The sequence below is a fragment of the Pristiophorus japonicus genome, chromosome 1 (assembly GCF_044704955.1).
Source record: "Pristiophorus japonicus isolate sPriJap1 chromosome 1, sPriJap1.hap1, whole genome shotgun sequence".
In the NCBI taxonomy this organism is placed as follows: Eukaryota; Metazoa; Chordata; class Chondrichthyes; family Pristiophoridae; genus Pristiophorus; species Pristiophorus japonicus.
The window spans coordinates 44,643,080-44,861,551 of record NC_091977.1 but is presented as its reverse complement, the minus strand read 5'-3'; the positions used below and the strand labels follow the sequence as shown (position 1 = coordinate 44,861,551).

The 218,472-nt window shown below is 44.1% G+C and overlaps 3 protein-coding genes and 1 non-coding gene across 13 annotated transcripts; 3 read left to right on the top strand and 1 right to left on the bottom strand.

The window, feature by feature from the left end:
- The first annotated feature begins 4,182 nt into the window (after positions 1-4,182).
- On the top strand, positions 4,183-60,581 carry cenpu (centromere protein U). 4 transcript variants are annotated; one of them, XM_070878763.1, is made up of 13 exons: positions 4,183-4,304; positions 8,174-8,258; positions 14,350-14,530; positions 29,865-30,018; positions 31,564-31,672; positions 32,690-32,968; positions 37,362-37,479; positions 39,612-39,729; positions 42,085-42,163; positions 53,227-53,274; positions 53,376-53,437; positions 53,706-53,862; positions 59,945-60,581. In XM_070878763.1, exons 2-13 carry the CDS (start codon positions 8,211-8,213, stop codon positions 60,056-60,058), a joined length of 1,467 nt encoding a protein of 488 aa, XP_070734864.1. In that variant the 5' UTR covers positions 4,183-4,304; positions 8,174-8,210; the 3' UTR covers positions 60,059-60,581. The 4 variants fall into 4 exon arrangements, with proteins under 4 accessions (XP_070734864.1, XP_070734873.1, XP_070734893.1 ...); XM_070878772.1 differs by having other exon boundaries at positions 4,183-4,461; XM_070878783.1 differs by having other exon boundaries at positions 4,184-4,269.
- trnay-gua (transfer RNA tyrosine (anticodon GUA)) lies at positions 7,776-7,870 on the top strand. The gene is given in 2 exon segments: positions 7,776-7,815; positions 7,835-7,870. It is a non-coding gene; the product is annotated as a tRNA-Tyr (tRNA).
- primpol (primase and polymerase (DNA-directed)) lies at positions 50,714-144,728 on the bottom strand. Of its 4 annotated transcripts, none has more exons than XM_070878740.1 (14): positions 144,602-144,728; positions 100,716-100,898; positions 98,036-98,142; positions 95,581-95,719; positions 87,185-87,332; positions 74,836-75,126; positions 73,955-74,117; positions 68,883-68,980; positions 67,429-67,515; positions 67,193-67,301; positions 65,341-65,423; positions 65,194-65,240; positions 60,928-61,246; positions 50,714-53,244 (listed from the first exon to the last, which is right to left on the bottom strand). In XM_070878740.1, exons 1-14 carry the CDS (start codon positions 144,647-144,649, stop codon positions 53,168-53,170), a joined length of 1,899 nt encoding a protein of 632 aa, XP_070734841.1. In that variant the 5' UTR covers positions 144,650-144,728; the 3' UTR covers positions 50,714-53,167. The 4 variants fall into 4 exon arrangements, with proteins under 4 accessions (XP_070734841.1, XP_070734824.1, XP_070734833.1 ...); XM_070878723.1 differs by lacking the exon at positions 50,714-53,244 and adding an exon at positions 53,351-54,146; XM_070878732.1 differs by lacking the exons at positions 50,714-53,244; positions 144,602-144,728 and adding exons at positions 53,351-54,146; positions 103,762-103,850.
- Positions 103,954-151,619, top strand: LOC139263158 (caspase-3-like). 4 transcript variants are annotated; one of them, XM_070878832.1, is made up of 8 exons: positions 103,954-104,107; positions 109,932-110,004; positions 125,304-125,443; positions 127,705-127,833; positions 133,975-134,150; positions 138,364-138,487; positions 145,685-145,836; positions 150,925-151,619. In XM_070878832.1, exons 2-8 carry the CDS (start codon positions 109,937-109,939, stop codon positions 150,940-150,942), a joined length of 807 nt encoding a protein of 268 aa, XP_070734933.1. In that variant the 5' UTR covers positions 103,954-104,107; positions 109,932-109,936; the 3' UTR covers positions 150,943-151,619. The 4 variants fall into 4 exon arrangements, with proteins under 4 accessions (XP_070734933.1, XP_070734924.1, XP_070734905.1 ...); XM_070878823.1 differs by lacking the exon at positions 150,925-151,619 and having other exon boundaries at positions 109,935-110,004; positions 145,685-146,228; XM_070878804.1 differs by lacking the exon at positions 150,925-151,619 and having other exon boundaries at positions 145,685-146,228.
- Positions 151,620-218,472: the final 66,853 nt, after the last annotated feature.

The window sequence follows — 218,472 nt, the reverse complement described above, 5'->3', positions numbered from 1 at the left end:
GAGTAAAGACCCAGTCTACTCAATCTATCATCATAAGGTAACCCCCTCATCTCCGGAATCAGCCTAGTGAATTGTCTCTGTACCCCCTCCAAAGCCAGTTTATCCTTCCTTAAGTAAGGTGACCAAAACTGCACGCAGTACTCCAGGTGCGGCCTCACCAATACCCTGTGCAGAACCTCCCTGCTTTTGTACTCCATCCCTTTCGTAATGAAGGTCAACATTCCATTCGCCTTCCTGATTACCTGCTGTACCTGCAAACTAACTTTTTGGGATTCATGCACAAGGACCCCCAGGTCCCTCTGCACCGCAGCATGTTGTAATTTCTCCCCATTCAAATAATATTCCCTTTTACTGTTTTTTTCCAAGATGGATGACCTCACATTTTCCGACATTGTATTCATCAGCCAAACCTTAGCCCATTTGCTTAACCTATCTAAATCTCGTTGCAGCCTCTCTGTCCTCTACACAACCTGCTTTCCCATTAATCTTTGGTATCTGCAAATTTTGTTACACTACATTCTGTCCCCTCTTCCAGGTCATCTATGTATATTGTAAACAGTTGTGGTCCCAGCACCGATCCCTGTGGCACACTACTAACCACCGATTTCCAACCCGAAAAGGACCCATTTATCCCGACTCTCTGCTTTCTGTTAGCCAGCCAATTCTCGATCCATGCTAATACATTTCCTCTAACTCTGCGTATCTTTATCTTCTGCAGTAGCCTTTTGTGTGGCATCTTATCGAATGCCTTTTGAAAATCTAAATACACCACATCCATCGGTACACCTCTATCCACCATGCTCGTTATATCCTCAAAGAATTCCAGTAAATTAGTTGAACATGATTTCCCCTTCATGAATCCATGTTGCGTCTGCTTGATTGCACTATTCCCTATCTAGATGTCCCGCTATTTATTCCTTAATGATAGCTTCAAGCATTTTCCGCACTACAGATGTTAAACTAACCGGCCTATAGTTAACTGCCTTTAGTCTGCCCCCTTTTTTAAACAGAGGTGTTATATTAGCTGCTTTCCAATCCACTGGTACCTCCCCAGAGTCCAGAGAATTTTGGTAATTATAACAAATGCATCTGCTATAACTTCCGCCATCTCTTTTAATACCCTGGGATGAATTTCATCAGGACCAGGGGACTTGTCTACCTTGAGTCCCATTAGCCTGTCCAGCACTACCCCCCCTAGTGATAATGATTATCTCAAGGTCCTCCCTTCCCACATTCCCGTGACCAGCAATTTTTGGCATGGTTTTTGTGTCTTCCACTGTGAAGACCGAAGCAAAATATTTGTTTAAGGTCTCAGCCATTTCCACATTTCCCATTATTAAATCCCCTTTCTCATCTTCTAAGGGACCAACATTTACTTTAGTCACTCTTTTCCGTTTTATATATCGGTAAAAGCTTTTACTATCTGTTTTTATGTTTTGCGCAAGTTTACTTTCGTAATCTATCTTTCCTTTCTTTATTGCTATCTTAGTCATTCTTTGTTGTCGTTTAAAATTTTCCCAATCTTCTAGTTTCCCACTAACCTTGCCCAAATTATACGCATCGGTTTTTAATTTGATACTCTCCTTTATTTCCTTGGTTATCCACGGCTGGTTATCCCTTCTCTTACTGCCCTTCTTTTTCACTGGAATATATTTTTGTTGAGCACTTTGAAAGAGCTCCTTAAAAGTCCTCCACTGTTTCTCAATTGTGCCACCGTTTAGTCTGTGTTTCCAGTCTACTTTAGCCAACTCTGCCCTCATCCCACTGTAGTCCCCTTTGTTTAAGCATAGTATGCTCGTTTGAGACACTACTTCCTCACCCTCAATCTGTATTACAAATTCAACCGTACTGTGATCACTCATTCCGAGAGGATCTTTTACGAGGAGATCGTTTATTATTCCTGTCTCATTACACAGGACCAGATCTAAAATAGCTTGCTCCCTTGTAGGTTCTGTAACATACTGTTCTAAGAAACAATCCCGTATGCATTCTATGAATTCCTCCTCAAGGCTACCCCGTTCGATTTGATTTGACCAATCGATATGTAAGTTATAATCCCCCATGATTACTGCCGTTCCTTTTTCACATGCCTCCATTATTCCCTTGATTATTGCCCGCCGTACCGTGAAGTTATTATTTGGGGGCCTATAATCTACGCCCACAGTGACTTTTTCCCCTTACTCTCTCTAATCTCCACCCACAATGATTCAACATTTTGTTCATTAGAGTCAATATCGTCTCTCACAACTGCCCTGATATCATCCTTTATTAACAGAACTACCTCACCTCCTTTTCCTTCTTGTCTATCTTTCAGTACCTGAAGGAAAAATATTTGCAGGGCTATGGGGAAAGGGTGGGGGAGTGGGACAAGCAGAGCTGGCACAGGCTTGGTGGGCCGAATGGCCTCCTATGCTGTAACCATTCTATAATTCTACATCCGGCAGCCTCTGTGGAGAGAGAAACACAGTTATCATCATCATCATCATAGGCAGTCCCTCGGAATCGAAACACAGTTAACATTTTATGCCAATGATCTTCTGTCAGAACTGGAAAAAATTTGAGATATAACAGGCTGAAGTAAGTGCAGGGAAGGGGAGGAAAGAACAAAAGGTAATGGAATAGGGTGGATGGCAGGAGTGATTAAGTGACAAAAGGGATGATGGTGTGTGGCAAAAGGAGATGGTAATGGGTTGCTTAAAGCACTGCACGTGCGTCAAAGGTTCTGTGCTGGGGCCCCAGCTGTTTACATTGTACATTAATGATTTAGGCAAGGGGATTAAATGTAGTAACTCCAAATTTGCGGATGACACTAAGTTGGGTGGCAGCGTGAGCTGCGAGGAAGATGCTATGAGGCTGCAGAGTGACTTGGATAGGTTAGGTGAGTGGGCAAATGCATGGCAGATGAAGTATAATGTGGATGAGTGTGAGGTTATCCACTTTGGTGGTAAAAACAGAGAGACAGACTTGTCTGCATGGTGACAGATTGGGAAGTGGGTAGGTGCAACGAGACCTGGGTGTCATGGTACATCAGTCATTGAAGGTTGGCATGCAGGTACAGCGGGTGGTTGGGAGAGCGGATGGCATGTTGGCCTTCATAGTGAGGGGATTTGAGTACAGGGGCAGGGAGGTGTTACTACAGTTGTACAGGGCCTTGGTGAGGCCACACCTGGAGTATTGTGTACAGTTTTGGTCTCCTGACTTGAGGAGGAACATTCTTGCTGCTGAGGGAGTGCAGCGAAAGTTCACCAGACTGATTCCCGGGATGGCGGGACTGACATATCAAGAAAGACTGGATCAACTGGGCTTGTATTCATTGGAGTTCGGACGAATGAGAGGGGATCTCATGGAAACGTTTAGGATTCTGACGGGTTTGGACAGGGTGGATGCAGAAAGAATGTTCCCAATGTTGGGGAGGTCCGGAACCAGGGGTCACAGCCTAGGGATGAGGGGTAAGCCATTTGGGACCGAGATGAGGAGAAACTTCTTCACCCAGAGAGTGGTAAACCTGTGGAATTCTCTACCACAGAAAGTTGTTGAGGCCAATTCACTAAATATATTCAAGAAGGAGTTAGATGTAGTCCTTACTACTAAGGGGATCAAGGGGTATGGCGCGAAAGCAGGAATGGGGTACTGAAGTTGCATGTTCAGCCATGAACTCAGTGAATGGCGGTGCAGGCTGGAAGGGCCGAATGGCCTACTCCTGCACCTATTTTCTATGTTTCTATGTTACATCTCTAACTTTTTCCAATTCTGACCAAAGATCATCGACCTGAAACGTTAGCTCTGTTTCTCTCTCCACAGATACTGCCTAACCTGCTGAGTACTTCCAGTATGTTCATCGTGTCAATAGTCACTTCATTTCTGGAATAGAAACACAGTTGGCATTCACCTCTCACACTGCACGGTAGCAGCGGCCACTCCTCCTGGACACAGGGGGCGCCACCAACAGGCTTTGGCAACAGTTCCGATCCATTATCGCTACAAAATGGGGGGAAAGGCGGATAATACCAAAATCAACTTAGACATCTCAATGAATTATTTATAGATTTCCCGTCAAAGAGCACCAAATAACTTGTAATATTAAATTGTACTGATCAATAATGTTTTCCCTTTGCTTTACTTATACTTACCGTCCCTGCTGTGTTTTCTGCGCCCCAGTCTCTTCCCATGGTACAGTCTGGATTCCGCCGACCGTTTGTGTTTTCAGCGGGAGACAGGCTGCTCTAATGTTCGGCGCGGAGCGAGTGACGGAGGGCCGAGTATACGTCGGTCGGTGTTTTAGTTATACAATAACCCACCCCTCGGTGAGCGGCTGAGCGCTGTCTCCTGGGCCGGACCCCTGACTCCATCTTCGCAGTGAATGGCCCGGCCCGGCCTCCACAGGGCTGGGAGTCAACACAGGCTGGGTGTGCATATCGCATCCCCGGGAATAACTTCTCTGTGGAAAGAAACCATCCCGATGTTCGTATCGTTAATGCGCGTGTGTGTGGGTGAGGGAAGGTGGGTGGGAGTGTGTGTGTGTGTGTGTGGGTGGGTGAGGGAGGGAGAGTGAGTGAGTTAGTGGGAATGTGAGAATTATAGAAATTTACATCACGGAAGATGGAGTATAATGTTGGAAAGTGTGAGGTCATGCACTTTGGCAGAAAAAAATCAAAGTGCAAGTTATTATTTAAATGGAGAAAGATTGCAAAGTGCTGCAGTACAGCGGGACCTGGGGGTACTTGTGCATGAAACACAAAAGGATAGTCTGCAGATACAGCAAGTGATCAGGAAAGCCAATGGTATCTTGGTCTTTATTGCAAAGGGGATGGAGTATAAAAGCAGGGAAGTCTTGCTACAGCTATACAGGGTATTGGTGAGGCCACACCTGGAATACTGTGTGCAGTTTTGGTATCCATATTTACGAAAGGATATACTTGCTTTGGAGGCAGTTTAGAGAAGGTTCATTAGCTTGATTCCGGAGATAAGTGGGTTGACTTATGAGGAAAGGTTGAGTAGGTTGGGCCTCTACTCATTGGAATTCAGAAGAATGAGAGGTGATCTTATCGAAAAGTATAAGATTATGAGGGGGCTTGACAAGGCGGATGCAGAGAGGATGTTTCCACTGATGGGGGAGACTAGAACAAGAGGGCATGATCTTAGAATAAGGGGCCATCATTTAAAACAGATGAGGAGAAATTTCTTCTGAGGGTTGTAAATCTGAAATTTTCTGCCTCGGAGAGATGTGGAAGCTGGGACATTGAATAAATTTAAGACAGAAATACAGTTTCTTGAGTGATAAGGGGTTAGCGAGAGCGGGCGGGGAAGTGGAGCTGAATCCATGGTCAGATCGACCATGATCTTATTGAATGGCGGAGCAGGCTCGAGGGGCCGTATGACCTACTCCTGCTCCTATTTCTTATGTTCTTATGGAAGGAGGCCATTTCGGGCCATCATGTCCGTGCCGGCCAACAAGAGGCTATCCCGCCTAATCCCACTTTCCAGCTCTAGGTCCGTAGCGCTGCAGGTTACAGCACTTCAAGTGCACACCCAAGTACCTGTACTTTTTACATGTGTGAGGATTTCCTGCCTCTATCACCCTTTCAGGCAGTGAGTTCCAGCCCCCACAACCTTCTGGGTGAAGACATTTCTCCTCAAATTCCCTCTAAACCTATCAATTATTTAAAATGTATGCCCCCTGGTTGTTGACTCCTCTGCAAAGGGACAAAGGCTCTCCACCAACCTGACCCTGCTTCACAGCACTGCGCCCCTCCCCCCCCCCCCCCCCCCGGTTATCAAAATCCATAGCGCTGCCTTGGACAACGTAGACCATTTTCCATACCTCGGGAGCCTACTATCAGCAAGGGCAGACATTGACGATGAGGTCCAACACTGCCTCCAGTGTGCCAGCGTAACCTTCGGTCGCCTGAGGAAGAGAGTATTTGAAGACCAGGACCTCAAATCTGGCACCAAGCTTATGGTCTACAGAGCAGTATTGATACCTGCCCTCCTATATGGCTCAGAGACGAGGACCATATATAGTAGATACCTCAAAGCACTGGAGAAGTACCACCAGTGCTGCCTCCGCAAGATCTTGCAAATTCACTGGGAAGATAGACGCACCAACGTCAGTGTTATCGATCAGGTCAACATCCCCAGCATTGAAGCACTGACCACACTCGACCAGCTCCATTGGGCAGGCCACACTGTCCGCATGCCTGACACGAGACTCCCAAAGCAAGCGCTGTGCTCGATACTCCTATATGGCAAGCGAGCCCCAGGTGTGCAGAGGAAACGTTTCAAGGACACCCTCAAAGCTTCCTTGATAAAATACAACATCCCCACCTGCACCTGGGAGTCCCTCGCCCAAGACCACCCTAAGTGGAGGAAGAGCATCCGCGAGAGCGCTGAGCACCTCGAGTCTCGTCGCCGAGAGCATGCAGAAACTAGCGCAGACAGCGGAAGGAGCGTGCGGCAAACCAAACTCCTCACTCACCCTTTCCTTCAACCACGGTCTGTCCCACAATAATTCCTGTATTGGACTGTACAGTCACCTGAGAACTCACTTTGAGTGGAAGCAAATCTTCCTCGATTTCGAGGACCCGCCAATGATGATGATAAGGGAAATTGGCCCTTTCTATCCACTATATCTCGGCCCCTCATAATTTCATACTTCTCTTTTCTTAGGCAGTCCCTCGGAGTCGAGGATGACTTGCTTCCACACTAGAACTGAGTTCTCAGGTGTCTGAAGAGTCCAATGCGGGACTCACAGTCTTTGTCACAGGTGAGACAGACGGTGGTTGAAGGAACGGGTGGTGTGCCTGTGTTGCCGCATGCTCCTTCCGCTGTCTATGCTTGGCTTCAGCTTGCTCTCAGCAATGAGACTCGAGTTGCTCAGTGCCTTCCCAGATGCTCTTCATCCACCTTGGGCGGTCTTGGGCTAGGGATTCCCAGGTGTCAGTGGGGATGTTGCACTTTTTCAAGGAGACCTTGAGGGTGTCCTTGAAGCGTTTCCTCTGCCTCTCTGGGGCTCGCTTGCTGTGTTGAAGCTCTAAGTAGAGAGCTTGCTTTGGGAGTCTCGTGTCGGGCATACAAACGATGTGGCCCGCCCAAAGGAGCTGGTTGAGTGTGGTCAGTGCTTTGATGCTGGGGATGTTGGCCTGAGCGAGAACACTGACGTTGGTGCACCTATCCTGCCAATGGATTTGCAGAATCTTGCTGGTGGTACTTCTCCAGCGTTTTTAGGAGTCTGCTGCACATAGTCCATGTCTCCGAGCCATATAGGAGGGTGGGTATCACTACCCTGTAGACCATAAGCTTGGTGCTGGGTTTGACGTTCTGGTGTTCAAACACTCTCTTCCTCGGGCGACTGAAGGCGGCACTGGCACACTGAAGGCGATGTTGGACCTCATTGTCGATGTCTGCCTTTGTTGACAGTAGGCCAATTACTTAAAATTTTTGCCCCCTGGTTGTTTTCCCCTCTGCTAATATACCTCAATGAGGTCTCCCCTCAGCCTCCTCTATTCCAAAGAAAACAAACCCAGCGTATCTGTCCTCATAGCTAAGATTCTCCACTCCCAGCAATGTCCTCGTAAATCTCCTCTGTACCCTCTCCAGTGCAATCATATCCTTCCTGTAATGCGGTGACCAGAACTGCACGCAGTACTCTAGCTGTGGCCTAACTAGTGTTTTATACAGTTCAAGCATAACCACCCTGCTGTTGTAATCTATGCCTCGGCTAATAAAGGCAAGCATTTCGAATGTCATCTTAATAACCTTAACCACCTGGCCTGCTATCTTCAGGGATAGCTCAGTTGGTAGAGCGGAGGACTGTAGTGGAATACTCAGCAAAGTCATCCTTAGGTCGCTGGTTCAATTCCGGCTCAAAGGAGCTCGTGTACTTTTCACAAAAGAGTTCTGTGGACATGCACTCCAAGATCCCTTTGTTTCTCTACACTTCTCAGTGTTCTACCATTTAATGTGCATTCCCTTTCCTTGTGAGTGAGGGAATGAGTGAGTGAGTGCAAGTATGTTTTTCAGAGTAACTTGATTTAGGATATTGCATCAAGTGTCATTTCTTATCTGACCTAATTTAACATGCACTGTAATTTTGACACTCGGAGACGATGCATCAAGGTTGTTATAAAATGTTTGACTCCAGTTTTGCATTTCATTGGGTTTTTTTAATGTATAGATTTTGACCTGATGCAAAACATCTGAGAAAACCAATAATGAGAAAAAGCAAAGGTGCTTCTACTTTAAAAGGATCTCGTTTGCAGGTACATGAAAACACAAGACTTTAGACTTGCAGTGGCTTATTAATAGCAAGTTAAATAATTAACTGCAATTTAAATATGGCTACAGTAACTGACTATGTTCGTCTAACTATTCATTGCTACTGCATGCTGGTTGCACTTGTGATTGGTAACTATGGGATCATTGAAATTCTGTTAAACTTTAGAGTATCAAAGGAAAATTGGTCAATCAGCCTGTGTGTAGACAATTTAAGACTACGTGTTTTTTTTTAATTTGTAAAATTTAATCATAAATTTCTGTGTATCTTGAGATGGGAAATATCTGCCTGGAGTGAAACATTTTTCACTGTCTGCATCAAGCATTCCCTCTGGTTGGTGGTAGTCACAGTATTTGCATTCTTAAATTTCATACTTGTGATTTTTTGCAAGCTGCTTAAACTTAACACTGTTACAATTTTGAGGTTTTCCTTTCTACCAGTGATAACCAGATCCTAACCACTCTGCATAAAAAAATGTTTTTCCTCATATCGCCTTTGGTTCTCGACCCTGCTGCCAATGGGAACAGTTTCTCTCTATCTACTCTGTCCACACCCCCCACCCCATGATTTTGAACTCAAATCTGCTCTCAACCTCCTCGGCTCTAAGGAGAACAACCCCAGCTTCTCCAGTCTATCCACGTAATTGAAGTCCCTCATCCATTCTTGTAAATCTTTTCTGCACCCTCTCTAAGGCCTTTATATACTTTTTAAAGTGCGGTGCCCAGAATTAGATACAATATTCTAGTTGAGGTCGAACCAGTGTTTTATAAAGGCTCATCCTAACTTCCTTGCATTTGTACTCTATGCCTCTATTTATGAAGCCCAGGATCCTGAATGTTTTTTAACTGCTTCTCAACCTGCTCTGCCATCTTCAGTGATTTGTGCACATATACCGCCCCCCCCCCCCCCCCCCCCCCCCCGGTCTCTCTGTTCCTGCACACCCTTTAGAATTGTACCCTTTAGTTTATATTGCCTCTCCTTGTTCTGCCTACCAAAATGTATCACTTTGCACTTTTCTGCGTTAAACTTCATCTGCCACGTGTTCGCCCATTCCACCAACCTGTCTGTCTTCTTGAAGTCTATCTCTATCCTCCTCACTATACTTTGAAGTTTTGTGTCATCTGCAATTTTTGAAATTGTGCCATGTACACTCAAGTTTAAATCATTAATGTATATCAAGAAAAGCAGTGGTCCTAGTACTGACCCCTGGGGTACACCACTACACCTTTCTCCAGTTCGAAAAACAACTGTTCACTATTCTCTATTTCCTGTCACTTAACCAATTTCGTATCCATTCTGATCCTGTCCCTTTTATTCCATGGGCTTCAACTTTGCTGGCAAGCCTATTATGTGGCACTTTATCAAATGCCTTTCGGAAATCCATGTACACCACATCAACCGCATTGCCTTCATTAACCTTCTCTGTTACCTCATCAAAAAACTCATTCAAGTTAGTTAAACAATTTCCTTTAACAAATCCATGCTGGCTTTCCTTAATTAATCCACACTTGTCTAAGTGACTGTTAATTTTGTCCCTGATTATCGTTTCTAAAAGCTTCCCCACTACCAAGGTTAAACTTAGTTGTTGGGTTAATCCTTGCGCCTTTTTTTGAACAAGGGTGTAACATTTGCAATTCTCCAGCCCTCTGGCACCAGCTCCGTATCCAAGGAGGATTGGATGATAATGGCCAGTACCTCCGCAATTTCCACCTTTACTTCCCTCAGCATCGTAGGATGGATCCTATCCGGTCCTGTTGACTTATTTCCTTTAAGTATAGCCAGCCATTCTGGTACCCCTCTTAGCAATTTTTATCCCATCCAATATCTCAACTACCTCCTCTTTCACTATCTTCCTCCTTGGTGAAGACAGATGCAAAGTACTCATTTAATACCTCAGCCATGCCCTCTGCCACCATGCGTAGGTCTCCATTTTGGTCCCTAAAATCGGCTCCACCCATCTTGCTACCTGTTTACTATTTATATGCATAAAGAAGATTTTTGGGTTCCCTTTTATGTTGGCTGCCAATCTATTCTCATACTCTCTCTCTTTGCCCTTTTTTTTCTTTTTTAACTTTCCCTCTGAACTTTTTATATTTAGCCTGATTCTCACTTGTATTCTCAAGGTGATATCTGTCATACACCCCTTTTTCTGCTTCATCTTGCTCTCTATCTCTTTCATCATCCAGGGAGCTCTGGCTTTGGTTGCCCTACCTTTCCCCCTCGTGGGAATGTACCTCGACTGCACTCTTCTTTAAAGGCAGCCCATTGTTTGATTACAGTTTTGCCTGCCAATCTTTGATTCCAATTTACCCAGGCCAGATCCATTCTCAACCCACTGAAATTGGCTTTCCTCCAATTAAGTAATTTTTACTCTAGATTGCTCCCTGTCCTTTTCCATAGCTAATCTAAACCTTATGATACTGTGATCACTGTTCCCAAAATGTTCCCCTCCAGACACTTGGTCTACTTGATCCACCTCACTCCCTAGAACCAGATCCAGCAATGTTTCCTTGCTCGTTGGGCTGGAAACATACTGATCAAGTAAGTTCTCCTGAGCACACTTCAGAAATTCTTCCCTCTCCCCCCCCCCCCCCCCGCCCCCTCCCTTTCCTTTACACTATTACTATCCCAGTCTATATTAGGATAGCTGAAGTTCCCCATCATCACTACTCTAGTTCTTGCACCTCTCTAATTTCTCTGCAAATTTGTTCCTCCATATCCTCCCCACTAGTTGGCAGCCTATAGAATACACCTCATCATAGATAGTCCCTCGAAATCGAGGAAGACTTGCTTCCACTCTAAAAATGAGTTCTCGGGTGACTGTACAGTCCAATACGAGAATTACAGTCTCTGTCACAGGTGGGGCAGACAGTGGTTGAATGGGTGGGTGGGGAGTCTGGTTTGCCGCAAGCTCCTTCCACTGCCTGCGCTTGCTTTCTGCATGCTCTCGGCGATGAGACTCTAGGTGCTCTGTGCCCTTCTGGATGCTCTTCCTCCACTTAGGGCGGTCTTTGGCCAGGGACTCCCAGGTGTCGGTAAGGATGTTGCACTTTATAAAGGAGGCTTTGAGGGTGTCCTTGAAACATTTCCTCTGCGCACCTGGGGATCGCCTGCCATGTAGGAGTTCCGAGTTGAGCGCTTGCTTTGGGAGTCTTGTCAGGTATGCGGACAATTTGGCCCACCCAATGGAGCTGGTCGAATGTGGTCAATGCTTTGACGCTGGGGATGTTGGCCTGATCGAAAACAGTGATGTTGGTGCGTCTATCCTCTCGGGATTTGCAGGATTTGCGGAGACATTGTTGGTGGTATTTCTCCAGCGATTTGAGGTGTCTACTATATATGGTCCACTTCTCTGAGCCATACAGGAGGGCGGGTATCATTACAGCCCTGTAGACCATAAGCTTGGTGCCAGATTTGAGGGCCTGATCTTCGAACATTCTCTTCCTCAGGCGTACTGATCAAGAAAGTTCTCCTGAGCACACCAGAAATTCCCCCTCCCGCCCCGCCCCGCCCCGCCCTTTACACTGTTACTATCCCAGGTAGCTGAAATCCCCCATTATCACTACTCTATAGTTCTTGCACCTCTCTGTAATTTCCCTGCAAATTTGCTCCTCTATCTTTCCCACTAGTTGGCTGCCGATAGAATACACCTAATAGTGTCTCAGTTCTAACCAAATAGATTCTGTCCTTGACTCCTCCAGGACATCCTTTCTCTCCAGCACTGTAATATTCTCCTTAATCCATACTGCCACCCCACCTCCTTTCTTTCCTTCCCTATCTTTCCTGAACATCATCTATCCAGAAATATTTAGTACCCAATCCTGTCCTTTTTTGAGCCAGGTCTCCATTATTGCCACAGCATCGTATTCCCATGTGGCTAGTTGTGCCTGCAGCTCACCAGCCTTATTTACCACATTCCGTGCATGCACACATACACTGTAAACCTACCTTAGACCTTCGACGAAGGGTCAAAGACCCGAAACTTTAACTCTGCTTCCTCTCTCCACAGATGCTGCCTGACCTGCTGAGATTCCCAGCATTTTATTCCAGATTCCAGCATCCACAGTATTTTGCCTTTCTACCTTATTCTCTTAGTCTGACCCCACCTAATACCATACTATTTATTACTCTAGTGCTATTTGTCTCTCCTAATCCTTTGTGCACCTTGTTTCTCCTTTCTAATGCTGCATCCTGGTGCCCAACCCATGCCAAATTAGTTTAAACTCTCCCCAACAGCACGAGCAGACCCCTTCCCCCCGCGAGGACATTTGTCCCGGCTCTGTTGAGGTGCAACCCATCCGGCCTTGCTTTCCATTTGCTTTCCTAGCAGTCTTGCTTTAAGCTTTCCATTTCTTTTCAAAATTGCAGTCTGTTTCTTGCATGAAAAATGAGCAACTGGTAGAGGATAATATGGTGAGGGCCTTGTGGACCCATTTGCCTGCCTGAATCAATATTTAAACAGGCTGTTTAAATAAGCAAGTCTGGGGCCTACCCTGCTGTAAGACCCCAATTGCAATTTTGAGGGAGTAATGAAATGGGCAGAGCATGCACGTGTGTATTTTATCCAGGCTTTGAGTGGCCTATATGGCACCTCTTAAAGGGACCGATGGAGGCCTCCACAAAAAGATAATTTAAAAGAGGACTTCCCTCTCAGGCCCCACAAAAATCTTCCGACTTGTTTTTACCATTCCCTTCCCTCCAACGAGCTTTATCTGCCCGCTGTGTGCTTCAGCTGGCTGTTTACTGCCACAGGAAATCAGCGAGCATCACAGCACTAATTTGGTGTCCGCAGCTCGCCAGAAAAATGTTAACGAGCCTGAACCTGAAAATCGTTTGGCCTATGATTGCCACATTGGGTTGTCACATTGCCAATAATTTTGCTGCCCAAGTATAAAATCTCTTCACTTGCATTCATCCCAGTGTCAGCTGTGGTTCAGTGGTTAACACACTCGCCTCTGAATTAGAAGGTTGTAGGTTCAAGTCCCACTCCAGGTACTTGAGCACAAAAAATATCTAGGTTTACACTCCAGTGCAGTGCTGTTGGAGGTGCTGTCTTTCGGATGAGATGTTGACCAAGGCATCGTCTGCTCGCAGGTGGACGTAAAAGATTCCATGGCACTATTTCGAAGAGCAGGGGAGTTATCCTCGGTGTCCTGGCCAATATTAAGCCCTCAATCAACATCACTAAAACAGATTATCTGGTCATTATCACGTTGCTGTTTGTGGGAGCTTGCTTGTGCGCAAATTGGCTGCCACATTTCCTACATTGCAACAGTGACTACATTCCAAAAATACTTCATTGGCTGTAAAGTACTTTGAGATGTTCAGTGGTCGTGAAAGATGCTATGTAAATCCTCCCTTTCCCCGCTCTCTCTCTCTCTCTCTCTCTCTCTCTCTCTCTAGCACCCTTGCCTCTGAGTCAGGAGGTTGTGGGTTCAAGTCCCACTCCAGAGACTTGAGTACAGAAATCTAGGCTGACACTCCAGTGCAGTACTGATGGAGTGCTGCACTGTCGGAGGTGCCTCCTATCGGATGAGATGTTAAACCGAGGCCCCATCTGATCCTGGTCCCTCTTTTATTTCCCCACCATTTAAGAGATCACCCATCATCTATGTAAATACAAGCTGAAACTGCTCTGTCATTTTCTGAACCACAGCACTAGAGTGTTACGCTGTTGTCTATCCTACATGTATGAGGAAAATCATTGCTTTAACATTTTTAAAAATCAACTAAATTTTAAGAAAATTGATTTCTAAGCAGCAATTCCATATAGTGTCACTAATGACGAATAAACCAAGAGATCGAAGTGATTCATACTCATTGTATGAATACTGAGATGAGATTGCTACTTGCCATTATCTTCGCATTAAGGATTAACAATTATGACAATATCCCTGCACCTGAGATTGAGGGGCAGTCTAAGTTGATGCCAGAAAATATACAATAAATTGTAGGATTACCAAATTAATCATTAAACCTGCTGTGCTTGTGGTGATTTACTTTCAACAATTTATTATCTCTTGCGATTTTGACAGTGAGAACTGTAGTAAGTTATTTCTGACTCTTCTTTTATTTAGGCTTCTAAAGATGCGAGATCTAAGCGTGATAGAGGAAATCAAACAAATAAAGGACAGACTCCTGCCCAGAGAAATATTGCCAAATCGCCAGGCCTAAAGCATCCACAGCTTTCCCCAAATCTCTCCTGCATTTTAAGAAATTCACAAAGTCAAGGAGATGATGAACATGAAGATGATTATGGTAAGATGTTAATGGTGGGAAGTGGGGCATCTTTAAGTGTGTCGTATAAAAAGGGACAGGGTCAGCATGGATACGAAATTGGGTAAGTAACAGGAAACAGTGAGTAGTGGTGAATGATTGTATTTTGGACAGGAGGAAGGTACGTATAGAGTGGTGCTCCCCAGGAGTCGGTACTAGGGCCACTGCTTTTCTTGATATATATATTAATGACTTAAACTTGGGTGTATACAGAGCACATTTTCAAAATTTGCAGATGACGCAAAACTTAGAAATATAGTGAACAGTGAGGAGGATACTGATAGACTTCAAGAAGATATAGGCAGGCTGGTGGCATGGGCGGGCACGTGGCAGATGAAATTTAAGGCAGAAAAGTGCGAAGTGATAGATTTTGGTTGAAAGAATGAGGAGAGGAAATATAAACTACAGGGTACAATTCTAAAGGGGGTGCATGAACAGAGAGACTAGGGGGTATATGCGCCTAAATCGTTGAAGATGGCAGGGCAGGTTGAGAAAGCGGTTAAAAAGCATATGGGATCCTGGGCTTCATGAATAGAGGTATAGAGTACAAATGTAAGGAAGTTATGATGAACCTTTATAAAAGAAAGACTTGCATTTATGTAGCACCTTTTATGACCACCAGATGTCTCACAGTGCCTTACAGCCAATGAAGTGTAGTCACTGTTGTAATGTGGAAAACGTGGCAGCCAATTTGCGCAAAGCAAGCTCCCACAATCAGCAATGTGATAATGATCAGATAAACTGTTTTTGTTATGTTGATTGAGGGATAAGTATTGGCCAGGACACCGGGGATAACTCCCCTGCTCTTCTTCAAAATAGTGCCATGGGATCTTTTGTGTCCACCTGAGAGAGCAGACTTGCCCTCCCAACAGTGCAGCACTCCCTTAGCACTGTTGTGGAGTGTCAGCCTAGATTTATGTGCTCAAGTTCCTGGAGTAGGACTAGAACCCACAACCTTCTTACTCAGAGGCGAGTGTATTACCCAGTGAGCCACAGCTGACACTAACCACTGGTTTGGGCTCAACTGGAGTACTGTGTCCAATTCTGGGCACTGCACTTTCGGAAGGATGTGAAGGCCTTGGAGAGGGCATAGAAAAGATTTACAAGAATAGTTTTAGGGATGAGGGACTTCAGTTCCATGGATAGACCGGAGATGCTGCGGTTGCTCTCCTTAGAGCAGAGAAGGTTGCGAGGAGATTTGATAGAGATGTTCAAAATCTTGAGGGGTCTAGATAGAGAAGGTGTTCCGACTGGCAGAAGGGTCAAGAACCCGAGGGCATAGATTTAAGGTGATTGACAGAAGATCCAAAAGCGACATGAGGAAAACTTTTTTACGCAGCACGTGGTTAGAATCTGGAATGCACTGTCTGAAAGGGTGGTGGAGGCAGATTCAGTTGTGGCTTTCAAAAAGGAATTGGATAAGTACCTGAAGGAAAAAAAATGTGCAGGGCTACAGGGAAAGGGCGGGGGTGTGGGATTAGCTGTGAAGTGCTCTTGTAGAGTGCCGGCATGGTCTTGATGGACCGAATAGCCTCCTTCCGTGCTGTAACCATTCTATAATTCTATATACACCATGTCCTTCCTCTTATACTCTATTCTCACTGGCATGACCATCTGGAGTCTCATGGCAGTAGGAATGACTGCATAAACCTTGTGATAAAAAGGCAAATTCTAACCCAAGTATTTTGTCACATGATTTGACTATGGTGCAGATTGTAACTTTTGGCCGTCCGTCCAATAGTCCTCTATTTTGAAGGCTGGGCCTCAATACTGGGTTCCTTAGGCGCCTCTCTGCAGCTTGACGGCTCTGGGCTAGTGCAGGCTCCGCCCAGTTGACTCCCAAAATGTACGTCATACGACATAGTAAAAGGGCCTAATGCCTGATGCAGGCATGTGTTCCAGTCGCTTGGGTCCCTTTCAGGATGGCGCCATCTGGAGCGGGAATGGGGAGGTAAATTTTTAACTTGTGATTTGCAGGCGCTCCAACCCTGTTTCTATCCAGCGGCGTCAGTGAAAATCTTCCCCTATTAATCTGAAGTTAACAGAAGAAACTCCTAGTATTTGATGTTGGCCATTTAAAATTGAAGTCCTAATGGCTCCCATGACAGGGATGTGTTTGTCTGATAGTTTTACTGTTGTGTTTGACAGAAAGATCCTCTGGATCTGTTGAGTTTGCATGATGATGTGGTTTCCGGTTAGTCAGTTTATCTCGGTCCATCTCCCAACAAAATGTGAAAGTTTTTAGCTACCTACAAGTGGAGATTAATTTAAAGAGGTGCAACTCTGCCTTCAGTGATACTGTAAAGTAAGCGCAGCGTCATCATCGTGTCATCGCCCCAACCCATTTCTGAATCTTCTTCGCTGTCATGCTCCACCTCATAGTCAACAAGCTCCCCGCTGGAGTGGAACTAAACTGCAGAACCACAGGGAACCTGTTCAACCTTCGCCGTCTCCAGGCCAGGTCCATAGAAACATAGAAAATAGGTGTAGGAGTAGGCCATTCGGCCCTTCGAGCCTGCACCACCATTCAATAAGATCATGGCTGAACATTCACCTCAGTACCCCTTTCCTGCTTTCTCTCCATACCCCTTGATCCCTTTAGGCCGTAAGGGCCATATCTAACTCCCTCTTGAATATATCCAATGAACTGGCATCAACAACTCTCTGCGGTAGGGAATTCCACAGGTTAGCAACTCTGAGTGAAGAAGTTTCTTCTCATCTCGGTCCTAAATGGTCTACCCCTTATCTGTGACCCTTGGTTCTGGACTTCCCCAACATCGGAAACATTCTTCCTGCATCTAACCTGTCCAGTCCCGTCAGAATTTTATATGTTTCTATGAGATCCCCTCTCATTTTTCTAAACTCCAGTGAATACAGGCCCAGTCGATCCAGTCGCTCCTCATATGTCAGTCCTGCCATCCCAGGAACCTTTGCTGCACTCCCTCAATAGCAAGAACGTTCTTCCTTAGATTAGCAGACCAAAACTGAACACAATATTCCAGGTGAGGCCTCACCAAGGCTCTGTACAACTGCAGTAAGACCTCTCTGTTCCTATACTCAAATGCTCTCGCTATGAAGGCCAACATGGAATTTGTCTTCTTCACCGCCTGCTGTACCTGCATGCCAACTTTCAATGACGTACGATGACACCCAGGTCTCGTTGCACCTCCCCTTTTCCTAATCAGCCGCCATTCAGATAATATTCTGCCTTCGTGTTTTTGCCACCAAGTGGATAACCTCACATTTATCCACATTATACTGCATTGCCCACTCACCTAACCTGTCCAAGTCACCCAGCAGCCTCTTAGCATCCTCCTCACAGCTCACACTGCCACCCAGCTTAGTGCCATCTGCAAACTTGGAGATATTACACTCAATTCCTTCATCTAAATCATTGATGTATATTGTGCAAGCCCACCCCAACCTCTGTCGTCGAGCTACAATACGCGGGTGACGCTTGCGTCTGCGCACATATAGAGGCTGAACTCCAGGACATAGTCGACGTATTTACTGAGGCGTACGAAAGCATAGGCCTTACGCTAAATATCAGTAAGACAAAGGTCCTCCAACAGCTTGTCCTCGCCACACCACTACCCGCCCTCCCAGTCATCAATATCCACGCGTGGCCCTGGCAACATGGACCACTTCCCTTATCTCGGGAGCCTCCTATCAACAAGAGCAGGCATTTACGACGGGATCCAACACCGCCTCCAGTGCGCTAGTGCAACCTTCGGCCGCCTGAGGAAAAGAGTGTTTGAAGACCAGGCCCTCAAAACTGCCACCAAGCTCATGATCTACAGGGATGTAGTAATACCCGTCCTCCTTATGGCTCAGAAACATGGACCATGTACAGTCGACACCTCATGTCGCTGCAGAAATACCACCAATGATGTCTCCGCAAGATCCTATAAATCCCCTGGGAGGACAGACGCACCAACATCAGTGCCCTCGACCAGGCCAACATCCCCAACATTGAAGCACTGACCACATTCAATCAGCTCCGCTGGCAGGCCACATAGTTCGCATGCCAGACATGAGACTCCCAAAGCAAGCGCTTTACTCGGAACTCCTTCACGGCAAATGAGCCAAAGCGGAAGTGTTACAAGGACACCCTCAAAGCCTCCCTGATGAAGTGCAACATCCCCACTGACACCTGGGAGTCCCTGGCTAAAGACTGCCCTAAGTGGAGGAAGTGCATCCGGGAGGGCGTTGAGCTCCTCGACTCTCGTCATAGAGAGCATGCAGAAATCAAGCGCGGATAGCGGAAAAAGCGTGCGGCAAACCAGTCCCACCCATCCCTTTCCTCAACGACTATCTGTCCCACCTGTGGCAGAGACTCTGGTTCTCATATTGGACTGTTCAGCCACCTAAGAATTAATTTTAAGAGTGGAAACAAGTCTTCCTCGATTCCGAGAAATTGCCTATGATGATGAAAGTAAGCATTTTACAGTTTTTGCTGAATGCTTTCTATGGAGTTTTGTTGCAGTTTTAGACACACTTTTCTGCCCTTTCAGTCCCTTCGTCTCTAGTGCTAACTTTCTAACAAGCAGGTGGGATAGTTTGGATCATAGACTTTCCCAGGGCCACCGTCAGTTCTTGTCGATACTGACTGATAGGATTACAGTTTGCGGAATGTGATCGGGTTCTTTTGGTTGTCTTTCCTACCTTTTTAGAGATAAAAGTTGATCAATTTAAACAGCTCAACCAAGTACGAGCAAAACCTATCCATAGAGGGTTGCTTCGTCCTAAATTTAGTCAAGGCAGGGATTTGAACTCTGAATGGAAATCCAGTACTGTACTTGCAATGAATTTTGAACATTAATTTATTTGAAACAACTCGAACAAAATATTAGATATCTTTAAACCATTCGATGGTTTTGTTTTAGTTGGATTGGAGTGCTTGGGGCCGAAATTGCCCACCGCTGGAAACGGAGCGCACGCACCCCATCTCTAGTGTTTTTACTGCTGCGGTGGTTGAGGTGGCTTCTTGAGTGCAATTCCGCTCTTCGGCTGTTTTTCAGGCGGACTGGAGGTCGCTCATAATGGGGGCAGATATGCGACGGTAAGCACACTAGAAGGTCGGAAGTTGGGGGGGGCTGTAGAGTCTGCCGCTGTCAGTCATCACGGCGCTGCGTCACCACGGCTCTCCCCTTCACTTAAAGGGAGAGCATGTGCAATTTTAAAAGTTCGGTCCACTGGACCACCAGGGAGGTTTTTGGCCGGGCCAGCGGCCTGGCACCCAAGAGGGAGTGCCAGGCTGCCTGTTGGTGGCCTGGCCGAACCCGGGGGGGCATAATTGTCAGCCCAACATAGCAGTTGGCCGACAAAAAAAAACATGGCAGTAGCGGCAGTGACATTTAATGGGAGCCGCACCGCCATTTCAGAAGGCCACAACCTCAAAAACGCAGGTTTTGGCATCGCTCGGCAGGAGGAAGATTTTCTGACTGAATTTCGGCGTCGGGTGGCAACATCGGTGGTGTGCACTCTGATGATCGGCAGCAGCGGAGCGGGTGACCGCGGGGATATTGCAGGATCGGAATTTTGATAATGACGGCCATTACACAAGAAGTCGACGGCTATTGCACTCCGCAGCGTGGCCACCAATTTCCGGTGTTAACGGGTCTTAAGGAAAGGGCCAATTTCGGCCCCCTTGAATCCAGAACTGAATCCAAAACAGTCTCCCTTAACCTAATGAGAATTGCCTGCTTATGGTAGACATGCCACAAGATGTCACCAGAGAGGTTCTTTTTTTTAACTGGGGAGCCAACACCATTTCCACTGCTGGGTTTTTGTTTCTGAAAATCTCTTAAATAACTATAGAAGCAATTTTGGGTTTTTTAAGAACGTACACCAGGAGAGTTTCCATTGATTGATGGCATACAAATCACAAGTGCTTGAAATTCTGTTCTGTTATGTTTTTACACCTCATAAGTGCTTCTGTTTTAGGCTGTAGCTTCTGATCTGTAACAAACAACAGTGTAGCTTCCTGATTTAGCACCAACAAATTAGAAAGGGGACATAGTAAGCATTGGAGTATATACAATGAACCTTTAAATGTTTTGTTATTTTATAGAAGTAAACGTCATTAGCAATGTTTAGTATTAATACTGGAAAAGCTCAGTCCAAGGTCTAACTGCTTGGGTGAAAATTGGATGATAATATACTGTTGGAGAGTTTCTATTGGCAGGAGACTATTGAATGTTAAGGAAATCTGCATAATGCTTCAGAAATAACGATGTAACTTCCATGGAAAGTGGACATTTAACCTACAGAATATTTATGAATTTCTGCAAGTGCAGGTTTTTACACAGTACTGTATTTTATGCTGCATGTTTTTGTAATATGGAAAATGGGATCCATTCTGACTTGCTGTTTGAACTTTTCAGCACTAATCTAGGGTTTGTTTTTCAAGTACGATTTGCTTCTAGGTATTTAACTATAATATTTCTGGATTATGGGATGTTATTATGGGAAGTGTAATCCGTGTAAAGAATGCCAGGTTTGTGGAAAATATTCTCATAAGACCCTTTTGACATTGAAGGAGTGTCAATGACAGCAGGGCCGGCAGGTCTCCCAAGACCCCTAAGTCGAATATAAAAGTGCCTACAGTAAAGATCACTGGTGATGGTTCTCAGAGGAACAACAATAGAATTGTGGAATTGGGTCCCCAAATTTCTGCAGAATCCCGTTCAATAAAAACAACATTTGAACTTATTCAGTCACTAAACAATGGTCCCAATTGTATTGTAACCAGACAGAATTGTGGAACTTGATCCCCAAAACATCAGCAGCATTCCTGGAATCACGTAATATAAATAGAATTTGACTTGTTCTGTATAACCATGATCATAATCTATCCACCAGCCCAGATTTTTAATGTGTGAATTGGGTGGGACTCCAGTGTTGGGGGGTGGGGGGGGGGGGGTTGATGTGTGAATTGGGTGGGACGCCAGTGTGTGTGGGGTTTTTAATGTGTGTATTGGGTGTGACGCCAGTGTGTGTGGGGTTTTTAATGTGTGTATTGGGTGTGATGCCAGTGTGTGTGGGGTTTTTAATGTGTGTATTGGGTGTGACGCCAGTGTGTGTGGGGCTTTTAATGTGTGTATTGGGTGTGACGCCAGTGTGTGTGGGGCTTTTAATGTGTGTATTGGGTGTGACGCCAGTGTGTGTGGGGCTTTTAATGTGTGTATTGGGTGGAACGCCAGTGTGTGTGGGGCTTTTAATGTGTGTATTGGGTGTGATGCCAGTGTGTGGGGTTTTTAATGTGTGTATTGGGTGTGACGCCAGTGTGTGTGGGGCTTTTAATGTGTGTATTGGGTGGGTCTCCAGTGTGTGTGGGGCTTTTAATGTGTGTATTGGGTGTGATGCCAGTGTGTGTGGGTTTTTAATGTGTGAATTGGGTGGGTCTCTAGTGTGTGGGGGTTTTGGAAGTGACAGTCCAGCTGTTAAACTGAAATTGACAATTTGATCACCACTGGGCTGGTGGAGGTAGTACAGTTGGAGCAAATTGAAATTGCACGTCTGTTACAGTGTTGCATTTATGCTACTACTTGTATAAATGCAGTGCAAATTAGTACAGTGGAGGCAGGGCTCATTTTAACATTACAATCGCAATTGTTATTGGAATGTATAGGACTGTTTTAATATCTGGCCTTAGTTTTTGTCTTCATCAGACTTTTTGAGGGGATAGGATAGGAAACTTCTGTTTATTTCATATAAAATCCAAAGACAAAATGGGAGACTGCTACTTTGATGGATTCACCAAGGATAGTATGCAGGTGCAGCAAGTGATCAGGAAGGCCAATGGTATCTTGGCCTTTATTGCAAAGGGGATGGAGTATAAAAGCAGGGAAGCCTTGCTACAGTTATACAGGGTATTGGTGAGGCCACACCTGGAATACTGTGTGCAGTTTTGGTTTCCATATTTACGAAAGGATATACTTGCTTTGGAGGCAGTTCAGAGAAGGTTCACTAGGTTGATTCCGGGGATGAGGGGGTTGACTTATGAGGAAAAGTTGAGTAGGTTGGGCCTCTACTCATTGGAATTCAGAAGAATGAGAGATGATCTTATCGAAACGTATAAGATTATGAGAGGGCTTGACAAGGTGGATGCAGAGAGGATGTTTCCACTGATGGGGAAGACTAGAACTAGAGGGCATAATCTTAGAATAAAGGGGCCGTCCATTTAAAACTGAGATGAGAAATTTCTTCTCCCAGAGGGTTATAAATCTGTGGAACTCGCTGCCTCAGAGAGCTGTGGAAGCTGGGACATTGAATAAATTTAAGACAGAAATAAACAGTTTCTTAAACAATAAGGGGATAAGGGGAGCAGGCAGGAAAGTGGAGCTGAGTCCATGATCAGATCAACCATGATCTTATTGAATGGAGGAGCAGGCTCGAGGGGCCATATTGCCTACTCCTGCTCCTATTTCTTATGTTATTTTTTCAACTTGGTCAATTGAATGAGGTGGGAGGAGAGATGAGGCAAAAGGTTTTGCGGGGGGTGGGGGGGGGGGGGGTGACGGGTGATCGAGGAAAATGCATTTCCAATATTTCTGACATGGAGTTATTGCTGTTTGGGGCAACTTTGGATGCAATATATAATTCAAGATTTCCGATGAAGCAGAATTTATAATCATTAATTAAATTACAATTTTGAAATTACTCTCTAATATGTTGTTTATATACGGTTTTAGTTTTCTTAGTGGGTTTAATTCTGTTTTCAGTCAGTTATTGTGCTGGGCACATCTGTTTCTGCAACACAAACTGCTCCGTGACCTTATTGCTTATTATTAATGAGGCTGAAAATTAATGATCATAGCATAATTATTGAGAAATAATCTGCAATTAATAATCAGAAGATTCCCTGTATTGCATGCAGCATATTTGATTGGCAGGGGCGGTTTATAACAGTGGTTTGAGAACGTCAGATGATGAGAGTAATTGAGACTGGGGCTTGAGCAGTTCATAACTATTATTTGGACTGTGAAATGAGATTACAGTATTGAAATCATTAATTATTTAACACTGATGTATGTTATGGACTGGATGGGAGGAGCACTATGTTCCCAGCAGCAGCTGTTGTGCACTGTGATTTATGCATGATTTCTATTTTGAAGAATTTAAACTGATCCAATCACTAATAAAATTTCAAATGATCATTAAATCTATTACTGTGAAATACAGCTGATGTACATTTAATGAGCTATGTTTATTGATATTTAGCTTGAATCCCTCCATTCTGATGCCTGCAAGAAGACTGCTTTAGTTAAAGTCACCAATGAGATCCTGTGTGACTGACCATGGAATGTCATCGGTCCTTGGCTCTCCTCGAATTCTCCGTGCTGCTTGATACCATTGATCACTTCATTCTCCTTCGCCAACTCTCCTCTGAGGCCCATCTCCAGAAAACTGCTCCCGCTTGGCTTCACTCCTACTTGTGCCAATGGAGCCAGCACATCTACAGCAATAATTTCTCCACTTGTGCACAGTCACTTCCAGAGTACCCTGAGATTGCACTTGGCAGATGGAGTATAATGTTGGCAAGTGTGAGGGCATGCACTTTGGCAGAAAAAAAAATCAAAGAGCAAGTTAATATTTAAATGGAGAAAAATTGCAAAGTGCCGCAGTACAGCGGGACCTGGGGGTACTTGTGCATGAAACACAAAAGGATAGTATGCAGTACAGCAAGTGATCAGGAAGGCCAGTGGTATCTTGGCCTTTATTGCAAAGGGGATGGAGTATAAAAGTAAGGAAGTCTTGCTACAATTATACAGGGTATTGGTGAGGCCACACCTGCAATACTGTGTGCAGTTTTGCTTTCCATATTTACGAAAGGATATACTTGCTTTGGAGGCAGTTCAGAGAAGGTTCACTAGGTTGATTCTGGGGATGAGGGAGTTGACTTGTGAGGAAAGGTTGAGTAGGTTGGGCCTCTACTCATTGGAATTCAGAAGAATGAGAGGTGACCTTATCGAAACATATAAGATTATGAGGGGGCTTGACAAGGTTGTGCAGAGGATGTTTCCACTGATAGGGGAGACTAGAACTAGGGGGCATAACCTTAGAATAAGGGGCCACCCATTTAAAACTGAGATGAGGAGGAATTTCTTCTCTGAGGGTTGTAAATCTGTGGAATTTGCTGCCTCAGAGAGCTGTGGAAGCTGTGTCATTGAATAAATTTAAGACAGAAATAGACAGTTTCTTAACCGATAAGGGAATAAAGGGTTATGGGGAGCTGGCAGGGAAGTGGACCTGAGTCCATGGCCGGATCAGCTATGATTGTATTAAATGGCGGAGCAGGCTCGAAGGGCCTTATGGCCTACTCCTGCTCCTATTTCTTATGTTCTTACGCATCTTAGGCACCCTCTTATATACTCATTTATGTGCTACCCATTGGATTCATTATCTGCAGGTATGGGATTTGTTTCCAAAGATAGCCTGACGCTATCTCGCGTGACCTCTGCAGCACAAGCCTCAATTTCACAAGCACCTCTATGTTATCAGACTTCCTATCTGATGTCAAGTCATCGATAAGCCAGAACTTCCTCTGTGCTAAATTCTGGGAAAACTCAAGCTATCTTATTTGCGTTCAGCTGGAAAAATTTGTACCCTTGCCCCCAGCTCCATTCTTCCCTGGCTGCTTGCTCAAGTTGAACCAGACAGCGGAAAAAGGGTTAAGCAGGGACAACTTTCTACGCCTTCTCTTCTTTCTGGTCTAAAAGTCTTGATTTCGAATGTGTGAATGGGAATAGGCTGTTCAGCCTAATCTCTAATTTTTCTTCATTGAAAATCCCATATAAGATTAGTCTTGCTACCCTTTTCTGTGCCCATTTCTGATGCAATTGGAACTATTTTTGAGGCACAGGCACGATGGGCCAAATGGCCGCCTGTGCTGTATCATTCTATGATCCTGTGAAAATGGAACATCATATTGTAAGTGTTGGCTGTCTGGTGCATTGTTAAGCCTTAGAAAAAAAATTCTACTTGTATTCTATAGTTTAGTTATATATCCCAGAATTCTATGAGCCTTTTTAATTGCTTCACTACATTATCTGGGCATTATAAGTGACATGGCTGCCATTAGTCCCATGCACCCCTCTCAAGTCTGGGTTAATTAAGTTCCATTGATTTTCTAGTTGTGTTCCATATTTTTAAACTGTATATAATGCATTTTCTCTGTGTTCTTGTGTTGTTAAATACGTAATAGATCTAAATCCTCGAGCAAAGTTTTTGTTGCTTTCAATGTCCCTATTGCTGGCTGTTGTGTCATCAGTGTACTTGATCATCTTATACTTAGCTTCCCCATGCAGGTTATTTATTTATGGAGATTATGAACAGAGGTCCAATCGAATACTGACCTTTGCAGGAATCCATTCATTGTTTCCCCTCCCCTCCCCTTCCCTTCCTCTGCCGACATTACACCTTTCACAGGGACACACTAATTCATATTTTTTAATCAGTTTATTATCTGCTCTGTGTTCTACCTAGGATTCATGTGGATTTTAATCTAACTTCTAGTCTTTCATATGGAACTTTTTCAAAAGTTTCTGGAAGTTTAAACTATACCATGGCAAGTGTCATTTGCGACTTTAGCTGTAAACTTCTCAGGCAGAAACTTTCCCGTGTAAAGTTTTGCTAGCTGTTGTGTTGTTATTACTTTACAAGTACTCTTAGAACTTAGCTCCCACCACATAAACTGCCCACATTTAAATCGGGCAATCATTTAAATTGGCTAAAAAGCACTAACCCTTTCCATTATTGTTGGTTGCAAAGTTGCCACTTGCAGCGTGTTAAGTGGGCCGGGTATTTTGGGTGTTCACTTCGTAGTATGCACCTCATTTAGGTGCAAATTATTGTGTGTACGTGATCGCCACTAATTGGTGTCAGGTTACAGCTCGCACTACTTGGCACTAACTGCAATAATAAAGTAAATTGCACCTTGTTAAGGTCCAAAAGTACAAAGTAGCCAACAGATGGTCTTTCACTTACCTGGGCTGTAGCACGTCTGCCATTGCCTATCCATACAACTGTACTTTATCATTTATTTTTCAGCTTTCTGGCTACACCTACATAAAGGAATACTCTTAAATTATTCAAAGTGATTGCATACTTCTACAAAGGAATAGCTGAATCGTGCTAAAAAAATTTATATGCATAGCTGTTGACATTTTTGCATTAAATCTATTTCATTGATATTTCAGTTCTTCTGTACAGCATGAATGTTGCAGATTTTATAAAATATTCGTTCCTGCGATGTGGGCGTCGCTGGCAAAGCCAGCATTTATTGCCCATCCCTTTTTGCCCTTGAGAAGGTGACCTGAGCCGTCTTCTTACCACTGCAGTCCTTGAGGTGAAGGTACTCCCAGTGCTGTTAGGAAGGGAGTTCCAGGATTTTGACCCAGCGACGATGAATGAACGGTGATATATTTCCCAGTCAGTATGGTGTGTAACTCGGAATGGAACTTGCAGTTGATAGTGTTCCCATGCGTCTGCTGCCCTTGTCCTTCTAGGTGGTAGAGGTCATGTGTTTGGGATGTACTGCCGAAGAAACCTTGGTGAGTTGCTGCAGTGCATCTTGTAGATGGTACACACTGCAGACACGTTGCGCCGGTGGCGGAGGGACTGAATGTGATGGATGGGGTGCCAATCAAGCGGGCTGCTGTGTCCTGGATGGTGTTGAGCTTCTTAATGTTGTTGGAGCTGTACTTATTCAGGCAAGTGGAGAATATTCCATCACACTCCTGACTTGTGCCTTGTAGATGGTGGAAAGGCTTTGTGGAGTCAGCAGGTGAGACACTCACCGCATAACACCCAGCCTCTGACCTATTGTAGCCATAGTATTTTTGTGGCTGGCTCCCCCAAGATGTTGATGGTGGGGGATTCAGCGATGGTAATGCCGTTGAATGTCAAGGGGTGGTGGACAGACTCTTGATTGTTGGAGATAGTCATTGCCTGGCACTTGTGTGGCGCGAATGTTACTTGACACTTATCAGCCCAAGCCTGAATGTCATCCAGTCTTGCTGCATTCAGGCATGGAGTACATTATTTGAGGAGTTGCGAATGGAATTGAACACTGCAATCATCAGCGAACATCCCCATTTCTGACCTTATGATGGGGGGAAGGTCATTGATGAAGCAGCTGAAGATTGTTGGGCCCAGGACACTGCCCTGAGAAACACCTGCAGTGATGTTCTGGGGCTGAGATGATTGACCTCCAACAACTACAACCATCTTTCTTTGTGCTAGGTGGAGAGTTTTCTCCCTGATTCTCATTGACTTCAATTTTACTGGGGCTCCTTGTTGCCACACTTGGTAAAATGCTGCCTCGATGTCAAAGGAAGTTACTCTCTCCTCACCTGGAATTCAGCTCTTTTGTCCATGTTTGGACCAAGGCTGTATTGAGGTCTGGAGCCGAGTGGTCCTGATGGAACACAAACTGAATATCAGTGAGCAGGTTATTGGTGAGTAAGTACCGCTTGATAGCACTGTTGACAACACCTTCCATCACTTTGCTGATGATTGATAGTAGACTTATGGGACAGTGATTGGCAGGATTCTATTTGTCCTGCTTTTTGTGGACAGGACATATCTGGGCAATTTCCCACATTATCCGGTAGATACCAGTATTGTAGCTGTACTAAAACAGCTTGGCTAGAGGCGTGGCTAGTTCTGGAGCACAAGTTCTCAGCATGACAGCCGGGATGTTGTCGGGGTCCTTAGCCTTTGCTGTATCCAGTGTGCTCGGCTGTTTCTTGATATCACGTGGAGTGAAATTAATTGGCTGAAGACTGGCTTCTGTGATGGTGGAGACCTCAGCAGGAGGCTGATATGTATCATCCACTCGGCACTTCTGGCTGATGGTTGAAAATGCTTCAGGCCTGTCTTTTGCATTTGTGTATTGGGCTCCGCCATCATTGGGGATGTGGATAGTCACGCAACCTCCTCCCGTTAGTTGTTTAATTGTCCACCACAATTCACGCCTGGACGTGGCAGGACTGCAGAGCTTTGATCTGATCTGTTGGTTGTGGGATCGCTTAGCTCTGTCGATAACATGCTGCTTCCGCTGATTAGCATGCAGGTAGTCCTGTGTTGCAGCTTCCCCAGGTTGGCATCTCATTTTTAGGTACAGCTGGTGCCACTCCTGACATGCTCTTCTTCATTACTCATTGAACCATTGGTCCCCTGGCTTGATGGTAATGGTAGAGTGAGGGATATACCATGAGGTTACAGATTGTGGTGGAATACATTTCGCTGCTGCTGATAGCCCATAGTGCCTCACGGATGTCCTGCTAGATCTGTGCTGAATCTATCCCATTTAGCACAGTGGCAGTGCCATACAACACGATGGAGGGTGTCCTCTGTGTGAAGACAAAATTTCATCTCAACAATGACTGCGGTGGTCACTGCTACCGATGCTATCAAGGACAGATGCATCTGCGACAGGTAGATTGATGAGGATGAGGTCAAATCGGTTTTTCCCTTGTGTTGGTTCTCTTACCACCTGGCACAGTCCTTGTCTGGCAGCTATGTCCTTCAGGACACGGCCAGCTCGGTCAGTAGTAGTGCTACCGAGCCACTCTTGGTGATGGACATTGAAGTCCTTTACCCAGAGTACATTCTGTGCCCTTGCTACCCTCCATGCTTCTTTGAAGTGATGTTCAACATGGAAGAATACGGATTCATCAGCTGAGGGAGAACGATAGGGTTAATCAGCAGGAGGTTTCCTTGCCTGTGCTTGACCTGAAATCATGAGATGTCATGGGGTCTGATGTCAATGTTGAGGACTCCAAGGGCCATTCGCTCCCAACTGTATACCACTGTGCTGCCATCTCTGGTTGGACTGTCCTGTCAACCGGACAGGACATATCCAAGGATGGTGATGGAGGAATCTGGGACATTAATGCAGGGGGAAAACTGTCCAAAGTGTGCAGCAGGCAAATCAAGGCTGTAAGCAGTGGGGACTGTATTGATGTTGGGCTAATAGGCCTGGGTCAGTTTTGTATTTTTAAATGTAGGTATTATATTTGCCTGCCTGCAGCCCTGAAACCATCTCCGCGTTCAGCGATATTGCAACAGAAAAGTATATTCTTGAAGCCAAGTTTCCTTTTTACGAATTCATCTATCTTTTTAAGAATATTTCTTGTTGTTGTGGCCTGAAAGTTAGACAAGGGCCAATTTTCAGCTGTGCAGGACATTTCTGGTCCTTGAAAATTGTTTAATTATCCACAGCAAAAATTAAAATAGTTTTCGCACAAAATAAATTGTTTACTAATGTTTCCCCGTTGCTTAATTGTCTTGCTGTTTTTTTTTGTAGGTAACCCATTGCATAGCACGGCAGTGTTTTCTGGTGAATCGGAGCTCAATGATAAAGGAAATGAAAAAGGGGAAAAATGTCCTGTGCAGAGTACACAAGGGAAATCTACTCAGCAGTCTGTGCCTCTGGCTGAAAAAATTGGGACTGAAAAATGGTAAAAAGAATGCTAGATGAATATTTTTATTTCTTGCTCCAGGACGAAAAAGACTTGCTTAAAAAGTGTAAACATTTTGATTGTTTCGATAGTCAGTTAGTATAAAATGGGGCACTTTGTTTCATAGGTAAAAAGTTAAAATCTTAAAAGTAGAGAGCATCACTCAATGTTTCAGTTTCACTTAGTTTCCCTGTCGGTAGAAGGGCTCTTCAGCCCAGGCTTGATCTCTGGACTCTGCTGAGTTAGTTGATCTTGAAAGTTGGCATATAGGTACAGCAGGCGATGAAGGCGGCAAATGGCCTTCATAGCTAGGGGATTTAAATATAGGAGCAGGGAGGTCTTACTGCAGTTGTACAGGGACTTGGTGAGGCCTCACCTGGAATATTGTGTTCAGTTTTGGTCTCCTAATCTGAGGAGGGACGTTCTTGCTATTGAGGGAGTGCAACCAAGGTTCACCAGACTGATTCCCGGGATGGCGGGACTGACATGAGGAGAGACTGGATCAACTGGGCCTTTATACACTGGAATTTAGAAGGATTTATTTTGCACGCTCTGCTATAGACGCGGCAAGTGTACTTCCCACTGTCTCCGGACCTTAAGCTTTTCATGGTCAAAGTCCACTTCTTTTTCTCATAGAAACTTATAAGATTCTGACGGGACTGGACAGGTTAGATGCGGGAAGAATGTTCCCGATGATGGGGAAGTCCAGAACCAGGGGACACAGTCTTAGGATAAGGGGTAGGCCATTTAGGACTGAGATGAGGAGAAACTTCTTCACTCAGAGAGTTGTTAACCTGTGGAATTCCCTACCGCAGAGAGTTGTTGATGTCAGTTCATTGGATATATTCAAGAGGGAGTTAGATATTGCCCTTACGGCTAAAGGGATCAAGGAGTATGGAGAGAAAGCAGGAAAGGAGTACTGAGGGAATGATCAACCATGATCTTATTGAAGGGCCGAATGGCCTACTCCGGCACCTATTTTCTATGTTTCTATCACAAGGCCCGAGTGGTTCCATACATGATGTGGCACTCCACCTTTTTAAAAAAAAAAAAAATCTTCTCAAAATCCTTCTCTTCAATCTTCGGTTACTGCATCTAATCTCCCCGCCTGCTTGAGGTCTGTTTTCCATATACTAATTTTGTAAAGCATTTTGGGACTCTTGTGACATTAAAGGAACAATATTAATGCAAATTATTTTACATTTACATTTCCTTCCTGCTGTTTTTTTATTGATTCTGCTACTGTTGTCTGGTGGAAAGAACTAGCTGGCAATACACTTAACGCAGCCAACGTGAATTGTGCAAGAGGGAAGCGGAGGAAGAGGGAATTGCTCACCTTCCAGTTTTATTTCCCTTGTGGAGAAATTGCCAGTTTTTCTCGCCCCAATAACGTGATTGAGATTGGAAACTGTAATATTAGGAGCCTAAATCTGATTAGTGCAGTGCCAGTTTGCAACAAACCCTGCTGCCAACTGGACTGCTATCTTGAAAATCTGTCATCTCTCACCATACTTGATTCCGTTTTCTTGTATATGTATATTTCAGTGCGTTGACTCGCATATCTGAAGGTGTGGAAGCAGAGGAAAGGGAAGCGAATACAGGAAGTGCTAATGATGAGGCATCGGATGAGAATGCAATGGAACCTGTTAAAAAGGTACTTTCTCGTATGACTTTTTTAAGTTTGTTGGAACTTTTCATAATTAATTTAATTGTTTTACTACCACATGCCATCTTATAGTGTTACAGCAAAACAAAGGTTTTTTTTTTAGGGTAAATATAATTGCAAGAAGGGTTTTACCTCCCTTCCCCCTCCAGGGTAAGTTTAGATTGTTAAATGACAGTGACATTGGCAGGACAATACTTGGAAAATTGCAAATACAACTAAAAATGGCGTTTTTTTAATTGCAAAGCTCGATCAGATAATATCCAAGGTGACCTCCATAGCACTTCGGTTATCTTGTGCTAATAGTAACTCTCGATGTTGTCCATTTTGTTGTGCAAACATTTGGAGCACAGCAACTACACCGACTGGGGAAAAGCAACTAAATCTGGAACCAGAGTTATAGGGCAGCTCAGCACCAAGGGAATCTCCTCTTTAGTGTTTGCATTATAAAGATGGGTGAACAGAGATATTGGCTATAGCGGTTGTTTGAAGTAAATTGAAGTGGTTGCTCATAGTACCTAACTTTAAAAGAAATGTTGCTACCTTGCAGGAGCAGTATTTCTGTGAGCAATACATGGCTGATTCCAAGTTGCCACACTTTTAAACAATGAGGACAAGTAACTCCCTAGCTCAAATTGTCCCAATTATAGATGATATGTGTGGAGGAAAATAACCCAGTTGTGCACATGCTAATTTTATGCTTTCCTTCAGTAAAGAAAATTAAATGCTGGGAATTTGCATGTAGGCAGTTGTGGGCCCAAAACCCATTTCTTTTTAAATTGAAGAAAGGGCAGCAGAGCGAACAGAGTGGGTAAGATACATATTGTAACCATTAATTTATTTTTACACACACAAACACTCTGCCTCTCATCAGTTTAGACATCAGGGGTAATGTAACTCCACAGGAATGGAGAGAAAATCTCGGAGCAAGTAATTCAGGGCCGTTTTCTCCCTAAAGTGTCAATTTAATTTTGATTGTTTCACCTAATTAAATGAAGTGTTTTACAGGCAGAAAGCAAGAGAGCGAAGCTGAAAACAGTATCCAGTTCACAGCCCAGTAAAGCTTCCAAGCGATCTAAGGACATTCCGTCACAGACAGGTGCAGTAAAGAATCCTAGTGGTGGGAACTCTGGAATTAAGCAGAGAGCTGTTTCGGCTAGTGCCACAAAGAAGTCGTTGGGTAAAACTCGGGCGTCTATTTCAACACAAAAAAAACAAAGTAACAAGAGAGCAGGTGCATCAGCAGCTCACAGCAGGGACGTCTCCTTTCATGCAGAGTCTTGCACGGTAAGGAACATGTTTTTTGATTCGCCTATGATTCCTTTTGTTTGGCCAGACCAAAGAAAATGGAGGGGGAGCAAATTATCTGTGGTGAGTAAAGTTCAAAAACATTTTGCAATTAACCTTGAAGCTTAATCTGTGCTGTCCTTTTGAGGTAATGATAAAAATAGTTTTAAAAACATTTCTAAGTGCAGGTATCCCTTACATATAGAGAATTTGGATTTTGGTTCCATTGTAGTGTGAATTATTTCTTTAACTTACACTACTGGTCTGTCTTAATATTATATCTTAATAGTTCACGTTTCTGAACTTGGCTAATGTTGATTAACCTCAAGTTTGCTTAAGTTCAAAGCTACTCTGTTTCTAGCATTTACTAAGCAATTTATTTAAAATGATAGCTTATCCAGTTATAAAAGGAAAGCTAAAATATTTCTGACTATAATAGTTCTCTTTTTCGGTATTTCTGATAGATGAAATTCCATACTAAAATATAACTAACATGGCTGTGTTTTTATTCAGAAAGTGCCTTTCCAACTATTTGAAAGCCTTTCTGTCTGATTATATGATTATGTGCGAGTGTGTATAACATTCTAATTATAATGAATATATTTAGTGTTTGTTTCCATTTATGAAATTAGCTTTTACCTGCTGACTTTTGAAGTCTCTGCTTCCTGCAGCATTCTATGAGGTATGAGTACATGACTCATTTTAAGGCTGCTAACAGTGCTGCATTTTTACTGTTTTGTTAAGAAGTGCATACATGTGACTTTCCTAACAGAACAGCTGAAATCAGTGTGTACTCTCTTTCCCTGTTTATAACAACACTGTTTACGGTTTTATCTACCTGCACACTCACTTTCGGGACCATATGTATTTGAACCCCTAGGTTTATCTATTGATCCACACCCATCACTATCTTTCCATTAAGTGTATACTCCCATTCCTTGCTTTTGCTCCTAAAATGTATTGACTCACACTTATTCGCATTAAATTGCACCTGTTGGCCCATTCCAACTTGCTAGTCTGTGTCTTCCTGAAGTCTTTTACAGTCCTCCCTATTGTTTACCAAACCTCCTATTTTTGTGTTGTCAGCACATTTTGACATTGAACCATAATTTGTGGCCCTTACAGGTGCGTATGTGGTGCACACGAATCCATAGGGGCTGCGCACGTTCTGGGTTTTCACACGCGAAGTGCATGTGCAAAAGCCCGGAAGAAAAATCTTCTTGACAGATTCAACAGATCCCTGGGAAAAGCAGGCAGAGAGTTGGGCTATTTGCCCAACTTCTGCCCAGCGAATGCCTGTGAAATTCTTGTGCCTGATAAAAGTGTATGGGAACAGTAGCATTGTAGTAATGTTACTGGACTAGTAATCCTGGACTAATAATCTGAGACCAAAGTTCAAATCCCACCATGGCAGCTGACAAATTTAAATTCAATTAATTAAATACATCTGGAATAAAAAGCTAGTATCAGTAATGATGGCCATGAAACTTTCAGATTGTAGTAAAAACCCATCTGGTTCATTGATGTCCTTACCCGGTCTGTCCTATTTGTGACCCCATACCCACAGCAATGTGGTTGACTCTTAACTGCCCTCTGAAATGCCCAAGCAAGCCACTCAAGCAATTGGGGATGGGCAATAAATGCTGGCCTTGCCAGTGATGCTCACATCCTGTGAATGAATATTTTAAAAAACTCTCGTTCCATAACACAATTTACATATTTAAAGGAGGATTGGCGATGTACTTCAATCATGATTAGTTTAGTTCTGCATACAAAGCTGCTGGATTACAAGTACTGGTGTTTGAAATGCTGCATGAATTAACAATGTTAAGTATTTTACAACGAGGTGACCAGATACAAACATGAACATAGTTTAGAGGAAACCCACATAATGTATTCAAATTCTTTATTTGGCTTTTTGTCATGTTTTACTTGATTATTCTGTTGATAATCTGACTGACGTAACCATTTAAATAATTTTTTCACAAAATTATTGTAAAATTTGGAAATCTCTTAAAATTAATTTAGTACAGAGCCTAGCATTAATGTTTAATTACAGGTTGAACCTCTCTAGTCCAGGACTCTTTGGTCCGGCAACATCCCTGGTCCAGCATCATTCCCGTCATGGGGTTGTGACCAGTGCTGTGTCCTGGGGCTGGCTGCTCCTCCTCCTTCCTGCCAGCTCCGGTGCTCTCACCAAGGCTGGGTCGACACACTGCATCCTGCGGCCGGCTGCTCTTCCTCTCTCCGGTGCTCCCTCTGAGGTCAGCTGGCATGCTATATCCTAGGGCCGGCCGCTTGCCCCCCCCCCCCCCCCGGTTGGGTCAGCGTGGAGAGTGAGCGAGGTGCCGAAGCTGGGCCCGAAATGCTGCGCAGTAGGCTTCTGCGCAGCGCATGTGCAGAATGCGGCCAGGTCATTGTGCAGTATTTCGGGCCCGCCTTGGTCGGCTACTTTGCTCGCTCTTCGCGCTGGGGAGGGGGGAGGGTGGGGTACAGCTCCAGGACACAGCCTGCCGGCCTGATCTGAGAGGGAAGGGAGCACCGGAGGCGGCAGGGAGAGGAGGAGCAGCCAGCCCAAGGTCAGCAGTACACTTTATTCCTTTTTAACTGTAATGCTTCTGTGTTGTTTGGTTTTGCTTTTCTTTTAACCAAGAACTCTGTGCAACAGCTGCACGGCACCTCGTATCAACTGGACTCTGCTGTGGATTCCAGTGAATGTAGCAGAAACCTGTCTGGAAACTCTGCTGACAGTGGGATTTTTAAGTTTGGGGTCGGCGCGACCGCCCGTGGTCTGGAAAATTCTCTGGTCTGGCACCGGTCAGGCCCCGAGGCTGCTGGACTGGAGAGGTTCAGCCTGTACTTTGTTTTACAATTAAAAAAACTAAACGTGAACGATTTCCATTTGCCAATTTGGCAAAATTCCAGGCAACCATTGGTCCCCAATGCATATTGTTGGCTGAAGTAGAAAATGTGAGGTAATCCAAGACACACAGTTCCAGCCTGCTCTCCTGAAAGTGCTGACTCATGCTTGGGTACAGTTTCATAGATGCCAGCTTCCCTCCACTCTCAAGTGGTGGTTCTTCACATGTGAGCTCAGTTATGGACCTTGGCTGTTTTGTTTCCTCTCTTTTGTAGCACAGAGATGGAAGTCAGTGCAACCTGGAGCCTGCGTTTCATGGGACTTGCTTAGCCAAATTGGGCAGTGCCTTTAAACTCATTGAGCAATCGGGGGAATTATCAGGATGTTTTATCAATAATGCCTTTTGCTAATTTAAATAGTGGGACTGTTCTGTGAGTAAATAGTAATCCTGCATTGTGCTATAACAACAGGTAGGAGGAAGTAAGCATGAATTTAAAAAAAAATGCAGCCTTGCATTTCCAAATATTTCAAGTAGGAGCAAATGTGCGAAAACCATCGATTGGTTGAACTACTGCAGACGATCTCTCCAAAGCAGTTAATGGTGACTTGTCCCATAACTTGCGTATTGTAAACTTGATTTTATTATGATCAAATAATATATTCCTCAAATCAAAAATGGAAGTTTGTATTTAATATAAACTAGAGCATCTTTTCATTTAACAATCACAGTCCTTTTATTTAACACATCCACCCACCACGTTGTCATTGAAACAGTCCACACTGATGTACACCAGTATAGCAAATATATTGGCAAAGCTGTATGTTTGAATGACACTATGCATCAAGAAGGTTGGTGGTTTGTTGACAGTGCCAAGTCGAGGGGGAAGGGGGTGCATTTGGGGAGCATTTGCTGCTCTCTTTCAACGAGCTTGCAGTTTAGTTTTACTTTTTGTAAGTGAGTCAGTTCAGTTGGAAAGCTTGTTCTAAAATGAAAAGAATTGGTGCTCTTCTGCTGGCCCATGAGTTTAGACAGTGAGCAGCTGAACCATATAGACCTGGAAAGTCCTCCGATCTGATCCCTTGAGTGCACGGTTAGCTGATCTGAGCTGGGAATTGGTAGGAACAATACTCAGCTTCCTCATGGGTTAGGGAGTGGCAAAATCAGCCACAGTTCCTGCTCTTGATTTTGTTCAGCGACACCTCCCAGCAGTGTGCACACGCAGATGTTGGCCCCCACAGTTAAATGGCATTGACAGGGAGTATCTGCAGGCTAAACACATGATAGATGATTGGGCACTTGGGAGTATTGGAGTGTATGTGACACTGTATCCCATCAAGGAGTCAACAGCTTCATGGCAGATTCAGAGAAATGATGGCAGAAAAAGAACATTAAAAAAAATTGGCAATGGTTTAAGTTCAATTTTAACTTTCTTGCACACTCTTATCAAGGTGTGCGATCACTGGGATTAGAAGTGTTGATGCTTTACCTGGAAATGAGCGATTTTGTGAAAAATTAAACTTTTTATGTGACAGGAAATTTCCCGACAAAATAATAAATCTTATGGACGAAAAAGAAAGAAATCTTTGGTCAGCAGAACAAGTGTATCTAATGTCTCTCCTAATTCATCTGCATCTAGATTTGCTGCTCCAGGTGAGGGTATGAATAATGCAGCACAAGTGGAATGCCTAATTAAAGGGTGCAACGATTGTATAAATTTATTTCCTGTTCTAGTGGGAGAGGGAGGGAGGAGGGGCGGGGGGAAGAGAGAATAAATGCTCCTCTAAAAATAGGTTAGACTTGGTTCTGTTTATAGGTACAGTTTGGAAGCATACTATTCTGCCTCTATATCTTAGCATTCTGTTTGCTTTTTTATTGCTTTGCCACCTTGTCTAGTAATTGAAAATTAATTATCTACTATGAAGAACATAAGAAATAGGAGCAGGAGCAGGAGTAGGCCATTTGGCCCCTAGAGCCTGCTCCGTCATTTAATAACATTATGGCTGATCTGATCATGGTCTTGGCTCCACTTCCCTGCCCGCTCCCCATAACCCTTATCGCTCAAAAATCTGTCTATCTCACCCTTAAATATATTGAATGACCCAGCCTCCACAGCTCTCTGGGGCAGAGAATTCCACAGATTTACAACCCTCAGAAGAAATTCCTCCTCATCTCAGTTTTAAATGCGCGACCCCTTATTCTTAGACTAGTTTCAGTTTCCCTTATGAGTGGAAATATCCTCTCTGCATCCACCTTGTTGAACTCCCTCATTATCTTGTATGTTTCGATAAGATCACCTCTCATTTTTCTGAATATAATGAGTATAGACCCAACTTACTCAACCTATCTTCATAAGTCAACCCCCTCATCTCTGGAATCAACCTTGTGAACCTTCTCTGAACTTCCTCCAATGCAAGTATATCCTTCCTTAAATACGGAGACCAAAACTGTATGCAATGCTCTAGGTGTGGCCTCACCAATACCCTGTACAGTTGTAGCAGGACTTCTCTGCTTTTATACTCTATCCCCCTTGCAATAAAGGCTAACATTTCATTTGCCTTCCTGATTACTTGTTTGTACCTGCATACAAACTTTTTGTGTTTCATGCACAAGGACCCCCAGGTTCCTCTCCTGCAGCACTCTGCAATTTTTCTCCATTTAAATTATAATTTGCTTTTCTATTTTTTTCTGCCAAAGTGGATAACCTCACATTTTCCCACATTATACTTCATCTGCTAAATTTTTGCCCATTCACTTAGCCTGTCTATATCCCTTTGCAGATTCTTTATGTCCTCCTCACAATTTACTTTCCCACCCATCTTTGTATCATCAGCAAACTTGGCTACGTTACACTCGGTCCCTTCATCCAAGTCATTAATATAGATTGTAAATAGTTGAGACCCCTGCAGCACCCGACTAGTTACTTTTTGCCAACCGGAAAATGACCATTTATCCCGACTCTCTGTTTTCTGTTAGTTAGCCAATCCTCTATCCATGCCCCCAACCCCATGAACTTTTATCTTGTGCAGTAACCTTTTATGTGGCACCTTATCAAATGCCTTCTGGAAATCCAAATACATCACATCCACTGGTTCCCCCTTATCCACCCAGCTCGTTACATCCTCAAAGAACTCCAGCAAATTTGTCAAACATTTCCCTTCCATAAAACCATGCTGACTCTGCTTGATTGAATTATGCTTTTCCAAATGTCCTGCTACTGCTTCCTTAATAATGGACTCCAGCATTTCACAACGACAGATGTTCGGCTAACTGGTCTATAGTTTCTTGCTTTCTGTCTGCCTCCTTTTTTAAATAGGGGCGTTACATTTGCGGTTTTCCAATCCGCTGGGACCTCTCGAGAATCCAGGGAATTTTGGTAGATTATAACCAATGCATCCACTATCTCTGCAGCCGCCACTTTTAAGACCCTAGGATGCAAGCTATTAGCTCCAGGGGACTTGTCCGCCTTTAGTCCCATTATTTTACCGAGTACTACTACTTTAATGATAATGATTGTTCCTCCCTGTAGCCCCTTGATTATCCACTATTGTGATGTTTTTAGTATCTTCGACCGTGAAGACTGATACAAAATATTTGTTCAAAGTCTCTGCCATTTCCCTGTTCCCCGTTATTAATTCCCATTCTCTTTCTCAGTCAATGTATGCTTATGATATTTTTCAACCCTGTAACATCTGTAAATTATAGGGAGAAAGTATACCAATGTTTTTGATTTTAGCACAATTGAACAGTAGATAGTGGATAGATTGTTTTATTTTGTCTTTCAGAGGCTAGTCCACCATCTGTGAAAATCTGGTGTCCTGAAGGTATGAAGAGGTTAACAAAAGATGTCACTGAATTGGATGTAGTTCTTGATGCCTTTGAGGAGATTGTTACAGAATACAAGTAAGTTTAAGAATACTTGATGAAGTAATTAATATCCTAGGAACATGCATCATTGTAGAACAACATGTGTATGGGAGCTCATTGCACCTTTTAATGCCCATCTGCCTATTCAGTTGGACATTAAAGATCCCATTGCACTATTCGAAGAATAACAAGGACTTCTGGTGTCATCATAAACATTTTCTCCATCAATCAACAACACCAAAACCAGATTTTATGATTATTCCTTTAGTTTGCTGTTTGTGGGATCTTGCTGTGCAGAATTGCATGTCACATTTGTCTACATAACAGTAGTGAATACACTGCAAAAGTAAATAATTGGATAGTAAGTGCTTTGAGATATCCCTGAGGATATGATGAGATATATATAATGCATACATCCTTGAAACTAAATAGTAGGATAGTACAATGGGACTCGGGTTAAAGCTAATAAATTGCAAATTTAGGACTAATGGGCCCAAATTTGGCCCACCCGTTTTTTTTGGCGCTCTCACATTTGATGTACCGACTTCCTACGATCCAAACGGTGCCAAAAAGATGTCCCCAGATTCGAGGGGGGTGGGAGAGAGTGTGGAGGGGGGGAGGGGGAAGAGGGGGTGCGGGAGGGGAGGGGAGGGAGGAGAAAGGAAGGGGGGAAGGGAAGGGAGGAAGTGGAGGGGGGAAGAGGGGATGGGGGGAGAGGAGAGGAGAAGAGATGGAGGAGGGGAGGGAGAGGGGAGGGGTGAAGAGGTGGAGGAGGGGAGGAGGGAGAGAAAGGAGGAGAGTTTTGATCCGGGAGGGGGAGGAGAGTTTTGATCCGGGGGAGGGGAGAGTTTTGATTGGGGTGGGGGGTCGTGGAGGATGTGATAACTGTGCAGCCAGTAATTTTAATGAGCTTACTCAAGACTTTCCTTAACCCTGTTGATGAAAATACTTTCCTACGAGCAGGAGGTACTTCTATTTTTTATTTTGATATTTTGAAAAAATTATGTAAATATGTTTTGTTTCCTTTTAATTTTAGTTTAAGCTTCCATGAATACTTCTGTTGTATAGTAAATTAACTTTGCGAAGTTTGTCAGTCCTGTATAGCTGTTTGATCCTATTAACATTCTTTAGTCAAGTCATTAAGTACCTACCTGCGCTGATTTCTTAACTCTCCAAGTGTTTTCTGTGCGGCCACAAGTGGCCACATACGCTGGCCTAAGTTAGTTTGGAGCAAGTATTAGCTGTCCAAACTGGCTTAAATGTCCAAAACGGGAGTAGGTGGCTGGTAACGCCCCCTTTGGAACAAAACTAAACGAAACTAAAAAAAATCCTAACTAACTCACTGGCGCAAATTGAATGTGCAAAATGGGGATTTTTAGGATACTCCAGAAAAATCAAACTGCTCCAAAGAAAACGGAGCAACTCCTGGGCAATTTTGGGCCCAATATCAGGAAGTTCTTCACAAGTGATCAATATGTGGAATAGACTCCCTGATAAAAGTAGTGGAGGTGAAAACCTTGGAATAATTTATGAAAACATTAAAAAAAACAAGCACTAAATTGAATTTTGCATTGGGGTGACTTTAGAATATTTTTGGACAGATGAACTAGGATGGGCTGAATAGTCTTGCTTGTATGTAGCTGTCTTGACTCAAACTGCTACTTTTCACCCATTAAAAGCACACATTTTAGCCAAACTTTTAGCCAGGAGTACAATGTTCAGCCCCAAAAAGCAGAGAAGCGGGCTCTCATGTACTCTAAATATCTGATCGCCCATTCCTAGATGCAGCTATACCAGACCACACCTCACATTATGCAGACCTTCTGTTAGCCACTTGTTCAGTGATCGGGTGTGAGTACTGCATATTTCATGAATTCAGTTTTGTCACACAGGTCGAGAAGTCTCTCATGGCAGCATTCAGTCTCTTCATCTGTGCTTTCGACTGCCTCTTGGACCAGTAATTGCTTGTCTTGTATTCCAGCAGATTGCACCCATTAAGATTTGATGGGTCTGAAATCGTTCCTCTGATCTACTGGGTTGTATGATCTCTGTCTCACAGGGTAATCAGCTAGTCACCTGGTTCAGTGAATAGCCTGCTACTGACTGGTGCAGGACCTCTATTTTTCCGCCTGGTATCACTGATGCTGTCCCCATGACAATTTGAATACATGTGTTGTTTGTAGGAGGCAAGGGATCGAGATACTGAGAATGCAAACAAAACAACTCCACGTTGTAGATTTTTATAAATTAAGTGCTACAGTAGTTTGATAATTTACATATACTACCTTTCATTGTTTAATTATTAATAGCGCACTTTTTCAAAGACTTTATAAATCTTCAGTACAACTGCATGTTGTCTTAGTAAAGTGTAGTTTTTGTTCAATTTGATAGGCAGTCTGTGGAACCTAATGTTTGCAGAAAAGTAATTGGCAAGTTCTTCACTGATTTAAAGGAGCAAGTTACTGAAACTGTAAGTACTGGTTGGATGACTGTCGCCATAGTGCACCCCACTGCTTTTAGACACCGAGGCGGCCACCTGAAATCAGTGTTGGATCAATTTATCTGGAAGGGTCCTGCGACTATTCTTCTGCAGAGGTCGCAAAAGAAATGATAGGGAAAGTTTTCATTACTTCCCCTTCTGTGGAGCATGGAGGACGTGTGCTCCTCCCAACTCCCCAGTACTATTCGGCCCTCTTGTAGTTCCTCCATGTATTAGAACTTGTAATGCTCTCTAAGCACAGTGAGAATCCTCAGTCTCTGTCCACTTGTTCCCCATTTTCCCACCAGTGGAAACCTTTCATTGTTTACCCATGGCAAGGTCCCCAGGTCCCACTCACCTCTACTGCCTGCTCTCTGCACTGCTCCCATTCACCACATTGTTGTTGTTGCTGCTGCTCCCAGCTCTGCAGGAGAGGCTGGGCCCCACACCATCCCATGCTCCTTCTCTCTCCAATTCACCTTTCGGTCACTTCTAAGCATCTCCCAGCTCTCTGTGCTTGCAGAGAGAGTGTTGGACTGTTTGGCAGATCCTGACGATTGTTTGAAATTATCCAGCCAACACTTCAGTAAATATTTGAGCAATGCAGGTAAGTTCATGGTTCAGTGTAAATATAGTTATTTGTATGCATGCCAAAACTTTCACTTTTAATAAGGCACTTGTTTTGTGGTCATACACTCTTAAAGATTCTCCACCTTCTGAGTATAAATTTTAATTCCTACTTTGGGAAAACACGAGGGGAAGGTGTTTGACTGGGAGCATCAAGTAAGTAGGCTCCTGTAGCCACTTCTCTGCTCTTCAGAAGATGGTGAAGCAGAGATGAAACCTTTCCAGGAAATTAAAGCAAGAACATAACTAATTGTATAAGTAAGAGATGAGGATTATTCTGAGTATGCAACAAGGCTGCATTTTAATTAGAGTTCAAATAACAATCATCAAGAGTTGTTTAATGGATGGGATTAGGCATCGTAGCAGAGTCCAGAAAGTGAACCTGGGACTTTCCTAATTTCCGTAACTAGCTATTTGTTTCCGTTGATGAGGCAAGAAACAGTGCAAAGTCCTGTGGTTGATTTGAATAGAATATAAAACAGTGAGATAATGTTAAAATGATATGGTACCTTGCTTAAAACACACTGAGTACTTTGTGCAGTTCTGATTGCCATACTACAAAAAGGATATTTTTAATTGGAAACATAGAAAATAGGTGCAGGAGTAGGCCATTCGGCCCTTCAAGCCTGAACCACCATTCAATAAGATCATGGTTGATCATTCACCTCAGTACCCCTTTCCTACTTTCTCTCCATACCCCTTGATCCCTTTAGCCGTAAGGGCCACATCTAACTCCCTCTTGAATATATCCAATGAACTGGCATCAACAACTCTCTGCGGTAGGGAATTCCACAAGTTAACAACTCTTGAGTGAAGAAGTTTCTCCTCATCTCAGTCCTAAATGGCTTACCCCAAATCCTTAGACTATGTCCCCTGGTTCTGGACTTCCCCAACATCGGGAACCTTCTTCCTGCATCTAACCTGTCCAGTCCCGTCAGAATTTTATGTTTCTATGAGATCCCCTCTCATCCTTCTAAACTCCAGTGAATACAAGCCCAGTTGATCCAGTCTTTCTTGATATGTCAGTCCCGCCATCCTGGGAATCAGTCTGGTGAACCTTGGCTGCACTCCCTCAATAGCAAGAATGTCCTTCAAGTTAGGAGACCAAAACTGTACACAATACTCCAGGTGTGGCCTCACCAAGGCCCTGTACAACTGTAGTAACACCTCCCTGCCCCTGTACTCGAATCCCCTCGCTATGAAGGCCAACATGCCATTTGCTTTCTTAACCGCCTACTGTTCCTGTATGCCAACCTTCAATGACTGATGCACCATGACACCCAGGTCTCGTTGCACCTCCCCTTTTTCCAATCTGTCACCATTCAGATAACAGTCTGTCTCTCTGTTTTTACCACCAAAGTGCATAACCTCACATTTATCCACATTATACTTCATCTGCCACGCATTTGCCCAGTCACCTAACCTATCCAAGTCACACTGCAGCCTCATAGCATCCTGATCGCAGCTCACACTGCCACCCAACTTAGTGTCATCTGCAAATTTGGAGATATTACATAGACATAGAAACATAGAAAATAGGTGCAGGAGTAGGCCATTCGGCCCTTCTAGCCTGCACCGCCATTCAATGAGTTCATGGCTGAACATTCAACTTCAGTACCCCATTCCTGCTTTCTCGCCATACCCCTTGATCCCCCTAGCAGTAAGGACCTCATCTAACTCCTTTTTGAATATATTTAGTGAATTGGCCTCAACAACTTTCTGTGGTAGAGAATTCCACAGGTTCACCACTCTCTGGGTGAAGAAGTTCCTCCGCATCTCGGTCCTAAATGGCTTACCCCTTATCCTTAGACTGTGACCCCTGGTTCTGGACTTCCCCAACATTGGGAACATTCTTCCTGCATCTAACCTGTCTAACCCCGTCAGAATTTTATATGTTTCTATGAGGTCCCCTCTCATTCTTCTGAACTCCAGTGAATACAAGCCCAGTTGATCCAGTCTTTCTTGATAGGTCAGTCCCGCCATCCCGGGAATCAGTCTGGTGAACCTTCGCTGCACTCCCTCAATAGCAAGAATGTCCTTCCTCAGGTTAGGAGACCAAAACTGTACACAATACTCCAGGTGTGGCCTCACCAATGCCCTGTACAACTGTAGCAACACCTCCCTGCCCCTGTACTCAAATCCCCTTGCTATGAAGGCCAACATGCCATTTGCTTTCTTAACCGCCTGCTGCACCTGCATGCCAACCTTCAATGACTGATGTACCATGACACCCAGGTCTCTTTGCACCTCCCCTTTTCCTAATCTGTCACCATTCAGATAATAGTCTGTCTCTCTGTTTTTACCACCAAAGTGGATAACCTCACATTTATCCACATTATACTTCATCTGCCATGCATTTGCCCACTCACCTAACCTATCCAAGTCGCTCTGCAGCCTCACAGCATCCTCCTCGCAGCTCACACTGCCACCCAACTTAGTGTCATCCGCAAACTTGGAGATACTACACTCAATCCCCTCATCTAAATCATTAATGTACAGTGTAAACAGCTGGGGCCCCAGCACAGAACCCTGCGGTACCCCACTAGTCACTGCCTGCCATTCTGAAAAGTACCCATTTACTCCTACTCTTTGCTTCCTGTCTGACAACCAGTTCTCAATCCATGTCAGTACACTACCCCCAATCCCATGTGCTCTAACTTTGCACATCAATCTCTTGTGTGGGACCTTGTCGAACGCCTTCTGAAAGTCCAAATATACCACATCAACTGGTTCTCCCTTATCCACTCTACTGGAAACATCCTCAAAAAATTCCAGAAGATTTGTCAAGCATGATTTCCCTTTCACAAATCCATGCTGACTTGGACCTATCATGTCACCTCTTTCCAAATGCACTGCTATGACATCCTTAATAATTGATTCCATCATTTTACCCACTACCGATGTCAGGCTGACCGGTCTATAATTCCCTGTTTTCTCTCTCCCTCCTTTTTTAAAAAGTGGGGTTACATTGGCTACCCTCCACTCCATAGGAACTGATCCAGAGTCAATGGAATGTTGGAAAATGACTGTCAACGCATCCACTATTTCCAAGGCCACCTCCTTAAGTACTCTGGGATGCAGTCCATCAGGCCCTGGGGATTTATCGGCCTTCAATCCCATCAATTTCCCCAACACAATTTCCCGGCTAATAAGGATTTCCCTCAGTTCCTCCTCCTTACTAGACCCCCCGACCCCTTTTATAACCGGAAGGTTGTTCGTGTCCTCCTTCGTGAATACCGAACCAAAGTACTTGTTCAATTGGTCCGCCATTTCTTTGTTCCCCGTTATGACTTCCCCTGATTCTGACTGCAGGGGACCTACGTTTGTCTTTACTAACCTTTTTCTCTTTACATATCTATAGAAACTTTTGCAATCCGTCTTAATGTTCCCTGCAAGCTTCTTCTCATACTCCATTTTCCCTGCCCTAATCAAACCCTTTGTCCTCCTCTGCTGAGTTCTAAATTTCTCCCAGTCCCCAGGTTCGCTGCTGTTTCTGGCCAATTTGTATGCCACTTCCTTGGCTTTAATACTATCCCTGATTTCCCTTGATAGCCACGGTTGAGCCACCTTCCCTTTTTTATTTCTATGCCAGACAGGAATGTACAATTGTTGTAGTTCATCCATGCGGTCTCTAAATGTCTGCCATTGCCCATCCACAGTCAACCCCTTAAGTATCATTCGCCAATCCATCTCAGCCAATTCACGCCTCATACCTTCAAAGTTAGCCTTCTTTAAGTTCTGGACCATGGTCTCTGAATTAACTGTTTCATTCTCCATCCTAATGCAGAATTCCACCATATTATGGTCACTCTTCCCCAAGGGGCCTCGCACAACGAGATTGCTAATTAATCCTTTCTCATTACATAACACCCAGTCTAAGATGGCCTCCCCCCTAGTTGGTTCCTCGACATATTGGTCTAAAAAACCATCCCTTATGCACTCCAGAAAATCCTCCTCCACCGTATTGCTTCCAGTTTGGTTAGCCCAATCTATGTGCATATTAAAGTCACCCATTATAACTGCTGCACCTTTATTGCACGCACCCCTAATTTCCTGTTTGATGCCCTCCCCAACATCACTACTACTGTTTGGAGGTCTGTACACAACTCCCACTAACGTTTTTTGCCCTTTGGTGTTCTGCAGCTCTACCCATATAGATTCCACATCATCCAAGCTAATGTCCTTCCTAACTATTGCCTTAATCTCCTCCTTAACCAGCAATGCTACTCCACCTCCTTTTCCTTTTATTCTATCCTTCCTGAATGTTGAATACCCCTGGATGTTGAGTTCCCAGCCCTGCTCATCCTGGAGCCACGTCTCCGTAATCCCCTCGTCCAAATCATTAATGTACAGTGTAAACAGCTGGGGCCCCAGCACAGAACCTTGCGGTACCCCACTAGTCACTGCCTGCCATTCTGAAAAGTACCCATTTACTCCTACTCTTTGCTTCCTGTCTGCCAACCAGTTCTCAATCCACGTCAACACACTACCCCCAATCCCATGTGCTTTAATTTTGCACATTAATCTCTTGTGTGGGACCTTGTTGAAAGCCTTCTGAAAGTCCAAATACACCACATCAACTGGTTCTCTCTTGTCCACTCTACTGGAAACATCCTCAAAAAATTCCAGAAGATTTGTCAAGCATGATTTCCCTTTCACAAATCCATGCTGACTTGGACCTATCATGTCACCTCTTTCCAAATGCGCTGCTATGACATCCTTAATAATTGATTCCATCATTTACCCACTACCGATGTCAGGCTGACCGGTCTATAATTCCCTGTTTTCTCTCTCCTTTTTTAAAAAGTGGGGTTACATTGGCTACTCTCCACTCCATAGGAACTGATCCAGAGTCTATGGAATGTTGGAAAATGACTGTCAATGCATCCGCTATTTCCAAGGCCACCTCCTTAAGTACTCTGGGATGCAGTCCATCAGGCCCTGGGGATTTATCGGCCTTCAATCCCATCAATTTCCCCAACACAATTTCCTGACTAATAAGGATTTCCCTCAGTTCCTCCCTCTGACCCCTTTTATATCCGGATGGTTGTTTGTGTCCTCTTTAGTGAATACCGAACCAAAGTACTTGTTCAATTGGTCTGCCATTTGTTTGTTCCCCGTTATGACTTCCCCTGATTCTGACTGCAGGGGACCTACGTTTGTCTTTAGTAACCTTTTTCTCTATACATATCTATAGAAGCTTTTGCAGTCCGTCTTAATGTTCCCTGCAAGCTTCCTCTCGTACCCTATTTTCCCTGCCCTAATCAAACCCTTTGTCCTCCTCTGCTGAATTCTAAATTTCTCCCAGTCCCTGGGTTTGCTGCTATTTCTGGCCAATTTGTATGCCAGTTCCTTGGCTTTAATACTATCCCTGATTTCCCTTGATAACCACGGTTGAGCCACCTTCCCTTTTTTATTTTTACGCCAGACAGGGATGTACAACTGCAGTAAGACCTCCCTGCTCCTAAATCCCCCAGCTATGAAGGCCAACATACCATTTGCCTTCTTTACTGGCTGCTGTACCTGCATGCCAACTTTGAATAACGGATGTACCATGACACCCAGGTCTCGTTGCACCTCCCCTTTTCCTAATCTGCCGCCATTCAGATAATATTCTGCCTTCGTATTTTTGCCCCCAGAGTGGATAACCTCACATCTATCCACATCGGCCATGCGTTTGCCCACTCACCTAATCTGTCCAAGTCACCCTGCAGCCTCTTAGTATCCTCCTCACAGCTCACACCGCCACCCAGCTTAGTGCCATCTGCAAACTTGGAGATATTACACTCAATTACTTCATCTAAATCATTAATGTATATTGTAAACAGCTGGGGTCCCAGCACTGAGCCCTGCGACACCCCACTAGTCACTGCCTGCCATTCTGAAAATAACCCGTTTATCCCGACTTTCTGCTTCCTGTCTGCCAACCAGTTCTCTATCCACATCAGTACATTATCCCCAATACCATGTGCTTTAATTTTGCACACCATTCTCTTGTGTGGGACCTTGTCAAAAGCCTTTTGAAAGTCCAAATACACCACATCCACTGGTTCTCCCTTGTCCAATCTACCAGTTACACGCTCAAAAAATTCCAGAAGATTTGTCAAGCGTGATTTCCCTTTCATAAATTCATGCTGACTTGGACCGATCCTGTCACTGCTTTCCAAATGCGCTGCTATTTCATCTTTAGTAATTGATTCCAACATTTTCCCCACTACTGATGTCAGGCTAACCAGTCTATAATTACCCGTTTTCTCTCTCCCTCCTTTCTTAAAAAGTGGTGTTACATTAGCTACCATCCAGTCCATAGGAACTGATCCAGATTCGATAGACTGTTGGAAAATGATCACCAATGCATCCACTATTTCTAGGGCCACTTCCTTAAGTACTCTGGGATGCAGACGATCAGGCCCTGGGGATTTATCGGCCTTCAATCCCATCAATTTCCCAAACACAATTTCCCGCCTAATAAGGATTTCCTTCAGTTCCTCCTTCTCACCAGACCCTCGGTCCCCTAGTATTTCCAGAAGGTTATTTGTGTCTTCCTTCGTGAAGACAGAACCAAAGTATTTGTTTAACTGGTTTGCCATTTCTTTGTTCCCCATTATAAATTCACCTGAATCTGACTGCAAGGGACCTAAGTTTGTCTTTACTAATCTTTTCTCTTCACATATCTATAGAAGCTTTTGCAGTCAGTTTTTATGTTCCCAGCAAGCTTCCTCTCATACTCTATTGTCCCCCTCCTAATTAAACCCTTTGTCCTCCTCTGCTGAATTATAAAATTCTCCCAAGTCCTCAGGTTTGCTGCTTTTTCTGGCCAATTTATATGCCTCTTCCTTGGATTTAACACTATCCTTAATTTCCCTTGTTAGCCACGGTTGAGGCACCTTCCCAGTTTTATTTTTACTCCAGACAGGGATGTACAATTGTTGAAGTTCATCCATGTGATCTTTAAATGTTTACCATTGCCTATCCACCGTCAACCCTTTAAGTATCACTCACAATCTATTCTAGCCAATTCACGTCTCCTACCATCGAAGTTACCTTTCCCCAAGTTCAGGACCCTAGTCTCTGAATTAACTGAGTCACTCTCCATCTTAATGAAGAATTCTACCACATTATGGTCACTCTTCCCCAAGGGGCCTCGCACAACAAGATTGCTAATTAGTCCTTTCTCATTACACATCACCCAGTCTAGGGTGGGCAGCCCTCTAGTTGGTTCCTCGACATATTGGTCTAGAAAACCATCCCTAATACGCTCCAAGAAATCCTTCTCCACCGCATTGCTACCAGTTTGGTTAGCCCAATCAATATGTAGATTAAAGTCGCCGATGATAACTGCTGTACCTTTATTGCACGCATCCCTAATTTGTTGTTTGATTCTGCCCCCAATCTCACTACTACTGTTTGGTCTGTACACAACTCCCACTAGCGTTTTCTGCCTTTTGGTATTCTGTAGCTCCACCCATACTGATTCCACATCATCCAAGCTAATGTCCTTCCTATTGCATTAATTTCCTCTTTAACCAGCAACGCCACCCCACCTCCTTTTTCTTTCTGTCTATCCTTCCTGAATGTTGAATACCCTTGGATGTTGAGTTCGCAGCCTTGGTCACCCTGGAGCCATGTCTCCGTGATGCCAATTACTTCATATCCGTTAACTACTATCTGCGCAGTTATTACGAATACTCCTCGCATTGAGGCACAGAGCCTTCAGGCTTGTCTTTTTAACACACTTTGCTCCTTTTGAATTTTGCTGTAATGTGGCCCTTTTTGCTTTTTGCCTTGGGTTTCTCTGCCCTCCACTTTTACTTCTTTCTATCTTTTGCTTCTGCCCCCATTGTATGATTTTACCAGAATTGAAATGATACAACTATCTGGAAAGATTGAGCAGGCTGGGGCTCTTTAATCTGTAAAATAATAAAAGGAAACCTTATGAAGGTGTTTGTTAGGGTGGACAACAACAACAACTTTTAGTTATATAGCGCCTTTAATGTAGTAAAACATCCCAAGGCACTTCACAGCAGTGTTATAAGACCAAACAAATACATTTGACACCTAGCCACATAAGAAATTATGGCAGATGACTAAAAGCTTGGTCAAAGATAGATTTTAAGGAGCGTCTTAAAGGAGGAAAGCGAGGCGGAGAGGTTTAGTGAGGGAGTCCCAGAGCTTGGGGCCCAGGCAGTTGAAGGCACGGCCACCGATGGTTGAGCAATTATAATCAGGGATGCTCAAGAGGGCAGAATTTGAGAAGCGCAGACATCTTGTGAGGCTTGAAATAGATAGGAAGGGGCGAAGCCATGGAGGGATTTGTAAACAAGATTGGGAATTTTGAAATCGAGGTGTTGCTTAACCAGGAGCCAATGTAGGTCAGCGAGCACAGGGGTGATAGGTGATTGGGATTTGGTGCGAGTTAGAACATGGACTGCCGAGTTTTGGATGACCAAGTTTACGTAGGGTAGAATGTAGGAGGCCAGCCAGGAGTGCTTTGGAGTAGTAAAGTCTAGAGGTAACAAAGGCATAGATGAGGGTTTCAGCGGCAGATGAGCTGAGACAGGGGCAATGTTACGGAGGTGGAAATAGGCGGTTTTAGTTATGCCGTGGATATGTGGCCGAAAGCTCATTTCAGGGTCAAATATGATGCCTAGGTTGCGGACAGTCTGGTTTAGCCTCACATAGATGCTAGGGAACGCAGTTTGTGACGGGGACCAAAGATAATGGTTTCGATCTTCCCAATATTTAATTGGATAACATTTCTGCTCACTGGATGTCGGACATGCAGTCTGACAATTTAGAGACCATGGAGGGGTCGAGAGAAATGGTGGAGAGGCAGAGCTGGATGTCGTCCGCGTACATGTGGAAACTGACTCGTGTTCCAAGGGGCAGCATATAGATGACTCAGACTCAGACTCTTTGCCACTGGACCAAGACCGAGCTCTGTCAAGCCTGTGTGGTGTCTGGTGTGCAACGGCCACCACAAGTTTAAAAAAAAATTCAAGCACAGGCATCTTCCACCCTCCAAGATGTGGTTCGGAATCTGGAATATTAGGTCCTTCATTGAAACATCTGTGAACACATTCCTTTTTGGCGTGGAAGCAAGTCATCCTCTTTTCGAGGGACTGCCTACGATGATGATATAGATGAGAAATAAGAGTGGGCCAAGGATAGATCCTTGGGGACACCAGGGGTAATGATGCGGGAATGGGAACAAAAGCCATTGCAGGAGATTTCTGGCTACAATTAGATCGATAAGAATGGAACCAGGCGACTGCAGTCCCACCCAAGTGGACGATGGTGGAGAGGCATTGGAGGAGGATGGAGTGGTCAACTGTGTCAAAGGCTGCAGACAGGATGAGGAGGGATAGTTTACTTTTGTCACAGTCACAAAGGATGTCATTTTTGACTTTGATGAGAGCCGTTTCGATACTATGGCAGGGGCGGAAACTAGATTGAAGGATTTCAAACATGGAGTTCTGGGAAAGATGGGCACAGTTTTGGGAGACGACAACATGTTGAAGGACTTGAGAGGAAAGGGAGGTTGGAGATGGGGCAGTGCGAAGCAAGCACAATGGTGTTAAGGGATTTTTTTTGAGAGGGGTGATGACCACAGATTTGAGGGAGGGGAACAGTACCTGAGGAGAGAGAACCGTAACCAATGTCGGCTCACATGGGAGCCAGAAAAGGAAGTTGGGTGGTCAGCAGTTTAGTGGGAATAGGGTCAAGGGAGCAGGAAGTGGGTCTCATGGACAAGATGAGCGTGGAGAGGTCAATAGGGGAGATCAGAGAAACTTGAGAAAGATGTGAGTTTAGGGCTAGGGCACGGGGGAACCTTACGGGAAGTTTGGCCTGGTTGGCTAGGGGAAGGAAGGGAATTGGCAGAAGCAGCTGAGGGATGGTCACAATATTTGAGACAAAAGTCCATGAGCTCCTCACACTTGTTGTAGATGAGTGTGGTGGGGAGAAGGATGGAGAAACATGGAATAAATAGTGGGAGGAGACTCATGTGGAGTATAAACATTGGCTTGTTAGGCCAAATGGTCTGTTTCTATACTGTAGATTCCATGTAATTCTATGTATACATTTAACCATCAGGGAAGTTAATCAGTATTTTTAATGCAGTATCACACACAAACTGCTGCTTTGGGAGGTGGGGTTTGGAAAATAATTCAAGTTGTGATCCTGAGGAGCAGGCAACCTACTTTATATTCAGTGTGTTATATTTTCCTACACAATTTACCATATCCCAACACTTCCAATCACAATTCTAGATGGCAGAAATCAATTTCTCCAAATTGCCGTCTGGAAATTACTGCTCTAAATCTGGAAATTGCCGCTCCAGATTTTGACCAGAGTCAGTTTTTCACATCAAACTGTTGCCCATCCAGATCGATGACCGATCTTTAACTTCTTTTCCTTTTTAAAAGATCGGTCAAGTACAAGATCTGAAGAATTTGGAAAGAAAAAATGCGAGGGTAAATATTTATTTTATATCAAAAGTTTTTACTTTTATTGAAAAATTATTGAACATTTATAATATTACGAGTTGAAATTAACCAATATTTAATGTTTACAGGTGTTGACAACCTTCAACAAGACAAGAAAGCATTTTCTAATAGCTCAGAAGGAATTAAACGAGTAATGCTATGTTTTATCTTAAAAGTTATGTGGTACTTAAAATATATTTGACCATTTACTTATGTTTCAAGTATGGTCCTTGTTTTTTCTTTGCAAGCAGTGTACTCTTTTTGATGATCTTAGGTCACTTAATTCATCGTGATGAAATACAACTTTAAATGCACAGTGGAAATGTTACTCATTTTAAATTATTATCCAGTTACCTCAGACCAGTTGATTTGTTTTGTTTCTACTCTAAATTGGAAAGTAAAGTTATGATTATTTACAGGCAAGAAGTACAACTCAAACACTTGCGGAAGGAATATTCTGAACTGAGTCAAAAGAAATCAGATTTGCAGCTTGCGACACAATTCATGACTGGTTTTAAACAGCTGAAGACACAATATATTGAACATAGGAATAAAAACCCTTGTGAGAAAGAAACGGTAAGACTTCTGTTTGTTGTATCCACTTGTGTTGGTCATCTGTCAATGCTGGTTAGTGACTTGATATTCAGACAAGTTCAGGTTCCCTAGAACTTTGCCCATTAGCAGGATTCACATTAATGCCCTGGGAACACACCAGCTATAATGGCAGCTTGCACCTTTATAATGCTTGCACTTCAAAGCCCAAAGCTGCTCCATGAAGGAAGGGATGTTGCCTTTATAGGAGTTAGCAGTGGTGACCAAAGAATTGGTTGAAGAGATGGATTTTGAGAAGGCTTTTAATGCTGTGGAGAGAGGCAGATGATTTAAGAAAGGAAGTTGCTAAATTGTAGGTTTGAAATAATTAAATGGTGGAGTCGAGGAAGAAACCACAGAAGGTCAGAAACAGGATGGGAGGATGTGTAGATGGGATAAGCATGTGGAGGGATATGAAGATGAGGATTTTAAGTTTGGTATGTTTGGGAGATCAACGAGGATGGCGATGATAGATGAGCATGGCTTAATGAAGATGTGGGGGTGGACTTTGAGAGAGAGCAGAGCGCTTGTATTTATAGATATCTTTCAGATCTCCCATGATGACGCACATAGGAAAACACTAAATAGAGTATTCAGGTTGAGCAGTAAGTTTGGCTGCTTCAGAAGTGGGAGGATAATTAAACAAGGTTGAAAAAGGAAAGCAAATGGAGAGGGTGGGAAAAACAAATGGAGGGGGGAATGGGGCATGGATTAACTGGGGAAGAGGAGAAGCAGTGGCAAAGAACACTTTCAGGGGGAGAGGGAGGCTGGTGACCACTCTCATTGGCGAGAGAGGGAGGAGGAATAAGGAGGCCAAGGCCAAAAGGCCCAGAGAAGCTCCATGCTACTCTGCTGTTGAGACAGCAAGGTTCAGTGAGTTGCCAAGAAACTGCTGACTATTTATAAAAATCCGTGGGTCACTCACTGAATTGTTGGGTCAGGACAATGTCAGTTGTGATGGGGCCTTCTTGAAAGATCCACTGAATCTATGGCAGCCCAAATGGAAATGAGACAATACATAAAGAAGCTCAAGTATTTGAGGGAGGCAGTGAAAGAGAAGGGACAAATGTTTTGGCTCCATCCTACAAGTCTTATCAATGGCATTTTACAACTGGTGACCATTGAGTGGGTCAGGAACGGACACCACTGGCAGCTTCTGATATTTTCCCCCAGTACTTGTTGTTTCTGTTATATTAAAGTAAAATTAATACTGGATTAGAACTAGTGCTAGGAGCCTGTCACATAACATTAGTACACAAGCAAAACACTTACTTACATTGGCACTACAGGTATATGCAGATAATTAAATATATATTTTCCCATTGAAATAGTCTCTCACAGGAGTTTAATATATTTTAAGATGGAATGTTGCAGAAATGTTCATGTATTTATCTGAACCTCCAGTTTGATCTATTCCTCTATTCTAATAACAATTTGAGATACATTTGCTTTCTTGTTCCCCAAAAGATACCTCTTCACATTTCTCTACATTGCCTCGTTTGCTCACTCTACTAACCTATTAGTGTCCTAATTTGAATTGATTAATTAATGAGGGTTTTGGATAATGAAGTCATGGCTGCAAACTCATTTCATTTGGAGGGGAGAGAGAACTTAGTTTGGCCCCATTTAGAGCCAGAGTCTCAGATATGGACAGAAACTTGGAGGAGGAATTCATAGAATGCATACGGGATTGTTTCTTAGAACAGTATGTAACAGAACCTACAAGGGAGCAAGCTATCTTGGATCTGGTCCTGTGTAATGAGACAGGAAAAATAAACTATCTCCTAGTAAAAGATCCTCTCGGAATGAGTGATCACAGTATGGTTGAATTTGTAATACAGATTGAGCGTGAGGAAGTAGTGTCAGAAACGAGCGTACTATGCTTAAACAAAGGGGACTACAGTGGGATGAGGACATAGAAACATAGAAAATAGGTGCAGAAGTAGGCCATTCGGCCCTTCTAGCCTGCACCGCCATTCAATGAGTTCATGGCTGAACATGCAACTTCAGTACCCCATTCCTGCTTTCTCACCATACCCCTTGATTCCCCTAGTAGTAAGGACTTCATCTAACTCCTTTTTGAATATATTTAGTGAATTGGCCTCAACAACTTTCTGTGGTAGAGAATTCCACAGGTTCACCACTCTCTGGGTGAAGAAATTCCTCCTCATCTCGGTCCTAAATGGCTTCCCCCTTATCCTTAGACTGTGTCCCCTGGTTCTGGACTTCCCCAACATTGGGAACATTCTTCCTGCATCTAACCTGTCTAACCCCGTCAGAATTTTAAACGTTTCTATGAGGTCCCCTCTCATTCTTCTGAACTCCAGTGAATACAAGCCCAGTTGATCCAGTCTTTCTTGATAGGTCAGTCCCGCCATCCCGGGAATCAGTCTGGTGAACCTTCGCTGCACTCCCTCAATAGCAAGAATGTCCTTCCTCAGGTTAGGAGACCAAAACTGTACACAATACTCCAGGTGTGGCCTCACCAAGGCCCTGTACAATTGTAGCAACACCTCCCTGCCCCTGTACTCAAATCCCCTCGCTACGAAGGCCAACATGCCATTTGCTTTCTTAACCGCCTGCTGTACCTGCATGCCAACCTTCAATGACTGATGTACCATGACACCCAGGTCTCTTTGCACCTCCCCTTTTCCTAATCTGTCACCATTCAGATAATAGTCTGTCTCTCTGTTTTTACCACCAAAGTGGATAACCTCACATTTATCCACATTATACTTAATCTGCCATGCATTTGCCCACTCACCTAACCTATCCAAGTCGCTCTGCAGCCTCATAGAATCCTCCTTGCAGCTCACACTGCCACCCAATTTAGTGTCATCCGCAAATTTGGAGATACTACATTTAATCCCCTCGTCTAAATCATTAATGTACAGTGTAAACAGCTGGGGCCCTAGCACAGAACCTTGCGGTACCCCACTAGTCACTGCCTGCCATTCTGAAAAGTCCCCATTTACTCCTACTCTTTGCTTCCTGTCTGACAACCAGTTCTCAATCCATGTCAGCACACTACCCCCAATCCCATGTGCTTTAACTTTGCACATTAATCTCTTGTGTGGGACCTTGTCGAAAGCCTTCTGAAAGTCCAAATATACCATATCAACTGGTTCTCCCTTGTCCACTCGACTGGAAACATCCTCAAAAAATTCCAGAAGATTTGTCAAGCATGATTTCCCTTTCACAAATCCATGCTGACTTGGACCTATCATATTACCTCTTTCCAAATGCACTGCTATGACATCCTTAATAATTGATTCCATCATTTTACCCACTACTGATGTCAGGCTGACCGGTCTATAATTCCCTGTTTTCTCTCTCCCTCCTTTTTTAAAAAGTGGGGTTACATTGGCTACCCTCCACTCCATAGGAACTGATCCAGAGTCAATGGAATGTTGGAAAATGACTTTCAATGCATCCACTATTTCCAAGGCCACCTCCTTAAGTACTCTGGGATGCAGGCCCTGGGGATTTATCGGCCTTCAATCCCATCAATTTCCCCAACACAATTTCCTGACTAATAAGGATTTCCCTCAGTTCCTCCTCCTTACTAGACCCTCCGACCCCTTTTATATCCGGAAGGTTGTTTGTGTCCTCTTCAGTGAATACCGAACCAAAGTACTTGTTCAGTTGGTCCGCCATTTCTTTGTTCCCCGTTATGATTTCCCCTGATTCTGACTGCAGGGGACCTACGTTTGTCTTTACTAACAGAGTTGGCTAAAGTAGACTGGGAACACAGACTAAACGGTGGAACAGTGGAGGACTTTTAAGGAGCTCTTTCATAGAGCGCAACACATATATATTCCAGTGAAAAAGAAGGGCGGTAAGAGAAAGGATAACCAGCCGTGGATAACCAAGGAAATAAAGGAGAGTATCAAATCAAAGTCCAATGCGTATAAGGTGGCCACGGTTAGTGGGAAACTAGAGGATTGGGAAAATTTTAAACAGCAAAGAATGACTAAAAAAGCAATAAAGAAAGGAAAGATAGATTACGAAGGTAAACTTGCGCAAAACATAAAAACAGATAGTAAAAGCTTTTACAGATATATAAAACGGAAAAGAGTGACTAAAGTGAATGTTGGTCCCTTAGAAGATGAGAAGGGGGATTTAATAATGGGAAATGTGGAAATGGCTGAGACCGTAAACAATTATTTTGCTTCGGTCTTCACAGTGGAAGACACAAAAAACATGCCAAAAATTGCTGGTCACAGGAATGTGGGAAGGGAGAACCTTGAGACAATCACTATCACTAGGGGGGTAGTGCTGGACAGGCTAATGGGACTCAAGGTAGACAAGTCCCCTGGTCCTGATGAAATGCATCCCAGGGTATTAAAAGAGATGGCGGAAGTTATAGCAGATGCATTCGTTATAATCTACCAAAATTCTCTGGACTCTGGGGAGGTACCAGCGGATTGGAAAGCAGCTAATGTAACTCCTCTGTTTAAAAAAGGGGGCAGACAAAAGGCAGGTAACTATAGGCCGGTTAGTTTAACATCTATAGTGGGGAAAATGTTTGAAACTATCATTAAGGAAGAAATAGCGGGACATCTGGATAGGAATAGTGCAATCAAGCAGACGCAGCATGGATTCATGAAGGGGAAATCATGTTTAACTAATTTACTGGAATTCTTTGAGGATATAACGAGCATGGTGGATAGAGGTGTATTTAGATTTCCAAAAGGCATTCGATAAGGTGCCACACAAAAGGTTACTGCAGAAGATAAAGGTACGCGGAGTCAGAGGAAATGTATTAGCATGGATAGAGAATTGGCTGGTGAACAGAAAGCAGAGAGTCTGGATAAATGGGTCCTTTACGGGATGGAAATCTGTGGTTAGTGGTGTGCCACAGGGATCGGTGCTGGGACCACAACTGTTTACAATATACAGAGATGACCTGGAAGAGGGGACAGAGTGTAGTGTAACAAAATTTGCAGATGACACAAAGATTAGTGGGAAAGCAGGTTGTGTAGAGGACACAGAGAGGCTGCAAAGGGATTTGGATAGGTTAAGCGAATGGGCTAAGGTTTGGCAGATGGAATACAATGTCGGAAAGTGTGAGGTCATCCACCTTGGGGAAAAAAAACAGTAAAAGGGAATATTATTTGAATGGAGAGAAATTACATCATGCTGAGGTGCAGAGGGACCTGGGGGTCCTTGTGCATGAATCCCAAAAAGTTAGTTTGCAGGTGCAGCAGATAATCTGGAAGGCGAATGGAATGTTGGCCTTCATTGCGAAAGGGATGGAGTACAAAAGCAGGGAGGTCCTGCTGCAACTGTATAGGGTATTGGTAAGGCCGCACCTGGAGTACTGCGTGCAGTTTTGGTCACCTTACTTAAGGAAGGATATACTGGCTTTGGAGGGGGTACAGAGACAATTCACTAGGCTGATTCTGGAGATGAGGGGGTTACCTTATGATGATAGATTGAGTAGACTGGGTGTTTACTCGTTGGAGTCCAGAAGGATGAAGGGTGATCTTATAGAAACATTTAAAATCATGAAAGGGATAGACAAGATAGAGGCAGAGAGGTTGTTTCCACTGGTAGGGGAGACTAGAAGTAGGGGGCACAGCCTCAAAATACGGGGGAGCCAATTTAAAACCGAGTTGAGAAGGAATTTCTTCTCCCAGAGGGTTGTGAATCTGTGGAATTCTCTGCCCAGGGAAGCAGTTGAGGCTAGCTCATTGAATGTATTCAAGTCACAGATAGATAGATTTTTAACCAATAAGGGAATTAAGGGTTATGGGGAGAGGGCGGTTAAGTGGAGCTGAGTCCACGGCCAGATCAGCCATGATCTTTTTGAATGGCGGAGCAGGCTCGAGGGGCTAGATGGCCTACTCCTGTTCCTAATTCTTATGTTCTTATAACTTGCTTAGTATTAGAGTGCCCCCTAATATTTCTTGATTACAATAAAAGCACATACATTATAGACAGAATTGTCCCAGGTTTTCACTTTTTGTGCATTCTATAAGGCAAAAGGTAAGAATGAAGGCAATTATTTGCATAACAGATTATTCCATTGCTGATTTTCATTTCTTTCTCTCTTTATCTATAGTATGACATTTTTAGCTTTCCTGCTCAGCTGATAGAAGCACGTGGAATTCTGGGAGCAGAAAAACAGCTGCAGATAATAAATACAAAATTACAGCAATCACTGGACAAGAACTAAAGCACAGTTTTATAAAGAGAGCAGCCAAGGTGCCTAGTAATTGCTTTATGGAAGATGAATGATGTAAACTGGCCATTATAGGGTAGATGGTGATTTTGGGGGGCTTTTCGATTGACTGGGCACAACAGATAGAGGAAAAGCAGGCAGAGAGGAGCATGTGCCTGTAAGGAAACCCATCCGATTTGCCAGCCATTTTTGATTAATTTGAGTGGAAAGATTGTGTCGAATCAAGTAGGGGTATGTGCTCCAACCTTCCTGTTTCGATCTGCTTTCTATCCAGAAACAGCAAAATTTATTCCAGGTCTTTTATGGGCATGCATCATCTTTACTGATATGGCTTATATTGATAAAACAAACTTTGTAGTTTATCTTTATTTCATTTCCTAATGTTTCAATACAAATGGCAGTGGAAGAATATATATAGATAGCTGAAAACTTTCCTTTATTTTGTACTACAGAAAGTTACTTGGGTCTCTCATTACCTTAAATTTCATTTTTTGTATAGCAGCAAATATTGTATCAAAATAAAGGTTCTATATACTCAAATGTTTTAGAATCATTTTTTTAGCAAAAGTGATATGTTAAATGTAAAACTTAGGTACAGTTAATAAACAAAAAGCATTCATTTATCATATATAGCCTAGGAGAGAGAAAAAGATAAAACCATGAATCCTGTAAATAGGAGCAAAAGAGCTTTAATGTCCCACGAGAAATATAAACTGGAAATAAATGCTGACTAAGCAGCTGTATAAAATATAAAGATTAATATTTCAGATGAGACCAGTTCGAATCAAGGGTCTTCTCAAAAAATTTCTCTCTCCAGATTTTGTGTTACCCCCTATGTATTTTCATTAGCTTCTATTTCATACCTATACGTGCAGATGCCTCCAATTCCTTCACAGCTGCCAGTAAGTCATTGTCAGACAGTTCTTCAGGCTCCTCACTGCTCAATTTTGACTGTATATCAGGAGCAACATTAAATTCAGTGTCTTCAACAGCTTCTAATAACATTGCATCATCAGTGTTGTCACTAAATGCTGCATCCAGATTTTCCATAAGGGTAGAATTTTGTGTTCGAGACTGCAGCCAAGTGTCACCAAGCTGCAAGTTGGTCCGTGTTGGACATACATTATTTTGACTTGCCTCAATGTTCCCATCTTCATCCATGGTAAAAATAAACTCATTATCCTGGAAGAAAGAGTTAGTTTAATTTAGTTTCAAACAAATTGTATGTTACACGGTCAGGGTAAGCTTATTTTCAGAGGATGTTCAAGGGGAATATTTACATGGTGATAAGTTGGTGTTCCTTTACCTGCTAGTAAGAGAGCGTGCATTTTGTTTCAGCTATTTGAATGAACATTTTATAGAGTGAAACCAGCAATGAAAACATTGTCAGTATGAGCTAATTGTTACATCTGTAAAAGACCAAATACATTTTGCTTAAAATACCGGAGGACAACAAAAACAGATACTGGTCAACATATAAATAGCCTAAAATGAGAAAAGACCATTTGGTCCATTGACTTCATCACACCACTACATTGGATAGCGTACGTGGCCGTAAGTGCCCCACAAGTTCCGTGTTTCTGCACGCACTACGCATGCACAAAAACTCGGAACTTGTGATCTGTCAGCTTGACAGATCATCCGCATCCGCAGGAAATAAACATTCGCTGTCGGAGAGTTGGACTATTTGCCCAACTACTGCCCAGCGAATGCCCACAAAACTCTTACGTGTGGTAAAAGCAGGCATAGGGCCTTTTATCAGTGTATGGGTTTAAATAAATATTAATATAAAATGTTTAAAATCATTTAAACATTCTAAAACCGTTAAAATTAGTTTGTTATTTTTGGCCCCTTTAAAAATGTTTACATTTATTTTTTTTTTAATTAAATTTGTTTTAAATGTTTAAATTGTTTTAATTAATTTTAAACGTGATTTAGATTGTATGAGTTTTTTAAAATGTCATTTCTATTGTGCTTATGGGGATTCTAATCGTGAATGGAATCCCCATAAGCAGAATGGGAATCCCCCTTTTTGATTGGTTGGGCCGGTTCACGTGATCCCAGGGACTCTTGCGCATGCACCCTGGGATATATGGGCATTTACGCATGCATACGCCTGCAGGCTGAGCACTGCAAGAGTCTGAAGATATGGAGGCACCATGTAGCTGCATACTTTTCTTGCGTCTGGGCCTCCAACTGCAATTTCTGGGTCACTAACTCCCATCGTGGACTTTAATTGTATTTTGAATAACACTAGTTTTGCCTCTAGGTAAATTATTCTAATCATTTATCACGAAGTTTTAAATATAATTTTTGTTCATTTTCCATTTTTATCTAACCTTGTTGCACTTCTTATTTATAATATATCTTGTATATTTCTTAGAGAGTTAAGCTTTATATTGGAACAGGAGTAAGCAATTCAGCTCCTCGAGCCTGTTCCGCCAAACTCCATTTACCTGCTTTTGTTCTCTTTCTATCTGCCCCAACAAAAAAATATTAATCTCAGTCTTAAATTTCAATTTGCGCAGTATCCACAGCCTTTTGGGCAAGAGTTCCAGATTTCTATTACCCTTTATGAAATAACGCTTCCTGATTTCACTCTCGAATGTCTGGATTGGAGAATTTTGGCTATGAGGAAAGATTGGAGATGCTGGGTCTGTTTTCTTTGGAACAGAGGAGGCTGAGGGGGAGACCTGATTGAGGTGTATAAAATTATGAGGGGCCTGGATAGGAAGGACCTATTTCCCTCGCAGAGGGGTCAACAACAAGGGGGAATAGATTTAAAGTAATGGGGGGAGGTTTAGAGGAGATATGAGGGGAAATGTCTTTAACTAGAGGGTGATGGGGGTGTGGAACTCATTGCCTGAAAGGGTGGTAGAGGCAGAAAGCCTCACCACATTTTAAAAATATCTGGATGTGCACTTAAAGTGCTGTAATTTACAGGGCTCTGGACCAAGAACTGGAAAGTGGGAGTAGGCTGAATAGCTCTTGCTCAGCCGGCGCAGACACAATGGGCTGAAATGGCCTCCTTCCATGCTGTAAATTTCTATGATTTGTACTCTGTATCCTACCTGCCAACCAATTACTGACCCATGTCACAAGATTGCCTCCAATTCTTTGCGCTTTCATTTTTGCTAATCTCTTGTGCAGAACCTCATCAAATACCTTCCATAGACACCCTGCTAGGCTCGTGATCTCAAAAAATTAAACTACATTTGTCAGACATGATCTACCCATCACAAATCCATGCTGACTCTTTAATAGCTGATATTTGTCCAAGTGGTCAATCACTGTCTTTGATTCCAATAACTTCCCCACAATTGAAGTTACATTGTCTGGTTTCTAGTTACCTTGGTTCTCCCGTTTAAATAATGGAGTGACATTTGCAATTTTCCACTCCAAAGGCAGAAATCCTAAATGTAGAGAGCTTTGGAAAATTCTGACTTGTGCATCTGCAGTTTCTCCACCTATTTTCTTTTGATATCCCGAGGTGGAAACCATCAAGTCCTGGAGATTTGTCTCTCTCCAGTACCCGGAGAAACTTCACTGTCTTCATTACTGTACACTTTCTAAGCCAAGTCGTATGCTCAGTATTCCAAATGTGGTCTGACAGGAATGTCACAAAACCTTGAGTGTTTTATAGGTTTTTTTAAATGGAAATCAACCTTTACATTTCTTCTTCCCTTCCATGTCGTGCTACTACAACTTTCCCAAGATTGCTGATAGATGTAACTATAGGGCAGGACTGTTTAAACTGTGTTTAACATAAAAACTTAGAAAATAGGTGCAGGAGTAGGCCATTCGGCCCTTCGAGCCTGCACCACCATTCGATAAGATCATGGCTGATCATTCCCTCAGTACCCCTTTCCTGCTTTCTCTCCATATTCCTTGATCCCCTTAGCTGTAAGGGCCATATCTAACTCCCTCTTGAATATATCCAATTAACTGACATCAACAACTCTCTGTGGCAGGGAATTCCACAGGTTAACAATTCTGAGTGAAGAAGTTTCTCCTCATCTCAGTCCTAAATGGCCTACCCCTTATCCTAAAACTGTCCCCTGGTTCTGGACTTCCCCAACATCGGGAACAATCTACCTGCATCTAACCTGTCAAGTCCCGTCAGAATCTTGTATGTTTCTATGAGATCCCCTCTCATCCTTCTGAACTCTAATGTATAAAGGCCCAGTTGATCCAGTCTCTCCTCATCCCGGGAATCAGTCTGGTGAACCTTCGCTGCACTCCCTCAATAACAAGAATGTCCTTCCTCAGATTAGGAGACCAAAATTGAACAATATTCCAGGTGAGGACTCACCAAGGCCCTGTACAACTGCAGTAAGACCTCCCTGCTCCTATACTCAAATCCCCTAGCTATGAAGGCCAACATACCATTTGCCGCCTTTAATGGCTGATAAACCAAGACACCCAGGTCTTGTTGCACCTCCCCTTTTCCTAATCTGTCACCATTCAGAGAATATTCTGTCTTCGTGTTTTTGCCCCCAAAGTGGATAACCTCACATTTATCCACATTATACTGCATCTGCCATGCATTTGCCCACTCACCTAACCTGTCTAAGTCACCCTACAGCCTCTTAGCGTCCCCCTCACAGCCCACACCGCCACCCAGTTTAGTGTCATCTGCAAACTTGGGAGATATTACACTCAATTCCTTCATCCAAATCACTGATGTATATTGCAAAGAGCTAGGGTCCCAGCACTGAGCCCTGCGGCACTGTAGAGGGCATTGTAGATTCTTAGCTGGTGAATTTCTAACATATAAATTTATCAGGGAGTGCCCATTAATCCAGGACCTCTATCATAAGATGCCTGCAAAAATGGGTCAGCTTGTTTATAAGTAGACACACATCTGCAACATGTTCTTAAAAGTAGCAGCAGGAAAACTGGTCCATTTTATATATTTAAATTTTATAGGGTGCACATTAGGATAGTAGAATTGATTGTGACTTCAACAGTACAAATGAAATAATGCACTTAATTTCTGTTAAATTGCAGCTTGATAGGAAATACGTGCCTATTGCTCTGGGGAACCATGATTATTAGCAAGTCAAATGATTTATTTTTACTTTATACAAAGCTACAATACTGATCTATGAATTGGTTTCATTACATACCATATCAATGAGGAAATCCAAACAGCATTCATGTGGTAATGGGTGACCTTGAATCCAAAAGGAATTTAGTGTAAATTAGTGTGTAGTAAAACTATTGGATTATGTAATGAAATGTTAAAAAATCAATGGAAGAAGATAAGTTCTTACTTTCAGACCTAAACTTTTGAGCACGACACACAGGATCATAGCATTTCTGGTACCAGATTTCTCTCTTTAAGTCAACCACAACCCTACAAAATAAGAGAATGTAATAGAATATGCGATTTCTCACATGATCCCATAAGTACTGTTACTGAGATTTTGCTGCCAGCCATTAAGACAATTGCCCACAAACTATATCCCTCACAAACTACCACCCCAACCCCCCAGAAATGTGAAAACTACTTTTTTTTAATAAAAAGGTATTTTCATCATAAAATTTCACAAGTGCCAGGAATGAATGTTGAAACCTGTATGTTGGGGAAAACTAAGTGGAGCATTGGGCACATCTCCACTGTTATAACATAAAATGTATTAAAAAGTTGTCTCTGCTGCGGACTCATTTAACTGGTTTGTCGAGGTTGCGTCCTGTAGGAGAATAGTCTCTTTATACCTCATCATTCTACTGAACATATGCTGCAACTTTTCCATGGCTCCATAATTAAAAAGATTAAACAATTATGCATACATCTGTAAATGAGGATTTTAGTGCATGCAAAATCAATGCATTCACTTACTTTAGGGGCTACTGAGATTCCAGTCTATGTTTGGAAACAGCAGTGATCACCAAAATCCAGGAGCATCCTCCGCCAGCATTCTGCTGAGCTCTGGTTGATCGAGTAGCTGAGGAGGGGATGGTGTTGGGCAAACTAAGGGAGCTTTTTTGCACGGAACAAACAGGACAGCTTCAGTCTTAGCAATATTAAGTTTAGGGAGGTTCCGGCTCATCCACATAATGTCAGATATGTACTCTAACAGCATAACACCGACTGTGGAGGTGAGGGTGGTAGCAGTAAATGTGATATAGCAAACATAAGTTTTACAGCAACTGACATAATATTCTAAATAAAGCTAATTTTATGTTAGCCCCAGGTTAAGTAGTTGCAATTTTTTTTTTGTCTGGTCAATTTTTCTCTCCTTCCCTCCTCTCCTGAAAGCGTGAACTTCTTGCTGGGGTGTACTTCCACATCCTTCTATACCTCAGTGTCAACTGTGGCTCATTGGGCAGCACACTCACCTGAGTCATAAGATTGTGGGTTGCAGTTCCACTCCAGGGACTTGAGCACATAGGTTGACACTCCAGTGGAGTAGTGAGGGAGTGCTGCACTGTCAGTGGTGTTGTCTTTTGGATGAAACATTAAACCGAGGCCCCGTCTGCTCTCTCAGGTGGATGTAAAAGATCCCATGGCATTATTTCGAAGAGGAGCAGGGGAGTTATCCTCGGTGTCCTGGTCAATATTTATCCCTCAATCAATGTAAAAACAGATTATCTGGTCATTATCATATTGCTGTTTGTGGAAGCTTACTGTGTGCAAATTGGCTGCCGCAGTTCCCACATTACAACAGTGACTACACTCCAAAAATACTTCATTGGCTGTAAAGCGCTTTGAGACGTCTGGTGGTCGTGAACGATGCTATATAAATGCAAGTCTTTTTTTCATCCATGTGCTATTATTCATATGAGCCTTGGCACTGAAACCTGCCTTCAGTAGCTATCTACATGTGGAAACATTTCAGCAGGGGTCACTCGGCAGTGATCTGGAGTGAGAAGCCCAGCTATTCCCCGCCCCCCCAAATCCAGGGTTGCCGAGGCCACTTTTAACGTCCATACTGCTACCCTGCCCGATAGGACTGTGAATCTAATCTGGAACCCTCCTGGTCCGTATGGTTCAACTACTCACTGCGTAGTCTTACTGAGCTAGTGGGAGAGTCTGACCTGTTGCACATTGAATGAAGGTACGTCTAGTGATTGCAGAGACTGCTGCTTAGATCAGTTAGCATTTGGGTGAATTGCACTTACATAATATTGTTGCTTTTATGAGCTCTGCCAATGTTCTCACACCAGTGGTTTTTGCTGATATCATAAACAATCAGTTCTTCGGAGGAGAAATAATTCCATCGGCGCAACGCTGAGGAAATTAAATGATTTTAAAGCAGTTTTTTAAGCACAGTATAAGATGAAACTAACAAGATTCCTGCTTTGCGATAAGGTTTAATAACACAGTGGTATTGATGGGTGACATGATAAAAACTTACCACCTTGTATTCCTCCCTTGTTTACTTGACCAGCGATAAAACTGTCAATCTCTGGGTAGGGTGAACAATGGTAACCCACCATTGTTTCTGTAAAACAGAAATCCACCACACACAAGCTACAGCAGAATAAGGTGAACAGTTATGATCATTTCTAAATAAGTGAAATTTAGTATTCAAAAATCCTTGTTTATTACTCAGAAATAATGTTAATGAAGTTGTATTGATCAGTGAGTGGCACCTAAAGTCAGACACGCCACGAATATTTTTAATAGTCACATCTCAATGTGAAGTAGATGTGACTATCTTAATCATCGGGCTATTGCTAGATTATATGTTTCTGGAAGTTTTCAGCTCACATATCATGTTGACACAAACGAACCCTAATAAAGTCACTTCAATATTATAATAATTCTAAACCACTAAAACAAACACTTGAAGCACAATGTATCTATCCTATTTATTAATTTTGTGTCTAAGATTATAGATATATCGGATTGTAGGGTACTTGCATTGTTGCCGATTGTTCTGAGCTAACCATGTAGTACCTTGGTCAGGTACATAGCATGGATCAACCACAGCTAGAGGATCAATTCCAGATAGATGCACAATGCAACTACATTGTTCCCTGCCCTCCTGTGTTCTGCTTTCTTCCTACTATTCCTGTACCCCATCCGCTGCTCTCTCCCAACCCCTTTCTTAGCTTACCCCGCTCTGATGGGCTTTGGACATTCCCGGCTGCTTGCTCCCTTATCTCTAACCCACCCTGCTGCTTACTCCCAGACCTCCACTCCTTAGAATGCAAGCAATGCTGCAGGAGATATTTTACTTTTAATTAAAAATATGTATTTTAGTCAATTTAATTCTGCAATTTCTTTCTAATTGCATCTGTCCTATTTTCTTTCTTTCCTGACTTCTTACTAATTTAACCTATCCTATATTTTAACATGTTTTCACTAAATTAGCAGAGACAGGAATTTCAAATTCTTTATTTCTTCCTCCGGACTTCACTTTGGGAGTGGGACCAAGACTAGTTTGTAGCCAAAGGCTGAGACTGCAAAGATTAACATGATCACTTCTATGGTGCTAATTTACACATCAAAACTTGGAAGAGACTCTGGCGACGAACGTACTGGTCAGTGGCCCCAGAGCCCAACAGCAGCTAGATGAATACGAGGATATAACTTCGCTATTGAATGCTTCCCACTTAATTCTGAGAAATCAAGACCAAAACAGATAGAGAAAATCCCTACTTGGATCTTACGCATAGTAAGAAGCAAAATATGGACACTATCAGATATGGGCAGAAATAACACTAACATTTTTTCCTTATAATTGTAAACAACCAACAGAGACAGCTTTAAAACTATGCAATGCCAGATTAAAGGTCTACTTTGGTGATCCATCTAAGTAATCATCTAAGTAATATGCAAGCAGATTATTAGCAAACTGAATACCTGATGCAGAGAGATTCAGGTAATCTTCAACATGCCAGCCGTTGGATTTCTTTGTATCTGAGCTATCACAAGTCAGAACTGTCAAGCCGTCAGAAAATCTGTAATTTTTATAGTATTTAGATCATACAAATTTGCAAACTGTGTACCTAAAAATAGTTCTACCCTGTATCTGTATCTGACATTCTTTGATAACTAATCTCTAGGATGCATCACTGCACCAAACTTTGAATTTCTATAAGCTAATTCAAAATCTTTAACCACTTTATTAGCTAATCTGGATCACAAACCATCAATTACTGTGCTCTTTCAATATTGTTTTTCCTTCTATTTATTACTACATAAAATACAATTATTTGAAAAAATTAAGGTGTAATGAGAACAGTAAATTTATGTCATCAGGAAAATAGTGTGTTTAAACATAAAAATAGGCATGGTGCAAGTGAAAGATCAATATAGAATCATAGCAATTTACAGCATAACCTCCCTGCCCTTGTATTCTATGCCTCGGCTAATAAAGGCAAGTATTCCGTATGCCTTCTTAATTACATAATATATATATTTTAATTGATCTAACAGAATTATCTTGTTTTTAAAGTTAATCCAAAAATAGGATTTGTGTATGTGCAATGATATAAATAAAGTTAATCTAAAAATAGGATTAGTGCAGGTGCAACGAAACAAATTTAAAGAAAGCAATGAAAACTTCGGGCTGGATTGTCAGCCTTTTGCAATTTCGCCTGTTTTGGGGAGCAAATCGCGGCGAAATCAAAATTTTAACACTGTGTTAGCGTTAGTGCCAGAGTACGCAACTTTCACCAAATGAAAGTTCACGACGGGCGTTGGCACTAACAGAATTTGTGCGCTGGAGCCGAAAGTTCCAACCCTAAAAAAATCGGCCGTGCTGTGCATGCACAAATTGTTTATTTTTCCCGCGCTTCTGGTCTGCTATCTGATCGCAAATGCTAATGCAGGGCGCGACCGCGCGCATGCGCAGTACACCTGGGGCTGAATCAGCCATTTTATTATTCGATTTTAATGATGGAGGAGGAGGACAGCAGGCAGCGTGCGAGGCGATTTTCACAAGAGGCTAACAAAGCTCTTGTGGGGGCTGTGGAGAGGAGATGGCAGGAACTACACAGGAGGGGTGGATCGAGACCACTGCCATCCATTTTTAACAGAATCTGGAGGAAAATTGCTGAGGAGATCACTACCTCAGACACTGATCAGGACTGGGAAACTGCCAGAAAAAGTTCAATGATCTTTCGAGGGTTGTTAGAGTGAGTAAAATTTTTATTGATGCACTCCTTTATTACTTAAACTATTTGTTCTCATGGTGTTGCTGTCTCTCATGACACATCAGTAGGCTTAGTGTGGCACCCTATTTGCCATGAATGATCTTTATACGTTATTAAGATTACTTTCTGAGATCTCATAAAATATTTTCGCACTTCGATGTCCTGCTGATGAACCACATGCAACTTCCAAGGCCATTAAACAGAGGACTCTATTACATTCAGACAGTATGATATAAGTGCTTTGGTGGCTATCTGTGTGTGCCGCAACAGCAGATGGACCCTCTGGTAACTATTCCCATTTTAATCTTTGCAGGCAAAGAAGTCCCACAACTGCCATGAACAGGTGCGGACAGGCGGCGTCCGTCTCAGACCCAACCTGAATGAGCGAGTGGCAGGCCTCATCAGCATCTCAGGTCGGGCACCTGCCAGTGGTGGCGTTGACGCCCGCTTGCATATTGAGGATAAGTCCTACACACCGCCTGGGCTGGATTGGGGCAATGTGATGCAGTGTCTGTGGAATAGGGTTGGGGTAATGTGATGCAGTATATCTGGACTAGATATAATGGATTAGCGGCGGTCCTTCAATTGAGTCTGTGCTATGTGACCTTACTCATGTCATCCTGCCCCCTCCCCTGCTGCTAACCACTCGTCTGTTGCTTTCTACTTCCAGATGACCAGTCACAGGCGTCGCATCACTCGGATTAATCCTTCCCGTCAGGCCATCATGTGTCGGAGGAGGAGGAGGAGGAACAAGAGTTGATAGAGCAACCGATTCCGACGCCGGCGGGGGGGGGGCAGGTGCATCCTACACCTTTTTTTCCACTGGCAATCACCTCCTCCGAGGATGATGTTACATTCCCGGGCTTTTGAGATCTCTGAAGCTCCTGGGACTAGTGGCATGCAGCAACGCAGTTCTGGGGTCGAATCACGTATACCATCTCTCCGGAGGGTGAGTCAGCAAAGTCGGTCTGCTGACAGACAGGCAGATGCAGAACTGGACATGATGGGAATGTCCAGGGACAGCATCCAGCTCACCTGTCAGCTCCTTGATGTCCTGGGTAGGATTCCCGCAACCATCAAGAATCTCACTGCGACCGTAACAGAGGGTGTGGCGAGCAGCCTTTCCGAGTTCCCCAGTGTGACACTCAGACACACCCCCACACCACCTGTGACTGGCGACGCTGATGAAGAGGCTCGCCAGTCAGAAGCCGGTCCTTCCACGTCATGAGCTCGTCCAATGTCTCCCCAGGAGGCGTCTCCAATGTCTCTCCTCCCAACACAGCAGCGCTCCGACAACATTGCTGCATGTCATCGTGGTGCTACTTTGGGTATGAGGAGCAGGCGAGGGAGGGGGCTAAGTGTAAGTGGGGGGACCGGGGGGGGAAAGCCGGTGGTAAAAGACAGTGGGGCAGGGGTGTTGGTTATGTTGTTGTTGTTTAATGACACTTTAATCACAATTTATGTTATTTTATTAAAGTTTCAATGTTTGCAAATTATGTTAACAAAGTTATAAAAGTTTACAATGTTTCATAAATACTTTTGTTCACCTTAACCATTCCTGTGTAGTATCTCATTTGCAGAATAAGAGGGGGAATAGTCAACATAGTGGGATAGAGTGGCCAGGCAACGGTCAAACGTGCCGTTCACTCTTCAAACAAAGCATTCAATTAGGAGCTGCTGATGTAAGGCTTTTGCACCGACAAAATTTCCATGATGCCTCCACTGTGGTTGTGGTGGGGGTGGTGGTGGCATGGGTTCCTTGTCAGGCTCCTCTTTCTCGTCTTCCTCCTCCTCCCCCCCCCCTCTCCTGAGGTGGTCCTGCAATCCCCATTGGCAAATCTTGTCCCCTCATGATGGCCAAGTTGTGTAGCATGCAGCACATCACAATGAACTCAGAGACCTGCTGAGGGAAGTATTGCAGGCAGCCTCCAGAGTGGTCCAGGCAACGGAAGTGCTGCTTGAGCACTCCAATTGTCTGTTCGACGATGTTGTGTGTGGCTGCATGGTCCTCATTATAGCGATGCTCGGCTTCTGTCTGAAGGTTCTGCAGGGGAGTCATAAGCCAGGTCGTGAGGCCATAACCTTTGTCCCCGAGCATCCAGCTCTGGCTTTGTGGTTGAAGCTGGAACAGGCCTGAAACAGTGCTTTCATGCAAGATGAAAGCATCATGGATGCTCCCTGGATTTTGGGGATTGACTGCCATGATCCGCTGAGTATGGTCGTAAATGATTTGTACGTTCATGGAATGGAATCCCTTTCAGTTTCGGTAAGCCTCTGGATTCTGTAAAGGTGCTCGCAGGGCGATGTGCGTAGTCAAGGGCACCCTGAACCTTGGAGAAGCCGGTAATTCATACAAAACCTATAAGCCCTTTCATTTTGGGCCTCTTTGGTCATTGGGAAGTTTATGAAGTCCATCCTGCATGCATCCAGTGCAGTAGTCACCTGCCGAATGCAACAATGTGTAACGTGCTGCGAGATGGAGCATATGTCCCCCGCTGATGCCTGAAAGGAGCCGGAGGCATAGAAGGCAAGTGCCACAGTCACCTTCACCTCGGCGGGCAGTGCAGTTCTGGTGCCACTGGTAGGCTGTAGGTCTGCCTGTACGAACTGGCATATCTCTGTCGGTACTTCTTTTCGGAAGTGCAGCCTTCTAACGCACTGTGCTTCAGAGACCTACAGGTATGAGCGAAGTTCACTGTAAAGTCGTTGGGGGTAAGGCCTCCTCCCCATATGTCTGCGACCTCTTCGATTACGTTCAAAATGATCATCAATAAGCATTCTTGCAGCTCGACGCCATATAGATATAGCAGTAGTCTGGTATAATGTCTGACATAGTATAGCCCCCATCTTTTAAATGGTCCTTAAATGTCCTTTAAAACAAACTATAAACTCACATAAACTTTACAATGAAAAGTATGCAGTAACGCAACATTCTTCTCCCAATGCTCTTAATCACTCAGAACTCCGACTTTCTCCTCCATTTCGAAGATGGCACCATTAGCGCCCGGGGTGCGACTGCGTTTTGCTGCCGGGTTCCCAAGAGGACGCTAAATCAGCGATATGGCCGAAAGTTCCGCCCGGGGCACTAGCGCAGCAATGCACGACGATTTCCGACATCCAAACGGTGGAAACAGTGAGCAGGCGCTAAGTTTTAGTGCCGCCGCAAAACCATTGCTGAAAGTTTCGCACCAAAATAATTGTTTTTGCGCCCCGCCAAGGCACTAAATGGGATGCAAATTAGCCGAAAATCCAGCCCTAGGAGTCTCGCGAAACACTAAAAGGAAGTCTAAAGCTAGAATCTCATCAGTCTACATTACTTTTATAAAAATTCCACAAACTGATAAAGTTACTTCATTGTGTTTGTTGGAAATAGAGAATGTGCATTTATATAGTACATCATCAGATCTTTCTGGATCCCTAAAGCACTTTACGTATAACAATTAGTTTAAACTGCGATAGGCGAACACAACAACCATTTTGCACACACCCAAGACCCACAACATCAATACGATGAATGACCAGTTAATCATTTTTTGGTAGTGATTGAGAGAGAAAGATTGGCCAGTACACTGGGAGAACTCCCTACTATTCTTCAATTCTTGTCACGATCTTAATATCTAATTAACAGGAAGACAACTCCGTACCAGACTGAAGTATCAGACTCATTTATGTGCTCCAGTTCTGGAGTAACTTAAGACAGTGAGATACCATTGTATGTTGTAAACAATATTTCTCCCCCACTTTTCAAAATAATGTTGAATTTTATAGATACTGTACCTAACGTTGCTGACCAGAGAGCTCAGAAAAAATAGCTCCTCTCTAGAAACATTCTTTTGAGGCTTGGGAACAAACTGATTGTCTTCAGCAACTTCAAAAGAAGTGTTCTTTCCCAGTTTGGATGATTTATACAGTCGGAAGTTTCTATTCTTTGTATATACACCTTTAAAAAAAAAATCAAAGCAAAGCACAAGTCCTATCACATATTACACTTTACAGCAAAAAAATGAAACAATTGAGAAAGAATCTTAATTTGGGTAACGTGACACCAGCAAATAGTTGCCTCAAGCATATAAAATGCAATTGTGGTTACCAATATAACCTGCATCAGAGGAATTTAGTCAAATGGTCTTTCTCCTAAATTTCTTGTAACAGATGTTCAGCATTTTCTGTTTATATTTCAGATTTCCAGCATCTGCATTATTTTGCCTTCTGTATTTATGTTTCTGAATATCTTTTGTGGATTTCACCAATGAATCCTAAAGCATTGTTTATGAAGTCCTATAGACCCACCAAGTATTCACATAATTACTGCCAGACTATTTGTACCTGTTGCTTTGTCACCTTTCATTTTCCTTATTTATAATTTTAATAATGCTTATGCTTTTTTCTAAAGCTAAATATTAAAGTTAGAGGAACTCAAAAAAACACATCTTTTTTATAACTGCTTACGGTGTAATTAAAATATATTCTCCCAAGGCTCCTCTCTGCCCCCAACTTCCATATCACCTGTACCGTATTGGCAAACTGAGGCTACCAAACTAAGTGAGCAACTCATCCTTTAGTTAGTATCTTCAATTCTCAGGCACATACAGGCAGAGTCGGTTATTACAAGATTATTAACTGAAATTATAGATTGAAATGAAAAAAAAAGCATTTACCTAGATCTACAAAGAGTTGGTCACTTCCATATTTATCTTTAATATTCAGAAATGACAAATCTGGATCCAAATTGCTTTTCTCCGATTTTTCCCACACTGCACATTTAATCCTTTTTGAGGGGGAGTTCTCACAACGATCTAGATTAAAATGCTTCCTCTTGTCTGAAGTGATTGGAATAAATGTTGCACTGATTGACAGCAAGGCACTGTCACTCGGATCTTGGTCAACTCTCCCACGTCTTTTTTCCAATACTCTAATCGCAGGCTGCAAAATTGTTCTTATAAAATGTCCTGAAACAAAAAACAAATTTCATAGTCAATCAACATGGTTATGGAGTCATTTGTACAATAATTTATTAGATGCTATTATTTCAGTGTCTTGCTTAATAACACATTTAGAACCTTTTATTTTGAACAGCCAGGTCCCTTCCACATGTGGAAACCTAGCACCATTCTTAAAAGTCTCTGAACCAAACTACTGAAAAATTACATAGGTAATGGCCTAGATTTAGCATTAAGAAGAACAGTGAGGCCAACAGCATTCTCCTTTAATTTGGAGTAAATCGGACAGCAACTTCCGGAGTCCACATATGCACTGTTAAATGCGGAAATCCAGAAGTTCCTCTGATTTTCCCCACTCCTCCACAAGCTGCGCTACACCGGCACCTTGTTGATAGACGCAGCATTGAAATCAATGCAAGGGTGTGAAGTTGCTGTAATTACCCACTAATTAACACAGCAGAAAAAGTTAGGGTTGGTGCATTCAAGTGTAAGTGAATTTTTAACGTTGTTATAAATCTTAATTACTGTCAAACAATCTCTCTAGCATTGAAAATTTAATTTTGTAAGTGTGGAGTCCCATTCCTTCAGAATTTAATTATGTTTTTACGGTTTCTTTTATCTTTCATCTCATCTTTCTTTCCCTCTCTTTATTTAACTTTCTGTACATGATTTTCCAATGAATTAAATATTCTAATTTATACCTCCTGGTGACTCGGTGAGGATTCTTCAATCTGATTGGTTGGAGAGACATGCCGTTACTTTACCTGCTCTCACACACTCCATAGATCACATTGGCGCCATACTGGAAATGATCTCTAGGAACAGGGCTCGACTTTCCACTTCGATCGCTAGGGCCCAAAAAATGGGCGATGTTCCAGCCTTAGCGATGTTTCAGCTCTCAGGATCGCTGGAAGATCGCCCATTTTTCAGATCGCAACTTTCGTTTTTTTTTTCAGTGATAGCCCAGCGATGTGGATTGGGCCTTAGCGTTGCAAAATGGGCCCCAGTGATGTGGAAGGCAAGGCGTCGCTAGCAACGACTTTTCTGCACATGCGTATTTTTTTTGCAAAGGTTTCCCGCGATTCGGGAGGTCAGGGGTCATCCAGGCATGCGTAGAAGGCAAAGGGAGGGAGAGAGCGAGAGAGAGAAGTTAGAGAGAGTGAGAGAACTAAAGAAGGGAGGGAGAGAGAGATAATCAAAATTAAAACTAAAATGTCCCAGCACGAGTTGTCCGCAGAGAGCGCTGCTTCAGCACTCCAATTGTCTTTTCGAAGATATTGCGTGTAGCTATGTGGCTTTCGTTGTAGCACTTCTCGGCTTCCGTCTGGGGATTACGCAGGGGGGGGGTCATGAGCTAGCTGGCAAGGCCATATCCTTTATCCCCCAGCATCCAACCGTGACCTTGTGGCTGACTGTTAAACAGGTCAGAGACAGTGCTCTCATGCAAGATGTGTGCATCATGGATGCTGCCTGGAAAATTAGCATTTACTGCCATGATTATTTGGTTGTGGTCGACAACGAGCTGCACATTCAGGGAGTGCAATCCCTTTCGGTTACGAAACAGTTCCGCATCCTGTAAAGGTGCTCTCAGGGCGACGTGCATACAGTCTATTGCTTCCTGCACCTTGGGGAAGTTTGCTATTCTCGAGAAACCCAAAGCCCTCCCGGTCTGTGTCTCCCTGGTCATAGGGAAGCTTACAAAGTCCATCCTGCGAGCGTAAAGGGCTTTAGTCACCTGTAGAATGGAACAATGTGTGGCATGCTGAGAGATACCACAAATGTCTCCAGCTGAGGTCTGAAAGGAGCCCGATGCGTGGAAGGAAAGTGCCGCATTAACCTTTACCTCAACAGGCAGTGCGGTCCTGATGGTGCTGGTAGGCTGCAAATCTCCCTTGATGAACTGGCATATCTCAGCGATGACCTAATTTCGGAAGCGTAGCCTCCTAAGGTACGTGTTATTGGACAAGTTCAGGTATGATTGCTTTTCCCTGTAAGTTCGTCGGGTGTAAGGTCTCCTCCTCCGCAGCAGTTTGCCATCTCTTTGATTAGGCATATAATGCTCTTCAATATACCTTCTCCCATCTTCAGCCTGCAGCATTAGTGACCAATAATGGTAGAGAAGTTACAGACCCCATCACTAATGCTATAAATGCCCTAAATTTTGTCCTCAATAAATAGAAATGTGAGCAGATGATTGCCAAAGAGTCAGTAAGGCCCTTAAAATAACTCATAAATTAATTCTCCTCATAAGCCTCTCACTTCCTCCGACGTTCACAATGGCCAAGTACTGCCGAACAGTACCAGTCAGGAACAGCTTTTCTTCAGCGATCTTCTTGGCGAGCGATCAGCCCGGCGATGTGTGGGCGATATGGTGAAAGTTGCAGTGGGCAATCACCTCGGCGATGCGAAATTCTTGTGTGCCAAAAGTTGGGCCGGCGATCTTTGGCCGATGTTCTGGCCCAACTTTCCACTTTTAAGGTAAAATGGGTGATAGCCTGCCTATTTTGGCGATAGATGGGCGATAGCCCAGCGATCATCAGGGGAAAGTCCAGCCCCATAAGTTGGCACTCAAAGTCCCGCATAAAGTCTGTGGGCAGTTGTAAGCATGATGAAAAGCCTATTGTTTGACTAGCTAGGACCACACTACTCAACAGGACATGGGTTAGCAGGGTTATCTGGAGCCGAGTGGGAAGAAGGTCAAGGCCCGGTGACAGAACTACCCTTTCAGGTCCCATCAATGAGCCAGTAAACATCAGCTTTTGGAACTAATCAGAATACCAATGCAAGCGTATCTAAGCGGGAAATGATCTGTGCTGACCGAGTATTGCCCATGCAGCCACATTATTTAAAATATTTGAAAAACAGAATAAACATGCACATATGCAGTAAAATATGAAGCTCGTAATCAGCAGTGTATATTTATATGCTAGTAGAGACGTATTTTGCAATTTTTGGTGGCATAACATCAGGGTATAGCTGGAGACAATTATAATAAGCACAGATGTCTTGTGAAATTGTGCCTTGTGAGAGCGTCCCAACAGCTCTCTGAGTAAATGCACTTTGTGGTGTGGCATATGATAGAAAATAGGTGCAGGAGTAGGCCATTCGGCCCCTCGAGCCCGCACCGCCATTCAATGAGTTCATGGCTGGACATGCAACTTCAGTACCTCATTCCTGCTTTCTCGCCATACCCCTTGATCCCCCTAGTAATAGAAATGATACAGAGCTGGAATGTCCTTGTCTGTGCTGAATGAGTCGATCACAATCAGTGGTCTTGGTGTTCCAAAGAAGATCAGTAACCAACAAACCTGATCAATTTTATGCCACAAAGTAATACAGGGGTAAAACTCTTCTTTTGACAAAAGATGGGTAATGCCTGATTTTCTAAATAATTAATGACTTCAACAAAAATCATGTTTCAAAGCCATACGATTGAATTAGCTTGTCATTAATTACACCAAAAAAACTGGGATTCCCTAGTTTTTGTCAAAAGGGTCATTTCGAGCCCATATGATGCAGCCAGTTCTCCTCAGTCACTGTATCGATATTGTTAATGGCATAATGGCACTGATCTCCATAATGTACCAGTTCAACCATGAAATATTGTACTATGGCAGTTTGCTAAACTTAACTTGATTTGCCGACTGCCACAGGACTCTAACTTGAACTCAGATGCTTTGTTGCTTCCGTAGTCCCCCTGAAAGTTTATATCATTTAAAAAAAATAAAAGCATCCTTTTTTCAGCTTGTCCTTCCCTGCTGTAGTCTTGTAAATGCTTAATTTACAGTCTTTCCAATAAATTAGCAGACAATATTTGGCTATATCAGGATTACTGTTTGTCAAAAAAATTCATCCAAAGATATATTTTTTTGAAATATGTACCTTTTCATAAAATAAAACTAACTGTGAAACTGAAAACTAAAAATAAATGGCTAAAAATTGTGGATTAATTAAGAAAAGCCAACACAGATTTGTTAAAGGCAATCCGAGGTTTTGATGAGATAAGAGAGGGTTGATGAGGGCAATGCGGTTGACGTGGTGTCCATGGATTTCCAAAAGGCATTTGACAAAGTGCCACATAATAGGCTCGCCAGCAAAGTTGAAGCCCGTGGAATAAAAGGGACAGTGGCAACATGGATACAAAATTGGCTAAGTGACAGGAAACAGGTGAATGGTTATTTTTCGGACTGGAGGAAGGTATAGAGTGGTGTTCCCCAGGGGTTGGTTCTCAGACTACTGCTTTTCTTAATATATATTAATGACTTGGATGTGGGTGTACAAAATTTGCAGATGCCACAAAACTCAGAAGTATATGGGCTCAAGTTTCAGCCTGAGTTGCTCCTATTTTTTTGAAGCAACTAGTTTAGAATGAGCATCTTAAAAATTGCAATTCTCGGCATTTAGTTTGCTCCAGTTCTAGTGAGTTAGAATAATTTCATTTTAGAACAGATTTTTTTTCCAAAAGGGGGCGTGTCCAGCCACTTACGCCTGTTTTGCAAGTTTAGGCAGCAAAAACTTACTCCAAACTAACTTAGAATGGAGTAAGTGTAGATTTTTGTACGCTGAGAAAAACCTTGCCTACACTTATAAATCAGGCGTAGGTAACGAGAGATGCGGGCGGGGGTGGGAGGGGGGGGGAGTTTACAAACATTAAATACTTCACTTTTACAAATAAAGAGCCATCCTCAATAATAAATGATAAATAAATCAATCAAAAAAATTACAAAATTAAAAATAATAAATAAAAAATCAATCAATAAATAAAAAATTATTTCTACTCACCCACTGCAGCACTGGGAGCCCTACAACAGCGTGCTGGGACGGGGGCCCCCCAGTGTCTCTCTCCCTGTCAGTGTTTCTGACAGCGAGGGGGAGGGAGGGGAGAAGAGAGGGGGAGAGAAAGAGAAGGTGGGAGAAGATGAACGGGGGGGGGGGATGAATTGGGGGGGGGGGGGGGAGATGAACGGGGGGGGGGGGAGAAGATGAATGGTGGGGGGAGGGGGAGAAGATGAATGGTGGGGGGAGGGGGGGAAGGAGAAGATGAACGGGGGAGGGGGGGGGAGAGGAGATGATGAACTGGGGGGGGAGGGGGGAAGATGCTGAACAGGCCCCGCCGAGAACTTCGGGCGGGGCCCACACGCAGCCAATGCCAGGCCGCCGCCACCAATTCTTCGGGCGGGGCCCGCCCCCAGTGAGATGCCAGGCAGGCGGGCCCCGCCGCCGCCAACGAAGCCAGGCCCCGCCGTGGACTTCGGGCAGGGCCCACATGCAACCAATGCCGGGCGGTGTCTGCCGCCGCCAAAGCCAAGCCCCACCAAAGAATTCGGGCGGGGCCCGCCCGCAGTCGATGCCGGGCGGTCCTGCCGCCGACGAGGTAAGCGGTGTCAGGCCACTCGGCCGGGGATAGGGGCGACGTCCCTTCGGACTGAGATAGGGTCGTCGCCCGGAGACAGGACGTGCTGGGAGGGCCAGGAGCCACTGCGCACGCGCCGGCACTGTTTTTGGCGCAGGGCTGTAGCTCCGCCCCCAGCAGCTCCTGTTGCGCCGTGCCGAGCTAGAAATGGGCCTACAGCTATCTGAGAATCGCGTGGTAAATATTCGGCGCAATTTTTATTCTACAAATTAGGCGGGCCTCTCCGATGTGCGCCGTTCTAGCGGGGGTCCGAAACTTGAGCCCATAGTGAGCAGTGAGGAAAGTGATAGACTTCAAGAGGACATAGACAGGCTGGTGGAATGGGCAGACATGTGGCAAATGAAAATTAACGCAGAAAAGTATGAAGTGATACATTTTGGTAGAAAGAATGAGTGGAGAAAATATAAACCAAAGGGTAGAATCCTATGAGGGAGGAGTGTGAAATATTAGATATGATAAACATAATGAGAGAGGAAGTATTAAGGGACTTAGCAGATTTGAAAGTGGATAAATCCCCAGGCCCAGATGAAATGTATCCCAGGCTGTTAAGAGAAGCAAAACAGGAAACAGAGAAGCTCTGACCATCATTTTCCAGCCTTCTCTGGCTACAGGTGTGGTGCCAGAGAACTAGAGGATTGCTAATGTTGTACCTTTGTTTAAAAAGGGAGAAAGGGATATACTGAGTAATTACAGGCCAATCAGCCGAACCTCAGTGGTGGGAAAATTATTAGAAAAAATCCTGAGGGACAGGATAAATCTTGATTTGGAAAGACATGGACTAATCAAGGACAGTCAGCATGGATTTGTTAAAGGAAGGTCGTGTCTGACTAACCAGATTGAATTTTTCGAGGAGGGAACATAAGAACATAATTAAGAACATAAGAATTAGGAACAGGAGTAGGCCATCTAGCCCCTCCAGCCTGCTCCGCCATTCAATAAGATCATGGCTGATCTGGTCGTGGACTCAGCTCCACTTACCCGCCCTCTCCCCGTAACCCTTAATTCCCTTATTGCTTAAAAATCTATCTATCTTTGACTTGAACACATTCAATCAGCAAACCTCAACTGCTTCCTTGGGCAGAAAATTCCACAGATTCACAACCCGCTGGGAGAAGAAATTCTTTCTCAACTCGGTTTTAAATTGGCTCCTCCGTATTTTGAGGCTGTGCCCCCTAGTTCTAGTCTCCCCCACCAATGGAAACAACCTCTCTGCCTCTATCTTGTCTATCCCTTTCATGATTTTAAATGTTTCTATGAGATCACCCCTCATCCTTCTGAACTCCAAGGAGTAAAGACCCAGTCTACTCAATCTATCATCATAAGGTAACCCCCTCATTTCTCGAATCAGCCTAGTGAATCGTCTCTGTACCCCTTCCAAAGCTAGTATATCCTTCCTTAAGTAAGGTGACCAAAACTGCACGCAGTACTCCAGGTGCGGCCTTACCAATACCTTATACAGTTGCAGCAGGACCTCCCTGCTTTTGTACTCCATCCCTTTCGCAATGAAGGCCAACATTCCATTTGCCTTCCTGATTACCTGCTGCACCTGCAAACTAACCTTTTGGGAAAGAGTTTCATGCACAAGGACCCCCAGGTCCATCTGCACCACAGCATGTTGTAATTTCTCCCCATTCAAATAATATTCCCTTTTACTGTTTTTTTTCCCCAAGGTGGATGACCTCACACTTTCCGACATTGTATTCCATCTGCCAAACCTTAGCCCATTCGCTTAACCTATCCAAATCTCCTTGCAGCCTCTCTGAGTCCTCTACACAACCCGCTTTCCCACTAATCTTAGTGTCATCTGCAAATTTTGTTGCACTACACTCTGTCCCCTCTTCTAGGTCATCTATGTATATTGTAAACAGTTGTGGTCCCAGTACTGATCCCTGTGTTACACCACTAACCACTGATTTCCAACCGGAAAAGGACCCATTTATCCCGACTCTCTGCTTTCTGTTCACCAGCCAATTCTCTATCCATGCTAAGACATTTCCTCTGACTCCGCGTACCTTTATCTTCTGCAGTAACCTTTTGTGTGGCACCTTGTCGAATGCCTTTTGGAAATCTAAATACACCACATCCATCGGTACACCTCTATCCACCATGCTCGTTATATCCTCAAAGAATTCCAGTAAGTTAGTTAAACATGATTTCCCTTTCATGAATCCATGCTGCGTCTGCTTGATTGCACTATTCCTATCCAGATGTTCCGCTATTTCTTCCTTAATGATAGTTTCAAGCATTTTCCCCACTACAGATGTTAAACTAACCGGCCTATAGTTACCTGCCTTTTGCTTGCCCCCTTTTTTAAACAGAGGCGTTACATTAGCTGCTCTCCAATCCGCTGGCACCTCCCCAGAGTCCAGAGAATTTTGGTAGATTATAACAAATGCATCTGCTATAACTTCCGTCATCTCTTTTAATACCCTGGGATGCATTTCATCAGGACCAGGGACTTGTCTACCTTGAGTCCCATTAGCCTGTCCAGCACTACCTCCCTAGTGATAGTGATCATCTCAAGGTCCTCCCTTCCCACATTCCTATGACCAGCAATTTTTGGCATGGTTTTTGTGTCTTCCACTGTGAAGACGGAAGCAAAATAATTGTTTAAGGTCTCAGCCATTTCCACATTTCCCATTATTAAATCCCCCTTTTCATCTTTTAAGGGACCAACATTTACTTTAGTCACTCTTTTCCGTTTTATATATCTGTAAAAGCTTTTACTATCTGTTTTTATGTTTTGCGCAAGTTTACCTTTGTAATCTATCTTCCCTTTCTTTATTGCTTTTTTAGTCATTCTTTGCTGTTGCTTAAAATCTTCCCAATCCTCTAGTTTCCCACTAACCTCGGCCACCTTATACACATTGGTCTTTGATTTGATACTTTCCTTTATTTCCTTGGTTATCCACGGCTGGTTATCTCTTCTCTTGCCGCCCTTCTTTTTCACTGGAATATATTTTTGTTGCGCATTATGAAAGAGCTCCTTAAAAGTCCTCCACTGTTCCTCAATTGTGCCACCGTTTAGTCCTTGTTTCCAGTCTACTTTAGCCAACTCTGCCCTCATCCCACTGTAGTCCCCTTTGTTTAAGCATAGTACGCTCGTTTCTGACACAACTTCCTCATCCTCAATCTGTATTACAAATTCAACCATATTGTGATCACGCATTCCGAGAGGATCTTTTACGAGGAGATCGTTTATTTTTCCTGTCTCGTTACACAGGACCAGATCCAAAATGGCTTGCTCCCTTGTAGGCTCTGTTACATACTGTTCTAAGAAACAATCCCGTATGATTTCTATGAATTCCTCCTCCAGGCTACCCCCTGCGATTTGATTTGACCAATCGATATGTAGGTTAAAATCTCCCATAACTACTGCCGTTCCTTTTTCACATGCCTCCATTATTCCCTTGATTACTGCCCGCCCCACCATGAAGTTATTATTTGGTGGCCTATAAACTACGCCGACCAGTGACTTTCTCCCCTTACTATCTCTAATCTCCACCCACAATGATTCAACATTTTGTTCATTGGAGCCAATATCATCCCTCACAACTGCCCTGATATCATCCCTTATTAACAGAGCTACCCCACCTCCCTTCCCTTCCTGCCTATCTTTCCGAATCGTCAGATACCCCTGTACGTTTAATTCCCAGTCCTGACCACCTTGCAACCATGTCTCTGTAATGGGCACCAAATCATACCCATTTGTAATGATTTGTGCCGTTAACTCATTTACTTTATTTCTAATGCTGCGTGCATTTAGGTAGAGTGTTTTCATCCCAGTTTTTAAACCATGATTTTTAGTTTTTACCCCTCCTGCAGCCCTTTTATATTCAGTGGCCCTTTTTGTTTCTTGCCTTTGGTTTCTCTGCCCTCCACTTTTACTCATCTCTTTTCTGACTTTTGTTTTTGTCTCCTTTTTGTTTCACTCTGTCTCCCTGTATTGGTTCCCATCCCCCTGCCATATTAGTTTAACTCCTCACCAACAGCACTAGCAAACACTCCCCCTAGGACATTGGTTCCGTTCCTGCCCCCAAGTGCAGACCGAGCGGTTTGTACTGGTCCCACCTCCCCCAGAACCTGTTCCAATGCCCCACGAATTTGAATCCCTCCCTGCTGCACCACTGCTCAAGCCACGTATTCATCTGTGCTATCCTGCGATTCCTACTCTGACTAGCACGTGGTACTGGTAGCAATCCCGAGATTACTACTTTTGAGGTCCTACTTTTTAATTTAACTCCTAGCTCCTTAAATTCGTCCCGTAGGACCTTATCCCTTTTTTTACCTATGTCGTTGGTACCAATGTGCACCATGACAGCTGGCTGTTCTCCCTCCCTTTTCAGAATGTCCTGCACTCGCTCGGAGACATCCTTGACCCTTGCACCAGGGAGGCAACATACCATCCTGGAGTCTCGATTGCGGCCGCAGAAATGCCTATCTATTCTCCTTATGATTGAATCCCCTATCACTATCGCTCTCCCACTCTTTTTTATGCCCTCCTGTACAACAGAGCCAGCCACGGTGCCATGAACTTGGCTGCTGTTGCTCTCCCCGAATGAGTCATCTCCCTCAACAGCACTCAAAACAGTGTATCTGTTTTGCAGGGGGATGACCAGATGGGACCCCTGCACTAACTTCTTTGTACTGCTCTTCCTGCTGGTCTTCCATTCCCTAGCTGGCTGTGGATCCTTCTCATGCGGTAAGACCAACTCACTACACGTGCCACTTATGTCATTCTCAGCATCGTGGATGCTCCAGAGTGAATCCATCCTCAGCTCCAATTCCGCAATGCGGTCCATCAGGAGATGGAGGCGGATACACTTCTCACACACGTAGTCGTCAGGGACACCGGGAGCGTCCCTGAGTTCCCACATGGCACAGGAGGGTCGATGAAGGCAGTGCTTATGATGTATATGTGGATTTTAGCAAAGCTTTTGATAATGTCCCACATGGCAGACTGGTCACAAAAGTAAAAGCCCATGGAATCCAGGGCAAAGTGGGAGGTTGGGAATAAAATTGGCTCAGAGGCGGGAAGCAAAGGGTAATGGTTGATGGGTGTTTTACGACTGGAAGGCTGTATCCAGCTGCGCAGGGCTGTGCTCGGTCCTTTGCTTTTTGTGGTATATATCAATGATTTGGACTTGAATGTTGAGGGTATGATTAAGAAATTTGCAGATGACACTAAAATAGGCTGTGTGGTTGATAATGAAGAAGAAAGCTGCGGACTGCAGGAAGTATCAATGTATTGGTCAAGTGGACAGAACAGGGGCAAATGGAATTCAATCCGGATAAGTGTGAGGTAATGCATTTGGGGAGGTCTAACAGGGCAAGGGAATACACATTAAATGGTATAACACTGAAAAATGTAGAGGAACAAAGGGACCTTGGAGTGCAGGTCCACAGAGCTCTGAAGGTAGCAGGCTAGGTAGATAAGGTGGTTAAGAAAGCATAGGGAATACTTGCCTTTATTAGTCAAGGCATGGAATATAAGAGCAAGGACGTTATGCTTGAACTGTATAAAACACTGGTTAGGCCACAGCAGGACTACTGTGTGCGGTTCTGGTCACCACATTTTCGGAGAGTTGTGATTGCACTCGAGATTTACAAGAATGCTTCCTGGACTGGAGAATTTTGGCTATGAGGAAAGATTGGAGTTGCTGGGGCTGTTTTCCTTGGAACTGAGGAGGCTGAGGGGAGCCCTGATTGAGGTGTATAAAATTATGAGGGGCCTGGATAGAGTGGATAGGAAGGACCCGTTTCCCTTGGCAGAAAGGTCAACAACCAGGAGGCATAGATTTAAAGTAATTGGGGGGAGGTATAGAGGAGATATGAGGGGCACTGTCTTCATCCAGAGGGTGGTGGGGGTCTGGAACTCACTGCCTGAAAGGGTGGTAGAGGCAGAAAGCCTCACCACATTTAAAAAATACTTGGATGTGCACTTAAAGTGCCATAACCTACAAGGCTACGGACCAAGAGCTGGAAAGTGGGATTAGGCTGGACAGCTCTTGGTCGGCCGACGCGGACACGATGGGCCGAAATGGCCTCCTTCCGTTCTGTAAATGTCTATGATTCTATGATAAAGGGGTGCATGAACAGAGAGACCTAGGGGTATATGTTCACAAATCGTTGAAGGTGGCAGGCTCTGGCTCAACAGCCCGAATGGCCCTTTTCCATGCTGTAACCATTCTATGAAAAGCCTCTGGCCCTTTAAGAACTTTCCTTCAGCCCAACCCAGACAAATGAAAGCGAAGTCCTGTGAGATTCAGTTCTGAACAGATAGAAAATTCTGCTGTGCTTAATTTAATGAGAAGGTATATTATTTAAATAAAACTTTTACCCCTTTTGGCCAATACTACTTTAAGGCTGACAGAAGGTTTTTACTAAATGCAAAGGTGGTGTAGATTTGGCTATATGGATTTGTACAGGATTTTCCAATCTCACTATTGCTCATTAGAGCCCTTCCCCATCAGCCACAGTAGCTAGAAAATACACTCTGTAATCTTTTACATCCCAATTTGCTGAAGAAAGAGTAACTATATCAGGAGTCTATAATAGCACTGATATCGCTGTCTGCTCCTGCAGACAGTGGGCATTTGTTGTGACATGATGATATCGAACCGTGTCAGAGAAATAGGATCATAAAAGACTTACCAACATGTATGTTGTTCTTAAAGGCTGCATTAGGAAGATGAAATACTAGATGGCGGCTACATTTTTGATGAGTACTGGAGTCCAAGTTCAAAATATCTTTCTCTGAGCAATTTATGTTGTACAGTTCTTCCAATTTTTGACAAACATACTGAATAAAAAAATGGTAAAACTTTACAGGAAACAATACTGTTAATGCTTAATCACAGGCTATTATACAAGATTACACAAGTCCTCTAAAAAGACTCAAACTCTCTGTTTAAAGGTGATTGTAGTTCTCACTGTTCTGTGTAATTTTAACTGTACCAAACTATTTGCTTTAAATGTGACAGAATTTTTCATGTAAATTTTGGTTTATACTATTCTAGCAAATTCAATACAATTATATTTGCTAAAGAATGCCTAGAATATTGGAGTGTCTGTAGATCTCATTAATTAAGACCTGTTTTATCAGGAAGCTGCCCTTTTCACAAATATTTACAACTTGGCCGTTACCCAATGCAGACATTACAAACATTACACAATCGGGAACCCATCAACTGCAATGCAAATTCTACTTAGAGCAATACTTTATTTCAAATTTAAATCTAAATGTGATTCAGGAATCTGAGAAATATAATGGGGTTACAGTTCCATCGTAGCCAACAGTCCTCTATTCATCATCATCATAGGCAGTCCCTCGGAATCGAGGAAGACTTGCTTCCACTCCTGAATTGAATTCTTTGATGGCTGAACAGTCCAATACGAGAGCCACAGACTCTGTCACAGGTGGGACAGACAGTCGCCGAGGGAAGGGGTGGGTGGGACTGGTTTGCTGCATGCTCCTTCCGCTGCCTGCGCTTGACCTCTTCACGCTCTCGGTGTTGAGACTCGAAGTGCTCAACACCCTCCCAGATGCACTTTCTCCACCTCGGGCGGCCTTTGGCCAGGGACTCCCAGGTGTCAGTGGTGATGTTGCACTTTATCAGGGAGGTTTTGAGGGTGTCCTTGTAACATTTCCGCTGCCCACCTTTGGCTCGTTTGCCGTGAAGGAGCTCCGCGTAGAGCACTTGCTTTGGGAGTCTCGTGTCTAGCATGCAAACTATGCGGCCTGCCCAGCGAAGCTGATCGAGTGTGGTCAGTGCTTCAATGCTGGGGATGTTAGCCTGGACGAGGACACTGATGTTGGTGCGCCTGTCCTCCCAGGGGATTTGCAGGATCTTGTGGAGACATCGTTGGTGATATATCTCCAACGACTTGAGTTGTCTTCTGCACATCATCCATGCCTCAGAACCATTTCGGAGGGTGGGTATTACTACAACCCTGTAGACCATGAGCTTGGTGGTAGATTTGAGAGCCTGGTCTTCGAACGCTCTTTTCCTCAGGCGGCCGAAGGCTGCACTGGCACACTGGAGGCGGTGTTGAATCAGTGTCTGCTATTCTTGATAAGAGGCTCCTGAGGTATGGGAAATGGTCCACGTTGTCGAGGGCTGCGCCGTGGATCTTGATGGCTGGAGGGCAGTGCTGAGCGGCAAGAACAGGCTGGTGGAGGATCTTTGTCTTACGGATGTTTCGCGTAAGGTCTATGCTTTCATATGCCTCAGTAAATACATCGACTATATCCTGGAGTTCAGCCTCAGAATGTGCGCAGATGCAGGTGTCGTCCGCGTACTGTAGCTCAATGACAGAGGTTGGGGTGATCTTGGACCTGGCCTGTAGGCGGCGTAGGTTAAACAGCTTCCCACTGGTTTTGTAGTTTAGTTCCATTCCAGCGGGGAGCTTGTTGACTGTGAGGTGGAGCATGGCAGCGAGGAAAATTGAGAAGAGGGTTGGAGCGATGACGCAGCCCTGTTTGACCCCAGTCCGGACGTGGATTAGGTCTGTAATGAATCCGTTGGTAAGGATCACGGCCTGCATGTCATCGTGGAGCAGGTGAAGGATGTTGACAAACTTTTGGGGGCATCCAAAATGGAGGAGGACGCTCCACAGATCCTCCCGGTTGACAGTGTCAAAGGCCTTTGTAAGGTCGAAAGAGGCCATGTATAAGGGCTGATGCTGCTCCCTGAATTTTTCCTGCAGCTGTCATGCTGCAAAGATCATGTGCGTTGTGCCCGGTAGGGGACGAAATCCGCACTGTGACTCCGGAGGAGCTCCTCGGCCACAGGGAGAAGACGGTTGAGGAGAACTCTAGCGACAACTTTCCCAGTGGCTGATAGCAGGGAGATTCCCCTGTAGTTGCCGTAGTCGGACTTGTCCCCTTTTTTAAAGATAGTCACGATCACTGCATCTCTGAGATCTCCCGGCATGCTCTCCTCTCTCCAGATGAGAGAGATGAGGTTATGTATCTGGGCCAACAACACCACTCTGCCATATGTTAGCGCCTCAGCAGGGATTCCATCCGCTCCTGTAGCCTTGTTATTCTTGAGGTGTTTTATGGCTTTTCCTACCTCGTGCAACATTGGGGTTTCACGGAGGTGGTGGCGGATCGCATGTTGTGGGATAGAGTCGAGAACACTCAAGTCAAAGGCAGAGTCTCGGTTGAGGAGATCTTCGAAGTGCTCCTTCCAGCAGGCCCCGACAGCCTCGGTGTCCTTGATGAGTGTTTCCCCATTCTTGGACAGCAGTGAGGTGGGGCCTTGGGAGTTTGGACCATAGGTGGCCTTGACTGCGATGAAGAATCCTTGCATATCGTGGCTGTCGGCCAGTTGTTGTATCTCCTGTGCTTTCTCCATCCACTACCTGTTCTTTAGGGCCCGGGTTTTTTGTTGGACCTCAGCCTTGAGCCGTCTGTAATGTTGCATTGCTGCTTGAGGCTCAGAAATGCTCTGCGCTTGCGATCTATTAGTCCTTGGATCTCCTGATCATTTTCATCAAACCAGACCTGGTGTTTTCTGGTTGAGTGACCAAGTGTCTCTTCACAGGCACTGTTTATGGAGGCCTGGAGGGCAGACCAAGCGCTGTGGGCATTCAGCATCTCAGGGTCATCAAGGCACGTCAGGTTAGCTGTGAGGTGCTGGCTGTATAGGGCTCTCTTAGCTGGGTCTTTAAGTGCCCTGGCATTTACTTTTTTGCGGCACTGCTTCTGCTGTCCTGTCTGCTTTGGGGCTATGTTAATGTCGACGATGGATCGGATTAGGCGGTAGTCTGTCCAGCAGTCGTCAGCTCCTGTCATGGCGCGGGTGAGGCGCACATCCTTACGATCCCTGGCTCGGACGATGATGTAGTCGAGCTGGTGACAGTGTTTGGAGCGAGGGTGTTGCCACGATGCCTTGTATTTGTCCCTCTGGTGGAACAGGGTGTTGGTGATGAGGAGTTCATGTTCTCGACATTTTGTCAGGAGTAGGGTACCGCTGGAGTTGGCTTTCCCTACCCCCTCTCTGCCAATCACGCCTCCCCAGAGGGCCGTGTCTTTGCCGACCCTGGCGTTGAAGTCACCTAGGAGGATCAATTTGTCGCCCATGGGGACGTCTCAAGATTGGAATAAAAACCCTCTTTAGTCTCATCCGTTGCATCGAGTGTTGGGGCGTACGCATTGATGACTGTGGCCCATTGCTTCCGGGATAGGGTGAGACAAAGAGTCATGAGGTGTTCGTTAACCTCGCAGGGGGAGTCTTTGAGGTGGTCGACCAGCTCATTTTTGATGGCGAAGCCGACTCCGTGAAGGCGGCGTTCTTCTTCTGGGTTTCCTTTCCAGAAAAAGGTGTAACCTCCACCTTGTTCCTTGAGCTGGCCTTCCCCTGCCTGCCAGGTCTCGCTTAGGGCGGCGATGTCGATGTCAAAGCATCTAAGTTCCCGGGCAACTATGGCGGTGCGGCGTTCCGGCCTGTTGCTGTTGGAGTTGTCCATGAGGGTCATGACGTTACACGTCCCGAACTTCACGTTAACGAAGTGGAAGATGCCTGTGCACCTTTAGAGAATCCAGAGATTTTCGGAAACCGAAAGGGATTGCCCTCCCTGAATGTACAGATCATCTGTGACCATACTTGGTGCTCCATGGCAGTCAATGCCCAATTTCCAGGGAGCATCCATGATGCTTTCATCTTGTGTGAGAGCAGTGTCTCATGCATGTTCCAGCGTCAACCACAAGGCCAGATCTGGCTGATCGGGGATAAAGGTTAATGTGGGGTGGACACTGCACACCGGCAACCACACGGGCTTAGTTGAGCAAGGTCTTGGTCCAGTGGCAAGGGAATCCAAGACGACAGGAGACCAGGCCCTGCTGTATGAGCCTAAATGCCTACGGCGAGATGTTGGCCGCAAGCTCGGCGCCGAGTAGCGCCCTTGATGGTAGGTGGCCCGAGGCTTGGTTGGGAGACAGGCATTAGGAAGGTCAGCTGTCCGCTGGAGTTCCGAGGGATGTTTTAAAGGTTTCTTCCAAAGTTATTTAAGAGTTTCTCCAGAGGTTGCAAAGGAAAAATTCTCCAATTTGTTTAAAAGTTTTAAAGTTTTCCCAAATTGTTTAAAAAGTTACTCAGGTTGATTAAAAGTTGGTTAAAAGTTGATTAAAAGTCTAAAATGTAAGTCAGTAGTAGATTACTCCCCTGGCACTGCTCCATGAGCGCTGCCAGCCCTCTGTTGTCCTGGACCGGCCCCGGAGTCCATACGGCCGGTTAAACGCCAGCCCCGGAGTCCTCTATTACCTTAAACAGTTGCTCATTTTTTACATGTCGGCAAGTCACTAAATTATGAGGGCATCACTGTTCCTCACCCAATATCCACATGTGTCCATTTTCCAGCAGTGATCAGTGGACATTAATCTGAAGCAAGAAACCTGACTTTCATCTCACTAGCCCAAGGACTCTGAGGCTGATTGCAGTTCCACTTCCCCTGCTGAGGTCTGCTAATTCGGGGATTTAACCCTGAACTTTCCTGGTTTATGGCTAAGTAACACACAAAACCCACAAAGCTATTGCGGAAGCAAATATAGCTGTTTCAAGTAGATTTCTATACTTGAAAATGTTTGTAAGAAGTTAAATTATCTGGTAGGCCTGTCCACATATTGCAGAAGTCAATTTTGGTAGAGAAACAAAAGTGGGAGGGGGGTTGAAAATGAGCCAACAACATGGAATGGACTGCCAAACACGTGGAGGCAAAAACCCTGGAATCATTCAAAAAACAATAAGATGCTGCAATGAAGGAAATGTAGGATTGTTCTGGAGAGATGAACTAAGATGGACCGAATGGCCTTACTAATTTATAATTAAATCTAGACGAGGCACTTTTGTGTAGTGCAGAAAGGGAGAGACAGACATCAAAAGCATCTTAAAACGACGGCTGTCGAAGGAACTTTCCCCATTGACATCCTCCGGTCTGTGGAGGATACTGGTGGATGTGAAGATAAATTTGATTTATAAAACTCTTTACACTGATGTTCAAAGTCTATTATCTCTCTGTTGATCTTGTAGTCTCTACTCTGTGCTACATAACCATATATGCTGAGCTGAGTCCATGATCAGATCAGCCGTGATCTTATTAAATGGCAGAGCAGGCTCGAGGGACCTTATGGTCTACTCCTGCTCCTATTTCTTATGTTCTTAAAATATTTGTTCAACGTCTATGCCATTTCCCTGTTCTCCATTATTAACTCCTCAGTCTCATCCTCCAGGGGACCAACTTTACTTTAGCCACTTTTTTCCTTTTTAACCCTCTTTAAAATGTGCCATTTCCCTTTCCGAATATCTCCTTATGTAGCTCGGTGTCAAATTCTATCTGATAATCTACTTTGGGGGCAAAAAACACGAAGGCAGAATATTATCTGAATGGCGGCAGATTAGGAAAAGGAGAGATGCAACGAGACCTGGGTGTCATAGTTCATCAGTAATTGAAGGTTGGCATGCAGGTACAGCGGGCGGTGAGGGGGGCAGATGGTATGTTGGCCTTCGTGGCAGGGGGATTGGAGTGTGGGAGCGGGGAAGTCTTACTGCAGTTGTACATTGGGGCCCCACCTGGAGTATTGTGTTCGGTTTTGGTCTTCTAGTCTGAGGAGGGACGTTCTTGCTATTGGGGGAGTGCAGCGAAGGTTCACCGGACTGATTCCCGTGATGGCTCGATTGACAAATGAGAATAGATTGGATCAACTGGGCCTTTATAAACTGGAGTTTAGAAGGATGAGAGGGGATCTCCTCGAAACATATAAGATTCTGACGGGACTGGACAGGTTAGATGCGGGAAGAATGTTCCCAATGTTGGGGAAGTCCAGAACCAGGGGACACAGTTTTAGGATAAGGGGTAGGCCATTTAGGAGGGAGATGAGGAGAAATTTCTTCACTCAGAGAGTTGTTAACCTGTGGAATTCCCTACCGCAGAGAGCTATTGATGCCAATTCATTGGATATATTCAAGAGGGAGTTAGATATGGCCCTTACGGCTAAAGGGATCAAGGGGTATGGAGAGAAAGCAGGAAAGGGGTACTGAGGGAATGATCAGCCATGATCTTATTGAATGGTGGTGCAGGCTCAAAGGGCCAAATGGCCTACTCCTGCATCTATTTTCTATGTTTCTATGCAAGAGAATCCTGAGACATAATGGAAGAACCACAAAGGATCATTTAAAAATTATTTTTTTTTATAATGGTGTCTATATTTATTTACAAAAAACTCATTGGATTACTTAACATTGAAAATTTATAAATCGATCAAAATTAACTTTCAATTCCAATTGGATTTATAATCAAAGTTACAAATGACATCCTCTGTGACTGTGACCATAGTACATATCCTTCCTCATCATTCTCAACATCTCTGCACCATTTGACACAGTCCCCACCTTGTTCCAGAGCCTCTGCTCCGTTGTCCTGCTGAGTGGGGCTACACTTGTTTTGGTTCTACTATTACCTATCCAATTGTACCAGAGCATCTCCAGTAATGACTTCTCTTCCCACATCCACACCGTTACCTCATAGATCTATCATTGGACCATTCCTCTTCCTCAACTACATGCTGTCCCTTGGCGACATCATCTGAAGACATGGCATCAGCTTCCACATGAACATCGATGACACCCAACTCTACCTCCCCCAGCCTACGTGCTGCCTGATTGCTTGCCTGACATCCAGTCCCGGATAAGTTAAACATTGGGGATACCCTTGCCATCAATTACATCCCTGTCGCTGGCACTTTCAGGATAAGGCAGTGACCAAGTTCACCAGCTCCAAGTAAAACTGTGCGCTGTCCTGAGAGAAAAAACCCAAACATAACCGCTCTTAAAAGCCATCCACAACCTCTCTGAAAGAGCTGCACAAACGCATCACGATTTAGAATAAGAACAGAATTTAAAAAAGACAAGGATACTTAACTGGAGAAAAAAAACAAATTCTAATGAGATGAAAAGGAATCTTGCCCAAATTAAATGGAAGCAAAAATTGGCCAGAGGACCATATATTAACAATGGAAATCTTTAACATGGAGGGATAGAAAAAGAATAAAAATTGCATTTATACACTGTCTTTCACTTCCTCAAAGTGCTTCACAGCAAATGAAAAAAGCATTTATGTAGCATCTTTTCTGTACTCAGGACATCCCAAAGCGCTTGAAGTATTGAAACCAATGAAGTACTTTTGAAGTGTTGTTACTGTTGTAATGTAGGGAAATGCAGCAGCCAATTTGTACATAGCAAGTACCCACAAAATAGCAATGAAATAAATGACCATATAATCTGTTTTAGCAATGTTGGTTGAGGGAGAACTCTTGTTTACAACCTCGGCCATCGTAGACTATTTACAACCTCGGTACCCTATTTAACCCTGAGCTGAGCTACCGACCCCATATCCTCTCCATCACAAAGACTTCAGTCATATCGTCTGCCTCTTCCCTGCCTCAGACCATCTGTTCCCGAAACTCTTAGCAATTTGTCAGATTTTGTCAGCTCCAGACTCGATTATTGCAATGCTCTCCTGTTCAGCCTCCTATTTTCTAGCCTCCACAAACTTTAGCTCATCCAAGTCTTTGCTGCCCATATCCTAACCTGCGCCAAGTCCCGCTTACCCATTACCCCTGTGCTTGCTGACCTACATTGGCTCCCAATTTCCCAATATCTTAAATTGTCACCTACATGTTCAAATCACTTTACGGCCTCAACATCCCTAGCTCTGTAACCTTCTCTAGCTCTACAACCCTTTGAGAATTCTATTTAATAAACCTCTGCCTCTCCATCTCCCTTGCCTTCTTTAAGACCTTCTTGAAAATCCACCTCTTTGAGCAAGCTTTCAGTTACTCTTCTTAATATCTCCTTCTTTGGCTCGGTGTCAATTTTTGTCTGATTACACTTCTGTGAGGTTTCTTGGGACGTTTTTTACATTAAAGTCACTATATAAAAATGCAAGTTGTTTTTTTAAGATCTAGTGAAACAGATCTAAAATAAATGAAGCATTTCACAAAGAAAACCAGGATCAAACCCAAAACCAAATGAATATAATATCATCACCTGAATTAACTTTGCCACCATCTGTTTCCCATCACATTCTGGATTTGTTTGTTTAATGAATTCCAAGTCAAAATACAAATGGCAAACAGATCCTTCTGGAATCACTTCATAGCAATGCATCAATGACTTTCTGTATTTCCTGAAAAACAAACATGAAATATTGGAAGCTAGGAGTACTCTAGATGTACACTGAATTCATAACCAGCACGGAATATCTAAAGTAGGTTCACTTGCATCTACGAATCTTAGAGCAAGTAGGACTTGATAGACCTTTTGAATTTGAGGGCTATAACCTTTTTTAAATTTAGTACAAAATTTAGGTTTCAGACCGTAAAATTAGCCACTCCACCACCAAAAGGCTCTTTGTGAAGCTTTATTCAAGAGACATAAACGGATCATACATAACCGATCAGGGTCATATCAGTAATTTGACTATCTGGGACTAATTTCATCTTGCCTGGTCATGGGGTGTACTCAAGGAGCAGCTTAAAGTTTCCCCTTTTAAACCCTAAAGGTCGCAGGTGTATGTGACTACTGGCACATCTAGCCGTGACATGATTATACCAGAAGAATTAAAAACAGTTCCATATAAGGAGAAATTAGTAATCAAACGTATACCGTGGGGTAGAGTTTCCGTTTTGGGTGCAATTTGCGGTTCCACTGCAACTTGCGGCCAAAAATGCACCGATTTTGAAAAGTGTTTCTCCCGCACCTCCCCCCCCCCACCCAAAGTTTCCGCTCAAACTCATTTGCATATTGCCGAACGCAAAATCTGCCCTGAACTGCGCAATCGGGCAGTGTTTTAAAATGTAAATTTTTTTTTTTTTATTTTGCTTTAAAAAAAAAATCCTGGTAAGAGTGGTAACTTGGTAAAGTTTAATACAGCTGAAAATGGGTTTATCACAAAAAATAGGCATTTTTAATCAGTGTTAATCCACCACCTGTGAGTAACCCAATTTTAAATGACTTGCAAAAAAATATACAAAACTATTTTCTGGTTAGATTGAGGTACAGTAGTCAGTTCCTTAGTAAATTTAATAATTACATTCAAAACCTTTTAAAACGTATCTATTAGTGTCCTTGCGCCAAAAATGTTCCAGCTTAATTTCTGGAGCCTCTTTGAAGGCCTACAAATGAGCGCAATTAGTGGAAACTCCCAATGGTGATGAATTCATCATGAGGACGTGGCCAGTTTTGTGGGCGGGACCTGCTGCTAATGTGGTGTTTTTCAAACTAGCGCAAAAGATCGCAGAAACTCAAGTTGTGCTGAATGCAATTTGTGCTTAAAGTTCCGCAATCTTTTGTGTCGGGCCTTTATCTATAAAATCAGTAATTAAACTTCATTTCTAACAAGTAAACATAAATACTTCAACAGTTCAGCTAACAAGATCAGTACAATTCCTTATTCCTATTATGTTATCTCACACCTTCTTCCTGTGGTTAATTGCTATTCAACCATGTGAATCTGCTGACCATAAGTCTGTTTTTCATTCTGTATTATTGTACATTAGTCCTAATCTAAACTAGGCAACAATTTACACAAACACAAACCAGTTAAAAAAACTTGGGTATCCACATCCTCAATTAGGTGGTTAGCTCACACACGCATGACCCAATTAAAGTGGCCAATGCTACTGGGATCAGTTTCTATAATATTTTAACTCAAAATTTATTGACCTCCATCTCAGGCAGGTACAAAACAATACAACATTATACTTGTCTAGTTACTAAAATCACATCTGCTTACATACGGATATTCAATTAGTGTTTAATTAACATTTTCATAATTCAAGACAAGCTACCATTTTTTCATTATTTAAAAAGAGCAAAACCACTAACCAATAGGTTTTGCATATGTTGTCGAGAATGCCTTTGAAACTACTTTAAGAGAGCTAGTGGGTGAGCACTTAAGAGAAACATACTGTGTTAAAAGGCCAGTCAGAATGGAATTAGGAAATGGTGGTCATGCTAAAATTAACCTGCTGTGAACAGGGAAATATAGTTTATATTGTACACCTGGATTTTTGCAAAGCTTTTGATAAAGTCCAGAACAGTGACTAATGAAATAGAAGATAAAGTATGATGCTAGATACAAAATTGGCTTAATGACAGAAAATGAGAGTAGCCATAAATGGAAATTTTTCATGCTGGAAATGGGTTACTACAGGGATCAGTTTTGAAACATTTGCTATTTATAATAAAGTATATTGTTGTCTTGTAATGAAATATTGTAAGCAAAATCTCAAAATTTGCAATAAATATCAAAATAGGAGGCAGAACAAATAAGATACAATGGAATCAGGTTGAAAACGGTGAGTTTTTTTCTTTGAGGGGCCTGGAGGAGCAGGAGACCTGCTCTTTCAGGCTCTACAAGGAAAGCTTAGGCTTCTCCTACCCTAGAAATTCATTCACAACAACCTCTATTAGGTATTATTCGCATGATCTAGTCACTTACTGGTAGTAAAACCACAGCTCAGTGTAGGATGTGACAAGATAAATTCGCTGCCCAAGCATAGTGTCCTTCTTCTCATTTTCATTCTCCAAAGCAAATACATGAACATCCTTCAATGAAAATGTTAAAAATAAAAAGCATATAATTCAGGCGCTAATTCCTTCTTTAGTCCATAGTGTTTATTAAAGGCTTTCAATGTTATTATGCTATGGCAGCTGGGAAGTTCTGCTTGATATCTGGACTATCTGTATGGAGATAATACACCCTTTTTAGCATTCCTCATTTCCTCCCTTTCCCAGGTATATAGGGGGCAAAATTGCCCCTTTTTTGCAATGCCTGTTAACGCATCCGGGATGCTAACAGGGCGCAAAACATGTTTCGCCAGGGGGATGGGGGTGCTACTGGCTCCCAGGAATTTGCGGAGGTGCTGTCATGGCAGCGCCGCACCCCGCGGATAGCGCCAGGATTGCTGTGCGATGATCCCATTTCGCCTCGCGGGGGATATTACCCCTCGGCCCATGAGGCTGGCGGATCACAAAGCTGGCCGACATCCGCCGTGGGGCGGAAGTTAAAGGGGAGGGTGCCAGTGCCCTGCGTCGCCATCTTTGTTGCTTTGCCGACTCTCGGGATGAATCTAATACTTGCTCACGAGTGTGGTCCAGGCCGTTATCGTGCAGCCCCAGTACCACGCTGCCCTCGTGTCTAGTGGAGGCCATCAGAGGCCTTGTAGAGTGTGCAGCAGCCTTCCCTTTTAAGTGAAGGGGAGGGTTGTTGAAGCGGAGCACCAGCGTAGCGCTCCTGATAGTGTCCCATTAGTGCGCTGGTCCCGCCTCATCAGGAAATAGAGCACACAAGATTACGCTCCACTTCTTTTGAGGGGCAGTAAGCCCAATTCAGGGGACCGGGTGTGACTTCCACGCCGGGTGCAGGAAATCCTGCCCCGAGCAGGATACTGCCCCCAATCGGGGCGCAGGGCAATTTAACCCCAACAGAACAAAGCAAGGGAATACACAATAAATGGTAGGATACTGAGAAACAGAGGAACAGAGGGACCTTGGGGTGCATGTCCACGTACCCTGAGGGTAGCTGGGCAGGTAGATAAAGCAGTTAAGAAAGCATATAGGATAATTTATTTTATTAGCTGAGGCATTGAGCAGGGAGGTTATGTTAGAACTGTATAAGTTAGAACTAGTTAGGTCATAGCTAGAGTACTGCGTACAGTACTGGTCACCGCATCACAGGAAAGATGTGATTGCACTGGAAAGGGTAATTGGAAGATAGATTAGAGGGAAGTTGAGGAGAACGTTTTTCACCCAGAGAGTGATGGGTGTCTGTAACTCACTGCCTGAAAGGGTGGAAGAGGCAGAAATCCTCACCGCATTTAAAGAATACTTGGCTATACACTTGAAATGTCGTAACCTATAAGGCTACAGACCCAAAACTGGAAAGTGAGATAGGCTGACGAGCTCTTTTTCGGTCAACAGTCACGATGGGCCAAATGGCCTCCTTCAATGCTGTAAATGTCAATGATTTTATAGCCAATTTGCACAGAGCAAGATCCCACAAACAGCGGTGTGATAAATGACCAGATAATCTGCTTTTAATAAAGTTAGCTGAGGGATGAAAATTGGCCAGGACACCAGGAGATCTCCCATGCTCTTCTTCGAAAAGTGGCATGGATTGTTTTACGTCTACCCGAGACAGTGCCTCGGTTTTATGTCTCGTTCGAAAGACAGCGCAGCGCTACCTGAGTGATGCACTGACGTGTCAGCCTGGATTATGTGCTCAAGTCTTTGGAATGGGGCTTGAACACACAACTGTCTCAGAGGCCAGAGTGCCATCACTAAGCCATGGTAAACATGTTAAGAAGGGGAAAAGACCATCAGGCTCACTCTATCCAGACCACTCATCCCATCTTTAACCACGCAACTTCCTGGTAGTGAGAGAGATATTAGGATGGAATGCAGCCATCTCTGACATTGGTGTGAATTCACCCAAGCCTAGAACAATGAGATTGACCTATAAAGAGTTTGTTCAGCAGTTGGACAAAAGGTCCAAAAATAATTAACTCGCTAAGAGATCAGAAAGAGACTTTACAAACTGGGTGTTACCCGTAATCTGAGGGAAATAGTGAAAGGAACGTTATATCATTATCTGGCTTTTATCACTGGACTTTACAATATGACTAAATGAAATATATAGCATGGGGTTGAGTAGCCAGGTTCATGAAATGGTATCTACAACAGAATGGTAGAATTTTCACTACAATGCAAACACTATTTTATTTCCAAATCTATTATTGTAATAAATGGAAGACTATATTACTTAAAGCGACAAGATTGAATGATCAGTTGGTGAGTGGTAGAGTCTAACGTTTGTATAATTCTATACATCTGAAGATGCCATATTAAAGGTTTCAAGGATAGAACATGGAAATGGGATAAATGTAGATAGCTTCAATGTATAAATATCTATGCTTTTAATTAAAGAGAAAAACACTCACATAGTCTCACTTCTTTTAGTTTTCTAAGTTCAGAGCTAACATAAACAGTTGATGGGACACCTATAAACCTCAGCAGTTCACTGAATATCTATTTTCTTCTGGAAAGTCCATTATGTTATTCACTGTGCAACACAACCTCTATTCACATTTCTAAAATATAAATGATGTATTTTACTTTACCGCCTTACAGCTCTTGGAAAAATTAAAGGCTTGATGCTGGCGATAAAACAGCTTCCAAATCGATGCCGGTTGCCAGGGTTTAGAAAGTTTAGGTTTGTAAGTCGGGCTGATGGGGTGTTTTTGATAGCTGCCTGCTAATGTTTCAATGTCCTTTACTCTTTTCTGCCAGTTCTTCTTCATACTCTGAGAAAAGTAAAGAGATTAGTTGAGGCTCCCTTAAAATTACAAGAAATTTTAGGAACAGAAAAACCCAACAAGCATGTCTTTTTAATCTCACTTCCCATCTACCTACTTTCACAACATTTCCTTCAACAAGCATCTAACTACCTCTTAAACCCATTTCTCTTTATAAGTATTCCACAAGTGTATAAGACTTTGGTTACAAAATGTGCCTTACTATCCTTCTTATTCCTAATATACTCATTTCTAATCTGTAATCCTTAATATTTAAAACATTCACCACAGAGAACAATTTGTGCAGATTGTTCTTTAGTGAGAGAAACAGAGGAAACTACAAATTCCAGAGACAGGCTGGAACGAGAGAAAAGTGAAAAAAACAGATACAGAAGAAAAATAAAAGGAGAAAGAGTATGAGAAAAACAAAAGAAGATTACAGTGAGAATAGAAATAGAGGAAAAAATAGTTCAATACACCAAAAGATCTCTTTAGATATGTGAGGAAAGCCATTCATCTTACCTTACTCAATTCATGCAGAAAGAATCTGTGGTCCTTTTCATCACAGCATCCAATTGCTTCTTAAATGATTCTAAGATTTTCACCTCCACTATCGTATTCAGAAATCTTTCCCATGTGTTTATCACTCTGTGTGAAGCAAAACTTTGAGACGCCTTTCATAGTTTGAGCCCGTACCCCATCCTAATTTGGAGCATTGTTCTGAATTTACCTTCTCTAGAGAGTATATTATCTTATATACTTCATTAAGGTGCACAATCAGTCATCTCCTTCAAGTTTTTCCAGTCTTTCTTGATAAATTAGTCATCTGATGCTAGGGATCAAATGTATGAATGTTCTGGGCATTGCCTCCAGGGCCTGAATGTCTCCTTTGTATCTCAATGACCAGAACTACTACCACAACAACTTGTACTTATATAGCGCTTTTAACATAGTGAAACCTCCCAAGGCGCTTCACAAGAGTACAGTACATACAGTATGCAAGGTGTAGTCTGACCAGAGCACTGTACAGGTTAAGCATGATTTTCCCCAATTTATATACCAGTGACTTAGCAAGATAGTTCAGCATTTTATTTTCTTTATTGATTGCTCTTATGAGCGACTGGACATGTGCACATTGAGTCTACAATGACTCCAGATCTCTTTCAACTTTACCCTTAGCTATTTTATCATTCATAGATTACTTATGTCATCAATTTTTGTTCCTACGTACATTACTTTACACTTGGTCAAGTTTCGCCTATTTACATATTTTGTAGTGGAGAGGAAAGGGTGGAAGGAACTAAATGCTGTATTCTCAGATCTCTCATTGTACAGTACAAACAATGAACTCCTAGTTTGGATATCATCTGCAGATTTTCATTCAGTTTCTGAAACCAAGAAGATATTTGTAGCACCTTTCATATCTTCAGGAAATCCCAGGCTATTTCACAGTAAATTAATTACTTTCGAAGTGTAGTAACTATGATTCCCAAGGCAAACACAGCAGGTATTTTACGCACAGCAAGCTCCCACAAACAGTACTAAGATAAATGGCCAGTTGATCTGTTCTGGCTGAGGGATAAATATTAGGCAGGATACCAGGTCATGCGTGTGATTTAGAAACAGTGGGGGTCCCAACACCAATCGCTGGGGGTCCCTATAAAAGCATTCCCTTGGTCTGATATAACCTCCTTCAACAAGTTCCTGCTGCTTCTTACCCTTCAGATAATTTCTCATCCATGTCTAGGTTTTACCTTTAATTAAAATCAGTGGAGTTAAGCCATACAAACAAGGTCCACAGTTCTTAAGGTATTATAATCAACAACAAGTTGTATTCATATAGCATCTTTAATGTAGTGAACCATCCCGAGGTAAAAAAAATTGTCACTGAGCTGCATAAGTAGAAATTAGTGCTGGTGACCAAAAGCTTGGTCAAAAAGGTATGTTTTAAGGAGCATCCTGAAAGGACGAAAAAGAGGTAAAGAGGCGGAGAGGTTTAGGCAGTGAGTTCCAGAGCTTGGGTGTCTAGGCAACAGAAGGCACGGCGAACAATCGTTGAGCGATTATAATCAGGGATGCTCAAGAGGGCAGAATTAGAGGAGCACAGACATCTTGGGGGTTTGTGGGGCTGGAGGAGATTACAGAGATAGGGAGGGGAGAGGCAATGGAGGGATTTGAAAATAAGGATGAGAATTTTGAAATTGAGGCATTGCTTAACCGGCAGTCAATGTAGGTCAACGAGCATTGGGGTGATGGGTGAGCGGGACTTGGTGCGAGTTAGGACACGGGCAGCCAAGTTTTGGATCACCTTTAGTTTATGTAGGGTAGAATGTGGAAGGATAGCTAGAAGTGTGTTGGAATAGTCAAGTCTAAAGGCAACAAAGACATGGATGAGGGCTTCAGCAGCAATGAGTTGAGGCAAGGGTGGAGACAGGCAATGTTACAGAGGCGGAAATAGGCGCTGTTAGTTATGCTGCGGATATGCTAAAGCTCATTTCAGGGTCAAGTATGACATCAAGGAAGCGAAGAGTGGTTCTGCCTCAGACAGAAGTTGGGGAGAGGGATGGAATCAGTGACCTGGGAACGGGCACTTCTAACTAAAACCGTACACTTCTGAATAAACGGAAGATCACTAATATTTTTTATATCATACTGTACAGGATATATACAAAGATGGTGGAAATATTAGGAGTGAATTTTACGATCCAAGAGTGAGACTGGTTTTAAATTAACGTAAGCATATAAAGAATGAGATAGTTTAAAGCAAATTAAGTGAAACTTGACAATAGGAAAAAAAATCCTTAAGACTTTTGATTCTGCGTTAACGTTTACTAAATCAAAAACGGCAAATAAGAGGGAGTGAAATACTTACTTGTATCTTTCAGTGAAAATTGGTGAAAACAAACCGCGCTCACACAACACACGCAAAAATAATGTCAACCGAGCGCCATAGCCTGTCGTCAGCGAGGTGCACGCTGGGAGTTGTAGTTCCGCTAAGAAGCCTGTATCTCCGAGTTGGGGGAGGGGAGAGGCAGCAAGAACTACAACGCCAATAGCCAACCACCGCCGCGCGCCTGCGCACCGGGTGAAGTTTGCTCGCTCTGGCAGGCGCGCTCGAAGGAGGCGGCGACGGTTGGTTTTGTCACAAAGGAACGGCGTCATTGCAGGTTGCGTTCGAGCAAACGAGAGAAGGAAGAAAAAGTTGCGGAGCGAGTGAGGTGGGTGAGTTGGTGCTGCTGCTGGATGGCGAAATAGCTGGTGTTACAGGTGCTGGCTCTTTAGAAGGTGGGTTGGGTGATTGATTTACTCCATCAGTAAACAATGGATGGCGGGCAGCGTGAACCTTTGCCTCGGTCACTGGCGTCTACCCGCACCCCACCCGGTCTTTACTGTCGCCAGTGTTTTTGTCCTTTTTAATTTTTTGAAATCTCCCTCCCCCTCCCTGCAATCGTTGCCGAAACCCCGGGAGTGTCTGATTTCCCTTTCCCCCCCTCAACTCTACTCGGTCGGCAGCCTCCTGTCCTCCAGTCTGCCGTCCCTCTTTTTTAGAAGGAGTAACCGAAAGAAACCTGTTCGCTGTGTTGGTTTAAAAAAAAATACGGGCTGGTTTTCGTTGTGAGGTTTGTGGTGCAAAAAGTTTTGAGTTGTTGGAATAGTTCCGAATAGGCTTTTGTGAGAGGGGCAGATCATCAGATGGCAGTTAACAAGTTCAATATTCATCTGCCTGTTTTACGTTCATGTGTGATTTTTTTTAAGTTTCCCCAAATTTGAAGAAATTAAAAGCTTGCACCAAGAGTTGATGCAGGAAAAGGTTATTGATCGGGTCGAGTTCCAGTGAGGTGTATTTTTTTTAATCTGTCGAGGTGTCGGCGCTTGTTCAAGGCGAAACTAAAACCGCGACTTGTGCTTACAAACTAAAATCAAGTAAATCGACTTTTGGGACTTTAAAATATGTGATTTTAAAAATAAATTATAGTTTCAAGACTTTTATGGAGATTTGATTGCACGATGCACTTGTTTTAATCGTGGGCATGACCAATCATTTTGTATTGAGAAGTTGCTGGAATTAACATACATTTTGTGCTTGTCCTGTCTTGGTACTGTAGTGACTGGGTTAATAAAAGTGGCATCACAAGTGGCACAAGTGACCTCTTTTCCCCCTCCCAGGAAGAAGGTACCACTATTGTGCAATGAGTAGCCCCGACAAACTAGAAGTGCAATAAAAACAGAAAATGCTGGAAATACTCCAAGTCAGGCAGCATCTGGGGAGACAAAAACAGAGTTAACGTTTCAGGTCGTTGACGGTTCTGACGAAGGGGCATCGACCTGACTCACTTTCGATGCTGCCTGACCTGAGTATTTCCAGCATTTTCTGTTGTTTCAACTTTCCAGCATCTGCAGTATTTTACTTTTTTGTCACCGACGTAGAGAGTTCTGAAAATGGCCTTCTGGTACTTAAAGTACTTATTTCCTACTGCAGGATAAGGATATTGTGGAAGTGCAGTTGATTAAAATATTTACAAGGCAATACAAGATGAAAAATACTGATGGGAAAGACTTCCCACCAGAAAAGTGCATATTGAGAGTTTAAGAGCTCATGATGCATTTGCAAGTATGATACTGCTAGTGTAGTATCATACTTGCAAATGCATCATGTGAATTCATTAACATGAATACTGATGATGTAATTCCCCATGTGGCCCTGAGAAAGCGAGGTTACCTCATCCTTATTGATGAATGAGGTAAACCCCTATCTGGATGATTAGATCTAAACACTCCCTAAACTTTAGATTTGATGCATTATTTTATTGTCGCAGTTAATAAATTTAATATTCTGGTTAATGTTTAATTTATTTTATTTTAAAATGTTTTTTAATTATTTAATTATATCAGAATTTAGGTGCAGTGAATTACTGTTGTCTCAGTCCACATGACAGTGTGTTAAGGAGGGTCTCAAAGGATTACAGGGAGGTGGAAGATTTTATGGAGGGAATTTCAGAGCATATAGCCAGGGGCCCAAATTTCCTCAGGAGTTGCTCTGTTTTTTTTTGGAGCAACTAGATTTTTTTGGAGTAACTTTAAAAATTGCAATTCTCCCCATTTAATTTGCTCCAGTGTAAGTGAGTTAGTTAGTTTTTTTTTAAGTTTAGTTTTTTTTTTCAAAAGGGAGTGTTACCAGCCACTTATGTGTGTTTTGGCCATTTAAGCAAGTTTAGCCAGCTAAAAGTTACTCCAAACTAACTTAGGCCAGCGTATGAGGCCACTTATGTCCGCTCTTTAAAAAAAACCTTGTGGTGAATTAAGAAATCGGTGCAGGTAGCCAGAGATGGGGAGGAAGGGAAGTGAGAGGATTTTACAAAGCACTAAACACCTTCACAACGCCATTAAAGAAGCATAAAAACCATCATTGATAATAAATGAAAAATAAATCAATTACTAAAAAATAAAAAGTCCTACCTCGCCATCTGCAGCACGCACCAGCAAGCTCTTCGACCAGGGCTAGGGGCAGGAGGCTCGTAACAAGCAGCAGGAGAGATATCCGAGGTAGTGCAGGCTTAGGGGGAGGGGTTCCGACCCGGTGCAGATCAGGGACTCGCCGTACTGCTGCAGCACATCGAGGCTCTTTGACTTTCTGTCAAACAACTCCAGAACGAGAACAACCAACTAAAGGCTGTCCGGATGTGGGCAGAGTTGGTGGCTCTCCCTCTTTTCCCCCGCCCCCCAGCCCCGATCCACGTCCCGAAGCTGTCGGTGACCAAGGAGGGGAAGGCGGAGGACGTGGCGATCAGGGCTCTGAGCAGGAACACCAGCCAGTTACTGGAGAACCTCCAGCAGATCACTGCTCGGGTCAGAGTGGTGGACATCTCGCACCGAGCCCCAGGTTCTGCGCCCACAGAGGGAAGAGGCAATCCGGCGGTTCAACTCCTGGAACAGACGGCCAGACACTGGCAGCTCAGCGACAGCGTTGAGTGCATCAAGGATGAAGTGGACTGAGTTTTTGTATAGCGATCTGGGGCCCGGGTCCTGCTCCTGCTCCCCCGAGCTCCAGCTGCTCCTGCTCCCCCAGGCTCCCCAGCAAGCTTCCCTCAACACGCACCACGCACATAGTGATCTGGAGTCTGTGAGCGTGGGAAGGCAGCAGCCGGCCTGTGTGGCAGGCCACTTGGCCCAGGATATGGGTGGTGAACATCGCATCGTCCCTTCGGCCAGGGATAGGGGCGGCGAGCATCGGTACGCGCTGGGAGAGTAAGGCGCTACTGTGCAAGCGCACAGCTGCCGGCACTGTTTTCAGCGCAGGGCTGTAGCTCCAACCCCCACTGTGATTGCCACACCATGCCAGACCCTAGGACGGTCCATGGAGCGGGGAGAATCAGCAGCTAAATTTTCGGCGCCGTTTTTGGAGTAGAAAATCGGCGCACCACAGGTAAGTGCACTGGAAAAAAGGGTTGGGGAAACTTGGGGCCTATGTAATTGAAGGCGTGACTACCAATGCTGGAACAAAGGTGGGATTAATATGTAAATGTGAGAATTTTAAATTTGAAGCATTGAAGGGCTAGAATAGGTCAGCGAGGTGATGGGTGAGCGGGACTTGGTGCAGGATAGGATATGATATGAGCAACAGAGTTTTGAATGCATTGAAGTTGACTGAGCATGGGAGGTGTCAGAGGCCAGCAAGAAGAACATTGAAATTGGCAAGTCTGGAGATGACAACGGCATGAATGAGGGTTTCAACAGCAGATGGGTGGAGGCAAGTGATATTGTGGAGTTGGAGTAGACAGATTTTGTGGTGGAGAGGGTATGGGGTATGATAGGGCACCATGGTTGCCAGCAAAAGGGAGATGGAGTTGGTGGCAGGAGTACAAAGTTTGTGGTTGAGATGAAGACAAGGGCTTCGCCCTTCCTAGTGTTTCGCTGAAGGAAATTGCGGCTCATCCAAGACTGGTGTTGGACAAGTAGTTTGACAGCCCAGAGGTAGTCGAAGGGTTGACGGAGCTGGGGGAGAGATAGATCTGGGTGCAATCAGTATGAGAATGTGTAAAGAAGGGTTGCGAATGTGGTAGATGGATAGAGAATGTGGCAAAAGGATGGAGATAGGGAATCATGGGAAAATAACTAAAGAAATTTCAAGATGCAGACAACTGCAGAATCGACAGAAAAAAAAGGGTTACCAAGAGTTGAGGTTGAGGTTAAACATGGGTCATGAGAAAGACTCAAGACGGCACAAAGAAAGAAAGCAATCCTAGATAGGAGGGGGAAAAGTAATAGCTTTTACTGATAAGGAGGAAGGGAAACTAATTGGGTTCTTTACTGATAAGGGAAGACAGTGTAGCAAAGCTATAACTAACCTGACCCTGACACCAGCCCTAATTGGGAGACTTTCTTGCCTGCCATTGGACGTACTCGGGGGGGGGGGGGGGGAGAGGCAGAAAGGGATTGGATAGACCAAGTGCTAATCAAATGTGTTCTGTTTTGAAAATGTATAACTGTTGTTGTGTTGCGCTGAAAAGGGGCTTGACCAGGGGAAGGTAAACAGGCTCTGATTGTCTTGACAAGTCCTGGCCGGAGAATCTTCAATAAAGGTCCTTGACAGAAAAGGCAAGGTGTTCGTGTCAGTGTATTCGCCGAAACAGATTGAGGGAAAAAGAATCCGTATTTAAAAAGTATGCATGTGGAATCTGACTCCATGCTTGTGGATGATAAGTATGTAGAAGAGGAAGGGACCAAGGACCTTTGTAGACTCCTGAGGTGATGGTGTGGCAATGGGAAGAGAATCCACTGGTAGAGATGCTCTGACTATGATTACAAATGTAAGAGTGAAATCAAGTGAAAGCAATCCCATTGAGCTGGACAACTGAGGAGAAGCATTGGAGGAGAATTGTGTGCTTGATACAGTCAAAGGCTGCAATGTGGATGGCAAAGGTTCAAACGTAAGTGAGTACTGTACCAATGAATCTGCAAGCAGATATGATCAGAGAAGTCTGTGAAGAGCAAGCATTCCCATGTTTTTGAGTCCTTTTTTTGAATATTACCTCAACTGAGTTCCCTACCACAGGGCACGTTGTCTCCAATTTCAGGGCATAGACTGGATCATTTTGGTAGCTATGGCTGTGGGAAAAACGGCTATTGCTTCCACCTTCACACTTGTGTCACTAGGGAGTGTGTGTGTTGCAAAGGGATTGATTGAGATATCTGTAGTTCAAAAAAAAAATTAAATTCTGGAAATCCAAGTACTATGATTCATAATTCATTAAGCATTTCAATCTTTTATGTGAAAAAATTGTATTTTCCAGAAGTATTTTACAAATATTAAGTTCTAGTCATTAAGTAAAAATTGCTTTTAATTTTAAGATGTGACTTGGGTTCCACTTTTGATTTCCAAATTATTTCTATTATCTTGAGTAAATGAGTGGGACTTCTATTTTTTTTCTGTTGGATTTGCATTGATCACATAATTGAATCCCAGTTGGCCAAAAGTGCACTGTTGTTTCTTTGAAAATGCCGCAATGAAATCACTTCAACTTATTATTGATCAATGAATAGTGGTGCAAAATAAGGTGTCATTTGCCATCGAATCCATTACTGTGCCACCCTAACATTTTTTTATCATTTGTGGTCACTGTTACTGATAGCAGCTTTATTTTTTAATGTCCAGATTTATTTTTAAACTGAACTGAAATTCTCAAACTGCCATGGTGGGATTGCTAGTCCAGTAACATAATCACACTACTGTACCCTTGTGCAACTTCCTTCAACCTTGTGCATCAGGCGGAACCCTTTGCTCTTCCAATTCTAGCATACTGATCAAATGTGTCAAGTCTATATGCCCCTACAGCACCAATCTTTTCAAAACCTTCAAGCTGTTTTTGATCATGCCTTTGGTCACCTCTCCTAACTTCTCCCTATTGCTGTTCAGGGTTACTTTTTTCAAGCCATGCAATATTTTCTATATACAAGTACATGTTGAGTATTTCTCTCTTGACTTTGAGGGCAGATTACTAATTTATGAATATGGAATAATGTAACATTTTTATTTGCTTGCAGTAGCAATGGCTGATAAGGGAGCAATGTCTGGAGGTGATGCTGTTGATGCAAAGTCCAGCACAATCTATGAAGGGTGAGATGGATTTATTGTCTCTTAATAAACATATGCCATACTATTTTAGATGCTTAAGAGTTCGTGTGCAATTTATAGCTTTCACACTATCGAGATTATTTTATCATAGATTTATTAAAATATTTAGCAAAGAACTGACAATAGATTATATAGTAGTCTGCTTTCATTTTAACTCCATCTAACTGTAATTATAGATTTGAGTTCAATATACATAATGCTCATTACAACTTTGATTAGTAATATGAATGTGCTTTTGTTAACACGCAATATATTTGAATAATTTTCACGTCAACAAAGTAGGAATTAAGATCTTGAGGCGCTGAATGTGTTCATAATTAATTTACACTAAGCCCTGATCTGAACCTTCATCTTTGAATACTAGTCAGCAGACACATGCAAACTTTTTTCTCTTCACGGCAATTCAATTACCTTGGATTCCCACCAACTGTGTAAACAAATGCAATGCAAAACACTGAATTTACGAAAAGCATTATTGAAGACAATACTTTAGCCACTCATTTAAATTAATGAAAAGAATCTGTTCTTTGGGGATTCCATAATCAGCGGAATAGATGAATAATTTTCCAGCTGCAGCAAAGGAGTCCCAAAGGTATTTTGGGCCACGTGGCCGATTCAAAATTCCGCACGCCAGTGTGTTTTTTTCCCAATTTTAAAAACTGTCTCACCGGCTGCGTGGGTCCCCTGGAGTGCTTAGAGAACATTGTATGGCGTAGATAGAAAAGATTTTGGAGAAAGAAGGGGATCGGCCAGAAATGGCAGTTGATGTTGGAATCAATGACAATGGAAGAATTAGAATTGAGCTGCGAAAGGAGATTCAAGGAAGGAGCCAGTGCTGGATCAATATTTCAACATTTAGGAAGGATAGACAGAAAGGAAAAGGAGGTAGGGTGGCGTTGCTGGTTAAAGAGGAAATTAATGCAATAGTAAGGAAGGACATTAGCTTGGATGATGTGGAATCTGTATGGGTGGAGCTATGGAATACCAAAAGGCAGAAAGCGCTAGTGGGGGTTGTGTACAAACCACCAAACAGTAGTAGTGAGGATGGGGACAGCATCAAACAAGAAATTAGGGATGCATGCAATAAAGTTACAGCAGTTATCATGGGCGACGTCAATCTACATATTGACTGGGCTAACCAAACTGGTAGCAATGCGGTGGAGGAGGATTTCCTGGAGTGTATTAGGGATGGTTTTCTAGACCAATATGTCGAGGAACCAACGAGAGGGGCTGGCCATCCTAGACTAGGTGATGAGTAATGAGAAAGGACTAATTAACAATCTTGTTGTGCGAGGCTCCTTGGGGAAGAGTGACCATAATATGGTAGAATTCTTTATTAAGATGGAGAGTGACACAGTTAATTCAGAGACTAGGATCCTGAACTTGGGGAAAGGTAACTTCGATGGTATGAGACGTGAATTGGCTAGAATAGACTGGCAAGTGATACTTAAAGGGTTGACGGTGGATAGGCAATGGTAAACATTTAAAGATCACATGGATGAACTTCAACAATTGTACATCCCTGTCTGGAGTAAAAATAAAACGGGGAAGGTGGCTCAGCTGTGGCTAACAAGGGAAATTAAGGATAGTGTTAAATCCAAGGAAGAGGCATATAAATTGGCCAGAAAAAGCAGCAAACCTGAGGACTGGGAGAATTTTGTAATACAGCAGAGGAAAACAAAGGGTTTAATTAGGAGGGGGAAAATAGAGTATGAGAGGAAGCTTGCTGGGAACATAAAAACTGACTGCAAAAGCTTCTATAGATATGTGAAGAGAAAAGATTAGTGAAAACAAACGTAGGTCCCTTGCAGTCAGATTCAGGTGAATTTATAATGGGGAACAAAGAAATGGCGGACTAGTTAAACAAATACTTTGGTTCTGTTTTCACGAAGGAAGACACAAATAACCTTCCGAGGGTCTGGTAAGAAGGAGAAACTGAAGGATATCCTTATAAAGCAGGAAATTGTGTTGGGGAAATTGATGGGATTGAAGGCCGATAAATCCTCGGGGCCTGATCCCAGAGTACTTAAGGAAGTGGCCATAGAAATAGTGGATGCATTGGTGATCATTTTCCAAAAGTCTATCGACTCTGGATCAGTTCCTATGGACTGGAGGGTAGCTAATGTAACGCCACTGTTTAAGAAAGGAGGGAGAGAGAAAACAGGTAATTATAGACTGGTTAGCCTGCATCAGTAGTGGGGAAAATGTTGGAATCAATTATTAAAGATGAAATAGCAACGCATTTGGATAGCAGTGACAGGATTGGTCCAAGTCAGCATGGATTTATGAAAAGGAAATCATGCTTGACAAATCTTCTGGAATTTTTTGAGGATGTAACTAGTAGAGTGGACAGGGAGACGCAGTGGATGTGGTGTATTTGAACTTTCAAAAGGCTTTTGACAAGGTCCCGCACAAGAGATTGGTGTGCAAAATTAAAGCACATGGTATTGGGGTTAATGTACTGGCAGATGGTTGGCAGACAGGAAGCAGAGGGTCGGGATGAACTGGTCCTTTTCAGAATGGCAGGCAGTGTCTAGTGGGGTGCTGCAGGGCTCAGTGCTGGGACCCCAGCTCTTTACAATATACATTAAATATTTAGATGAAGGAATTGAGTGTAATATCTCCAAGTTTGCAGATGACACATGTAGGTGGCGGTGTGAGCTGTGAGGAGGACGCTAAAAGGCTGCAGGGTGACTTGGACAAGTTAGGTGAGTAGGCAAAATGCATGACAGATGCATTATAATGTGGATAAATGTGAGGTTATCCACTTTGGGGGCAAAAACAGGAAGGCAGAATATTATCTGAATGGCAGTAGATTAGGAAAGGGGGAGGTGCAACGAGACCTGGGTGTCATGGTTCATCAGTCATTGAAAGTTGGCATGCAGGTCCAGCAGGCGGTGAAGAAGGCAAATGGTATGTTGGCCTTCATAGCTAGGGGATTTGAGTATAGGAGCAGGGAGGTCTTGCGCAATTGTACAGGGCCTTGGTGAGTCCTCACCTGGAATATTGTGTTCAGTTTTGGTCTCCTAATCTGAGGAAGGACGTTCTTGCTATTGAGGGAGTGCAGCCAAGGTTCACTAGACTGATTCTCGGGATGGCGGGACTGACATATGAGGAGAGATTGGATCAACTCTGCCTTTATACACTAGAGTTTAGAAGGATGAGAAGGTATCTCATAGAAACTTATAAGATTCTGACGGGACTGGACAGGTTAGATGCGGGAAGAATGTTTCCGATGATGGGGAAGTCCAGAACCAGGGGACACTGTCTTTGGATAAGGGGTAGGGCATTTAGGACTGAGATCCGGAGAAACTTCTTCACTCAGAGTTGTTAACCTGTGGAATTCCCTACCAGAGAGTTGTTGATGCCAGTTCATTGGATATATTCAAGAGGGAATTAGATATGGCCCTTACGGCTGAAGGGATCAAGGGGTATGGAGAGAAAGCAGGAAAGGGGTACTGAGGGAATGATCAGCCATGATCTTATTGAATGGTGGTGCAGGCTCGAGGGGCCGAATGGCCTACTTCTGCACCTATTTTCTATGTTCTATCTAGTTTTAGGAAATTAAGTGGGGCAAGTAGGTAATATAAGGGAACATCTAGGTGATAGTGACCATAATATAAAATAAAAACAGAAAATGCTGCAAATACCCTAAGGTCAGGCAGCATCTGTGGAGAGAGAAACGCAGTTAATGTTTCAGGTTGATGACCTTTCAAGGAATTTTGAATGGGCGTGCAGCCCGTTAAGGGGCCGAGTGGCCTCAAAAAATCTTTCAGGGAATAATGACACCATTATATGCCTTACTCTGGCACTGCGAGTCAACGCATCATTTGGGACTCCTCTGCTGCAGTTCTGACAAAAGGTTGGGGAACATAAAAGGATTTTGTAATTTTTTAAAAAAGTGAATAGTTTAGGGCAGTGAAGATGAAAAGGGAAAACTCATGGAAGATTAAGGAATGTTGGAGAGTCAAATGAGTACTTTGTCTTGGTTTTCTCATTTGTGGAATGAAAAGATACAAGATTAGAGGTGGGACAATTGGATTGGATGACTATAGATAATAAAGCAGCACTGAAAATTGCAATGGAACTCAAAAAGTAAAAAAGACAGCAGGCATGTAGCCTAGCATGCTAAGGAAGTTAGGAAATAGCAGAGGCTTTGAACACAATTTTTCAAACTTCCTTGGATATGAATGTTGTGCCAGAGGAGAAAGGGATGAATTTGGTAAATATAGGCCAATCATCTTAACATCAGTAGTCAGAAAGCTTCTAAAGTCTATGGGCTCAAGTTTCCACATGATTTGCGCCTGATTTTTAGGAGCAACTGGTGGAGAACGGACTATCTTAGAAATCGCAATTCTCCACATTTATTTTTCTGCAGTTCTAGTCAGGTAGAACAGTTCTACTTTGGAACAGAATTTTTTCTTCAAAAGGGGGCGTGTCCGGCCACTGACGCCTGATTTCAAAGTTTCCACAGTGAAAACGTACTCCAAACTAACTTAGAATGGAGCAAATGAAGATTTTTGTAGAACTGAAAAAACCTGTTCTACACATTAAAAAATCAGGCGCAGGTTACAAATTAGGCATCCAGAACAAGGGGGGGGGGGGGGGGGGAAGGGAAGTCATTAAATTCTACAATAAATCCTTATTTATACTTCTACAAATATTATACAAATAAATCCAACCTGAATAAACATTTATAAGAAAAGAAAAGATTAAATAAACCATCTTCCTACCTGTGCGAAGGCACGGAGAATGCTGCAGTCAGCCTGAGGCGCTCGTTCTTCCAGCGGGTTGGGGGGGGGGGGGGGCGGGAGGGAGAGAGGAGGCGCCCGTTCTTCCCGCGGTGGGGGAGGAGACAGTGAGAAGGCTGCAAGAGCTGATGGCAATGTGCTTTTATTTTTAAAAATGTAAAAAATTAAACAGCTACAAAGAACTACAAAAATGGCCGAGTGCCAATGTTTTTTTCAAACTGCGCGTGCGCGAACGCTCCAACACGCACGCGCAGCGTTGCCGGCAGGAAAAAAACTAATTTAAATAGTACCTGGCCCCTCCCACTTACAAAATTGATGCGAGTATAGGCTCCGCCCCCCCTGGGCACCACGCCAGGCAGACAAGGAGTTGCAGAACGCTCCAGAATCGCGAGGTTTTTTTTAGGTGCCGTTTTAGGCGCGAAAAACGGGCGCCCAGCTCGGAGGGGTGCCCGTTTTTTATCATGTGGAAACTTGGGGCCTATAACTTAGGATAATATTATTACTCACTTAAAAAGCCATGGGCCAAGTTCCCACAAACAGCAATGTGATAATGACCAGATAATCTATTTTTATGTTGTTTGAGGGATGAATATTGTCCAGGACACTGAATAGTGCCGTGGGATCTTTTACATCCACCTGAGAGGGCAGACATGACCTTGGTTTAACGTCTTATTCAAAAGAGGGTACCTCTGACAGTGCAGCACTTCGTCAGCACTGCACTTGGGTGTCAGCCTAGATTTGTGTGCTCAAGTCCCTGCAGTGGGACTTGGACCTTCTGACTCTGGGGCGAGTGTGTTACCCACTCATCATCATCATCATCATAGGCAGTCCCTCGGAATCGAGGAAGACTTGCTTCCACTCCCAAAGTGAGTTCTTTGGTAGCTGAACAGTCCAATACGAGAGCCACAGATCCTGTCACAGCTGGGACAGACATTCGTTGAGGGAAGGGGTGGGTGGGGCTGATTTGCCGCGTGCTCCTTCCACTGTCTGTGCTTGACCTCTTCGCTTTTTGCGTTGAGACTCGAAGAGCTCAATGCCCTCCTGGGATGCACTTTCTCCACCTTGGGCGGTCTTCGGCCAGAATCTCCCAGGTGTCAGTGGTGATGTCGCACTTTACTCGGGAGGCTTTGAGGGAGTCCTTGTAATGCTTCCACTGCCCACCTTTGGCTTGTTTACCATGACGGAGCTCCACATAAAGCATTTGCTTAGGGAGTCTTGTATCTGGTATGCTAACTATGGCCTGCCCAGCGAAGCTGATCGAGTATGGTCAGTGCTTCAATGCTGGGGATGTTAGCCTGGATGAGGACACTGATGTTGGTGCGCCTGTCCTCCCAGGGGATCCGCAGGACCTTGCGGAGACATCGTTGGTGATATACCTCCAGCGACTTGAGGTGTCTTCTATTCATCATCCATGCCTTAGATCTATACAGGAGGGTGGGTATTACTACAGCCCTGTAGACCATGAGCTTGGTGGTAGTTACCCACTGAGCCACAGCTGACACTGCCAGCACATTTTGTAAAAGTAAAGCTTGTGGGATTCTCTGTAGGGTCTCCCACACTATTTTGGGAAACTGCTGCCGTCATCCACACCAACCCAAATCATTGGAACCTCAAAACAGGTGTAGGCCATCCACTCCCTTGAGCCGGTTTCACCATTCTGTTAATCATGCCTTACCTATACCTCAACTCCATTTACCTCCCTTTGATCCAGATCCTTTGCTATCTTTACCTAACAAAATCTATCGATCTCTGTCTTGAAAATTTCAAATGATCCAACAGCCACGGTCTTTTCTGAAAAAGTGCTTCTTGATTTCACTCCCAAATCGCCAGCTCTAATTTTACAATTATGCTTCCCTGTTCTGGATTCCCCACCAGAATAAATAGTTTCTCTGTATCTACCATTTGAATCATGGCTCTCCACCAACCATCCCCTTCTGCTATCCAGAATTTTAACTGCCACTCCCATCAGCTGCTGTTCCTCAGTTAATTCAGAGACCATGGTCCAGAACTTAAAGAAGGCTAACTTTGAAGGTATGAGGCGTGAATTGGCTGAGATGGATTGGCGAATGATACTTAAGGGGTTGACTGTGGATGGGCAATGGCAGACATTTAGAGACCGCATGGATGAACTACAACAATTGTACATTCCTGTCTGGCATAGAAATAAAAAAGGGAAGGTGGCTCAACCGTGGCTATCAAGGGAAATCAGGGATAGTATTAAAGCCAAGGAAGTGGCATACAAATTGGCCAGAAATAGCAGCGAACCTGGGGACTGGGAGAAATTTAGAACTCAGCAGAGGAGGACAAAGGGTTTGATTAGGGCAGGGAAAATGGAGTATGAGAAGAAGCTTGCAGGGAACATTAAGACGGATTGCAAAAGTTTCTATAGATATGTAAAGAGAAAAAGGTTAGTAAAGACAAACGTAGGTCCCCTGCAGTCAGAATCAGGGGAAGTCATAACGGGGAACAAAGAAATGGCGGACCAATTGAACAAGTACTTTGGTTCGGTATTCACGAAGGAGGACACGAACAACCTTCCGGTTATAAAAGGGGTCGGGGGGTCTAGTAAGGAGGAGGAACTGAGGGAAATCCTTATTAGCCGGGAAATTGTGTTGGGGAAATTGATGGGATTGAAGGCCGATAAATCCCCAGGGCCTGATGGACTGCATCCCAGAGTACTTAAGGAGGTGGCCTTGGAAATAGTGGATGCGTTGACAGTCATTTTCCAACATTCCATTGACTCTGGATCAGTTCCTATGGAGTGGAGGGTAGCCAATGTAACCCCACTTTTTAAAAAAGGAGGGAGAGAGAAAACAGGGAATTATAGACCGGTCAGCCTGACATCGGTAGTGGGTAAAATGATGGAATCAATTATTAAGGATGTCATAGCAGTGCATTTGGAAAGATGTGACATGATAGGTCCAAGTCAGCATGGATTTGTGAAAGGGAAATCATGCTTGACAAATCTTCTGGAATTTTTTGAGGATGTTTCCAGTAGAGTGGATAAGGGAGAACCAGTTGATGTGGTATATTTGGACTTTCAGAAGGCGTTCGACAAGGTCCCACACAAGAGATTGATGTGCAAAGTTAGAGCACATGGGATTGGGGGTAGTGTACTTACATGGATTGAGAACTGGTTGTCAGACAGGAAGCAAAGAGTAGGAGTAAATGGGTACTTTTCAGAATGGTAGGTAGTGACTAGTGGGGTACCGCAAGGTTCTGTGCTGGGGCCCCAGCTGTTTACACTGTACATTAATGATTTAGATGAGGGGATTAAATGTAGTATCTCCAAATTTGCGGATGACACTAAGTTGGGTGGCAGTGTGAGCTGCGAGGAGGATGCTGTGAGGCTGCAGAGCGACTTGGATAGGTTAGGTGAGTGGGCAAATGGCAGATGAAGTATAATGTGGATAAATGTGAGGTTATCCACTTTGGTGGTAAAAACAGAGAGACAGACTATTATCTGAATGGTGACAGATTAGGAAAAGGGGAGGTGCAAAGAGACCTGGGTGTCATGGTACATCAGTCATTGAAGGTTGGCATGCAGGTGCAGCAGGCGGTTAAGAAAGCAAATGGCATGTTGGCTTTCATAGCAAGGGGATTTGAGTACAGGGGCAGGGAGGTGTTGCTACAGTTGTACAGGGCATTGGTGAGGCCACACCTGGAGTATTGTGTACAGTTTTGGTCTCCTAACCTGAGGAAGGACATTCTTGCTATTGAGGGAGTGCAGCGAAGGTTCACCAGACTGATTCCCGGGATGGCGGGACTGACCTATCAAGAAAGACTGGATCAACTGGGCTTGTATTCACTGGAGTTCAGAAGAATGAGAGGGGACCTCATAGAAACATATAAAATTCTGACGGGGTTAGATGCAGGAAGAATGTTCCCAATGTTGGGGAAGTCCAGAACCAGGGGTCACAGTCTAAGGATAAGGGGTAAGCCATTTAGGACCGAGATGCGGAGGAACTTCTTCACCCAGAGAGTGGTGAACCTGTGGAATTCTCTACCACAGAAAGTTGTTGAGGCCAATTCACTAAATATATTCAAAAAGGAGTTAGATGAGGTCCTTACTGCTAGGGGGATCAAGGGGTATGGCGAGAAAGCAGGAATGGGGTACTGAAGTTGAATGTTCAGCCATGAACTCATTGAATGGCGGTGCAGGCTAGAAGGGCCGAATGGCCTACTCCTGCACCTATTTTCTATGTTCTATGTTTCTATACCATCTAGCATCTTGTATTCACTCTGGTCCTAGATCCCCACACACCTTGGCTTATAGTATTCAAATTCCACCATCAGGACAGCATTAGCTTACTTAAGCACTTCAAAATGATTGTCAGTTACTAACACTTTTAGAGCTGTACTATCATAGAAATTTCAAGTCCGAATCCTCAGATTTTGCCCAGAATCTGGGAATCTTTTGAGCTGCAGAGATATGGGGATCAAATGAAATGCGTGTTCGGAAAGCATTTTTTTTTTCCCCACAAACCATGACAAATGTGAATGCTGTTTCACAAACCATGACAGATGTGAATGGATTGGACTGTTTAAACTGTAAGCTTGCTTCCAAGTTCCTTCTCGCCCCCAGCATTTACTAATATGCGCCACTTTTCCTCAGCTGCCAAAGTAATCATCTTAACTGATTGGTAATAGACTAGGCATATAGGTTGTTGCATTTTACCGTATTACCTTGTTGCCTTACGGGGAGAACTGGCCATCTAGAGACACTGACTGCCCAAAAAAAATTGGCGAGGAAATCCTTGGAAATACTTATGATGGAAAATCTGCACCCTTTTAGATGCTTTCCTCTTCTTCCAATTGCAATTGTTGCATCAGTTTAACATTTATGTTGCTTCTACTACATTCAAGCCTGAGATACCTTAAATATTGTTCCAAGCTTTCAATTTTTGTAATAAAAAGACTTGCATTTATATAGCAATTTTCACAACCTCAGTACGACCCAAAGTGCTTTACAGTCAATGAAGTACCTTAAGTGTAGTCATTGTTGTAATGTAGGAAATGCGGCAGCCAATGTGCACACTGCAAGCTCCCACATACAGCAATGTGATAATGACCAGATAATTGGTTTTAATGATGCTGATTGAGGGATAAATATTGGCCAGGACACCAGAGAGAACTTCCCTGCTCTTTTAAATAGTGCCAAGGGATTTTTTACACCCACCTGAGAGAGCAGACATTGCCTCGATTTAACTTTTCATCTGAAAGACAGCATCTCCTACAGTGCAGTATTGAGGGCATGTCAGCTTAGACTTTTGTACTCAAGTCTCTGGAGTGGGACTTGAACCATCAACATTCTGAGTCAGAGGTAAGGTTGCCCCAAGGCTGAGTGTTAGAAACACTACTGTTTCTCATCTTCATAAATGACCTGGATACAGAAACTTGTAAACTGGTAAATTTGCATATTATACCAAACATGGTGGGACAGAGGATTCGGAGAGGCAATTCAGGAGTTGGATGGAATATCTAAGTAGATCAAAAATGGCAGATGAAATGCAAACAAACATGAAGTTCTGCTCATGGGAGGAAATAATAAGCAACATGATAAGTGTTGATATAGGTACAGCTGAAGTCTAAAGAGTCTAATTAGACTTGATCTGCAACTTTATATATATTAATGACCTGGACTAGAGTATACAGGGCATAATTTTAAAGTTTGCAGTTGACATGAAATTCGGAAATGTAAACAGTGAGGAGGATAGTAGCAGAGTTCAGGAGGACATAGACAGACTGGTGAAATGGGAAGACACGTGTAAGTTGATATTTGCATTTTGGAAGGAAAAATAAAGATGGGCACAATTTTAATGGGAGTGCAGGATCAGGGAGATCTTCAGAAATCTTTGAAGATGGCAGGAAAAGTTGATCTGGCTGTTAAAGCATATGGAATCCTGCTTTTATAAATACATGCACAGGTTACAAAAGGAAGGAATTCAGCTGGAATTATGGGCCCAAGTTTCGGGCCGCGCCTAGAACGGCGCAGCCCCGACCTGGACGCCCGTTTTTCGTGCCACAAAGTGCGCCTGAAAAATACTTACCGACTCTCCGACTCCCTGCAGGTCCTCTGGAGCTGGACGTGACGCAGCACGAGCTGTGGGGGGGAGCCAGGTCCCTGCGCTGAAAAAAGTGCTGGGACCTCTGCACATGCGCGCTACAGTGGGCGCGCATGTGCAGTAGCTCCAGGCGCCCAAAACTGTGTGGGAGGGGCCCAAAGCACGTAGCCCCTAGCCCTGGCTGAATGGCCTCACCAGGGCTGCGTGGATAAGGCTGCTCCTCCCACGCCCAGCACCTGCTTCCTCTCGACTTGACCCAACTCGACTCCCGTGCCCCCCCAGGACCCGACCCGACTCCCACTCGCCACGCCGTCCCCGGACCTGACCCCCACCCCCAGCCACCTACCTGTAAATCCAGTGCTGGACCTAAAGTCTTGGGCCTGGCCTGTTCAGCCTCCCCCCCTCCCCCCCCCCCTTCACTTCTCTTCTCTTTCCCCCCCCCCCCTTCACTTCTCTTCTCTTTCCCCCCCCCCCCTTCACTTCTCTTCTCTCTCTTTCCCCCCCCCCTTCACTTCTCTTCTCTTCTCCCCCCCCTTCTCTTCTCTTCTCCCCCCCCCCCCTTCACTTCTCTTCTCTTCTTCCCTCCCCCTTCACTTCTCTTCTCTCTCTTTCTTCCCCCCCCTTCACTTCTCTTCCCCCCCTTCACTTCTCTTTTCTTCCCCCCTTCACTTCTCTTTTCTTCTTCCCCCTTCACTTCTCTTCTACCCCCCCCCTTCACTTCTCTTCTCCCCCCCCCTTCACTTCTCTTCTCCCCCCCCCTTCACTTCTCTTCTCCCCCCCCCTTCACTTCTCTTCTCCCCCCCCTTCACTTCTCTTCTCCCCCCCCCCTTCACTTCTCTCTCCCCCCCCCCTTCACTTCTCTTCTCCCCCCCCCCCCTTCACTTCTCTCTCCCCCCCCCCTTCACTTCTCTTCTCCCCCCCCCTTCACTTCTCTTCTCCCCCCCCCTTCACTTCTCTTCTCCCCCCCCCTTCACTTCTCTTCTCCCCCCCCCTTCACTTCTCTTCTCCCCCCCCCTTCACTTCTCTTCTCCCCCCCCCTCCCTTCACTTCTCTTCTCCCCCCCCCCTTCACTTCTCTTCTCCCCCCCCCCTTCACTTCTCTTCTCCCCCCCCTTCACTTCTCTTCTCCCCCCCCCTTCACTTCTCTTCTCCCCCCCCCTTCACTTCTCTTCTTCCCCCCCCTTCACTTCTCTTCTCCCCCCCCCTTCACTTCTCTTCTCCCCCCCCCTTCACTTCTCTTCTCCCCCCCCCTTCACTTCTCTTCTCCCCCCCCTTCACTTCTCTTCTCCCCCCCCTTCACTTCTCTTCTCCCCCCCCCTTCACTTCTCTTCTCCCCCCCCCTTCACTTCTCTTCTCCCCCCTTCACTTCTCTTCTCCCCCCCTTCACTTCTCTTCTCCTCCCCCTTCACTTCTCTTCTCCCCCCCCTTCACTTCTCTTCTCCCCCCCCCTTCACTTCTCTTCTCCCCCCCCCTTCACTTCTCTTCTCCCCCCCCTTCACTTCTCTTCTCCCCCCCCCTTCACTTCTCTTCTCCCCCCCCTTCACTTCTCTTCTCCCCCCCCCTTCACTTCTCTTCTCCCCCCCCCTTCACTTCTCTTCTCCCCCCCCCTTCACTTCTCTTCTCCCCCCCCCTTCACTTCTCTTCTCCCCCCCCCTTCACTTCTCTTCTCCCCCCCCTTCACTTCTCTTCTCCCCCCCCTTCACTTCTCTTCTCCCCCCCCTTCACTTCTCTTCTCCCCCACCTTCTCTTCTTCCCCCCCTTCACTTCTTCTCTTCTTCCCCCCCCCCTTCACTTCTTCTCTTCTCCCCACCCCCCCCCCTTCACTTCTCTTCTCTTCTCCCCCCCCCCCCCCCTCCCCTCGCTGTCAGAAACACAGACATTGACAGAAGAGTAGTGAGAGACACACAGACCGACAGAGAGATAGAGACACTGACAGAGACACACTTGGGGGTGGGGGGGGGGGGGCGTCCCAGCACGCTGTTGGAGGACTCCCGGTGCTGCAGTCGCTAAGTAGAAAATGTTTTGTTTTGTTGATTTTTAAATTTAAAAACAAATTTTTTTGATTGATTTATTGATGTATTTATCATTTATTATTGATGATGGCTCTTTATTTGTAAAATTGAAGTGTTTAATGTTTGTAAACTTCTCTTTAAACCCCCCTACGCCTGATTTTCTAAGTGTAGGCAAGGTTTTTCAGAGCGTACAAAAATCTACACTTACTTCAAACTAACTTAGAATGGATTAAGTTTTCACTGCCTAAACTTTCAAAACGGGCATAAGTGGCCAGACACGCCCCCTTTTGGGAAAAAAAATCTGTTCCAAACTGAAACTGTTCTAACTGACTAGAACTGGAGCAAACTAAATGCTGAGAATTGAAATTTCTAAGATACTCCATTCTAAACCAGTTGCTCCAAAAAAACAGGAGCAACTCAGGCCGCAACTTGGCCCCATAGTGTTCAATTCTGGCCACCACACTTTGGAAGAGTATCAAGGTCTTTGAGAGGATGCAGAGATTTACTAAAATGGTACCAGGGATGAGGAACTACAATTTCGTGGAGAGACTAGGGAAGCTGGAATTGCTTTCCTTAAAGCAGAAATGGTTATGGGGAGATTTAATAGAGGTGTTCAAAATTCTGAGGGGTTTTGATAGAGTAAATCGGGAGAACCCCTTCCCACTGGCAGGAGGGTCAGTAACCAGAAAACACAGATTTAAGGGAAGATGAGGAGACATTTTTGTAACGCACAGTTATGATCTGGAATGCACTGTCTGAAAGGGTGGTGGAAGCAGATTCAATAGTACTGTATCTTCAAAAGGGAATTGAAATATTTAAAGGAAAAATTTCCAGCACTATGGGGGGAAAGAGCAGGGGCGTGGGACTGATCAGATAACTCTTTCAATGAGCCGGTATATGCACGATGGTCCAAAAGGCCTGCTATACTGTATGATTCTACGTCCAACCAATGCAGAAGTACAATGAACAAAGCTAGTAGAATGTTGAACTACATAGTCAAAACCGAATATAAGTCAGAAGAAATCATGATCAAACCGTCTACTCTGGTCAGCTAGCATCTTGAATACTGCAAGGAGGTTGATGACTGAAATGGGGGACTTTAGTGCCTTTTGAGTGGGTGAACTAATAGGGAATTCCTGTCCTCATCTAACAATCTTGTGAAGTGAAAATTTGATTATTTTCTAAGAATCACAGTTTTCTCCAAGAAATGGGGGAAAGAGCAGGGGCTGATCGAATAAAGACCAAGTTACTATTTAAATGGCGAAAGATTGCAAAATGCTGCTGTACAGCAGGATCTGGGGGTACTTGTGCATGAAACACAAAAGGTTAGTATGCAGGTACAGCAAGTGATCAGTAAGGCCAATGGTATCTTGGCCTTTATTGCAAAGGGGATGGAGTATAAAAGCAGGGAAGTCTTGCTACAGCTGTATAGGGTATTGGTGAGACCACACCTGGAATACTGCGTGCAGTTTTGGTTTCCATATTTACGAAAGGATATTCTTGCTGTGGAGGCAGTTCAGAAAAGGTTCACTAGGTTGATTCTGGGGATGAGGGGGGTTGACTTATGAGGAAAGGTTGAGTAGGTTGGGCCTCTACTCATTGGAATTCAGAAGAATGAGGGATGATCTTATCGAAACGTATAAGATTATGAGGGAGCTTGACAAGGTGGATGCAGAGAGGATGTTTCCATTGATGGGGGAGACTAGAACTAGGGAGCATGATCTTGGAATAAGGGGCCGCCCATTTAAAACCGAGATGAGGAGAAATTTCTTCTGAGGGTTGTAAATCTGTGGCATTCACTGCCTCATGGAGCTGTGGAAGCTGGGACAATGAATAAATTTAAGACAGAAATAAACAGTTTTTTAAACAATCGGGATAAAGGGTTATGTGGAGTGAGTCCATGACATTGAATGGCGGAGCAGGCTCGAGGGGCCGTATGGCCTACTCCTGTTCCTATTTCTTAATATTCTTATGTTCTTTTCTTGGATTGCTGATTTTGTGTTTTTTTAATTTCGAAGGAGCTTTGGCAAGTTGCTGCAGTGCATCCAAATGCTAATATGTTTGAGGCTAATGTGAACACTTTGCCCACTATCCTTATTGTACCTGTAAAGTTTTCTTTCTTCACATTGCTTGTTCTCGTCTCTGTATAAAGACCACCCCTGAAGGAAATATCCACTAATTCTGCTCTGCCTCACTTCAGATAGAAATTGGCCACCCTCAACATTCTCTTTCATCTACCCTTTTTCTGGCTCATAACTATTTGCATCCCTGTTCCTTTTCTGTATCCAGAAGCTAAAGAAGGCAATGCTCCTAATGTTTCCAAATGCTGCTGAAACTACTGAGGTCATGCAGCCATTTTTCTCCATTTTAAAATGAAATGTTGTCATTTGTTTAAATGCTTGACTGTCAAATCTTGTCATATACTAAAACTGAATTTGTGTTCCTGTTAATCAGAAGAAGTCAAAAACAGTTTGCCGACGACTCCATTGAAGTGGATGCAGTATCTGATGACCTGTGTATGAAATATGATATGAACTACAAACATGCTGGCATGTGCCTTATCTTTAACAACAAGAATTTCCATCCAAGAACAGGTAGTTACACGTTTCGTTATATGTGGATGTGTGGAGAATAAGCACTAAAATGGAAAGATTTCTATGCAATTTTGTGTTCTGCGTAGAATAGAATTTAAATTGTGCTTGAATCAAAACCAGTGAAGTTATTAGTTTATAATCAACTTTTGCTACGCAAGTATTCTGTCTACAGATAAAATTGTTCTATGTGAAATACTTGCGTTTAGATGCTTATTGACTATAATCTGCTCGTGCCGTTGAAAGTAGTGCAGACAGCATGTGACATTTGTGTTGCCTGCTAATTAACATATTGATCCGTGCAGCCCAGCGACGAGAGCGCTGCTGAGCGCTCAGCATGGGGCCCCAAGTTTATGGGATGCTAGCTCCATTAAAAGCTACCCTCCAGTTTTAAACACAGTCTGCACTTCTTAAAGTGGAGGTGCATTCTGCATTCGGCACCTCATTGTACTTGTTATCAGCTGTGGCTCAGTGGGTAGGACACTTGCCTCTGAAACAGAAGGTTGTGCATTCAAGTCCCAATCCAAGAACTTGAGCACAAATCTAGGCTGACACTTCAGTGCAGTGCTGAGGGAGCGTTGCACTATCGGAGATGCTGTTTTTTGGATGAAACATTAAACCGGGGCCCCGTCTGCGCTCTCAGGTGGCTATAAAAGATCCTGTGGCACTATTTCAAAGAGGAGCAGGGGAGTTATCCCCAATGTCCTGGACGATATTTATCCCTCAATCAACATAACAAAAACAGATTATCTGGACATTATCACATTGCTGTTTGTGGGAGTTTGCTGTGTACAGGTTGGCTGCCGCGTTTCCCACATTACAACAGTGACTATACTCCAAAAGTACTTCATTGGCTGTAAAGTGCTTTGAGACGTTCGGTGATCGTGAAAGGCGCAGTATTGCATTCTTTCTTCTTCAAGGCAACTGTCAGGCAGTTATGGCTCATTGGGACCTAGTGCAGGGGGTAGAACGGAGTAAGCAGGTCCTCCAGATTCACAGTAAGAAGGCAGTGGGAGCTGATAGCTGAAGCGGTCACTGCCAGCAGTCTTGCCATGAGGGACTGGATCCAGTGCTGAAAGAAGTTTAATGACCCCTCACGTGTGGTCAAGATCAGTGAAAGCATTTTCAAATGCCGTATTGATCAATCTCTATTAATCACGAATCATACCTCTCATTCATAGCTTCACCTCTCCCTCATACGCCTACCACTCCTGCAAGCCTCACACCCACATCTCACCTTGTACACACTGCTAGCTATTCACCATGACAGGCACACCACCCAAACACATTTCACCGCAGGGTAACTGCAACTACAACCCCCATGACTGAGAGCAAGTAGTGTACTCCGAGGTCTTCTAGTAGTAACCAACGTTCAGCAGCACTCCTTGCACACTTTGACAACTTTTTGAATCACTTGCAGAGTTTGTAGGAGTACTGGTTACTGTAAGAGTCAGTATAAAAACAATAATCAACTTACCTGTAAGTTGGATTTATCCCTTTTAGGTAGCGTTGGTGGGGAGGTCCTTCGTGCAGCTGAACGGGTGTTTACTAGAGGGCGTTGAATGGTGCTGCGACGTCTAAAATAGCAGATTGTGCGTCAAGTCAGCGTTTCACACTGTCTGATGTCACGATCTGCCTACTCTGCATACTGCCAGTGCACACATGTAACACCTGCGCTTTCACCCTCAACAAAATGGCGAACATCGTGAGTCATGCACGAAGTGGTCAGGCGTGAGGTGAATGCCACTTTTTAAAAAAAAAAAAAAAAAATTTAAGTCCATAATTACTGACTCTAAGGTGCCGAATTTCGCTGCCCTTGTCTTAATACTACATATGTTGTGGGTTTAGAATTCATCTGGTAAGCGATACAGATCAGGAATATCCTAGGCTTGATGCAGTTAGCTGATTGCAGCTGAGGCAACAACAGGGCCACTACAATTCATCTTTATGTCCCTTGGTTAAAGAGTGAAAAGTTAGGCAGGATTACTGTTCCTAATCCCTATCTCTGCTGCAAGTGCTGTGCAACAGGATCAGCCTTGGCTATGTTCTTCGACGGTCAAATACCCTGTCTGTAGTGACCTTGACAGTCGCTATCAAGGCTAACACCTATATAATACCCAAACGGCCGTTATTTAGGAGGATGTTCGATGCCTGTAGAATTGATACCCATTATGAAATCAACAGCTTGAGAGAAATTGGCGAGGGGGTAAAATTAGTTATTTTCTTCCTCTTAATTTTATTAATAATCTTCCACTGTTTTGTAGGCATGAATAAACGTAATGGTACGGATGAAGATGCTGGTAATTTGGCAAAGACATTCCAAAAACTGCGTTTTAAAATTATGGTTCATAATGATCAAACGTGTGATGAAATGCTTGAAAAATTGAAAAATGGTAAGTTTCGTCAAAACTAGGATGAGATTTAGCATGATTTATAATAGTTTTGCAATTTAAAAATCTAAATTAAACTCTATATAATGTGATCAGTGTGCTTGATGATTTTTACTTCATCCTCAAGTTGTAGTCAGAGTAATCACTTTCTTATGATGAGAAACTTGAGATGCTGAGACTACAGGGGTATTCCAAGACGTTTTAATAGAATTATGAAGGGTTGTGATCGTGAATGGGGAAAGACAATATCCTTTAGTTGGGGAATCAGTGAAAGGGGGGGGGGGGTCATCAATTTAAAATAGTCACAAATCAAGAAAAGTGATGAAGAAAATGGATGATTGCACCATGGAACATTTCACAATGAGAAACAGAACTGTGTATCAAAAAAAATTCATTTTTCTGTTACTTCTGTTGCTTAATGTAAATGAACAAAGAAAGCATCCATCATTAAAGCATTTAAAATAGTAAGGCACCTGGCCCTCAATCCCATATAGTTCCTCTCCAGTCCTGCATTAATTTCTTTGCCATCCAGCCACATTCTGTATTAAAATAAGAGTGTATCAGAAACTGGTAAAAAAATAAAAAATTAAAAGCTCTTTATCTGAATGCACGCAGCATTTGTAACAAGATAGATGAGTTGATGGCACAAATAGATATAAATGGGTATGATCTTGATAGCCATTATAGAATAGACAGAAAGGAAAAGGAGGTGGGGTAGCTTTGTTAATAAAGAATGAAATCAGTGCAGTAGTGAGGAATGATATTGGCTCAGAAGATCAAGGTGTAGAATCAGTTTGGGTGGCGATAAGAAATAATATGGGGAAGAAGTCACTGGGCATAGTCTATAGGCCCCTTAACAGTAGCTACACTGTTGGATGAAGTATAAATGGGGGAAAAAAATGGAGGCTTGTAAAAAAAAAAAGGGCAATTTTAATCTTATTGATTGGATAAATCAAATTGGCCAAGTTAGCCTTGAGGATGTGTTCATGGAGTGTATCAGAGATGGTTTCCTTGAACAGTACGTTGTGGACCCAACCAGGGAGCAGGCTATCTTGGATCTGGTATTGTGTAAAGAGACAGGATTAATAAATGGTCTCACAGTAAAGGATCCTTTTGGGAAAGAGTGACGATTAATAAATGATCTCATAGTAAAAGATCCTCGAGGAAAGAGTGACCATAGCATGGTTGAATTTCAAATTCAGTTGGAGGGTGAGAAGATTGGATCTCAAACCAATGTCCTGATCTTAAATAAAGGCGATTACAAAGGTATGAAGGCAGAGTTGGCTAATGTGGACTGGGAAAATAGATTAAAGTTGATAATCAGTGGCAAACGTTTTGGGAGAGAGTTCATAACTCTCAGCAAAAATATATTCCAGTAAGAAGGAAAGACTTTGAAAAGGGAGAACCATCTTGGCTAACTAGGGAAGTAAAGGATGGTATCAAATTGAAAAAAATGGCACACAAAGTTGCCAAGATTAGTGGGAGGCCAGAGGATTGGGAAATTTAAAAAAATCAGCAATGGACGACTTTAAAAAAAAAAATTATAGAGGGAAGATAGAGTATGAGAGTAAAATAGCAAGAAATATAAAAACAGATAGCAAAACCTTCTACAGATATATAAAAAGTAAGAGAGTAGCTAAAGTAAACGTCGGTCCCTTAGAGGAGGAGACTGGAGAATTAATAATGGGGAACAGGGAAATGGCAGAGATTTTGAACAAATATTTTGTATCGGTCTTCACAGTAGAAGACACTAAAAACATCCGAATAATAGATAATCAAGGGCCTATAGGGAGGGAGGAACTTAAAACAATCTATCACTAAAGAAAAAGTACTCGGTAAAATAATGGGACTAAAGGTGGACAAGTCCCCTGGACCTAATGGTCTGCATCCCAGGGTCTTAAAAGAAGTGGCTACAGAGATAGTGGATGCATTGGTTGTAATCTACCGAAACTCCCTGGATTCTGGAGAGGTCCCAGCGGATTGGAAAACCGCAAATCTAACTTCCCTATTTAAAAAAAAAAGGAGCTAGACAGAAAACAGGAAACGATAGACCGGTTAGCCTAACATCTGTCATTGGTAAAATGCTGGAGTCCATTATTAAGGAAGCAGTAGCAGGACATCTGGAAAATCATAATACAGTCAAGCAGAGTCAGCATGGTTTAATGAAAGGGAAATCATGTTGACAAATTTTCTGGAGTTCTTTGAGGATGTAACGAGCAGGGTGGATAAGGGGGAACCAGTGGATGTGGTGTATTTGGATTGAGAGTGTGTAAAAAGGCTGCGAAAGTGGTAGCTGGCTAGAGAAGGTGGCAAAAGGATGGAGATAGGGAATCATGGGAAAATAGCTAAAGAAATGGTCAAGACGCAGACAACTGCAGAAGCAACAGAAAGAAAAGGGGTTACCAAGAGTTGAAGTTGAGGTTAGACACGGGTCATGAGAAAGCCCAAGGCAGCACAAAGAAAGAAAGCAATCCTAGATAGGAAGGGAAAAGTAATAGCTTCTACTGATAAGGAGGAAGAGAAACTAATTGGGTTCTTTACTGATAAGGGAAGACAGTGTAGCAAAGCTATAACTAACCTACCTGACACCAGCCCTAATTGGGAGACTTTCTTGCCTGCCATTGGACGTACTCCGGGAGGGGGGGGGGGGTGCGGGGGAGACAGAAAGGGATTGGATAGACCAAGTGCTAATCATATGTGTTCTGTTTTGAAATGTATATCTATTGTGCTTTTCACGCTGAAAAGGGACTTGTCCAGGGGAAGGTAAACAGGTTCTGATTGAGAGTGTTCCTTTTGTCATGACAAGTCCCGGCTGGAGAATCTTCAATAATAGTCTTTTACAGAAAAGGCAAGAGGTGTTCGCGTCAGTGTATTCGCTGAAACAGATTGAGGGAAAAGAATCCGTATTAACAGGATTTCCAGAAGGCATTCGATAAGGTGCCACATAAAAGGTTACTGTACAAGATAAGAGCTCACTGGGTTGGCGGTTATATATTAGCAGGGATAACGGATTGGCTAGCTAACAGAAACCAGAGTGGGGATAAATGGGTAATTTTCTGGTTGGGAAATGGTAACTAGTGGAGTGCCACAGGGATCACTGCTTGGGCCTCAACTATTTACAATCTGCGTGATTGGAAGAGAGGGGTTTGGGAAAACCAGTGGTACCCTGCTCCTGACAAAATGCCTAGAACACGACCATGTCATCACCAACACCTTGTTCCGCCAGAGGGACAAGTACAAGGCATCGTGCCAACACCCTCGGTCCAAACACTGGCTCGACTACGTCATCGTTCGAGCGAGGGATCACAAGGACGTGCGCATCACCTGTGCCATAACAGGAGCTGATGACTGCTGGACGGACCACTGCCTAATCCGTTCTATCATCAACATTAATATAGCCCCAAAGCGACGATGCCGCAGAAAAATCAATGCCGGGGCACTCAAAGACCCAGCTAAGAGTGCCCTATACAGCCAGCGCCTCACTGCCAACCTGGCGACCCTTGATGACCCCGAGACGCAGAGTGCCCACAGCGCTTGGTCTGCCCTCCAGACCACCATAATCAGTGCCTGTGAAGAGACACTCGGTCACTCAACCAGGAAATACTAGGACTGGTTTGATGAGAGTGACCAGGAGATCTAGGAGCTAATAAACCGCAAGCGCAGTGCATTTCTGAACTTAAAGCAACAACCCAACTCCGGAGCAGCAAAGCAGCTCTACATACGACTGAAGGCCGAGGTCCAACAAAAAACCCGCGATCTAAAGAATCGATGGTGGGTGGAGAAAGCACAGGAAATTCAGCAGCTGGCTGACAGCCAGACGTGCGAGGATTCTTCACCGCAGTCAACTCCACGTACGGCCCAAGCACGCAAGGCCCCACCCCACTGCTGGCCAAGAACGGGGAGGTACTCAAGGACACCGAGGCAATCAGGGCCCGCTTGAAGGAGCACTTCGAAGATCTCGATCGCGACTCTGCCTTTGACACGAGTGTCCTCGACTCCATCCCGCAGCAAGCTACGTGCCACCATCTCAGCAAAACCCCAGCAAAACCAAAACACGAGGTAAAAAAGGCCATCCGTTGGCTCAAGAACAAGGCATCAGGTGCAGATGGAATCCCCGCTGAGACACTAAAGTAGGACGGAGAGGCACTATTGGCTTGAATGCATTACCTCATCTCTCTCATCTGGAAGGAGGAGTGCAGGCCTGGAGATCTCATGCCGTAATTGTGACTATCTTTTATTTAAAAAAAGGGACGAGTCTGACTGCGGCAATTACTGAGGAATCCCCCTGTTGGCCACTGGGAAAGTCATTGCTCGAATCCTCCTCCAACCGTCTTCTCCCTGTGGCTGAGGAGCTCCTCCCGAAATCACAGTGTGGATTCCGTCTGCTACGGGGTACTTCGGACATGATCTTCACGGCCCGACAACTGCAACAGAAATGCAGGGAATAGCACCAACCCTGGTACATGGCCGCCTTTCACCTCTCAAAACGCCTTTGATACTGTTGATCGCGAGGGATTATGACGTGTCGTCCGCTGTTTCGGCTGGCCCCAGAAGTTTGTCACCATCCTCCGCCTGCTCCATGACGACATGCAAGCAGTGATCCTGACCGACGGATCCACCATAGACCCAATCCATGTCCGGACCGTGGTCAAGCAGGGCTGAGTAATCATGCCAACCCTCTTCTCGATCTTCCTCGCTGCAATGCTCCATCTCTCGCTCAACAAGCTCCCCTCTAGAGTGCAACTGAACTATAGAACCAGTAGAAATCTGTTCAACTGTTGTTGCCTCCAGGCTAGATCCAAGACAGTCCCATCCTCTCGTCTAACTACAGTACGCAGACGACGCTTGTGTCTGCGCACATTCAGAGGCTGAACTCCAAGCCTTGGCCAACAACTTCATCGAAGCGTACGAAAGCAATGGGCCTTACACTAAATATCTAAGACAAAGGTCCTCTACCAACCTTACCTTGCCACACAGAACTGTCCCCAGTCATCAAAATCCACGGCACGGCCTTGGACAGCGTGGATCACTTTCCATACCTCGGGAGCCTACTATCAGCAAGGGCAGACATAGACGACGAGGTCGAACACCGCCATCAGTGCAGACTTCGGTCACCTGAGGAAGAGTGTTTTCGAGGATCAAGCCCTCAAATCTGGCATCAAGTTTCTGGCCTACAGGGCTGTAGTGATACCCGCCCTCCTGTATGGTTGAGACGTGGACCATATACAGCAGACACCTCATCGCTGGAGAAATACCACCAACAGTGTCTCCGCTAGATCTTTCAAATCCCCTGGGAGGATAGACTCACCAACGTCGTGTTCTCAATCAGGCCAACATCCCCAGCTTTGAAGCACTGACCACACTCGACCAGCTCCGTTGAGCGGGCCACATTGTCCGCATGCTCAACACAAGATTCACAAAGCAAGCGCTCTACTCTGAGCTCCTACATGGCAAGCGATCCCCAGGTGGGCAGAGGAAATGTTTCAAGGACACCCTCAAAGCCTCTTTGATAAAGTGCAACATCCCCACCGACACCTGGGAATCCCTGGCCAAAGACCGCCCGAAGTGGAGGATGAACATCTGGGAGGGCGCTGAGCACCTCGAGTCTCGTCGCCAAGAACATGCAGAAAACAAGCGCAGGCAGCGGAAGGAGCGTGCGGCAAACCAGGCTCCCCACCCACCCTTTCCTTTAACGACTGTCTGCCCCACCTGTGACAGAGACTGTAATTCCTGTATTGGACTGTACAATCACCTGCCGACTCACTTTGAGTGGAAGCAAATTTTCCTCGATTTCAAGGGACTGCCTATGATGAAGTGCCTTGGGATGTTTTACTATGTTAAATGTGCCATACAAATTGAAGTTGTGTTTGTCATTGATTAAAAGTACTTCCTCCCTAGTAGTGATTCTGTTCAATGAAATGAAAATTCTAAGATATGTCTCTTGCCACCCGCCCCCCACCCCCACCCCCGTGTGTGTGTGTGTGTCCTTTTGAGTTATTATAAAACTGAGCTAATCTAATGAAATCTTTCTAGTCTAGGAAGACTTTTCGGATTCATTGTCTTGATGTTTAAACCTGGATTTGAAGTTCCTGCCATCTCACTATTTTTGAATTTATTATTCATCACTTTTTTTTTTGTTGATAGCTGCCAAGGACGACTACAGCGAAATGGCTTCTTTTGTCTGTATTTTTCTTAGCCATGGAGATGATGGGTTTCTGTTTGGAACAGATGGCAAAAAAGAAATTAAAGAATTCACCAGTATCTTTAGAGGAGATCGATGCAAATATCTGGTTGGCAAACCAAAACTGTTCTTTATACAGGTAAGAATGGACCAGTGGAAGTGTGTAATCTGGTTGTGTGCTTAGTCACTACATTTAGATTTTTCATACTTGTACATCTTTTAGTATTCAGTAATCATAGTTCTTCCAGCATGGTTTAACATATACCTAAATTATGTTTCATTAGCTCCTTAGTAGCAGGTATCCCAACTTCAGCTGTGGCAAAAGCTGTCTTTTGATCTTACAGGGAGAAATTACTTCTCATATACCTACTTGAGACTGTTCCATTGCTGTTTTCAGCTGTATATTCTAGATTTAGGTTCTAGGTGTATAGCTCGGGGGATCTTGATCTACCAACTTGCTTGCTGCATTTCTGGAGATGGCGAATGGGTGTTTCCCTTCAGAATTGTCACACCAATTTTAGCAAATTACTAGGTTACAAACATGACTTGCTGAGCCTGTGCATAGTGCCTATTCTGGGACAGTGGACTCCATCTCCCAGATTGGTAGATGCAGATGCTGGTAGGAACTAAAAACATTCCGGCTGCCACGAATCTTGTATCGGATTCTGGATTGGTGCCTGACTTTTTGCAGCTGACTGAGGGGGTGGTCATCAATGATGCTTAGATCTGGGAGTGTCCTATTTATTTTTAGGTTGAAATTCTGCAATGGATTCTCTGATGGATCATTGGTTAGTGGCTGAGAGAGACCGTCTGCAGTTGCCTGTGGCTATTCAACAGGTTTCTCCTGGTCAAGGGGTGGCTGAATTCTATTCGAGGTACTTTGTGGCTTTTAAAAATTATGGGGATATTCTCCTATATGAATTTTTTTGATTCAAAATCAACGATGGTAACAAAACCTACAGTGAAGAAAGTGGTTAGCTGTAATGGATCTCATGGATGCCTAATTTCATTGCCATTCGACTTTTATTAATTATGGGTCACAGTTACTAACATAGGCCTTTCCTCAGCTATCCAGTCATTTACAAAATGCGTGTCTATTAACGCAGCTCTTTTACACATTTCTGTATAATTAGAGACCTGACTCGACAGCTCCTTATTAAGAGACCACTGGGATGGTTATCCAACAGGTGCTTGCTATGTACCAGAAGTTCAGCCTCATATTCATAGAATTTTACAACATAAAAGGAATCAATTCAGCCCATCACACTTCTGCCTCTCGGAGTCAGCTACAAATATATAAGAAAAGAATGACTACTACGTCAATTATAAAATATAGCTTAGTATCAAGACTTTCCTTGTTTTTAAGGAAAGATAGTCTTTTCCATGAATATAGATTGTATTGCTGTTATTTATTCACTTCATTTACTCATTAAATTCATGTCACCAGTTAAAGCCTAAACAAGCTCTAGTAGTGTGATATTTTGCTACATCTTGGAGGCAAGGGAAATCTTGGAACACACACAAAAGATCGAGTGGCTAAAAAAAAATGAAGCACATTTTGTTTGTTTATTATCCTGGACATGCCTTCAAAATTTACCTAAATACTGGAGCCACTTTCAGTGGCAGATTTTTTTTTTACGCCAGATATTTTGGCGCAGGTCTGGGTTAAAACTGAACTCCGTGCCATTTTTGGCTATTAAGCGATTTCCCCCCCCCCCCCCCAACACCAATTTTTTTTAAGGATGGCGCAGAGTGGCCTTAAGTACCAATCAGAAAAATTCTATGTTAAGTTAAGAAAATCGGTGCTCAGGTCTATATCGGAGTCTTTGCAGTTTAGTCTTGTTCAGAAAGATCATTTATAATCATGTATAGTACATTCCTTGCATCTCTTTACATTAAAGATTACTTAATTGTTCTGGTGTTTGGCCCCCGCTCTTGGTCCCGCTGCAATCCCGGGACAAAGGGACACTGCTCCAGGCCCTGCTACAACCTCGGGCCAATTGGCCCCCACGCTGCAACCACTGCTGAATGACCCCACCCCCCCTGGTCCTGGCCCCACTGCAATCCCGGGCCGAATGCCCCCCTGCTCCTGGTCCCGCTGCAATCCGGGCCAAATAGACCCTCCATCCCCCGTGCTCCCCTACCGCTGCAAGCCCAGGCCGTGAAACTTCAACTCGCTGGTAGGTGGAACTTCAGCCCTCTGTGTGTCTTGTTACCCTGGCAACCTCGGCTTTTGCCGCAGATTTGAAACTCCAGCCCCCAGATTTAACTTTGGGTACCGCAGCACCAAAATGAAATTTTACTTGGCCAGGTAAAGTTCCAACTTTTTTTTGTCCCATTCGGACAGAGAGAAATCGCTTGTTAATCTGCCTGGGCGCCAAAAATCAGCAGAGAGGAAAATTGAGCCCATGAAATCCAAAATATCTAGCGTAAGATGGCAGAAAAGATCCCAAAACTTAACAGCAGATATTGGGAGATTAACTATATCTGGGTGATAGGTAATCTATCACCCAGAGCAATATTTTGGACACATCCAGGCCTCTTAACAAATATAGTTTGCGACTTTCATTTGGAAGAAGCAATCCTTTTTAACCACTGCCAACAAGTGGTTATTTGAAGGCTATTAGGCTACTTGCATATATTCAACTGAACCTCTATTAAACCTGAATTGTCACCTGATATGAAGGTAAACCAGTTTGCAAGTAATGATTTGCAAAATGGCTATTCGTGCATTCTATACTACTCTTCTACATAAACCTAGTTGCTGTGTGATCACCCTATCTATTTAAATTCCGGGGACCCAGTCATTATTGCAGAAATGAAGTTCATCTAATATCTGGCTGCTTCGTGATTTTGTGAAGAGCTGGAGCCAGTTAAATACACAACAAATTTGAAACAGATGATTGAGAAAAAGCCATAGCAGAAGAGACGAGCTAGAACCAGAAGAGACTGGGGGCATTATAAAGGTGTGTTTAGAGAGAACTACTAATAAGTGAGGAAGATATGATAGGAACTGTAGGAATTTGAAAGCCTGATACCTCCTGGTGAATTGAGCAGGAGCTAAGGCAATGTTCTACATATCACAGGATGCAGAAGCAAATCAAAATGTCATTGGAGCAAATCGTTTAAATGCTTGTGTTGGCTCATGTAGGGAGTTCTGTCACATCTATATATAATGAAACATTGAAGCTTGTAAACTATTATAGGAGAAGAAATTGAGAGACTAAGATCCTGTGGAAAGCAATGGTTAAACCATCTTTGTATAGTAGTATGGAAATATAGTGGTTATGGTACTACACTAGCAAACAAGGCAAATTTCAAAATTGAAGCTTGATAATCTGTGGGTTGGCACTAGAAAAAAAAAAATTACTGAAAGTTGCTGCCAATTGTCTTAAAAACCCAATTGGTTCACCAATGTCCTTTGGGGAAGGGAACCTTCCACATCTAATAAATTTGGCCTACATGTAACTCAGCCCCAGATGACACAGTTGACTTTTAATGCCATTGCCCATATTCAAAGAATATTCTCAGGATATTTTAATTCATTTTGCAGCCAATTGATTATCTTTGAGGTGTGGTTACAGTTATGTAGGCAAATTCAGCAACTAATTTGTCACAGCAAGATCCCACAAAAGGCAAGCGAATGAATGACCATAAGTTTTTATTGCTCATGTGTTTTTGGACGAATGTTGCCGAAGACACTGTTGAAGCTCCTTGGTGCTTCTCCTGATTAGCCAGATGACACCTAGGCTTATCATGTTATGCGTAAGCTTGCTCCTCAGGCAATGCAGCCCCCCGCCCCCCCCCCCCCCCAATTAAGAGGCTACCTTAAGTACTACCAGCTGAGTCAAGCTAACACTAACTAAAATGCACATTTCCTTGTTAAATTAGCTGATATTTGTTGGGATGGCAGCAATCGTGGTACTGCAATTGACTTCAATGCTGGTCAGGGGGTAGGGGATGGTGTGGGGGATAAAAATGGCTAGGATTCCTGCTCTTGATCACTCTCAACACCTGCTGGAAAGCAGATTTGGGTGAGGGCAGAATGAGGTACAAACAACAACAATGCCTTTACTGTTGAGTAATCTGCCAACACTCAAAACTCTTGTGTGAGGAATAGCTACCGAGGAATGTCCATAAGCCTCTACCCCAACAGACGCCAACACCTTCAGGATAAGCAAAAATTGGCACACATAGAAAAATCTTTTGCTGCAATTGAACTATGGGAAGGTGACTTGCTGTTGCCAAAATCAGTTTGTGGTTGACCAACTTTTTTGTTTCTCTATTTTATTTTAATCTCAAAATATTTAACTTCTGTTGTCTTTCTTGCTTCCCTGTCCTTTGTTCTTTAGGCCTGTCGAGGAACTGAATTTGATGCAGGTGTTGAGACGGACAGTATTTCAGAGGACATTAGTAATCCCCTGCATAAGATACCTATAGAGGCTGACTTCCTGTATGCTTATTCTACAGTAGCTGGTGAGTGAAAAACCATAATGTTCTGATATTGAAGCTGTACAGGTTACTGTTGCAAGATGGTTGAAAAAGTATAGAATGGGGCCTAGGTGCATTGACCAAGAATCTCTGAGTGCTCTTCATTGATTTGAGAGCCACTTTACTGGAGACGTTTCCTGTGTGGGCTTTTTGCCTGTTGGAGGAAGATTTGATAAGTGACTGCCAAAACAGTAGTTGTGAAGACTGTAGCTGTGAATTTGCACGCAAATAGTCCAGGACCCTGATCACTTTGGTATTGGATATTTGAAGCTACAACTCAGTCCTATTCACACTGCTTGACTCAATTCAGCAGAGACGGCCTTAAGGTGTCATAAATGACCCGGCCAACAATGGCGAGAAGGCCAACCTTTACACTGCAGTAATAAAATAGGCAATAAAGAAACCGAACCTGATATTGGGCTTTGTGGAACACGGTCTCTTTTTTGACTGACAAGAAATCAAAGCGGCCAGAATAGAGAAGTGCGTTGGTAGAATCGGCTTCTTGCGACCGACCAGGCTTCCTGGCTGGCTTAAGAGACAATTGGTGTAAGATGACCTGGGCTATACCATATTCTGGTGAGGCTAAGCAGATGAGTGGGATGTAGGATACATCTGTTGGTGTAGGATTTGCATTACTGTACAGTTGGATAGTCTACCAAAAGGCATTAGCAAATGCCCACTGATGGAGACTGCAACTGAAACAGAATCACTGTCACTATCATTAGTGGTTACATATGAATAATGAAGGAACAGGTTAGTAGTACCTTAAATGATTGCTGCAAAATCATCAGACAAACTGATTATCATGAGAGACTACAGTATGTAGGTTGGCATGGTTGTCAACACCTGAGGTGGTGTCATTGATCCAATGATGCTGGACAGTGCAATAATAATGGTTGTCATTTTCTGACAAAATGCACAAGCTGATTATTACCCACATGTTCTTTTGACCGCTAAACAAGTATAAGACACCCTGCATGCATCTTGTATCCAAGAACTGACCCATTAAATGTTTAGATATGGGGCACTTGAAAGATCAAACAAGAACTATGCAGTACCATCTCCAAAGAGCTTGCCTCTAGTGTATTGCCTATAAATGATGCAATAAGTATGGAAGTTATTGTGATAGTGTACATGGCTGGGGCTAAATTGCTGAAAATGAAAGATAATTGTAGGCCAAAAAGGCTGCTCAACTCTAATCCTTTGTTGACCAGTATAATGCAATGTGCAAAGGTGGTGTTTCAACCCAAATATAGCAATACTACATCTCAGAAAAGCACAGGTGGTGCCACCCTCATCACTGACACAACAAATCATTCAAAGATGATGCAAGCACTTTGAAGTATTGAATAGACCATTAATTATTACGAATGAAGCCCTCAATGCAGTCATGCAGTGACCACAACATTACAAGAATGAGATTAGTATTATTAATAATAACTTTTTATTTATATAGTGCCTTTAACATAGTAAAACGTCTCAAGCCGTTCACAGCAGTGTTACAAGACAAAACCGATAAATTTGACACCGAGCCACAAAAGAAATAATTAAGGCAGATGACCAAAAGCTGGTTAAAGAGGTAGGTTTTAAGGAGTATCTTAAAGGAGGAAAGAGAGATGGAGAGGTTTAGGGAGAGAGTTCCAGAGCTTAGGACCCAAACAGCTGAAAGCACGGCCACCAATGGTTGATCGGTTATAGTGAGGGATGTTCAAGAGGGCAGAATTTGAGGATGCAGGCATCTTGTGGGGTTGTGAGGCTGAAAAAGATTAGAGATAGGAAGGGGCAAGACCATGAAGTGATTTGTAAACGAGGATGAGAATTTTGAAATCGTGGCATTGTTTAACCGGGAGCCAATGTAGGTCAGAAAGCACATGGGTGATGGGTGATTGTGACTTGGTGTGAGTTAGGACACTGGCTGCTGAGTTTTGGATGACCTCAAGTTTATGTAGTGTAGAATGTGGGAGGCCAGCCAGGGGTGAGTTGGAGTAGTCAAGTCTAGAGGTAACAAAGGCATAAATGAGGGTTTCGGCAGCAGAAGAGCTGAGGCGGGCAATGTTACGGAGGTGGAAAATGGTGGTTTTTGTTACGCTGCGGATATGTGACTGGAAACTCATTTCAGGGTCAAATATGACCCCTAGGTTGCGAACAGTCTTGTTCACCCTCAGATTGATGCTAGGGAGAGGGATGGAGTCAGTGGTTAGGGAACGCAGTTTGTGGCGGGGACCAAAGATCATGGCTTTGGTCTTCTCCAATATTTAATTGGAGAAAATTTCTGCTCATCCAGTACTGGATGTCGGACAAGCAATCTGAAAATTTAGATACCAAGCAGGGGTCGAGAGAAGTGGTGGCGAGGTAGAGCTGGGTTTTGTCAGCGTACATGTGGAAACTGACTGTGTTTTCGGATGATATCATGAAGGGGCAGCATATAGATGAGAAATAAGAGGGGGGCCAAGGACAGATCCTTGGGGGACACCAGAGGTAACAATGCGGGAGCAGGAAGAGAAGCCATTGCAGGAGATTTTCTGGCCACGATTAGATACCTAAGAATGGAACCAGGCGAGTGTGTTCCCTCCGAGCCAGATGACGGTTGAGAGGCATTGGAGATGGATGGAGTGGTCAGCTGTGTCAAAGGCTGCAGACAGGTCTAGAAAGACGAGGAGGGTATACAAAGACACTCAAAGGATGTAATTTGCGACTTTGATGAGAGCTGTTTTGGTACTGTGGCAGGGTTGAAAATCAGATTGAAGGGATTCAAACATTGAATTCATGGAAAGATGGCCACGGATTTGGGAGACGACAGCACGTTCCAGTACTTTGGATAGGAAAGGGAGGTTGGAGATGTGGCGATAGCTATCGAGCAGATTTCTGCAATTGCCAATGCTGAAAAGCCACCAAGGCAATGAAGACCAATAAAGCTCCAGGACTGGATTGAATTCCGAAAGAGATTGGGGCTTTTACTGAGCAACTACATAAACTCTTCAAAACCATTTGGAGAGATTTAACGGATCTGACCACTATTACCATCTACAAGCAGATAGGAAAGAGCAACTCACGAGTGCTTAAAAATGTAATTGACTGAATTCTTCCAGTCACTATTGGTATGATTTTTGTCACGCCACAGATTTAGGAGAAATGTGTGGAATAGTGTTGGGATCTTTTATGCACTATTCATTGACTGAGGCTTTTGATGTGATCCGTCAACTGGATCTATGTTAACTGATGCAGAGGAGGTTTTGTCCAAATTCTGCATTCCTTCTATGATGGAATGCTTGGTAGAATGATTACATAGGATATATGACACAGGAACAGGCCATTCGGCCCAACCAGTCCAAGCTGGCGTTTGGATATACGACACAGAAACAAGCCATTCGGCCCAACCGGTCCATGCCAGTGTTTATGCTTCACTCGAGCCTCCTCCCGTCTTTCCTCATCTAAATCTATCAGCATAACCCTCTAATCCGTTCTCCCTCATATGCTTGTCTAGCCTCCCTTAAAATGCATCTATACTATTCGCTTCAACCACTCCGTGATAGCGAGTTCCACATTCTCACCACTCTTTGGATAAATAATTTTCTTCTGAATTTCCTATTGGATTTCTTGGTAACTATCTTCTATTGATGTCATCTAGTTTATGCTCTTTCTCTTCCCCTCCCCCAAGTGGGAACATCCTCTCTCTATCCACTCTATCGAGACCTTTCATAATTTTTAAAGACCACTTGGGTCACCCCTCAGCCTTTTTTCAAGAGAAAAGAGACCCAGCCTGTTCATCCTTTCCTGATATGTATACCCTCTCATTTCTGGTATCATCCTTGTAAATTTTCTCTATCCTTTTTATAATATGACGACCAAAACTGTACGCAGTAGTCCCTAAATATTATCTAACCAAGGTTTGATACAGGTTTAGCATGACTTTCCTACTTTTCAATTCTATACCTCTTTTTAAAAAAAAAACCCTAATGCTTAGTTTGCTTTTTTAGTGGTCTTGCTAACCTGTGTCGTAACCTTTAGTGATTTGTGTATTTGTACTCCGAGATCCCTTTGCTCCTCTACCCCACTTGACTTGCACCCTCCAAGTAATAAGTGACCTCCTTATTCTTCCGACCAAAATATAATACCTCACATTTATCTGTGTTGAATTTCATTTACCAATTATATTCAAGTTTATTAATGTCCTCCTGTAATTTGTTGCTATCCTTCTCAGTATTGACTCGCCCCCAATTTAGTGTCCTCTGCAAATTTAGAAATTGTGTTTTTGATTCCAAAGTCTAAATCGTTCATATAAATTCTGAACAACAGTGGTCCCAGCACTGATCCTTGTGGAACACCACTATCTGCCATTGTGAATAGCTACCATTTACTCCTACTCCTTTGCTTTTTGTCTTGAAGCCAGCTAGCTATCCATTTTGCTACTTTCCCCCTGACCTTGTTCATCAGTCTATTATGGGGTACCTTTATTGAAGGCCTTTTGAAAATCTAGATAAATTACATCTTCTGCATTACCATTGTCTACTCTCTCTGTTACCTCTGCAAAAATGAGTGTTAATCGAGTGCAGTCTGAGCCTTTTTCAATCACCAATGGAGTCAAGCAAGAGTGAGTTTTTGTTCATAGCCTCTAAAGGAGACCTGGATTGGTTGATGTAAGCTGCTGCACATGAGAGGTTCTTTATCCTGCATTAACTAGAAACTCCAAAGATTCCAGAGGAGGGCATATGTAAACTTTTGTTTGTAGATGACTGCATTCAATGTCCATACTTAAGAGGATTAGTAGGTCATTGCCACAATCTTTTCTCTCTTATTGTAAAACTCTGGCTTGTATTGGCCATCTTCAGGAAAGCACTATACCAAATCAACTATCATCATTGGTAATATTCTGTCAATTAGTTCATTGCTTTGGATGGCATGCTGTCAAATAATGCACTCTTCTTCTTTCGTATGGTAGTAGTAAAGCAAATCAAACATCAATATCCAAGTTGGATATCCAGGCCAAAGCTTCCAGTGTAACAGCGTGGATATCTTGTAGGCTGTTTGCACATTTTCTCTGAGGGCCCTGCTCAATGATGTGCTCCAGGGTCTGATTAGGAGCTCCACAGTTGCATGAGGGACTGATCGTGAATTGCGCTCTCATGGTTGTGTTTTGGAAGACTGAAAAAGTACAAAATTATCAGTTGCAATATCCTTGAGCAAGACAGGCAGTGAATTGGTCAGGACATATCTGATATGTGTGAAAAATTTCATAATGACAAAATGATCTGGTGCAGTCTCAGATTCCCTAATTTTTTTTCATGCATGGACCCTTTAATTGGTTTCACAGCCCATTGCAATTTTTGCATTCTAATTTCTTCCACATAAAAGCTGGTGAGCAGTTTGCGCAGGGCCTCCAGACCGCTGTGTGACTGCAGCTTGGGAAAGTTCGGTACAGTGTACTGTAGCAGGATAGGTAACATGAGAGATGGGGCAATCTTGAGCATAACTTCAAGTTTATGTAATATCAATGTTGCAAAATGGGAAAATCTTGCAGATGGTTGCACGAGTTGACAAGCGGTGACACATGGCAGTGTTGGCTCACACAAGTGTGTCAATCTGAAGCAGTGGTAACAGCAGTCTGTTTGTTCTCAAATGAGTTGCTTTGATCTATGAAACATGGGTGAGCTTGCCTTACTGCACAAAAAGGATACATTCTCTTTTCTACACGTTTATCATCAATTGCCAATTACTATCACCAGTTTACTGTCATGAGTAGGTGCCTGATTCTGTTTAAATGGGATGTATTATCACTTTTAATGACATCTGTTAATTTCATTGCTTGCAAGGGTCACTCCACGAATTGCATCATTCTTTGTTTTTTATTGGGTTTGCCAATAACTGGTACAAGTTGGTCCGGCATGATTCTGGCGGCCGGGAGCGCATGCGCAGAACACAGCCGACCTCCACCCCGACTTTGGGCCCGCCGACACTTCGCATGAGAAAAAAGCAGCATATTTCCTTAGTCAACATACCATATAATTGTCCAAAAGATTGGTACACCTTGTGCAGTAACTTTGCATACAAGCATTTGATATGAAGTTTAGAATGTAGCATCTAAATTAGCTGAGCGTTTACCTGGAAAGGAGGAAGAGACTGCTGCTTGGAGGTTGCAGAAGATTCCATATCCACTTGAGGGCCCGCCGACACTTCGGGCCCGCCCGGGGCACCGACCTCCCCATATGCAGCAAAATCCTTTATTCGGCACAGGCCAGGTCCTGAGGGTGTCGGACAAGAGTGGTTCAACCTGTAATCCCAAATTTAAAAAAAAATAATGAAGCTAATGCATCTCAAACTTTTAGCAGCAATCTTGGCTTTTATAGCCTCCCCCCCCCCCCCACCCCCCTGCAATTTTCTGTTTTCCCTTCTTGGCAGTGTTGAGATTCTTTAATGGCTTGTGAATATTTGCAAAACTGAATGGAATTTAATCACTTTTATAAAGCATATTTATAAACATTTGCTAACTATTTTGATATGCTGGCTATAACATAAATAATTTCAGCTAGTGAAATTGCGATTTTTCATTTCAATTTTATTTGTCATAACTTACTCGAGGCTTTATTTTGTGGAACATAATACAGTTGAGAGTAAAGCAATAAATTATTGGGGATTATGAGCTCTCTTTTCATTGAATTTATTGTATAAAGCATAACTAATGCTCCTTGGATTGCTTTGTGACATTAATGTGTTGCTTTAATGTAATTACATTTGAGATTAGATTTATTTTAGTTAATTGGGACCACCCTATCAACTATTTCTTTTCAAAAGACCCTCTTAACACTCATCTCTTTGGATTTTTAATGCAGAGAAAGATTAGCCTTTCTCTTTAAATTTTAGTAAAATTTTCTCCAGTTCTCTAGCTGAGAAGGTTGGCAGGGTCCCACATAGGCCTCTGGCTAATGCATTGATCTTCCTTTCCTCTCCAGGAGGTATAACATGTTTTCTGTAGCCCAACTGATACTTCTTTCACCCCTCTATCTCCTAACTGTACAAACGTATTTCAGGGGAAAGATAGTTAAGCTATATGAACATTAAACATTTCAGGTACTAGTCCGAACACGTGAAGCTAATCTCAAAATGTATTTATTGTGTGGATATTGCATTTAGATTTTGATTTGGAAAGTTTTCTAATGAAATTGTGTAAAATGTTATCTTTTCCAGGTTATTACTCTTGGCGAAATACAGGCAATGGTTCATGGTTTATTCAATCATTATGCCATGTACTGGATACCTATGGCAATAAACTTGAGCTCATGCGGCTGCTTACCAGAGTCAACCATAAAGTGGCACTAGAGTTTGAATCCAGCACAAATGTAATAGACTCCAGTGCAAAGAAGCAAATTCCTTGCATTATTTCTATGCTAACAAAAGAACTTTACTTTAGTTAAGATCTCTGGAAATGTGTGAAAATTGCTCAGATTGTATCCAGATCCATTCCAAAAGTAACTGCTTTCTACACCTTGTAGCAATTTACCTTCCAGCAAAGAACTAGCTATTTTAACCAAAATAGACAATCAGAGATTTTTGGTTCTGGTTATTTTGATTAAATGAATACTGTTGAATATAATGTCTTTCCAGTAATTTAGAAAATCGACAGTTCATTTTTGAGTTTCATTGTAGATTGCAACTTGCTAGGTTTTATTTTACTCTATTCTTGAAGTGTATTTTCTAAAAATTAAAAAAAAAAAGACTTGCAATTTACAAATTATTAGTTGCTTTTGATAAGCTTGTGTTTTGAGGATTTTAAGGTACCATGTGCATATGCATGAATAGGTACAATGTGTTCCAGTACTATACATCAATTTTTCACAATTACAAAGAATCCCAGTGGGGAACAACTAAGTGCACATAATGGATAACTGTGTGTAGCCTTACTGTTTTTCAAATGTGTTAAACTTTCTCACCAACATATTAACAAACAACGGCCAGTGCAGTCTGTTGTTTCAGTCTTGGCTCAGTGGTAACACTTTCATCTCTGAATCAGAAGATTGAGAGTTGAAGCACCACTTCAGAGACTTGAACACATAACCAGGATGATATTTATCAGTGCAGGAGTGCTGCACTGTCAGTTGCCATCTTTCAGATGAGACTTTAAGCAGAGGCCCAGCCTTGCCCTCCTCAGGTGGATCTGAAAGATCCCATGATACTATTTGAAGAAGAGCAGGGAATTCTCCCAATGTCTTGGCTAACATTTGATCCTCAATCAACATCACGAAAACGGATTAACTGAACATTTACCTCATTGCTTTTTGTAGGACCTCGCTTATGTGCAAATTGGCTGCCATGTTTACCTACATTACAACAGTGACAACATTTCAAACGTATTTAATTGGCTGTGAAGCATTGGGATATCCTCAAGTAGTGAAAGGCCCTATTTAATGAAAGGTTGAATGTTTGTAAATGGAGGCAAGAAAAACATTTACTGCCAGATTCAGTGTTGGGAGTGGGGGTTCTGACCAATATACTTCCTTATATTAAGTTTTACATACAAAGTCATGGTAAAAGTAAGCTTGTATGGTACATGCAATTCTTATAAACCAATGAAATATGAATCCATAGACTGGTAGTATTGTCATTTGGGATTTGGAGTTGGTTTATCAAATCCATCTGTACCTTTGCGTGGTGTTATTGGACAGTCCAAGTACATAATTAAGACTAAAATCTTGATTAGGAAACAAATTCTTGAGGCGTTATACTTCTAAAATTTTCCCCTCCATTTGTCACCATCTCAAATCTCCCACATTATTTCCTACTAACTGATGAGCATAACTTGCTCCCTGGCCTCTGCGAAGGATACTTGAACTTCTATGTGATAATTTATAACGGTCTAAGATGATCTGCCTTTTTTCTCCCTTCTCCGCCTCTGTGGAAAGGGTGGGGTGCTTGACCCCTGGTTTCTGCTCAGTGCCTTCCCCTCATGACAATTGATGTCATGAACTCGCATCTTGAATACAAACCCTTTCAGCTATTGGTACAGGAGATTTGTGCATCAATGCATTGCTCTGCCAAAAATGTGATCTTTATTTTTTTTAAAAGAATGCAAAGGTACATGCTTTGTCTTTAAATATTTCAAACATTGTCAAGAGCTTGATTCTGTGCACTTTTCAACTAACAATAATGAAAATTGTTTAATCTAGCACCGCATGATTAAACTTCAAAATACTTGAAATACTATTTTCTTATTCATATTGTTGAATATTGCAAAATATAGTGTCAATGTTTTTCCCGTTTGCAGACACACAACAATATTTATTTCAGTCGTGCAATGTTACTCAGGGTTAATGCAATAACAGCTTAATCGTTTTTAATCCTGCTTGGTTGCTAATTGCTGTATTAAGAGCCTTGTAATTTAAATCATCATCCATATAACCAGCATGCTTTCCCATATGATGCTTTGTAGGTACAGTTTTGGACTTGTTTTCTTGCGCCTTTAGTGTAGAAAAACGTCCCAATTTAGTTCTGTTTTATATAAATAGTTTTTTTAATCAGATAAAATGCATTTTGAGAGAATGTGTTCATGTTTATATGATTTTGGTATTAGTTCAGAGGAGTTTCCAGATCAACTCTTCATTGGGGAAAAAAAATTGCAGTTTTGAACCCTGAAAGTGACTGACCAGCTAATGTGGATACGAGAAGTAATTTCTTAACATCCTTTTTTTGTTGTGGAGTATATACAAAGGATTTGGAGCTGTAACTTAAATGGTATTGCATAAAGCAATCCCTCTGAAACAGAGCTTTATGGAGGAGGCTTGTGTGGCTCATAAACACCGGCATAAAAACAGAAAATGCTGGAAACACTCAGCAGGTCAGGCAGCAGTTGTGGAAAGAGGAACGCTTCTGGTGAAAGGTCATCGACCTGAAATGTTAACTCTCTTTCTCTCTCCAGAGGCTGTCTGACCTGCTGAGAGTTTCCAGCATTTTATTTCAGATTTCTAGCATCTGCAGTATTTTGCATTTGTACTAACTGAGCCAAGCTGATGCGTTGAACTTTTACAGGTATTTCATTCATGAAACTCCATAGACAGTTTGTTTTCTGAACTGTAGAGACCCGTTCCATTCATTCTTTGCTTTTGCTTTGCCAAAAACAACTTTGGCATGACCATGATTGGGCTATGAAATTTATGTGATGAAGGATTATGGTAACTTTTGTGTTGACCTCCGTCTGATGTTATTTCCCTGGTTTGATAACTAATCCATTTGCACAAGGAGGATAATGAGTAGCACCATACTGATAGGCAGTTGACTCTAAAATACGTAACCAGCTTGTGAAGAGATTTTATACTTGAACGGAGGTTTTTTAAATTAGTGAGATACCTGGGTGAAGTGTTTGAGCGAAAGTGCAGGAAAGATTGAAGTACTGATTTGATGACCTGCTTGTGTTTGTAAAATCTGCAGATTGTAAAAAGAAAGGAAGATTGAAGGGGAAAAGAATGAATTAGTTGGTGAGATGAGTGATTTCAAAATGAGGGAAGAATAGGAGTGTGTACAGAGGTGAGTTAGGAGGAACAAGGGAGTGGAGATTAATCACCTATAGTGGATGGAGAGGGTCAGAGGCCAGAGATGATATAATGAAACAGGAGAGAGAAAAGCTAGAACTGAATCTCCTGTAATAGAGGGTTAGAAGTTAGAGGTGAATTATCTACATTGGAGAGAAAGAGAAGCAAAGATGCACCACTTAGGAGTCTAGGATGACTTGCTTCCACACACATTGGTCTCATCAGTAATCTGAGAACTCATCACAGGTGAAGCAGATCGTGGTTGAAGGGATAGGTGGGCTGCTTGGGTTGTCATGCACTCCTTCCGCTGTTTGTACTTGGCTTCTGTGTGCTCCTAGTGAAGAGACTCTGTGTTTAGCGCCTTCCCGGATGCTTCTCCACTTTGAGCAGTCTTGGTTCAGTGATTCCCAGGTGTCTGTGGTCCCGGGATGTTGCACTTTTTCAAGGAGGCTTTGAGAGTGTCCTTGAAGCATTTCCTCTGCCCATCTGGGACTTGCTTGCCATGTCTGAACTCTTGAGAGTGCTTGTGTTGGGAGTCTAGTATCGGAAATGCGGATGATCGAGCGTGGTCAATGCTGGGGATGTTGGCCTGAGCGAGAATACAAGCATTGGTGCGCTTATCCTGCCAATGGATTTGCAAGATCTTGCGGAGACAGCATTGGTAGTACTTCTCCAGTGCTTTGAGGTGCCTGCTGTGCATAGTCCATGTCTCTGAAGCATATAGGAAGGCGAGTATCACTGCTGCTCTGTAGACCATGAGTTTAGTGCTGGGTTGAGATCCTGGTCCTCAAACACACTCTTCCTCAAGCACCCGAAGGCTACCCTGGCACACTGAAGGCGCGGTATTGGACTTCGTCATCGACATCTGCCCTTGTTGACAGTAGGCTCCCATGGTATGGATATTGGTCCACGTTGTCCAAGGGCTCGTCATGGATCTTGATAATCGGGGGGCAGTACTGTGTGGCGGGGGCAGGGTGGTAGAGAACTTTTGTCTTACGGATGTTTAATGTAAGGCCCATACTCGTACGCTTTGGTGAAGATGTTGACGATGGTTTGGACATCGACCTGTGTGCGCAAACGCAAGCGACGTCTACATATTGTAGTTCATGACACAATGGGACAATGGAGGGAGGCAGATAATTACACAGAATTGCAACAGGCTGTTTGGCCCAACCAGTTAGTGTTGGTGTTTATCCTCCACACAAGCAGTAGTTCTAATCCCATAAACTAGAGATAAATCACCTGTAGTAGAAAGAAAGAGGGATTGGAGATGAATCACTTGGAATGGGATGAAAAAGGTGCTAGAGATAAATCACCTGTAATGGGGAGAGAGGTTACCTAGCAATGAGTGACCTATGATGGATCAACCTACCAATATAAACGTTCGATTTAAAAATAGCCATTATACTACAGTTTAATTGTTAGTTCAATCATTTAGTTTTAAACAAATAATTGAAAATTCTTCAAACAATACATATTTTGTACACTTAATCTAGTTTGGAATTGTAAGCAATACTGTTCTTTGAGAGGCACTTGATAGTATGTTTAGTCTATGAACATTCCTACATTATAACAGTAACTACATTTCAAAAAGTACTTCATTGGCTGTAAAGTGCTTTGGGACATCCTGACGTTGTGAAAGGCACGATAAATGCAAGTCTTTCTATTAAATAGTATAATTTGTGGATATTTGTTGTTCAGGATTTCCTATTTGTAGCTTCTTGGATTAAGGATTTTGTACAGGTGAGTGGATGATATGATGCACTGGAATTCTTGTTACCTGGCGGGATTTCCGAGCAAAATCAGGTATCACTTAATGATAGAAATCCAGATTTTCATTGATGGTCAGGGATCTATATAATGGATTAGTTAGTTCAAGAAATTCATATGTATCTTCTTCAACAGCACCTCCCAAACCAGTGACCTCTACCACCTAGAAGGACAAGGGCAGCAGGTGCATCGGGACACTGCCACTTCCATCCTGACTTGGAAATATATCACTATTTCTTTATTGCAGCTCGGTCAAAATCCTGGAATTTCCTCCCTAACGGTACTATGGGAGTACCTTCATGTCATGGACTACAGCAGTTCAAGAAGATGGTTAACCACCACCTTCTCTAGGGCAATTAGGGATGGGCAATAAATGTTGGCCTTGCCACAACATCCCATGACTCAATAATTTCAAAAATCACACATGAAAAAATTGGACAATTGCACTTTTAATGGTTACTGTACTTGTAAAGCCAGTGATCATCTGCATGCAATTTAAAAATATGATCCACTTCTGCAAATTATTGCTAGTAGAATTCCATGTTTATTGTATCCTCTGGGACTGAAATATGTATATATAATAGACAAATGAAGGAACATGTGCCCTTCTAATTTACCTTCAACTGTTCTGTATAATGTATTTGTGCTTATTTTTAATAGTTCATAAAACTGGTTTTGTGTAGCTAAGTGAGCATAAGTATAGAATGACTAAAAGCCATCAGGCCCACTTCACCCATAGCCATGTACATATGGAATGTATCCTATCCACATAACCCCTTTTGAATAAAGTTGCTCAAATGTAATAAAGGAGAAATCCAGTTTATACAATCCATCCTCGCATTTCTACTATTCAACCTTGCACAGATAACATTCCCCCCCACCCCATCCCAAAACCTTGGGATATTTGATCATCTCAGATCATACTTGTCCTGTAACCTCCAGTCCTCGCTGGCTGTTTATCCATTTTAAACTCAAAGAAGCTAATTGACTCAACTTTAGATGTTTTTGCTGGGAATCTGTTCAACAAAACTATCTGTTGATGCGGGGAGTTTTTTTTTTCTAGTTTCACTTCAGACACGGGCAGCTTGTAATAATATTGGGAATGTGACATTAGTAGCTTCCCTTATGGCCTTGTGGGTAAAAGTGCTGCCCCATGCAGAACGTGAGCCACACAAAGCAGTATTGGTTTCCAGTATGTGCTGAATTAGCTGATCGAAGCCAAGGCAGCAATTAAAGTGGCATCACTGCTCTTGGGCTTGTGGGGGTTTTGATGCTGGAAACCAACTAGAGGTCCTGCTTCTGAATGCTATTTAGTGGCTCTTGTTGGAAAGTTGTGGGTGTTGAGTGAGCTAGATTTGAGCTCAGTTACAATGCCAAATAACTTGCCAGTATTTGTTATGTGAAGAATGACCACTTTGTTGATCGACTGGAGGTCTGCCTCCTACCAATTACTGGTTATCTCAGGCTTATTCTTTTAAGGAATATAAAGTGGTACTTGGAGTTAATGTGTCAGCCCTGGCTCTATGGTAGCACTCATCTCTGAACCAGAAGGTTGTGAGTTGTAGCCCTGCTCTAGGCACTGAGTACAATGTAATACTGAGGAAGTGCTGCACTGTCTGAGGTGCTGTCTTTTGGATGAAACATTAAAGTGAGGCCCAAACTGCTCTCAGGTGAACGTAAAAGATCCCATGGTACTATTCGAAGAAGTGCAGGGGAATAGTTCGCTCAGTGTCCTGGTCAACATTTATCCCTGAACCAACATCACTAAAACAGATTTGTTCCATTGCTATTGTGGGATTTTGCTATGCATAAATTGGCTGCTGTATTTCCCTCTATTGCAACAGGAAAGATGCTATTTAAATAGAAGATTGAACGTTTGTGAGTGGAAGCGGTTTGACTAATTGTTCAGTGACTTCAAAAAGCACTTCATTGGCTGTGAAGTGCTTTGGAATGTCCTGAGATCGTCAAGGGTGTTATATAAATATGTTGGGGGAGATAACTGGGTGCTACCGGCCTTACGGCCGGGCACGGTGAGAGTACCGCGAACCTCCCGGGTATACCTTAATGCCACGATCTCCTGCGCCCCGGAGATCATGAGGTCATCTTGGTGCGCAGCGCCCCGGTACCGTCCCGGATCCTAAATTCGCTTCTTCCCCCTGCAGCATTGTCTGCTGTCAACACCGGCAGCTACAGGAGTCGTGTGAGGTCGGCCAGCCGTTTGGGGAGCAGTAATTAAAGGGATTGCTGGTGAGATAGGTGACTCTCTGTGCTGGGTTTTTACTGCCGTGATTGATCAGCAATGCATTCTGTTAGAGTGCTTTGGGCTGATCGTTGCCGATCGCAGGTGCCGTCGCCGAGCAGTCGATCAGTTTCCTTGCAGCGCGCTCAGCAATGGCCCTTCCCTTTTAAGGGAGGAAAGGAGCCTGTGAGTCCGGCAGCGCTGCACTGGACATTGTGCATTGCTCTGCCGCTACCGCCCCTCTTGGCTGGTGTAGCGCTCCAAGGGAAGTAGTAGTGCTTGATTTAGCATTCCACTTCCCTCCTGGAGTGCTAAACCAGAAATTCACGTTCACTGGAATTGGGTAGCGCCCGGCAATACTTTTGCGCTCCCATAAAAGTTATCGCCCCAAACAGGGCGCTTTGCAATTTCTAACCTGTTATTTTTTTATTCTTCTGTATGTTGGGTGAATATTACAAGTAGCAAGCCCAGTGTTGTTTTACCAATTCAACCACAAGGTGGCGCCAGAATTTTTGAATTCATCTCCAACTATAAGGCTGCAAAGGAAATTCCACAAATTATTTCTATGTTGACAAAAGAACTTCATTAGTATTGTGGTTTTGTTTAGATGTGCCAAACTCAACCTGTACTAATCTGCACACTGGCTCCCAAAATTTGCTTACTACATTATAAAACTCAAAGTTTGTTAATTTTACTTTCTAATTGATTGGTTGATCCCATCATTAGTAACATTGACATTTGGGAAAGCATATTGGTATTACACATACAGACCAGACATGGACTTTCAGTTTGTACTATAGGGTGAGGCAATTCCAGCATACTTCTTTTGAAAGCTTTACTGAAAATTTTACTCACCCACTATGGATACTCTAATTTGTTAAAAGTATGATCTTTCGGGGTCATAATTGGATTCATGTATTCATTTGTAATTATTTCTAACAGTATATTTTTAAAAAGGATCGCAACTTGCTCCTTGCTTCAGTTTTATCTGTCCATTGAACAGAAACACTCAATTAATTCTTCTGTATTTGCTGAAAATCCTGATGTAGCAAAATGTTACCATAGCAAACAAGATCTTACTTCAAAGGGGTTCCACTATATCGGTTTTGTAAAACACTAACAAAATCTTGATTGGGTTGGCCAGGGAGTGGAAGACAATTGCTGGGCCTGTCGTGTGCAACAACATTGTAAATGCATTCAAAACTATTAATGTTATTCCAAATTTGCCAGCAATAGCATCACAGTAATCCTTCCCCATAGCTATAATGGCTGTGAGCTCAGGAAATGTGTTGAGGTGAACAACAAATCCTGGCAGTTGATTAAAGCACAAAAGGTGATAGATTTATGATACTCAGTTCAGGGTTTTTTAAATGTAATTTTTCCACCACTTCCACTAAAAACTGATACTGTTATGTTTAATGATGCATGCCTACATTATAGGTGTAGGTTGTAGGTGTTAAAACATTTTAGGTGTTAAAATGGCAAGTCATTTATGGTAATACATGTTACTGGATGTCCACTGTTGCAAGACGACTGGGAAATGTAATCAAGGGGGAATTTTCAATTGACTTACTTTGATAGAATATGCTCAGTACAATGTTATGGCTATGTGTGGCAGTTTTGAAGAAATATTTAAATAATATACAAACCGTGCTCTGTGCGGATACCCACACAGGCCAGGAGTCTATTTTCATCCATCAGGCAAATCATGGAATCATAAAATGATGCAGTACAGATTGAAGCCATTTGGCCCATCATGCCTTTGCTGACTCTTTGAAAGGGCAATCTAATTAGTCTCACTCCTCTGGTTCTTTTGCCAATTACCTTAAATCTGTGTCCTCTGGTTACTGACCCTTTTGCCGCTGGAAACAGTTTCTCCTTATTTACTCTAGCAAAACCCTTTATTCTTTTGATCACCTCTATTTAATCTCCCATTAACCTTCTTTGCTCTAGAATCATAGAATGATACTGCACTGAAGTAGGCCATTTGGCCCTTTGTGCCTGTGCTGACACTTTGGTAGAACTATCCAATTAATCCCACTCTCCTCTTTCCCCATTGCCCTGTAATTATTTTCTCCAAGTATTAACATCATTCCCCTCCAAAGTCTTATGTACAAGTTATTTACAAGTTGAGGTGAGCCATGGCTCTGCGTTCCCAGGTTGATCGCCTGAGTTGAAGTCCTGGCCTGGGTGAGTCAGGCTGATTATTGCTGCGCTGCGGTGTGGTTGGTCTGATCGGACTGTTGGGCATGGTGGGTTCATCCTCGTGGTTGACCATGAGGGCGATTGCTGGTTGAGTGTGTATGGGTGGATCAGTGATGGTAATGTCCTATTCAAACTGTTCTTGGTTGACAGTGAACCACAGTTTGGTCTGATCCAAGTGCTTTCTGCATGTTTGTCCGTTCAAAAGTTTAACAACCACTTTATTCCCCTCCTTGGCTAACACAGTGCCAACAACCCATTTGGGACCATGCCCATAACTAAGAACAAACACAGGGTCATTAACTTCAATGTCGCATGATGCAGCCGCGCGATCGTGGTAGATGTTATGCCGGTGATGCCGGGTTTCTACATGATCATTGAGATCCGGGTGGACTAAGGAGAGTCTGAGTTTGAGTGCTCTCTTCATTAGCAATTCTGCAGGGGGATCCCCGGTAAGCGAGTGGGGTCGAGTGCAGTAGCTGAGCAGAATCCAAGATAGCTGGGTCTGCAAGGAACCGTCCATCTCGCGTTTTAAGCTCTGCTTGATGGTTTAAACTACCCGTTCCGCTTGGATGCGGGCTTAAACGGCGCAGACCTGACATGCTTGATGCCATTGCGGGTCATGAACTCATTGAATTCCAAGATGGTGAAGCATAGTCCATTGTCACTAACAAGGACGTTCGGCAAACCATTGGTGGCGAACATGGCCTGGAGGCTTTCAATGTTGGCAGTGGACGTACATGACGGCATTATTGTACCTACAATCCATTTAGAGTAAGTGTCCACTGCTACTAGGAACATCTTTCCTAGAAAGCGTCCACTGCTACTAGGAATATCTTTCCTAGAAAGGGGCCAGCGAAATTTACATGAACCCTTGACCACCATTTGGAGGGTCATGACCACAGACTCAGTGGGGCCTCTCTTGGTGCATTGCTCACCTGTGAGCAAGTGTTGCATTGGTGTAAGCATAACTCCAATTCCGAGTCAATGCCGGGCCACCGGCAATTCCGAGTCAATGCCGGGCCAAACGTGCAATCTGGCGATAGCCTTCATCATGACTATGCCTGGGTGGGTACTGTGAAGGTTGCGTATAAACATTTCCCTGCCTTTTTTAGGGGCAAAATTACATGATTCCCCCATAGGAGGCAGTCCGAATGGATAGACATTTCGTCCTTGCGTCGGTGGAACGGTTTAATTTCGTCTTTCATCTCCCCTGGGACCGCCGACCAGCTCCCATTGAGGACACAGCTTTTTACTAGTGATAGCACTGGGTCCTGGCTAGTCCAGGTCCTGATCTGGTGAGCTGTGATGGGTGACCACTCGCTCTCAAAAGCATCCATTACAAGGAGCAAGTCTGTTGGTTGCACCGTTTCCACCCCGGGTGGTGGGCAATGGTAGCCGACTGAGGGTATCCGCACAGTTTTCCGTGCCTGGTCTGTGGCGGATTACATAATCGTACGCAGATAACGTTAGTGCCCATCTTTGGCTGCGGAATGAAGCATTGGTGTTAATACCTTTGCTTTCTGAGAACAACGAAATGAACGGCTTGTGGTCGGTTTCGATCTCGAACCGGAGCCCAAATAGGTATTGGTGCATTTTGTTAACCCCATATACGCATGCTAATGCTTCGTTTTCAACCATTCTATGAGCTCTTTCAGACATGGATAAGCTTCTGGACGCATATACAACCGGTTGCAGTTTGCCTGACCCATTGGCTTGCTGTAACACACAACCGACCCCGTACGAAGATGCATCACAAGCTAGTACTAAACATTTACACGGGTCATACAATACAAGTAACTCGTTGGAACATAGCAGGTTTCTGGCCTTGTTAAAGGCTGTCTCTTGAGCTTTACCCCAAACCCAGTCATCACCCTTGCGTAGCAATAAATGCAATAGTTCCAGTAAAGTGCTCAACCTCTGTAGAAAGTTAATAAAATAGTTGAGGAGTCCCAGGAACGAACGCAGCTCTGTCACATTCTGTGGTCTGGCTGCATTCTTGATGGCCTCTGTCTTTGAGTCCGTGGGTCCGATGCCGTCCGCCGCAATCTTTCTCCACAGAAATTCAACCTCTGGCGCCAGGAAAACACACTTGGAGCATTTCAACCTGAGTCCCACCCTGTCCAGTCGCTTGAGAACCTCTTCCAGGTTGTGCAAGTGTTCGGTAGTGTTGCGGCCAGTGATCAAGATGTCGTCTTGGAACACCACAGTGCACGGAACCGATTTCAGCAGACTCTCCACGTTCCTTTGGAAGATGGTCGCCGCCGAACAAATCCCAAAGGGGCATCTGTGGTATATGAACAGTCCAAGTCCTTTGTGCATGTTGATGCACATCAATTTTTTCGAAGGTTCAGCCAGCTCCTGCGTCATGTAAGCAGAGGTTAGATCCAGCTTGGTGAACAACATCCCCCCTGCTAGTGTTGCAAACAAGTCATCCGCTTTGGGTAGTGGGTACTGGTCCTGTAATGAGACTCAGTTGATCGTTACCTTGTAGTCCCTGCAGATTCTGACCGTCCCATCGCTCTTCAACACCGGAACAACTGGACTGGCCCACTCATTGAACTCAACTGGCGATATGATCCCCTCTCGTTGGAGTCTGTCCAGCTCGATCTCGACTTTCTCTCGTATCATGTATGGAATCGCTCGGGCCTTGTGATGAACGGGGACTAGATGGATCTGCACTTTGGCGCCTGTGAAGTTGCCGATGCCTGGCTCAAATAATGACGGGAATTTGTTTAGCACTTAGGTGCACGAGATGTCATCCTCTGAAGACAATGCTTTGATGTCATCCCAGTTCCATCAGATCCTTCTAGCCAGCTTCTGCTGAACAGCATTGGGCATCGCCTGGTACAATCCATAGTGGTAAATCATGCACAGCTTCATCGTACGATACCTTCACTGCCTCACTGCCAATGACTTGTATGAGCTCTTTGGTGTAAGTGCGCAGCTTGGTGTGGTTCGGACTTAGTTTTGGCCTTTGTGCCTTGTTGTCTCACAGTTTCTCAAAAGCCTTCTGGCTCATAATTGACTGACTCGCCCCTGTGTCCAATTCCGTGGAAACCGGAATGCCGTTTTAATTTGACTTTTAACATTATCGGAGGGCTTTTGGTGGTGAAGGTGTGTATCCCATACACTTCCTCTTCAGCCTCGGGTTGAGTGCCTCTCTTACTCATTCAGCATGATCCGTGCCGGATCGGTCATCTTCTGCCGACTCAGCCACGTAATGAGTCGCAGCATGTCTGCACATTCGCTGGAGGTGTCCCATTGTTCCACAGCCCTTGCACACTTAGTGCTTGAATCGACATTGATGGATTCGATGATTATCCCCGCAGCGCCAACACGGTGCTAATGGATTCGCATTCACGCCCCACGGCGGACGCTGAGTCATCCTAGGTCTGGCCTCTGTGGGCATGTAGGCCCTGACATGTACAGTTCTGCCTGCTGAAGGCGTTATTTTATGCATAGTACTTGCCGGTGTGTTCTGATGCTGTAATGATATCTGTTTAGTGTTATCATTCGTGGACATAAAAGCCTGGGCTATCGTGATGGCCTTGCTCAGATCTAGGGATTCGGCAGACAGCAGTTTGCGAAGTATCACCTCGTGGCTGATTCCAAGCACGAAAAAGTCCCGCAACACTTCCCCCAAAAATCCAGCAAATATGCACGGTCCTGCAAGGCGTCTTAGGTCGCCGACATAGCTCGCCACGTCTTGGCCCTCGGAGCAGTGGTGCAAATAAAAGCGATACCTGGTCATCAAGATGTTCTCCTTCGGCTTGAGGTGTTCTCGAACCAGCATGCACAACTCTTTGTCTTGTCCGTTTCTTTCATCGGTGCTAGCAGATTTTTGATAAGGCCATATATCGTGGACCTGCAAACGGTGAGGAGAATCGCCCTGCGCTTGATTGCAGTTTTTGCCTTTTCCAGCTCGTTGGCCACGAAGTACTGGTCAAGACAATCAACAAAGGCTTCCCAATCATCACACTCAACAAATCTCTCAAGAATACCAATGGCAGTCATAACTGCGTGAAAGTTCGTGATCTGTTACTCGTCGTCAATTGTTACGTTTAGAATAACTCCACAAGACTGTATATCTTAAGCTCAAACTATTGTGACCTTGGTCTCTTTATTGTAACTCCAGAGTGAGGAGGCAGCATGGTAGACTGCCTTTTATACCTGCTTGCCCAGGGTGTGCAGGTGACCCTTGGGTCTCCCACAGGTGCGCCCTCTGTTGGAAAGTCTTATACATTAGTAATGTTTAGATACATAACAGTGACCAGGAAACTCCCAGATTGTTGCAAAAACCCAACTGGTTCACTAATGTCCTTGAGGAAAGGAAACCTGCCGTCCTTACCCAGTCTGGCTAATATATGACTCTAGATCCACAGCAATGTGCTTAACTCTTAACTGCCCTCTGAAATGGCCTAGCAAGCCATTTAAAAACATAGAAACATAGAAATTAGGTGCAGGAGCAGGCCATTCGGCCCTTCGAGCCTGCACCGCTATTCAATAAGATCATGGCTGATCATTCAACCTCAGTACCCCTTTCTTGCTTTCTCTCCATACCCCTTGATCCCTTTGGCAGTAAGGGCCATATCTAACTCTTTCTTGAATATATCTAACAAACTGGCCTCAACAACTTTCTGCGGTAGAGAATTCCACAGGCTAACCACTCTCTGAGTGAAGAAGTTTCTCCTCATCTCGGTCCTAAATGGCTTACCAGTTATTCTTAGACAGTGACCCCAGCAACGGGAACATTCTTCCTGCCTCTAACCTGTCCAATCCCGTCAGAATTTTATATGTTTCTATGAGATCCCCTCTCATTCTTCTAAACGGCAGTGGATACAAGCCCAGTTGATCCAGTCTCTCCTCATATGTCAGTCCTGCCATCACGGGAATCAGTCTGGTGAACCTTCATTGTACTCCCTCAATAACAAGAACGTCATTCCGCAGATTAGGAGACCAAAACTGAACACAATATTCTAGATGTGGCCTCATCAAGGCCCTGTACAACTGCAGTAAGACCTCCCTGCTCCGATACTCAAATCCTCTAGCTATGAAGGCCAACATACCATTTGCCTTCTTCACCGCCTGCTGTACCTGCATGCCAACTTTCAATGACTGATGTACCATGACATCCAGGTCTCGTTGCACCTCCCCTTTTCCTAATCTGTCACCATTCAGATAATATTCTGTCTTCCTGTTTTTGCTACCAAAGTGGATAACCTCACATTTATCCACATTATACTGCATCTGCCATGCATTTGCCCACTCACCTAACCTGTCCAAATCACCCTGCAGCCTCTTAGCATCCTCCTCACAGCTCACACTGCCACCCAGCTTAGTGTCATCTGCAAACTTGGAGATATTACTTTCAACTCCTTCATCTAAATCATTGATGTATATTGTAAATAGCTGGGGTCCCAGCACTGAACCCTGCGGCACCCCACTAGTCACTGCCTGCAATTCTGAAATGGACCCATTTATTCTGACTCTCTGCTTCCTGTCTGCCAACCAGTTTTCTATCCACGTCAATACATTACCCCCAATTACCATGTGCTTTAATTTTGCACACTAATCTCTTGTGTAGGACCTTGTCAAAAGCCTTTTGAAAGTCCAAATACACCACATCCACTGGTTCTCCCTTGTCCACTCTACTAGTTACAGCCTTCAAAGATTCTACAAGATTTGTCAAGCATGATTTCCCTTTCATAAATCCATGCTGACTTGGACCAACCCTGTCACTGCTTTCCAAATGCGCTGCTATTTCATCTTTAATATTTGATTCTAACATTTTCCCCATCACCGATGTTAGGCTAACCAGTCTATAATTCCCTGTTTTCGCTCTCCCTCCTTTTTAAAAAAGTGGTGTTACATTAGCTACCCTCCAGTCCATAGGAACTGATCCAGAGTCAATAGAATGTTGGAAAATGATGACCAATGCATCCACTATTTCTAGGGCCACTTCCTCTGGGATGCAGCCTATCAGGCCCTGGGGATTTATTGGCCTTCAATCCCATCAATTTCCCTAACACAATTTCCTGACTAATAAGGATTTCCTTCAGTTCCTCCTTTTCGCTAGACCCTCGAACCCCTAGTATTTCCGGAAGGTTATTTGTGTCTTCCTTAGTGAAGACAGATCCAAAGTATTTGTTCAATTGGTCTGCCATTTCTTTGTTCCCCGTTATAAATTCACCTGATTCTGACTGCAAAGGACCGATGTTGGTCTTCACTAATCTTTTTCTCTTCACCTATCTATCGAAGCTTTTGCAGTCAGTTTTTGTGTTCCCTGCAAGCTTCCTCTCATACTCTATTTCCCCCCTCCTAATTAGAAACATAGAAACATAGAAAATAGGTGCATGAGTAGGCCATTCAGCCCTTCGAGCCTGCACCACCATTCAATAAGTTCATGGCTGATCATTCACCTCAGTACCCATTTCCTGCTTTCTTTCCATACCCCTTCATCCCTTTAGCCATAAGGGCCATATCTAACTCCCTCTTGAATATATCCAATGAACTGGCATCAACAACTCTCTGCAGTAGGGAATTCCACAGGTTAACAACTCTGAGTGAAGAAGTTTCTCCTCAGCTCAGTCCTAAATGGCTTACCCCTTATCCTTAAACTATGTACCCTGGTTCTGGACTTCCCTAACATTGGGAACATTCTTCCTGCATCTAACCTGTCCAGTCCCGTCAGAATTTTATATGTTTCCATGTCCCTTTGTCCTCCTCTGCTGAATTCTAAATTTCTCCCAGTCCTCAGGTTTGCTGCTTTTTCTGGCCAATTAGTTGTATCAATCTGCTATGAAAAAGACAAATAAGAATAAAACCGGACGGACCACCCAGCATTGACTTAGCCATCGGATTCGGACACGAGAAAGACACACCTAGCCCAGTCAAGACCGAAAAGTCCTCCTCACTAACATCTGAGGCTTTTGCCAAAATTGGGAGAGCTGTCCCACAGACTAGTCAAGCAATAGTCATATTCACAGAATCATACCTTTCAGCCAACATCACAGACTCCTCCATCACCATCACTATCCCACTGGCAGGACAGACCCACCAGAGGTGGTGGCACAGTGGTATAGAATCAGGAGGCAGTGGCCCTGAGAATCCCTCTTGGCCTGGCATTTCCCTCACTCTACCATTACCATCAAGCCAGGGACCAACCCTGGTTCAACGTGGAGTGTAGAGGAGTATGCCAGGAGCCGAAAAATGAGGTGCCAATCTGGTGAAGCTACAACACAGGACAACATGCATACTAAACAACTGAGACAGCATGCAATAGACAGAGCTAAGCGATCCCACAACAAACGGATCAGATTAAAGCTCTGCAGTCCTGCCACATCCAGTCATGAAGATGGTGGACAATTAAATGACCAACAGGAGGAAGAGGCTCCATGAACATGAGAACGTGGAACTCGCTACCCCAGGGAGTAGTTGAGACAAATAGTATAGATGCTTTTAAGGGGACGCTAGATAAACCTATGAAGGAGAAGGGAATAAAGGGTCATGCTGATAGAGTTAACTGAAGAAGAATGGGAGGAGACTCGAATGGAGCATAAACGCTGGCATAGACTGGTTGAGCCGAATGGCCTGTTTCTGAGCTGTATGTTTTACATAATTCTATATCAGTTGCTTGGATATATATTGCCGTTCCTTCACCGTCGCTGGGTCAAAATCCTGGAACTCCCTCCCTAAAGCAGTGTGGGAGTACCTCCACCACACGGACTGCAGCAGTTCGAAAAGGAGGCACACCACCACCTTCTCAAGGATGGGCAATAAATGCTGACCTTGCCAGCGATGCCCAAATCCCGAGAATGAAAACAAAAACTCTATCAAAACCATTCATGATTTTGAACAGCTCTATCACATCGCCTCTTAACCTTCTCTGCTCTAAGGAGAACAACCCCAGCTTCTCTAGTCTCTCCACATAACTGAAGACCCTCATCCTTGGTACCATTCTAGTAAATCTCTTCTGATTCCTCTCCAAGACCTTGACATCCTTCCCAAAGTGTGGTGCCCAGAATTGAACACAATACTCCGGCTGAGGCCTAACCAGTATTTTATAAAGGTTTAGCATAACCTCATTGCTTTTGTTCTCTATTCTTCTATTATAAAGCCAAGGACCCCATGTGCTTTTTTAACAGCCTTCTCAACTTGTCCTGGCACCTTCAAAGTTTTGTGTACATACGCCCCCAACTCTCTCTCTTCCTGCACCCCATTTAAAATTAGACTATTTAGTTTCAATTGCTTTTCCTTATTCTTCCCACCAAAATACATCACTTCATACTTCTCAGTGTTAAATTGCATCTGCCATGTGTCTTCCCATTTCACCAGTTTGTCTTTGTTTTCCTGATGTCTGTTACTATCCTCCTCGTGGTTTACTACATTTCCAAGTTTCGTGTCAGCTGCAAATTTTGAAATTTTGCCCCGTATACCCACGTCCAAGTCATTAATATATATTGAAAAGAGCAGTGATCCAAATACCGACCCGTGGGGGGTAACAGAGCACACTCCCCTCCAGCCTGAGAAAGAAACGTTCACCACTATTCTCTGCTTTCTGTCTCTTAACCAATTTAATATCCACGCAGCCACTGCCCCTTTAATCCCATTGGCTTTAATTTTACTAACAAGTCTATTATGTGGTACATCATCAAACACTCATAGGGTTGCCAATCCTCCAGGATTGTCCTGGAGTCTGCAGAAATGAAAGATTAATCTCCTAGACACTGCATAAGTCCCGGGAGAACAATCATAGGAAATTGTCAATTTTCCGTTTGCTGTCATGTTAAATCCCTCATTTGCCAAAGTGAATATCAAATGGTGTCTGGTCATTTTTGTATTGCTCCATAGTGAATTTGTTTCAGAGTGATTCAGTCATTAATGGTATTACCTCATCTGATGAAACATCCAAGTAGAGTTTTCAACCCTAGGCAAATATGCCCCAGCATCCAATTCATGGGATGCTGGAATTTAACAGGAGAAACATTTCCAAGGTTTTTGGAAGCCTTGTAACAAGCATACAAAATCATACCACCAGGAAATTTCTAATGGTTTTCACCTCTCTCCTTTAGAGCTCCTCACATATATAAAATGGGCACTGTGCAGATTTGCTGCTTTGAGCATTTTTGTGGTAGTGGTCAGAACTCACTTAATTTTAGCATAATTATGGATAAGGACAAAGATAAAACAGGAGTAAAGGTTCTAATACAACAGCAAAATACTGCGGATGCTGGAATCGGCAATAAAAACAGAAAATGATGGAAATCTCAGCGGGTCAGGCAGCATCTGTGGAGAGAAAGCAAAGTTAACGTTTCAGGTCGATGACCCTTTGTCAGAACTGGCGAATGTTCAAAAAGAACGGCCTTCTGGATTCAACATTGAGTTCAACAATTTCAGAGCATAACCTCTGCCCATCTTTGGCTCCTTCCCAGCGCCCCCCTTCCCTCCTCACCATATGTTTTTTTTTCTCTTTGTCTCCAATGGCAGTTGGTCATTATTCCGCCATTCACACCCTATCTAGATTAACCTTTTTCTAACTTCTGTCATTACAATTTCAATTCAGCCCATCATCCCTTTTGTCTCTCTAATCTCTCCTTCCTTCCACCCTATCACAGACCTTCCCTTTGTTCTTTCTTCCCCTCGCCCTTTCAGTGCTTCTTAAGAACGTGTGTGCTCTTTTTGAACATTCGCCAGTTCTGATGAAGGGCCGTCGACCCGAAACGTTAACTCTGTTTTTCTCTCCACAGATGCTGCCTGACCCACTGAGATTTCCAACATTTTCTGTTTTTATATTAGTAAAGGTTCTAAATTGTGGGGAGGCCAATTTTACTAGGTTGAGAAGTGATTTAGCAAAAGGGGAATGGAAACAGCTACTTGAAGGTAAATCCGTGTCAGAACAGTGCGAGGCATTCAAGAGGGCAATACATGGAGTTCCCACAAAGAAAAAGGGCAGGACTGTCAAATTTAGAGCCTGCTGTATTGACAAGGTGCATACAGGGTAAGATAAGGCAAAAAAAGGAAGTTTATATCAGATATCTAGAGCTCAATACTGCAAAAAGCCTAGAAGAATATAGAAAGTGTAGGGGTGAAATTAAGAAGGAAATTAGGAAAGAAAAGAGAGGGCATGAAAAAATACTGGCATGTAGAATCAAAAAAAAACCAAAGATGTTTTATAATTATATAAAGAGAAAGAGGATAATTACGGAAAGAGTAGGGCTTATTAGGGACAAAAATGGTGATCCATGTGTGGAGGTGGAGAATGTGGGTAAGATACTTAATGAAGACTTCGTGGCTGTCTTCAAAAAAGAGGGGGACGATCCCAATGTTGAAGTTAAGGAGGAAGAGAGTGAATTATTGGATGGGATAAACATAGTAAGTGATGAAGTATTAAAGGGTTTAGCATCTTTGAAAGTAGATAAATCGCCAGGATCGGATGAAATATATCGTAAATTATTAAAAGAAGCAAGGGAGGAAATTGTGGAGACTCTGACCATCATTTTCCAATCCTCCCTGGCTGCAGGAGTGGTGCCAGAGGTTTGGAGAACTGCTAACATTGTACCATTGTTTAAAAAGGGAGGGAGGCCAGTTAGTTTAAGCCTCAGTGGTGGGCAAATTATTGGAAACAATTCTGAGGGACAGTATAAACCTTCATTTAGAAAGACACAGATTAATCAAGGACAGTCAGCATGGATTTGTTAAGGGAAGATCATGTCTGACTAACTCGATTGAATTTTTTGGAGGTAACAAGGAGGGTCAATGAGGGCAGTGTGTGTGATGTAGTCTACATGGATTTTAGCAAGGCTTTTGAAAAGTTCACACATGGCAGGCTGATCAAAGGAGTAAAAGCCCATGGGATCCAAGGGAAAAGGGCAAATTGGATCCAAAATTGGCTCAGTGGCAGGAAGCAAAAGGTAATGCTTTTTGCAACTGGAAAGGTGTTTCAAGTGGGGTTCCGCAGGGCTCAGTACTCGTTCCCTTGCTTTTTGTAGTATATATAAAAACAGATAGCAAGGGTTTCTATAGGTATATAAAAAGGAAAAGAGTGGCTAAAGTAAATATTGGTCCCTTAGAGGACGAGACTGGGGAATTACTAATGGGGAACATGGAGATGGCAGAAACTCTGAACAAATATTTTGTATCAGTCTTTACGGTAGAGGACACTAACAATATTCCAATAGTGCATAGTCAAGAGACTATAGAGGGGGAGGAACTTGAAGGTAAATCAGTGAGCATTCAAGAGGGAGACACATGGAGTTTAAGAGGGTAAACATGTTCCCACAAAGAAAAAAGGTAGAATTGCCAAAGGTAGAGCCTCCTGGATGACAAGGTGCATACAGGGTAAGATAAGACAAAAAAGGGAAACCTATATCAGATATTGTGAGTTCAATAATGCAGAAAACCAAGAAGAATATTAAAAGTACAGGGATAAAATTAAGAAGGAAATTAGAAAGCAAAAAGAGGACATGAAAAAATACTGAGTAGAATCAAAGAAAATGCAAAGATGTTTTACAATTACAGAAAGAGCAAGAGGATAATGAAGGAAAGAGTAGGGCCGATTAGGGACCTAAATGCTGATCATTGTGTGAAGACGGATGATGTAGATAAGGTACTTAATGACTATATTGTGGCTGTCTTCAGAAAAGAGGGGGACGATGCCGACATTGAAGTTAAGGAGGAAGAGAGTGAAATATTGGACGGGATAAACATAGTAAGAGAGGAAGTTTTAGTGCGTTTAGCACTAAAATTGCCAGGACCGGATGAAATATAGAAGCATAGAAACGTAGAAAGTAAGTGCAGAGGTAGGCCATTTGGGCAGATGGGGCCTCGGTTTAACATCTCATCCCAAAGATGGCACTTTCGATAGTGCAGCACCCCCTCAGTATTGCACTGGAGTGTCAGCCCAGATTTTGTGCTTAAGTCTGGAGTGGGATTTTGAACCCACAACCCTTCTGATTCCGATGAGAGGGTGCTACCAACTGAGCCACGTGAGGGAAGAGCGAGTTTGTGGGGCAGGATTTAAATTGGAATCATGATTGGGCCACATGACAAAAGCAGGGATTAAATGTTATTAAATTTAAGAATTCTGCTTGTTATGAAATATCTCCAAGGGTCTGAGTGTGTGAGTGACAGAGTGATGAATAGGTTTGAAGAGGGAGGAAGAAGATTAAGTAAAAGAGAGTACTTCTTGGACTGACATCAAATCAACAAACCTTTCCTGGCCCACACCCTCAATTGCCTCCACTCCAACTATGTGCCAGGCTGCCTCCTTACGATGATTGAATCTTTCAGGTTGGCAGGACTGTTGCCAGTCCTTAGTGTTTCTCTACAGTTATGGGCAGCCTTATCCTTTAAAGTTAGACAAAACATATAATTCTTAGATTCTGGAAGAGCGGAGAGTGTTATGGCAGTTCCAGCCTATATCCCCGCTGATGTGATTTCATGATCAAACAGGCAAATAGTGTGAGCTGCTGGTTTGATTTGGTGCCATAACAATCATTAGAAACATTTTGGAGTGTCAGTCACAAAGTTTAACTGTCAGCACCTTTTACTTGGAGGTGCAAATGTAAAGATCTGAAGGTCGTATCAGCACTTCCCATTCTAGGAGCATATTGCTTCTGTAATGCATGCCTTAGTTACATACTCAATTCAAGTTGGAAAACTTTGACCAGACTTACGTTGACACTCTTCTGCAGGCCGCAGAACTATTTATTTGTCTTCTTCCATGAACTATGGAAGACAGCATTGGCTTGAGCTATCACCGCCTGCCATCTAGCCGGACATTGTAGTGGAGAGAAGGGTTGCTTCGACCCTATAGATAGCTATTCTCTTCTGCTACACCTCTTCCAGGAGAACATCCAAGCTATGTTTGACAAAATGTACAGTTTTCGCCACCTTTTCTTGTCCAACTTTCATTGTTGACCAGGGAGATTTCCTGCAGCCTAATGAACAAGCTTGAACAACAGCAGCATTTTAACAGCTGTGGCTCTCCTGATATCCACCACCTAGTCAAGCGTAGCACTCCTGCTCCGTGAACAGAGAGCAGATTCTAATCAAGTTCGTTAGCTGACCTTGTTGAATTTGGTGAGATCAGCTGAGCACTCAGTAGTGCGAAATCCCATGAGAGCTCAGTGATTCCAGTACCATTTCAGACCAGATTGCCCTTACTTATATCGGTAATTTATAAAAATTAATTTTTGGGATATAGGCATCGCTGGAAAAGCCAACATTTATTGCCCAACCCTAGTTGCCCTTGAGAACGTGGTGAGCCATCTTCTTGAACCGCTGCAGTCCGTGTGGTGAAGGTACCCCCACAGTGCTGTTACTGAGGGAGTTCCAAGATTTTGAGCCAGCGACAATGATGGAACGGCAATATATTTCCAAGTCGTGATGGTGTGTGACTTGGAGGGGAACTTGAATGTGATGGTGTTTCCATGCACCTGCTGCCCTTGTCCTTCCAGGTGGTGGAGGCCATGGGTTTGGGACATACTGCCAAAGAAGCCTTGGCGAGTTGTTGCAGTGCATCCTGTAGCTAGTACATACTGCAGCTATGGTGCGCTGGTGGTGGAGGGAAAACTTTAGCTGGTGGATGGGGGGCTAATCAAGCATTATCCTGGATGGTGTTGAGCTTCTTGAGTGTTGTTGCAGCTGCAACCATCCAGGCAAGTGAAGAGTATTCCATCACACTCCTGTCTTATGCCTTGTGGGTATTGGAGAGGATTTAGGGAGTCACGAATGTGCCACTCATCGCAGAATATCCAGCCTCTGACTAGCTCTAGTAGACAGTATTAAGATGGCTAGTCCAGTTAAGTATCTGGTCAATGGTGATCCCCCCCAGGTTGTTGATGGTGGGGGATTCATCAATCGTAATGCCATTGGTAATGCATGAATGTTACTTGCCACTTATCAGCCCAAGCCTGGATAGAATCATAGAATCATAGAATGCTTACAGCACAAAAGAAGGCCATGAGGCCTGTCGAGCCTGTATCTGTTCTCTGCAAGAGCACTTCAGCTAGTCCCACTCCCCGCCCTTTTCCCGTCGCCCTGCAAATATTTTTCCTTCAGGTACTTATCCAACTCCCTTTTGAAAGCCGTGATTGGATCTGCCTCCACCACCCTTTCGGGCAGTGCATTCCACATCCCAACTACTCGCTGCATAAAAAAGTTTTTTCTTATGCCATCTTTGGTTCTTTTGCCAATCACCTTAAATTTATGTCCTCTGGTTCTCGACCCTTCAGCTCTAAGGAAAACAATCCCAGCTTCTCCAGTCTATTCAAGTAACTGAAGTCCCTCATTCCTGGAATCATTCTCGTAAATGCACCCTTCTAAGGTCTTCAATCCTTCTGAAAGTGCAGTGCCCAGAATTGGACACAATGCTCTAGTTGAGGCCGAACCAGTGTTTTATACAGGTTTATCTTAATTTCCTCGCTTTTGTACTCTATACCGCTATTTATGAAGCCCAGAATCCCGTAAGCTTTTTTAACCGCTTTCTCAACCTGTCCTGCCACCTTCAACGATTTGTGCACATATACCCCTAGGTCTCTCTGTTCATGCACCCCCTTTAGGATTGTACACTTTCGTTTATATTTCCTCCTCATTCTTTCTACCAACATATATCACTTCACACTTTTCTGCGTTAAATTTCATCTGCCACGTGTCCGCCCATTCCACCAGCCTGTCTATGTCCTCTTGAAGTTTATCACTATCCTCCTCACTGTTCACTATACTTTCAAGTTTTGTGTATCTGCAAATTTTGAAATTGTGCCCTGTACACCCACATCCAACTCATCAATATATATATCAAGAAAAGCAGTGGTCCTAGAACCGACCCCTGTAGAACATCACTCTATACGTTCCTCCAGTATGAAAAACAACTGTTCACCACTACTCTCTATTTCCTGTCATTTATACTGCCAGTTTTGTATCCATGTTGCCACTGTCCTTTTTATTCCATGGGCTTCAACTTTGCTGACGAGCCTATTGGGGTCAAGTTTCGGCCTGAGTTGCTCCTGTTTTTTTGGAGCAACTGGTTTAGAATGGAGTATCTTAGAAATTGCAATTCTCGGCATTTAGTTTGCTCCAGTTCTAGTCAGTTAGAACAGTTTAACTTTGGAACAGAATTTTTTTTTCAAAAGGGGGCGTGTCCGGCCATTTACGCCTGTTTTGAAAGTTTAGGCAGTGAAAACATACTCCAAAATAACTTAGAATGGAGTAAGTGCAGATTTTTGTACGCTCAAAAAAACCTTGCCTACATTTTACAAATCAGGCGTAGGTTACAAATCAGGAGTAGGGAACGAGGGAGGGGGGAGGGGGGGGAAGGGAAGTAATTAAATTCTACAAGCATTCAACAGTCTTACTTATACAAATAAAGAGCCAACCTGAATAAAAAATTATAAACAAAGCAAAGACAAAATATTCAATGTTCCTACCTGTGTGAAGCAGCAGCAGTCTTCGAGCTACGGTGCTTCAGGCAGGCCTTCTATGTTGGAGACAGGGGTGGCGTCAGTGACTCAAAGGCAGCCCAACAGTGGCAGCAAGCAGCCTTTGAGCTGCGGTGCTTCAGGCAGGCCTGCCTTCCATCTAGGAGACAGGGGCGACGTCAGTGGCTCGACGGCAGCCGAAGAAACAGCAAACAAGCAGCCTTCGAGCTGCGAAGGAGGCTGAGGCCATTCGGCCGCGGGATAGGGGCGGCAGCAGTGGCTCGACGGCAGCTGAAGAAACAGCAAACAAGCCCCTTTAAAAATGGCCGAGTGCCAATGTTTATGCACTACTGCGCGTGCGCGCGCTCCAACGTGCACGCGCAAGGCTGCCGGCACAAATTTGTCTCATTTAAATTAGCCCCGCCCCCCACCACTTCTAGAATCGGCGCCACTCTCTTGCTCCGCCCCCGCTGCTCTATGCGCGCAGTGCCAAGTTCCAAAGGACCTGCAGGGAGCCAGGGAATCCGAAGGTATTTTTTTGACGCACTTTTGGGCGCGAAAAACGGGCGTCCAGGTCGGGGCTGCGCCGTTTTAGGCGCGGCCCGAAACTTCACCCCTATGTGTGGCACTTTGTCGAACGCCTTTTGGAAATCCATGTACACTATGTCAACCACATTACCCTCATCATCCCTCTGTTACCTCATCAAAAAACTCGATCAAGTTGGTTAAACACTATTTGCCTTTAACAAATCTGTGCTGGCTTTCCTTAATTAATCCATACTTGTCCAAGTGACTGTTAATTTGTCCAGGTCTTGCTGTAGCTTCATTATCTGAGCAATTGTGAATTGAGTTGAACACATCAGTGAATAGCCCCCCTTCTGATCTTATGATAGAGGGAAGCTCATTGGTGAAACAGCTGAAGGTAGTTTGGCCTAGCACGCTGCCCTGAGGAACTCCTGCAGTAATTTCCTGGGACTGAGAAGAATGGCCTCCAACAACTACAACCATCTTCCTTTGTTCTAGGTACTGGAAAGTTTGATCTCCTTTGACTTCAGTTTGACTCGCGCTCCATGGTGCCACACTCGCCCAAGTGCTGCCTTGATGCCAAGGGCAGTCACTCTCACATCACCTCTGAAAGGGAAATTGTTCTGTTTAAATAGATTCAAAAAATGTCCCTGCTGTATTTCAATGTCCACTTTTATCGTTAACAGTTTCATCATCATCATCATCATCATAGGCAGTCCCTCGAAGCGAGGATGACTTGCTTCCGCACCAAAAAGGGATGAGTTCTGTCATGTATCCAGACATGTTTACTGCTTGTACTATTATACATGATGTGCCACCAGAGGGCAGTACTTTGGGAAACTTGTACACCAGCTGTATAGTCACTAAGGTGTGCCACCAGAGGGCACTTCAGTGGGAGACTTGTAGGTTACCTGCACAGGTGTGCCAGGCCTAGTATAAAAGGCACGCCACCATGTGTGATCATCACTCTGGAGTTATATTAAATGACCTAAGGTCACTACAGTTCAAGTGCAATATTTTGCCTCGTGGAGTCATTATCAGAGCATCTCAAGACATAACAAGTTCACAGGTGTTTCAATGAAGGACCTAATATTCCAGATCCCGAACTACATTGTGAAGAGTGGAAGATGCCTGTGCTTGGATTTTTTTAACGTGTGGTGGCCGTTGCACACCAACCACCACACGGGCTTGACAGAGCTGGGTCTTGGTCCAGTGGCAAGGATTAACCAAGACTAACTGGATAACAGTTAACAGCTTAATACTTTGGAAAATACAGTGACATCTTTCTTTCTTTTAATAAAGCCTGAAAGATATCAGTACTTTGATAACATTTTGTTTCAGGTAAGTAAGCAGTGCTCTTTAAAATTTACAGTCAGACAACATGACTGGTTTGTAATGTCACTTTCAGATCAGATAAGTCCAAAATACTGCTGCAAACTTCAAAAACCCATCAGCAGTAAAAATCAGACATCTAGCGGAAATAGCAGAAATAGTTAAATAAAATTACTTCATCTAAAAACTTGCTCCAATATTTGTCTTGCAACAAATGCAGAAGCTAAAGCACAAGTGACTAAAATAGCTTAAGAGTGGAAGAGATATGCAAATTTATTTTTTACCCTTTTGAGCTGAAGGCAAATTTAGAGATTGAAAGGATGTGCAGTGAACCAAAGTTATGCTCTTAGCCTCGCAGGTGTTAGTTATTTACTTGTTGCAAAATATGATTAGCAGGTCTGTTGTCTGTCATAAGGGGTGATTTTATGATCTTGTACTCTCAGTGGGGAAGACATGCTCAAAGGGAGTGTGGGTTGGAGATAAAAGCCTAGATATTCCACTCAGACAAAATCCTGAATGAAAATATAGCGAGGCACAGGTGGGCCTTGTCATGTATGAACCTGTGAGTATACTTGCAGGATTGAGCTGTTACATTGTGAGTGGCTTAGCCAGTCACATGATGTTCACAAGACTCAATGAAATCCCAGTAAGTTGAGTCTAGGTCATCCAAGATGATGTGTGCAGTTGTGAGCCTAGTGGATGAACTGGTAATGTGTGGTGTGATTATTAATCGGCAATGAGACTCGAGGCGCTCAGTGCCCTCCCGGATGCACTTCCTCCACTTAGGGCGGTCTTTGGCCAGGAACTCCCAGGTGTCAGTGGGGATGTTGCACTTTATCAGGGAGGCTTTGAGGGTGTAATACCCACCCTCCTGTATGGCTCAGAGACATGGACCATGTACAGTAGACACTTCAAGTCGCTGGAGAAATACCACCCTCCGCAAGATCCTACAAATCCCCTGGAAGGACAGACGCACCAACATCAGCGTCCTCGTCCAGGCCAACATCCCCAGCATTGAAGCACTGACCACACTTGGTCAGATCCACTGAGTAGGCCACATTGTCCGCATGCCAGACACGAGACTCCCAAAGCAAGCGCTCTACTCGGAACTCCTTCACGGCAAGCGAGCCAAAGGTGGACAGAGGAAACGTTACAAGGACACCTTCAAAGCCTCCCTCATAAAGTAATACATAGAATTACATAGCATTACATAGAATTTTACAACACATAAACAGGCCATTCCGCCCAACATGCGAATCCACGCATGCCCTACATGAGCCTCCTCCCACCTCACTTCACCTCGCCCTATCAACGTTTCTATCCAACTGATCTAGCCTCGCCTAATTAAGCATATCTGCTTAAGTTGACCTATCATACTGTATTAATGTGCTTGAATTGCTTGCCATCAATGCCCAGGGAGCTGCACGGTGCACTTTTCACCCCAGCCTTAACCTGGAAGTGTTTCTTCACTCATAACCTTGCATACATTTATTCCATTCACTCACATGGTTTGTATTTGCTTGCTGCATGTGGCCTGCATGTTGACTCCAGGGTTTTATTGCATCTCTTTGGTATCATTAGGTCTGCTGTCCCACAGATCAGTGACCATGTGGAGGCAATGCCTAGTACAGTATTGATCAATAGAAATCGCTCACGAGCCACAGCTGTGGCTATGGTGACACTGTTTTAGCCACATGTATTAATTTTAGTTGCAAACGCCTGACAACACAATAAAATACTTCACTCGTATATTTGCTTAATAAATATTTAACACCATTCAGAGTGAAATTCTTGCTCATTTATCAAAGTTTGGAATTCTGCCATGAATTTACCAGTCACAGCATATCTTAGTGCAGCTTCTAGGATTTAGTCCATAAGTTTCAAGTGGTAACTTGTAGCACACTGTTGGATGCTGCTGCCCTTTGCCATGATGTGTCCTGATGGAGATGCTCATTTTTGGGCCGTAAATTGCGGCCTCTCCAGGTGCATATGATATACACACGCGCCCCAAGAGGCCCCGCAAGGTCCAGGTTTAGGTACGCGAAGGGCATAGAAACATAGAAAATAGGTGCAGGAGTAGACCATTCGGCCCTTCGAGCCTGCACCACCATTCAATAAGATCATGGCTGATCATCCACCTCAGTACCCCTTTCCTGATTTCTCTCCATACCCCTTGATCACTTTAGCTGTAAGGGCCATATCTAACTCCCTCTTAAATATATCCAATGAACTGGCATCAACAACTCTCTGCGGTAGGGAATTCCTCAGGTTAACAACTCTCTGAGTGAAGAAGATTCTCCTCATCTCAGTCCTAAATGGCTTACCCCTTATCCTTAGACTGTGTCCCCTGGTTCTGGACTTCCCCAACATCAGGAACATTCTTCCTGCATCTAACCTGTTCGGTCCCGACAGAATTTTATATGTTTCTATGATATCCCCTCTCATCCTTCTAAACTCCAGTGAATAAAGGCCGAGTCGATCCAGTCTCACCTCATATGTCAGTCCAGCCATCCCGGGAATCATTCTGGTGAACCTTCGCTGCGCTCTCTCAATAGCAAGAACGTCCTTCCTCAGATTAGGAGACCAAAACTGAACACAATATTCCAGGTGAGGCCTCACCAAGGCCCTGTACAACTGCAGTAAGACGTCCCTGCTCCTATACTCAAATCCCCTAGCTATGAAGACCAACATACCATTTGCCTTCTTCACCGCCTGCTATACCTGCATGCTAACTTTCAATGACTGATGTACCATGACACCCAGGTCTCATTGCACCTCTCCTTTTCCTAATCTGCCACCATTCAGATAATATTCTGTCTTCGTGTTTTTGCCCTCAAAGTGGATAACCTCACATTTATCCACATTATACTGCATCTGTCATGCAATTGCCCATTCTCCTAACCTGCCCAAGTCACTCTGCAGCCTCTTAGCGTCCTCCTCACAGCTCACACCGCCACCCAGTTTAGTGTCATCTGCAAACTTGGAGATATTACACTCAATTCCTTCATCCAAATCATTAATGTATATTGTAACTAGCTGGGGTTCCAGCACTGAGCCCTGCGGCACCCCACTAATCACTGCCAGCCATGATCTTGTTGAATGGCGGAGCAGGCTCGAGGGGCTCGATGGCCTACTCCTGTTCCTAATTCTTATGTTCTCATGTTCTTACGTTCTTATCACCCATTTATCCCGACTCTCTGCCAACCAGTTCTCTATCCACGTCAGTACATTACCCCCAATACCATGTGCTTTAATTTTACACACTAATCTCTTGTGTGGAACCTTTTCTATAGCCATTTGAAAGTCCAAATACACCACATCCACTGGTTCTCCCTTGTCCACTCTACTAGTTACATCCTCAAAAAATTCCAGAAGATTTGTCAAGCATGATTTCCCTTTCATAAATCCATGCTGACTTGGACCAATCCTGTCACTGCTTTCCAAATGCCTAGTTATTTCATCTTTAATAATTGATTCCAACATTTTCCCCACTGATGTCAGGCTACCGGTCTATAATTAACCGTTTTTTTCTCTCCCTCCTTTTTTAAAAAGTGGTGTTACATTAGCTACCCTCCAGTCCATAGGAACTGATCCAGAATCGATAGACTGTTGGAAAATGATCACCAATGCATCCACTATTTCTAGGGCCACTTCCCTGAGTACTCTGGGATGCAGACTATCAGGCCACGGGGATTTATCGGCCTTCAATCCCATCAATTTCCCTAACACAATTTCCTGACTAATAAGGATATCCTTCAGTTCCTCCTTCTCACTAGACCCTCGGTCCCCTAGTACTTCCGGAAGGTTATTTGTATCTTCCTTCGTGAAGACAGAACCAAAGTATTTGTTCAACTGGTCTGCCATTTCTTTGTTCCCCATTATAAATTGACCTGAATCTGACTGCAAGGGACCTATGTTCGTCTTCACTAATCTTTTTCTCTTCCCATATCTATAGAAGCTTTTGCAATCAGTTTTTATGTTCCCGGCAAGCTTCCTCTCATACTCTATTTCCCCCCTCCTAATTAAACCCTGTGTCCTCCTCTGCTGAATTCTAAAATTCTCCCAGTCCTCAGGTTTGCTGCTTTTTCTGGCCAATTTATATGCCTCTTCCTTGGATTTAACACTATCCTTAATTTCCCTTGTTAGCTATGGTTGAGCCACCTTCCCAGTTTTATTTTTTACTCCAGACAGGGATGTACAATTGTTGAAGTTCATCCATGTGATCTTTGAATGTTTGCCATTGTCTATCCACCGTCAACCCTTTAATTATCATTTGCCAGTCTATTCTAGCCAATTCACGTCTCACACCATCGAAGTTACCTTTCTTTAAGTTCAGGACCCTAGTCTCTGAATTAACTGCGCCTAAACCCGAAACTTGTGATCCGTCAAAATTTCTGTTGACAGATCGCACGCGTCCCTGGGAGAAGGGCCTCCGTGGCCGGAGATTTGAACTATTTGCCCAACTCCTGCCCAGAAAATGTCCGTAATGCCTGCTGTTACCAGTGTAAGAGTTTTAAAAGATAGAAAAATTAAATGTTATCAATAATTTTTATATTAAAACCCCTGTTCGTTAAGGTAAGTTTATTTTTAATCTCATTAAAACATATTTTTAAAAAATTCAACAAAATATTTATTTTTCCAAAACATTCAATATCAATTAATTTTAAATATGTGAGGCGTTTTTTAAAATTTATGTATTGTGTTTCTGTGTTTTTGGGGGTATTCTCATTGATAATAATCGGAGGGCTGTACAAACGGAACTCACCATTACTATCAAAGAATACTCCATGTTCATTGGTGGTCCAGGCCCACATGATCTCAGGATGCGCTTATGCTCCTGGGATGCGTGGGCGTCTGCGTTGCGCATCTGGGCCTCGGAGCCCAGTGTTCATTCCTCCGGGACCACCAGGTACTTTTGTAAAAAAAATTTGGTCGGAAGCCTCCACCCGCAGGAAGCCTCTGACCGCAATTTCTGGCTCAATATTTGGACTTACTTTCTTCTGAGGGCTTGGAGCGGTTATTCCTATTGGTGGAGCTGACCATGTTGACAGCTCCTCTCTCTACACAATGTTGTTGCTGTTGCTATGGTGCTGAAGTCCAGCATTTTCACCCCGTTACACGCCATTTTAGCAAATAATTAATAGCTAAGCAAGAACCAAGAAATAATGCACATACAATGATCAAAAAACACTGGCAAGCTCTGCTTTTCATCTTACCATTTTACCAACAAACGCACAAAAACGTTAAAGTACACATGCATATGCTCTGTGAAGACGAGTATTGAGATCACATGCCCAAATGACAGTGCCTATTACTTATTTTTTAATTACTAATCAAAATGCAATTAATCACATCTGGATTCCTAATTAGCCACATATCGCTAATGGCTAGCGTATTGGACAACACTGGCTTGGTACTAATAGTGTGGCAGGAATAGGCCGGCATAATGCTCCTCTCACTCAGGATTGCGGAACATGTGGGTCCTCCTACCAGTCTCCTCAGATGTCTCCAAACATGACAGAAAAGATGCAAGGCCAAACTGTCCTTGCAGCATCACAAAAGGTGCAGCCTGCAGTTGTTCTGTCCTAGGACTATCTTGCATGAGCCAAGAGCCACTTTGGTGCCACAGAGGATTCTCATGAAACACAGAAGCTAGCTACCTCATGTACTCCTGCCACTCAGGCACTTCCAGGGTAACAGGCATTGATACGAAGAATGAGGTGGCTAATGCTGCTCACTATCTGCATATTCATGATTACTTCCTGGGTTCATAGGAAGAGAAGTTGGCCATTCAGTTCCCCGAGACTGTTCCACTTAGATCTTGGCTGATCCACACCTCCACTCCATTTACCTGCCTTTGATCTATATCTCTTGATACCCTTACCTAACAAAACTCTATCGATCTCGGTCTTGAAAATCGCAATTGACCCAACAGCCTTTTGGCGGAGAGAGTTCTAGATTTCTACAACTCTTTGTGAAAATATGCTTTGAGATTTCACTCCTAAATAGCTTAGCTCTAATTTTAAGATTATGTCCCCTTGTACTTTATTCCGTCCTCAGAGTAAATGAGTTCTCTGTATCTACCCTATTGAATCATTTTAAACACCTCGATTAGATCACCCCTCAACCTTGTAAACTCAAGGGAATACAAACCATGCTTACGCAATCTGTCCCACTTCCAAGTCCAAAATATCCATGCTGAGATTTGATGCCCATAACTCAATACCGTAGTGCAGGTAGGGTCTGACCAAGGCTCTGCACAACTGAAGCATCACTTTGTACCTGTGTACATGGAAATGTAAATCCCTTTGTTCCTCCACAGCTTATAGTCTCTTGCTATTAAGAAAATATTCATATGTACAAAATACTGTGGATGCTGGAATCTGGAATAAAAACAGAAAATGCTGGACTTCTCAGCAGGTCATAAGAACATAAGAAATAGGAACAGGAGTAGGCCATACGGCCCCCCGAGCCTGCTCCACCATTTAATAAGATCATGGCTGATCTGATCATGGACTCAGCTCCACTTCCCTGCCCGCTCCCCAGAACCCCTTATCCCCTTATCGTTTAAGAAACTGTCTATTTCTGTCTTAAATTTATTCAATGTCCCAGCTTCCACAGCTCTCTGAGGCAGCGAATTCCACAGATTAACAACCCTCTGAGAGAAGAAATTTCTCCTCATCTCAGTTTTAAATGGGCGGCCCCTTATTCTAAGATCATGCCCTCTAGTTCTAGTCTCCCCCATCAATGGAAATATCCTCTCTGCATCCACCTTGTCAAGCCCCTTCATAATCTTATACGTTTCGATAAGATCACCTCTCATTCTTCTGAATTCCAATGAGTAGAGGCCCAACCTCCTCAACTGTTCCTCATAAGTCAACCCTCTTATACCCGGAATCAACCTAGTGAACCTTCTCTGAACTGCCTCCTAAGCAAGTATATCCTTTCGTAAATATGGAAACCAAAACTGCACGCAGTATTCCAGGTGTGGCATCACTAATACCTTATATAGCTGTAGCAAGACTTCCCTGCTTTTAAACTCCATCTCCTTTGCAATAAAGGCCAAGATACAATTGGCCTTCCTGATCACTTGCTTCCACTCTTAGCATGAGTTCTTAGGTGGCTGTATAGTCCAATACGAGAACCACAGTCTCTGTCACAGGTGGGACAGATAGTCATTGAGGGAAAGGGTGGGCAGGGAGCCTGGTTTGCTGCACGCTCTTTCCACTGCCTGTGTTTGATTTCTGCATGCTCTCGGCGACGATTCTCGAGGAGCTCAGCGCCCTCCCGAATGCACTGCCTCCACTTGGTGTAATGGTGATGCATCATCCATGTTGACCTGCCATTTTGTTTTTGCATAGATATGCAGGAGTTTTTAAATGTTTTTTTGAGTGTTTTCAATGTATTTTTTTAGATTTTCATATGATTTTCGGGGCATCTGGGACCCACTTGATCATTTTAATTTACCTGACTCTGGGCCTTGGCCACTTCCCTGCTCGTTCCTCACACACTTTGCGATGTTTGGATTCGAGCCTAACACTTTGATTCACTTCCCAACCTATTTGTGGCCATCTGATTCATGTTGGACCTGTCTTTATTGCTCCCCTCACACATTTTATATCCTCTTTAGTAGTGGTTGGGCTTCGAGCATAAGACCTTGGGCTTTGTGGCAAAACCCCATCCACTTTGCCCTATTTGCGTTTCTGAGGTAACCCTAGTTTTTTGCCCCGGATTGATTCCTTTACCCTTCCCACTATCAACAACTTTCAACCTAGTTAACCCAACCTCACAACCTCCTGATTCCCTGACCACTTAGCACCACTCTAACCCTGAGTTTTTGACTCTCCCCATGCCCATCCTTCCCCCACTGTGGTTTGCTCTGAGCATCGATCTGCATGCTGGCTAAACACGGCAGCTTTTGACAAGCTGAATCCTTTACAAACGCTTAAAGTGATTATGCGGTATGCGAGTACTAACTTGTTAAGTGCCTTATCAAACTAAGAGCTTGTTTTATTTCTACCATCGTAATTTTAATGGGGTTTTTAGGGTTTTTTTACTTGCCTATCACTTTGGTGTGGGTTACACCATGAAATTAGCAACATTACAACCATATGCTTGAAATTATTATATTATACCAACGTATAAAGAACATAAGAAATAGGACATAAGAAATAGGAGCAGGAGTAGGCCATACGACCCCTCGAGCCTGGGGAGAAACGGGACGCTAACTTTTGTGGTAGTGGAAAAGAATCAACAGGCGCTACGCGAGGGATTCCGCCGCAAACTTCCGATTTAGCGCTCTAGGAAGGAAGTGGAGTGTTACATCAAGCACTACCACTTTCCGTGGAACGCTAAAGCTGGCAAGAGGGGTGGTAGCGGTGCAGCGCTGTCCAATGTCAAGGGCAACGCTGCCGGGAACGAAGGCTCCTTCCCTCTCTTAAAGGAAAGGGCCATTGTTGCAGGCTCTGCATTTCAACGATGACCCTCATGGCCAACAATAGCCGTGATCAGCCCCAAGCCCTCTAACAGAATGCAGGGCTAATCAATCGCAGCACATCAAGATGTTCAAGCCTCAACCAGAGGGATAAAAGAACATTTTCCATGGACACAAGCGGCTTTACTTTTAAATACCGCTCCCCACGTGGCCGGCCTCCCTAACAACGCCTCCTGTAGCTGTCGATATTGTCGCCCGGCGATGCTGCAGGGTACGGAACCAAAGTTCGGGACCGGGGCACTACTGGGGCGATGCGCAGCACGATGATGTCATGATCTCGGGGCACAGGAGATCATGGCACTAGGGGTTACCACTGCCGCAAACCTCCATGGGAATTTAGTGGGCGTTGGTACGCTCGCCATGCCCAGGCGCAGAGCCATTTGCGCTCCATTATCGCTCCCCGGAGGTACTAATGGGGGGGGGGGGGTGCAAAAGAGGCCAATTTCTAGCCCCGTAAGTGTCTTTGTAAACGAAGAGACAGTTTTTTTACTTCAGTCTTAACCCGATCATAGTTTTTTTACCCCTGGACAGATCTCTCCCCAACTAATTGACCGACAGCACAGAACAGACAGAAACAGGATAGAAAGGGACACAGAGAACAAGAGGAGAGAAAGAGAGAGAATCAGCAGAATCAAGCAGAGGTGGAGAGAGGCAGAAAAGGATAGTATGCTCGAGAGAAAACAGGACAGAAGCAGAGAACCAAAATAGGAAGAGATTACAAGAGAAAGAGACAGCAGGAAATTGCACACAGATGGATACGAACATACGAATAATGACAGACAGGTAAAGATCACTGGTCCATCGAGCCTGTCCCACACAATTGCGATACCTTGTGTATCACAACTTATACACTCCACCCCACCCCAAACCATGTAATCTCCTGGGAGAGGCAAAAAAACAGATTAAAAACCCAGACCAATTTGTGAAAAAATTTGGGAAATTCCTCTCCGACCCATCTAGGCAATCGAAACTAGTCCAGGAGATCACTCCGTCCATTAACTTCCCTGTAGTACAACAACAACTTGTATAGCACCTTTAATGTAGTAACACGTCCCAAGGCACGTTACAGCAGTGTTCTAATAACAACAGATACATTTGATGCCAAGCCACGTAAGAAGAAATTACGACAGATGAGCATAAGCTTGGTTAAAGAGGTAGGTTTTAAGGAACATCTTAAAGGAGGAAAGAGAGGTGGAGAAGCGGAGAGATTTAGAGAGGGAGTTCCAGAGCTTAGGGCGCAAGCAGCTGAAGGCATGGCCACTGATGGTTGAGCAGTTATAATCAGGGATGCTCAAGAGGGCAGAATTTGCAGAGTGCAGACATCTCGTGGGGTTGTGAGGCCGAAATAGATAGGGAGGGGCAAGGTCATGGAGGGATTTGTAAACAAGGATGAGAATTTTAAAATCGAGGCATTGTTTAACCGGGAACCAATGTAGGTCAGTGAGCACAGGGGTGATGGGTGATCGTGAATTGTTGCGAGTTAGGACTCGGGATGCCGAGTTTTGGATGACCTCAAGTTTACATAGGGTAGAATGTGGGAGGCCAGCCAGGAACGTGTTGGAGTAGTCAAGTCTAGAGGTAACAAAGGCATGGATGAGGGTTTCACCAGCAGAAGAGCTGAGGCAGGGGCAGAGGCGGGCAACATTATGGAGATGGAAAAAGGTGGTTTTAGTTATGCCGCGGTTATGTATTTCAGGGTCAAATATGATGCCTAGATTGCGAACAGTCTGGTTCAGATAGATGCTAGGAAGAGGGATGGAGTCAGTGTTAGGGAATGCAGTTCGTGGCGGGGACCAAAGACAATGGCTTCGGTCTTCCCAATATTTAATTGGAGAAAACTTCTGCTCATTCAATGCTGGATGTCGGACAAGCAGCCTGACAATTTAGAGACCATAGAGGGGTCGCGAGAAGTGGTAGAGAGATAGATCTGGGTGTCCTCAGCGTACATGTGGAAATTGACTCCGTATTTTCGGATGATATCGCCAAGGGACAGCATACAGATGAGAAATAGGAAGGAGCCAAGGATAGATCCTTGGGGGACACCAGAGGTAACGATGCGGGAGCGGGAAGAGAAGCCATTGCAGGAATTTTCTGGCTACGATTAGATAGATAAGAATGGAATGAGGTGAGTGCAGTCCCACCCAGCTGGACGATGGTGGAGATGCATTGGAGGAAGATGGAGTGGTCAACTGTGTCAAAGGCTGCAGTCAGGTCCAGGAGGATGAGGAGGTATAGTTTACCTTTGTCACAGTCACAAAGGATGTCATTTGTGACTTTGATGAGAGCTGTTTCAGTACTGTGGCAGGGGCGAAAACCAGATTGAATGGTTCAAACATTGAATTCTGGGAAAGATGGTCACGGATTTGGGAGATACCTACCTTCTGTAGGTGTGCTGCTGAAACCCTGTAGGTATGTCCTCGCGCACAGCACTGCCCCCCAGTCATCAAGATCCACGGTGCAGCCCTGGACAACGTGGACTATTTCCCATACCTCGGGAGCCTTTTATCAATAAAAGCAGACATTGATGAGGAGATTCAACACCGCCTCCTGTGCGCCAGCGCAGCCTTCGGCCGCCTGAGGAAAAGAGTGTTCGAAAACAAGGCCCTCAAATCTACCACCAAGCTCAAGGTCTACAGGGCTATAGTAATACCCACCCTCCTGTATGGCTCAGAGACATGGACCATGTACAGTAGATACCTCAATTCGCTGGAGAAATACCACCAACGATGCCTCCGCAAGATCTTACAAATCCCCTGGGAAGACAGACGCACTGACATTTGTGTCCTCGTCCAGGCCAACATCTCCAGCATTGAAGCACTGACCACACTTGATCAGCTCCGCTGGGCAGGCCACATTGTTCGCAAGCCAGACACGAGACTCCCAAAGCAAGCGCTCTACTCGGAACTCCTTCATGGCAAACGAGCCGAAGGTGGGCAAAGGAAACGTTACAAGGACACCCTCAAAGCCTCCCTGATAAAGTGCAACATCCCCACCAACACCTGGGAGTCCCTGGCCAAAGACCGCCCTAAGTGGAGGAAGTGCATCTGGGAGGGCGCTGAGCACCTCGAGTCTCATCGCCAAGAGCATGCAGAAAACAAGCGTAGGCAGCAGAAAGAATGTGCAGCAAACCTGTCCCACCCTCCCTTACCCTCAACGACTGTCTGCCCCATCTGTGGCAGGGACTGTGGCTCTCGTATTGGACTGTTCAGCCATTTAAGGACTCATTCTAAGAGTGGAAGCAAGTCTTCCTCGATTCCGAGGGACTGCCTATGATGATGACCTTCAGTAAGAGGTGATCTCGGCCGCAGCCAGAAACAAATCCAGCTTTCGCTTGAAGGAATTCAGCGATTCTGCATCCACCACATGAAATGGCACTATTCTTTGGGAAAATAACCACCACTTGACATCCAAACTTAAATTTGTGAACCCTGGTCCTGCCTAACCTATTGCACCCCATTGCCTGTGACCTGAAGAAGTTGGTTGAGACAAGTAGGATCAAACGAGAGCATATCCTCTATCTCATGATGCATTAAGATCTAATAATCAAATAATAATTGTTTTACAAATAGCACGCAGTTGCTATACGTGTCACATATTGCTTCCTGTATCACTTGCCTGTCACACTATTTTAATTATGCTTTTTCTGTCATGGTATTTCCGACATGCCTGTTTGTCACATTTTTCTGTTATTCTTAAAGCTATCTATTTATTGTATTTATCTCTGTTTGTGTCCTCCACTATTGTACACTTACCAAACTCTGTCTCCAAAATATTTGGCACTGTCCTCCACAGTACCTCTCATCTCAGAGTTTGGAAATTAGCCTGATGTTGTCTTGGTGCTTTCCCCTCTCCCTACTGCTGCTTCTTGTTACTTTCATCCCCATCTGAACACCAATGCCTCCCCCCTTTGCTACCTTGTCCTCCTCTCGTGCTTCCTTTCTTCCTGCCCAATCCCCCCGGCACCTGACTCGGCCCCTTTTGGATTGCCAAGATTTTCTAAATGCTGTTACTGCCCTTTGGCTGATTTTTCTGTTCTAAAGTCTGAAATGCACTATCGCAACATTTGAGCAAGCCCAGTTGATTTTAAATCTGTCTCCCAACAGACGAGAGATCAATCTGTATTGAGTGAGTAGGAGGGAATGGCTGTTCGTTGTCATCATCATTGTTATGTCTCAATAAAGCAATGTGACTGAGTACTGTAGACTTGAGTAAGTGTGACCTTAGTCTCTTTATTCTGACTCCAGAGTCCAGGCACAGCATGGGAGGCCTGCTTATATGTAATGCTCCCAAGGGATGCTGAGATCCCTTGGGACTCCAACAGATGCCCCCACTGGTGGCAGTAGAATGCTGGTTACAAGGTGTTGCATACATAATAATCATCATAGGCAGTACCTCGAAATCGAGGAAAACTTGCTTCCACTCTAAAAGTGAGTTCTCAGATGACTGTACAGTCCAATACGGGAATTACAGTCTCTCTCACAAGTGGGACAGACAGTGGTTGAAGGAAAGGGTGGGTGGGGAGTCTGGTTTGCCACACGTTCCTTCCGCGATCCGTGCTTGGTTTCTGCATGCTCTCAGTGGTGAGACTCGAAGTGCTCAACGCTCTTCCAGATGCTCTTCCTCCACTTCGGGCAGTCTTGGGCCAGGGATTCATATACTGTAGAAACCTCAAAGTGCTGGTGAAGTACCACCAGCGCTGCCTCCACAAGATCCTGCAAATCCACTGGATGATAGACGCACCAATGGCAATGTTCTCGCTCAGGCCAATATCCCCAGCATCAAAGCGCTGACCACACTCGACCAACTCCATTGGGCGAGCCACATCATCAGCATTCCCGACACGAGACTCCCAAAACAAATGCTCTACACGGAACTCCTGCACGGAAAGCGAGCCCCAGGTGGTCAGAGGAATTGATTCAAGGACACCCTCAAAGCCTCCTTGATAAAGTGCACCATCCCCACTGACACCTGGGAATCCCTGGCCCAAGACCGCCCTAAGTGGGAATCCCTGGCTGTTTGTAGTGAGACATCAGCAGGTTTTTTTTTAATAGCACCCAGTGGTTTCTGCCAAGAATGAATGCACACAGTGTGATAGAATTTGGGAGATCGCCATGTAATAATGATGGGAAGGGGTTGGGGTGGGTGGGGAGAGGGAGGGGGTGATGGAGGTTGAGTTCAACCAAAATAGGATGAGCTTATTGGTCCTGCTTGTAAAAAAATGTGCTTATAATGACAACAACCTGTATTGAAATAGCACCTTTAACGTAGTAAAACGTCCCAAGGTGCTTCACTGGAGCGTAATCAGACAACAACAACTTGTATTTATATAGTGCCTTTAACGTAGTGAAATGTCCCAAAGTGCTTCACAGGAGTGTAATCAGACAATAAAAAAATGTCTATGTACACTGCCAGCATTGGGGATTGCCATGATACTTAAATGCCATTATCCCTAATTCTCTGTGGCCCTAACCTACCATTTGTATGTGAAGGTGAGCAGGCAACTGAAGACCAAACACAATTTTGAATAAGCTTTAAAAACACGAGTGTGGCAAATCCAGAATTGAACTGGTTAAATGTGATACTGTCCCTCAGTTTTTAATTTTGTGAGCATGTGGTAACATTTAAACTGCTTTTATTTTTATTTTTTTTTAGTTTCGTTTTCTGTCAGAACATAGCCTCTCTCCATAAATGTCAACCCCATGTTTTCTGTGAGCTATATGTATTTATTTATTGATATCAGATTATGTGATAACATGCTTCAGTTCGGTTTGGAGCTTCTTGTGGTTGTGTGTGGCAGGAAATGTACGCATGAAGCCTGTGCAAGCAAGAAGACAGTGAAGCGTGTTTACTCATAATGAAACATTTTCACTTAGCAAATGACTAACCATATGGTAGGGCATCTGTCACTGGGTTTCTCATCAAGGAGATGAAATTCTGCTATGTGTACACCAGTGGCGCTTGCAAATCTTGCCTGGCCCATTTTGCGTTCTCAACATGCAGGGGGACTTTCCCTGGGTTTTCCGCCACCACTTCATCGAAATGCAGCTGGTGCACTCCGAGTGCCTGTTGTGTCACCCGCGGGAGTAGGATTTCCTGGGCAGCAACAGAAATGTGCTTGTGCACCTCCTTAAAATGGCACCTGCACATAGTGTTGCCGGCAAAGATTAAAAACCGAGCTGTTTCTGCCTAGTTTTGTGTTGAGATGAGGTGGGTGGGAGGGAGGGTTGGCAAGCAGGGCAGCCCTATGTCAAGGTCCAGGGTAAAGTGGAAACCAAACAAAAGAAAACAAATAAACATCCAACCTAAAGAAACAATGCCAAGGAATCAAAAACAGCAAAATAAGGTCGAATCTCGGCCAAAGGTCTGTTGCGATAGTTTTAAACTCCAGTTGTTCCAGTGTCTGCAGTCGTCTTTGCTCCAACATTTGAAGATGCAACACTCTGGCTCAGCGGAAATCATCAGTCAACAACAACAACAACAACCTGTATTTATATAGCGCCTTTAATACAGTAAAACATCCCAAGGTGCTTCACAGGAGCGTAATAAAACAAATATTTGACACCAAGTTACGTAAGGAGATATTAGGGCAGACGGCCAAAAGATTGGACAAAGGGGTAGGCCTTAAGGAGCGTCTTAAAGGAGGAAAGAGAGGTGGCGAGGTGGAGAGATTTGGGGAGGGAGTTCCAGAGCTTAGGGCCTAGGCAACAGAAGGCACGATCACCAATGGATGAGCGATTATAATCAGGGATAAAGAGGGCAGAATTAGAGCGCAGATAGCTCGGGAGGTTATGGGGCTGAAGGAGATTACAGAGATAGGGAGAGGGTCAAGGCCATGGAGGGATTTGAAAACAAAGATGAGAATTTTAAAATCGGCCGTTGCTTAACTGGAAGCCAATGTAGGTCAGCGAACACGGGGTGAGGGGTGAACGGGACTTGGTGTGAGTTAGGACACAAGCAGCAGAGTATTGGATGTCGTCACATTTACATGGGTAGAAAGTGGGAGGCCGGCCAGGAGTGCGTTAGAATAGTCAAGTCTAGAGGTAACAAAGGCATGAATGAGGGCTTCAGCAGCCGATGAGCTGAGGCAAGAATGTAGTCATGTGATTTTCCCTAGGTGGAAATAGGCTGTCTCCGTGATGGTGCGGATATGTGGTCGGAAGATGATCTCAGCAAGGACACACCCCAAATGAATGCCGCAATGAGGCTTGTGTGATGGAAAAGAACAAGCCTTCTGCACTTCCAATGGAGCCTCATCAGAAAATCTGGAGCAAGTATGAGTGAGACGCACTGATTCAGATCACAGTTTTCATCTCCCTCTCTATTCGACAATGGCTGCACACAAGAGCAGAATTTCGGCCTGCAAGCCACAAGGGAAATATCCACGTCCTCATGGTAGTGAAGAGAAGGACCTCGAGGCTGACTCCTAATGTTGGGTGACTGAGTTATGACAAAGGCTTAGAAAAACATGACGGTGAATTTTCCTGAGCTTCCCCTGGGGTACACCCAGCTCCCTGTGCACAAATGGTCATGAGAAAGGGGCAAAGACCCTTCTATGCTGCCCTGGGATTTATGGAGCTTGGCCTGTGCTGAAGGCATGCTAATGAGGCAGGAGTTGCGGGGTGGGAGGGATCCAGGGGCATTCCCAGCCTACTGCCTCAGTTTCTGGAACACTTGTTGGCTGACTGCTCCAAAGCTGAGCCACCTATGAATCAGACACTGTGGCCTTCCTGCGTACCCCTGCGAACTAGAGAGTCTGCAGAGGTTTTGAGACCTGGCCAGAGGATAGAAGGTAAGATCGTTTTGTAAAATTACAAACACTGCCAAGGATTTTAAGTCGGAATTGAGACTTTCTGGTTGCCAAACCCCATCAGCCCATCCCAAAGAAGGTCCTAAAATCTGAGGATAGACACACAGGCGTGAGAGGCCTTTAGCTGTGCCTCATTTTTCTGCTCCTTCTTCTGGCACTAGGGTTCACGGGGAGAAGAGGGGCGGGGTGAAAGGCCTGCGCTAGGAATGCACCCGGGCTATTTAATTGGCTCAGGACAGGAAGTCCCAGTTGTCCTAGGGCTGGAAGGGTGCACCAGGGCTGGAGAGGGCGTATAAAATCTGTATGAACTCTCCATTCTTGGAAGAACACAAATGTAAGATTATAGAGATAAAATACTAAAGTAGAATAGAAAAACTTAATCTGTAGCATTATTTCAAATTAAAACCACAAATGCAGGATGAGGAAACATCGGTACCAGCACCCGGTGAAAGGAAATTTCAGGATTGATGTCAGGAAGCTTCTATTCAGACAAATGTGATATTATCGGGATGGGTTTCCTGGGTAAGCCAAAGGTGGAAAACTCCTGGAACTATTCAAAAGATCTTGTGATGTGGGCAAACATAGGGCTAGAAATTCCGTACATTTCCAGCCATTTACCATCCATTTACCACTGGGAAACAGTTTACCATCCAAATGACGGCCAAATTCGAAATTACCACCCATTTACCGCCCAAATTTCGTCGGCAGTAAATTTATCAATTACCGCCAGCGGTGAACCGCCCGCCCATTTTTTTAAGGTATTTTGACGACATATTTCGTGCAACGCCCAAATACCACCCAAAAATACCGCCAGCGGTAAATTCAGCAAATCGCCCATTTTTACCGCCGGACTAAAATACCGCCCAGAAAACCCATGTGTTAGCAGTAGGACGCCATTTTTTAAAGCAGAGGATCTTGAGGAACGACTGTTTGAAGTTGGTGCGAGCTTAAAAGTATTTTTGAGTAGATTTTAAGCGTGTTTGAATATATTGGAGAGTATCTGAGCACATTGTGGTCAATTTAAAGGACATTTGTGATTATTTGAAGACATTTGAGGATACTTGAGGACATTTTAGGACATTAAAAGGAATGGGGACTGTAATTTCTGTGCCAATAGTGCTGACTACTCACATGCTGCGGAATAGAGCTGGAAGAAGATTTATTGAAGAGCATTATGTGCCCAATCAAAGAGATCGCAGACTTCTGAGGAGGAGGAGGCCTTACCCCCAAAGAATTTACAGGGAGAAGCGGTCATACCTGCATCTGTCTGATACACAGTGCGTTAGAAGGCTGTGCTTCCGAAAAGAGGTCATCAATGAGATATGCCAGCTGATAAAGGAAGACCTGCAGCTAACCAGCACCATCAGGACCGCACTACCTGTCAAGGTGAAGGTGACTGCGTCACTTTCCTTCTATGCATCCGGCTCCTTTCAGGCCTCAGCTGGCGACATAAGCTGCACCTCTCAGTGTTGTGTATGGAGAAAGAGTCAGACCGAACACTGTGAGCTCAAAGTAAAGTGTGACCGTAGTCTTTTATTGCAGGTCTCCAGAGTGCCTCTCCAACCTGTGAAGCCTCCATAAATATCTGTGCTCCCAAGGGATTATAGGATCCCTTGGGACTCCAGGGGATGAGCCCTCTGGTGGCTGTACAGAGTAAATACAAGTATACATATATAACAACACTCCCCCCGCAAAGTCAATAGTGTAACTATTTACAATGTGAGTCGATCTGGGGCCCTTCTTGCCCTGGTTGATCATTTCGGTGTGAAAGCTGGTGTTGTTGAATCATTTGTTGGGCCTTCGCTGGGCTGCTGTCTAGCTGGCCTTGCTGGGCTGCTTGATGTGTTGGGCCCTGCTGGGCTGCTGTGGATAATGGGTTCTGCTTCGTGGTCAACCATGGTGCCGGTTGCCCGCTCGTGTGTATGTTGGGGGATCAAAAAAGGTAGGGTCCAAGGTGGGTTCCTCAGGTAGTCTGTGAATCTGAGTTTGATTTGGTCCAAGTGTTTCCAGTGAATGAGTCCATTTGAAAGATTGACCCGAAACACCCTGTTCCCCTCCTTGGCCATGACAGTGCCAGAAAGCCACTTGGGACCTTGTCCATAATTTAATACAAATACAGGATCATGGATTTCAATCTCACGTGACACATTTGCGCTATCATGGTGTGCACTTTGTTGAAGCCGCCTGCTCTCTACCTGTTCATGTAGATCAGGGTGAACTAACGAGAGTCTTGTCTTAAGTGCTCTTTTCATGAGCAGTTCAGCAGGTGCGATCCCAGTGAGTGAGTGGGGTCTCGTGCGGTACCTAAGCAGGACTCGGAATAGGTGAGTCTGCAGTGAGCCTTCAGTTACCCTCTTCAAGCCTTGCTTGATAGTTTGCACTGCTCTCTCTACCTGATCATTGGACGCTGGTTTAAACGGGGCAGATGTGACATGTTTGATCCCGTTACGGGTCATGAATTCTTTGAACTCAGCACTGGTAAAACATGGCCCATTGCCACTCACCAGGACATCGGGTAGGCCGTGTGTGGCAAACATGGCCCGCAGGCTTTCAGTAGTGGCAGCGGACGTGCTAGCCGACATTATCTCACATTCAATCCACTTGGAATACGCGTCTACAACCACAAGGAACATTTTATCCAAGAACGGGCCTGTATAACCAACGTGTACCCTAGACCATGGTTTGGAGGGCCAAGACCATAAACCTACTGGCGCCTCCCTGGGTACATTGCTTAACTGTGAGCATGTATTACATCTGTGAACGCAGGACTCAAAGTCTGCATCGATACCGGGCCACCACACGTGGGATCTGGCTATAGCTTTCATCATTACGATGCCTGGGTGGGTACTGTGGAGATCATTGATGAAGGTGTCTCTGCCCTTCTTGGGGACCACTACTCGATTGCCCCACAGAAGACATTTCATCTTTGCGCCGCTGGAAAGGTTTAATCTCTTCCTGCATTTCCACTGGGACACTGGACCAGCTCCCGTGAAGCACACAGTTTTTGACTAGAGATAATAAGGGGTCCTGGCTTGTCCAGGTTTTGATCTGCCGGGCAGTGACGGGTGATTGCTCACTCTCAAATGCTTCCATAACCATGGCTAGATCTGCAGGCTGCGCCATTGCCACCCCCGTGGTGGGCAATGGCAGCCTACTTAGAGCATCGGCGCAGTTTTCTGTGCCTGGCCTGTGGCAGATAGCGTAGTTGTATGCGGACAATGTGAGCGCCCATCTCTGGATGCAGGCCGATGCGTTGGTATTTATCCCTTTACTCTCGGAGAACAGGTATATAAGTGGCTTATGGTCAGTTTCCAATTCGAATTTTAGCCCAAACAGGTATTGATGCATTTTCTTTACCCCATAGACACACGTTAACGCTTCTTTCTCAATCATGCTGTAGGCTCTCTCAGCCTTAGACAGACTCCTGGATGCATAAGCAACCGGTTGCAGTTTCCCGAAATCATTGGCTTGTTGCAATACACACCCAACGCCATATGACGACGCATCACATGCTAGCACCAAACGCTTACATCATACAACATAAGCAATTTGTTTGAGTATAACAATTTTCTTGCTTTTACAAAGTCATTTTCTTGGCTTTTGCCCCTTTTCGTAGCAAGACATGCTGTGGTTCTAACAGTGTGCTGAGACCACTTTGGTAAGAAGTTATCAAAGTAGTTCAAGAGTCCCAGAAACGACCGCAGCTCCGTCACGTTCTGTGATCTCGGTACGTTCTCGATTGCCTCCGTCTTTGCGTTGGTGGGCCTGATGCCATCCGCCGCAATCCTCCTTCCCAGGAACTCCACTTCAGGTGCCAGGAAAATGCACTTCGAACGTTTTAACCTGAGCCCCACGCAGTTGAGTCGACTAAGAACCTCCTGCAGATTCTGCAGATGCTCGACTGTGTTCCGACCTGTGACCAAGATGTCATCCTGGAAGTCCACGGTGTGCGGGACCGACTTCAGTTAGCTTTCCATGTTTCTCTGGAATATCGCCACCGCCGATCGGATTCCAAACCGGCATCTGTTATAAACAAAAAGCCGGTGAGGGCCTTTGATGATTCCTCCAATTCCTGCGTCATGTAGGCTGAAGTCAGATCCAGCTTTGTGAATGTCTTTCCTCCCGCCAGCATTGCAAAGAGGTTGTCGGCCTTTGGTAGTGGGTATTGGTCCTGCAGGGAGAAACGATTGATAGTTACTTTGTAATCACCACAGATTCTGACGATGCCATCTCTCTTGAGGACTGGGATGATAGGACGGGCCCATTCGTTGAACTCGATCGGGGAAATGATGCCCTCTCTTTGCAGCCGGTCTAGCTCGATCTCTACCCTTTCTCTCATCATGTACGGTACTGCTCTCGCCTTGTGATGGATGGGTCGCGCCCCTGGAATTAGGTGGATCTGCACTCTTGCTCCTTGGAATTTCCCGATGCCTGGTTTGAACAGCGAAGTAAATTTGTTTAAGACCTGGACACACGAAGTGTCGTCAGTGGGCAATAGTGCTTGAACGTCATCCCAGTTCCAGCGTATCTTTCCCAGCCAGCTCCTGCTGAGCAGTGTGGGACCATCGCCCGATACTACCCAGAGTGGTAGCTTGTGCACCACTCCATCTTAGGAGACCTTTATGGTAGCACTGCCGATTACAGGAATCAGTTCTTTAGTGTAAGTTCTTAGTTTCGTGCGAACTGGAGTCAAATCTGGCCTTGAGGCCTTGTTGCACCACAACCTTTCGAAAGTCTTTTTGCCCATGATGGACTGGCTCGCGCCCGTGTCCAGCTCCATTGACACCGGGACTCCATTTAGTTCAACATTCAGGATTATCTGGGGGAAATTCGTGGTGAATGTGTGTACCCCATGTACCTCTGTCTCCTCGATCTGAGGCTCTGGTTCGTCGTTGTAAGGGGGAGATGGGAAGGCTTCCTCTCCCACGAGCGGGCCCACTGATATAGAGAGTCGACGCTCGCCCCAGCCCACGTAGCAATTCTCGAAGTTAGCAGACAGAGACGGATGGCAAAGTATAACGATCTTTATTACGAACGTCCGGGAACACCTCTTATCACAGTCGCCTGTGAGTGGAGATGCTCCCCGAACAGCACAATCATACAACTTTTATACATTTCAAAACCCCTCTGTTCCCAGACAAGACCTCCCTAGATTTCTAATTGAACTACCTTATCAGTGCTACTTCTCTAATTGGACTACCTTATTAGTGCTACTTTGGATTGACAGGCCAAGACCCTCGTGACCGCTTTAGACCGTGACTAGAATGACTTCATTAGGTCGGAATTTGTTGTACATTTCCTTGGTGCCTGTGAGTCGCCTCGAGCCTCTTCGCAAGGTCTTATCAATGTCTGTTTAGGTTCTCACATCGTATCCTGTCGGAATATTACTGAATTGATAACTTCTAGAGCCTTGGTACAAGGCCGAAGAGAGGCCTTTTACCTCCTTATGGGCCATTGCAGGAACCAGCACTTCAACCCTTGTCCCGCTGGTACCCCTAATGTCAAATTTCTCTTACAGTCGTGATCGTCCGTTGATCTGTCCTCCTCTGCACAATGGTGGTTTGCAGGTTTAACAGGCTTTGCAGCTCGCCTGCACATTTGTTGGAGATGTCCCATTGTTCCACAGCCCTTGCAAATGTACTCTTTGAATCAGCATGAATGGAAACGATGATCACCCCCACAGCGGCAACAAGGTGTTAATGGCCTTGCATTCATCACCCTTGATGGTGGACTCTGAGACATCTGCGGACATGTAGCTGCAAGTATGTGTGACCTGCCCTGTACGTTACGATTCGAAAACAACATCACTTTGTTCATAGTACTTGTAGCAACACTTGTGTGCTGAGAGATTTGCTTCGTATTGTCACTGGTGGCAATGAACGCCTGGGCTATCGCTATGGCCTTACTCAAGGTAGGGGTCTCCACTGTCAAAAATTTGAGAAGTATGGTTTTGTGGCCAATGTCAAGTCCGAAAAAGTCTCTGAGCATGTGCTCCAAATGTCCTTCAAATTCACAATGTCCTGCAAGGCGTCTTAGCTCGCCAACATAGCTCGCCACTTCCTGGCCTTCAGACCTTTTGTAGGTGTAGAACCGGTACCTCGCCATCAGAACAATTTCCTTCGGGTTCAAATGCTCTCGGACCAGTGTGCACAAATCGTCGTACGATTTCTCCGTGGGTTTCGCTGGAGTGAGCAGATTCTTCATGAGGCCATACGTTGGTGCCCCACAGACGGTGAGGAGGATCGCCCTTCGTTTGGCAGCGCTCTCTTCCCCATCTAGCTCGTTGGCAATGAAGTATTGGTCGAGTCGCTCCACAAAAGTTTCCCAATTATCTCCCTCCGAGAATTTCTCCAGGATGCCCACTGTTCTATGCATCTTTGGGTTCCCTATCTGTATCTTGTCACCAGTTGTTGTGTATGGAGAAAGAGTCAGACTGAACACTGTGAGCTCAAAGTAAAGTGTGACCGTAGTCTTTTATTGCAGGTCTCCAGAGTACCTCTCCAACCTGTGAAGCCTCCTTAAATATCTGTGCTCCCAAGGGATTATGGGATCTCTTAGGACTCCAAGGGATGAGCACTCTGGTGGCTGTACAGAGTAAATACAAGTATACATATATAACACTCAGCATGCCACACATCGCTGTATTCGCCAGGTAACTGAAGTGCTTTACGCATGCAGGATGGCGTTTATAAATGTCCCAGTGACCAGGGAGGCACAGAGTGAGAGGGCTTTGGGTTTTTCAAGAATTGCTAACTTCCCCAAGGTCCAATGTGCCATAGACTGTATGCACATCACCCTGCGAGCACCTTTAGAGCGGCCAGAGGTGTACTGAAACCAAAAGGGATTCTACTCCCTGAACGTGCAGCTCGTTGTCGACCGCATGCAACTGCCAATTTTCCAGGGAACATCCATGATGCGTGCATCTTGCGTGAGAGCACTGTCTCTGACCTGTTTAAGAGTCAGCCACAAGGTCACTGCTGGATGCTGGGGGATAAAGGATACAGCCTCGCCACCAGACTCATGACCCCCCCTGCGTAAGCCCCAGACAGAGGTTGAGCATCGCAACAATAACAGCCATATAGCCACGTGCAATATCATCGAAAAGACAATACAAGTGCTGAAGCAGCACTTCCGATGCCTGGACTACTCTGGAGGCAGCCTGCAATACCACCCTGATCAGCTTAGCCATCATGAGGGGACAGGAATTGCCACAGGGGACTGCAGGACCACCTCAGGAGAGAGGGAAGGAGGAAGAGGAGGAGGAGGAGGAGGTCGAGGGGGACGAGGAACCTGGCGATGAACCCATGCCACCACCCTTCCCAACACCAGAGGGGAAGCCTCATGGTGCTTTCGTAACTGCAAAACTGCTACGTCAGCAGCTCATAAATGAACACTTTGCTTGAACGGTGAGAGTTACGTTTCACCCTTGCCTGGCTATTGTATGAAAGCCTTTCATGATTGTTACACATCATTTTCTAAAAGTGAGTGAGATACTGCACAAGAATGATTCAGTTGAATAAAATATTTTTATAAAATTTGAAATTTGGAAGAAGTTTGTAAGAGTTAAAATTAAATAATAAATCTTTTAAAATAAAATGTGAGAAATATAATTTCTCTTAGAACTATAACAACAAAAATCAAACATTAACAACAACAACAAACACCCCCAACACCCCTCACCCTGCAACAGGTTTACCAGCGGCCACCTTTCCCACTGTCTTTCCCCCCCTGATCGTTACCCCCACTTTCCTCTTCCCATTACCCCTACCCGGGTTGGGACCACGGCGTTATGCAGTAGAACAGCTCAAGTGCTGCTGCTGTGGGGGGGGGGGGGGGGGGGAGCCACAATGGTAGCGCCATGTGTGGGGGTACTGTAGAAACTCGGGATGTTGAAGACCCGGCTTCAGAGTCGGAAGTTATTAATTCCTCCCGACGATCAGGTGCTGTCGCCATGGATGGTATGACACTGTGGGGTGCAGTGCCATATGCCGAGACCATTAATTGCTGCAAGGCATCGATGGAATCGGCGCTTCATCGCACCACTGCAATGAGCTCCGCCATATCCTCCGATTGACATGTGGATTGTGCAGCGATGTTCCCGGCTAAGCCACCATTGGTCTGGATGAGCTCTCAACCTACATCGACATTCGCCCTAGACAGCCCCACCATGTCCAGGTTGACGTCTGCCTGTCGTGGAACATACCTGCCCCGCTGGATCAACCTCCGTAGATTCGGCACAGGGGCTGGAGCACTCGGGGTGCGCTGCTGCACACTGCTTGGTCCCTCTACTTCCTCCGATTGGAACCCAGAAAAAAGGGATCCCGACGAGGAACAGGTGGCCACAGGTAAAATAGACTCCTGAGTCTCCTCCTCCCCCTCCTCCACCACCTCCTGCACTTGTTGTACAATGTCCGCCTCCCCACCCCTCACCACAACAGCTTGAGGAGGGTCATCCGGGCGAACGTATTCTTCCTCAGTAGAGTCTCCTTCAGAAATCCACACTTGATGGATGTAGGCAGAGGCGGATGCTCCAGTGGCCTGGACAACTTGCTGCTTCTCCGGTGCAACTAGAATATATAATATGAGTGGTTAGCAGCAGGGGAGCGGTCAGCGCGACATGAGTATGCTCACATTGCGCAGGCTCATCTGGAGGGCCACCACTACTGCATTATATGTCACCGAGAGACAATACGTGAAATTAGCCTAAACCGAATGGACAGAAACTGCATGACATTACATTACATGACCCCAGCATTACATTACATTATATTAACATTATATTGACATAACATTAAATTACATGACCGCAACATGGCCCTGGGATTATGCAGGACTTACCCTCCAATGCCAGCGGACCAGCAGTACCACGGGTAGCTGAGCGATTATGTGCTCTGACCAGGGCTGCGGTGCGCTCCTCCAAGTCAGACAACTCAACGAAGTTTGGTGGGCCTCCACCCGTGCGTCGACGCTCAACACAATTGCTGGATATTTTCTTCTGCAAAGATGACAATAGCAATGTATAACCTAATTGTCCAGCTACTATTACGGAACACACAGATAGACATCCCCAATTAGCCATCCCCAATCCTTTCTTCAATGTCCCATTAATGTACCATTAAGACGCAAGTGGTGCATGATGAACATATATAAGTACCGAAAACCATCGCAATAAGATCGTTGATGGCAAATAATGCATGACACCCCAAGCTTACCAACATTAAAATGTGACAGATTTACATTTTAAGTAATGAGCCAGTGCATGATTAAAGTTATTACTTACTCTCGTGGCTGAAACGATGTTGTTCTATCGCTTACAGCACTAGTTTGCCCCCCAATGGACCTGCACGACTGAGAGCGCCGCCTCCGAGATCGCAGTCCAAATTCGCTGGTGTACTGCTGGGGTGGGTTTCCCATGCCCACCCCAGGTCAATTGACCCCATCTAGATTCCAGAGCCTCTTGGGCGCCCAATGAGAATCTTTTCGCACTCCTCCTTCCCCCTACCCCTCTTTCCATCTCTCCAAGTCCTTTTCTCTCCATTACTTGGCCGGGAAAATGTGCAAAAATTATACAAATTGTTGTGGACTGTTCAAAATCAATGGGGATGGCACCAAACAAATTTTTATAAATTGATTATTAAAGTATTTATCACTGTGCTGCTCGACGACCTTTCTGTAATAGCTCCTCTCTCTCTCTCTCTCCATCTTTCGCTCTCCCACCCTCTTCTGTGCATGTGCGGGCGACCCCTGACCCCGAAACACGGCAAAAACTAATGTCGGAGAAAAAAAATTGCACATGCACAGAAGGCCCGTTTTCACAAACGCCAACCTTACATGACCAAAAAAACTGCCACCACCCAATACTTACCGCTACCGCCACTGCCGGTGAGTAGATTATAGAAAAATAGAAACATAGAAAATAAATGCAGGAGTAGGCCTTTCGGCCCTTCGAGCCTGCACCGCCATTCAATGAGTTCATGGCTGAACATGCAACTTCAGTACCACATTCCTGCTTTCTCGCCATATCCCTTGATCCCCCTAGTAGTAAGGACTACATCGAACTCCTTTTTGAATATATTTAGTGAATTGGCCTCAACAACTTTCTGTGGTAGAGAATTCCACAGGTTCACCACTCTCTGGGTGAAGAAGTTTCTCCTCATCTCGGTCCTAAATGGCTTACCCCTTATCCTGAGATTGTGACGCCTGGTTCTGGACTTCCCCAACATTGGGAACATTCTTCCTGCATCTAACCTGTCTAAATCCGTCAGAATTCTATGAGGTCCCCTCTCATTCTTCTGAACTCCAGTGAATACAAGCCCAGTTGATCCAGTCTTTCTTGATACGTCAGTCCCGCCATCCCGGGAATTAGTCTGGTGAACCTTCGCTGCACTCCCTCAATAGCAAGAATGTCCTTCCTCAAGTTAGGAGACCAAAACTGTACACAATACTCCAGGTGTGGCCTCACCAAGGCCCTGTACAACTGTAGTAACACCTCCCTGCCCCTGTACTCAAATCCCCTCGCTATGAAGGCCAACATGCCATTTGCTTTCTTAACCGCCTGCTGCATCTGCATGCCAACCTTCAATGACTGATGTACCATGACACCCAGGTCTCGTTGCACCTCCCCTTTTCCTAATCTGTCACCATTCAGATAATAGTCTGTCTCTCTGTTTTTACCACCAAAGTGGATAACCTCACATTTATCCACATTATACTTCATCTGCCATGCATTTGCCCACTGACCTAACCTATCCAAGTCACTCTGCAGCCTCATAGCATCCTCCTCGCAGCTCGCATTGCCACCCAACTTAGTGTCATCCGCAAATTTGTAGATACTACATTTAATCCCCTCGTCTAAATCATTCATGTACAATGTAAACAGCTGGGGCCCCAGCACAGAACCTTGCGGTACCCCACTAGTCACTGCCTGACATTCTGAAAAGTCCCCATTTACTCCTACTCTTTGCTTCCTGTCTGACAACCAGTTCTTAATCCACGTCAGCACACTACCCCCAATCCCATGTGTTTTAATTTTGCACATTAATCTCTTGTGTGGGACCTTGTCGAAAGCCTTCTGGAAGTCCAAATACACCACATCAACTGATTCTCCCTTGTCCACTTTACTGGAAACATCCTCAAAAAATTCCAGAAGATTTGTCAAGCATGATTTCCCTTTCACAAATCCATGCTGACTTGGACCTATCATGTCATCTTTCCAAATGCGCTGCTGCTATGACATCCTTAATAATTGATTCCATCATTTTACCCACTACCGATGTCAGGCTGACCGGTCTATAATTCCCTGTTTTCTCTCTCCTTTTTTAAAAAGTGGGGTTACATTGACTACCCTCCACTCCATAGGAACTGATCCAGAGTCTATGGAATGTTGGAAAATGACTGTCAATGCATCCGCTATTTCCAAGGCCACCTCCTTAAGTACTCTGGGGTGCAGAACATCAGGCCCTGGGGATTTATCGGCCTTCAATCCCATCAATTTCCCCAACATAATTTCCCGACTAATAAAGATTTCCCTCAGTTCCTCCTTCTTACTAGATCCTATGACCCCTTTTATATCTGGAAGGTTGTTTGTGTCCTCCTGAGTGAATACCGAACCAAAGTACTTGTTCAATTGGTCTGCCATTTCTTTGTTCCCCGTTATGACTTCCCCTGATTCTGACTGCAGGGAACCTACGCTTGTCTTTACTAACGTTTTTCTCTTTACATATCTATAGAAGCTTTTGCAGTCCGTCTTAATGTTCCCTGCAAGCTTCCTCTCGTACTCTATTTTCCCTGCCCTAATCAAACCCTTTGTCCTCCTCTGCTGAGTTCTAAATTTCTCCCAGTCCCCGGGTTCGCTGCTATTTCTGGCCAATTTGTATGCCACTTCCTTGGCTTTAATACTATCCCTGATTTCCCTTGATAGCCACGGTTGAGCCACCTTCCCTTTTTTATTTTTACGCCAGACAGGGATGTACAATTGTTGTAGTTCATCCATGCGGTCTCTAAATGTCTACCATTGCCCATCCACAGTCAACCCCTTAAGTATCATTCGCCAATCTATCCTAGCCAATTCACGCCTCATACCTTCAAAGTTACCCTTCTTTAAGTTCTGGACCATGGTCTCTGAATTAATTTTTTCATTCTCCATCCTAATGTAGAATTCCACCATATTATGGTCACTCTTCCCCAAAGGGCTTCGCACAACGAGATTGCTAATTAATCCTCTCTCGTTACACAACACCCAGTCTAAGATGGCCTCCCCCAAAGTTTGTTCCTTGACATATTGGTCTAGAAAACCATCCCTTATGCATTCCAGGAAATCCTCCTCCACCGTATTGCTTCCAGTTTGGTTAGCCCAATCTAGATGCATATTAAAGTCACCCATGATAACTGCTGCACCTTTATTGCATGCATCCCTAATTTCCTGTTTGATGCCCTCCCCAGCATCACTACTACTGTTTGGAGGTCTGTACACAACTTCCAATAATGTTTTTTGCCCTTTGGTGTTCTGCAGCTCTACCCATATAGATTCCACATCATCCAAGCTAATGTCCTTCCTAACTATTGCATTAATCTCCTCTTTAACCAGCAATGCTACCCTTTTATTCTATCCTTCCTGAATGTTGAATACCCTTGGATGTTGAATTCCCAGCCCTGATTATCCTGGAGCCACGTCTCTGTAATCCCAATCACATCATATTTGTTAACATCTATTTGCACAGTTAATTTATCTACCTTATTACGGATACTCCTTGCATTAAGATACAGAGCCTTCAGGCTTGTCTTTTTAACACATCTTGTCCCTTTAGAATGTTGCTGTAATGTGGCCCTTTTTGTTTTTTGCCTTGGGATTCTCTGCCCTCCACTTTTACTATTCTCCTTTCTATCTTTTGCCTCTGTCTCCCTTTTATTTCCCTCTGCCTTCCTGCATAGGTTCCCATCCCCCTGCCATATTAGTTTAACTCCTCCCCAACAGCACTAGCAAACATTTCCTCTAGGACATTGGTTCCGGTCCTGCCCAGGTGTAGACCGTCCGGTTTGTACTGGTCCCATTTTCCCCAGAACCGGTTCCAATGCCCCAGGAATTTGAATCGCTCCCTTCTGCACCACTCCTCAAGCCACGTTATTGGTGAGTAACTGCTGCTTAATAGCACTTTTGACAACACCTCCCATCACTTTGCTGATGATTGAGAGTAGACTGATGGGGTGGTAATTGGCCAGATTGGATTTGTCCTGCTTTTTGTGGACAGGACAGACCTGGACAATTTTCCACTTTGTTGGGTAGATGCTAATGTTATAGCTGTACTGGAACAGCTTGGCTATAGGCACGGCTAGTTCTGGAGCAGAAGTCTTCAGCACGACAGCCGGGATGTTGTTGGGGCCCATAGCCTTTGCTGTATCCAGTATGCTCAGCTGTTTCTTGATATCACATGGAGTGAATTGATTGGGTTAAAGAGTGGTTTCTGTGATGGTGGGGACCTCAGGAGGAGGCCGAGATGGATCATCATACCTACCTCTGTCATGCTTGTGAGTAAAACCTTTAGAAACCTTGAAATCTTAAATCCCCCTGCTACACAAAACACATTTGTGATATAATTCTGTGTCAAATTGCATAAAGTCTTAAACAGAATTACATCACGATATCCTTACTATTTTTGCAAACGTTTCATAGGTGTTTCACATCATCAGCAAATACATTTTTGATAGTGCACGTTGCATAGAAACATAGAAACATAGAAAATAGGTGCAGGAGTAGGCCATTCGGCCCTTCTAGCCTGCACCGCCATTCAATGAGTTCATGGCTGAACATGCAACTTCAGTACCCATTCCTGCTTTCTCACCATACCCCTTGATCCCCTTAGTAGTAAGAACTACATCTAACTCTTTTTTGAATATATTTAGTGAATTGGCCTCAACAACTTTCTGTGGTAGAGAATTCCAAAGGTTCACCACTCTCTGGTTGAAGAAGTTCCTCCTCATCTCGGTCTTAAATGGCTTACCGCTTATCCTTAGACTGTGACCCCTGGTTCTGGACTTCCCCAACATTGGGAACATTCTTCCTGCATCTAACCTGTCTAAACCCATCAGAATTTTAAACGTTTCTATGAGGTCCTCTCTCATTCTTCTGAACTCCAGTGAATACAGGCCCAGTTGATCCAGTCTTTCTTGATAGGTCAGTCCCGCCATCCCAGGAATCAGTCTGGTGAACCTTCACTGCACTCCCTCAATAGCAAGAATATCCTTCCTCAGGTTAGGAGATCAAAACTGTACACAATACTCCAGGTGTGGCCTCACCAATTCCCTGTACAACTGTAGCAACACCTCCCTGTCCCTGTACTCAAATCCCCTCGCTATGAAGGCCAACATGCCATTTGCTTTCTTAACTGCCTGCTGTACCTGCATGCCAACCTTCAATGACTGATGTACCATGACACCCAGGTCTCTTTGCACCTCCCCTTTTCCTAATCTGTCACCATTCAGATAATAGTCTGTCTCTCTGTTTTTACCACCAAAGTGGATAACCTCACATTTATCCACATTATACTTCATCTGCCATGCATTTGCCCACTCACCTAACCTATCCAAGTCGCTCTGCAGCCTCAAAGCATCCTCCTCGCAGCTCACACTGCCACCTAACTAAGTGTCATCCACAAATTTGGAGATACTACATTTAATCCCCTCGTCTAAATCATTAATGTACAATGTAAACAGCTGGGGCCCCAGCACAGAACCTTGCTGTACCCCATTAGTCACTGCCTGCCATTCTGAAAAGTACCCATTTACTCCTACTCTCTGCTTCCTGTCTGCCAACCAGTTCTCAATCCATGTCAGCACACTACCCCCAATCCCATGTGCTTTAACTTTGCACATTAATCTTTTGTGTGGGACCTTGTCGAAAGCCTTCTGAAAGTCCAAATATACCACATCAACTGGTTCTCCATTGTCCACTCTACTGGAAACATCCTCAAAAAATTCTAGAAGATTTGTCAAGCATGATTTCCCTTTCACAAATCCATGTTGACTTGGACCTATTATGTCACCTCTTTCCAAATGCGCTGCTATGACATCCTTAATAATTGATTCCATCATCTTACCCACTACCGATGTCAGGCTTACCGGTCTATAATTCCCTGTTTTCTCTCTCCCTCCTTTTTTAAAAAGTGGGGTTACATTGGCTACCCTCCACTCCATAGGAACTGATCCAGATTCAATGGAATGTTGGAAAATACTGTCGATGCATCTGCTATTTCCAAGGCCACCTCCTTAAGTACTCTGGGATGCAGTCCATCAGGCCCTGGGGATTTATCGGCCTTCAATCCTATTAATTTCCCCAACACAATTTCCCGACTAATAAGGATTTCCCTCAGTTCCTCCTCCTTACTAGACCCTCTGACCCCTCTTATATCCGGAAGGTTGTTTGTGTCCTCCTTAGTGAATACCGAACCAAAGTACAGTCTGAAGCACTGCAGTTTTACAAAGATTAAATGATTGATGAATGTTTTAAATTAAAACTCAAAACTCTGTAAAATTAGAAAAACGCAGGCATCGCAACAAGAAAAGGAAAGGAGAGGAGCACTTAAAAAAACTATAACCATGGTTCTTGTTCAGTGAAACAGAAAAAATCTGGTTGCAGGCTTGTGTTTCAGATCTACAGAGAGATATGTAACTCAGAAACATGCATTGATCGATTATCCTGAAATGTTGAAACATACTTTCACAAGGAGGTCTCATATATCAAAAGCACTTAAATAATATTTGGTACGTGTTGCAAGTATAGTCTCGGGCAAATTGTTCCACATCAATGAATGAATAGATGAACTATGCATAACTATATAGGAAATGTTGTACAGAAACGTAGTGGATTATCAAAAATAATACACTAGAGTAAGTTAATCATACTATGGAATATACATACCATTGCACAAGGTACTCTCCTTTCATGGTATAGTACAGGATATCATGTAAGCTACTACCCATTCTATCATTACATTTACAGGACGACACATGTACAACTAGTCTTATTTACATTGCCAGGCAGCAAGGAATTATTGGGCTAACTTCTCCCATTATTGTCATGCCTAAGTACTCCTTTACGTGTTTACCCTAGGCTTTATGTTACTGGACAGTACAAAAAAAATTGGCTCAGATTTTCAGAACCACGTGCAAATAATGAAGACATTTTATTGATTGCAATACAACTCATCATATTGTTGTGGCAATCATGGGGGGAGGGGGGGAATTTTTTACCCCCAAGAACAGATGATGATAATGATGGGGTCGGATGGGAAGTAAAAATAATAGAAATTTCAAGCTCGACTGCAAACCGCCTCCAACATGCTCACTTCTGAGTTTAACAGAGGCGCGTTTGGCTACGTGCGAATAACCTGCTCCCTGGAGGCGGGTCAATCATTAGGTCATGATAATGATGCAATTTTCAAATGATTTCAATGATGATTTGAATTTTACTCCTCCAGCATGGGTTTCCTGGGCCTCAGGAAACTCACCAGTGAAATGGAGGTGATAATCAGCGGCACTTCATGGGGGTGTTTAAAGTTCAGGTTGCCCAATGTCAATAAAGGCTCGGTTCCCTCTGGCAAAGATTTTGCAGTGAATTCTTGTGACTATAGAAGTTTTTGAGAAGTTTGGAGGCTTTTGAACAGAAAACATCACTGTGGGGAGGGGGGGGGGAGGGGGAAGGGGGGGCACCATGAATGTTTTCAATAGGATATCAGACGAGCAAGACGATCACCATCCACAGTAACAACGATGCACAAGGGAGAAGTGCACAAGAGAGATACACAAGAGAGAAATGCACAAGAGAGAAGTGCACAAGAGAGAGGTGTACAAGAGAGAGGTGTACAACACAGATATGAAGAACATTGATCTGGAGAACAGAATGGAGAACAGCAGAGAGCAGAACAGGGTGGAGCACAGTAAAGAGGGGAGCTGCAGGAGGCACTACCCATGTGAGAGGGTCTACAGAGGATCAGTTTCCTTGACCTATCTGATTGACACGGCGGGTGGCTGAAGATATCTGCAGCATCCTTCAAGAAGAGTTGCTCTCTGCTGGACCTGGTGACCACACATTGCCCGTCACTGTCAAAGTCACCACTGCCCTCAATTTCTTTGCCCTTGGCTCCTTCCAGTGTGCCAATAGGGACACAAGCAATTCCGCACCCCTCCCCCCCCTCCAACTAAACCCACTTGGAACTCACCTTTGCATTACTATCAGGGCCCATATGTTTGATGCTTTAAGCCAAGGCAATAATAAAATGAAAAATGTATATTATCAATGGAAAACTGCCAAACCTGAAAGGAAATAATTATGTTGCACATCTGTTAAAAATTAATTTTGCATTTTACTCATAATAGTTTTTTCTGGTTTATATGCTGAGTCTGGATTTATGCCCCAAAGGGATTAATCCAAAATTGTGCAACTCCTTACAAGATGTATTTTCACAAATTTTAAAATGTTTATCTTGATTTTATTCAGTGAACACTACTCCAATGGTAGGAGTAAGATGAATAGGACAAAGAAAAGCTCAATTCAATCCTAGTCTGTTGTCAACCAACATGTGAAGCTCTGGTTGGCCCAGCAGCTTCTGCTCACTGTTCCCCTACAGCCCCCATACCCACCCAAAGACAGAGAGGGTTTCCACCACAACATTTTCCACTTAGCCTGAACAAAATGCTGGAGAAACTTATACCTAAAAGGGATTCGACTTTGAATAGCAATCAAGACAAGGAATTGAATTGGGGTAGTCTGTGCAAGATCAGTTCAGTATTACTAGTCACAGTGAAATGTAATATATAAGGCATTATATTATGTTTTATATTTCCCATTTTGCTGAAAACCCTATCGCTACTTCATTCAGCGGACAGAAATATAGGACATAAAATGCACATTAAACTGTAGCCTGGAGGACGAGTTCATGGAATACATTCAGGACAGTTTCCTAGAACAATATGTCATGGAACCAACCAGGGAACAAGCTATTTTAGATTTTGTATTGAGACAGGGCAGAGTGATCATAATACGACAGAATTTCACATTACGTTTGAGAGTGACTTGCCTAAGTCCGAAACTAGAGTCTTAACTTAAATACAGCCAATTACATAGGAATGAAGGCCGAATTGGCCGAATTGGAAAAATAAGCAGTAACTAGCAACTAAAGAAATATTTCATAATTCTCAACAAAAATTATTCCATTGGGAAACAAAAACTACACAGGAAAAGTGATCCATCCGTGGCTAACTAAAGAAGTTAAGGATAGCATTAGATTGATAGAAGAAACTTATAATTTTGCAAAGAATAATAGTAAGCCTGAGGATTGGGAGAGTTTCAGAAACCAGCAAAGGATGACCAAAAAATTGATAAAAAGGGAAAAAATAGACTTTGAGAGAAAACTAGCAAGAAATATACACACAGATTGTAAAAGCTTCTACAAGTATGTAAAAAGGAAGAGAGTAGCAAAAGTAAACATTGGTCCCTTAGAGACTGAGGCAGGAGAAATTATTATGGGGAATAAGGAAATGGCAGAAACATTAAACAAATATTTTATAAGAACAACATAAGAACATAAGAAATAGGAGCTGGAGTAGGCCATAAGGCCCCTTGAGCCTGCTCCACCATTCAATAAGATCATGGCTGATCTGATCATGGACTCAGCTCCACTTTCCTGCCCACTCCCCATGACCCTTTCTCCCTTTATCGTTTAAGAAACTGTCTATTTCTGTCTTAAATTTATTTAATGTCCCAGCTTCCACAGCTCTCACAACCCTCTAAGAGAAGAAATTTCTCCTCATCTCAGTTCTAATTGGGTGGCCCCTTATCCTAAGATCATGCCCTCTAGTTCTAGTCTCCCCCACCAGTTGAAACATCCTCTCTGCATCCACCTTGTCAAGCCCCCTCATAATCTTATACATTTCTATAAGATCACCTCTCATTCTTCTGAATTCCAATGAGTAGAGGCCCAATCTACTCAACCTTTCCTCATAAGTCAACCCACTCATCCCTGGGATCAACCTAGTGAACCTTCTCTAAACTGCCTCCACAGCAAGAATATTCTTTCGTAAATATGGAAACCAAAACTGCACGCAGTATTCCACGTGTGGCCTCACCAGTACCCTGTACAGCTGTTACAAGACTTCCCTGCTTTTATACTCCATCCCCTTTGCAATAAAGGCCAAGATTTTGTATCTGTCTTCACAGTAGAAGATGCAAAAGACATACCTAAAATGGTGGGGAACCAAGGGTCTATTGAGGGTGAGGAACTTAATGTCATTCAAATAAGTATAGAAAAAGTACTAGAGAAACTAATAGGACTAAAAGCCAACAAATCCCTTGGACCTGACGGCCCACATCCTAGGGTTCTAAAAGAGGTGGCTGCATTGGTTTTGAGCGTTCAAAATTCCCTCGATTCTAGAACAATCCCAGCTTATTGGAAGGTAGGAAATATAATACCGTTATTCAAGAAAGGAAGGAGAGAACAGGGAACTGCAGACTAGTTAGCCTGACATCAGTTGTCAGGAAAATGCTGGAATCCATTGTTAAGGAAGTGGTATCAGGGCACTTAGAAAATCATAACATGATTAGGCAGAGTCAATATGGTTTTATGAAAAGGAAATCATGTTTGACAAATTTATTAGACTTTTTTGAGGATGTAACTAGCAGGGTAGATAAAGGGGAACCAGTGGATGTAGTATATTTGGATTTCCATTCAATAAGGTGCCACATAAAAGGTTATTACACAAGATAAAGGCTTATGGGATTGGAGGTAATGTATTAGCATGGATAGAGGATTGGTTAACGAACAGAAAAGAGAGAGTAGGAATAAACCGTTCTTTTTTTGGTTGGCATGCTGTAACTAGTGGGGTGCCGCAAGGATCAGTGCTGGGATCTCAGCTATTTACAATCTATATTAATGACCTAGATGAAGCGACCGAGTGTAATCTATCCATGTTTGCTGATGATACAAAGCTAGGTGGGACAGCAAGCAGTGAGGAGAACACAAAGCGTCTGCAAAGGGATATAGATAGACTAAGTGAGTGGGCAGTAAGGTGGCAGATGAAATATAATGTGGGGACATGTCAGGTTATTCACTTTGTAGGAAGAATAGAAAAACAGAATATTTTTTAAATGGTGAGAAACTTTTAAATGTTGGTGTTCAGAGAGATTTGGGTGTCCTTGTGCAAGAAACACAGAAAGCTAGCATGCAGGTACAACAAGCAATAAGGAAGGCAAATGGCATGTTGTCCTTTATTGCAAGAGGGTTGGATTATAAGAGTAAGGAACTGTTGCTACAATTGCACAGGGCCTTGATGAAACCAAACCTGCAGTATTATCCGCAGTTTTGGGGGCTGAAATTGCCCCTCTCTTAAGGACTGTTACACTGGAAATTGGCGGCCACGCTGCAGAGTGCAATAGCAGCCGATTTTTTGTGTAACGGTCGCCATTATCAGAATTACCCTCCTGCTGTATCCCACCGGTGACCTGCTCGCCCTCTACTGCTCCACTGCTGCCGATCTGTCCTAAGTGCGTCATCAGAGTGCGCATCGCCGATGTTCTCCCTCCAATGGCAAAATCCCACCGAGAACATCTTCCTCCCGCCAGGCGGTGCCAAAACCTGCTTTTCTGAGGCGGTCCAGTGAGGCTGTGGCCTTCTAAAATGGCAGTGCGTTTCCCATTAAAGGGGAGGACACACTGCCGCTGTCGCCATGTTTTCTTTTGTCGGCCGACTGGCATGTCAGACTGACAATTATGCCCCAAGGTTCAGCCGGGCCGCCAACAGGCAGTCTGGCACCCGTCTTGGGTGGGTGGATGGGTGCCGCTGGCCCGGCTGAAATCCTCCCTGGTGACCCAGTGGACTGAACTTAAAAAATCGCGAAGGCGCTCCCCTTTAAGTGAAGGGGAAAGCAATGGTGACATCATCAGCGCTACGCTGATGACTAACAGCGGTGGACATTACACTCCACCCCAACTTCCACCCCTTTAGTGTGCTCACCGTCACCCTTCCGCCCCCATTATGAGCGATTTCTGGACTGCCGGGAAAAAAAAACAAAGAGCGGAATATCACTCAAGAGGCCACCTCAATCACCGCAGCGGTGAAAACAACAGAAACAGGGTGCCCTTGGTCTCCTTATCTACGTAAGGATATACTTGCCTTGGAGGCAGTGCAGCAGAGGTTCACTAGATTGATTCCTGGGATGAGAGGGCTGTCTTATGTTGAAAGATTGTGTAGAATGGACCTATGCTCTCTGGAGTTAGAAGAATGAGAGGTGATCTCATTGAAATATACAAGATTCTGAAGGGGATTGACGGGAGAGATGCTGAGAGGTTGTTTCCCCTGGCTGGAATGTCTAGAACTAGGGGGGCATAGTCTCAGGATAAGGGGTTGGCCATTTAAGACAGAGATGAGGAGGAATTTCTTCACTCAGAGGTTGTGAATCTTTGGAATTATCTGCCCCAGAGAGCTGTGGATGCTGAGTTTCTGAATATATTCAAAGCTGAGCTAGATAGATTTTTGGAGTCTAGGGGAATCAAGAGATATGGAGATCGGGTGGGAAAGTGGAGTTGAGGTCGATGATCAGCCATGATATTACTGAATGGCGGAGCAGGCTCGAGGGGCCGTATGGCCTATTCCTGCTCCTATTTCTTATGTAAAGGCACTATGTAAATGCAAGGTATTGTTCTTTACAGAATTTCTGTCATACATGTGGTGTTAGTGTTTTCCAGTAAAGGGGAAGAACTTGTCACAAGCATGCCCATGTACTTTAGTGTGAAGTATAATCTATGAATAAGAAGTTAGACAAATCTTGTAGCAACTGTCTGAATTCAGGGAAGGATAAATGAGTGCAATCTTCACACTTGAGTTCCTTTGAAAATTAGCTTCAAAAATTCAGGTCACTGAGTGTAATGTTAATGGTTCCATTGATGGTGCAATTATACTGCATCTATTAGTGTGATATCACTAATAGCATTTAGAATAATGAAACCATTCAGGTTATACTGCCCATTCGTACTGCTCCCTACTCAGGCAAAGCATTCTTATTTAAATAACTGTGACACCACGCTCCAACTTTTGCTCTATATTCATTCTCAGGATATAGGCATCACTGCCAAGGCTGATATATATTGCTCATCCCCAGTTTTCCTTGAGGAGGTGGTAGTGAGCCGCCTTCTCCTTGAACCGCAGCAGTCCATGTGGTGACGGTAATCCCACATTGTAGGGAGTTCCAGGATCTTGACCCAGAGTCAGGAGGTGAGCCATTTACCGCAGAATCCCCAGCCTCTCTCTCTCTCTCCTCCTTCTCTCCTCTCATTCCTCCTTCCCCCTCACTTTTCCTCTTCTATTCTATCCTCTCTCCGGCTTCCATTTTCTCTTTCTCCTCTCCATTTCTTCTCTCTACTTCCATTCTTTCTCTGCCTTTTTCTTCCTTTTCCTCTCTTCTCCTTCCCTTGTTTCTCTTCCCACCTGTTCCTCTCACCCTGATCTGTTCATTTACTTTTCTCTGTTCTCCCATCTTTTCTCTCTAATCCCCTTCTGGTTCGTTGTCTCTCCTTTCATGGTTCATGCACTTTCTCCTCTCCTGTTTCACATTCCCCCTCTCTCTCTCACCATTTACTTTTTAGTTCACATTCTCTGTCTTTTCTCGATCGGGTTCACTATTGTCTCCTTTTTCTGACTCATCCACTCTCTCTCTCCCTCGTCCCGTTCAGGTTCTGTATTTTCTAGTTCATATTTTATTTCTTCTCTTTTCTTTTCACCTTTTGCTTTCTTTGCAACTCTCTCTGCAGTCACTGCGGGGATTCCTGGAATAATTTGGCCAGTTCGCTGGAAAATTCTGGCGAGTGGGGAGAAATCCCTGGTAAATAGGACATGCAAATTAAGGGAATCCTGGAAACAGAATTGGGTTAGCAAGTGGGGCAGGGGGATCCCTGGAAAAGTTGGACCAGCGAGTGGAGTGGAATCCCTGTAAAAAATGTGGTCAATTGGGGAAATCCCTGTAAAAGGTGAACAGGTGAATAGTGGGATAATCCCTGGAAAATTGGGGGTTCAATCAGAAGGTCAGGATTTTTGTCAAAAAACTCACCCCAGGCCAGCAAACGTAGAGATTATGGGCCCAAGTTTCGGATGTCCTCCCAGAACGGTGCACTCCGAGAGGCCCGCCTATTTTTTAGAATGAAAAAAGCACCTAAAACTTACCTCACGATTCTCCGAGTCCAGCAGGCCTGTTTCACAGTCAACGCAGTGCAATACAAGCAGCTGGGGGCGGAGCTACAGCCCTGGGCCAAAAAGAGTGCCGGCAGCTGCGCGCGTGCACAGTGGAGACTGCGCGCGTGCGCAGTAGCTCCTGGCCCTCCCATCGCGTCCTGTCTCCAGGCGACCCTATCCCTGGCCGAAAGGATGTTGCCCTTATCCCGGGCCGAGTAGCCTGTCTGCCCTTACCTCCTCGGCTGCGGGACCCGCCCGACCAGCAGTTCTTTGATGGTGGGCCCCGCCCGAACTCCTCCCCGGTGGTGGGCCCCGCCCGAACTGCACCTCTTTGGTGGCGGGCCTCACCCGAGCACCCCTTCAACGGCGGGACCCGCCCAAGCACCTCTTCAACGGCAGGGCCTGCCCGATGCTGCAGTAGGTGAGTAAAAACTTTTAATTTTTATTTATAGATTGATTTTTTATTTTTTATTTTTTAATTTTTAATTTTTAAATTTTTTTTGATTGATTTATTGGTTGATTTATTGATTTATTTCTCATTTATTTATTGGTGATGGCTCTTTATTGGTAAAAGTGAAGTGTTTAATGCTTTGTAAAATTCCCTAACTTCCCTCTAACTTCCCCCTATCTCTCGCTATCTGTGCCTAAGTTATAAAGTGTAGGCAAAGTTTTTCTGAGCGTACAAAAATCGACACTTACTCCGTTCTAAGTTAGTTTGGAGTAACTTTTCGCTGCCTAAACAGGTGTAAGTGACTGGTAACGTCCCCTTTTGAAAAACAACTGTACTAAAACGAAACTATTCTAACTAACTATAACTGGAGCAAACTAAATGCCGAGAATTGCAATTTCTAAGATACTCCATACTAAACTAGTTGCTCCAAAAGAATAGGAGCAACTCGATTCGAAACTTGGGCCCAAAGCAACTGGGATATACAGGGTAAAGGAGAGTACTGTTCAGAGAAGTATGCACAAGTAGATTAAAAGTTATAGTTGGCAACTCTGACTCTTTAAACCCTTGACGGAAGTCTTACGTCTTCCACTCATAGAAGTTATACGTAGAAGTTATAACATGGAAACAGGTCATTCAGCACAACAGTCTGAGTTGGTGTTTACTCTCCACATGAGCAAAAAGTCCTAATCAGGCTCAGTGGGTCCCACTCTTGCCTCGGAGTCAGAAGGTTGTGGGTTCAAGTCTCACTTCAGAAACCTAAGCACAAAAACCTAGGCTGACACTCCCAGTGCAGTATTGATGGATCTTGCGGAGACATCGTTGGTGGTATTTCTCCAGCAACTTGAGGTGTCTACTGTACATGGTCCACGTCTCTGAGCCATAAAGGAGGGCGGGTATTACTACGGCCCTGTAGACTATGAGCTTGGTGACAGTTTTGAGGTCCTGCAAATCCCCTGGGAGGACAGACGCAAAAACATTAGCGTCCTCGTCCAGGCCAACATCCCCAGCATTGAAGCATTGACCACACTTGATCAGCTCCGCTGGGCAGGCCACATAGTTCGCAAGACAGACACGAGACTCCCAAAGCAAGCGCTTTACTCAGAACTTGTCCATGGCAAACGAGACAATGGTGGGCAGAGGAAACGTTACAAGGACACCCTCAAAGCCTCCCTGATAAAGTGTGATATCCCCACTGATACCTAGGAGTCCTTGGCCATAGACCGCCCTAAGTGGAGGGAATGCATTCGGGAGGGCGCTGAGCTCCTCGTGTATCGTCGCTGAGAGCATGCAGAAATCAAGCACAGGCAGCGGAAGGAGCGTGTGGCAAACCAAGCTCCCTGCCCACCCTTTCCCTCAACGACTATCTGTCCTACCTGTGACAGAGACTGTGGTTCTCGTATTGGATTGTACAACCACCTAAGAATTCATGCTAAGAGCGGAAGCAAGTCTTCCTCGATTCCGAGGGACTGCCTATGATGATGATGATGATGAGTACTGATGGAGTGCTGCAATGTCGGAGGTGCTGTCTTTTGATGAGATGTTAAACCGAGGCCCTCGTTTGCTCTCTCGGGTGGATGTAAAAGATCCCATGGCACTATTTCGAAGAAGAGCAGGTGTGTTATCCCCAGTGTCCTGGCCAATATTTATCCTTCAACCAACATCACTAAAACAGATTATCTGGTCATTATCACATTGCTGTTTGTGGGAGCTTGCTGTGTGCAAATTGGCTGCTAAATTTCCTACATTACAACAGTGACTACACTTCAAAAAGTATTTCATTGGCTGTAAAGCGCTTTGGGATGTCCGGTGGTCGTGAAAGACGCTATATAAATGCAAGTCTTTTTTTCTTTCCCATATCCATTCCTCCCCTCTTTCGTTATTCAAATATCTAATCTGAAATATTGATATAGTTGTTGTCTTGACCATTAACCCTGGAAGTAAATTTCACACTCACTCTGTGTGAAAAAGTTCCCCTGCCCTATATTCTAATTCACTTGCATTTAATCTTTATCTATGCTCCCTCATTCTAGAGCTCTCATCTACTGGAAATAGTCTGCTTCTATCCATTCTGTCATACTTTTAATCACTTCTATCATATTGCCCTGTGATTTGCATTGTTCTATCAAAAAAGTCCCAAATTTTTCATGTCAATCTTCATATTAGCATTTCCACATAAAAAGCAGCATTCAAGTGAATTTGCATTGTACTCTCGCTAGAGCCTCAATATCCTTCCTATAATTTGGAGCCCAATACTTCACACAGTAGTCTAACTGAGGTTTTATTAGAGTTTTATATAGGCTCAACATTACCTCTTAGCTTTTATATTCCATACCTCCTGTAAAGTCCTGTCCCCTCAGTACAGATTCACACGAGGCATATAGTGAAGTCAAGGTCACTCTGGACCTGCACCTTTATTTCACAGCTCTGGAATGCTGCACTTGCCTGAGACCTGTCCTTATATACCTGTCTCTTGCAAGTGCACCCCTGGTGGTAAGGTATGCTGGTGGTTACAGGTCATATCTTATTACAGTCATGTATAGCATGTTAGGATACAGTTATATATAATAATGTAAGATACATGAATCAACCTCTCCCAAGGTCTTATTGTCTTTATAGGTTCAGTCTCTCAGGTGGTCTACACTCTCGTGTGGAGTGTCTGAGTTGTGGTTCAGTTGTTTGCCTTGGTGTCTGTTTTTCTTTGGGTGTGGTTGCTGGTATCTCACCTGGACTGTCTGTTTCGATTGGTGTGATTGTTCTTGACTCGCCTGGGCTGTCTGTTGGGATTGCCCTTTATTCAGGTTGTTCCCTCTGTCTGTCCACCAGGTGTGGTGCGAGTTCCACATTGTAGTCTACCTCTGGTTGCGCAGTGTTGTTGGTAAATCTGCTTTTGACTTGGTCTACATGCCTCCGGCAGGTTTTGCCATTGTCCATTTGTACTACCAGTAGCCGGTTTCCTTCCTTGCCCGTTACTGTTCCTGCAAGCCATTTGGGACCCCTGCCATAGTTTAGTACAAACACTTTGTCCCCTATCTCATTCCATCTCCCCCTCGAATTTCTGTCATGGTACTCAGTCAGTTTACGGCGCTTTGCCTCAACAATTTCGTGCATGTCTGGGAGGATTAATAACAGCCTTGTTTTTAAAGTCCTTTTCATCAACAGTTGCACGGGGGGGATCCCAGTCAGTGAGTGCGGACGAGATCTGTATGCCAGCAGCAGTCGCGACAGGCGACCCTGCAGCGTGGGACCTTGGATTTTAAGCATGCCTTGTTTAATGATTTGCACTGCTCTCTCCGCCTGGCTGTTGGAGGCCGGCTTGAACGGTGCCGTCTTGACGTGATTTATGCTGTGGTCAATTATAAAGTCTTGGAATTCTGCATTGGTGAAGCACGGACCATTGTCACTGACCAATATGTCAGGGATTCCGTGCGTTGCAAACATGGTTGCGAGGCTCTCCACAGTGGTGGAGGTTGTGCTCGAGTTTAAAATGGTGCATTCGATCCACTTTGAAAATGCATCTACAACTACGAGGAACATTTTGCCCATGAATGGACCCGCATAGTCTATGTGCACCCGCGACCACGGTTTGGTGGGCCAGGGCCAAGGGCTCAGTGGAGCCTCCCTGGGGACATTGCTGAGTTGGGCACAAATGGTGCACCTTCGGACGCAGAGCTCCAAGTCCGCATCAATACCAGGCCACCAGACGTGGGATCTGGCTATGGCCTTCATGAGAACGATCCCCGGGTGCTCGCGGTGGAGCTCCCGGACAAATGCCTCTCTGCCTCGCAGAGGCATGACTACTCGGCTGCCCCACATCAGGCAGTCTGCTTGTAGTGATAGCTCATGCATGCGCCTGTGAAAGGGTTTTAATTCCTCGGGGCAGGCATCGCGAGCCTCTGCCCAGTCACCGGTTCGGACACATCTTTTTACTAAGGATAACGTGGGGTCGCTGGCCGTCCAGGCTCTGATTTGACGAGCCGTCATGGGCGAACCTGTGGACTCAAAGGCATTGATTGCCATGACTATCTCACAGTCCTGTTCGTCAGATCCTTCCGTGGTCGGCAGGGGTAGCCTGCTGAGCGCGTCGGCACAGTTGTCTGTGCCTGGTCTGTGCCTTATGGTATAGTCGTAGGACGCCAGCATGAGTGCCCACCGTTGAATTCGCGCCGAGGCGTTGGCGTTTATTGCCTTGCTCTCGGATAGGAGGGACATGACGGGCTTGTGGTCAGTTTCTAATGCGAACTTGGCCCCGAAAAGGTATTGGTGCATCTTTTTGACACCGTAACGCACGCGAGCGCCTCCTTCTCTACCATTCCGTACCCGCGCTCTGCCCGCGAAAGTGACCTGGAGGCATAACCTATGGGTTGTAATTTGTCCGCACTATTGACATGTTGAAAAACGCACCCGACCCCATACGCTGACGCATCGCATGTGAGAACTAGCTTTTTACCTGGGTCAAAGAAAGTCAAAACACTGTTGGAACACAGAAGGTTGCGTGCCTTATTGAAGGCGCGTTCTTGGGCGTCCCCCCAAAACCAATCGCACCCCTTCCTGAATAGCACGTGGAGAGGCTCCAGCAGCGTGCTTAAGTTCTGCATAAAGTTCCCAAAGTAATTGAATAGCCCGAGAAAGGCATGCAGTTCTGAGACATTCCGGGGCCTGTTTCTGTTTTGGACTCTTTTGGGCGGATTCCATCAGCGGCAATCCTTCTGCCCAAAAATTCAACCTCGGGTGCGAGAAACAGGCACTTGGATTTCTTGACTCGTAGACCTACCCGATCCAACCGCTTTAGTACTTTCTCCAAATTACAGAGATGGTAGTCAGTGTCCCTGCCCGTGATAAGTATGTCGCCTTGAAATACAACCGTCCCCGGGATGGACTTGAGTAGATTCTCCATGTTGCGCTGGAATATGGCAGCTGCCGACCTGATGCCGAATGGGCATCGATTGTACATGAAAAGGCCTCGATGTGTGTTGATGGTGGTGAGTAGCTTGGATTCCTCGATCAATTCTTGCGTCATATATGCAGATGTGAGGTCTAATTTTGAGAAAAATTTACCTCCAGCCAATGTGGCAAATAACTCCTCCGCTCTGGGCAGCGGGTACTGGTCCTATAGGGAGACTCTGTTTATGGTAGATTTGTAGACCCCACAGATTCGTACGGATCCATCAGGCTTCATGAGTGGGACGATGGGACTTGCCCAGTCGCTAAATTCCACAGGTGATATAATGCCTTCCCGCAGAAGCCTGTCTAGTTCGTGTTCAATCTTTTCCCTCATCACATAGGGTACAGCTCTGGCCTTGTGATGGACCGGTCTAGCATCCTGTTTGATGTAGATTTTGACTTTGGCCCCTTTGAAAGTGCCCACACCTGGCTGAAAGAGATGTTCAAATCGCTTTATAACTGTTGAGCAGGAGGTCTGTTCCTCTAATGACATGGCATGGACATCATCCCATTTCCAGTTTAGTTTTGCCAGCCAGCTTCTCCCCAGCAGTGCTGGGGGGTCTCCGGGGACAGTCCACAGGGGAAGTCGGTTCACTGTCCCTTTGTGTGTGACAGAGAGCATGGCGCTGCTGAGGACTGGTACGATTTCTTTGGTATAGGTCCTTAGTTTGGTGTTGACCCTTGTGAGTTTTGGTCTGTCTCTTTTATGCGGCCACAGTTGTTCAAATTGTTGAGCGCCCATGAGAGATTGACTCGCTCCCATATCCAGCTCCATGTTGACAGATATCCCGTTGAGTAGGACCCTCATCATTATAGGAGGCATCCTGTTTTAGGAGCAGCGGCCATTGATCGTGTTGACCCGCTGTACATCGGTGTCCCGGGTACTGTCCCCACCATCTTCTGGTCCGCTTTCCGACCCATCCAATTTGTATACCAGTCGAGCTGCCGTTTTTTTGCACATGCGGGCCAAATGCCCTGTATATTCACAATTTCTGCAAACAACCTGCTGAAATCAACATACCCTTGACGAGTGCCCACCCCCACACATCCAGCACAGACC

Coding starts and splice junctions, on each gene's coding strand:
- LOC139263158 (XM_070878823.1), top strand. CDS start 109,937: ATGGCTGATAAGGGAGCAATGTCTGGAGGTGATGCTGTTGATGCAAAG. Junction 127,834..133,974: donor GCTTGAAAAATTGAAAAATG/GTAAGTTTCGTC, acceptor TTTTGTTGATAG/CTGCCAAGGACGACTACAGC. Junction 138,488..145,684: donor TGCTTATTCTACAGTAGCTG/GTGAGTGAAAAA, acceptor TATCTTTTCCAG/GTTATTACTCTTGGCGAAAT.
- primpol (XM_070878723.1), bottom strand. CDS start 144,649: ATGGAATCTTCTGCAACCTCCAAGCAGCAGTCTCTTCCTCCTTTCCAG. Junction 95,720..98,035: donor GAGCTGTGGTTTTACTACCA/GTAAGTGACTAG, acceptor TTTGTTTTTCAG/GAAATACAGAAAGTCATTGA. Junction 61,247..65,193: donor TGGATTTCCTCATTGATATG/GTATGTAATGAA, acceptor TCTTTCTTCCAG/GATAATGAGTTTATTTTTAC.
- cenpu (XM_070878763.1), top strand. CDS start 8,211: ATGAGAAAAAGCAAAGGTGCTTCTACTTTAAAAGGATCTCGTTTGCAG. Junction 8,259..14,349: donor TAAAAGGATCTCGTTTGCAG/GTACATGAAAAC, acceptor TCTTTTATTTAG/GCTTCTAAAGATGCGAGATC. Junction 32,969..37,361: donor TTCATGCAGAGTCTTGCACG/GTAAGGAACATG, acceptor TTTATGTGACAG/GAAATTTCCCGACAAAATAA.